Source organism: Equus przewalskii, chromosome 10, assembly GCF_037783145.1.
Source record: "Equus przewalskii isolate Varuska chromosome 10, EquPr2, whole genome shotgun sequence".
In the NCBI taxonomy this organism is placed as follows: Eukaryota; Metazoa; Chordata; class Mammalia; order Perissodactyla; family Equidae; genus Equus; species Equus przewalskii.
Window position 1 is genome coordinate 12175284 of NC_091840.1, and position 243931 is coordinate 12419214.

The following is a 243931-nucleotide window of genomic DNA, read 5'->3' on the forward strand; positions in this document are numbered from 1 at the left end:
ATATCAATTGAAATAACATCAAGTATGTCAAGAGTAGCATCCAGTAACAACAGAAGGGGTTTCAATGAAGGGAAAACAAGGGTGGTCTTGAAGGTGGGATAGCGTGTAAACAGGCCCAGCAGGTGCATGAGCCTAGATTAAGGCAGGAGAAAGCCAGGGCTTACCATAGCCCACTGCTCACAAGCCTCTTTCCCGTAAGACCCCAGAAATTGCCCCACGTTCCCCCAACAAAAGCAGGAGGCCATCTAGAAAGGTCTGACACTCTGGACAACGCCCCCCCTCCCCCTCCCGCCGCCAGCTGCTTGCTCAAGAAGGACTAAAGTTTACTTTCTCAGCCTCCCTTAAAAGTGGACATATCAGGGATTCCATCTCCTCAACCGTCTCCCAACTGACTTCCTGACATTAAACTCCTTTAATAGGAGACTTTGTTTCTTATCCCATAATTCATGACTGAAAACACAAATGACAGAAATGTACTCATACTATGCAGTGATTGAGTCAGTCAACAATTAAAAATTCCTCATTTCATCAGATCAACTTTCCTGATAAAGGCCAGAGGCCAGAGGGCGGTAGAAAAAAGCTGTCACTAAAGAAGGTACAAGGTCAAGAACTAGAGATGTCATCCAAGAGTTTCGCACTGTGTCCAAAGACAGCCTCAATAGGTTCAACAAGGGGTGCCACCCTGGCACCCCACATTATTGGGACAGTGCCCCTGAACCTTATGTCTCCATGACAGTGACATCACTATCATTCACTGAGCTCTTACCATGTGCAAGATTATACACACAGGTTGCCAATCCTCCTGAACACAGATAAACTCCCCCACATCCGATGTAAGGCTCAGAAAACCTAACTACAATCACACAACTGAAGGATTCAAACCTACTGCAAAGTGTTCTTTCCACGGTAACACAAAAACTCAATAGTATCTCAACCAATTTATTTTTCTTATATTTGTTTGCTTAAAAGAAATCAACTCCTTTAAAGAGAAAACTTAATCAGAGACTTCTGTTACAAAGGTGACTCTACCACAGCTCAGGGCTTCCCAAGTCATGAACTGATTCTCCTCTTTCAGACCAGGATTTCCCTTTGGAGGACGGACTCGGTAATTACACACAGAGGAATGGGAGAAAAATATTCAGGCAAAGGCATTCAAAGAATAGCACAAATCAGTCTGGGACTTGCGAATTGCAGAGCCTCAGGAAAGTGAGTTACAGCTCCATCTCAAACCCAGCTATTTCCAGGACAACAGACTGGTTTTCAAATGGCCTAGTAATAAAAATGTTGCTGTATTTTACAAACAGAGAGTAACAGAACTGAGTCTGACCACAATATGTGGAGTACCTAGATACCTAACTATTCATTTTAATATTCCATTAACTTTTCACTAATAACAAAATTAAGACTCTATCATTTGTTGAAAATACCAGAAAACAAGATTCCACTCTTAGAACTATCAAGTTCTTCCAACGTTTTCATTTTGGGCCACTGTTAAACTTCCCATCACGTAAAAATTCTCCTGTCTCCATGTAAGAACTTTTCACGTTACTACAGACAGCAAACTAAACACTGAAAGGGAACTGTATGGTACTCGAGTTTGTGAATGGGGTTTAGAGGAAATCCTTTTAGCCTTCTCAAAGGTGAGGACGACAAGTCGAGTTGAAGACTAAAAAATACAGTTGATTCTCTTATTTGTGATAGTTTTATAAAGTCACCACGGACACTGAATTAGCAGATACTGAAGGGTTTGTTCCTAGAGGAAATACAGAGTTAAGTTCCTGTGAGCCTCTGGTTACATTTTTGTTATCCAACTAATACATAATCTTGCTTCATGCATGAAGGTGTGTTAAAGACACCTTATTTAATATGTATTGTTAATTCAATAACATTGAACTCCTGGGCAAACAGTACTGTAACTCACACCTGAAAGAAGCTGATCAGATACACTTATTTTCCCCATAAGGCAGACCACAGCCTTCTTGCCCGTAGGAACCCTAGCGAATACTTCAGCACTACATTTGAGGGCCATTTTAACAGTGAAATCACCAACAAACAGCACAAAAATGCAAAAAGTGGCACTAAAGAGACCATGAAGAGGACATCTGATTACAGTATGAGAGCCAAAAGAAGGCAAAGCATTCGAACTCAGCTGGGCACAGAGAATTTGAAGACTCAAATTCTTCACCACTCCACTCGTCACAGAACAACTGTGAGAGGGCTGCAAATGTTGATTTTGGGGTTACAAATTTGCAAACACAGCACCCGTGATTAATGAGGATCACTGTAACTCATTTTGAAATTAACAAAGATGGTAAAAAAGCTCTCCATCTAGTGGTGACTTTTAAAATCACAAAGCCACTGAAGTCACAGCTCTGAACTTAGGTCAATAAACAAATTTTAACTTTGTATGTACACAACAACACTGATTTCTATTTAAAGCTCCAGAGGGTAAGAAGGGAGAGATTTAGGATTCCCCCTTTTAACTCTCCTATCAATAGCCTTTACTGAGAGCTATTTTGAGAGAGACTTTGGGGGACATATTAAAGGGTGATGTAGTCATTGCTTCTCAATAATTGTTTTAGCTCATCTAGAAATACACTGCCAGGGCCTTAAAAAAATACTAAGAAGGTTCAGCTATTAATCTGTGGTTGGAGATAAAGCAATATTAAGAAAACCGAGAGGGCAGGCCCCATGGCACAGTGGTTAAGTTCAGCATGCTCCACTTAAGCAGCCCAGATTTGCAGGTTCAGATCCTACACTGCTTGTCAGCCATGCTGTGGCTGCGACCCACAAATAAAGTGGAGGAAGACTTGTACATGCTACCTCAGGGCTAATCCTCCTCAAAAAAAAAAAAAAAAGAAAAAGCAACAGGAGATTCAATAGAGCATGGCTGAAATCAATGACTGGAGGAAATAAAACCATTTTTTAAAAAAAGGAAAGAAATAAAACTGACATCATGCTACTTCAAGTTTAAAATGTCAATATTTAAGTCATGAAGAAACAAAAAACGATTCTATATGAGCAAATGTTTTAGAGGGAGAATTAAACTATAAGCAGTACAGTCAAGAGTAACTAAAGAAACAAAATTTTCTTCAGTTATATTCTGTTGTGACTCTAAAGGTTCCAACTCTGATGGGTTGAGGGAAGACTACTGAATGTGTGGACAAGGTGCATGTGTTATCAAGCAGCACAAATTAAAGAATGCTCTAGAATACAACATATCTTCAACTTCATTGGATGTAAAGAAATTAATACCAATACACTAATGAGTACAACTTAATTATTTCACTGCTCAGAAATGAGGAACATCAGAAATAAGACTTTATATACACAAAATATACAAGCATACCTAAATATCCAAATGCATCTGTTAAACTTAAACCAAAGAATATGGTGACAAAGAAATGATGTTCCCCCGTTAAGCCTGGGAAAGTTCCAAGGCCAGTGAACCAGTTTGTCTTCAATAAAAAGGAAATCTTTGCCTTTTGATTTAATCTTTTCCTCCCATTACTCAGTAAACAGATCTGCCACATCTCAATTACCCTTTAAGCAAGGTTTTCAGATTCATTCTTCGACAAACCAGCATGGAAAACACTGAAAACAAACATTTTACTCTTGCAAAATACTGATCCTATAATTCACTTTCTATTTTCATTCTTGCCCACCAGATTATGAGATTCTGGGGGAGAGGAAAAAGGAGAGAAAGAAAGGAGAAAGGGAAAAAAAACTGATTCATTTAAGAATTTAAATTAATTTTTTTTATTACTTGACCTACCGTTAAGACAATCTATAACAAAAAGAATAGAGTATATTAGCACACAGAGTATAATCAGACTAGTAACCAGGAAACAACACAAAATGGTCCTTTGGCCATCTATACTTTCTAGAGCAACAGATCTCAAAAATTCACTTACCAAGCCCAGAAATAATGACTTCTAAAGCTATGGATATCAACTCAGACAAATTACGCCAATCGTGATTTCTCACATATACTCAGATTGCACAAAGATAAAGCTTTAAATGTGGTAATTTTTAAATTTAGACTTAAAATTTCTTAGATTAAAAACTACAAAAGGGAGTAAACAGCAAGCCAAATGATTTAAGAGGAAAACTCATTTAGAAAGCATTATATGTATCTAAATATACAAGAACATGATTATATACATATATGAAACTGTGCAAATTTATGGCATTCTAAATAATTCATTTAGGTACAGTTTGGCATTTAAACAAAGATCAAATCAAGCTGTAAGCTAACGAGAACATAATTTTTATTTTTAACTTTTTAAATATAAAAAGGTAGCTAAACACAAAATACAGATCAGAAAACCTCATCTAATGTAGATTTTGAAAAATAAAAAATTTGTAATAAGGTGGCTTTCTATCCCACACTATAATGTAAATAAAACCTCTTTCCCAGATTTATACTTCAAAGTTAGTAACAACCTAAAAACTGTTCATATCTATGAAAAGAAAACCTACCATGACCAATTTAAATTGCCTGGGAAAGAGTAGGAGACGGGATTAATAATGAGAGCCAATTGCACACAGATGGAAAAATGCTTGCAGTCACTCCCAAGTATAACTCTACCTTATATATAAACCACAATGAAAAGAAAAGTGCCCAGATTATGGAACTGTGAAATTTTGCTTAAAAAAATAATAAAAATAAATGGTTGGGTATCATTGGTGCACATGGAATAATGTAACACATAAGGTTGATAAGGCTGGAAAATACTGAAATACAGTTAAGACTCAAAACACAAGTTTACTTTAAAAAAACAAAAAAGTTTGCCAGAGAAATAAATGCTTGATAGGAAAGCGGAACTTTCAGCAGGATGGCCTTTTAGACCAATTTGAAACAACACAGACACATCCTACCCTACCTCCTGCAGCACACCGTAAGTTCTAGCTGATGTACAAAGGAGGGAAAAAAGTTAAACCGAAGTAAAAAAAAAAAAAAAACCCTCAAATCTCATGCCCCAATGAATTTAGTGGGGCAAAGTTCCCAACACTGAACTTTGTCCACCGGGCATTTCTCCCTTTAGCAACATCACCTCCATCTTTCTGTTAGGACATTTGTTCCATCTATTCTATCTATCCCCAGCACATCCAATCTCCTTGATCAGTATTTAATGAGCACAGATTATCCTGCAGTCAACTGAAAGATGCACATTAACCAAAAGCTCCAAGTTAACAATCAAGAGTGTACACCTCAAATTCTCGTTCTCAATTCAGCATCTATAGTCAATATTTGGCACTAGCTGGATAAATAAAGGTCTACTCAGAATTTGTGAGCTGAGGCAGATGCAGTTAAATCATAATCCAATATTTGCAGCCTATGATTTTGGTTTCAAAAGGCAGGTGTAGATAGCCACACCTAAACATTATTTTAGAATTGGAGAGGGAACATTAACAACATGATATAAACAAAACCAGGCAAATTTGCTCAACAATTCTAGTTGAAAAGAAAAAACTGAACAGATCATATCCACCTGATAATTAGCAAAAATGGGCATTTTTCCACCTTTCAACTAGTTTAAACACAGGCAGATGTCTTTCTACTATACTAAGATTTTTCTACATCCATTTTTTTCTAATCCTTAGAGCTTAATGAGAAACCATTTATTCTATAAAGAAATACAGCACATATGGCCACAGTCTGAAATATGCTTATGATAACTGGGAAATTATGTCACTTAAGAAAAATCTTGCACTGTTACATCATTACTCTATGGTAATTCGTTTGGTGCAGGGATCTGCCCTCACCAAAAAGCATGGCACGCATGGCCCTGGCTGAACACTAACACTGCACAAAGAGAAGCAGTAACAGCAAAGTCTCCAGAGAACTCTTTCTATTTATTTAACTGTGTATGAGCATTTAGTTAATGCTCCAAATTAAAAACGGTGCAATAAAAGCAACTTTTAATATAAACAGACAAGAAGCTGCGATGCCAGTGGCCACGTGGCGCTGCAAATAGAGAAAATAAAGCAGTCTGCATGAGTGAAGCATGGACTGGGGAGAGGAGAAAGGGGAGGCACAGGAGGCAGACTTTAGACAGACAGTGACACGAAACTGTTGTACTGCTGGATGTTTCGTTTGAGGATATCTGAGCACGGGCCAAGAACACGTTCAAATCTAGGTCGGTCCAGCTTAACACACTTCAAAGGGCCACGAGCGACCACCGTGGCAGCACGAGGACGATTCATCAGTAGTGCAATTTCACCTGGAGAAGGGAAAGGAGAAGGGTAAGAGTTGGCTAACTCTGTGGGAAACGCTGTCTTGGAGGCGCCCTCCTGAGAAAAAAAGAGAACATAAGTCTTGATTCCTCTTAACAACTTAGTACAGGCCAATCACATCTACACTTCGGAAGAAACAACAACTCAGATATGAGACAATCAATAACTTAATTATTAACCGAGTAGAGGTCAAAATCTCACACTATTTCTCTGAGAGCCAAAAATGATGGCAATTAAAAAACAAAATTCAGAAGAAAAGACAAAATTATGGAAGACGACAATATCTCACAGAGATGTGACTTAAAGCAACTATGTATTTACTGTGAGGAAATCCACATACCAAAGTAATCAGAAGGCCCCAATCTTCCCACTTCAACAAACTCTTCATTTTCTGACCGACGCTGCAGCACAGCAGCAGAACCCTATGATAAAATCAGCAAAAAACTAATAAATAAATACTTTCAAATCCAGGGATGGCATTTTAAATATCCTATGCAATTTTAGCTACTTTGCAAAAAAAAAAAGTATTCGGCAGTTATTTCAAATCCTCTGTGTCCATATGACAAAAGGTGACTGAAACGAGTCACTACATGAGCTTCGATTCCTATTTACCCAGCAGCCCATTATGGGTTCTTCTCATCAAGCCAAGGTACTTAAAGAGTTCAGACTCGTCAAACTTCAGCTGGAGAGCCAAATCCAAGCTCACTGCCTTGTTTTTGTAAATAAAATCCTATAGGAACAACACACTATTTACACACTGTCTATGGCTGCTTTTGTACTATGACCACAGAAGTGAGTCTTCAGCACAGAAACCCTACAGCTCATAAAGCCTAAATAACTTACCATCTGGCCCTTTACAGAAAGAGTCCCATGATCCCCGGTTTAAATAAAACCAATTAGCATCTACTGAGCCTCATTCACAAAAAATCTGCTATTTGAGTCTGCATAGCAGATAAAAGTATCTGCTATATATTTCCATAGACTGTGAAAATATAAAACATAGTAACTTTTAGAATTTAAATAATCACCTTTGGTCCTGTTTGCCAAACAGCCTAAAACACATGATTTTAACAAGGATGGTGCAGAACCATAATAGTTTGTTATGCTAAATGGTTGAGTTTTGTCTGGCTTGCATGATAAGGATTAATTTTAATTAATTTGAGTAGGTCAAAATTTGGCTTTTATTTCATGAATAGCCCTTCCAGAATTCAGACTCAAACTCATTTAAAATGTGGTGGCCTGGCAAAAAACCAAACAACAGTATTTCAAAGTGAAACACAATTTTTAAATAAAACTGTCACATATTTTTAAAAACTAAAGCTATACATCAGAATTACCCCCTTTTTCTCTCTTACAATGTACAACTTTTTAAAGTATCAAATGCAGAGTTCTTTACCTCTAAAATAATGAAGAACTCATCCCCTGGTTCTCCCTGCACCACAATCTTCTGCCCATCTTCAAACTGGACCGGTTCCAATGCATCGGCTACCGTGAGACGTTCCCACTTGTCCAGAGATTCTGGAAGGCAAGAATCAAAAGAATTTCTCTACATTATTTGGTGTTGCTAAAAATGCCAAAACAAAAAGTATAAAGACAGTCAACCAACTAGCCATGCCAATTCAATACTCTAGCAGTGTCTCAGATTAAACACGGCACCTTTCTTCAATTACCTCTAGTCTCAGCAAGATCCTCCTACTATCCACGATAACCCTTTGATCCTCACTTCAGTAGCCCAGTGGCCAGGTTAATTTATACCAACTGTACCCAACGGTAAACGAATAAAAAAATGCAATTGTTAAGTAGTCCTAAAGACTATCATCAATGCAAATCAAACCTACAATTACAGGGCCCAAAAGTAACAGTGTCACCATCCATATTATTCCAGAGGTTCGGAGAAATAACTGATCTATGAATGGAATTTATTTATGAAACCCACAAGAGGAATAGAAAATAACTTTTGTTCCCAAACGTCAAATGAGCACCCAAGACACTAAACAAAAGTAACCATTTTAGAGAAAGGACAAATAAAGGGGGAAAAGTCAATTCACTAAAACAAAACAATGGCAGAAGACTATTATCTTATAAAAATTGCCATTTCTGGGGCCGGCCCCATGGCCGAGTGGTTAAGTTCATGCGCTCCGCTGCAGGCGGCCCAGTGTTTCGTCAGTTCGAATCCTGGGTGCGTACATGGCACCGCTCATGGAGTCACACCGAGGTGGCATCCCACATGCCACAACTAGAAGAACCCACAACTAAGAATATACAACTATGTACCGGGGGACTTTGGGGAGAAAAAGGGAAAAAATAAAATCTTAAAAAAAAAAAATTGCCATTTCCCCTCCCAATGAAGAACAGGTTGTAACAATGTCTCTAACTCCACATAATAAAACATACAGAAATATCTCCAATTAATCTGCTTTGTTCTAAATTTCAAAAAACTTGTGGCATTTTTTCAGAGGAAGCAGCAAATGACACCTGATCTTTCTACAGAGGAAATGCACTCCCGGAAATACTCATTTTCATAAACCAATAAACTCACTGATGGAGCAAGAAAGACAGAAGTCACAGGGTGAATAACTGTGACTGTCCATAGTCAAAAGAAGGACACTTCTAGCCTTTCACTCTCTCCAGGAGGAATGAATAGCACATGATTCCAGAAAGCTTTTCCCCGGTCCAATCATTTCTAATTAAGACATCTGTCATATACTAGGCAAATTCAACACACTTGAAAATTATTTCTAACTTAGTCAAATTTCAACTCTATCAAATAAAAAGTCCATGTGTTTTCACTACTGTTAACAAAAAGACGATGAGGTGATAACTAGAGCAGTTTTTATGAAATACAATAGAGTTTCCTTAACTATCGCTAACACTTCAATTTAACAATTCTCCATGCAGTTTTCCAAAACTTACCTAAAATAGACACTTTACTAAGAAACTCCTCATACATCTTCCGCTTTCTCAGTGTGCTTCCCTAAAAATGAAAAAAGTAACAAAAGTCATCTCTCAAAAATGTGTACTTATCACATAATGTTGTGAAATAATAAATATTAAGTTTCAAGTAAATAAAAAAAAGAGAAGTCAAAGCTTGCTGCTGCTTCTTAATATGTGATTACTTTTCTTCATTTGAAGATGGTAAGGCCCTCTCTTCAGCTCAATAAAAAGCTCTTACCAACTCCTAAAAGGAATACAAGGTATATGGCCAAAGAAGGGTCCTAGCACCAATTAGTGAAATGTCAAATAAGCAAATGATCAGTTCTCAAAAAAAAAAAAAAAAAACCCAGTAATATATATGTGATTATAGCTGAATATGTATTTCCAGCTGAATATTTTTCCAGCCTGGGGTCCTGCCCCACCACCCCAATCCTCCACTAAAGAAATATAACTGCTACCACAAGACCCAAAAATAAAAACAAAAAAAGTGCCAAAGCCCCAAACTTAACCAAGTTGTCATATCCACAAAGTTAATTAAATATATACGGGGGAAAGAGAGGGGGAAACACACAGTCCTCTATAGTAAACATGCCTTACAAAGTAAACTGCCTTGGCAATTTATATACTTATAAATATTTTTATACATACATGCATACACACACCCCCCCAAATACAGAAAATTTTCAAAGTACATCCAACTGCGTAGTATCAAATCACCAGACATGCACTGCAAAAATTTAAGAAAATCATTCAAGATGACTAATGCCATTAGCTGGAACGTAAACATCCAAAGCTACTCTATAAATCTGTCACAAAGTTCTCAAAAAGTCTGACTTTAAGAGCAGAATGTTCCAATGGTTTTATTATTTTGTTTATTCGTTTACTGGGAGGGGACATGACATGTGCATCACTGATAACTCACTTTCAGTTTAGGGAAGCTGCTTCTGAATGGCCTTAAATAACTTTATGCACTTAGAAGCAGTACCTATCAGACTATCTGTGATGTGCAACAATTAGGTAAGTGAAGATGTGCCTATGAGCAAATGGAGAGACTGCCAAATATGAGCTGACCATTACATACAGGCCACATTTGTTTCCCACCTTATTTCTGGCCAAATCTTTGTTCTAAAAGATCACTATCTCAAATGGTATAATAAAATGTGCTACACTGGACTTAATGGAAAGCATTCAATCACTAAAAGCAAGAAATATTATCATTTTAATTTGGTGCTGTTCTTCAAACATTAGCATTACAGACTGGAATTCCAAATCACACTCCAAAAACCATGGTGTCTTACCATAAGGATTCTTCTATAGCTGTCTCGGTCGATGCCCCACAATTTCACATTTGTCTTTGCCTTGACAGTGGCTGCCCTCGGTGTTCCATAAATCAAAGCAAGTTCTCCAAAGCTCCCTCCTTCCCCAACACTGGTTGCCCATTCATTATTGACATAGACCTAAAATGCAAGTGACATAAGAGAATTGGTTTTTTCTACATACACAAATACGTGTATTAAAAACCCTCAAACATTTTTAAAGGGTCAGAATCCTGAACTTTGTTTAAAAACATAGAATCTATTACGTTTTCAGTACACTGCAAAATAGCTGACTTCTGACAATGAGTTAATTAAGTTCAGAGTGTCTGTGATTTACCTGGTTTAATATCTGATAAGAAAAAGGTACTCTGTAAGGATGATCAGGGCAAAAAGGGTGAACTAAGCATTAACAACAACCATATACATTTACAGAGCACTGTGCTAAGCATTTTACCTGCATAAGACACTGAGTTTCCTAATAATCCTATGAGAACAATGCTATTATTATCCCCATTTCATTTGTAAACAAAACTTACAGCATCAAGAAAGCTGTACCAAGTCTCATAGCTAATGGTTGGGTCAAGACTCTCCCTCACATCTGTTTTACTCCACAGCATACATGCACACCTTAATCACTACTCCAGCAAAAGTTTTTAACAATATGTATGGCTAAAGAAATTACTTTTAAAAAGTTTCCGTCATTAAAATATCTGGCAAAAGGTGGTAATGGAATTTGACATACAAGGGCTCTGATAGCCCTTCAGAAACTCTTAGAAATAATAAATATCAGTACACTGACTTTTAAAATTATCAACATATTTCTGCTATTATTAAATCTTACATCCATCTCCCCTTGATCAATCACATAGAAGTTATCTCCTTCATCACCTAAAAGAGAGGAGAGTAAAAAAAGTTAGAAGCATATTAATAAAATTAACACAAATCAAAACTACCAAAAGAATGTAAAATAATAAACTTATTTTATAGAAGTGCTGTGAGGGAAGAATATGTTATAAATTAACATAATCTTTCAGAAAAAAAATCCCGCAATATATTTTGAAAGTCATCAGACTGATCAATTTTTTAGTCATCTCATAGTGAAGAATACCTCTGAAAAACAAAACAAAGCCACATGTGTACAAGGTACTAACTGCTACATCACCTATAACACCAGACAAGAAACAACTCAAATAGTAAGCAACAAAGTATCAGACTGTCACTAAATAGAGGAATATATGGATCATGAAGACCCATGAAAATATCAAGAGTGAAGAAGGCAAAAAGGGGGGTTACCCAAAAGATTAGATCCACGTTAGTCTTCGTAGACAACAAGGTAAGAATCAGCAGAAGGCACAGAACCTCATAAATAGATGGGCTATACAATGAAGAATCTAAGTGCTTTGCTTATTTCCTACTTTATAAATGGTTAATAATCAATGTAAAAGATATACGAAATACACATGGTTCTCATATTACATACAATATTGAAAATAAAAACGCAGGAATTTCCTTTAAGAGTTACTATAAACAAAACTGTATTGATGTTAGGGACGTATTAGTCCCTTAGAGAGAGAGTACCTTTCAGCTCCAAGGATTTTACTTTAAAAAAAAAAAAGGAAAATCCAACAGTATAACAGAAGGAAAATGTAGGCTGAAAGAGGAAAACAAACCTCAATAAAAAAAAATCTGGGGCTGACCCCATGGCCCAGCAGTTAAGTTTGCACATTCTGCTTCGGCCCCCCAGGGTTCACCAGTTCGGATCCCGGGTGCAGAACTATGCACCGCTTGTCAAGCCACACTGTGGTAGGTGTCCCATATATAAAGTAGAGGAAGATGGGCATGGATGTTAGCTCAGGGCCAAAGTTCCTCAGCAAAAAAGAGGCGAACTGGCAGCAGGTGTTAGCTCAGGGCTAAACTTCCTCAAAAACAAAAAAAATCCTACAGTTTCCTCTCCCATAATAATACTGCATGCCAGAGAAGCAGCAGCCCTTACCTTGCTGAATGACAGTCTCTCCAGCAATAAAGGAAACAGGAAACATAGCATCAAAAATATCACTGCAAGGGAGAAAAGGGCCCGTGTTACATTTCATGAGCCTCTTTTACAGATTTCAAACATTTACCTTAGAATTAAAGCTCCCAGATTTTCAGTGTGGATCATCATCAGGTGAACGATTAGTCAGAGCCTTAAAACTTGCAACAACGATGAGACCAGATTGGGACCACGGCCATACTGGAAAAACAGTATAACACAGAACCGGTACCTACCTCCTCTCATTATCATCAAGATGTGAAAACAGTACATTCTTTTCAATGGCTTTGGCTAAAGCAGCCATTGTCTTATAATCTTTTGGTATAACCTGGAAAAGAACAGAAGATCAAATGACAATCCATAAACCAAAAACATTTCATGTTTGGAATCTGCAATTCAATTAAATGTCAAGTTACATTAATGTATTTAAACAAAACTGCTTTGAGTTAAATATTTTCAACACAACACACTTGTACTATCTTTGATCTACAAAGAACTCAACAAATATTGACTGACTAATCCCTTTGCCTACAACCAGGCCTGTATTTAAAGGCTGGTATTCGATTCCTAGTCAACAACTAAAGAAGTAAATCAAAAACACCTTGACCAAGGTCATTATTCTGAAGCAAAACTAAGCATTTTATGACAGTCATTTTTAATCTTTATTCTTTTTTATTTTTTTGGCAGAGAAGGATTTGCCCTGAAGTAACATCTGTTGCCAATTTTCCTTTTTTTTTCTCCTTTTGTCCCCAAAGCCCCTGAGTGCATGGTTGTATATCTTAGTTGTAAGTCCTTCCAGTTCTTCTGTGTGAGCCACCACCATAGCATGGCAACTGCCAGAAGGGTGGTGTGGCTCCATGACCAGGAAGTGAACCCAGGCCCTGAACTTTAACCACTAGACCATCAGGGCTGGCCCAACAAGCCCTTTGCCGGGACAATTCTCTTCCCCCTCAGGCTAAGAGCATAATTCAAAATGGCAAGCTGGTTCTAAGGAAGAGCCAATTAGGATGAATGAAGTTTATAGGATTAAATGTTAAAAGCTACAACGTGAATTACAGGATGTCAAAAAATCGACACTATGATTCAAGAGAAAAAGGAGTACCGCCTGCTTCTTCTACTGCAAAACAACAACATGGAAAAGAAAACCCCCAAATGCAATTATGCACTGTTTTATACTCACTATTAAGTTACTTCCTCTGATGGCATGTTACTACAGAAACCTGCTCCCTGGTACCCAAGAACTGTACAGGACGGAGTCTGAGCCATCCTGTTTGTGTTATCATTCAAAACAGTGCATGCACTCATCCAAGGCGACGAGATGACTACCGCATGAGTCCCGAAAACATTTCCCCAGTGTTTAGATACCAACCTTTCTAACGTAGGATGCAGCATCTTCCTCCGTGTAGACTTCAGCACTGATAGCACCTCGTCGCCTCCGGCCCTTAACCACTGGGTTGGGTGGAGGAGGAGAGATTTCATCCTCCCTTGAGTCTGCACGGGTGCCTGCTTTCTGCAGATTCTGAATCTGTTTTGCCTCCTCCTGAAAAAATTATAGGTTTACAAAATGAGCTCCCTCAGCATCTAAAGTTGGTATTCTCATATTCCAATGACAGTCCATCTCAGTCACTTCACATCTCTTCCTCTATTACCAATGTAAAAGTTAAGAGGAAAAGGCCAATTCCAAACAGGAAAAAATGGGAGAAACAAATTTGCAAAGAAACACTCTGAAGGATGGTAACAGATAATAGATATTACACTTATTAATGAACAAAAACCATTAGTACAAGGACACATAACATGCAAGTAAAAAATCAGATACTCAATATAATAATATATGGAAAACAATTTACATTGCACACAACAGTAATAAACTGCAAAATAGAATCCTGGGGACTGAGATTTTTTTGTATGCTGTTACAGACAGCATGAGACTCTCTGCTCCCCAAAAGAAGGTGATTTAGGAATAACCACTCAGGCACAGCAGAGAGCTTCAAGAATGTCTGGACTACTGGGCTATTTCATTAATCGAGGAAATATTCTCTGGATCTGCCACGCCAAGCCTACCCTAAGCAAGGAGAATATGAAAACCAACAGGAGAGAGTCCCGAGCCTGTGCAATTCATACTCTAGCTGGAGTCTCAGACATAAATAATGAAACAATGTGACAGTCACCAAGAATTCAAATAAGTTCAGATCTGACAATACTTCTCCCAGCAGACCTAAAAGTATTCTTTATTACTATCAGGGTTGACACTTCAAGTTAAAACAAGAAAAACTTTATCTGCTTTTAAAAACTTATTAAACCAATTCTATAAAAACTGAATGAACATTTTAACATTCTTATTTTTCAGATCTAGGGCCTTAAAAAGAAATTCCTCTCAGGTCTGCAGTAAAAAACGAGTTGTTATGCCCAATGTAAAACAAGGAGGAAAAAAACAAGAACATGTTATCTACTACTTTCTCATTCATGTGATTCATTCTCCATTATTTTTCTAAACCATCTTTCAAATCTAAACAAATTTTTAGCATTTACTGATTATTTCAGAAAGTTTTTTGATAAAAAATTAAAGAGATGCCTACTTTTTCTCCTGCATGGTACTCAGCTTGGCTTTTGGCATCAAGACAAATAAAAGAACTATATATATGTAGCAAGAAAAGTCTAAAGCGATAACCATCAAGGTATTAGAAGTATTATTTCTATTAGTAGAACCATGCCTGATTTTTTTTTCTTTTTTGGAGGGAGGGGTTGGCTTTATTTTCCTCATTTCTCTGGATTTGCTCATTTTCAACTAAGAAAAAAACACAATAAAAAATATAACAAAAAAACCTTTAATATATTTGTATATTTAATTACAAATGAATTTACCTCGGCTGAATAATCTAGTAATTCTACTTCCAGGAATTTATTCTAAGATGTGCATATAGGTAAAATTACCTATATACAACGTTATTCATAACATATCATTGTTTTTAATAGTAAAACACTGGAAGCAATCAAAATGGTGATTAAATAAATTACAGCATAGCAATACAACGGAACGCCATGCACATACTGGAAAAGACCAGAAAGCTCTTTGCTATATGAATTTGCCTGTAAATTTCCATACATTATCTGTAGAATACAGCCTGCATTCAAGGAACAGGAGGAGTGGGAAGAAAACTTTTTATTGTTATACCTTTTTGTACCTGCAGAATTTTGAAGCATGTGCAAATTTGTAACCAATTTAAAATATATATATATTTTTTAGAAAATGCACTAATTTTCATTCTAGTAATTCCAATAATGAGTAAGGTTTTCCCACTCCATATTAACACAGAACTTTAAAACTGAAGACTCCTCAAAGTTCGAAGTTTAAGAGCACAAATGAAAACACAAATTCTACCCCCAAACTTGTCACTGGCATTTCACAAAAATTTCAAAAGAAATTCACAAATGACATCGCATTTAGAACTGTATTCTATCCAACTAAATTTTTAAGATAATTTTGAAGTACCAAAAGCATTTCAATTTTAACAATGTTTCATGGGTTCTGGTCTTTAACAGCAAACAGATATAACCTAATCTTAACAACTCAGAGCCATTATTGAGATCATGGATTTCTAATATGTATTATGATACATTTTTTAATCCTTTTTCTTGCTATTGTCATTCTGCTGTCAGTCTCCTCCCTCTTAGTTCTCTCACTCATTAAAACAAAAACCAAAAAAAAACGAAAACCCCTCCCAGTCTACTTACTGTTTAACAGCATTATGTTCTAGAGTTTTAAGTTCAGATTCTGTCCCCCTCACTTACTTAACATGTTTCCAACAATTACTTGTTCCCTCCCTGCCCTTATTCCACTCTTCCCTCTAGGCTAAGTAAACTTCCCACCCCAGTGACTTGGGGCTTGGCCATATGACCTGCTTTGGCCACGGAACCTAAATGGACACTCCATACTATGTCTGCTTGTATGGTTTGGCTCTGTCCGCCTTGAGCACCTGATCCTTCCCTGCCTTGAGAACAGCATGGTGCACATAGTGCCTACTCCTTCCACTCAGCCCCAGAACAAGTCATATGGAGTCAAGAAGACAAGACGGGCTGAGGCCAGAAGAGCCTCCAATGACTGAGGAATAAGGCTTTTGTAGCAAGCCACTGAAATTTGGGGGTGGTATGCTGCTGCGACACAGGCTAACTACACTCCATGACTACAGTCGAGTTCCTTAAGTTCTCTTAGTTTTACCTGCTACCTCTGTAAAATGGTGGTCATCACCTACCTCACACATTTGAAATAACGAGAATGTATATATGTAAAGTGCTTCACACAGTACCTGCACACAAGAGACACTCAATAGTCGTAGCTATTAAAATTCCTCTGATCTATCAGACAGGCAAGGTTCTAATAAATACATGCGTAAAAGATGACTCAAATACCAAATGACAGTCTGAAGTAAAATGCAGAAGCTTTCAAGGACTGACTGTGAGAGGTTTTTTTGGCATATTTCTTACTGAGTAGTTGAGGGTACCAGAAACATGAACCTTGGTTAACATAGGGAAGCAGGTGACAAGAACATGACCGCATATTTTCAGACATACAAACCTAATACCTCATGTAGAGAACAATGACCTGTTGAAAATCTAGTTACTTCAAAGTCCAGATATCTATAATCAACCCTGGCTAAAGGAATTACGCAAGTGAACAAAGACCTCTGAATTACAGGAAAAAGTGTGTTAAACTGTGATGTTTATTAAGAGGTAAAGAAGCCAACGCACATTAAATCTAAAAATCCCATCTGCAAAGAAAGTTTGATTTCTTGCTTCCCCCCTCGGTTAGAGCACAGGCTCTGAAACCAGCACCACGCATGCAATGCTCCCTATAAAAAGAGACACACTTAATGTCTCACCAACTTCATCCCATCTGACGGCTTCTACTGATGTCCAAAGAGAAAGAGGGATCGCCTTACAATGACCCATTTCAGAACCAGATCTCCAGGAATGCACTTTATTTCAAAACAGGGAATGCCCACAGCAGCCTGGCTCTACAATATTTCACTAACTATTTAGAATTGCTTAAATAAGACAAAACTGCACTTTCTACCACAATTCCAAGCCAGCAAGGCTACATTCATAGGGACTGGTTAGTCTTTAGTTGTTTGTTGTTGCTGTTTTTAATTATTCTAATCAAGGTACTAAACATCAATTTTAACAAACAGCTTTTCAAAAACACAGTAGAAAATGCTTGATCAATGAGCCACCCCAACATTTTTTAAATCTTAGTATAAACAGATTGTTACTAATAAATTATGCTGATTAAGAAACTGTCCAAACCAGTGTGATATATTACAAATATTTCTATTACATAATTAGATAATTAATGATCATACACCTAAGAAAGGCCCCCTGTTGGTTTAGAATCATTATGAACCAATCAAACTTCAATATACATAAGAAAATCTGTAAATTTATCTCACTGACTTACAGAAGCAAATCAAACTACTCAAAACATTTACCAATCCAGACTTTCTCCTTCACCATTTCCTGAGGGAAATTAACTGAAACAGCATCCTTGACGCAAACAGCATTTTGCTTAGAAAAGCGTATGCCACTGCTTAGGCCACACATACACGCAATGAGGATGAACAACAAAGAATAAAAACTGGATTAATTTTTTTCAGGAGGAAACAAGTCCTGACCAAAACTGTACATAAAGCAAAATCCTGACAAGGATCAATCTTGATATCTCTGCCCAGAGTGGATTCATCTGAGACACATCCTCCAGGAAAACAGACATTACTAACTCAGAACTTCTGACCTATCCGTCACAAGCTAGACTCAAATGGCTCACTACATTGGTTTTAAAAGGTGGGATAAGGCTTACAAAGTTTACTGTCTTTGTTGAAGAGAAAAGCATTAACTGCTTTCCAGTACTGCAGAATTTCTCATTTGATAGAACTGCTACACTACTTCTGATCAATTGTACCTAGTCAGTTATCTTATCTAGTCAGTTTTATCTATTAATTAAAACAGTTATAAGGAACCATGTTTACAAACTCTCCGTTAGCCAAGAAACTCAGCATACACATCCGTTTTCTGATAAATTCTACTGACCACAAAGTTAAAAATTACTACAAATGCCTTAACTGCATTTCTTTTTTGAAATTCTATTCTAGACGTCTTACTTGGTCAGAATTCCTTTTCTTTCAAAAGACACAAATTAGCAACACTCTACAGCATTACATTTAACAACAGTCAGGGTCACCTCATCATCTCCCCACGTTTATTTTTACCTTCTCCAGCCTCTCAAAGTACTCCCTGAGGAACGCCATGGGTCTCTCGGGTCGCGCAGTGCACAGCTGCACAATAGAATCCTTGAGCAGCGCCTGAATGTTGTGCTTCTGGACATAGAGCTCACACTCCCGGAGGCTGCGCTCCTCCTCAGTGCTGCCAGACGCCATGGTGCTCTACGAGGGAAAAACATATGCCTGAGAAAGCTATTTATGAACAGAAAATGCCAATTTGGTCTTTGACTTAACAAATTCACAACGATTTTCTTCTCTAAGTAGATTTTTTTTAAATAAGGACATAGGGCCTAGGGAATAAAATATGTAGAGAAATAGCATTCTTCCAAAGAAGTGTTTCATTTAGCTCCGGCTGAAGGATCTAGGTTCTGCAGGCAGCAACAGGGAGAGGCAATAACCTCAGCTCCTGGGAGGAAGTAGGAGCCACTATCCCCTGCAGAGGCGGGCTGCTGAGGAGTCAGGCCCTTGAGGGAATTTCATTCAGTTCTGCCCCTGCAAAAGAAATCACGATGACGTGGGAAGTGTGTAAATGGTAAATAGGACAGAGAATTACAAGGGCACACAAGTGCTCTAAGTGAAAGCAAGTGAGCACAACAAAGAACATCTGACGTTCCCTATCTGTAACTCCTACCCCAGGGGAGTGTTCTCCAGTCTCCCAGCAAACCACTGAAGCAAAGGATCTGCTTAGCCAACTACTAGCATAATCAAAAATTTTGAAAACACATAAGGAACCTCAGATAAGTTTTAAAAGCAATCTTTTATTCCAGATTCCAGCCCTAAATGATAACACACTTACCCACTGGTAAGAGGGAAAATCCTTAAAAGAAAACAAAAACAAAAACCCTTGCCAAGTAAATGATAAAAGATTTGGAGAGGAAAATGTCACAGCATTTTCTTCATCTGGACAGGAAAATGTTAAAACATTAAGTTTTAAACTTACATGACGATTCAATAGATAAACTGCATTTAATGAATTTTAGAGGGTTCAAACTACCTTCCAGTGAAGCAAAATAAATAGATATATAGTAATGAGAGGCTAACCGTACCCTGGAATTTAAAGTTTAGTAATTTAACGACAGAGTCACAAACTGTTTTCCTTCCAACTCCTAATTCCTGTACTAAGCAATTACGATTAGAAGATAAAATCTCTTCAAATCGAGGTGCCCTCCACTCTGCAAATGAATTCAATACTAATCCGACTTTTCAGAACACAATGCACACAAAACCGAAGTGAAACTTTCAATTTAAAAGGGGAGAGAGAGAAATACCCGAGTAAGAGCTAGTGTGTTACACTGTTACTCATTTTGTTTTGACAACTTTCATGACAAAGGTCAATAACGAGTAGACTAATTAACAGACCGTGAGAAAGTGTGTAGCTCCCTGACACGCACATAAATTAGAGGCAGGGAGAAAGAATTATGCTGTTATTCCAGAAATAAACGCTCAAGAAAAAAGTTCATTAACTTTAGGATGCATTTCTATCAGCCACTTTTCCAAGTCAACCATATGAACTCAGAACCCACTTCAGTAGAATTTTCTGCATTTCAAATAACACGGAAGGCCCCCAAAAACACTAAGTCAGATCTTTTATGCTTCAAAACATTCAGACATATTTCAGGACTATCAATACATGTATTCAACTGATCAGAGAAATCATTCAAAGATCAGGTCTTTGGCTGATAAAAATGAGCAGTGGGTCGAAGAGATGAAACTGGTTTTCTGTCTTAAACGATGTCTTAAAAAGTCCAAAAAGACGACACTGGTAATAAAGTAGCATGTTAACGAAAATGCCTCAAGATTAATGCAGTCACTATATAAACCACTGAATAGCCAAATTTCATGGTCTTCATATTTTTAATCTAATGTACCTAGATTCTGTACTTGTAGTTTTTAAGAGCCCAATAATTTAGCTTCTTCCCCTCAAAATTATTCGACTACTTTAAGACTTCCAATGCATTGTTTCTACTCATAAGAAAACACTCAGATTCTTTCTCTCGGGAATTCAGTTGTGATAAAATTCAGTTTGAAAAGGATTACACGCGAGGAAATATTTAAAACACTGAGAAACTTGCTGATTCAGACCGCAGCCCCTCAGACCAGCCAGGAACATTTCCTTGCGGTCATCGTGAGGAAGCGTTAGCTTTCTATCCTCTGCTGAAAAGACCAATCTCTGGGGAATCCCCCGCGTAGTTCAGTCGTTTGGCATCGCACCTGCCCTGAGCGGGAGGGGTTAACAGGTACCGCATAATTTTCGAGATAAAGGACAAGAAAGTGCCCTTCACTTCGCTTATGCCACAATCAAGGCCACAAAATGAAGAAGGGAGGCCGATCCTTCATCCTACGCTAATCAGAAGGCCACAGTGGTGGCCACGGCCCCAGAGAGAAAAAAAAATCTGGAAAGGAGGTGAAAGGAGACAAAAGGAAATTTCTGAACCAGGCTAATAAGATCATCGTGGGGGCGAGATGGGGGGTGAGTAATCTCGGGAAGGAGAGGGAAGGCAGGCGATTGCTGGACATGATACGGAGGAGACAGCAGAGAGGAAAACAAAAACTGCTGGGTCTCAAGATCAGCCAGAAACGCTGGGGGAAGCGATGGCGGATTCCGGTAAAATCGAGCGGTCGTCCTTCAGAAAGAGGGGGAGGGCGAGCGAGGAGGCCGCGGCGCGCGGGGGCGGAGGCGGCGGGAGCGCGAAGGCCGAGCAGAGCGGCAGAGGGCCGGGGGCCCGGGCGCCGCGGAGTGGGGGAAGCGCGCAGCGGAGGAGGAGGGGGCGGGGCGGCCGGGAAGCCTCGAACCCGAGCGGACGCCCCGGCGGCCTGGGCCACCTCAGAGGTGCAGACTCGGGGCCGGGGGCGCGGCCGGGGGCGTGAGGCCTGCGGGGAGGCGCGGGCCGGGGCCAGGGAGGGGCAGGGGGTGCGGCCGTTCGCCTGCAGGTCGCTCCCCGTGGCGCCATCTTGGATCGGTCCAGCGCCTCCAAACGGGCGGCGGGGCGGCGAAGCTCGCCGCGCCGGGGCCCTCGGTCCACCCCACTCACCTGGGGACGGGCGGCGGCGGGCACGGGGCTTAGGGTCCGAGGCTGCGACCGGCTGAGCTCTTCCAGCGTTTCCCTCCCAGCTCAGCTCCACTCTGCGATAGCGGCTCCGCGGCGGCTCCACCGGAAACGACCTGGCCGCAGCCAATCAGCGCTCGGCTGCTGACGTCAATGCGCCTCGCTCTGGCCAGAGCCGTCGCCTTGGCAACCTTAAAGGCGCAGCCGCCGCAGTTCTTCCCCCGCCCCTCTTCCTCCTCGAATCTTTCTCCTCCTGCTCTTGTTTCCGCCTTACCTGGTCCCTTATCCGCAGCCCTTGCTTCAGTCCCGCCTCTTCTTTCCCCACTCTCTCCAGCCCGGTGCTTCCCTCCTTCTGTTCACCTGACCCTCCTTACCTGTTCCTCTCTGGATGCCTCAGGTCCCCTTTATTCTTCCTCTGCTCTTCGCTCGCTCTCCGCGCGGCTATCGAGAGCTCCCCTGTCTCCTCCGCTCCTCTCTCCTCCCCACTCTCACTCCTGGCTCGCTCGCCGCCTCTGCCTTTTCTCCCTCCCTTCAACCCCCACCCCCCACCCGTGCCGACCCACGTGGGGCGTCTCGGATGACAGGTGGGCGACTCCGCCCCGTGGCCCCTGCAAGGGGAGGACGCGGGGCCGGGGAGGGGAGATTCCTGCCGTTTCCAGACCCCGGAGGAGGCGGCGGCCCCGGCGGATCTGCGGCAGCTGCGCCGCGAGCCGAGAGCCGGCGGATGCCCGGGATGCGCACGCCCGGCTGTGCATCCTGTGCCCGGCCAGCGCCGCGCGGGCCTCTGCGCTCGGGCCCGCCATCCGGTCCAGGAAATCTGAGCCATGCCAAGTGTTTGCTTGGCAGACCGAGCTGCTCTCCCCTCCGGGGGTGCTGTCGTCAAAGGAGGCCACACGGTCCTTGTGGGCACAAGGCACGGGAAAGGATTTTGCAGGGTCCGAGAGAGGGCTCAGTCCTAGAACCTGAAATGCTCCCATCATCACGCCTGAGCCCTCATGGTGAGAAGTACAAAGCGTGCAGGTTGGCATAAACCCTTTGTGACCACACAAGAAATCTCAACTGCCCTCAAAAACTGCCCTGGTCAGGGATGACTGAGGGGAAAAAGGCGGCTTCTTTACTGCTTCAGCCATTTTTTTCCATCAGAGTATCTGCCGGTGGAGGAAGAAAGGGGAAGCAGTGGACAGTTTTAGGCATACAAAGTCGCTAAATGAAGAAAGGAGGACGGTATCCTTGTGTCTGGCTGGCATCTGCTGTACTTGCATGGTATATAGCTCTAGAGCTGTATGTGTAAAATACACAATGGATTTGGCACTTAATACAAAACATATATATACAATCTCAATAATTATGTATTGTTTCCAGGTTGAACTGGTAACATTTTGAATTTATTCGGTTAAATAGGATTAAAATTAATTTAGCGTTTGTTTTTTACTTTTTTAACATAGCTATTAGAAAAATTTTCGTGACATATATGGCTGGTGTTGTATTTCTCTTGGACAGCACTGCCCTAGGAGGCCCACTGCTCCCCTGAATCCACCAGTATGAGGGTCCTGCTCACCAGAGTGTTTCTTTTATTTAGTACTCGTTAGCCTCTGCTTTCTGAAAGTCAGAGGAAGTATAGGTAACATCAGAATCGCTGATTAGGCCCACAAGAGGAGAATGCAGAGGGTAGTTTCCCCTCCCACCAACTCCTCCCCAGGGATAGGAGGAATGGGGATTAAAGACAGAGCCTCTGTCATATAGGATTTCACCCCTCTCAGTACACAGGTCTAATAAACTGAACCCTAAGCTGGCAAGCAGGGGAAGGAATTCGATAGCACTGATTACGCCCGGTCGTGTTCTGAGAAGAAAACACTGCCGTCAGATAAATCTGAGTTTGGTTTCAGGCTCTGCCATCTCCGGTAATTGAGTTAATCTCCATGAGCCTCAGTTTCTTCAATCGTAAAAGGATAAGCAGGGCTCCGTTAAAATTAACTAGTAAAGATAATAATGACAAAGACCTATACAGTACTTATATGTTCCTGGCGCTGCTTGAAGTCCTTTTGACATGATAATTAGTTTAATCTCATAACTCTGTGGCATAAGTATTATTATTATTATTGTTATTGTTACAGAAGGAAAATGAGGCACGATGAGTTAAGTGATGTGCGCAAGGCTGCACAGTTAGTGTGGCTCACATCTAGGCAGTGATCTTTAATCACTCACTTTCCTATGCAGCATAGTATATATAAATAAAGTGCCCAACACCGTGTGGGATGCAATAAATAAATGTTTACTTCCCAAATCTCCCTCTTCCTAAAGAGCCACGCAAACTACAAAGTTAAGACTGAGTTGTACCGTGTCCAGCCATTAGTGTTACCTTCCTAAGGCAATCAAGACACTTGGAATAAGAAAACAAACTGGTGACATTGAGCCCAGTGCTTTGAATGACAGCTGTTTCCTTGCCTTAGCAAGGGTGTATGTCCCCATTCAGCTGCATTTAGGCGCCAGTCCAGCCACGGGCCTGTTTCCTGTGTCAGTCGCGCTCAGCCTTGTTCTAGCTGCCAAATCCTCATATGCTGGGGCTTTAAAAGACAAAAAGGGAAATGGGCAGGAGATAGTTGAGCCTGGGGAAGAGTTCACTGAGACAGCTGTTCTGAAAAACCAAACAGCCTCAGTGGTTTCCAAATGGTGTGAATGCTCTTTCACTATCACCCTGCGCTGTGAGAACAACAACTTGTAAATTACATTTCAGAAATGACATTTGTTCCACTGTCATTTCTGTGTGGCTTCTCCTTCTCCAGAGCCCTTCTGCCCTTGATTCCAAGGTCTATTGTCCTTTCCTTTGGCCTGTGTCCTTGAAAAGCTCAAGAAGTAGGTTTCTAGGATAGTGGGGTTGTAAGTAAATTTTTCTCCTTAAAACAAAATTCCTCAATTGCTGTTAACGATGTTTGTGAAACAATAGTAATCTTAAAGCAAAATAAACATCAGTGGTGCATTTAGGAAGCAGAAGTAGAACTAAGAGAGCCAATACATAAAAGGGAGGAATACTTTGGTGGCCCATTCTTAGTGTTTCTTATGCCTGAGGTTTCCGTTGGCTAAGGACAAATCCACATATTTCAGGTTTCCAGCGAGAGGCTTCTAGACCACCAGCACCTCTTTGTGATGTGCAATGGTGCTGAGTATTGATGCTTCCCCATGGAACCCAAGGCTGTGGTTTCAAACATAACCCAGTTCCAGCAAGCGTTGAAATGCCAAAAGTCTTCCTACTTTTTTCACTGGCAAATGCTTATCTAAACTGGGAATGAGTGTTTTCCTTGAGCATTAATTGAAACTATTAACCATGAAACAGAAGTGTGGCAATCTTGGGTCTAATAAAAATATCTTCATCCAAAATAGCGTATTTAAATCCAAATGTTCAACAGGAGAGATAGAGTTGTATTAGTCAGATTCTCCAGAGAAACAGAACCAACAGAATGTGTATCGAGAGAGGGAGAGAAAGATTTACTTTAAGGAATTGGCTTTCATCATTGTAGAAGCTGGCAAGACCAAAATCTGGAGGGCAGGCCGATAGGCTAGAGACCCAAGGAAGAGTAGATGTTGCAGCCTGGAGTCTGAAGGCAGTCTGGAGGCAGAACTCCTTCCTCAGGGAACCTCAATCTTTTCTGTTAAGGCCTTCAACTGATTGGATGAGGCCCACCCATTAGGAAGAGTACTTCACTCAAAATCTACTGATTTAAAAGTTAATTACATCCAAAAAGCACTTTCAACAACATCTAGATTACTGTCTGACTGAAAACTGGATATCAGAGCCTAGCCAAGTTGACACATAAAATTAATCATTACAAACAAGTCAAGCCCGGATATTTGTATGACTTGCCTCTAAATATTCTCCCTCTGATGTCAGTTTCCTATGCCTACACTATTTTTAACTAACGCTCACCTTAAATCAGTAGGTTATGGATTTCAGGCTTTAAAACACCAGCGACGGGTCTGTCACCCACACAGACGTTTTGAGTGTGTTGACTAAAATCAGGAACTTTGATTCTATCAAAATAACTAAGACAACAGATCTTGTTAGTGTAGCCCCCTGTTAGTATTTTACTGACCCTGTATCTATACCTCTTCCAAGAAATCTTAATTAAAAAAATTTTTTTGGGGGGGTGTCATATTCACCATTGGGAAGTTCATGCAAACAATGGGCTTTCTCCCCAGAAAATGTGCCCAAGCAGACACACATGTGATATTTATCATCTGATTTCAGGGGTCTCACAGATCCTGAAGCCCACCTCTTCATGGATCCCAGGTTCAGAAGCCTTTAAAAATGTTTCCTGAGCCTCCACACAGCAGATACCAGGAGCCGGGGATGCAGAGATGAATGAGTCATGGCCCTGCCCTCAGAAACTCACAGTCTTAGGAGGATGGCAAGAACATGGATGCTTCTACAGGTAGGCCAAACTATAGGGGGGAGGGAGGTTGAGGAGCACTGAAGGGGTAGGTAACCTGGCTTAGGAGGTCACAGAAGGCCACCCAGAAGAGGGGCTGGGACCAGTAGAACCCTGTCTGAGTCTTGCCTGGTCTTTCCAGTAAAGAAAACGGATGGGCAAGAGACAGCATGGCTCTTTAGAGAAAATATTTTTCAGGATTGCTGAAGGTTAAGATGAGCGATGGTGAGGTGAAGCTGGAGGAGTACCAATGGCCTGATGCAGAAGGGCTGTCTAAGCCTTAGGCTGGGGGTTGGCAGGGTTTTTTTCTGTAAAGGGCCAGAGAGTAAATGTTTTAGACTTTTTGGGTGATCTGGCCACTGTGGCAACTTCTCAACTTGGCCATTGCAGCACAAAACCAGCCATAGATAGTATGGACATGAATGGTGTGGATGTGTTCCCAAAACACTTTAGAAACACTGAAATTTGAAATTGATATTCTTTTTAAATTCATAGACCTTATTTTTTTAGCAGTTTTAGGTCTGCAAAAAACTGAGCAGAAAGTACGGAGAGTTCCCAGACACCACCTCACTCCTGCCTATCCTACATTTTCCTCTATTGTTATTGTGGTACATTTGTTGCAATTGATGAGCCAATATTACTGTACTGTTATTAACCAGGTGCATAGTTTACCTTAGGGTTCGCTCTTGGTATTTGACCTTCTACAGATTTTGAAAAATGTATAATGACAGGTATCATAGAGAATACTTTCATATAGAATAGTTTCAGTGCCCTAAAAACCCACTGTGTTCCACCGGCTTGTCCCCACTTCCTTCCCCAAGCTGCTGGCAACCACTGATCTTTTTACTCTCCCCATAGTTTTTTGCCTTTTCTAGAATGTCGTATAGTTGGAATCATACAGTACGTAGTCTTTTTATACTGGCTTCTTTCACCTGGTTTTACACATTTAAGATTCTTCCATGTCTTTTCATGACTTGATAGCTCATTTCGTTTTAGCACTGAATAATATTCCATTGTGTGGATGGACCACAGTTTTTTTTTCATCCATTCACCTACTGCAGGACGTCTTAGTTACTTCCAAGTTTTAGCAATTATGAATAAAGCTGCCATAAACGTGTGTGTGCCGATGTTTATGTGGAGCTAAGTTTTCAATTTCTTTGGGTAAATACCAAGCATCACGATTGCTAGATCATACAGTAAGAGTATGTTTAGTTTTGTAGAAAACTGTCTTCCAAAGTGGCTGTAGCATTTTGCACCCCCACCAGCAGTGAATGACACTTCCTGTTGCTCCACGTCATCACTAGCATTTGATGGTGTCAGTGTTTTCGATTTGAAGCATTCTATTACATGTTTAGTGATCTCTCATTGCTGTTTTAATTTGCAATGCCCTAATAGCCTATGACATTGAGGAACTTTTTATATGTTTTTTTTGCCACCTATACATCATCTGGATGAGATATCTGTTAAGATCTTTCGCCCATTTTTAGTTGGGTTGTTTATTTTCTTATTGTGTTTTAAGAGTCCCTTGTATATTTTGGATAAAGTTCATATAATTTTCGCATGTCACATTGCTTTGATTTTTTTCAACAATTTAAAAATATGAAAAATTATTCTTAACTTGTGGTTTGTACAAAAGCAGGTGGGAAGCCAGATTCAACCCACAGATCATAGCTTAACAACCACTGCCTTAAAATTTTGGATTTTTTTCCTTAGAGCCATCGGGGATTCATTGAATGGTCACATGCAAGGAGGAGACGTGACCAAGCACACACCTTATCCTCTGCCTATAATCAAGCAAAGACAGGAGTGGGGAGTGTGAGGGAGGCTGGAGCGGGACAATTGTTAGGAGTTTGTCACAATGATCCAGGTGAGGTGTGGTGATGGCTTAAACTAAAAAAGCTTTAATGCAGATGAATAGAGCTGGGCAGATTCAAGAAACATTAAGGAAACAGGAGTGACAGAACCTAGGGATTGATGTGGAGGATACTGAGGAGAGGGGACTGAAGGATAATACCTAGTTTTCTGACTCCAACAATGAATTAATGCTGCTGCTATTCACTGATGCAGAGAATACAGCAGGAGAGCAAGATAGGATGGTGCTGGGTTCAGTTTGGAACGTGCGAAGTTTGAGGACCCACGGGACATCCATGAGGAACTGTCCAGTTGCTTGCTGGTTGGAAGTTCAGGAGAGAGCTAAGGGCTTTGAAATCATTAGCTTATTAATTACAGAGCCACGGGAGTGAATGAAATCCCTTCCGGTAGAGGGTGTTGAGAGAGAAGAAAAGGGAAGAAGGAAGATGGCTGAGTGCAGAACCATGAGGAGGGCCAAGAATGAGAGGATAAAGGGAAGAAGGGAACAAAAGGAACATTTAGAAAGCAGACAGCAAGCCAGGAGAGAATGGGGGTCGTAGAAGCCAAGGAAGCAAGTGTTTTAAGGAGACAGATACAAGCAAGAGAAGGAGCGAGACATGAAGAGTTGGGGCAATTCACAGCCCAGGTGGGATCTGGAATCCAAGATGACACTTCTGATCTGTCATCAAAGGGGGAGATATGCTCAGAGGTGTTTCTCTGCATGGACTTATTAGCATTGACCAGCTAGCAAGAGATTAGAGAATAAATAATCACAAAGCTGCCAGGCTGCTTAATTTCGTTTGAAACTTGTATCAAAAGGCACAGGGAAAATATACAGAATGTTAAGGCTGCATTGTTTTCATTAACTGCTTTTCTACTCACATTGCATGAGTGAATCCTAAATAGTGTCCTTACCCAATCACTTCCACAGTGTGATTATGAGTGTTGTCCCCAGTTGACACATTCCGCAAGTCTGGTTCTCATGCCTTCCCAGAAGTTCTATGAGTTACCCAATATGCGTTCAATAAATTCCTTTTCTATTTAGATCATCTACGGTTTATTTCTTTGCTTACATATAAGAATTCTGGCTTATATAAGTCCGTTACCCTGTCTTGGAAAATAACAATACAAAAATCTCTGGGGTCATGTTTGAATAATTAGGAAATGACCTACTAGTTAATGTGTAGTCTTCATGTCAAAGACCCATAAGAGAGTGACCATGGTCACACAGTCAAAAGTCACACCTGTGCCCAGACTGGCTGGCCACACTTTAACCAACCTTGATCCACCCTGCCTTAAGGTGGCCGCCCAGAGCAGGGTGCTCTGATCAGTGGCCATCACTTATAACTCAGCACTTTCTAGCACAGTGGTCATCTCAACTGTAGAGGGGACCAACACAAAAAATTCTCCTTTGCAAGCTGAAGGAAAGTATAGAAAAATTTCCAACACATATACTAAGAAACCCTGTGTGCTTTTCCCACCTCGAAATAAACATCCCATATGCAATAGTTTTAATGTTGGTTATTGGTAAGCCTTAATGAGCAGCTCTGTTGGCTGGCTCTTCTGGACTGAATCCTGACTTGCTGCCCCAGCCCTGCCTGCTCCTAGATTTGGATCCCAGGATGGAATTCAATTCAGTGTCCCACTTCTGAACGTTTCCTTATCCCGTATTGCTGAATTGGTCTTATCTACTCATATCCCTCTCCTTTCTCTCTCTCTTGCCTCCATGACACCTCTGCTCTCTGAACTGAGTTTGGCGTTCTGGATTTGCAGCTGGCCTCCTGGCCATGACCCCAGGTTCTCACAGACCTTTCCTATCCTCCAATCCCCTTGATGCAGTCCAAGGTCCTGTCCCACATTCCCTTACTCTTCCCCATTATTCTACCATCCATCAATAGTACCGATCGTTCTTCAGCCCTAGTCCAGCATATCAGGTGTTAGCGTTTTCTGCAAAGCACAAATTCCTGTACCTCTCTCATATTTGATTCTGAGGAAGGCTGGTGTGTCTTGTTGGTTACCAGCTAAAGTGGCGCCACCAAGTGGCAAGAGTATAAACAGAGTTTAGAATTCACTCCAGCTTTGAAATTATGCAGCCAGGACTTTACATCAGCTTATTTCAGACTTACATAATTCTAACACCTACATTTTTTGTCTACCCTGTGCCTTGACGTGACCAAGGCAAACATCCATTCATTCAATAACAGTTTAATGTGTTCTTACTCTACCAGGAACTATGATAGTCCGTACAAGGGTGTGCCAAACACAGTCCCTGGTCTCTGGGGGAAAAGACAGAAAAATATACATGGGGGAGGGAGAGTGGAGAGCAGGCAGAGAAGGCTTCCCAGAGGAAGTGGCATCTAAACTGAGTCAAAAAGAATGAAGAAGAGTTGGTGAATAGGGGCAAGGAACACTTTTCAGACAGAGGAAACATGCGCAAAACACCTAGAGGGAAGATGCTGAAGGGCATTTGGGGAACTGCAAGTAACTCAGGACACATGGAACCAGAGACTGCAGGAGGGGAAGTGGCAAAAGATGACTCAGAAGAGTTTATAACAATAAGTCCAACACACATGTAGAGTTCTTACTGTGTGCAAGGAACCGTTCCCATGTTTTCCATTTGTTAACTCAGCCAATCCTCACCACAACCTACTGAGGTAGGTCCTACTGTTATTCCCATTTTACAAGTGAGGAGTCTGAGGCATAGAGAAGTTGAGTAATTCGCCTAAGTCATGTCGTTAGGAAGAGGTAGAGCTGGGGTGTGAGCCGGGACCTTCAGCCAAGCTCATGAGCTTGGAAGAGGGCAACTGAAGATCTTCAAGGAGGAGAGGAATCTGGTCATGGTGTGCTTTAGAAAGATTATAGGATGCCAGCGTATTCTCTGATGCCAGCAACAAGAGTGAAACCAAGGATGTTTGGGAGTTAACACTTGAAGAACATGCCAACAGACATCAGAACCAGTCCAGGAAGCAAGGGGGCACAGCAGCATGGGATGGAATTACTGTCAACTTCCAGGTTTCCAAGAACTGAGTGGGGAGCTGCAGGGATGCCAACCAAGGCTCCAGGAGAAAAGGGCATGAGGATTGCACCTGGCTGGCTCAGGGCTATTTCTTCAAGGTGGAAACATCCATATCCATGACCCTGCTTGAGCCTCGCTACCTATTGCCTGACACTCACTTATCTTTTCAGACTGACCTCTTATCTTTTCAGACTTATCTTCCCACATTCACCCCAGATCCTCACCCAAGTGGAACCTACTTTGTTATTTACACCCAGACATATCACAAAAGGACTGAAGGAGCATTACAATAAATAAGCATATAATGAAATTAAGTTAAAACGTGAGTAAGAATAAAGACTAAGACCAGAAAAAAACAATAATTAGAGCAGAAATCAAGCTTGGGTAGGAGAGGGGAAGAGGAAACACAAATATTCAAGCTGTAAGGTTCTCCTACTGTTGCGATAGTTAAGCTCAAGTGTGACACTAAGCTTCCAATCAAAGCAAAAAGGGAGACAAGGTCATTTACATGGTTGTTATTGATAGAAAAGAGGAAGTGCACCCGTCTGTCAAGAAAACTTTTGTGACTCTTGGCTAGTGAAGTTCTGACAAACTGGACTGCTCTCCAATCCCTTAACGACCCCCTACATTCCCAACACCACACCTTTGTCTAGGTCACTGCATCCTCCTCGCTTGTAAACCCATGGCTATCAGTCAAAATCCTGCCCAAACGTCAAAGCCCAGCTTAAGACATTTGGCACTCATGAAGATGTCTCTCTCCTCCCTAGTCAGATGTCCTTCCCTCATTTATTTCCCTGGCTTGTTTTCACTTCTTTCATAGCACTCATCACATTCTGTTATATTTTATAATTCAACGTGTATGTCTTATCTTACTGAGACAATATAACCTAGAGGTTACAGTGACAGCTCTGGAGTCAACCTACCTGGGTTCTGCCTCTGCCACTCACTAGCTATGTGATCTTAGGCAAGTCACTTAATCTCTCTAAGCCTCAGTTTCCTCATCTGTAAAATGGGAATTCTAAGAGTGTCCTCCTGGTTCTCTTAGCATGGTTCCTGGCACCTGGTGAATTATCACATCATTATTAGCATCTTCATAATCTTCATCTCTTCTCCTAGTACAGAGATGTCCAATGCAGTAGCCACTAGCCACAGGCGGATCTTTAAATTGAAATCAGTTACAATTAAATAAAATGTAAAAGTCAGTTCCTCAGTGGCACTAGCCTCCTTTCAAGTGCCACATGTGGCTAGTGGCTACTATATTGGACAGGACAGAGAACATTTCCAATATCACAAAACTTCTATTGGACAGTGCAGGTCTAGAGTAAGGATCAGCATTTTTCTTCTGTAAAGGGCCAGATAGTAATTGTTTTAGACTTTGCAGCCATGTAGTCTCTGTCACAACTGCTCAACTGCACCAATGTAGCATGAAAGCAGCATAGACAATGCATAAATGAATGTGTGGCTGTGTTCCATAAAACTTTATTTATGGACACAAAACTGAATCTTTATGATGTTCACATTTCACAAAATATTATTCGAGTTGTTTTTAACCACTTAAAAACATAAAAATCATTCTTAGCTTGCAAGCTGTACAAAAATAGTCAGTGGACCGTAGTTTGCTGAACCCTCCTCTGTAGTATGTAAGCTCCTTCTGGATAAATTTCCCATCTTATTCATAGCTCTAAATCCTGGAATACCTATTATTGAGTGCCTACTATGTAGCAGGCTTCTGTTATGCTTTGGGGGAGAGTCCTGCATATGTCACAAGCTCCATCTTGTAAGAACTCACAGACTATAGTCAGCAGAATAATGGCCCCCACAGATGTCCACATGCTACTCCCCAGAACCTGTGATATACTGTTTTATATAGCAAGGAAGAATTAAGGTTGCACATGGAACTAAGGTTGCTGATCAGATGACCTTAGGATAGGGAGATTATCCTGGATTCTCTGGGTGGTCCCAATGTAATCACAAAAGTCCTTAGATATGGAAGAAGGCAGAATAGCCAGTGTCAGAGCAATGTGATGTGAGAAAAACTCGACCAGCCATTGCTGGCTTTGAAGATGGAAGACAGTCACAAGGCAAGGAGTATGGGCAGCCTCTAGACAACGTAAAAAGCAAGAAAGTAAATTCTTCCCTGGAGCCTCCGGAAAGGAATGCAGCCCTGCCAACAGCTTGATTTGAGCCTATTGAGACCTATTTAGGACCTCCCAAACTCCAGATAATAAATCTGTGTTGTTTCAAGGCACTAAATTTGTGGCAATTTGTTACAGCGGCAATAGGAAATGAATACACAGACTCACAGAAGAGATAGACAAAAGAACAAATGTGACAAGCAGATGAGTACAACAGACACAGGTACAATGTACAACATGAACACAAAAGAGAAGATATGGAACACTATGGGAATAGGGGGTAGAGAAGAAGTAAGCCTTTCTAGAAGCACCATGGGAACCAGATTTTGAAAGATGAGCAGGAATCTAACAGGGAGATGGAGGTGTTGGCAGTGTGGGAGAGAGGTGAGGACAGAGGGAGGAGAGTACGGATGAGATGGGGCAGGCCAGGCAATAGGAATAAATGAGAAAAGAGGCCCAGCAGCTAAGCGGAATCACACAGTGTTTGTCCTTCTGAGACTGGCTTATTTCACTTAGCATGTCAAATTCCACTTATATGAGGCATCTAAAATAGTCAAACTCATAGAAGCAGAGAATAGAATGGCGGTTGCCAGAGGCCAGGGTAGGGGGAAATGGAGAGTTGTTGCTCAATGGGTATAAAGCTTCAGTTATGCAAAATAAGTAAGTTCTAGAGATCTGCTATACAACACTGTGCCTAAAATTAACAATGAAATATTTTGTTATTTTGTTATAATTTGTTAAGAGGGTAGATCTCATGTTAAGCATTCTCACTACACACACACACACACAAAGGGACACAAGAAACTTTTGGAAGTGATAGATGTTTGTTACCTTGATTGTAGTGATAGCACCACAGACGTGTGCATAGTCCAAACTCATCAAATTGTATATATTAAGCATGTGTAATTTTTCTATATATCAATTATACCTCAATAAAGCTGTTAAAAACGAAGAAGAAGAAGGGGCTAGCCTGGTGGCATAGTGGTTGGGTTTGCAGGTTCGGATCCCGGGGGCAGACCTGCACACCGCACATCCAGCCATGCTGTGGTGGTGTCCCACATACAAAATAGAGCAAGACTCGCACAGATGTTAGCTCAGCAACAATCTTCCTCCAGCAAAAGGAGAAAGATTGGCAACAGATGTTAGTTCAAGGCCAATCTTCCTCAGCAAAAAAAAAAAAGAGGCTCAGCATGGACAATGGCACAGAGGGTGAAGACCATAGTGGGTTCAGGAACCTATAACAAGTCTGAGATTACAGGAGAACACAGTAGGTGGAGAAGGGTAAGAGATGAAGGTCAAGGTAGGACCAAATCTGGGAGGACCTCAGCCCTGCTGAGACTCTTTTCTTTGTCTACTGGAATTCCAGTTATTTATCTCAAGCTAGCAAATGAACCCAATGCTTACAGCAACAATCATTGTGTCTCATGATTTTGTGGATCAGGAATTTTGGTAGGACTCAGCTGGGTGATTCTTCTGCTCCATAATGTTGACTGAGGTCACCGGGTGGTATTCAGCTGGAAGATGGGCTGGGCGAGGATTTGGATGGCTTCACTCACGTGTCTGCTGTCATGGTGGGGAGGGCAGAAAGACTGGACCCCGCTGGGGCTGGTGACCAGAGCATTTGCAGTGTGGGAGTCTCAAGGTGACAGACTTCTTCCATGATGGCCCAGAGCTTCCAGAGAAAGCGTCCCAAGAAAGCCAGGCAAAAGCTGCATGGCTCTTTATGACCTTACCTTGAAGTCCCAGAATATCATTCCTGCCACATTCTCTTGGTCAAACACATGACTTCAGCCAGCCCAGATCCAAAGGAAAAGCCTTGAAGCTGATCTCAAGATAGAAGGAGTGTCAAAGCTCCTTGGCCTTCTTTGCTCTGCCACCACTAGAAACAGAGAGCCAAATTATGTGGTTTGTTTGCTTTTTTTAACGTTTTTAATATGGAAAAATACAAAAAAGAACATTAAAAATCACCCATAATCCCACCACCCAGAAACTATCTCGTAACATCGTGAAGAATTTTCTTTCAATATTTTTGATGCTCTTTCCTTTCAGACTCTCCATTTCCACTGAAAGACTTTAAATAGGAAATTGACATTATTACATGTGCATGTTGAAAAATGACTTTGGCATCAGTGTGGAGAACAGTTTGGCAGGGAGACAGATTGAGCAGCTATGGCTGTGATGGTGCAGTGACCCTCCAAGGCTTGGCTGCAGAAGATCGGGGAGGACATAGGGAGCAGTTCAACTATTCCAGGAGCTTCTCCCCACTTAGTTTTTTTGGTATGGATAATTTAATTTTTAAAAATATTGTAGCAAGTCTTTTGCAAATACAACTTCAAGACAAGCTCAATCCAGTGTCAATGAAAATAATCCATAACCAATCTATAAATGAAAATTTGGGTGAGTTTATTCTGAGCTTAAATCTTAGGATTATAACCCGGGAGAGTCTTTCCACAAAGGAACAGAGCACTCCAAAGAAGTGGGGGTACATAGGGCAGTTATATACCCTCAAAGAGGGTGTTTCACATATGATTGAAATGTCCCTCCCACAATAGTCACAAGATTGCCCTGTCTTCACAGCGCTTGATGGACACAGCAGGTAGTGGGTCTGCTATCTTCGTGGGCGTAGCAGGAGGCAAGTCTATTGTCTCGAGCTGGGCGGTCACAGGTGAGTGCAGCAATCAGTTTCTAGCCTAAGGAAAGATGCTTAATCCTTAAGGAAATGCCAATGTTGGGAGGGGGAGGGAAGTTGCACCTTTATCTCAAGGGCCTTTTGCTCTTGCCATAGGGAATCTCTAAAGCAGATATACAATGCATGCTCAACGGCCTCGGTCAGGCCCTTTTGGAAAGACAAGGTCAGGCCGAATTAGGTTTACACCAAAATGGCTTCCTCATATATTCCAATATATCCTATTACTTGCCATTTTTATTTGACACCAGAAACAGGCTGGAACAAGAGCCATCTGAAAGTTTATTTCTCATTCACATTACATGTCCACAGGTGGCCTGAAATTTGGTTCCATATTGTCTTCACACCAGACTTCCGGTTTAAGAAATGACCTCTTTCTAGAACATTGTAGCAGAGGGAAAGAATATCAGAGAAGCACTTGCTGGCTCTTCAAGTGCTAGGGAGGAAGGACACACATCAGTTTCTCTTGCATTTCATTGAGCAAAGCAGATCACAGGCCAACGAGGTTGTACATGGGGCAGAGAAGACTTGCAATGTCCTACAAGCCCCTCTGATCTGGCCACTACCAGCCTCCGATCTCAGCCCTGATCTCTCCTGGTCACACATTACTCCAGGGACACCGATATCCTTGCTGTTGCTCAAACAAACCAGGGCCACCTCCACCTCAGGGCAGGCTGTTTCCTCCACCTGAAACCCTGACTTCCCCAGACAGCCTCAGGGCTCGCTGCCCCACCTCTCTCAGGTCTGGGCTCAAATGACACCTGATTGTTTTGTTTCAAATTGCAGCCTTCCTCCCACCTCCAATGCTACCGCCCCCCCCCCCCCCCCCCCCGCCATGCTGCCATTTACTCCCTGTTTATCACCATCTGACATAGTATATATATTTTACTTGTTTGTTTATTTCCTCTCTCTCTCCCTCCCTCTCTCTCTTTCTCTCTCTCTCTTTCTCTCTCTCTCTCTCTCACACACACACACACACACACAAATGTAAGCTTCATGAGAGCAAGGTTTCTATTTTGTTGTTCACTGTTGTGCCTCCAATACTTGGAAGAGTAGTCTGGCACATAGAAGGTGCAAAAAAATCTTTGAGCCAGTGATGAATAAGTGAATACTAGAAAGATTATTAGCACAGGAGAAAGTCAGAAAATGTCGACTTAAGTTATAACTATATGCCTCTCACTACATAGCATCATGTCGGGCCAAATAAATATTGATTAACTAATTTAGTGGCCTTCGTTTGAAGACTCTAGAATGTAAAAGTGTACCTGGAGGTAAAGTTTATTTGCCAGCAGTCAAATTATAGGTAGTTTTAGTTATCTATATTTTCTGATTTTTATTAATAAAACATTATTTTGAGCTCTCATTGTGTGCCTGGCACATATGTATGTCCATGCATGTCTTATGAAATCCACACAACCTCAGCTCTGGGAGGTAACTAGCATTAATGTACCCATCAACACTTGGGTACCTGAGATGTATTGGATGAGTGACTTCTGTAAGGTAAAACAGCTAGTCAGCAGTGGGACCAGAGTTTTTCAAACTCGTTTGGTTCCAGAGCAAAAGCACAGCCACACCATGTTGCTACTTTCCACAGTGAGTATTGATGCGGGGTCGGTGAGCCGAGGAGTCGAAAGAAAGATTTCTTAGACTCTCAAGATCTGGCAGTAGTGCTCTTTTATTTAGAGAGTAGAATAGTGTGGAATAGCATGGGGACAGGACCCATGGGCAGTCAGAGCTTCTGCTGCCGCCGCTTCTGCTGCCCCCGCTGGCATGGGGACAGAGCCCATGGGCAGGCAGAGCTGCTGCTGCTGCCCCCGCTGGCATGGGGACAGGACCCATGGGCAGGCAGAGCTGGTGCGAGGGGACAGGACCCACGGGCAGTCAGAGCTCCTGCTGCTGCCCCGAGTTGAGGGTTAGGGCTAAATTTAAGGCATAGGTATATGATTCATCTCTTTACAAGACAAAGGAAAGAACATGAGAAAAAAGTTAAAATGGTATCAGTGCAGGTGGGGTCTGGTCATTGGGTGATCCCATGACTTTTAGACAAGAATCAAATCGGATTAAGTAAAGGTTAGAAAGGTTAGACGCCACCACCCTAAACCAGTTACATGAGATTGCCAGACAGCAACCAACTTAAGTTCTTGCCTTCCCCATTAAGAGCTTCTAGAGATAAGACCATTCCCCCTTCTTCCTGGCACAGAGAGGGAGGCATCTTCACAGATAGAGGTTTCCCTTAGAAATGTAAATGTTTCCCAACAAAGGGGCAAACAAATTCCACTCCTTGGAGCCTGAATCTCATCTGTAGTTTTAAAACTAACCAGCCTAAAAATCCTCATCATAAGCCATTTTAAAATTAAGCAGCCTAAAAATCCTCATCATAAACCATTTTAAAATTAAGCAGCCTAAAAATCCTCATCAAGTATAATTTATTTTTATAATATGGACAGGAAAGGGGAAAGGTTATTCAAAAGAAGAACAAAGAAAAGAAGAAGAAAGAGGAAGAGGAGAAGGAGGGGGGAGGGAGAAAGAGGAGAAGGAAAGGAAGAGAGAAGAATCTCCTTATAATCAAGAACTTGTGTGTCCTGACACTATAGCAGAATTCAGCCCAGTGATTTTCACAGAACAATCCCCTGGAAAGCCATTCATGCTTTCAGACTCCATAATCATGCCGATTTTAAAAACTCTCCTGGGCTCTTCTCTGCCTAGGCCAAACATCAGTCTGACTAATGTGAAATTGATTGCAAAGGTGGCTGGCTCCTGAGAGAATCTTTTCTTTCATTTTGATCAACCAACAGTTCACTGAATCACTGAACATGCTATGAGCCATAAGACTTGATTATTGTGCTTCAAGTATGTTTCTTTAGAGTCAATGGAATGAACACAATTTTTTCAAATGAAGAAAATGTAGCTCTTCAGGCTTTGCAAGAATAATTGGAATGTTTCCTCGTTTATTCACCGTGAACCTTCATCTCCAAACGCTGTGGATGCAAAAGGAAGTCTCTTCCTCTGTGGTTCAGCATTATTACCATTTTAAAAACATGAGGAGGGAAGTAGGAGAGTTTCAAAGGTTGTATTTCCAGAGTAAAAGATCAAAGGTCAAAATAACAAACGGTCACTAAAAGGGAAATATTTTTAGAAGGCTTAACTTACTAGAAGTAACAGATGTCTTCTCCTTTTTACTTTGTCCTCTCTCTTTTACAAAGCAAAGCTACGACTGTATTATTACAGTCCAATCCCAGGACAGGGAGTGACTTGGAAGTCTAGGAGAAGATGCTTGTACAGCAACAGCTGGTTGTAGAGGTCGCTCAGCATTCAACTCTTTGTGAAAGTAAAGTCAATCACAGTCTTCCACTCTCCATCTGTGTGGAGCTTACCTTTAATTCTAGACAAATAGTACTATGTGCACAAACTACTGCCTTTTTCAGGATTTCTCCAAGATGATTTGGTGGGTAAAATAATCTAATTAGCGGAAAGGCAGCCCATAGTCTGCCCTTGAATCCAGCAAATCATAGAAGTTCAGGTTGATCATCGAGTCCTTGGTAAACAGATACATCTGTGATGTCTTTATCTCAGGTGTCTCTTACAAACTAGTCTGCTAATTTGTTGGGCTTTGCTGTTGTGGTAGAAAATCAACGTATTTTAAAGTGAATAGAGCAAATATAACTTTGCCTTGAACAATTAAATTTAACATTGTCCAGTGAATCATCACATTTATTTTCATGACGAATTCAGGGACATTTTCTTAGTTTGAATGTCCCCAGGATCTGAGACTTCACCTACGCTCTGCTTGGTTTCTGCATCGTGGTGGAGGACGCTGTTCTGTTTATCAGTCCTTCCCTGGTAAGTTTGATGGGCTTCCAAAACTGACCCAAATAGAGCATCCTCAATCTGATAAAGGGCATCTATGAAAAACTTATGGCTGGCGCATAGTGAATGCTCAATAAATATCAACTATTACTATTTTTATACATAAGTTTTAAATTGAATGCAGTCAAAACTGTCAGTCTCTTTCTTTATGGCTTCATCCTGCTGACTGCAGCTCATCTTTCAAAATTCGACTCAAACATCTTGAATACTTCTGTGCTCCCCTGGCAGCCTGTGCCTCGCCCACTGGAGCACACAGCACTTGCCATGCTGTCATGACCCATTTCCTCGTCTGGCTCTGGCTCTACCCTCTCAACTATAAACTCCTTGAAGGTAGAGCTTTCCTTCCATTTTGTACCCCAGAACCTAGAACAGCGCCTAGCACATACTGAGCACTCAATTCACATCCATCTCCTTTCTTTTAATCTTCATGGCTTAGCTTAAGTTCCACCTCATCCAAGAAGTTTTCCCTGTCAACTCAAGCTTCCACTGGGGTTTTTTTTTTCCAGTTTTATTGAGATATGATTGACAAATGAAAAATTGTAATACTTAAGTTACACAATGTGATGTTTTGATGTAAGTATACCTTTTGTAATGATTACCACAATCAAGCTAATTAATATATCTGTCACCTTACATGGTTACCACTGGTGTATGTGTGTGTGTATGTGTGTGTGTGTGTGTGTGTGGAGCCATTAGTTTTTATATGTTCCAATCATCTTTGTATCACCGGTGCCCAGCACATATTAGGTGTTTAAGTAATATCACGTGAATAAATGAATGAATGGCTGACTGGATGAGTAACTGTGAAGATGGAAGAATGATAAAGAGGAAAATCTCTGGCTATCATCACCTGGAAATTTTGAATCAAATACCACAATTTTTTAATGACTAGCTAAGCTCTCTAAGAAGAAAGGGAACCCTCAGGAGCCAAAAACATGGCACAGGCAGATAGAAATCACAAACGAATAGGACACTGAAACCAGACCTACATGGGGGGTGAGCCAAGGCTGTGAGTGGGTAGGGAGAGACATGGTTATTAAACCTGGTAAATGACAGGTTTAGATTTTATTGCCTACATAGACATAGGACATGAAACCTTAGACCTACATGAGGCAGAGAATTGACACTAATATCCCCTCATAAAAGCAGAGTCTTTGAAGGTCTACCCTGCAGTAAAAGAGTGGGGAACTACCCAATAGCTCAGGAAGACAAAGAAGCTTGTCTTTGTCTGAGTTCTTGGTAAGACAGAAAATCTCCCCTGAGAAACTGAAACCTCAAGCCTGTAATGCAAGTGGTTTCTGGCCTCAAGTGTATAGTAGCTGGGTTATCTGGGAACCCTTGAACTGCATAAATTAACATTTAAAAAAGTCCCAGGATCTTGATATCTCTGGCGTAAATTAATGTAGCCACTATGGAAAAGAATATGGAGGTTCCTCAAAAAATTAAAAATAGAACTACTATATGATCCAGCAATTCCACTTCTGGGTATTTATTCAAAGGAAATGAAAACTCTAACTCAAAAAAGTATATGCACCCCTATCTTCATTGTAGCATTATTCACAATAGCCAAGACATGGAAGCAATCTAAGTGTCCATCAATAGATGAATGGATAAAGAAGATGTGGTATGTATATACAATGGAATATTATTCGGCCATAAAAAAAGAAGAAATTTTGCCATTTGCAACAACATGGATGGACCTTGAGGGCATTTTGCTAAGTGAAATGTCAGACAGAGAAAAACAAATACTGCAAGTAACATATGATCTCACTTACCTGTGAAAACTTAAGAAAAAGAAAAAAAGAACTCATAGATACAGAGAACAGATTGGTGGTTTCCGGGGCGGGGTGGGGGGGGGGTGCTGGGCAAAATGGGTAAACAGGGTCAAAAAGGACAATCTCCAGTTATAAAATAAATAAGTCATGGAAATGTAATGTACAGCATGGTGACTATAGTTAATGATACTGTATTCCATACTTGACAGTTGTTAAGAGATTGTATCTTAAAAGTTCTTGTCATAAAAAAATTTTAACTATGTGGTGATGAATGTTTACTAGACTTATTGTGGTGATCATTTTGCAGTATATACAAATACTGAATCATTATGTTATGTACCAGAAACTAATGTAATGTTATATGTCAATTATTTCTCAATAAAAAAAAGACAAGAGGTATACCTAAAATGACACTAAAAAGTTGAAAGCAAAAAATGGAAAAAGATATATTAGGTAAATACTAGCCAAAAGAAAGCTAATATAGCTATATTAATATTGGAAATAAAATGTAGTATTCAAGACAAAACAGTATTAGGAATAAAGAGAGATATTATGTAATGATAAAAGAGCAATACTCTAGGAAGCTGTAATAATTCTGTACATATACGTACCTAACCACATGGCCGAAAATATATGTAACAGTGCGACAAAGACATGAAGGACCTACAAATAAATGTAACAAGAAGCATGCCAGACCCACATGGAGAAAACTAGGAATACCACTGAAGGACTCAGAAGAAGTTTTGAACAAATGGAAAGGCATATCACTGTTTGGGACATCACAATAGTGTTGATGTCCCCTATGTACATTTGTAAATTTAACTAATAAATAATACAAAGCCTTATATTTTGTTTTATGCTTTGTCTGATTTTGTTTTGCAAAAGCAAACAAACTAATTCTAAGACTCATATGGGGAAAAAGTGTATAATTTAGAACAGTCTGGAAAATAATGAGGAGGCACTGCCCCTCGAGATATCAATATATTACAAAGCATGGCATATGAATACACACACACACACAAATCAAGGGTTCAAAATACAAAGTATCAAAATAGACTCCAACATATATAGGAATTTTGCTTATATTAAGACAGCATTTCAAATAGATGAGGGGAAAATGAATTATTCAATAAATGATTTGACACATTTGGCAAGTCACCCAGAAAAAACAAGATGTTCATACCTTTGACCTATCATAGGAATTTTTTCTCCAGATACACACAAGACAAATATAGGTGCAGGAATATTTATTGGAAACACTACAAATACCCATTAATGGGAGTAGTTAAGTAATATATAAAATATAAAGAGGATATAACAATATATAATGATATATAATATATAAAGATTTTTTTCTCACAATGGAAAAAGCAGCCATTCACCAGATGAGCCAACTCTAGGTGTTCTAAAACAGTGAGAGTTTTTGCTGACCATCTCTAAAAGATTAAAAACGAGGTAGAGAAAAGAGAATATATACTATGGTAACATCCTTGTTAAATAAGAAGAAAAGGAGAAAGACAGACAGACAGACAGACAGACAGACAGACATCTCTGGAAGGATTCACAAGAAACTGGTAAAAGCAGTTGTCCCAGGTGAGAGAAGTTGGGTGGTCACAGCCCAGAGGAGGGACAAAGACTTACTTTTCACTATATGCCTTTCAGTACATTTAAATTTTGAATCATGTGCATATATTAGCTATTCCAAAAAAATATCTTTTATAATTAAGAAAAGGGGGGAATGGAGATTTCTACTCACCTCAATGTGACAGACTAGATATCCTGAAATCCTTCTGGCTACAAATGCCTGGTAATGCTGAGTGGAATATGAGAGCAACAACTCAGGGCCACAGTGAGCGATTTTTGATATACTGTCTGCTAGAATTTGTTCAGTGAAGAAGCTCAAAATATTAGCAAGTAGAGACAAGGTTTGAACAATGTAATTTAAAAGCTTGATCCAATGGATATATGGAGAGGGCTCTGCACCAACAATTAGCTCACTCGCATTATTTTTAAATGCTATAGAACATTTACCAGAATAGATCAGGCCACACACACACAAATGCATTAGGCTACAAGGTAGGCGTCAACAAGATCAAGCAACCCGGAAAATTGACATCACATCACCATGTTCTCTGCAAAATTTGAAATCAACTTTAAAGATAGCGGCAACAACAACACAAACTTGACATGTTAGAAATTTTAAAATATTCCTTAAGAAAAAAAAAAATATATATATAGAAGAGACTGTAATGGAAATTAGAAAATGTTTAGAGGGGCTGGCCCCGTGGCCGAGTGGTTAAGTTCTCACACTCCACTTCGGCAGCCCAGGGTTTCGCTGGTTGGGATCCTGGGCGTGGACATGGCACGGCTCACCAAGCCATGCTGAGGTGGCGTCCCACATGCCACAACTAGAAGGACCTACAACTGAAATATACAACTATATACTTGGGGGATTTGGGAAGAATAAGCAGGAAAAAAAAAAAAAAAGAAGATTGGCAACTGTTGTTAGCTCAGGTGCCAATCTTTAAAAAAAGGAAAGTGTTTAGACCTAAGCAGCAATGAAAAGAATATGAACTGAAATGGCTGGGCTGAAGCTAATGCAAGATTTCAAGGAAATGTTTTATGCTGTGCACATCCTTTTGTTACCTGCTTTATTTGCTCAATATTATGTTTCTTGAAATTTTATTGACGCGTGAAGATTTAATTCATCCATTTAACTGCTGTGTAGAGACACAGGGCACACAGATCTCACTCCAAGGAAATCCTTGCTATGTTTCTGCATTAAATATGCTATTTGCTAGAAGTTTTTGGTATTGAGTTAAGGAAGTTCCCGTCTATTCCCAGAGGGCTGAGGATTTTTATCATGAATGAATTCGAATTCGTCAATCCACTAAGAGATCGACTGAGAGGATTGAGCTTTCCCTCTTTATCCATTAATATGTTAAAATTCCATTGAATGTATTAATTGATTTTTGAATGTTAAGCTATACTTTCATTATAGAAATAAATCCAATTTAGATTTTAGAATTCTTTTAAAGACATTTTTTAAATGTTTTATTTACTTATTTAAGCAAATAGGAAAACGGTGGCGGGGGGGGGGGGGGGCGTTGATTTTGAATGTTGGTGTTCTTTGGTTTTTGTTTGATGAGCTGATTGAGAAATCTTGATGCAGAGCGGCGAGAGACACCGCCTGACATCCTGCTCTGTGGACCATTCATCATGTGGCCGGAGGTGGCTCTGCCTGTCTGCTGCCAGCCTTCTCACTATGGGTGACATCAGGCCACCGGAGATCAAGCAGGCCCTGGGGCACTGCTGTCCAAGTCACCTAGCCCTTGACTCCTCCTGTACACGTACGGGATGTCCAACACAGGAAATAGCTTTCTGTCGGCATCCTCTTCATTCGTTAGGAAGCACACTTCATCTTTTTAAAAACAGCCACAAAATGACAGCTGACTCCCTACCTGTCCAAACACTTAGCCCCAAGAGAAACCAGAGCGGATCTGACTTAACACTCTAAATTTGGAAATTCACCAGGCTTAACATTTTTCAGCTGAATTGAAGATGCTAACCTATATAAAGCCAGTATAATGTAAACTGAATATAAAAATATATTTAATGGCTTTAGAAAGATTAGCAAGAATCAAAACATTACCAATGAGTAACTGAGTACTGAGATTGTAAGTCAATATGCATTTCTTTCTCGAAGAGTTCCTTTTCTCGTTAAGTGTTAAAATTAAACAATTTAGTATCTGCACGTGTTTAAAAAGCCAAACAGTGGCAAATTCTACAAATAAAGAGTAACTTCCCTCCTACTCCATTTCCCCAATCCCCAAGGTTTTGGGAATGGGAAGAAAACTGGAAATTACCATTTTCAGTTTCTCTCGATCTTCCCAGAAATCAACAAAGCATATCCGAGAGAGATAAGTCAATCAATTGGTAGATTGACAGATAGATCAGCAGCTAGGTCAAGAGTTCTGTCTCTTCACACTAATCAGTTCTGTATAAGTCTGAATTTAAGTACAAATGTAAATTTGTAGAGTGACATTTTTTTTTTAAGATTTTATTTTTTCCTTTTTCTCTCCAAAGCCCCCCCAGTACATAGTTGTATCTTCTTCGTTGTGGGTCCTTCTAGTTGTGGTATGTGGGACGCTGCCTCAGCGTGGTTTGATGAGCAGTGCCATGTCCGCGCCCAGGATTCAAACCAAGGAAACACTGGGCAGCCTGCAGCAGAGCGCACGAACTTAACCACTCGGCCACGGGGCCAGCCCCTGTAGAGTGACATTTTTAATATTTCTTCTAACATCTCCTATAATTTGTAGAGATCATACAAGAAACCAAAACTTGCATCCACAGAATAATCCTTCTCAAAATTAAAAATTATTTACAGTCTGGCATTCTCCAAGAGCAGTGGACATCACTTTCAATTATATCGATTAAAAATGAAGTTGCTAAAAGTATCAAATTTGATGACATAATAAGTGAATCTGCAGAAAAGTGAGCCAGAAAAACCTAATGATCGATCAAGATATCACATTAACAAATTATTGTTATATAAAATTGTGATACTAAAATGTTATTTTTTGCAATTTGTAAGTTTATGCTGAAACTCATGTATCTCTTATCCCCATTTTGTTTTATAAGTAATAAAACATTTTTAAAGGAAAAAGCTTTATATTTTAGTGCCTTTAACAGCACTTGTTCCTGCTTTTTGAACAAGGGACACTGCATTTCCATTTTGCACTGGGCCCCATAAATTACACAGCTGGCTCTAGTTGGAAGTTCTTGGGAGTTTGGCCTGTGCCCCCTAGAATGTGGGAGGAAAAGACGTGAACACAGAACCCACTGCCTGCTTCCTACCAGAAGAGAGTATAGCTGTGGGGGAGTTTCTACTTCAGCCATGCTAAGGTGAGGATTCATGAGCTCCTGGAGTAACAGAGGCTGGAGGAGTTATCAAAGCTGGAGCCACTGTGAAGGGCCCCACCTGTCACCTGCCAGAGCAGCGGAAAAAAGTGGCAGAGGATGGGCATTAGGGAAGAAGATGAGGAGGAGAGCCACAAGATGTCTGCCAAAGAGCACATCACCCAAATCTGGAACCAGGCCATGCAAAGGGTCCCATGAGAGCCCTCTGAATAACCTCAAATGGGGCCCATGAGAGGCCTAGGCATTTGGAGACATTTGGAGAGCCACTCTAATGGGAAAGTGTTAGGCAGAAAAGAACTACAGGGGTGTCACTGACGAGTGTCACCCTTCACCTTGTAGGGGAGGAAGACATTTCCTTCACCCACTCTAGGTCCTTCTGGCCAGGCTACGAATTAAAGTGATGTGAGACAGAATAACAGGAGAAAATCAAACATAGCTTTATAACATGTATACATGGGAGAGACTCAGGCAAACTGAGTGACTTGCCAAAATGGTAGAGGCTCTCATCTTAAATACTATCTTCAGCTAAAGACAAAGGAGGATGTTGGGGGTTGGGGAAGTCAGTTATGGTAGATTACCAGAAAAGGCACGGTAAATAAGAATAAGGTTATTATGCAGATTTAAGTCCTTGCCTTCTCCATTGATAAGAGTTTCTAGAGATAAGGTCATTCCCTCTTCTTCCTGGTACAGAGGGGTGACACTTTTAAAGATGGAGATTTCCCTTCAAAACATAAATGTCTCTTACAAAGGGTAAGTAAATTCTACTTTTCAGAGTTTCTCTCATGTCTGCAGTTTTTCAAAGTGACCAGCCCAAAATAATCCTCATGCCAAAGAGGCACATTTTGGGGTGGACAATTCCAATCCCCCACAACCTGCTAATTCCCTGTTTGGCCCCAACTTAGAAGATGGAAGGAGGAGTGGGAAGGAAGAGGTGGGGAAAGAGCAAAAGAAGAGCTCAGAGGTTTTGAATTGGCTGTGAGAGGGAAGTTTTCTACTCTCTGGAAGGACTAGAAAAGTTAGGATATCTCCCCATACCACACCTCAAAGTGTACATATGGAGGAGGAAGAAACTGTAATTATAAAAATGTAATCTATCTCCTGTTTGTCCCTCCACTGAGTTCATGGAAGAAACTAGTTACATGTGCATATTAATACACACATGTTTTAATAGAAATAGACCTAGTGCTAACTTATTTTTTCACATAACAATATATCTTAGAGAGGGTTCTATGTCAGTACTAACAGAGCTAGTTGGAAGAGATGGGTAATAAACATGTAAACAAATAAAAAAAGAAGATAATTTCAGGTTGTGATACTACTTTGAAGGAAATACATAAGCTAATGTGTTAAGAATCCCTGGGGGTGGAAGGAATTGGGCTATGTGGTACTGGGAAATTAAACACCCAGGTTAAGAGGACCTAAGAATCTATACTATGTTCATGGATTGCGAAAAAAGAAGAATGGAAAGTCACAGGCTACCATGCAAACAGTCAAGGCACAAAATGGTGCAAAATAAGTGATCGTTGTCCTTGGTGTGTGGGATAAATCTCTTTTTAAAAAATAACTCTTCCACCATTCCCTAGGAGTTGCTGAAACAGGATTCTCTCAAGGGCTCAGGAGAAAGAGATCTCATCAGGAATGCCAGCGCAAGTGCGTGTTGATGTGCTCGGGGATGAAAGTCAGAGGCAGGCAGAGCATTCCAGAGAGGGAGGTCAGACAAGGGTCATCTGTAGATAGAGACTGACTTAAACCACCATCTGCAGGACAGCCCCCTGGGGAGAAAGCGGGGAGAGAGAAGAACTGAGGGCCTAAGACATCGCCACTTTAAATACTTTAAAATATGTCTTGACCACTTGATATCTTTCCTAAAGGTTCTTAAATAGCCTCTGGGACTAAAGTTTCATAAAAAATTAGAAACCCACCAAAGAACATTTCTGACCTCAGAGAAATAATGAAAAGTCTAAATCATATCCATCTCAGACACGCGGCAGTGAAAACTGTCAGTCATGTTTTTGGAAAACATGCTAGCTTTTTATTCCTTGTGCTTATTTGCAACCAATAAGGGAAAATAGGAGATCATGTAGATAATAGGTACCGAAATAAACTGTGCATTCAGTTTTAGCCAATGAGCACTTGCCAGTTCACGTTTCCATTTATAACAGAGGTTCTCACTCATCAGCAATGTGTGACTGACTTAGAGCTGCTGCAGCCAGCTCAGCCCACAAGCCAGCCTCCTTTCTGATAGTGTTCCTAAAATTAAAGGAATACTCAAAACATCAAACCAGGACATTTCATTCCAGTTCTTCACCAACTGGCACATTTTCCATTACGTGTTACTTCCTCTCATGGCTTCAGCTACAACTTCTTCACCAGTGATTCTGGATCTCTCTCTCAATCCGATTTATCTACCCTATGCCCAGGATACAGATATCAACTGCCTTGGAGGCATTTCCTCTTTCATGTCAGACAGTATGTTCACAGTCAAAGGAACCAAAGGTTCTCGTTTCCAAAGCTGTTTGTGTTTCTGTATCAGCTGTGTGATGGGCCCCACTCTCCACACTAACAAGAAACCTGCATAGTTGATAACTGCTTGCTGAACAGAAGCTGGGGTGCAATTATGCCCCAGTATATCTGAAAAACTAGTGGCGCATCAAGGAGTTTTAGCTAGAAGAATGACAGATAAAAATGGAAAGAACAAGCCGGAGAGGGCAGCCCAGGGTCTGCTTCAGAAACTGATCCTGTAAGGAAGTAGAATTTGCCACCTCAAGATGTGTCTCTTTGGCATGAGGATTATTTGGGGCTGGTTATTTTTTTAAAAACTGCGAACACAGGAGAAGCTCTGCAAACCAAGCAGAAGTTACCCTTTGTAAGAGACATTTACTTTGTAAGAGAAATCTCCATTTGTACAGATGTCTCCTTCTCTGTAGAGGAAGAGGGGAATGACCTTATTTCTAGAAACTCTTATCAATGAGGAAGGCAGGGGCTTAAATCTACATAATAACCGTATTCTTGTTTACTGTTCCTTTTCTGGTAATCTCCCATAAGTGACTCACCCTAACCCCAACATCTTCCTTTGTCGTTAGCTGAAAATGGCATTTAAGGTGGCGGCTTTGGCCATTCTGGAAGTTACTCAGTTTTCCTGGATTTCTCCCATGTATACATGTTATCAAACTTTGTTTGATTTTCTCCTGTTATTCTCTCATGCCAATTTAATTCTTAGACCAGCCAGAAGGACCTAGAGGGTAGCGGAATTCTCTTCCTCCCCTACAATCCCTTGACCAATCTCCATGGACTCACACTGTGTTGAAGCTGAACAAATTTCTATATGATGCCAAGCTTTGTTGCCTAGGTGTCAGAGTGTGACACAGAACGGGAGTGGAAGTCTTGAGAATATAGCAAGACTTTGGCTCAGTGAGAGCACTGGGGGACCCAGCACTACTTGGATGTCCCCAGAGTTTGCCACTTTGCAGGCACGGCATAAAATTTCAGTGTTCTTCACACCCACGGGGATGGCTATAGCAATTTTAAAACACAAAACCAAAAAATAACGAGTGTTGGCAGGGACATGGAGAAATTGGAACCCTTGCACATTGCCATGGGAATGTAGAATCATTCTGTTTCTGCGGAAAACAGTTTTGCAGTTACTCAAAAAGTTAAACATAGAATTATCTTATAACTCAGTCATTCCGGTTCTAGGTATATGCTCAAGAGAGTTGAAAACAGGTACTCAAATAATTATATGTACACACATGCTCATAGTAGCACTATTCACAACAGCCAAGAGGTGGAAACAACCCAAATGTCCATGATGAACTGATAAACGAGCTACGGTATATACATTCAATGGAATATTATTCACCCATAAAAAGAAAGGAAATACTGATACACATTACAACACGGACGAGCCTTGAAAGCATTATGCTAAGTGAAAGAAGCCAGACACAAAAAGTCACATATTGTATAAACCCATTTGTATGAAATATCCAGAATAGGTAAATCTATAGAAACAGAAAGCAGAATGGTGGGAGCTGGGAGTGGTGAGGAATGGGCTACCATTTAGACACCACTGAGGAATGAGAAGTAACTGCTTAATGGGTACAGGGTTTTCTTTTGGAGTGATGGGGATGCTTTGGAGCTGGATAGAGGTGATGGTTACACAATAATGCGAATGTACTAAATGCCACTGAAGTGCTCATCTTGAAAAGGCTCATTTTGGAGCTCCCGAGTGGGTGAACATGTGGAGGAGCTGAGAGAGGGGCGTGTGGAGAGGGCATGGAAACTCTGCACCCCTTCCCGCGTGCCTTGCCCTACGCATCTCTTCCACCTGGCTGTTCAGGAGTTATAGCCTTTTATAGTAAACCTGTAATCTGATTCTTATGGTCCACTGTATTTCTGGTTAGATTGAAATAGCATGGTGAAGGAATTGAGAAGAAACAGTGAACACCTTTATGTTGCAGACAAAACAACATGAAGCGGCCATTTACCGCTAATTCATCGGCTCTTTGAGATACAGAGTAGAAACGGAGAGGATGGCAGCTGCATATTTGGAAGAAGGAAACTTGGAAATGCCTTTTTTCTTTATAATCAACCTATACCTTGTTTGTGGAAAAGCTTCCCAGCCATCAAAATTACCAGCAGTGTGTAGTACCTGAAAAGCAGGATATTATGGAGAGACTGAAAGAGATTGCATTCCTAAGGACAGATGAATTGAAGAAGGAAATATAACATGAAATACCCAGAAGATTTGCAAGCAAAATCAAACTTAAAGCCGAAATTCTCAAAAAACTGGAGCATCAGAGATTGAGGGAGACGGAAGGGATGCAGATCGTTCAAATGGGCCAGTAGCAGCTGAGTGGGAGCAGTTTCTGTTTTTCAAAGATCAACTTAAGAAGCAAGAATTAGCCTGAGGTCAGATGCAAAGCCAGGAGCCTCCAGCGTTCTTGGACCGCTGTGTCCTGCTATTCCACACACCAGAACAATTCCTTGCTGAATGTATTTGCAGATCAGCCCAACAAAAGTGATGCAATCACTTATGCTAGCCACTCTCCTACTGTAAATATGGCCTTAAAAGCAGCTACTACTCCAAATGCTGTTCAGAGTTTAGTGGTTGAAGTGCTGCGATGTGTAGTTTTTATCAAAAGATCTTGGCCGCAAACTTCTGCAGCAGGCAGAATCTAATACAGTGAGAGGAACAGAAACCCATGAAATATTCTGTGGAAAACTCATGCATAATGAATTCACTATTACCCACATAATTGTGCCAAAGCGGTCTGCAGAACTTGACTGCTGCGACATGGAGAATGTAGAAGAGTTATGCCATGTTCAGGATCAACGACATCTCCTTGCTCTGGGATGAATCCCTGACCTAAACTGCCTTCTTATCCAGAGTCGGTCTTCACACTGTTCCTATCAGCTCACATCACCTGAGGCTATTGACATTGTTTGTTAATGAAAGCACAAAGACATTGGCATGTTCAGGCTCACCAGTGCTGGCATGCTTGAGGTTTCCTCTTGTAAAAAGAAGGGCTTTCATCTGCTTGCCAAGGACTCCAGGCTGTTCAGCATATGCAAACACGGGTTGGTAAAACACAGAAAGATAATTGTTCTGGACTGAGGTGATATCTCCCGAAATCTACCCTTCGACATGTGGTTGCTAAATTTTCTTAAGATGTTTCCAGAAATGACTGATATTTTATATTTATACATTTTAGATCAGAAAGTTTGATATTTATTGCTCTTGCACATTTTGAAGTTTTGTTTTTGGGTTGCTCTAAGAGAGGTCACAGTGGTGTTAAATCAATACCTATTAATGTACCCACATACTACGACCAGATAACACATGGTGCTGCAAACAAACAAAAGGTGAATTTTATGTGAATTTCACCTCCATAAAAAATTGTTCAGTGTAATTCACCACATTAACATAAAGTCAGAGGCAACATAAATGATCATTTCAATGAAAGCAGAAAAGTATTGGGAACAAAACACTTAGGTGTCACCACAGCGGACACCAGCAGTCCTGGCATTAATGAAGCCTCATTCTCAAGGGCCTCCAGGGGCAGGAACAAACATGCACGTGCTCATACCCAAAAAGGCAGGTCCCTGCACGTGTGAGGCATTTCCAAGGACTTCCAGTCATTACTGGGGAAGGCTTTGAAGGGAACGGGGTGTCCTAGAGAAGGTAGGGGTGAGACCCAGGGAAATTTGGAGAACTGACGACACAATCTCATTTCCACTAAGAAGTCAGCGAGGCCTGAGGAAACTAGTTACACTTGACAGCCACTCTGCACGTTGACCTGTTTCTTCCCATTCCCACATCTAATAGGCCCATGAGTCTATAGCTTCCATCCCCATGTCCCAGCCATTACCTGAGTTCAGGTCTAATAATCTCTACCCTCCCACCTCGTCTCTGCCTCTACTTACCCACCTCTCCTCTGCATCCTCTACTTCCACTGCCACCACGGGCTTTCTAAGAGGCAAGTCTACCTAGTGGATTGCCATTGCTTACGTGCTCACTACAACTCAAGAGTGCTGAGGAAATACACATGATTTTGCCTAGAACCAAACTGGTTTTTCTCCGGACATCTGCACCTTGCCTGAAAAATCCAGGGAGGCCCAGGGTGGGAGGGAAGGGCAAGAAGCCCCAACCAAACCAAGTGGGCCCACGGCCAAATGTTCAGCCAAAAATATTAGCATCAGGAGGGACTAGACAGACAAGATCAATTTATAAAAATAATGCACACCTCCTATTTTAAAAACAAAATCCAGTCCTCACCCCTTTCGATGATCATACGCTGTTTTCTAATTGGTACACAAAACATTTTAGGTGGGGTGCAATGTCTCAGCTTTAGATTCACAGAATTTTATAATAGGAAGTAATCATTTTGTCCAGCTTTTCTTAAACTTTGTTCTACAAAACACTCATGGCTGATGACAATTATAAGTAAAGATCACCAGCTTCACCCAATCAATGTTAGCTTTATTAACTTACTGCAGCGAGGCACTGTGAACACCCAGTGAACCATGGGGTGTCTCAGTAAGAGGCTGTGGGAAGGGGCTTTTTGTCGGGTTTGAGTTTGTGCTGAGTGATTCTAAGGTGGGAAGGGTAAGAGAAACTGGAATCAAGCCAGGGTTGGATCTGGTCATGAAGCAGGCGGTTTGATCATCGAGTATCTCAGAAATCTTAGTTCAGGAGGTGGGAGGAATGGGGACAGTTTAGGGGAGGCACTGACAAGAAAGAATCAGTCACTCACTGTTAGTCATTCTGCAGCTGTGGTGTGGCGTTGGGAAAAACACTATTTTCTGTTGGCCTTGTGCTGGCCCTGTTTATGACGGTCGGGAACTTCACAGTCAGCTCATCAGGGCTGATTCACTCTCTCAGATCCCACAAGAAGTTAGTGGGTGTTCCTGGAAGAAAGAGATGAAAATAAGCCTGGAAGGTACTCATTAAACAATGTTAAATAAATATAATTCTGGGCTTTCTGGAACTTTTAATGTGCTAAAGTGAATTTTGAATCTCCCCAAGACACCATCAGTTTATTCTCAACACAGCTGCCTGAGTGGTTCTATTCAAATATAAGCCAAAACGTCCAGTGGTTTCTCATCCCTCCCACCCCGCAGCATTACCATTCTGACCTCTTTTGCTATTTATTCTGCCCCCTCCTCTCTCTGGTCCAGCCACCTGGCCTCCTCCGTGTTTCACAGGCGCTTGTGTTCCTTCAGCCAGGAATGCCGTTCCCCACACTGCTGCATAACCTGCTCCTTCCTCTCCTTCAGGTCGTTCAAGTGCAAGCTTCCAGTGAGGACTTCCCTGCCCACTCTCTATAAAACCTACCCTGCCCCCAACACTTCCGAATGCCCTTTCATTATTCTTTCTTCTTAGCACTCGTCGCCAGCTAAGATGCTGTCCATTTTATTGTCCCCGTTTATGGTCTCTCTGCGCATGTGGGCAGGGATGTTTATTTATTTTCTCCCACGGTGCCTCCCCGGGACCTGGAACTACGGCAGGTGCATAAAAGGCACGTGATACAAACTTGTCAAATGAGTGACTAAGCAAACCCCTTCCAAATTTCTCCCCCAGCAGAGGAAGTGGTGAGGGAGGCCTCTGTGTTTTCCACGTATAGACAGTAAAGAGGTTGTGGAAGAACACATGGGGAGCCTGGGGGACGACCCTGCCAGGGCGTAAGGAGCAGCTCTCCTATCTTCTCACTCCAGCCTGAATAATTACCGCAGATCACTAGATGGCACTGTTCACCAAGAATCGCGGGATTCTGCGCACTCTCCCAGGCTCCCCTAAGGCCTTTAAAATCACTGATCCCAGAGATGAAAAATTCCAAGGAATAGTTACTACTCCCTATGCCATGGCTCTAGATCGGGAGGAAACCCGGAGTCTACAGCACCACTATCAATTGGCCACCCCCAACCATGAGCACAGGTTAACCCTTTGCTTGGGAGCAAAAGATGTTTTTAAATACTTCTAGTAGTACCCCTGGCAAATGTAAGAAAGCTTTGGCCCCCGTTGAAAAGCTGCAGGACTCCCCATTGGACTTGACCTTGGCCTTCTGGGCACAGTGCTGCCACTTTTGCTCTACCCTTGCATCCCTGTCCCTTTGTAGGATAGAGTACAGGGTAAGATGCCAATTCTATTTCTAGCCTTGAGCCACAGCCGTCTGAGAGGCAGCATGGAATGGCAACCTGGAAATCTGGTGGAGGGGACTGAGTGCAAACTACATCTCCATCACAAACTGCCCTGGGACCTTTAGCAACTTATCCAATCTCTCTCAACCTTGGTTTACACAGCTGTGTAATGGGGATAAAATCTCCTGGACAGGACAGACGTAGTGAGCATTCAATGAGAAGATGTATGAGGCTTCAAGCCAAGCTTTCTATAGAGTTTTGTTTTCTATTTCTAGACATCACCTACATATATACTCTAACACCAAAGTCAGGGTGATTGGCTGGCCTGATTAACCCTTCTCTGTCATCTTGGCTGGTCTTAAGATGCTCCAGGGAACAAAAATTCCGTGATTGAACCTTTCTACATGGTCTTCAATAATAGACCCTTAGCTCCAGGTCTGTCTGCAAATGCACACGTGGAACGCTAACGTCTTCATGAATCTCAGCCCATCAGCAAGTATTTGTGGAGAATTTGTGATTTGCCTTGGTGTTTTAGGAAGATAATTCTGGAAGCAAAAATGAGACAGACGGGGGAGAAGATGAAGACGAAGACATCAGTTCACTCTTTAGTGAAATATTATTGTTTCTTACTCTTGAGAGGAAATATATAAGCCAAGGAATATTAGAATGGTTGTTGGGTTTTGCTCCCTGCCCTCCTTTTTTAATCAAGAAAGCCAGAAATAATGGTTCCTCTCTGGGGACACATAATAGGGACTGTTCATGCACTGCCACCACACTCTTCCACACAGACGGTGCCTATGATTAGTAACAAAAAAGCCCAGATGTGTCTGCTGCCCAGCCATACCTCTGGCTGGGGACTTTCTGTTTGCCAACTCAATCATCTCCTTTTCCAGAAATCACCCTACAGTTCAACCCCTCCCCTCCTACTCTAGAACCATCTAGCTGGCTCCTTGAGCTTCCTGCGCATTGTGACACATCATCCTTCCTTCTCCCCAACCCCTAAGTCTTACCTATTCTATATTGTCCCCAGAACCATGCTCCTTTACTCTTTTCTCAAAGTTCTACCATGCACTTGTCCATTATGACTCTCCGCTTTCCCAGGTCATGTTCTGAGTGTGTTGAAACATATCAGAGAAGAAAAAGGAGATTGTTTCCTGTGACTTGATTTTATAAAAATAGAATGGCTTTTATAAAAAGAAGAGGACAAGAGTGGTATTTTCTCACCTAGTAGTTACTCTAATTATAGACAGTTGGGTGTTATGGGCAACCATATTGGGTGACATGAGGGTTGCATCAGACAGGATGTCTCATTTCCAACTTCCCCTGTTAATGCCCTGTGCATGCCCTAATCACCATTTTAAAATTACAACCTCATTGTTACACAAATAGGAAGCCTTCCCATTAGCTGAATTGTGGCCTGCCACTTTGTATTACCAAGGATGCTTGATTCCCAGAGCTCGGCTTTACTCTTCCAGATTTCGTTGATTTACTGTTTCCCTAGAAATAATGGACATTTTGTCTGGGAAAACATAGACACTTAGGAATTTCAACTGGAAGGAGAGAAAGCTGAAATCTTGTTCCCAGTGTGGTAAAGTGCTGTGTTCCCTCCTTGCTCCAGATATCCTTTACTTCTGTTATTTCACATTGCAATTTCCGTTCCAAGAACATGGAAGGACTAGGATGCCATAAGCCCAACATTCAAATCAGGAGTTTCCTCTCCCATAGAATGATCAGCTTGACGTGAAATGAATTTAGACCTCTGAACTGATTTATAACCTTTTCCTTGGCTTTTTATACAAATGGACTTCTGAGAATTCTTTTTTCCAGGGTGGAGCCTCTCAAAGCGTCTGCTCATGCCTCTAAGAGAGGTCACAAACTGGCCCTCCACAAACCACATCCAGCCAGCTGATGTATTTAGTTTGGCCCACATCGTGTTTTTTAAAAGTAAGAATTAGTTGTCAACATTTTAACTTTTTACATAAAAATAGAGGTTTATATAAAATAAAAATAGATTTCTACAAATATAAATTTATATAAAAATAGAGATTTCAGTATTGTCTTGGGAAAAATAAAACCAGGGGAGGCAGCCCTGGGATGTTATTTCCACATGGGTAGTGGTGGATGGTGGACCATTAACCCAGAAAGAAACATATGAGAGGGATCATTCACAGGAAGGGTAGAGCTGGGAACGTGATCTGTTTTCTCCCTGCCTACATCTCTAGGTCTGAAACAGTTCTAATGAGCATTCACTTCTGCCACCTTAACATGTCTGAAACTAAATGCATCTTCCTAAATACCTGGCCAAACGTCTGGTTTCTGAAAACAGTGCAAAGGACTTCCCCTTTCCTAACCATGGAATCAGCTTTGACTCTTCCCTCTTCTTCCCCGCCATGCCCCCTCCCCATCGGCCACCGTACCCTGTGGTTTATTCTCTCAAAACTCCACCGAGCAAGAAGATATCTACCAGCCACATGAGCACTTAAAATGTGGCTAGTACAAATTGAGATAGGCTGTAAGTGAGAAAAACACAGTGGGTTTTAAATACTTATGCTAAAAAAATAATAGTCGAAACTAGTGGATTAATAATTTTACATTGATTACCTATTAAAATGCTATTTTTGACATGGTTTAAATATATTATTAAAATTAATTTGCCCATTTCTTTTTACCTTTTTTAACGTGGCTTCTAGAAAATTTAAAATTACATTTGGAGTTCATATCTGTGGCTCACATTATATTTCTATTGGACAGCATTGCCTCAAAATATTTCCTGGTGTGACGTGATCGAGGTGCTAATTATCACTACAGTGGCAATCATATTACAATATATAAATGTATCAAATAAATATGTTGTAAACCTTAAATTTACACAAAGTTGTATGTCAAATACATTTCAATAAAAAAGAATCTCTCTTGGGTTTGTCCTAACATCTCTGGCATTGCTGCCATCCAATAATGTAGTGTCTCACCTCCCTTCACTCCTTGAATTTCACATTAGTATAGGCTTTCCCTCCTTCTAATCTGTTCTGCACACCCTGACCGAGCTTATCTGCTTAAAACGTTGCTTTTATCTTAAAACACTCCTACTCAAAAACTAACACCAGCTGCCAACTCTACGCCACAAAGTCCAAACCCTTGGCTGTAACAACTTCCACTTTAAAAACCTTATTGTGCACTTTATGAAATTCTCCCAACCACCTAACACCTAGCATGCCAGACCATTGACTTTCTAAACAGAATAGAAAGGACTGCGGCATTTGGCTGAGCTGGGAGTGGGGAGGAGAAGCACTTTTGATCTGAAAGGTTACAAAAACGATGCAGTTAAAGCAACCAGACAGTAGCTCTTCTCACCAGAGATGGTTTATACAACACCCCACAACCAAGTGAAGAATAATCAACATCTGTTCATCTATGAGCTGAACTATTTTTACATCCGTTTAGAGAATGAATAATAGCAGTGAGAGAAGAAACTGTTATATTTGCATTTCAGAAAACCAAAACTGAAAATCCAACCAGAAAAGCTGAAGTAAAATAGTCCTCATCACCCATCCATTGTAGGTCCAAGTTTCCTATATACATATATATAGCCTTGTCACAAAATAGATAAATTTGAATTACGCCAATTTGAAATGCTGTGGTATAAAATAATTAAAATATCATTTCAACTCAAAGTTTGAAAAGCATGAATTAAAAACTCATCAGGAATTATATAAATCCCAGGCTAACAGAGCTACTGATTCATCAGCTGTGTGGGTAAGTCTCCATGGCAACATGCATTTAGCTTGGGCAGAGAGACTCTTGTCAGGATTCATCCCAAACTGTGGGAGTTTTGAATTGTGTTGTCTTCAAGACTTCATCCCTTTCATAAAGCCATCATCCTATACACATGTTCTTTTATTTTTTCAGTTACAGATCAAACAGGGTTTGCCAAACACTGTCTAGCAGAGTCATTGGGTGCACGGGTCTTGAAAGGAGACAAATCCACATTCTACTATTTATCGTGTTATTGTAGACAGATTGTAGCAGTTCCAAGCTTCGCTTGCCGATTCTTTAAATTGGGCATAATTATACTTTCCCTACAAAGTTTTATAAGAATTCAATGAGATAATACACACAGTTAATACAGTGCTTGGCATGTACTAAGAGTTCTCAAAGGCAGGGCAATTGTAAAGATAACTTCCTATCTGGCCTATGCATCCTTGTTTTAGAAACTTTTCTCAAAGTAGCTTGAAGACTCTATAAAAGGGTGGGGCTCCGGTGTCTAACGCTTCCTACTAAACTCTGTAGGTTGAATAGAAAGTCACACATGACGGGGCTTTGGGTGGGGTGGTAACGAGCGCGTCTGCCTGTCCCGTTTCTGCGGCGGCCGCGACTCAGATGCAGGATTGGAGCTAGCAGGTCCCGGCCAAGCTGCACTCGTGCTTCCCTTCTCTGGCTTCGCCGGGCAGCTGAGGCAATGAAAACACCACCACGTGGCCTGCAGCGTCTGCGTCACGCGTCTTCGCCCAATGGTGAGTCGCGTCACGGAGCTGGGGGCGAGTCGCCAGCAGGGAGGTTCCGCCTACAGCCGTCGCCAATTGGCCAAGGGAGCGCCGCCGGCAGGGGTTCATGGCCAATAGCGGCCGGCGGTGGGGGCCCCGCCCTCTAGGCTGCTCAGCTCCGTGGGGGCCGGCAGGAGGGGCGGGGCGGAGCGAGGAGGGGCGGAGCGAAGCGGGGACGGGGCGGGGCTAGGGCGGAGGGGGGCCGGCGACCCGGCCCGCGGAGCCGGCGCCAGCGGGCTGCTGAGGTGGCTGTCGCCGGCTCGGAGTTGCGGCTTCCCCGGGTCGAGCCGCCGATGGAAGCCGAGGCCGCGGATAGCCCCCCGGGCGGGGTCAAGGCGGCGCTCAGCTGCTTCTCTTTCAACCAGGACTGCACGTAAGCCGCAGCGCCAACCTAGCCGGGAGGTTGGGGACAAAAATGTCGCGACCAGGGGTGTTGTCCTGTCGGCAACTTGTAGCAAGAGGCGCGGGCCGACGCCCCAAGAGGCCCTCGACGGGACAGCCGATGGCTACCCCGACGGGTTCGGGTCTTGGGAGCCCCCCGCTCCTTCCCCCTCCCCAGCCCCCACCCCTAGTGCCGGCGGAGAGCCAGGAGGGCCGGCCGAGGGTGAAGGGAGGGAGTTAGCAAGGGGAGTGGGGCTGGAGAAGGCTAAGGAAGAGGGGGAAGGGACGAGTGACCAAAGTGGGGGTCTGGGGAAGGAGGGGCAGTGACCAAAACAAAGGAAATGGGAAGGGAGGGGGTAGTTGCCAGTTGACCCAAGACGAGGTAGATGGGGCCCAGGAAGATGGGAGTACAGGAAAAACTTTCCCATTTGTCCTTGAGCATCTCAACGTGGCATTTGGGCAGGGCCTCGGACAAAGAGGCAGCCTATCCCCGCGGCCTACCCAGGGCCGGCCCCTGTCCCAGCCCCAGCGCTGGGCATCTCGCCTGCCCGCTCTGGATGTCAGAAACCTTTCCATTGCTCTCAGCGTGTTGTCACATAGCCCACTCAGCGAGGCAGAGTCTCCTTCTTGGAGTCCAAAAGCCCTTTGCCGGGCCCAGGCTGCCTTCTTCGAGAAGCATGAGCTCCACCCTGTTGCTTTTTGAGTGGCTTTTTAATGTTTCACCTTGATGTTCACATTTGGACTTTGGCCAGAGAGCTCGCAGTTACTGAACTGTGTTTCAGACATCTGGAAGATTCCGTCGCTGAGCCGCAAACGCCTGTTTCCTTCTCTCTTTTGGAATTGTGGGACACCAGCCCTGGGGAACCCTATGGAATAATCTGTTTGGAATGTGCACCCAGAGCATCAGGCAGGGATGACCACTTCCCAGTTTCCCACTTCCTGATGTACCAGTTTCTCTTGTGTTCCTTGTTTGAAGTCAGCTTCAGACTTTGGCTGCCAGGGACTGGGCTATGCTAATATTGAACATTCAGTGGTGTAATTAAGGCCATCATGTACCATAAGCAACTCTGGCTTCCATTCCTTTTGTGTTTCTGTTTAAAAACACCCTATGCCAAACAATATGCCTTTGTTCAAAAGAAAAGAAAACTGTGTAATCGGATAGCTGGACAGCTTAGTTTGATGAGTGACTTTCAAGCTTTCCTTGCCCGCAACTCACAATGAGAAATACGTGTAGCAACATTGCCCGGTATCCATATCGTATAATATCACTGAAAAGCTATTCACAAAATGGTGTTTACCTTTGTTATATGCAAAACCCTCTGATATTTTCTATTTCCTTTCCTTTAAAGCTGCTTGTGACTCACTGAATTGTTTTTAGGATCCACTCATGGGTTGAGACCCAAAGTTGACAAAAATGATGGTCTAGATAAAATTCTGATGTTTTGTAAGAAACATTTTGCAAGAGGGGCTGGCTGTTGAAATGCCTGGGTGTTTTCCTTCCCAACTGAACACAGGTTAAGGAGGGGAGGGGAGTTGGTTTGCTTACTGATAGTAAATGTTGTAAATTCTGCTTTATTAGATTTTTTTTAAGTGCTGTTAATTTTCACTCTAGTTAAGTCCTAGGTTTCTGTAGCAATTGGATAAGAATGTTATTTTCAAAACCGTAGGGCGCTTTGAAAGTTAATTTCCTTAGTCCCTACTGTCAGTTCTGTTTTCTTGGATGAAGGTTCTGCTGGGCAGCTCTGTCTCACCTATAAATAAAAGTTTTTGTCACAGCCAGTTGCTTTGCATCACAGAGGACATGACATTGGATTTTAAAATAAGGCAAGCCCCTTACTGAATCCATTTAGGAATATCAGTGTGTCTTTTTCTATAAGTGTAGGCTGAGTTTGGGAGCCAGGATTTCTGCAGAAGGTGAATGAAGACAGCTAAACCTCGCCAGGCTCCTTCACTCACACTTCGTGCTTGGCACTGTGCTAAACACTCTCAGTACATTTTTTCATTTGATTAGTGATATGTATTTGTCCCAAACGCTATTTCTGTGAGAGGTAATGAGAATTTTTTTTTTCTCGAGAAAGGCCTTATGGATAAAATAAGATCTAAGTCTGAATCCCTTGATTCAGTCTTTGGTAGCCATTGATCAATCATTCAAAACGTAATAGTGATCACGCCACCATTTTCTCATATATAAAATTCTTCTGATCCAGGAGCAAGGCTTATGTTTGAAAATTACCTTAAATTGCCAGCTCTTTTTCTTAATAAGACTCTAGTTACAGTATTTTTTCCCCTTGCAAACTTTTGAGACCTCGGTTTATAACTAAATGCATTGATATTTATGTGAAAAGTTTAAAAATAGTCATCCCTACAGAGTATATTTTGAAGTTTTAAGAGGCTGCAGTGCCTTTCCAGTGCAGTTTGTCATCACTGACGTTGCGGTTCGGGATGCCAAACCCAGTTCTAAGTGCACTGCTGCTCTTATGCAAATATCTGCCACACCAGCTTAGCCGCTCAGCAGACTGGAGAAGCAGCTACCTAGCTGAGGAAAAGTTGACTGTAGTCGCCTCTCCCTGTGTCCCAGAGAAGAACTAACGTTTGGGTAGAAAAAAAAGATCCCAGGGAAATCATGTGACCCTCTCTTTTTTAGGCTAGTGAAACCAGAGCTCTGGCGACCAAAGGTTGTGGCAGTAAGCTGCTTATTTTAGCATATGCTTTCCTGTGAAGAACAAATCTCAGCTTTTCATATATTTGTTTTAAATGAGGAAGTTGGACTAATTTTTAGGCCCACGGGGTCCATTTCAAAGTCCATTATCTCCGACATCCATTTTCCCAGGATGGAAATGCTCAGGGTCAGACTTCTTCTTCTGAGTGTGCTCTGTGTAAGAGTTGTTCATCACTTAGGTGTGGGGGGCAAAGAAGGAGAGAGCCGGACGGGGATGCCAAGCCGCTGAACAAAATTGACTCGCTGATTTCATCCTGAGGCCAGGGAAACCTGGGTTCACACTCTGTCTTCATCTATTGGTTGAAAAGTGAAAAGTTAAGAAAACAAGATTTTTTTTTAGCCCACGTTGTCTCAGATAAGTGTTTCGTTTGGTCTTATTTGTTGGTTGTGATGCTAGCTTTGTGGAACAGAGAATAAAGCAGAGTTCTCAACTCTGGCTGCACACTAGAATACTTGAACTTGAAAAAAAAAATCCAATTAAATAAAAAGCTCAGGGTTGGGTGAGCAGGGGTAGACGGTCATGAGTATTTTTTGAAAACTTTCCAAGTGAGTCTAATGTTCCTCTAGGGATGAGAGCTACTGATATGAAGTAGCCAGGATATTTTCATGGAAGTGATGAAAGGAAACATGTATTAAATTTTACCTCTATGATTGTGTATTTTCTAAGCCAAAAAAAGTCATCAAGAAAATAAAAAATAATTTACCTCTGGGTAAACTACCTCTCAAACAACCAAAAGACCCCTAACTATGTTTGGGGTGGCGCTATAATGAATATGGTTAAACTTTCTATTTTTCCTATTTCTGTCCATTTGAGAACGCATGGGCTCTGGTAGGTTTGACATTTCCTTTGATGATAGAGCCCATACAGTTTCAGGTCTCTTAGCCATTTCGCGTCTTTGACCTTTTCCTTTTACAGTACCTGCCCACCTGACAAGACATGCCTCGCCAGTTAGAAAGTTATCAAGCATCAAAGCTCCTGAGGGTGTGTGTTTGTCCCCTCTGAGGCCAGATGGAAAGAGGGTGTCTGTCTTCAGGCAGCTTTGTGGTTAGAAGATAGTACCTGTTGTCATTGCCATGTTGTCGTTATCTTCCACAGATCCCTAGCAATTGGAACCAAAGCCGGTTATAAGCTGTTTTCTTTGAGTTCCGTGGAGCAACTGGACCAAGTCCATGGCAGCAGTAAGTGTGTGTGTGTGTGAGATCTCAGGGACACCAAATCCTTCCTCTGGACTTTAATCTGTGGTGCTCCAGAACTTTCTGCGTGTCCCTCCCTTAACCGTCAAATTTGAGGAGTCAGTATTTTTTAGATTTGAATACAAATCCTTGCCTCCGCTTGCTTTAAAAAAACCACAGCAAAGCACTTAATAAGATTTGGCAATAGCTTGGTAGCATTTTCTTTTCGTATTAAGAAATCCTTTGTTTGAAACCCTATTGTTGATACTTTTTCATATGCTTCTTTCACAGTCATCAATTTTTATAATTGTCAAGCCAAAAAGGTCACTTATGGCATTATATTGGCACTGTAGAATATTGGTAACATTCATTCAGTCATGGAAGTATTTCCTTTGTTTTAATAAAGCAACACCATTCCATTTGCATAGTCTGTACCAAAGGTGTTAAAGTACTTCTAGTGAATATTTTTAAAAATTTAGTTTAGGAATGTGCCTCTTATTTTCTCACGGTAATAATTTATGCCATCATATAGTGATGAATACACAATTTTTGGATTTCCTGGAAAGAAAGTGTTTTGGTAAATAATATATTGGGTTCCTAATTTATTTGTAAGATTTTTTTATTAGATCATTTTCGTGAATATTTTGTTCTGTATCTGTCCTATGTTGTTCCCTATGGGACTTTCCCAAGCACAAAAAAGGCACATATATGGAAAGAATGTTCTCAGAAGGACATGAGGCCTCCACCTGTGAGTGCTCAGGAGCCTTGCTAATATACCGTCTTCCTGAGTTCCAGAGTACTTCCCTGGTCATAACACGGATGTCCAGGTTGTTTTCAACAGGAAAGGGATTCCAGAGAGGGTCAAGGAGCACAGCAAAAAGGGGAGGGGGGGACAGATTTAACTATGTCACTGCCACCCCCCATGGCAGTACCTGTATCTCCCAGGGACAAGAAGGATTCTGAAAGCAGAGGCTCCCAACAGTCACTCCTTTGAAACCTCCCAGAGAGGCCAGCCCTGATGGGTTGGTGGTTAAAGTTCAGCACTCTCCCCACCCAGATGGCCCAGTTTTGCTTCCAGGTCGTGGAACCCTACCACCTGTCTATTAGTTGCCATGCTGTGGCAGTGGCTCACGTAGAAGAACCAGAAGGACTTACAACTGGGATATACTACCATGCCCTGGGTGCTTTAGGGGAAAAAGTTAAATTAAATTAAAAAATTTTTTTACAAAAAGAAACCTCTCACAGAGAAAGGGTAGATTGAGGTTGTCCAAACCTTCCGAGTACGTTTTACAGAGCAAACAGTGGCACCCTAGGGCCTTGGAGGGGTGATTCCACCACACAGACAGCATCCAGGAAAGCTCTGGAAATCTGACTTTGTGTTCTAGTCGCTAGCATTTTCTTTACTTGAGATATTTTAAAGGGCTTTGGAATTGCTACCTTGGGAAACGGTTAAAGCTTCACTGTAGAGGAAAAAAAATCATGGCAAACTCATGTTGGTGGAGGGCGCACAGTCAGCAAGACCAAGAGAACGTTGACTAACTGGCGTAAGCTGCGCTCAGTGTGGAGGAGCCTGAGATCCACGTAACCTCGGCTGCTTTCCCTCCCAGACGAAATCCCAGATGTCTACATCGTGGAGCGCCTTTTCTCCAGCAGCCTGGTGGTGGTGGTGAGTCATACAAAGCCACGTCAGATGAACGTCTATCACTTCAAGAAAGGCACAGAGATCTGTAATTACAGCTACTCCAGCAACATCTTGTCCATAAGGCTGAACCGGCAGGTAAGCAGGGGAAATCCCTCCAGGTTGCAAGGCCTCTCCTCATTGGAAACAAAGAAAAAGATGAATATCTCGAAAGACGAGTGTCTCTACAACAAGCATCAAATTCCAAAGGGGATTTTAGCGCTCAGGTCTAGTATTATGGGGCTATCGTAAAGAGAGTCTACTCTCTTTATAGTTTCAGTGGCTTATCCTCCCTGGTCCTTCTGCCTCGTGCTCTTTCTTGAATGTCGGTCAATGGCTAGGGAAGCCCTCTCCCCTGGTGCAGGCTGGGCAGAACTCTGGCTCTGGAACTGTCCCTCTGAGCTATTTCAGGGGCTCCTTAAACCAGAGGGATGCCTCTCCGGTTTGGGCCCCAGACGGTGGCATCCATTGCAGACTGGCAGTAATGCCTCTCAGAATGAAACTTCTGCAGATAAAGTGTGGCCTCCTGGGTAAGTTCTGAAGCCAGTCAGTAAAATTGTCCCTTCTCTTGCCGGTACTCAGTTGCGTGCTTTCCCTTTTCTTTCTCCCAGCTAACCCTTGAAGATTTTTTCTTGTAGTGTTTTCCTTGGTGAAGGAAGAATTATTCTTATCTCAACGATGCAATATATTCTCTTTAAAAATATAATTTCTTGTTAAATAAGTATTTGGGGTATTAGCAGAGTTGCCCTTAAATATTCTGTGAGGACGGGGACTCTTGTCTGTTCTGTTCAGTCCTGTAAGACCTGGTAGATAAGACAGTCCCTGGTAGGAAAACACTCAATAAATATGTTTCCTGACTGCCTGTAACAAACAGATAGATCCTTTATATGACACACAGCTCTATCTATTCAATTAAATATTCCCAGGATGGTAGAGGTCATTGCATTCATGAGGACAATGTTTTCTTCTTTCTTTGTGCCTGAATTATTCAGTGCTAATTAATTTTTTTAACAAATGAGACAAAGTGCTTTCTTAAGTTTGTGAGCAGGAAGAGATTCTTTCCTCTTTGAGTTGATCCACTGTTTTGGTTGACTGTCCGCTGTGGAAGTCTCCACAGAGAGGGTGACAGGAAATAGCCTGAGAAATAGAAGATGGGGATTTTTAAGCGAGGAGTAAAGAAGAAAATTAACCCAGGTTCTTGGCAAGGAAAGGAAAGGGAGTTTGAGAGTTTTTGACTTGAAGGCTTTTAAGCTCAATTGCTGGCTCAGGTGCTCTCTGTGAAGTCTTGGTGGCACATTAAATTCCATTGCAGAACTTTTTATCTTTGCATATAGTTAGTCACCAGGATGTGAAAATTAAATATCCTTTTTTGGCACCCGATTGACTTTTTAAGATTGTTTGGGTGAATGTTCTGTAAAGATCACAACCCTCAAGTAGTTATCTATGGTATTTAATTATATAATTTCTCTCTTACTCTCTAATATTTTCATTAGCAAATAGGACAAGGAAGGATTATTCAAGTGTCTGAGTCTGTTAACTTTCAGATGCCACCCTCACCTCAGTGTAACACTCATTAACTTTCAGGTTCTTCTCCTCTATCTTCTAAGAACATTCATGCGCCTAGAACTCCTCAGCAATGAATGGCCAAGCTATTTGGAACCCAGATGGAACAGGTCTCTCTTTCTTTGGCATTTCTTATTCTAAGATCATTCAGAACAGGTCTGGAAAATGTTTTGGGTTCGCTCTTCTTAAAACCTTCCGGCTTGGGCCTTAACAACTTTTGGTTTAGGCAACTGCTGCAGCCCCTCCCTGCCAGTAGGGGTCCTGTGGTACTCCGGGCTCTTCCACCCAGCCATGGAGGAGATGAAAAGAGGGCCAGGGCTCTTCCACCCAGCCATGGAGGAGATGAAAAGAGGGCCAAGGCAGGCCAGCCTGTTCTGTGGTGTCTCTGCTTCACCAGGCCTTCAGGCAGCTCCTGTTCCTTTTTAAAGAACAGGAAAAAACTAAAGGTTCGTGCAGGAAGTTATGTGGAAAGAAAAATCGCTGTTTTCCTCTAAATATATAGAAAGGAAGAACACTTATTCATGGTGATATTTTTCATTATTAGTTGATGGTATTCCCCTTGTACTTAATTGAGGAAATGTATTTTATGGAATAAAGACAGTAAACCCAATGTATTTCGATATGTAAACTTTTGCAGTCTTCGCCCGTCTGTTCTCAACCTCCATCTGGATGACAAGGGCCTCTCAGAGCAGATGTGGCATCTACAACTAGCCTCTGAAGCTAAATCGGAATCTGTGGTGCTCGAGGACAGACACTGTAAATATTTTTTAGAACTGATAAAAAGAGTTATTACTTATAATACCTAGAAAAGTCGATGAGAAACAGAGTGACAGAAAGAGCTGAGTTGAAGGCCAGCCCATGATTCTGCTAAGATGGAGACTGGTTGTTCAAGGAGGCAGTTCCCAGGGTCATGCTCATCCTCAGAGGCATGCTCTCACTTGAACTTAAGACCAAGAACCTCCTCTTTCCCTCTGAATGTTTTGTCTGTTTTCCTCCCATTTAATTCTTGTCTGCAGCCAGCACGGGCCAACCTGAAATTTGGCTGAATGGGCCACAGAGCAGATGGTGCTGTTAGAGCTGGTGGGAAAAGATGCAGACGAGGTCAGACAAGCTAGATGTAGATGCTGGTCCTGCCAGAGACATATGTTGAGGACCTGCTATTCTGGGGGTTGGGTGTGGGGCTGGGAGGGGTCACAAGAGGTTATCAGAAACCCAAGAACATAAACAAGCATAGAGTAATATAGTCTAATTCATAGTAAGTGCTGGCAAGGGGCAAAGGGACCAGGCAAGTCAGAGAATACATATTTCATGGAGAAATACTAATATTTGTCATCACTTCTGAGACCCTGTTAGAGTTTGTTGCTCCTCAGAGCAGCCTCAGACCTGTGGCCACAAAGCCTTAATTAAAATTGAGAAAGGTGTTTCAATTTTATTTTTCTGCTTGGTTAAAGTGACAGTCTCCGTTTCTCTGAGCTGTGGGGCATCTTCCTGGGAAAACAGTAGGGCAGGCTTTTCCCAGGAGGAGAGCCTGCTGCTTTTTCGTAGTATTTTTAGGTACCTCCCTTTCCAAGTATTGTTCCTTGGGATAAAAACGTCTGGCTCAAAAGCGTCACAATCACCTGGGGCACTTGTTGTCCAACCTCCTGAACCGGTATCGCCCAAACCAGAATCTCCGGGGAGGTCCAGGCCTTGGCCTTAGGTGCTTGGGTGCTCATCAAAGTCTGGGAGCCACCAGCCTGGAGGGAGCCGAGTCAGACATGTAGGCAGTAGGCGGCTGCCCAGAGGAAGGAAGGAGCTACCAGACCGAAAATTCCTTCCCAGCAGCTCCTCTCTGGTAACCAGCATCTGCACTTGTACTGAGCTACGCATTCCCTTCCTTTATGCATGCAGCGCATTAACCCGGTGTCCTGTTTCCACTTGGGAGAGCACATGGCCATTGGGAAGAGGCTGTAAAGCTGACACTTCATTTGAAGAGGAAGAGAAGGGAGGGGGTGGGGAAGAGGAGCTGAGCACAGCGGAGCTGCAGGGGACGGCAGGCCCTGGAATGTGGTGTTCCTGCCAGGGCTGGAGGCTTCTTGAAGTCTCTTTACCAGGGCTGCCGAAAGTGGGCAAAAGTGCGTCTGGAGGAGAGTTTGAGTGGAATGAAGTTAAAGCTGGTAATTATTTGGAGAGGAGTAAAACATAAGGTTGGGTGATACAGAGAGAGCAAAGAAGCCCACATCTGTACCCGAGGGAGACTTTGTTATGAATGTTGAAGGGAGCCTGTCAGACGGGAGTAAGGGACCAAAAAGCTTACCGGAAAGTGTCTGAAATGGCAAAGGGGGTCTGATCAGGAAGTGTTCAGGTCCCTGTTCTAAGGAGAGGGGACAGTACAAAAAAAATAGAAACCTCAATTTCTAAATGAAATTTCTTAAGATCTTGTATTCTGTGCTTCTGTTCAGGTGGGTAATGATGTATATGTGTGCGCGTGAGTGCATGCACACGTGCCTAACCATAATCTTCAAATGGACCCTCAGATTCTTCCTCCTTTAGGTTTAGAATCAAATTAAGACTCTCATGAAAGGCAAGTGATTTCAATTTGGTCGGTCCCTTTGCAAGGACTCAGTCCGGTAGGTTGACGAGTCTGTGTGATTACAGAGGCTGCTGGTGTGCCTGGAGGAGTCCATTTACATTCACAACATTAAAGACATGAAGCTGCTGAAGACGATCCTGGATGTTCCTGCAAACCCAACAGGTGAGCTCCCAAAACAGGATTGATACCCCCAAATCTCATATCCAGGCACCCCTTTCATAAGCTGCATTTCTACCTACATTGAAACCTGAAGCGGTATTTATCTTTTACAAGTCTTAGTGGTGGTTACCTCGAGGCTTTTTCTTAACGGCGGCAGATTCCAATTATATTAGGCTGTGTATCCTACAGGAGAGCTGTGTGGCCGTCATTGCAGCCTGTGAGAAACCCCTTTCATCTGGGACTTATTCTCAGCAAATGTGTCAAGGCGTTTAAGGTAGGCGTGTAGGAGATTTCATGCATCTGATATTAGAAGGTGTATACCCCTAATTATTTTTGGTGGTTGTTTAGTACAGAGTAGGTGTAATAATTAGAAGCAGGTTTTGACTTGGTGTGTCCACATGATTAGGAGAAAGACAATCCCAACCGTAAGGAGTGTGTTTGTTTACATTACAAAGAAATCTCTCTACTTGGATGATACGCTAGGATATTGAACTTGACTAAATTCTCGGGATGTAACCCTGTTTAATAAGTTTCCCATTTAAGAATGGGAATAGTTTGGATTTGTTAGACTGAAGTAGCAGATGATGATGTTTTATGAATTCTGGCTCTAGAAGTAAACGAGAAAAGTCCCTCGTTGTGTGGTAGGTGGGGTGTCGTCAAACCAGAACAATTTGTGTATCTAATGAGTCAGGTTAATATTTGTAAATCGTATTCCAATTTAGTGTCATTAAATGACTGCTATAGTTTACTGCCATTTCCTAATTCTTTGACTTTCACTCAATTTCAAGATCTGTGCAGCCCAACCCAAGTCACCTGGACTCTTTGTGTCTCAGTGTCCTTATCTGTAAAATAAGATAATAATACCCGTCTCAAGGATCAGCTGAGAGTTAAACCAGGGAGTGTTTGTGAGAGTGACCAGCCCATGGCCTGCCGTGCAGTAAACATCTCCTCTGCCTCATTTCCTCCTTTCCATCTCAGTTGTGTAGATGGCCATTTGTTGTTGACTCAGTGCTTGAAAACTTCAGCCATGACAAAATATTTTTAAAAAACAACGCAATTGAGGCCGTTATAAAGTTCTGTGAGATAAGGACTTTTAAGCATATTTTACCAAATGAAGGATCTATGAGTCGTAAGTTTTTTGTTTTAGGAATGAGAGGTTGAACTAATCTGGAAAAGCATTTATTGAAGACCTACTGTGTGCGTGGTACCATAGTGGGCACTGTCAGGATCAGATATGGCAACGCATACCAGGAACCCAGAATCTGGCCACACTAGTTCCTTGAACCGGTGTGTTCTCTGTGACAGTACGAGACAAATGCTTGTACTGGGAGCAAAAGCAGCCTTGGGTAGGGCTAGGATCCGGTGTGGGACGTGGGGTACAGACAGTTGGAGGGAAGATGTGCCCTTCTGATAGGGCGGGAGAGGAGCTTCAGAATGTGAGCAGAGCTCTGGGAGAGGTGGGGCTGAGCTGGACTTAGGTGGATTTGGAGAGGGGATGTGCCAGGCAGACGAGAGCTCAAAGCTGCCTTTGGCTCTCCATTTCTTTGAAAAGACAGGAGTTGGGCATAGTCACTGCCCTCTCCAGCAGAGGGACTGTGTGTCAGCGGAGTGGTCAGCTGTGCTCACTCCCAGCGTCACACACCCAGCCTGCTCAGGCTGGGGGACTTGAGGACTAGGCCTCTTCCTCCTGTGAAAAGTGAAGTTTCTCCCCATCTACTCTTTTTTGTTTTTTGAGGAAGATTAGCCCTGAGCTAACATCTGCTGCCAATCCTCCTCTTTTTGCTGAGGAAGACTGGCCCTGAGTTAACATCCGTGCCCATCTTCCTCTACTTTATATGTGGATGCCTGCCACAGCATGGCTTGCCAAGTGGTGCTATGTCCACACCCGGAATCCAAACTGGTGAACCCCAGGCTGCTGAAGCAGAACATGTGCACTTAACCACTGCGCCACCGGGCCGGCCCCTCTCCCCATCTGCTCTTAATTTTTAGCAAGTATAGCTTTTTTCCTTAGCTCAGAAAACTCACGTTTGCCTCACAGTTAGCAGTTTAAACAGGGAGAAAAGACTTTGAAAGCATGGGGCTGTTTGTACTTTATGTTAGAGAGAATGTGTATTGTTTGTAAAGGGAATAATTTTCTCAAGAAAAATTAAAAACAATGGGAGGTGTTTTCTCTGTCTCAGATAAACATTATAAATGGATTCAGGGCCAGATTTAGCTTTTCCTCCTGAAAGGCCGCAAGTGGGTTAAAGACCAGAATGTGTCTTATTGCACCTTTGGCGATCTTTGGAGAGTCAGCCCAAGACCTTTTCACATCCTGAAATTTATAATTATCATCTCAACTTTCTTCTTCAGTGAAATGGAGATGATCGTTTTTACCCCACCAAGCTATTATGGGAGGATGAACTGAGGGCATGGAGTGAGCGAGAGCACAGCACGTCTGCGCTGCACACGCGGGCATCTGCTAGGTTCACCCACCAGCCCAGCTCCAGCCCAAAGGCAGCTTCACACCCACCGGTCAAAGTCACGCTGCAGTGACATGACCAGTTCCTCACTCAAGAGCTTCAGTGGCCTCTGAGCTGTCAAAACCATGACCATCAAATCCTCAGAGATCGGGAGTCTCCTTTATTTGTTCTCATTCTGTAATATATTTTCTGAACAAAAAAGATAAGACAGAAACTCTGGTTCTTGGTATTATAAATCTCTTAATGGGTACACAGGGAGATAGAATCACTTGTGTAATTGGCTTGAGCACACAAATTCTGAATGTATTTTGACCTAGCGAACCACAAATAAATGATATAAACAGAGTTCTACCATCGCTTTGTGCTCAGTAGCTAACACGGCTGTAAATTTCCTTCCTGTTGTCTGTATTTGTGTCTTGCCCATTCGTGTTGGGTCAAAGATTGCAGGCTGTTTCCTTTAAAGGGTTTGGCCAGACGGGGCTTGAAGTTAATTTCCTGCTAGCACAGCAGTCTGTGCACTGAGCAGTTGAGGGTGGAAATCTCCCTAAAAATTCTGCCAACCGCGGAACTTGGGCATGCCGTAGATCCTGCAGCCTTTTACGGAATATGGAGGGAGCAGGCTATACCACACAGCAATGTGTGTACTAGAGCAAAGTCAGATGTATTCCTCAGCGAGGGCTTTCTGAAATGGTAATACAGGTGGGGTAAAAGGCTCTCATCCTCAGTAGTGTAGAGCATTGGCAAGCACAAAGAAGATTTCTCGGTTTGAAAGTTGGAAAGCACATTCTGAGACATTCTTCAGCCCAGAGGGAGCTGCATTGATAAATCCCCCTTAACTTGCTTTAAGGTTGACGGGAGGATGATTTAGAATCACGGGCCTTCCTTCCAATTCCAGCTGATAATGCCACTGGTTCTTGAATCGACAGCACACACTTCTTCTCCAGCTGTGGAAGAATTACAGCCAAACAATTTCAGTGAAATGGTAGCTGACAACGATTTATGAAAATGTGTGTCAGTTGTAAAACAAGTCCAAAAACCGTATCAATACCTGACTCCCACATAGAAAAAAGATTGGAATAAAATATGCTCAAATATTGAGGATAGTGAAAAGCCTCTGGGTTTTACAGTGATGGGTGATTTTTATTCTCTTTCTTTACGCTTTCTGGGCTCTGCAAATTTTTTACATTATCACTTTTATATTATAAAATAATATCAAAGAAAAGGCTTTGTGTGACACCTAGGACAGAAACAGAAAGCTAGTAGAATGGTTATATCTAAGCCTGAAGCAAACTCTTCACATTTTCCTGGGGGGCTTCACAAGAAGTGAAGAAGCATTCTTATAGCTAGGTGGATTTGTCTGAGAATTAGACTGTTAGAAATCGACGGAACTCATGTTAAGCATTTCTGGGGACTTGCATTAAGTCTGTGTGCAGGATCCCTTGGTTGAATTCAGATGGGTTGGCAGAGGTGCAAGGCCAGAGGCAAAACTGTCAAATTAGCGGCTATATGTCGGAGTATTCTGTCCAAGCCGTTATCCTTTGTCCCTTTCTTATTAGAATCTCGTGTCGTGTCATTCTCCATTAGGTATTACAGAAAGTGCCATGTTAGCTGAAGAAGTTGAAGTCTTTCCTCCTTTCTGTGATACTTACATATTAACAAAAAACTCTGATGGTCACCTCACACCTATTAGAATGGCTGTTATCAAAAAGACAAGAAATAACAAGTTTTGGTGAGGATGTGGAGAAAAGGGACGAACACTTCCCGCTGTTGGTGGGAATGTAAATTGGTGCAGCCACTATGGAAAACTATATGGGGGTTCCTCAAAAAATTAAAAATAGAACTACCATATGATCCAGTAGTTCCACTTCTGGGTATTTATCTGAAGAGAACAAAAACACTAGCTCAAAAAGATGTCCATGTCCCCGTGTTCATCGCAGCATTATTCATAATAGCCAAGATCTGGAAACAACCTAAGTGTCCATCAATGGATGAGTGGATAAAGAAAATGTGGTATAAATATACAATGGAGTATTACTTAGCCATAAAAAAGGAAAGATCTTGCCATTGCAACAACATGGATGGACCTTAAGGGCATTATGCTAAGTGACATAAGTCAAACACAGAAAGACAAATACTGTATGATCTCACTTATATGTGAAATTGTTAAAAAGAAGGAAAGAAAGAAAGAACTACAGAGAAGAGATTGATGGTTGCCAGAGGCAGGGAGTTGGGGGTGGGCAAAATGGGTAAAGGGAGTCAAAAGGTACAAACTCCCAGCAATGAAATAAAGTCATCTTGGGGATGTAACGTACAGCGTGGTGACTATAGGCAATAATACTGTATTGCATATTTGAAAGTTGCTAAGAGAGTAGATCTTAAAAGATCTTGTCACAAGAAAAAAATTTTGTAACTATGTATGATGACGGATGTTAACTAGACATTTTGGTAGTCATTTCGCAATATATGCAAATATCCAATCATTATGTTGTGCATCTGAAAATAATATAATGTTATATGTCAATTAGACCTCAATTGAAAAAAAAACCCTGGAGGGCAATGGGAAAGAATTGTCCAAGCCTCCTGCTCAGAGTCCCAGCTTTCCCTGCCCCAAAGATGGGCCCGATACTCTCAGATAGAAGAGGCACATGAAGACGGGCGGCTTGGAATGTTGAAGCTGGAAAGAAACCCAGATCACCGTAGCCCCCTCATTTCACGGGTAGGAAATGGGCCTGAAAAGGCCACGAATAACTCAGCCAGAGAATAGTAGATGGCAGACCTGGGTCTTGAGCCCATATCATCAGCCTGTCTCTGCCAGATAAGTATTCTTAAAACACTGCCTTTTTTTCCTAACAGTTTTATTGAGATGCAATTCACATGCCCTGTGATTCACCCATTTAATGTGCACGATTCAGTAGCTTCTAGTATATTCAAAGAGTTGTGTCATCATCACCACAATCAATTTTAGAACATTTTCATCACCCTAGAAAGAAACCCCATACCTCTTAACCATCACCCCCTCTGCCTCCAGCCCTAGGCAACCCTTACCTGCCTCCTGTCTCTATAGATTTATTTATTCTGGACATTTCGTATAAGTAAAATTCTATAATACGTGATCTTTTGTGACAGGTTTCTTTCACTTAGATAATATTTTAAAGATTCATGCATGTTGTAGTGTGTATCAGTACTCATTTCTTTTTATTGTCTAATAATATTCCGTTGTAAGGAGGTATCGCATTTTATCTATCCATTCATCACTTGATGGACATTTTGGTTATTTCTACTTTTTGACCATTATGAATCATGTTGCTTTGAATATTTGTATACAAGGTTTTATGTGGTTATGTGTTTTCATTTCTCTTGGGCATATACCTGGGGGTGGAATTTTTGGGTTATAGAGAAGTCTATATTTAACATTTGGGGAACTGCTAGGCTGTTTTCCAAAGCACCGCCCCATGTGACGTGCCCAGCAGCAGTGTATGAGGGTTCCGGTTATCTGTCTTTGTGATTATGGACATCCTGGTGGGTGTGAAGTGGTATCTCTTTGTGGTTTTGATTAACTCTGCTCTTTTTAATCATATGTACTCAGAAGCCTTCAGCAGTTACCCGCTGCATTTGTAAGATCTTAACTCTTTGGTTTGGTGCGTCCTTCCCCAGCTGCCACATTCTATCTTAACATCCTTTCTGCTAACCACTCCTGTGGGAACCCACCGTGCAATCTCCTGATTGTCTTCCCTCCCCCATTTCTCAAGGCCAGATGCCTTCTGCCTGCCTAGCTGCTTTTTTTTTTTTTTGTACTTTTCAATATTTAGCTTTTTTAAAAAAAAATTCTTTATTGTGGTCTAAATAATTTATAACGTTGTGAAATTCCAGTTGTACATTAATATTTGTCAGACACCATATAAATGTGCCCCTGCACCCCTTGTGCCCACCCTCCTCCCCCTTCCCCCTGGAAACCACTAAATTGTTCTCTTTGTCTGTAAGTTTGTTTATCTTCCACATATGAGTGAAATCGTATGGTGTTTGTCTTTCTCTGTCTGGCTTATTTCGCTTAGCATGATGCCCTCCAGGTCAATCCATGTGGCTGCTAATGGAATGATTATGGCTAAGTAGTATTCCATTGTATATATACACCACATCTTCTGTATCCAATCATCAGTCGCTGGGCACTAGGGTTGCTTCCACATCTTACCTATTATGAGTAATGCTGCAATGAACATGGGGGCACATAAGTCTCTGTATTGTTGATTTCAAGTTCTTTGGATAAATACCCAGTAGTGGGATAGTTGGGTCATATGTATTTCTATTTTTAATTTTTTGAGAAATCTCCATACCGTTTTCCAAAGTGGCTGCACCAGTTTGTATTCACACCAGCAGTGGATGAGGGTTCTCTTTTCTCCACATCCTCTCCAACATTTATTATTTTTTGTCTTGGTGATTATAGCCATTCTAATGAGCATAAGATGATATCTAAGTGTAGTTTTGATTTGCATCTCCCTAATGATTAGTGATGTTGAGCATCTTTTCATGTGCCTATTGGCCATCTGTACATCTTCTTTGGAAAAATGTCTGTTCATATCCTCTGCCCACTTTTTGATTGGGTTATTTTTTTGTAGTTCAGTTGTGTTAGTTCTTTATATATTATGGAGATTAACCCCTGATTGGATATATGATTTGCAAATATTTTCTCCTAGTTAGTAGGTTGTTTTTCATTTTGATCTTGGTTTCCTTTGTCTTCCAGAAGCTCTTTAATCTGATGAAGTCCAACTTGTTTATTTTTTCTTTTGTATCCCTTGTCTGAGTGGACATTGTATTTGTAGAGATCATTTTAAGGCTTATGTGAAAGAGTGTATTGACTATATTTTCTTCCAGAAGTTTTATGGTTTCAGGTCTTACCTTCAAGTCTTTGATCCATTTTGAGTCTGTTTTTGTGTATGGTCTACTTTCATTCTTTTGTGTGTGGCTCGCCAGTTTTCCCAGCACCATTTATTGAAGAGGCTTTCCTTTCTCCATTGTACGTTCTTGGCTTCTTTGTCAAAGATGTGTGGTTTTATTTCTGGGCTTTCAGTTCTATTCCATTGATTTGTGTGCCTGTTTTTGTACCAGTACCATGCTGTTTTGATTACTATAGCTTTCTAATGTGTTTTGAAGTCAGGGATTGCGATGCCACCCGCTTTGTTCTTGTTTCTCAGGATTGCTTTAGCTATTTAGGGTCTTTTGTTGCCCCATATGAATTTTAAGATTCTTTCTTCTATTTCTGTGAAGAATGTCATTGGGATTCTGATTGAGATTACGCCGAGTCTGTAGATTGCTTTAGGTAGAGTGAACATTTTAGCTATGTTTATTCTTCCAATCCATGTACATGGAATGTCTTTCCATTTCTTTATGTCATTCTCGATTTCTTTCAACAATGTCTAATAGTCTTCCTTGTATAGGTCTTTCATCTCCTTGGTTAAATTTATTCCTAGATATTTTATTCTTTTTGTTGTGATTGTAAATGGGGTTGTATTCTTGAGTTCTTGTTCTGTTAGTTCGTTATTAGAGTATAGAAATGCCAGTGATTTTTCTAAGTTGACTTTGTATCCTGCAACTTTGCTATAGTTGTTGATTATTTCTAACAGTTTTCTGATGGATTCTTCAGGGTTTTCTATATATGAAATCATGTCATCTGCAAATAGTGAGAGTTTCACACCTTCACTGCCTATTTGGATTCCTTTTGTTTCTTTTTCCTGCCTAATTGCTCTGGCCAAAACCTCTAGTACTATGTTGAATAAGAGTGGTGAGAGTGGCACCCTTGTCTTGTTCCTGTTCTCAGAGGGATGGCTTTCAGTTTTTCCCCATTGAGTGTGATGTTGGCTGTGGTTTTGTCATATATGGTCTTTATTATGTTGAGACATTTTCCTTCTATACCCATTTTATTGAGAGTTTTTATCATGAATGGGTGTTGGATCTTCTCAAATGCTTTGTCTGCATGTATGGAGATGGTCATGTGATTTTTCTTCCTCCTTTTGTTAATGTGGTGTATCACATTGATTGATTTGCAAATGTTGAACCATCCCTGTGTCCCTGTTATGAGTCCCACTTGATCATGGTGTATGATCTTTTTAATGTATTGCTGTGTTCGGTTTGCCAATATTTTGTTGAGGATTTTTGCATCTGTGTTCATCAGAGATACTGGCCTGTAATTTTCCTTCTTTGTGTTGTCCTTGTCTGGCTTTTGGATCAGGGTGATGTCGGCCACATAGAATGTATTAGGAGTATTTTCATCTTCCTCAATTTTTTGGAATAGTTTGAGAAGAATAGGTAAGAAAATTGTCTTGCCTAGCCATTCTTGAAATCACATTTGGATTGCAAAGAACTCAAATGAGATGGGGAATTGGGTTCCCAGAGCAAAACTGGGAAGATATGAGTGGTCTCTTCTAAGGCTGGAGCCCAGGGTGACCTTGTACAGGCAAGAGGTTGCAGGGTGCCAGATCCTGCAGGTAAGGGCGCCGGGCTCTGTCCCTTTCCCCCATAGCTCTGTGTGGCGAGTAATCAGAGCACAGCCAGAGCAGCAGTTAGGACCTTGGTTCCAATTCTCAACATTTGATTTTTTTTCTCAGCTCTTCCTCCCAGCAGATTAGGTAGAGTACATTTTTGCCTGATCTAAAGTTTTTCTTATACTTTTATAAGAAACCCATTTAACATACTAACTTGTAATGAAGATGTCAGTCACCTTTTTATTTAAAAACATGTGTCTCTGACCTAAACATGTAGTTCCTGTTCTGATAATGCTTTTGGTTCTGGTAATTCCTTGAATTCACTTCTATCCTGGACATTTCTATTAATCTAAACCATTGTTGTGAAAATCATTTACATAAATGCTAATGGGATTTTCCCCTTGGAAATAAAAATAGCTTATGTTAGTTCAATGGTTTGATTGGCTATTTACTCTTCCAGAATATTGTCGAAACATCTTAAATCCAAAATGTCCTCTTTCTTTCCTTTGTGTCAGTGGCAGACACACCATGTTAACTGCAGGTGAAGCCTTGAAATGAACTTCCACCTCTGGAGGCGCCCGTTGCCCTTATCAAGGCAGGACATTGGCTCAGAATTGAGCGATTTCTCAATAGGTCCTCACCCCCACCCCCCACCTCCTCTTCTCCAACTTGAAATGACTGGCCAAGTGTATTTAATCACCTGCAGAAGGGCAAACACACACTGCCCTTTCACAGTAGGAAGATTTTTTTCAGTTAGGAGTCGATCCTCTTATAGCCCTTAAAGGTAATGGAATCGGAAGAGAAGCAGATGTTGTTTCAGAGCTCTGGGTAAAGTGTGAAGAAGAACATTTTCAGTATTCTAAATTCTCATTGCTTAGCTGTGGATAGAACGTGGGCAGTGTCAAATCATGAAGTTTTCCCCTGTGAATTTACTTTATAGGAGTCTTTGATTAGAACAATCAACTGAAAGTCAATGTCTGCAAAGCCGTTCCTCCCCTCACCAGTAGGTGGCACTGTGGCTGTACTGTTTTCAGATGCCCTTTCCAAGCACGCTCTCTCCCACGGACACTGGCTTTTCATCTGCTCTTTATTCTTTGCCAGGTCTGTGTGCCCTCTCCATCAACCATTCCAATTCTTACGTGGCCTACCCTGGAAGCCTGACTACAGGCGAGATTGTGCTTTATGATGGACACTCCCTGGTAAGTTGACAGTGACCCTCACCAACCCAGCTCACCTGCTTGGCTGTGTGGTCAGTGGCAGGCAATGAGCAGGCGCTGCCGCAGTGGGGTGAGGTGCGGAGGCGGAAGCAACAGTGGGGAGTTTGTTCTGGCCACAGCAGTTGTGTGGAGGAGACGGTAATGATATTTGCCATCATTGCCATCAGTCAACATAACCATGAGGCAGCATGCCAGGCCAGGGCAGACATCTGCAGCATCATGGAAACTTGCCAGCTGGTGGCCTGATGTTGGACTGAATGTGTCATGCTGTGCCATGTCACGGCATGTGACAGTGTGCAGCTGTTTCACATTTCTTGTCCTCTGCTCTCCGAGGCTTCACAGAGCGGAGCACATTGCTGCAGGAAGTGCCCAAAGATGCGTGCGTGAAGAGCCACAATGACTTCACTCTGCATTGGGCAAACTGTTGGTTGTCCGTCTTCCCGAGGGCAGGAGAAGGGATAGAAACAGAGTGGCCCTTGAAGCAGAATCTAGAAATACCAGAAAACAATGTACAGCTTCTATGTAAATGGTCTAGTGGAAAGAGAGAGACAGGGAAGCTGGCAAATGAGGGAGAGTGTCTTGTAAGAAAAGAGGAAGGAGAAGGAGGTGAAATCCATCTTCCCTCTTCCCCAGCATCAGTACCCGTTTCCCCTTTTTACCAACAGAAAACCGTCTGCACTATTGCTGCCCACGAGGGGACACTGGCTGCCATCACCTTCAACGCCTCAGGCTCCAAACTAGCGAGCGCATCTGAAAAGGTGAGCGGGCTCCGGGGCATCCTCGTGGGCTCTCCTCCTGTTGGGGTTTGCTGGATGGCTCCCGCAGTGCCAAAGACCTGATGGAAGGAGACTGGTGACACAAGGACTGACTGGTCTCTGGGCCCACTCAGAATTCATTTCAGGGGGAGAATTTGGCCCTACCTGTTGTGATACAGTGATGCATTTATTAATTCTTCACGTCAAAGGCCTGTGTTGTGCAAGATACAAGATACTTTGCCCAAAAACTTAAAGTCCTATTAGAAATGTGCACGCAGATCCTCGTAGGTCCAGGTAGATGCTGCATTTCGTGAACATGGGCCAAACAAAATGCTTTGCTGTTTAGCAGAAGAGATTGATCCCTTCTGACTAGAATAATTGAGGGAGATGATAAAGTTGAGTTTCAAATGCCGTGAAAAACAGGTGTCCTTTGGCAGGCAGAGACTGAATATTCTAGGAAGCCGGAGCAGTCTGAGGAGCACTCACAGAGCCTCAGGCTAGGGTGGGATGGGAAAGGGAGCAGAGAGTGTTTAAAACACATTCCAAGAATTACTTCTATGGCGCATATACAAACAAGAAGGTCTCTATGCTTAACACTTGGTGTTTCCTCTTCAGAGACAGATATTCTGAACCAAGCTCCTCTCTAAAGGGACATGTCCTGTGCGAAGCCATTCATGGTATGAAATGTCCACCTGCTTTCTTTTCCAGGGCACTGTCATCCGGGTGTTCTCTGTACCTGATGGGCAAAAGCTCTATGAGTTTCGGAGAGGAATGAAAAGGTCTGTGTTCACTGTAAACCCATTTTAAAGTACCCACAGAAGTCCTGCACTGGACAGCTGGCCGCCATCTAGGGAGAGGCCGAGGGTGGCTCTGTGCCCTCCACTCCCCCGGAGGAGGTATAACTGTCCTTTCTCAGGTAATTGCCTTGGAGGCCCCCACGTAGTGCATAGTACACCTGAGAAGGTAGACACCATTTTAACACAGCGTTCAGCCATGAGAGTCTTTTTTTGATGTGTGCACGGGCAGCCGGCAAAGGAGAAATGAGCGAGTGAGGGAGTCACAGTCCAAAAGTAATTTCTGATCCCCTTCCATGGAAATAAAAAAGTGTCATGGTCTGAGATCCTATCGGCTGTAGGGTTTGCAGCTAGAAAACTTCCCCACTGACAGGAAGGAGCAACGCTGTGTTTCTTCTCACCCGAGACCGTGACCCTCTGTGGGTCCTTCCAATGTTAATTCCTAAATATGAATGACACAATGTTAAAGGGATTTTAGAATACTAGACTCTTCAGGATACGTGTAGTTTTCTTGCAAAGCTGATTTTTGGACTATAAGGAAGTTACCCTCATTTTCCTGCCTCACTCGTCCGTATGTTGCTGTGTTTCTAGGTATGTGACAATCAGCTCTCTAGTTTTCAGTATGGACTCACAGTTCCTCTGCGCTTCCAGCAACACCGAGACCGTGCACATCTTCAAGCTGGAGCACCTCACCAACAAGTAAGTACAGCGCCAGACGCAAAATACTCATTAGATGAAAGGAATCAGGTCCGGGTTATTCTGCACTGCTGACCACTGCCAGCATAAGTGATTTCTTCTCTTTGTGAATGCTATAAACTTGGCTGTACTGGTTATGCCTTCACCAGAGTGGTGAGTGGGTGTTGGTGTTAGTGGTGAGTGGGTGTTAGTGGTGTGTGGATGTTAGTGGTGTAATGCATGGAAGCACAAAATCTGGCGCTACCCTCCTGAGTTTGCACTGCAGCTCTGCCCCTTATAAGCTGCGAGGCCTCGGGCAGATAATTTAATCTTTCTGTGCTTCAGTTTCCTCATCTGTGAAACAATAATCATTGTGGACGCATCTGAGGCTCGTTGTGAGGATGAAGTGACCTCCTTGACCTCAAGCATTCAGTGTAGTGCTTGGCACGTAGGACCCACCGAGGAGTGTTGGCCAGTCTAGCCGTAAGTGCAGCAGTGTAGTCATCCTCACTGTTACCCCCTCCACCGGGTGCTCAGTGCCCGTGGCTGTAACTGCGGTGGGAGTGGAATGAGGGTCGGCCGTATGAAGCATGGGTGAGATTGTGCAGTCGATTCCCATGCCTGCTGTAATAAATTACCACAGACGTAATGGCTTGAAACAGCACCCAGCTGTGATCTCACAGTTCTGTAGCTCGGTGGTCCAGGACGGTGTGGCTGAGTTCTCCGCTCAGGGTCTCATGAGGCGGAAATCCAAGTGTCAGCTGGCTGCGTTCTCATCTGGAGCTCAGAGTCCTCTTCCAAATCCTTCCTGTTTTTGGCAAGAACACTGGTCCTTGCCATGTAGCAGTGAAGCCCCCGCTTCCTCGCTGGCTCTCAGCTCTGAGAGGCGGCCGCATCCCTTCTCACTTAGCCTTCAAACCAGCAAGTCACATTGATTCCTTCTCATGCTTCGATGTCTCCGCTTGCCCTTCTGCCACTAGTTGGAGAAAGCTCTCTGCCTTTAAGGCTCTTGTGATCAGATTAAGGCCACCTGGATAATCCCCCCACCTACCGTCATCTGGGCCGTATAACACAGCACAGTCTCAGGACTGCTGTCTCATCTCCGTCACAGGTTCCAGGGACCAGGGCGCGGAATCTTGGGGCCATTCCTAGAAACGCTGCCTGCCATTGGTGTGTGAGCACTAGTTTATAGTGTTAAGTACCCGCTAGGTGCGTGCCATTGTCCACTCTTGGAGACATCTTATACTGGAAAGTGGTGAAACTTTCCAGAAGAATTCTCCTCCCATGCCATCATCCATGGCAGTGTCACCTTGCCCAGCCCTCCTCCCAAGGTCAAGATCCTGCTTCTAGTAGCACAGTAGATGGCTCACGCCTTCTCAGGCGACTTCAGATACCTCATGTCTCCTGACACTTCTCTTTAATATCATTATAGGAAATGGAAACGTGAAGAGTACTGATGAGCTCAGTTGCACTCAGAAAACAGGCGATAGAGTCAGCAATAGCAACACTTGTACGTTGACAGAGCGCTTCACAGTTCATAGAGCATCTCAGACACTTCCTCCCCGCATCCCCTCAATATTCCTAGAAGCAGGAGAGTGGGAGTTTCATAAATGGGGAAACAGGTCCAGAGAAGTTCAGAGTCTTGCTCAAAGCCAGGCTCTGTCTCCACATCCAGGGTCTACATGTCAGTGCCACATTTTATGCCCCCACCAGGCTTCCAGAGCCGCTCCAGAGTGGACATGTCCCAAGGACATACTCCTGTGCCGGGTTCACAGTTGTACCAAGAAAGACCCATCTTCTGGGATGGAAGAAATTCTTCTCCTCATAATATGGTAGAACTTTCATGAGAAAAACACTTTTTCCACCTAATTCGTATGATACAGTACCCAGGCTCTATCACGTATGTATTCGTGTGTGTCTGACATGGTATCCAGCCTCTGTCCCCCCACTTCTGAAACTCCATCCAAGGGCACCAGCGTCCAAGTCCCTGTGCCCTGGATTTTTCGGTCCCAGTTCTGACTTCCCTCCATAAGCTGGCAGAACGCTCTCTCTCGGGAGACCTTGTCCCCCGCTGGTGTTTGAACACTAGGAGCTGCTCCCTTCTCGCTCCTCAGTTTTGCTGGAACCCTTCAAATGTCCATCCCTCTTTATATGTATCCCAAAGCCTATTGTTTTCCCTGTAGTTCTTACTCTGCACATTTTCCCCAAACATTATATCTGTTTTCTACACTTTTCTGTAACTTCTCAGACAGCTTCTAAAACTTAAGCCCTCATCTCTTCTGGAGCTTGAATCCATCACCCGCTGTGGTGGGCTGGAGCACTGGAGGGTGGCTGAACTTTTAAGATAGCCTTCGGTCCCGAGTTCTGCAATGGAGTGATCCCAAACCACCGCTTTAGTCATCTCCATCTAACTTTATTATTGGTGCTTAAGAGAGGAAATTGCCACTTGAACCCATTTCCCTCTCCAGGCTCTCCTGTTTCTGTCAGTGATCTCAGAAAACCAGGAACAAAACCTCCAAGTCGCTCTTGACTCTGCCCTCAGCGGTCCATGAAGTGTTAACGCGTCCTGTATAAGGTGGCTCACATTTGCCTCCCCAGTCCCATTTCTCGGGCCACTGCCCTTAACCAAGTCTTTAACATCTCTTGTCTGGTCCACCTCATTAGTCTCACTCCTTCTAGTCTCTTCTTACCCATCCATCCTATATCTTCTCAATGGACTAATCTTCTGAAAATCTTCTTTGAACATGACCCTTCTTCCTCAGACACCTTTATTCTCCTTTGTCCTTGGGAATAAAGTCCCAGATCCTCCAGCCTGGCACTCAAGGCTTCTCTTGCTCCACCTTATCTGCTGCTGTGGGCTCCCTGCCTCTTCCACCTCAGCCAGACCAGCTTGGCTGTGACTCCCGGTTGCATTGCTCATCTGCGTCCCCCTCTGAAGTGCCCTCGTCCCGCCCCCACCCCAGGCCCTGAGTCAGACCTACCTTCAAAGCCCAGCTCAGCGGCCACCACCCCCAGGACCTCTTCAATCACACCAGCCTTAGAGACACCATCTTGTAAAATAGCATTTGCCGCGTGCCAGATGCTATGGGAGGCCCTTGCCGTACGTTCCCTCTTAGTTCTCACAGGGAGTGACTGTGGTTATCTCTGCTTTCCAGATGAGGAAATGGGAACTGAGAGGCGAAGGATCTCACCCCCCACTCCCTCCCCTGTGGAACTGGAGTAGCATTGCCTGTGTCCTTTATGTGGCATCTTATGTTAACTGCTCATTTTCTCTTTTTATTTATTTGGACTATGTCTTCACCTTGAACTCAGGACCTGGATATTATACCTCTTTGTAAATCCCTCCCCTGCTTAGCACAGAGCTCTTGGGCAGGCAGTAAGGTACGTGTCACCATGCTCAGGGTCACAGAGTGATGGTCGTATGCCTAGAAGGGCCTGTCATCTTCATATGAGAACATCGAGGCCCAGAGAGGTTTGTCGAAAGACCACCTAGCCAGTTGGTAGCAGTGAGACATAAACCCCAGAGCTTCTGAGCTGCGGTGTGTGTTCCCCGCCAGGACCTGGTCCCGTAGACAGGCGGCCTCTCAGCGGGTGCTCTGGGAGCGCGTGTGGCCGCCCTCGTCCTCAGTGTGCTGCCCACTGTGAGGAGCACAGAGGCAGGTGTGTGTGCCCTGTCCATCTCCGCGTCTCTCTCGCACAGAGCAGTCACCCGCTTTGTCTGACGGAGGTGCTAGGATGAACTGTGATGACTGCAGGGGGCGCACCAGGTCCCTTTGAACTGTCTCCAGCACTATGAATCGCTGGGGACCTGGGTGGCTCCAGGACTGTAATCAATGCCTCCCAGAGTGTCTGCCCAGAGGCCTGCTTCCCCCTCAGTCTGGCTGGGCAGCCTTAACGCTGAGATCAGTCTGTTCTGCCGTGAGCCCAGGACAAGGCTCGAGCTTATTTTACAGAGTCCAGATACCGATTCCGTCACATTCTCTACCCTAGCCCCATTTAGAAATCTAGAAATCAGACTAATGATCAGATACAGCTTTTTTAATGTAGGAAAGCAGTAGCATTGGGTACCTCTTAACAGCTTGCAATGGCTCTTTGGAAGGACAAACAAGCCCTTGACACCCTTTTGGTATTGCCAGAATGATATGTCCCGAGTTGTTCTAGGTGGGCAGAACATTATGCTACGGCACAGTTTCTCCCTGTTGCGCCGAGTACAGCTCACAGCGTTCGGATGTGTGGATGTTGGATCCATGCCGGTGCCTGCAGCTCATCCTGGCCTATGCATTGCTCCCTCAGTCGACCAGAAGAGCCTTCGACCTGGAGTGGCTACATGGGAAAGATGTTCATGGCTGCTTCCAACTACCTCCCCGCCCAGGTGACAGACATGATGAACCAGGACAGGGCCTTTGCCACCGGGCGTTTGAATTTCTCTGGGCAGAAGAACATCTGCACCCTCTCCACGTACGTATGGCACCACCCACCCTCAACAAGCACAAACTTCCACAAACTCAATTCCCAAAGCACAAAATCCCCAAAGACGAGAAAAGAAAGAAAAGAGAAGATGGCCAGGAAGGGTGAGCAAAAGCCTGCAGTCTCCCCGTCAGCTGGTTACCGTCCTGTCTGATTGAAATCTGTGTTCTCAGGGGCAACCGGAAGCTGGCGTGGGCATTTCAACCTCTGGTTACAGTGGCGCTGTCCTGAAGACAGTTTCTATGTTTATGTAATTATGTGAAAAGGTTCTAGTTCCAGAGTCTAGGTTCAGACGCCTATTAACAGAGTTAACAGAAATTTTATCTAAGAAATTGAACATTTGAAAAATGTTATAAAACTAGCCAGCCAAGATGGTGAGCCAATTTTGCCCTTTTTCCCTTTCTGTCACTGTTAAAAGCAGACACGCATAAGATAGAGACTACGTCCCGTTCAGGGGAGCTAATGTTTCTGTCGGCAGTAGCTTTTCTCAGAGTAATAGTGTATACAGACATCATTTTATCTCATCCACATAATTATGTTCAGAGACAAGGAATAATCCTCAAGGTAGATCGCTGGGTCAGAATGCAAAGAAAGGCCAGAAGCCCAGACTCGGGTCAGCGGGCTCAGTGTCTGTTGATGGCAGGAGAAGTTGGTGACAGCCAGGGTGAGCACAGTTGTGCCATTTGAAACTGGTCCATTACCCATCTTTGTTGTAATCACAGCGCGTGTTTCCTTTGGCTCTTAGGATCCAGAAATTGCCAAGGCTGTTAGTTGCATCCTCCGATGGACACCTTTATGTCTACAATTTGGACCCTCAGGACGGAGGAGAGTGTGTCTTAATCAAGACCCACAGGTGAAGAGACCAGTTTTCAAACAGACAGCCTTCAGGAGCTGGTTGTGTAGAGTTGTCACTTGGCCAAGAACAATGACAAACTTTAGTGCTCTTGCTTTCCATTCTTCTTCACGGGCAGTCTCGGTGGCAGACCTCTGGCGGGCATCTGCTCTGTGTCGGGTTTGCCGTCAGGCGTCCTCACCCCGCTGTATGCTTCTGGGAAAGCACCAGGATGAATAACATGCAAAACGCAATGTCTTCCTGCTCGGCCTTTCCTCCTGGTACAGGCCCTCGTACATGATGGGTGCTCAAAACTGTTTACTGAATTGAATGAAAAAGTTCTCTTGATTTCTGTGACCAAGTGCAGGGCGACCTCTTCCTGCTCCTGACAGGACACCCTGAGCTGCCCTTGCCCATGGAGCTCCCCTTGAGTGCGTGTCTTAGTGTCCTTGCCAGAGTGTTCCGGGAAGAGCAAAGGGCCAGTGTGTGTTTATTAAATGTAGGAGAAGGGAGTGGTTGTGGACTTGCGTGATTGACCCTGGCAGTTTCAGCGCTGAGAGGTCTGTACTTTAAGCTCAAGTGGCCAAGTGCGAGCTTCCTGGTGCTTTTCCTTTGAAAGTGTCCTGGATTTGTGATGATCTCCTTTTTCTCTTTCCCTTCTTAATTGCTGCAATTAGCTTGCTTGGCTCAGGAACCACAGAAGAGAATAAAGAAAATGACCTCAGACCTTCATTACCTCAGTCTTATGCAGCGACGGTAGCCAGACCAAGCACATCTTCAGCTTCCACGGTGCCAGGTGAGCGGAGGTACGGGGCTTCCGGGGGCGCTTTGAGGGGACATGTCTAACAGCAACCCTCTTCTCCCTCCACTGTTCTCTGGGATGCAGCACTGTCCCTGAACCAATTTTTTCCTCTCAGGTGAGGCCCTGGGAATAGCCTTTGAACTCGGGCCCCTAACCTGGCAGGCAGAGCACAGAACGGTCATTTCCCTAACAAGTAGCTCAACCCTTTGCCTCGTTGAGATTTTGCAAACAGGTGCAGAGCGTTAGGCGCCTGGGGTGGAAGGGTGGGTGAGACCGGCCCACCCGTCTCTCATGCTGAGACCACAAATGGTGGGGATTTGCCTCACCTGAAGCCCAGCCTCTCCAGTCGAAAGGCGAAGGCAGCCTCCGTGGTTTCCCTGGCTTCGCCCTTTCTCTGCGGTCCTGCCCTGGGTCACGGCGTAAGAACAGACCGTGCGGCTTCTCTCAGGTCTCATTCTTGGTTTCCAGGTTATTCTGAGGATGGCGGGGCGCTCCGAGGAGAGGTTATTCCTGAACATGAGTTTGCGACGGGACCAGTGCGTCTTGATGATGAGAATGAATTTCCCCCTGTGAGCATTAGGAATCCTTAAAAGAGCGGCTCAGTCTGTATGCTTGGAAGGACACCTTCGCCTCGGGCAAGAGGCGAGGTCTCTCTCCCTGTTATCTGGTCTATAACAACTAGTCCTCCTCTCTCACGGTCAGAAAGCCGTAGAATGTTTATTGTGCTGTGTGCTTCAGACCCTACCGGCTAGTCTTTAGGTGTTGTGCTAGACCCGACAGCACTGGAATAACTGAATCCTAATCCAGGGAGTCTCGGTGGCCTCGTTACACTCAAGAGGCCTGGAATCCTTGACCTTGCTTCTTTAGAAGCACTGTCTTTGCTGTTCAGAAGGTAGGAACTCATGTCTGTGTAACTCCTATTTTCCTGAGGCTCCTCAGGAGGCTCCTGCAGAATGCTGCCGTCCTTGGGCTAAAGATGATAATCTAACAGGGCTGGGCCGCTGCACTCTGCAGGCAAGCTGGACACTCACGCCCACCTCCGGCCCTGACCGGACAGACCCCAGCTCCCCTGCAGCTGCAGGCAGTCGTTAATTAAGAGCCTAACAGCTGCGCAGAGAGCGGGAGCAGTGGTCAAAAGGTCCCCCAGACACCTTGAGCTCAGTGTCCCAGCATCCTGCCTCAGCTGTTCTGGCAGCGAGGGTCCCCAGGGTTGGCTGGGTGCTAGTCCTGGCTTCTTCCAGCATCCCTGCCTGAAGAGAAGATTCTCTCCCTGGGTGGCTGCCAGCGCCTCCTTAGCTTCTAATTCTTCAAGCTTCCACTTAGAGCAACATATAGACCCCTCTTGTGAGCTTCAGTTAGAGAACAGCCCAGACAGTCAACCTGAAGTCATTTAGAGATGGAAGCAGTGTTAGGGCCAAGACCTGGAGAGTCAACAGAGTGAGTGACCCTCCTGGAGCAGGGAGGAGTAGCCATGTGGGTATTGCCTCCATGCCCATCATGTCTTGGTGGATAATGTTTTTCTCTTGACTGTTATTTTGTATCAGTTGAGATTCCATTTGCAAGAGGATGGATGCAGGTCTGACTTCTTTCTTGCATAGATGTGTGGGACAATCCAGTAAGTGTAGTCAGCTGAAAAAAAAAGCTATCGTGGGGCCCTTTGTGCAGAACTGGAGGGCTGGGTTTGTGATTTCCCATAAAGCCTCTGTGGAGTGCAGGTTGAGATTTCCATTTCTGGCTTTTAATAAGCAGATTGCCAAATATGATGCTAACAAGGAAGTTTACATTTTAGGGGTGGAGAGCAGTGGTTCTTAAAAATACTAATTATGAATATAAAAGCATCCATTTGCTTGCTGTCCCCACCCCCCCACCCCCACCGAGAAACCAGTTGTTTTGCCTTTGGGTTCTCATGCCCCGGCTAGCCATAAAGGGAGTTTTTCTGTCCCTCCAAAGTTGCTGGTTATTTACCTGAAGTTGCATCTTCCAGGAACCAGAGCAAGTCACAGGCAGTGGGGATAAATGTGACTGTCAAGGTTTAGAGCGTTCACTCATTAGGTTCCATTTCAGTAATTTTGGTAAATGTCTGTGACTGCTATAAAAGGTTATTAGATTATTAATTAGATCCTTAATGGTAATCACAGTAAACCTCACAACCTCTTATATTTACAGAATTGGGGTACTACTTCGGATATTGGCATTCAGGACATGCTTCCTTGCCAAACAAAACCTGTATAAAATAATAGGTACACTGTGTAGATCGTTTGTTTGCAGTGAAAAAAAAATTGGAGATGCTTAAGAACTAGTGCTGAAGCTTGTCAAGAGGCCCGTTCGCCTGTACGCTGCCAGGAAGCTGGGAATGAGCCAGCCGTTCTATCTCCCACTTAAGGACCACATGAGTAAGAGTTGGTTTAAATTGCATCAGGGATTTTTATTTATACACGAGGAAGGCTTCCTGCCACTGAGAGTGTTGATATCCAGAATGGTTGTTAGACCCTAGGGCCAGTGGTCGGCATCACGGAGGCCATCAGACCCTGGCTCTGCCCTCGAGCCTGCAGGTAGTCAGGGAGGAGAGGGCTGTGCTCCTACGAGATACCAGCCTGGTAGCAGGTGGGCTTCTCCATCTCACTGCACGAGGGTCAGAGGTGTGAGTGCTACTGGGATCCTCTCTCAACATGGCCCATCTCAGTCATGCCCTTACTGGCGATAAGGTTCAACTGGAGATGCCAGACAACATCCCCTCTCTGCCTTCATGCTGGATCACCATGCCTATTACAAATATTTGCCCCGAATTCACATCTCTAGCCACACTCCTTAAAAACTTCCCAGATTGTGAAAGGATCTTGGAGTCTCAGCTTTGTTAAAATCACTTCTCTCATAGTTATAAACATGGGCTTGCTGGATAATCTCATGAGAGGCTCCCTGGGCCTTCGCCTTAAGAACGTGGGTCATCACTAGTGGTCTTTTAAAAATAAATATATATATATATATATGTATATATATACTGACACTTCCTGGATAGGATCACTCTTATCTCCTTGGGATTTACTTTGCCCTATGAACAATGAAAGAAAAAAGAATTGATCATTTCTGGTACCTTAGAAAGATGCTGTATTCAGGAGGGTGAGTAGCTTTTGTTTCAGTAACAAGCCAACCTTTACATTTTCTGACACCAGCCTTACTCTTGTGAGCAAGAGAAAGGGAATTGGGACCAAGGGTATGGTCTGACTTTTTTAATAGTGACTCAGCAGTCTGTGTTTACAAGTAAGATGAGCCCTTTTAAAAAACACACATATACATAAAAATACACACACACATATTTTATATATAGTCAATATTTTCTGAAACTGTGCCATACTCATCTATGCCTAAATAAGGTGGGTGAATTTTCTGTGGCCATGTGTGAGGGTCAGTCTGTGGACAACCTCCCCCTGCCGACCCCACGCGGGCACAGATCTGTTGATAATGCAGCCTGCCTAACAGCCTCTTCCTGGAAAGAGTAAGGCCGTTCTGTTTTGATTTCGGTAGATAATCTTGTGCCGTGGAAGTCAGAAGGGCAAAACGAAGCTGTCATGATGAGAAGCACACCTCAGAAATCAGGACATCCCATATCAGGTGGTTTTGGAGAAAACAAGGAAGGTGGAAGAATGGAGTGCGATTGTGTGCGCAGAATTGGGGGGCAGGAATGCCAGGCGCCGCCTGCTTAAGCCCCGGGACAAGGTTCATGGCTCAGCAAGGCCTCCTCAACCCTGGTTCCCAGTGGGGGCGGGAGACTCTGCATACACATCCTGCTATTTAAAATATGTTACAGTTGTAGTGTCAATGCTAACTAACCGTATTGGACTATAACCGGAATTTTATATTAAAAAGGGCATCCTTTTTAAATGTATGCTGTGTAAAAATGTACTTATAGGAAAATCTCTTGAAAATGTATTTCTTGTATATTACATACATCGAGAGACTGTTTTAGCCAGGCAAAGTATTTTTGCAGTGATTGGAATAAATCATTTATTACCTTTGAGTCCCATTTAGGACACTAATAAAATCATGGCAATGCATTTTTGACGCTTTAAAAATTTATTTCTTCATGGCTTTAGGAAGCAGGAAGAACTCCTAAAATCTTTAAAATACAGCCATTTTACCTTAGAAAGGGAGTGAGGGGCGGCAAGTAGGGCCATGGACTTCTCTATGGGCTCTTCTCTCTGAGACCTGGAAACAGATCTGACTGTCTTGTCAACACCCCTGCTACTCAAGGCGGCCCCGGGAGCTTCCCAGAAACAGAGACCCTCAGGCCCCACCCCAGACCTACTGAGTCAGAATCCGCATTGTCACAAGATCCCAGGTGATTTGTATGCGTATTAAAGATGGGGAAGCCCTGCTCTGGATACCAGTTGTAATGAGTCTGTGCTAAAATGGCCAGCAAAGCTTGGTATTTGGAAAAAACCCTAACATGTATCGTGTGCCTGCTCTGCTTCAGGCAGTGTACCAGGCGTCTTCACGTATTGCCTTATGTCATCCTCAAAATCATCTTGCAGGTTATGTTAAATAATTGCCCAAGTTCAAATGCTAGGCCTTGAACCTGGTCTGACCCAAAGCCCGTGTGCTCTCCATTACAGCTGGGCACAGCTATTCTCTCAAGCCAGCATGCAGAAGGGACAGTGGGGGGGTGTGCAAAGTGGTGGCTTCAAAACAAAATCCTGAGACTTAGTTTCAAAGCATAACTCTGAAGAGGGTAAAACTGAAGTTGAGGTGTGAACTTGCCCATCTCATTTCCAGATATTTCTGCTTGTAGAAAAATCGGTCTGTTCCGTGGCGTGGCAGCGGCAGGCAACTTGGTAGGGGTTACAGCAGGGAATGACAGAAGGATCCTGAGTGTAATCTGCCCTGGAGATGTTGTCGTCAGCAATGTCTCGAAGGACATCTGCAAGAACCTCCCTGACCTTGGGCAGTACGCGCTGGTATTCGGCACTGCCTCTCTCCAGAGGCACACCTTCTGCAACGTCATTTTCTAGATTAAAAATAAGAGGAGGCTCATGATGCTGCTCAGGCCCAGTGCTCCCATCACAGGCTTTGGCTCCACCTAGAGAGAGGATGACAAGAAATACCCTGTTAAACCCAATTTTGGCCCTGTGTTGGAAAGAGGAGAACTGTGATTGATTATCAATTAATTCAGCCCTTGAATATTCAAATCATGGCTCTCCCTGTCAAAGAAATTACCTTGAGAATCTATAGGCTCATTCCAGTGATGTCCCTGTTGTCAGAATGATCTGGAACTTCTCCTTGGACTTGCCTTCAGAGCCAGTAGAACATGTATTCAAATATCTTTCATCTTTGCCCTTTGGGAGTAAATTTAATGTTTTTTGACACTTGATTTCATGAATACCAAAGATATTCAATTTGGTGAATTAGGCAAGAAGGCAAAGTGAGTAATTTCACTTTGGGTTGAAGTTGAGATTATTGTATGAATTAGAATCTGGCTATTAAGGCAGTCCTAAAAGAAGAGTGACAAAAATGTCTGGAGTGATGGCAGCATCCTTGGCTGTTACTGATTCAGATGACGTTTTTTTGTTTGCCTTTTCCATAAAAATAAATAGTTAAGATATCTGACAGAAGTTAATATAATATAATTGAATAAACAAAAGGAATTAAGGTAAAGGATAGCCCTCGGAAATACAGGAGTTCCTAGACACGTCTTTTGCATCTGAGCTTCTCAGCAGGCAAACGTGTGAGGTAGAATCTTATCAGTTGCTGGGGGGTGGCAGAGCTTTTTCTGGCTCCTCCTACAGGGGACCCTGTATGATGGAATGCTCAAGGGCTGTGTGATTAGGATGGTCCAACTGACGACTTCTGCTCACACCTGAGACTATCAGATGAAAGCATAATCCCGAAGGGCAGTTCAGTAAGAGCAAACCCACGGGGGCCGAAGCCATGCTGAGGATGCAGCTTTCCTTCTGGTCCAATGTGAACAGAAATAAGATGTGAAATACGGAATGAGCAGAATGGGTAGGTCGCACAGCCTTTAGGCAGCCCTCCGTGAATGGTCCTCCTATGACTGAGATTCAGGTTGTTTACAAGAGAGGAAGAGTTAGTGCCGTTGCCTAGAGCTTGGAGTTGAATTTGGCTCTTCTTCATTGCCAAGAAAGGGCGGTGACATGAGGTTTGGCAATTAGTCAAGCGAAGGTTGGGATTGACTCCTCTCATAAAAATTAAAGACTCCCACTTAAGGGAATAGTGGAGTAGCTTACAGAGAACTAGCCCTTCTACAGATAACAATTATAAATTCTAGGCAACATACTAAAAAAAGAAAAACAACTAATTGAAGGCACTAGAAAATAACCAACGCAGGCAGGAAGTGAAAGGGATTTGATGCTTGAAAGAAGAAAGCTACACTGGGTTGGGTCCGTGTTTAAAAGTTTTTCTCCCTGGGGACGCCCCCAGTCTGTCCAGCGCGGAGCAGCCCAAGGAGAAGGCTGTGGTCTCTTTGGCTTGAGATGTCAGGGGACCGTGTTCAGGGCTCCACCACCCATGAAAATTGGTGGGTGAAATCCTGGGAAGGAGGGAGCCAGAGAGGGGAAGCCTCAAAAATCTGAGAATAAAGTCCCTTCAAATCCTTGGCTCACCCCTGAACTGTGCACACACAAGGGAGACAGATCCTAGCAACAGCTAGAAGTCTGACTGGTTCAGCAGACATTTCTGTGCTCCCCACTGCAGGGGAGGGAGAGTTTAGAGTATGAATTCTATTAAGTTAGAAAGGTTTGATAAACACTTCCTATTTTCCATTGAAGTCCCAAAAGGTTCACGCTAGGAGTAAAGACAATAAGACAATGTCCCAAAACTAAGGCATTTACCTAAGATTAAGAACAAAATCTGAAAGAACCAGTTCTGACAAAGTATAAAACCAAACTTCCACAAGTTTAAGGGGATTAGCTAGTAATTAACTGCCCATGAGAACAAACAATCAATGCTCTTCGGATAACAGAAGTCAGAATCTTTGCAATGCAGCATCCATAATGTCCTGGTTTTAAAAACTAAATAGGAAACTTCCAGTTTCTGATCCAGCACGCAAGGAGCTTGGAAGTCATCACTGCATCCTAACAAATAAAAATCTAAACAAACTGAAAAATCAACAACTCTTCTTAAAATTGTCAGAGAAGTAAAGTTACAGGGCAAACCACTGCTCCCAAAATTGGAGAGACAGACAGGTGAAAACAGAGAATCACAACATGCTAGAGCAAAACCCATGAGCAGACACCTCCAGGGACCAGCACCCTTGTGGGGAAAGCTGAACTGTAAATGACAAACTGCTGGAGACTCAGTGTGGACAAGTCTGAGAGTTAAAAACCCCATGGGGGACGGAGAGGCAGTCATTTCTGAGATGGAAATTCTAAGAAAGAATCAAAAACAAATGCTAGTGCTCAAAAACACTATAAGAGAAATAAGAATAAGAATGCCTTTGATGGGCTCATTAGTAGAATGGACATGGCTGAGGAAGTAATCTCTGAGCTTCAGTATATCTCCCAAGAAGCTTCCAAAATTAAAAAGCAAGGAGAAAGAAAGACTGAAAGAAACAGAACAGAATATCCAAGAACTGTGGGACAACTATAAAAAGTGTAATAAATGTGTAATGGGAATACCAGAAGGAGAAGAAAAAGAGAAAGGAACAGAAGAAATATGTGAAACAATGATAACTGAGATTTTCCCCAAATTCATGTCAGACACCAAACTGCAGATTAAGAAAGCTCAGAGAACACGAAGCAGGGTAACACCTGTGAAAGACACTGTCAAGAGAATGAGAAGGCAAGCCACAGACTAGAAGAAAATATTTGCAAAGACATATCTCAGAAAGGACTGTTATCCAAAATATACAAAGAACTGTTAAAACTCAACAATGAGAACATGGACAACCCAATTAAAAAGTGGGCAAAAGACCTGAAAAGATACCTCGTCAAAGAAGATATACACTTAGAAAACAAGCATATGAAAGGATGCTCAACACCATATGTCATTAGGTAGTTGCAAATTAAAACAATACCCAATTACCACTACACACCTATTAGAGTGGCCAGAATCAAAAACACTAACACCACCAAATGCTGGGGAGGATGTGGAGCAACAGAACTGTCACTCACTGCTGGTGGGAATGCAAAATAGCACAGCCACTTTGGAAGACAGTTTGGTGGTTTCTTACAAAATTAAACATACTCTTCCCATATGATTCGGCAATTGCACTCCGTGGTATTTACCCAAATTAGTTAAAAACGTATGTCTACACAAAGACTTGCACATGGATGTTTATTGCATAACTGTCAAAATGTGTTCATAAGTCTGAAAACTTGGAAGCAACCAAGATGTCTTTCAGTGGGTAAATGGGTAAATAAACGGTGCTACATCGAGACAATAGAATATTATTCAGCACTAAAAAAAAGCTATCAAGCCCTGAAAAGACATGGAGAATAAATGCTGTGTTAGCACAGGCTGCCATAAAAAAATATCATAGAAAATGACAGACCAGTATCCCTTATGAATATATATATATATATATATATATATATATATATATATATTTAGATGCAAAAAGCCTCAACAAATACTAGCAAACTGAATTGAGCAGCACATAGAAAGGATTATACACCATGACCAAGTGGGATTTACCCCAGGGATGCAAGGTTGGTTCAACATATGAAAATCAATGTAAAACAATGTATATTAATAGGATAATGGACAAAAAAAAAAAATGATCATCTCCAAAGTGCAGAAAAAGCATTTAACAAAATCCAACACTCTGCCATCAGATAAACACTCAACAAACTTGGAATAGAAAGAAACTTCCTCAATCTGATAAAAGGTATCTACGAAAAACCCATAGCTAACATCATACTTAGTGGTGAAAGACTGAAAGCTTTCCCTCTAAGATAGGAACAAGAGAAGGAAGTCCTCTCTCACTACTTTTTTCGGTATTGTACCCAAGAAATTAGGCAAGAACAAGAAACAAAAGGCATCCAAATTGGGAAGGAAAAAGGAAAACTACCTCAGGGCTGCCACAACAGATGAAAATTGGTGGATGAAATCCTGGGAAGGAAGGAGCTGGAGACTAGAAGCTTCATAATCTGAGAATAAGCTCCCTTCAGATCCTTAGCAGACCCCTGAACTGTGCATGCACAGGGGAGGCAGATTCCAGCAACAGCTAGAAATCTTTGTAGATTTGTAAATGAAATGATCTTATATAGAGAAAAGCAAATGGACAAAACTCCCCAATTAAAAACCAGGGACTGTCAGAGTCAGCCCTGATGGCCTAGTGGTTAAAGTTCAGCGCACTCTGCTTCGGCAGCCCGGGTTCAGACCTCTTGTCTGTCAGTAGCCATGCTGTGGTGCTGGCTCACAGAGAAGAACTAGAAGCACCTACACCTAGTATACACAACTATGCACTAGGGCTCTGGGGAGGGGGAAAAAGAAGAAAGAAGAGGAAGATGGGCTACAGATGTTAGCTCAGAGTGACTCCTTCCCTGAAAAACAAAAACAACAACAAAAACAAAAAAGCAAAGACTGTCAAACGGGATGAAGTAGCAAGAGTCCAATCTATGCTGTCTACCACAGACTCATTTTAAATACACAAACAAATGAGTTGAAAGTAAAAGGAAGAAAATAGATACATCAGGCAAACAGTAAGCCTAAGAAACTGTGACTGTTAGTATCAGACAAAATACACTTCAAGACATGGAGTAAGGAGATAACAAGGGACATTTCGTAAGGATAAAGAGTCCATTTTTAAGGAAGACAAAACTAAAGGAAAATATAGACAATCTACACCCTAGATGGAGATTCTAACACCTCTCTCTCAATAACTGGTAGAACAAATAACAAAAAGTCAGGAAAAATAGAGATGATTTGAACAGCTATCAACCACCTCCATCTAATTGACATGAATTGAACATCAGACTCAAGAAGTGCAGAATACACATTTGCTTCAGTTCCACATGATATTTTTTACCAAAACAGACCATATGCAAAGCCATAAAATAAATCTCAGTAAATTTCAAAAGATTGAAACCTTCCAGGATCTACTTTCTGACAACAATAAAATTGAATTAGAAATTACAAAGATAAGGTATCTAGAAAGACCCCCAAAATTTGGAAATTAAGCAACACATTTCCAAATAACCTATAGGTCAAGGAAGAAATTAGAAGGGACATTAGAAAATATTTCCAACTAAATAATAAAACATGTCCAAATTTGTGAGATGCAGATAAAGCAATACTTAGAAAATTGTAGCTGTAATTGCTTATATTTGAATATAAGAAAAGTTTGAAATTAATATCTAAATGTTCACTTCAGGAAACTAAAATAAAGAGGGTAAATTAAACTCAAAGTAAGGAAAGAATTAATAGAAATAAAGCAGAAATCGTAACAGAAAAGAATAAAGGAAATGAACAAAGCCGAAAGGTGGTTCATTAAAAATTTTAACAAAAGGATAATGGAGAATAATATGAACAGTTTTATGCCAAAAAATTTGACAACTCAGATGAAATGACAAATTATTTGAAAAACACAATTTGCCAAAGTTGATACAAGAAGAAATAGAAAATCTGAAGAGCCCCATACCTATTAAAGAAATTAAATTTATAAGCAAGAACTTTTCCACTAAGAAATCTCCAGGCCCAAATAGTTTCACAGATGAGTTCAATCAAACACGAAAAAAATAATACCAACCTGACACAGAACCTTCCAGAAAAGAGAGGAGAAGGGAACACTTCCCAACTTAATTTACAAGGTCAGCAAAACCCTGATACCAAACCCTGACACAGACACTACAAGAAAGGAAAATTATAGATAAAATCCTAGCAAATTAAATCCAGCGATATATAGAAAGAATAATACATCACAACTAAGTGGGGTTTATCCAGGAATGTAAAGTTGACTTACTATTTGAAAATCAATCTGTGTAATTCACAGCATTAAGAGGGTACTTACACAGGTATATACATTTATAAAAACTCAGAATTGTAAGTTTAGATCTGTGACTTTGTGTGTAAAGTTTGCCTTGATTAATTAAAAAAAAATCAGTAAGATACCTTAATTCTAGGCCACACATGAAAACAGACTAGTTGCCTTTTAAGGCCACTCCTAGTTCATGACCATAAAAGCAGGTCCTCATCATAAGACACACATCTTCCTCTAATCTAATGCAGTAGATGTCAACTCATCTACTTATCCAAAAGCAGTTTTAAGTAATTAGGATGCAGATTTTCCAAGGGTGGGGGGAGGAGGAATCAGAGCATGTCCGTGTTTCATCCTATTCACAATTTTCCTCCCATCTGTTGAGGTTTCTGCCTTCCCCACCCTGACTCTCCAGGGAGTTGGTGACTCCTCAGAAGAACAGACCTCCCCTGGGTATTATAATTCCAGCCTGATTGTGATCATTTTAAACAGTCCTATTACTTCATAGTAACATTTAAATTCCAGTATTGCGGTGCCAAGGGCTTTCTGGCAGGGTTGTGACTTCTGAAATTAACTCAGCCTGGAGAAACCATACCTCTTAGATAGTGTAATGTAAGGACTGTAATCTAGAAACGTTCCATCTGAAAACACAACAAATATCTGACTGGTTTGCATTTTAGGTTTTGGAGAATCAAAGACTGTTGTGGCATTTTTAATATCCCTCAAGTTCTAAATTCAAAGAACTTGTTTTTATGCCCCATTTTCCTCGGGATCAGTTATTCACACTCGGGGAAAATAATTTGTGTTCTTTATTATATAATTCTTTGGAAAGCTCTAACATTAAATAACTGAAACAAACTGGGATCTGCATCAGGTCCGAGATTTGGGGAGGGGTGTTATTTTTGGTTTTTGATTCATTAAAAAAAAATGTTAGGGTTCCTACTAGATGTAAGACACTGTGCCGCGTACTTCAAGACAATAAAGATAAACGAGTTTACCGAGCTCTGAGATTGGAGAGCTTAAATCTAGCAGAGGAAATAAAAGTTGTACATAAATGACTGGCGTATGTGGCACAATGTGATAAATATCAGAGTTCTCCACATCCTACCCAGCTGGGAAGATGAGAGGGAGATTTCTGATCAAGCTGGCATTTGATTTGAGGCCTTAACAGCTGAGAGGACTTCAATATAGAAGCCAAGGAAGAGGGCCGTTGCTCTTGGAGGACTAAGACCGGAACAGTAGATGGACCCAGGATGGAGGAGTCTGAATTTAATTGGCAGCAAGAAATCATTGGAAGAGTTGAAGACCATCCTGATCCAGTATCTCATTTCTAAAATATACATTTAAGATGGTCACAGACTGAAGCCAGAAGCAGGGAGACTTCTGTCGGTTGGCTAAATAGACCTCTGAAGTCTATTTTCTGAAACAGTCTATTGTCAACTAAATTACACTTTAAGATATCTCTAAGCTTCCATTTAATGTTCAGCCAAACTGGCATTTAAAGCATAACAATGGAATGAAACATCCTTCATGTGAAAAAGAGCTATGTAAACGTGCTGAACGAAGTCTGAGCTTGCTGGAGATTTAGGCAAAGAGTAGAAAGACGTTGTTTGTGCATTTGTGGGTGTGGAGGGCCTGTGCTGGGCCCTTGGATGCTGGGAGCTTCCGCTGGACCTGGGTTTTGTGAGCGGCACTGTCAGCGTTGCTGAGAGCTCCCCAAAGGAGGGCAGTCCACACTCATTACCGGAGGCCTGAGTGAGAGTCTAGGTGGAGTAGGGACCAGGGGCCACCATCCAAGTGTGCGAGCAGGGGGGCACCTCCCAAACTCACCAGTGATGTAGAAAGCCTTGTAGTGCTCCAGGCGGACAGTCTGAAGCTCTCCGTACTCTCCGGCTGCCCCACTGTTGGGATGAAACAGCACCTGGGAAAGGGTGGCAGAGCTTACTACTACGAAACCATGCTAGATGTCCCCTGGAAGGCATCATTTTCTTTGTCATGGTCCTGCTTCTCCACCACCCTCACTATCCTGGTCCCCAGGCCTCCCCGACCCCAAACACTGACAGACACAGGCCTGTAGTCCACACTAGCCATCTCCCAGCAGCGTTTGAAATAGCTATTTTGCTATTGTGGGGGATCAGAATTAGCCACCCCCAAATGTGTCTCTTTGCCTTGATTATTCTTAAGAACAAAAGACTCTGAAAGAAATTTTAACCTTCCCCCGCACTGCCTAAAGGAATTTAAGATAGAAGGCCTGTTCCAGGAAGGAGCTAATACCATAAGATAACATTGTCTACAGCCAGCCCAGCAATCTCTTGTTTAACAAACATTTGCATTTCCACCTCCATGTAAATTGCCTTTCTCCCCTTTGAAGCCCCAAACCACTAACCCCAACATCCTCCTTTGTCTTTAGCTGAAAATGGTATTTAAGGTGGCAGTTTGGGCCATTCTGTCGAGTTGCTCAGTTTTCCTGGGTTTCTCCCATGTATACATGTTATAAAGCTTTGTTTGATTTTCTCCTGTTATTCTGTCTCATGTCAGTTTAATTCTTAGTCCAGCCAGAAGGACCCAGAGGATAGAGGAACTGTATTCCTCACCGAGACTAGTTAATTAATCGGAGTGGGTTACAGCTCTGTTCAGATTCCTAGGCCCAGGACCAGCTCCATAATTTGCAGGCTCCAATGCAAAATGAGAACAAGAAAATTAAGAATTTCAAGACAGCCACAGCACGTGCACTATAAACCAAGCACAGTGTCCTTCTAAGTGTGGAGTGGTCACCCACCCAGGAGGCCACCCCTGCCTGGGCCCCACTCCTCTGGTTCAAGATAGGACCTGGGAACCTGCGTCTTCTACAAAAATTCCCAGGGATTCCGACGCAAGTGATCTTCAGATCTCTTCGAAAAATGGCTTCTTCAGCATCCCGTCAATTTTCTAACTCTCACTTGAGCAAAGATGGCATGAAAAGCATCCTTGAGAGGACAGCTCAGTGTGATTTCTCCAGAACTGGGCACAGCCCAACCTCTCAACATAGATGCCCTCACCTTTGACTCACTCCTACTCCGCTCAGACTGAGGAAATCCTTCCTCATCAGGTCATCGACGAAAGAAGCATTCTACAAAATGGAAACACTTAATTGAGGGTTCCCAAGGGCAGGATTTGGTAGAAAATAAATGACCATCGTCCTTGGTAGGTTGGTGGGTTTGGGCTGGAAGCGTGAGACTGCCCTGGTATGAATCATGACCGATATATATTGCTGGAAAGCACTTATGTGATTCAGAGTTTCCATGGGGCTAAAAAAAAAAATGAGAAACATCTGTCGGAGCAGTAAACAGCTGTCCCCCAAGTTTCCCAGCTCTGAAAGGACGCTGCCGAGGGCGGGGCTCCTCCCACACCTGCCGCTTCCGTGCTCTCGTGACAATCCCTGCAAGTTCCCCAGCCAGCGTGATGACAGCAGGCTCCTTCCAAACAGGAAAAGAAGTCGTAACTCAAAACCCTCACTTCTTCCAGCCCTGCAGGAAGCCAAGCCTCTCACCGCGGGAGGCTGTTTTGTTTCCTTCTGGAGAGGGCAGGAAGTGGGAGATTTGGAAAGCCTATTGTCAACTGATCTATGATGCACTCAGACCCCCAGAAGGTGGGAGTCAAGGTCCGCTGGTTCAGATCATTGACATTATGTGAGTCTCCATAACAGAAATCCCATAAGGGTGGGCTGCCACATTCAGGATATTTATGCACTGTTACCAGAGGCAACTTCCAAACTCCAGGAGGAAGCAAAACCTCGGGATGGCTCGCTCTCAGAAGTGTGGATGGATTTTGGAGAACTCGTATACGACTTTTTTTTTTTCTTCCCTTGGAGCAGACTGATGATGGCGTTCTTGTTTATATCAACATAGGAAGGAGGTTGGCAAATTTACGCATGAATCACAGCTGAAGACATTTCCTCTTCAGAGGACTTCCGGTCCGAATTTCAAAGATAACTTTATCTTCTGCAAACATGTTGCACCTTCCAGGCTGCCTTTCTTACCTGTTGACTCTGTCTTATTTTGTTTTGCTTTTTTAAGTAGGCCAGCGTCTCCTTACATTAGGCCCTGGAGGCTGGTGCTTAGGTAGCATCCCCAGGAGGGCCCTCCCGCCCCATCAGGTGGGGGTGCACAGCTCTCAGTCTCCAAAAGGCTTGCCAGCCACTCCGGATGGCATCTTTCACCACTAGGGGCCTCCCTAAGAGAAGTGATCAGTGTTCCAGAGACTAAAACCCAGCTTCAGTTTCCTCAATGTATGGCCTGCAAGGGTGTGCCAAGCATTTTATCACCCACAGCAGCCTCAGACTGGTTTGGGCTGGGCAGCTGCAGAGCCATTGAGGAAGCCTTCCCTTTGCTGACAGTTTTTGGACCTGGTCCTGGCAACCTGGGGCTGAGATAGGACTTGACCAGTGGTGACAACCTCCAGCTTCCATCTGGGAGTCAGGCAAGCACAAAATGGGACATATGGTGCCAGGCTGTGCACCCTCTCCTTCCCGGCTCCCCCCTCCCTCCTTGGCTGCCCTCATTGCCTAGACACAGACCTATCTGGATCAGAAGCAGAAGTCTCAGCAGATGCAAGAACGTGCAGCATGGCATCAGCTGCTGTGGGTTTTGCACAGCACAGACATGATGTCCCTTGCTGCCGATAAAGTGGGTAGTGAGCAGACCATCCAGCAGGAAAACCAAGAGCCCATTATTTGCCTTGGAACCTCTCAGCATAGGGCCTGGGGAGGTTGCCAGAGAGTACGTTGCTCTAGATTGCTTTAGCTCTTCAACTTTCGGTTACTTCATTTGCAAGATAGGGAAGAACCCAGTTGCTGAGAAGTATTTGCATACTGTTTCTGGATCACCACCTAGGAGTTACTTTGAGCTTCTTGAAACTGGAATGGTTTTCTAAACCGACCCATATTAGAATCCTGTAAGCCCAGGACATCTAAGAGTGAAGACAAATTGTTGAAAAATACATGCGTACACATGTATGTATGTGTGTCGATACTCATGGGTCTATGCGTGTACATCTCTATAGTCGCTTGTATTTTTACCTCCTGGCCTCCCTTCAGCAAATTCGAGGCGATTTACTCTTGTCTCTTTAGTGGCTGACCAAAAAAGACCAAGGACAGATTCAGGGCCAACCACTACCTCTGTTGCCCTCAAACTCCAAATAGTCTATCTCAAGCATCTTTACTAACATTGCAGGAATCTGGTGCTCGGGGAGGCTGGGTGTGACCCACAGGTGCCAGCTCTAAACTGCTTTCACTCTTGACGATTACCATCAGCAGCTTCCGGCAAGCAGTAAGTTATAGCTGTTTCCTTCTGGCCCATGGGGTGTGGTTAGGGAGCAAATGAGCCCAGCTGCAGCTGCGTTACCACACATCATATGTCCCCATGAAAACCCCACATGGTGTTGTGGCTTGTATCTGGTCCTTCTACCTGGTTCCTGCGCCCAACCCCTTTGGGCACTAGACCGACGGCTATTAAGCCCTGAAGATGGGGCCTCTCTGAGTGTGCAGAAGGCTGCAACTAGAGAAAGAGCGCTCTCCCATCTGAGAACGGAAGTCAGCTCGCGAAGGAACCGGTTTCCACCGGCGGACCGACAACGTCAAGGAGACCGCAGTCCTTGAAGCACTTCCTGGTGACCCCAATTATTCTATTAGTAGCTATGGTAATAAACACTCAGGAGCACCTCTCCACTGACGTCTTCGATAACCCCCCAGGGTGACATACTGCAAACTTCCAGCCTGGAGGCGGAAACCATCTTCCTGCTTGGCTGTTGCTCCCGAGTAAGGCTCGGCCTGGAAGGGTCTGCAGCTCTAGAGGGTCAGATATTCTGGCAAGAAGCACTCCTTCTTCAGAGGACATTCCAGACATCGTCTGACAGCCCCTAGAAACTATACGAGTGCTCACAGAAGCACTGATGGCCCACTCAGGACCAGGGTGCTGGTTTGCTGGGACTGGCAGAGAGGGAAGGGCAGCTTCAGTAACCGCCACAGTACCTTTGAGCAGCACTTGAGTCACTTCCATGTGACCCTCGGTAAAGACATAAATAGACTCTTTGATGTGTGAGTCCTTAACTGAGAAGCCATGTATTCACAGGGCCTTACAAAGGGGGCCCTGGGTTCCGCCAGCCTCCTTCCCTCCTCCCACTTCCTCTTCCTTTTGGCAGAAGGAAAACACACGGAAATGACAGGGAAAGGCCATCAGGCCTGACATTTCCTGGCTGTTGCTGCCATTAAGGGCTTCAAAGCATATGAAGAGGGGACAATGGGATGCTGGGAGGCAGAAGCCCAAGCTAGTGCAGGGGCTGCAGAGTCGTGTGTGTGCTGAGCCCTCCAGAAGCTGGGGAACGTCCCTTCTTTCACTCATTTGTTTATTCATTCATTTATTCATCCAGTTTGCAGTTACTGCAAGCTGGCTGGATGCCAGGCACAGTGTTAGGTGCACTGAGAATTCGGTGGTAAGACCCATGCCCTCAGGAAGCTTCTAGTGGGGGAGCCTCACAAAACGTATGGCACAGACACTGGTCAGCCATCTCATCTAAGAAGTGTGCCAGGAGCATACATTGTGTCAGAAAATTAAATATTTGTGAGAAAAAAACCCATACATTATAGGGAATAAGCATCAATGTACACCCGCCCTAAGCCAAATTGTTAAATATAAATGTGGATTGACAAACTGGATGAATTATAGGGGAAGAGGAGGGGGGGGGTGGAAAGAGAGGTTCATCTCTAAGGAGTCGCCCTTGAGGTTTCTCAAACTGGATCTTCAGCAGCCACTTGCATGCATCTTCTGAGGATGCTTGCTCACACAAATGCTCCCAGACGAGAGGTGGCAGGCCAACTTCCTGGAGAGCCCAGGCAGGGCACATACCTCTTCCACTTACCCGGTGCCCAGTCTGCGACCCACCAAAGAGCACCTTAGAGGCATCCAGACCATCAAAGTGCCGGCCTTGGGGCAGGCTGGCCCCAGCCAGAGCCACCACCGTGGGGAAGATATCCAGCACACTGCAGGAAGAACAAGACAGCGTTGGCCCCAGCTGTTCCCAGACTCTCTCCCTGACCATGCTGTGGTCAAGACCCACCTGAACCAGCCCAGACTGAGCACCAACAGCCTCTCGTATGGTCTGCCCCCTCTGCCTGCCTGTCCTTCCTTCAGGTTCCACCTGGATTTCTGCTCCTACAAAAGGCGAATGGCTCGGTGGTTCAGCACCCAGCTTCTGCGGCCGGGTGTTGCCTGGGCTCAAATCCCAATGCTGTCATCTATCTGGCTTCTCAGTGCCTCAGACTTCTCTTCTCTAAAGTGGGCTTGATAATAACAGTGCCCACCTCACAGCATGGTCGTGCGGATAAAACACACAGTAAGGCATGTAGAAGAAAGCCAACAGGCAGAAAGGGCCCTTTGGATGTTTGTGTTATAATCATTCACAGAGACACCCATCTAAGAACTAAGGATTTCTACCTGCCACCAACTAGGCCACAGTCACTCGCTGAGAGGGAACAGTGTTCAACAGGTGCCTGCAAGAGAATGTTCACTTCATTTTTCTTTCCCTGGGTCTCTGTGTCACAAATACCTAGTCTTTGTTTAGAATGCCATGATATGTGAAACATTCCACTCCTTTATTTTAGCTCTTTTTTCCCATTAAAAGTAGTAAATGTTTATGGTAGGGGAAAAAAAAAATAGGACATCCAGAAATATAAAAGCGAAAACAATGCACAAATAGTCCATCACCCAAAGGCAAGCACTGTTAACCTTTCGGTGGAGTTTGTTAATGTGATTTTTTTTTTAAGTCATGTGCTACAAGTTTTACTCTGCTGGAGGGCACATCTCCCTCCAGGCTGCTGTGTTCGTGTCAGAAAAAACTCTTCAGCATGCACAGATGGGCCGCCCTGTCAACAGAGCTGTTTATCTGAGGGCCAGGCCAACTGAGAGCGAGTGGGACTTGATGGAGCCAGGAGGACAGGGGCACGCTGGGGGTGCACTTCCCCAGGAAAGAGGCCCTGGTTCGCTGAGACAGGGCCCAGCAGCAAACTTCAGACTCACTCCTGGGGAGGCCCTAAGGGCCACACCTCCTCTTTCCCCACCACAGGTCTGGGGAGGGGCTTTCCACCCTTCAAGACGGGCTGCAGGAGGGACCTGTCATTCGACCTGTCATGGGGCCCCTCTCCTCTCTCCTGGCCTCCCTCTGCTCTCCAGGACTCGGCTATGACCCCAGGCGGAATCTCTCCTCTGACCACAGTACAGAGTGTTTCTGGTTTGCCTTTGGCTTTCACAGTCCACATAGCTGGTGGTTTATCTCTGAGATACGCGCTCCAGGAGCTGGCATCCCGCACTGATGCCGAGTCGAGAAGTGCAGAGTAAGCACTTGCAGAGTACAGCACAGTCCAGAAAGCTGTCCAGAGTCCAAGGTTCCTGCCACAAATCGGGCAGCACGGGGGGCTACAGTTCAGTCCCAAAGGCCATGGTGGTTGGGGCTGTTTGTTTGAGCTTTCTCGAAATTGCGTCCCTAAGAGAGACTGGCGTCACAGATGAGTCAAATCAATGAGCCAGAAAAACAGGATCTGCGTTAGATTTGGGAATATATGATCTACTTTCTTTTTCCATCTTATTTTTTTTCCCCTCTATCATGAGGCTTAGCATCCTAATTACATAGCACTGAGTCTAATGTTCACGGAACCCCAGTGTCTCAGGATTTGGCAGGAACTTCAGAGGTACCTAGTCCACCCAGAGCACAAGGAAAACCTCTGGCCCGTGAGAAAAGCTTCAGCATCTCTGGTGACTTGCCAATCCAGCACTGATTGCCAAGCTTGGGCTATGAAAAAGTCCTTCCTTGTGTAATCGAGGAAGCTAAGCCCCTGAGGTTAACCCTGGAAGACGGAGATCCTCCCCAGCACACACAATCCCGGTGCCATCCCAGGGCCGGGCCCCCAGCCGAGGTGTGAACTTGCAGAAAGCAGTGCTTCTACTGGCTACCAAAGGAACCCCAGCTGCTCCAAACCTCAAATCTCACCTAAGAAACGGGTCCTGGGAGTCTTGGAAACCTTGGAGAAAGAGACAACCCAAAAATCTACATCTTCAAGTTTCCCCAGGGCTACATTCTGACTTTGGCGGACTTGGGTAGTTGGCCTTCGTGGGCCCCTTGCTCCATACAAAATATTAAAAATTATATTTCGCAACTGCATTGACATAATGATGAATATATAGAAAGACTATATGAAACCATTTTCTTCAGCCTAAAAGTTCTTTTCTTTTCTTCTGGTTTTCAAAGAAAATAAAAATCTCATGAGACCCTAAATTTAAGTTTCCTGGGCCCTGGCACGATGCCTCGCCGACCTGACAGAAAAGTCAGCCCTGGGTTCTGTAAGGAGGAAACCCCACATCACTGGGCCTTTTGGTTACAAGAAGGGCAGCCAAGAGCCTGCTCATGGAAGGAGAGACTGAGGGAACCCTGTGCAGTGACACAAGCGGCAGCCATCACTGTGGGCAGGAGACACCTTTGCAGGTTCTGTTGCCCATGTGAAAATATTTTCTTTTTGCTTAATATGGCTTCAGCCAGCCCAGGGCGCTGAAGGTCGTTCAGAAGAAGTGCATGGATTTGTGTTCTTATCCAAAGAGTGGCCAAAGGAACCTGGGTGCAGAGAGGAGGGAGGATGCAGGAGAGCCGTGCCCCGGCGGGTGGGGGAGGCTGAAAGTCCGCACGGGGGCTGTCCCAGCAGAACAGCCTGGACCTCAGGACACATTGATGGGAACTGAGATCTTGTGCTGGCTCTGCTGGTGTGCTGTGCGTCCTAGGGCAAAGGAAGGGTGTTTCCTAGAAGCGGGGGACATTCTATCTGGGAAGAAGGCGGATGTGATCTGAGGACGGGAAGTGAGAAAGGTGAGGGGTTGCTAGAGGAAGGATTGGGGGTGCGTGGGCCTGGACACAGCAGAGGCTTTTCCCCTCCGTGTCTGGAGTGAGGGTGGGGAAAGCGGAACTTCCTCCAGACCCTGGAAGAGTGGGAACTGTCCCCAGGACGTGGGGAGCAGTTCGTTTTTAGCATTTAGGTGTCAGTTTCTTCCTGCATTGTAGTCCCCTCTTGTTACCCTGGGAGAAGCTGCGTACCCACCCCTTCCTGGCCTAAGCCCCGCTGCAGGGGTTTGAGAGGCTGCAGTCTCCCCCAGAACTCCCCTCAGGTCCCTCTTAAAGGCCAGCAGGGCACAACAGCACAGTTTTCAGGGAGCACAGGGGTCCCAGAGCATCAGGAACGCCCAAGAGCAAAGTGTGCACGTCTGGTACAGAGCAGGGTGTAGCCAGGAGCAGGGGTGGGTGTGAGACCACCTCCCATCTCCCCCTACCCCGCCACCACTGCCAGGTACAGGGAAGAGGGGGGCTCTTTGAAAGGGGACTTGTGGGTATACTCTGCCTAGGGGATGACACCTAAACCACAGGACACCAACATGAACATAGCATCCTTGTAGCTTCTATTTCCAGGACTTGGTTCTGTGCCTCAAGGCAGTAAAGAACCAGCCGAATCCGCCTTCCACATTCTGACTGCCTTTTGGATCGGAAAAGAGCCACGAGGCACCCCTGGGGGATCAACTCTGCTGGCTAAAGAGCAGCTATGACTGCTTTTCAAAAGAGATTGTTTCAAGTCCTTCAGACCAAACCATCCTGGTCACCCCGTACTGGCCCTGTAATCTCCACAAGAGAGGTCCTCTGTTCTGAACAAAGACGGGGGGTCCCAGCTCCGATGCAGAGCAGACTATTCACCTTTCTGGCTAAGAGAAATCACATTAAAGTGGTGGTTCTCAACCAGCGTGAGTTTGTCCTCCCGGGGGACATCTGGCACGGCCTGGAGACATTTGGGTTGTCAAAACTTGGTGGGGGGGCACTATTGGCATCTAGTGGGTAGAGACCAGGGATGCTACCGAACATCCTGCAGTGCACAGGACAGTCCCCACAACAAAGAAGGATCTGGCCCCAAATGCCAACAGTGCCAAGGTTGAGAAACTCTAATTTAGAGTTTTAGGTTCAAACCACTAGGCTGTTTTCACACGTGCTGCCGAAGCCCGACCGTCCTGAAGGCATGTTAGCTCCTCTCCACCAGGAGCCTTCTGTCTGGTTTGCTTATTACTACGTCCCAGTCCCTACAGCAGCGCTGGACCCAGAGTTGAACACAACAATAGATATTTGTTGAATAAATGAATTTCCCTCACTCTGCAGTTGTGTCACTGGGCTTCGGGGTCAGGGCATGTGCAACACCTTCCTTTGATCTTATTATGTCACATGGGTGCGCACCAAAATATTAACACTGAGTGTCTCCAAAAGGTCACCAATGGCATTAATGTGGATCCCGTCTCCCCTGCCCCCCCAACACACTTTTTACTTTTCTGTATTCGTGTGAGTACTTATATCAACTTCTCTACTTTCTGATGCCCATAATTCCTCAGGGTCATCAGAACACAGGCTTAAGGGACTCTCGCCTTAACTCTGAGTGGCTTAAGGAAGTTCTCTCTGACCCGGAAGAAGATCTATATCCCTCTGAGGAATAAAGTACTAGAATAGGTGGTAAGCACTTTGGGAGGGAGTGCCTGGTGGGGCTTCCAAGAACGTGAAGTATTTGCATGAGTTTCTTGCAAATGGATCATAAGGTCATTCTGCTGAGAGCTGACCCTGAAGGAGTCGTGGAAAGGGGCAGTCGACACACAGTAGCCTGTCCTGGCAGTAAGAACACTCCACCTAAGTTTCCTTTACATGAATTCATGTGGGGAAACAGCAAGAGGGTGAACTCTATGGAGACAAACTGTCCTGCTACAATCGAGAGTAATTTATATGCCAAAAAATATCCACGAGGTGCTGATATGGTATATCGGTATTGTCCTGGTAAAATTCCAGGGGCCCTCAAGCAAATACTACCTGTACCAAGACTCGCTTCCTTCAGTCACCAAACTATTCCCTAAGTCAGTTGTCACCTCTGAGTCCTAAATTATCCACGAGATGATGCAATTTCACCACAGCGCCGTAGCTGACTGTAGGCGCAAACGGTTCTCAAATGAGAAGTGCGTGCCTGGTTGTCAGTGATGTAACTTGAGAGATGGCCGAGGTATTTGTGCATGTGCGGCCCAGCCCGTGAACACTTGGCCTGACTGCACCAAGTCAGCCCCATAAAAAGCAGCCCGCCTGGCCCTCTTCCCAGCCAGCCTGACATCACAGACTCCAGCACGCGCTGTTGTTGTCACACCTGCTGGCACCCCCTGACAGCACGCTGCCCCCTCCTGATTGTACAGGGCTGACCTGGAGTCCTGGGGGCCCACAGGCTGTCAAGGACAGTGCCTGCCCACGCCTCCTTGGCCATCAGAGCTGTTTATCCTTCCTTTCCCCTCAGCTTCAGCCTCTCCCATCCTTCCCACCTGGGCTGGGGATGCGGGAGGGAACCAGCGCAGCTTGCTGTCCTCTCCAAGGCTGTGTTCTTTAAGCTAGAACCCATTCGGCTAAGGGTGAGGAACCTTTGGAACTAGTAAATCGGTCTTTAACCAGACCAAAACCTCTGAGCACGTGAGCAAGCACCAGCTCCTATGGAGGGTCCCCTTGTCAGTGAATACAGGGGCAAAACCATGGAGAAGAAGTCCTTATCAGAACTCATGAGAAGTCCCCATTATAAGTCATGGGTACATAGCTGCATGGTGTTGCTTTCAGAAGGGCACACCACAGCCAAGATCTGTGCCAAGGAGATGGCCTCCTGGATGTGCCTGAATAAGGATGTAAGAGTGATGGTGAGATATTATCACATTTACAGTTGTCCTCCTAGTAAAGAAAGCACCCCATGACTCACCTCATTCTAGAAGCTTCATTGCCAGAGGTAGGAAGAATGTCCTCACCTAAGCATTCATTCTTTCCTTCCTGGAGTGGTGGGGCCGCCTCCCTGCTCCCTCCCCTCCATAGCAAGTGGACATTTAGATTTCTTTCTTGGGGCTGTGTGGCTGCCAGGGACATGCCTATCCCCAAGGATAGAAAAATTACGGCGCTAATGATCTATTCTCTCCCGTCAGCTTGACCCAGCCTAAAGGGGAGATGCTGCTGCTGCTCTCTCTGCTGCTTGCTCTTCAGCGGGCACTGCCACGACTCAGTGCTGAGGGCCGTGAAACCAGCCCAGTCCCCTCTGCCCTCGGACATTAACCCACAGGAGGGTCTGAAGAGTCCCAACCACACTCTTGCTTTAACTGGCACACGGAACTGCCTCCAGGTGGATCCACGCTGCTACAGTCAGAGTTTTGGAAGAATCTGAGAACAAAGTCAGGCAAAGTCAGGCAGTGGATGAGCTTCCTGAGGTCTCTAGCCACTCGAGCGCCCATGACTTTTCTCGCTCTAAACCCCAAAATCTCAAGGTAGGTGGGGTCTTATACCTTAACAAGGCGGTGCTGGTGACATTGACGGGGATTCTGCCAGGCCAGTAAGCCAGAGCCGGGACCCGGTGTCCTCCTTCCCAGGTGGTCTGCTTGGCTGGACTTCCCCCTGTGCAAGGAGGAGAGGCAGTTGGTAACTTTGACAGTGGTACCTCAGAACTTCTTTCCATCTAAGAGCTAGTCTCGGGGACAACAGTCCCTCTCCAAGAGGACTGTCTAAGAGTTTCCCATAATTCCAACAAAGGAATGACTTCTTTTAGTAAGCAGCTATTTTTATTCAATTAGCTAATGTCTTTCAACACGTGCTTTTGTGTCACTGGATTCAACCTATGTAAGTAGTCGCCTCAGTCACTCTCTATTGAATCGCATCAATTTGCTTTCTTCATGACACTTTTAACACTTTAAATCGTCTGCTTGCTTTATTGACTTGCTTATGGTTCATCTCCCCTCCAGGAGACTCCATCGGTCTTGTGCACCCAATTCGTGGGTGCTTAATAAGTATTTGTTGAGTAAATGAATTTATCTTCCTACTCATCATAATGTGACTGTTCAGAATGAAAAAATACAATTATTTAAAAACAGAGAAAAGCAGAAACTTGCCCAGCTATTTGATCTGCCCAACGCCCAACAACTGATCTGGCCTGGATTTTATTGTATTTTGTTCTGCTTTGCTTTGCTTTGTTTTTCCTTGAACTAATAAATTGTTCTGATGTTGTGGAGACAGCGTTAGTAATAGCTCTGACCTCTTGCCTCTTGCGGGGAGGTAAGAACAATCTATGTGCAATCTATGAATTTCCACTTTGGTAATTAAAGGAATTATTTTTGTAACCACTAAGTCCAAAGTGACCACCAGTATAATGATGACCAGCGGGGTGGAAGAGATGAGGTCATGCTTTATGGAAACATCCTGAATACATGTTGTGTTGAATTAACCATGACCATCCCCACCACTCCCACACACATCCCACCCTCATCCGAGTGGAGCCAAGGATTCCACAAAGTTAGCGTGTGGAAAGCCCTTCCAAGGCAAACGCTGGATGTGGCTCATACATACTGTGGTCATTCAACTTCCCATGTTTGGCTGGTGCGAATAATGAAAGCAATGATGATGAGAGGGAGGGGGCAGAAGACCAAGGCTTCTGTCGCTCTGCGCTCACACTGCAGCAAACGGAACCTTTGATGTCCCTGGCCCGGCACACCACACCGGAAATGCTCAGCGTTCTTGAGATTTTCTCCTAGCCAGCTTTGGAGTCCCCCAAGTGTTGAAGTAAGAAACAAAACAGCTCACGTCGTATGGACTGTTTATGTTTAAGGGTGTGGGGCTCTCGAAACCAAGTGGAGTTGTTCAGGCTGAATGGGAAGCTCTTTGACCTGGCCCAAGATTTCTCAAATACATTCTTCACATTGAGAGCCACACCTCCCATAAAGACATACAGAGCCCACTCCCAATTATTCACGCACATGGAACAGAATCCAGAACTGCAGCAAGCATAAAACGCACTCCCACGTGGCTTTGGAATGCATGACTTATGCTTCAGCTTAAGGCCAAAGAGCAGGGAGGAAGCATCCACAATTGCACATGCTGGGGCTCTGAAGATCGTTCCTGCCCCAGGAGGGCATTTGTCTTGAAGCTTGGGGGATGGGCGGGCGAAAATACGGAGTCCGTTTGTTTGCATGTCCACGGTGCACAGAATTCAAACGGACTTGCTTAGCCTTTGAGGCCAGATGCTAAGGAAAGGTGAAGGCTTCAGTTCTAAGAAACAAGCCAATAGTTCTGACGATCAACCAGAAGGCAGGAGCTGGGCGCCTGCGCTGCGGTAGGCAATGGGCACCGAGTCAGCACACAGGATTTGGTCTCTGCCTCCAGGATGTTTCCAGAAGGGTACACTAGCCCCTAATTAATAAATTTGCTAATTGGTCCTCACCACTAAGGGGCCTGCTCATTTGTCACAGTCTCTTGTGTTGCTCTTTTTCAGAAGATTAACTTTCCTAATTTGTTTTTCAGAGAAAAATATTCCAACGTGTTTGCCTTATTTCAGAAGTGGGTTGAAAGCTGGAGGGGCTGGGAGGCATTCAGTCAGTTATAAAATGTGTATATGTCAACAGAGCAGAGAGTCCCATGCAGAGATTCAGGAATTAGGAGAAAGAGAGGAAAAAGTTGGCTGAGAGAAGCCCTCAGTGTGGCCACTTGAGGGGCAGTCCCCCCTCTGTTGTCAAGAGCGGCCAGCTGGTAGTGGCTGCACTGTCGGTTCTTGCTTTGACGGACAGACACAATTACATATTCCAGCCATACCCACAGACCTTGGACTCCGAAGGAATTCCTCTTAAGAGTCCAGAGAGGGGGTAAGCAATTATAAAAAATGTATTTCCCACAGCCTGGACACTGTCTCACTCCAAATCCCATGCCATTGCTTAGGGTGGACAAATGTTAAAAGATTCAACTAGCATCCTCTGTGGATCCCCAGGGTTGACGCTCGACAATCAAGTGGCTGATTATCAGAAAGCCCTAACAGTGTTCATTGTGGTTTTTCTGTACCAGCAAAGGCTCAATCCCAGAACAGCTGTATTCCCCCATACTCTTCAATGATACCCGCTCCTACTAACGAACACTCACCCCAAGTTAAACATCATGACAGTAACAACAGTATCTCCTATTTAGTGAGCCCTTCCTAAGCATCAGGTTAAGTACTCCTAAGCATGATGCTAAGTACTTCCCTGCATTGTCACATTTAATCCTTATGACGACCTTGCGAGCTAGACACTAGTATCCCCATTTTTCAAATGAAGAAGCTGAAGCTCAGAGAGGTTAAGTAATTTATCCAAGGTCACCCAGCTAGCAAATGGTAGAGTCAGGATTTGAATCCAGGTCTAACTACACAGCCAGCACTCTCATCCATTAAAACTTCTAGGACAGCGGTCCCCATTCCTGAATGCATATTAGAATCACTAGGGAAACTTTTAAAAAATATCCATGCCGAGGTCGCTTCCCCAGAGATTGTGGTATAATTGGCCTAGGATGGAACCTGGACGTCAATATCTTCTAAAGCTCTCTTGGTGATTTAATGTGGAGAGGACCCATTCTACAGGAAGGGGGTCGAGGAGAAAGATCAGGAAGTGGACACAACGAATTTCAAAACTAAATATAGCCTCCATGCTTTTTAACCACAGGTTTTATATCGCCCACACCTTTATACCCTAATGCCATAGGATCATAAATGTGAATCTCTAAGTTATAGTAAGAACAATAGACAAGTCCCTAAGTGAAACTTCTATGCACTTGTTTATTTCAAAAGCTATTTGTCAGTTTAGATAAACCTCAATACTTTGATCAGCGGCCCTGGCACATGAAAAGCGTTGGTTGCATTTGGCTTTCTGTTGAGAAATGCATGTCTTCTGGTCATGAGAATGCATTTCAATGCACTTGTGGTTAGTTATGACTCTAATTAAGGCAGAACCTCTTACTTAAAGCAATAAATATTTAGCTTCCGCAACCAAAATATAAACAGAATCATGATTCATGAATTTGCTTACTTGTTCTTGCCCTGCCGCGGAAGTGAAATGGCATTCCGTGATGCATCAAGACAGGGCAGACGGAGGAAGACTCCCCCCGGCCTACGCTTAGGAATAGCGGTTTTCCCCGGAAAGGACTAAAGGCCATGTTGCACTGAGTCAGAAGGGCAGTGCAGCTAAAGAGGAGGTTGGCAAAATTCTTGGTACCAAAGAACCCCCAGGAGAACTCCCAGACTCTGATCTAATGAGTCTAGGGTGCAGCTCTGATTCGAATGCCAACGGCCTGAGGACCAGAGTTTGAGACAGAGTAGCAAGGTAAGCAGGAGGACGCCCAGGGAGCCAGGCAGGTCTCAATGCCAGCTCCAGTGTCCTCCTCTGCATCGTGCGGCCCTGAGCAAAATTCCTAACCTCTTCCAGTCTCCATCTCCTGTGAAGGAGAAAAATGATTGTACTCATCTCATGGGGCTGTGGGGAAAGTTACCTAAGATAATATATAGAAAGTTCCAAGCAGAGTCCTTCCGCATAGTGCCTGCCACAGAAGTACCCAACGAGTGCAATCAAAAAAACCCAAAGTCCCCTACAGACAGAAAAGAGTAGAATTTGCAACCTGGCAGCCCACACACTGAATTCAGCCCTCTGGCAGTTTGGCTTGGCATGCATGGGTTTTGGGTTTGTTTTTAAGTAATTTTGAATGTAATGAGACAGGGCCCTTTCTCCAGCCTACTGAATCCCTAGCACGGCCCACCACTGATGAAGACGAGCATTTGTTCACTCACGTTACCTGCCTGGCCCACGAAGGCTTTTGTGTTTGCGACTCGGATAGAAGAACACGGCTGTCTGAGGAGTGCACATTCTATAACCTTCTAAAGAAGCAGGCTTCGTTTCTAAATATAAATACGTGCCCTTGCCAAACGATGCCCGCCGTGCATACTAGTTTTCTAGAAATACAAGGCAGTCAGGCCTCTGTTTGAACCAAAGACTCTGGCTGGCCCGGAGTGGCCTTGAGTGCGGTGATGGGGACATTCCAAGCCTGGTGGCCAAAGGCCCAGAAGGACACACAATTCGACTTCCACTGGGTCCCCACCAGCTGGCCCTGCCCCCAGCCAGGGCCAACAGCCAACATCCCTTGTCCCTCCCTCCCTCACCCAACCCCATCTCTGACCTTTCTCTGCCCCACCCCCTACCCTAAATTGGACAGAAGGCCCAGGATGCGGAGCCCACTTCCCAGTGGGAAAGGTTATGCAACAACCTGATAGCATCAAATTACGAACAGCCAAGGTCTCCTAGAAGCTGAGGATGCCAAGTTCAACAGAATGTTTCCTCATCACCAAGGGGGAGGAAGGAACAGTTCTGCTCTTCAAATAAAACAAGAAAAGATTTTCCAGACAGAGGAGCAGTCAGTTAGGGGACAAACAAGGTGTTGGTTCTGTCCCGGGTAGGAAATGGGTCTGGAGTGGGGAGGGGAGGGACGGGGGCTCTGAGCCAGGCCTGTGCTCGGGCTGCAGCCTCCATATCAGCAGTAGGCACGCACCTCCTGTCCTCTTCTCCTCTTCGGATGGGAGGAGGCACAGCTGCTCTGCTCTGCCCCCCACCCCCAGGTCAGTTTCGTCTCACCCCTGCAGGGTGCAAGCCAAGCCCAGTGAGCATCCTCACTCCAGCACGGGGTGAAAAGATGACTCCAGGAGACGCTGCCTCATCCCATCAGCTGAGCAAGGCGGCTTGGCCAGGAAAGGAAAGGGAAGACAAGGAGGGGGGCCTGGGGGCCCCGGGAACAAGGGAAGGCAGCACGTGGCCTGACGTAGCAGGCTGGCTGTGGGGAGAAAGACGCAGGGCTCTGGGTACTGTTTGTCCTACTCCGTTGCGAAAACATTGACTGTCTTCTCTCTTTCATCTGCTCTCGACACTGGCCCCCTTACAGCAGGATGTGCAGGCATTGCATCCCCCTATGAGGGATCTGGACGAGGAGGAGCAGGTGATCCAGAGGGACCCCAGCCTGCCGTGACCCAAGCACCTGGCCACACTGCTTCCACACAGGGCTCTGCCTTCGCAGATCCCCCAGCGCGTTCCGGGCAGAGAGGAGAGGGAAGGCTGAGGAATAGTTGAAAGGAAGCAGGTTTGGAGCATGAGGAGGGGGAAGCGTTTACCCCAAGGCAAAGCTGGCCTTCAGGATCTCCTGAGCAAAGAAGAGAATGGCATCCAGCCCTCGCACACCACAAATTCAAGTGCTGTGCCCCACAGATACCACATCAAGCAGCAATGTCTGTGCAAGGCCTTGCCCAAAAAGAGTGTTCTCTTGAGATGACGGAAATCCAGCTTCAGAGCAAGGTTCCTGAGACAGAGGCCCAGAACGCTCATAAAGTCATCCACGTGTTATTGAAGCGGCCCGACTCCTGAGCAGGGAAATCTCTTTCAGGGCATCTTCCGCTCCCCTTCCAGTTCTCCCCTTCGTGGCGTGTCTCCAGTTCATTTCAGCTGGGAGTAAAGAAATGGGGTTTCGAGGGGGTTACTAAAGGCCAAACCAGCAAGGCTCGGTGCCTCCTGGATCCCAGGGGATCCTCCAACAGTCCAGGAAAGGGTCCACCACCCCACAGCACAGAGAAGGAAACTGGGCTGCAAGCGGGGAGGACCCGGCAGGCTCCAGGTCCTGAGCCGCGTCGAGATTCAAACCCTGCCTGGCCCTCTAAAGCCACTAGCTCTTTCCGCCTCCCACAGATTTAGAAAGATTCAGACTGTCACTGGGCTAAGGACATTTTCCTTGACAACCAGGCAGTCCAAAGAAGCAAGACAGGGCTTTCCAGATGGCGAGCAGGCTGTCGGTGTAACAAGGAGTGAGTAATAACAATCAGGTGGGTCAAGAGGAATGAACTGGTGGTGGTCAAACCATGTGGCCCCCTCAGTCCATGGCTGGCCTCGGGAGAGCCCTCACCCTGCTCAGCCTCAGTTTCCTCATTTGGCCAAGAGCCTGGCTGGAATAAAGACCACTGAGGTCTCCTCCAACCCTGGCATTTGTGGGATGCTGGGATATTCCTGGAGATTCCACCACTCGCTTCTGTCATTTGCCGTCTTTGGCTCAGTGGAAGTGAGTTGAGTCCCAGCCCCTCTCTCTCCTCTCAGCCCCACAAATGTTAGAGGGGTCTTTTAAAGTTGAACAATGTGCCGGGAGAGTGGGAAATGGGGAGCTAGTGTTTAAAAGGTGCGTGGTTTTCTTTTGGGGTGATGAAAACATTTGGGAACTCAGCAGAGGTGATAGTTGCCCAACATGGTGGATGTGCTAAATGTCACTGAATTGTACGATTTTAAATAGTGGATTTTACGTTACGTGAATTTCACCCCAATTTTGAATAATGTCACTCTCACTCTTAAAAATCCTTCCATGATTCCATATTTCTTTAGAATTAAGGCGAAGAGTGTTTGCCTGAAAGAAAGGCCCTTTGAACGCTAGCCTCGGCTCTCCCTTCTGCCTCATCTCTCTGCTCAACCTGCTCCCACGAGCTCTGGACACAGACAGCCAGGCGGCTCCTGCTCTCTGTTTTTCCCTTTCTTGCCCAGGCTACGCAGAACCTCCTCCCCAGCAAATCCTGGCTGCCTCCTACTCATTCTTCAAAACTCAGACCACTAAGGAAGCCTTCTGCTCCCCCTCCCACGTGGGTGAGATGCCCCTGTGCTCCCCTCTACCACAGGCTTCTCACTTGTATAATAATCAGCTGCTTACATGTTTGCTCCCAGCACTGTCCAAGAGAACTTTCTGCCATGATGGAAATGTTCTATATTTGCACTATCCAACATGGTAACCACCAGCCGATGTGGCTTCTGAGCCCTTGAAGTGTGGCTAGTGTGACTAAGGAACTGAATTTTAATTTAATTTCAATATAAATAGTCCTGTGTGACTAGTGCCTGGTGTATCAGACAGTAGATAGACCAGTGGCTCTCACATTTTAATCTGTATTACAATCTCCTGAAGGACTTGTTACAACACAGACTGCCAGGATCGGTCCCCAGAGTTTCTGATTCAGTGAGTCTGGGGTAAGGCCCTAGAACTTGCGTTGCTAACAAGTTCTCAGGTGGTGCTAATGCTGCTGGTCCTGGGGACACACGTTGATAAGCCCTGGCCTAGATCTGAAAGTTCTAGACTCAGATGACTCTAGACTCAAATGGTCTAGATGTGGATATTCTAAATTGGTGGTTCTCAAAGTGTGGGCCCTGGACCAGCCGCATGAGCATCATCTAGGAGTTTGTAAGAAATGCAATATCTCCATCACCATCCCAGATTTCTGGGTCAGAACTGCGGTTTAGCCAGATCCCCAGGGGACTATCTGCACAGTAAAGTCTGAAAAGCACTGCTCTAGACTGTCATTCCTCAAAGCCAGGGGCTTGGTTGATCCTTGTGTCCCCAGCATTGAACACACTTCCCGGCAATTGTAGTTGCTCAACAAATGGAACGAAAGGAGAGATAGAGGTTGCCCAGTCAGTAAATGTGTTTCTCATAAGGTAAAGTTCTTCCATCGAAGAATGGGGTCCCAGGCCACATCCTTAAACCTGATTCACTGTTTCAAAACTGCCTTGTAAGGGGGAAAGAGACAAGATAAGGTAGGTCCTGAGATAAGGGAGTAGAGGTCATCTTCTTAGGGAGCAGAAAGCTCGCCACAGAGCCTCTCACTCACAGATCATTATCCCCTCATCCTTGGTCTCCATGCCTTCTGGACTTTCACCCTTGAGAGTTCTGATTCTAGGCTCTTCCAGGCTTTTCAACTGAGCATTGAAGATGGCAGCCTGGCCCAAGGGTATCCCAGGTACAGGAAGAGGAATTATAATCAGCTAATGCACAAAACCACTCCCAGCTCACACTTGATTTCTCTAGGCTGCTGTCGCAGGTTTCAGACACATTCCTACCCAGCTCCAATCTTAGCACCTCTTCCTGACCCAACTCTCCAGGCGCCAGAACTAAACTGCAGCGTTCTTGAACTGGAGGGAACCAAAGAAATTGATAGAGAGAGAGAAGCACCGCGAGCTTGAGAGATGAAGTCATCTGGTCACTGCGTGGGTTGAGTGGAGGTGGCACCCAGTTCTCCCGACTCCCAAGTCAAACCTCCGGACACGCAAGACGTGGCCACAGTCCCGGCAGCCACTCACTTGTAAAGTTCTCAAGGGATCTGATCCAAGGGACACCAGGTTAAAAGTCGACAAATAAAAATGGTCGGCACTTTTTTCTCACCATGAGCTACAAGATGCGTCGATGTCCCAGTTTCTAGGTAACTACAAACGTTCTGCCAGACTAATATGAAAAGGGGTTTGAGTACCTGAGCACCATCCTTTCACCTGGAGACAGTGGGCACCAGAGCTCAGGAGCAAGCTGGACCACAGGGAAAACCCAGCTCCAAGGGGTCATCTTGCCAAGCCCACCTCTGAACCCTTTGGATACAAGCACCTCCTAAAAAATGCATTTTCTTTTTCTTTTTTTTTGAGGAAGGTTATCCCTGAGCTAACATCTGCTGCCAATCCTCCACTTTTTGCTGAGGAAGACTGGCCCTGAGCTAACATCCGTGCCCATCTTCCTCTACTTTATATGTGGGACGCCTGCCACAGCATGGCGTGCCAACTGGTGCCGCTGGGCACCTGGGATCCGAACCGGCGAACCCTGGGCCGTCGAAGCAGAACGTCGCACTTAACCGCTGCGCCATTGGGCCGGCCCCATATTTTAATTTTTTGGGATACAAATAACACCAGTTTGTTGTGGAAAAAATCACACTTAAACCCTCTCTCCCCTTCCCAGCGTAATTACTGCTAATCCATTGTTTATTGCCTCTCAAGATTTTTCTGAAAATAGGTATGCTTATTTTTATATAATAAAATCATAGTTTACATATTGTTTTGCAACCTGCTTTATTTGCTGAAAAGCATTTAATGTAAATGTTTCCAGGTCAAGAATACACATCATTTCAGTGGTTCCTTAGCATTTCTTTAAATAAATGTATCATAATTTCCTTAACGCTCCTCTCTTGCTGGACGCTTGAGTTATGTTCAACTGTTTTTTTTTTAACCTACTGGAATGAGCATTATTTTACATACATCATTATGCACCTGGTGAATTATTTAAGACAAATTCTTAGAGGAGGAACTGATACATTAACGAGCATGCATGTTTTTCAAGCCTTTTGTCCAGATTGCCGAATGGCCTCCCGCATGGCTGCTCTCTCAAAAAGTGTGGTCCTTGTGGGGTAACTGTCCCAGAGCAGATGGGCACTGGGCTAGGGGACCGAGGATGTTTCAATAGAGGGGGGCAGTATGGGGTCGTGGGGAGATCACCAACTTTAACTTTGGTAGCAAGCTTGGCTCCATCCTCACAAACTGTGTGACCTTGGACAAGTTACTTAACCTCTCCGAGCCTTTGTCTTTCCTCATCTATAAATGGAGTTATTACCACCTCCCACCTTTCATGATTATGAAGTCTAGAGATCACATACATAGGAACCTTGCATAGCTGTGCAGTAAGTATTTCTTGAATGAATGAAATGAATTAATGGTTAGATAGATAGAGGGATGACTTTTCAAAGAAAGGAAGGAGGAAGAGCAGAGCAGCGGGATGAAAGAAAAGGCAAAGCATATTTGTTGGAAGGTCCGTGATTGGCTTTTCAGGGAGAGGGCTGGTCCCCTGCGGCAGGCCTGGGAGAGAAGGAGAGAAAGGGATGGCCTTTTCCACAGAAACCCTCTCTGCCCCAATTTCTTTCTTCTTTGGGAGTTGGCGGCTGGTGAGTAACTTGACCCTGTTTCACATTGATGCCCCGACGGCCTGGATACAAGTTGGTCCTCCCAGAGGAAGAACCTCACTCCCCAGCCCGGGCTCGGCACCCACAGCGGATGCACCAACCCCAGCAGTGCCCCCTACCTTGATGACTTTGCCACGATCCAGTGAAGGGACCCACGCTGCCTGCCAGCTCACACTTCTGAGCCCACGGGCCGTTGTCTCCTAGAAACCAAAAGAAGCAACAGGTAACGGTCAACAGGCTGGTGGACATCTCCGCCGATTCTCTCTCTGGCCCAAATCCTTGTGTACAGCAGGGGACTGGCTAGAAGAGGGGCTTGTGAAAACAAACATGATCCCCCCTCTCGAAGAGCTCCCGCTTCCATGAGGCCAGCCTCTGCTGGGCCTTCAGAGAGGGAGGCCCCGGCTTGAGGTTCTTGTCTTACAGGCTTGTGCCTTTTTGTATAGTTTTGGCAAGCCCATCACGTGTCATCAGCCCAGCAGCTACTTACTGCGCACCTACGATGCGCCCAGCGCTTCGCGTATATTCTCTCAGTATCCTCCCCTTGCTGTGGAATGGCTTCTAGCACAGCTCAGTTTTGCAGATGAGGAAACAGAGGCTCAGAGAGGTTAAAGGAAATTTGCCAACAGTAGCATATAGATTCGAACCCAGGTCTCCACTGTCCTCATTCCAGACAGGGACCTGAGACCCACAAAGCCTGTGTGGGCCCTTTAAATGGCTCTCTAGTTCAGCTCCACTCAGCCAAAAGAGGTGACCCGGTGAGCCAGGGCAAACAGAGTCTTTGGGACCAGGGAGGAAGGTGAAGAGGGAATCTTTGAACTGCCCTAGGACCATGTAGGTTCACAAGGTCAGAGTCATTCATTAACAATTAGGAGCAATACCCAGCTGGCCCTAATCAATACACAAGGGGCCGGCAGGGGACCTCTCTCACTGTGCAGACCTTTCCAGCAGCTCAGGCTTGGAGGCCTCAATGGACAGGTGCTCAGCATTCAAACCAAAAAACACTAGCCAGTCCCCAGGTTCAAAGCAAGCCCCTGCCCTGATAAGGAGGATCACTTGGCGAGACTCTGCTCTTCAGGGAGCGTGCGCAGGGTTATCCATTAGATCTGTTAGGCTGGCTGGGTTTTACTACTTAACCTGTAAACCAGAGGAATGTGTTTTCTTTTGCTATGCGGTCGACTTTGTCCTTGATCTGGCCCACCAGGCTGTCCATCTCCCGGAGACCTGCCCCATATGGCCTTTGGCTCCGTGGGTCCGCTGATAGCTGGGTCCTGGACAATGGCACGTGCATGTGGGCCAGGCCCACATAGAGCAGGAAGGGTCTTCCACTGGCACTGAAACAAGAGAGCCAAGAAGTCACTCTCCAGAAGATTCTCCTGGCTTGTCCAGTGTCTCTGTGGCTCTCCCTTACCGCAGAGAAAACCCCCAGAACACCTGCTGCCCATGTGCTCAGGAAGTACACATCTGTCCCCAACCTTCCAAGGAAATGTGGAGATAATCTGGTTAGCAAGTAAAAACTAAGAGTAATTGTAATCATCGTTACTATCCTCCAACATTCACTGAAAGCTTATTAAATGCGACTCATGTTGTCTAAATTCATCCTCATAATAACCCCCAAGTTCGCTTTTCAGAGGAGGCATCAGAGGCTTAGGGGAGACGAAAGGACTTGTCTAAGTTTCTGCAGTTAGTAAGTGACAGAGCCTGGATCGAAACTCAGAGCTGGCCAAGAGCAAAGCCCTTGCTCTTAACTGCTGCCCGCTAAACCCAATGCAAACATATTTTTGGAATCTTATCTGCTATTTTGCAGCATCCAGGCCATCATATCCATTTCCCAGCCTCGGTCCTTTCTAAGACATGAATGGATGACTCAAACTGACCACAGGGAATTCCAAGGACGCACACGGCCACCCAGGAACATCTAGATCAAGGCTCTATTTGAGGCCCAGACGCCTGGCTGTCCCTTTTCGAACCCTGAAGAGCCCTCTGGAAGGCAAGGGGGAGCCGACTGGGCGACCTCTGCTTCCTGTCTGTCCCCCACTCCCATTCCCAGGCAAAGACAGGATCAAGGGCAGCTGCAGACCACAAGCTTCCCCTCCTGAAGCAGCAGGGCCCTCGTGGCGCCCCTCCCCCTATACCACACCCCTGGGGTCTTTCAGAGGACACAGCAAGGCTGAGGGGAGAGCTCAGTCAAGTTTGCATGGAGTGGTGATGGAGCGTGGCTCTTTCTACACCAGTTCCCCCAGAGATTGGACTTCCAAACTGGCTCCCGTGTGCTGAGCTTGCCTGATCCACATCGCCCCACATCAAGTTCTGAGTCCTCCCAGCCTCAGCTCTGCATCAAGCCACGCCTTGGAGTGCTCCCAGCTTCCTGACTCCCGGGGTCTCAGGGTTGGGACTGTGCCTGCACTCAGCTCTCTTTGACAGACGTAAAACCTAGGACACAAGTCCCAAGACAGGGGCCTGTCCTTCCCCATTTTAATCAACAGTTTCTCTGCAACATTTCTAGAGTGGTGGCGCCCAGTGCAGTAGCCACGAGTCATGGTGGTTATTTAGATTTCGATTAATGAGAATTGAATAAAATTAAGAATTCAGTGTCTCAGATGCTACAACATGGATGAGCCTTGAAGACATCACGCTGAAATAAGCCAGTCACCGAAGGACAAACGTTGAATGAGTCCACTTACAGGCGGTACCTAGAGTGTCACCTTCTAGCGACAGAAAGTGGAATGGTACATAGCCAGGGACTGGGAGAGGGGAAAATGGGGAGCTGGTGTTTCATGAGTATAGAGTTTCAATTTGGGAAGATGACAAAGTTCTGGAGATGGATGGTTGTGATGGTTGCAGAACAAGGTGAATGTACTTAAAGCCACAGAACTGTACACTTAAAAAGAGAAATTTGATGTTTGTATATTTTACAACTATACATATAATAATTTAATAGAAATATAAATTAACATAATTACCTATTATATGTATTACATATATAAATTCAGTGTCTCAGTTGCCCTAGCCACATTTCAAATGCTCAGCAGCCACGGGTGGCTGGTGGGTACCGTCTTAGCACAGATAGAGAGCACTTTCATCCTTGCAAAGAGTTCTGTTGGGTGGTGCTGATTTAGAGTGTCTGTTGCCTGTTCTCCCAAAGACGATCATGTATAGTTGTGTAGGCTGTGTCCTGCACGAGGACATCCTGCTGAGAGAGTGAATAGGGGCTTAATTCCAGCCCACAATCCACTGGCCGAGCTGGGCACCCTGGCACAGATCAGTGCCCACCCAGAGGGCACGCCTTTTTCTAATTTGCAGGTAGATCCCATATTGCAATGGCATGCTGGATAGAGCTGGCTCAAATTTCAGGAACTTTGCCAGCCAGTTTTTAAACACAGCCATCATTAAAATTTAAATTATATAAACTTACAATTAAATAAATTCTATTAGAAACAAAGGCAATAAATTCTCACGATTTATCACGCCCTAATTATTCTGCTGTATTTTACCATTATCTATGCTCTTGGGGTTATTTTACATCAATTGTACCTGTGTGGTGGAAATGCCCCATGATGGCGTGCTACTGCACACCTCTTCCCAACTCCACATTCAGTGACATCTCCTGGGTGGCCTGAAATCAGCCACAGTGAGAGTATTTACACCATGGAAACGAGCAGGGCTTTCTTCTGGGATTGCTGCCTGTTAAACATTTACCAGCTCACCGTGACATACAGGCTGGGGGGAGGGTGGTCCCTTCTCCCCATCTTTGTCCCAGCTCCATCATCATCCTCCAAATTCCCACCCATTAGCAAAGTTCTGTTAGCTCCTTGGGACAGAGGCTGAAAGACACGTGCACTGGTGAGAGAAGGTGGCGTGGACTGATGAAACGCACAGGCTTTGCAGATGTATTCAAATGCCTGGAATTTTTATTTCATGGTTATGCCACCCTGGGCAATTAACTTAACCCCTGTCTTCTATACAGTGGAGACAATTATGCCTCCCTGACAAAGTTGTGATTATTAACTGCCCATGGTAAGCATTTAAAAAACAGTAGCCTTTTCATTAATAATAATGAATAATACATGCTAGCAGTAGTAAGGATACATGGTACCCAGCGATGTACCCCCTTCTCCGCACCCTGATGCCATGCTAGAATTCAGAGTGATGGCATCATGCACATACTGGCTCCTGGGGGGCATCTATCCCCCAAGCCACCCCTTCGTTATGCTCCTGTGCTGAACGAAAATAAAGAGTGGAGGAGATCTGGTGCTTTCCAAAAAAAGGGCTGATTATAAGACAGTATGATTCTATTTTTGCTAAAAAAAAAAATACATATGTTTATACACCAGCACAGAATGATGCTAGAAGAAAACGCTACCAAAGGGTGTGGCATTTAGGATGATTTTTTTCTGTTTGCTTATCTCTGTTTTCAGAGATTTCTAAAGGGAAGACATATTATATGTGTGGCCACACGAGAGGAGCAGTGAGCAGAGAGGAAGAAAAGAAGTAAGATGCCGGAGAAGACATTCCAGAAGAGAGAAGATGGGGCAGGGCATGGAGGTGTGCTCAGGATTAAGACCTGGGGGCAGCTAAGTGCGGAGAAAATCCCCCGATCTGAAATGGGAAATGGCAGGTGAGGGGCGCCCCGCTCTTATGAAAGGTCCCCAGTAGGCGCCTGCCCAGAGGGAGCCCGGCCCGGAGGTGGAGGCAGGGCTTCCCTCTAGCATGGAGGAGTGGCACCTGCCTAGCGGGTTCCCAGATCCTGGCCCTCTTGGCGTCCCCTGGGGTTGAACGGACAAGGAGTCTCTCTAGAATGGACCGCTGCAGCAGCCACGTGCCCCCACATCTCACCATCTCCCTCTGGGCCTCAGGGTTACAGACAACCATCTCAAACTCAGTTGCCTGTTTAGAAACCCACCAGGCCTTCATGCAGCCTGTGGTCTCAGTCCAAACCCTGCACCCAGTATACGAGGCCTTCCCAACCCCGGTCCTGTCCAGCTTTGCGTTCCTTCCCCCACAGCGGCTCCGACGTGCCAGCTACCCAAACACCTCACCTCCTGCCTTCCTGCACTGCTCACGCTATTCCTCTCCTGGCAGTAACCTCCCTGGTGTCTTGCCTAAAAACACTGAATGAATTCTTAAGATCCAGCTTAAAAGCCACAACATCCTCCTCTGCATCCAGGCCATGGATGGTCTCCTCCTCCCTTCCCCACAGGATTGACCGGTGTGGATCATACAAACTCCCTAAGCCAGCGTTTTACGTATCTGTTTCCCCACTAGCCTGGGAGCCACTCAAAAGCAAGGACAGATCTAATTTCATGTCTGTATCCCCAGCGCAAACTGGCTCATCTTTGGGGCTAGATAAAGTAATTCACTCAGTCAATGAATATTTATTAAGCTCTAAGTAGGCCCCAGGCACTCGGGACAGAGCGATGAACACGATAAATATGATTGCCACCTTCTTGGAGCCTAACATCCAAATGGAAACAGGAGAGAGAAAAACGCAACCAAAATAGCAATCAGATAGTTATCTACAAACTGAGTATAGGTGACGGAGGAGAAACACATACAGGGTGGTGTGGAAGGGTACGACAGGGGAACCAAACGGGGTTTGGGGTGAGGAGGGAAGCAAGAGATCCCTGAGACAGTGAGGCTGAAGGACGCGGGGCTACAGGTGAGCTGTGCGCGGTGGCCATTCAAGGCAGACAACAGCATGGGGAGAAGACATTCGGTCCCATTGCCTAACCCTTCATCAGTTCCTTCATGTCCTCGCCCATTACTCACCCGAACATTCAAATAGGAGAAAGAAGGGCATGGGGGTGAGCACGTCTTAGAGCTGAACCTGGAGCCCTGGGGCAGACGGCAGGTTGGTGGGTGTTAGTTGGGAGCTGGGTGAGGGAGCCAAGGAGGGGCAGCCCCTCAGGGGAGAGCAATAGAGTCCAGTAGAAGAGGGAAGAGAGACCCTAATGCGGGTCTTGGGCTCCAGCCCAGGAAGACAGGGCTTGTTTGTCATCTGTGCATCTCTAAGACCTAATACTTTTTTTTTTTTTCAAGATTTTATTTTTTTCCTTTTTCTCCCCAAAGCCCCCGGGTACACAGTTGTGTACTTTTTCAGTTGTGGATCCTTCCAGCTGCGGCACGCAGGATGCTGGCTCAGCATGGCCTGATGAGCGGTGTCATGTCCGTGTACAGGATCAAAACAGGCGAAACCCCAGGCTGCCGAAGCAGAGCGTGGGAACTCAACCACTTGGCCACAGGGCCAGCCCCTCTAAGATCTAACTCTGAATGATGAATGCCCTGCAGTATTGGCCATGCACTCTGATTTCAAATACTCTGAGCCACTGCTCATGCCTATGCCCAATATAGTCATCCTTGTCAAACCTTATATCCTCTATTTAGCTTTAGTGTACAATCCCAGACCCTGTAAGGAGCAGAGGGCTAGCCAGCTGTGACCCAGGAACCCAGGCCATCTGCTCTCTCCTTTTTTGCCAATTTAGAGCTTTTCCTCCTGCTTAAAACCCCAAATCAAGGGCACAGTCTTGTGGTTCAGTGGTTAAAGTTTCACAATCTCCACTTTGGTGGCCCGGGTTCATGGCTTCAGATCCCAGGCGCAGATCTACTCCACTCACCAGCCATGCTGTAGTAGCGTCCCATATATTAAAAAAAGTAGAGGAAGATTGGCACAGATGTCAGCTCAGGGCTAGCCTTCCTCAAGCGAAAAAAAAAGAGGAGGCCAGCGGTATAGTGGTATAGCGGTTAAGTTCGCACACTCTACTTCGGCAGCCTGGGGTTGGCTGGTTTGGATCAGGGGCATGGACCTACACACCACTCATTAACCCATGCTGTGGCAGCGTCCCACATAGAAAATAGAGGAAGATTGGCACAGATGTTAGCTCAGCGACAATCTTCCTCAGCAAAAAAAAAGAGGAATATTGGCAACAGATGTTAGCTCAGTGCAAATCTTCCTCAGCAAAAAGAAAAAAAAAAATCAAGGATTAGCTTTCAGCATCACTGCTAGGTTAAGGGTCTAAATTCAAGTAAAGACCCAAGTAAAAACTTTCAAAGAAGTCCTGGGGGTGCCCCTTGCCAAGAAGCAGGAAAACAAAACTCAAGGGACCCCTGGTATTTCTGACAAACAGGTCCAGGAAGGGGGAGGGACTCGCCTGGGGGCGGGGCTCAGGAGGAGGAAGGAGCAGGTCTGGCGGCCTTTTCTGCTGACTTTTGAAAATCCGAGATGAATGGGCAAGTCAGATCCTAAAGAAATAGCATGCCTGAGGATTATTTTCTGTAAAGTTAAAAGGCAACAGGGGTCATGTCACTGTTCACTTAATAATTAGTTAATCAATTAGCAAACTCTTCACCCTTTTCATCTGATAAGGAGATTGTTCATTGATTTGTTTATCTTTTAACCAATTAACTAACTGGGGGATGAGCAGAACCATCCCCACTTCAGAGCCAGTGTTCTGGGGACAGTCCCTCGTGCCCAGCAGGCTGCCACCCTTCCTCTGAGAACACTGCGCTGTTCATGGCACTGCGAGAGCAGGAGTGGACTGTCCGCACCAGCCGTGGAGCATCACCTGTCACAGGATGCAGGAAAGGAGAGGGAAGACAAGGAGCGGGGCCTGGAACTATCTTGAAGCTCCAGGGAGTAGAGAAATGCTCGACTCTCCGGACCAGAGAAGAGACTTTGCCCTTTCCATATCAGCCATCTGAGAAAAGCCGGAGTTCTCAGAAAGCCCTGAAAAACTGGTCAGATGCAATCTCCGAAGCCCCAAGGGGCTGTTCTTGAGATTTAAGCCTTAAGTTGGTTTTATGATCAAGAACACATTGTAAATGGGTCTGCTACATTGCCGCCTCTCCCCTCCCTGCTGCCCTTCTCTCTAGAAAAGTCCAACGTGGTTGAGTAAGGGGTGGGGGGACTTGTGCGCATTTGAGGAGCTGATGTGGTCGGTCATCCACAGGCGGAGTCCATTTTTAATCCTGCAGAAGGCGACAGGCTCGCAGCACATTTTTTCTTGCCCACTTAGGCTGGGGCTGTGGAGACACCAAAGGACCTACTGGAAATTTCCAATGTCCTTGAGGAGTGTGCAATCTTAGGGGAGAGATGAGACCGGCAGATGTGAGCTCATTAAAAGACAGCACAAGGGCAGTTGTGAAGGGTCAGGACAAGGCCTGAGGCGGCTGGGGAGGGGAGATGGTGTGTTTGCACATGTGCGTGCATGTGCTTGCATACCATGCATGATCTATGCATGTGCACCTGAGTGTGCACCATTTGCGAGGTGTCTGCTTCCTAATACCCACTCTCTGCCCCAACCTGACAGAGGATGCAAACCAGCAGCCCTCACACACGCACAGCTGGGTAGAGACACACTGTGGCTTGGTTCTGTTTTTCGCTTTCTGTTATTTTTAATTGGTTGTTTCTAACATTTAAAGATCAGGAGATTTCACACCAGAGCCAGGCATCCTGTCTCTCGTGTGAAATGGAAAGAGCTGATAGTCCAGGCTCCCATTCCCATAAAGAAGCAGGAGCTAGGGAGCAGCTGCCCCCTTAGATGGGGCATGTGCTTTCAAGTTCACCAGAGGCCCCACCACTCCCTAATGCCTTACACTCCACCTGCTTCCCTCTTTAAGGCTGCCTACCTGGGCTCTTTAGATGCTAGAATTTGTAACCAATGTGGGTAACACTGATCAACAATGTGGTCCCCAAAGATGCAGGGTCTAGTGCCTGGAATCTGGGAGTGTTACCTTAATGGCAAAAGCAAATTTGCAGATGCAATTAAGTTAAGGATCTTGAGATAGGGAGATTATCTTGGATTCTCCATGTAGACCCTAAATGTAACCACAAACATCCTTATAAGAGCGTGGCAGAGGGCGATTTCACTACAGAAGAGGAGAAGGCAAGGGGACAATAGAAGTAGAGACTAGAACGATGCAGCCATAAACCAAAGAATGCCAGCAGCCACCAGAAGCTGGAAGAGGCAAGAAACGATTTTTCACTTGGAGCCTCCGAAAGGAAACAGCCCTGCAGACACCTTGATTTTAGCCCCATGAGACTCATTGCAGAAGTCTGAACTCCAGATCTGGAGGAGAATAAATTGCTCTTGTTTTAGCCAATAAGTTGGTAGTAAGTTTGTTACAGCAGCAATAAGAAATGAACACACCCCACCAACTAACAAATTCAACAAAAGCCTTGAGTGTCCAGTATACAGTGGGCAGGCCCTGCTCCCAGGGAGCTTATACCCTAGTAGGAGAGGACAAAATGATGCTGACAGTAGAGCATGATCTGAGCAGGGATATGGGTGAGCCTCAGCATCTTGGGGAACACACCTGAGGAACTTCTGACCCAAGCCTAGAGATTCCCGGGGGACTGTTTCCAGGTTTATTTCCAGGAGACGTGCGTACATCCATCTCTGCTGGGCAATGGAACTTTGCCTCGGCTTTGAGGAGTGATGAGGCCAGGGGGCAGGGCAGGTTGGGGGCCCGGGCCTCCTTACCTTGCATGCTGAATGAACTGGGTAGCTTTCTCAGCATACTTCCGTGCAAGGCCGCTCAGGTTCACGGGCTGCTCCACGATGTTGAGGTTTTCATAGAGAGGAAGGGCCACGTCAGTGTAACAGGCCCTCTCAAGGTTCCTGTGCAGAAAGCACAGACGGCAGAGCATTCATTTCCATGACCTAAGTAGTCATGGAGCAAAACAAAATGCTTTAATTCAGCGAGACTCATAAAAGCAAAATACTGAATAGCCTGGCCCCAAATGATCTGTCCAGTCTGCTGTTTCCTCCAAGAGTAAAACCAATATAATACCTTCAACCACTCCCTTTGAGTAGATGCTTACCCTCCTTGGACAAGCCCAGCCATTCTGGAACGGTGACAAAGACTTTCGGGAACAAGGGACATCATTACTCCCCTCATGCTGGGAGAAAAACTCACGTCTGAACAACCAATTACTCAAGCAGCGTGGCACAGCCAATCAGTAGCCCCATAGCTTGCTTTTTCCACTGACCTCCCTAACGACGACTTCTGTCTATGGGATGCAATTCTTGATATTTTCCTAAGTCAACAATCGGGACTTCATGTGACAAGATGTCTAACAATAGGACAGATGGCCAGGAACAATTTTAAAATTTCAAACCATGTTTGGAGAATTTGGAGAAACTTGAGCAGTTGGAAAAAGTGAAGGTCAAACCAATTCTATCTCCTGGGAAAAGCAAACTCAGCCCTTGGGCTTACAGATCGAAATGAACCTGACACATGAGTGCCCATCAATGTGGCTGAGGAATGACTCTGGCCATGATCTTGGGCAAATTGCCTGAGCTCTCAGAGCCTGACTTTCCTTATCCGAAACATGGGGTACCCATGCCCCCTTACAGGTATTGAGAGGACTAAATGAAACGACAAATGGCTAGTGCTTTGCACACTGCTCGGTATACTAGGAACTGAATAAAAACTCAAGCCCTCTGTCCTAGGTGCCACAGAGAACCAGGAGAGAAGCTGAGAGCAACGGAGACAGAAGCAAGGTAACAGGAGGCCTCGTACGTACACAAACTGTCCTCATGGTGCAGGGAGGGACTTGGGAGCACATGAAAACTCTCTGTCACCCCTATATACACACAAGTTCAGAATGGAAGCTCAGGAGACAAGGTCAGACTGGGGTAGGTCATCACCAAAGACCGCAATTTTTTTTTTTTAAAGATTTTTTTTTATTTTTCCTTTTTCTCCCCAAAGCCCCCCAGTACATAGTTGTATATTCTTCGTTGTGGGTCCTTCTAGTTGTGGCATGTGGGACGCTGCCTCAGCGTGGTCTGCCATGTCCGCGCCTAGGACCCGAACCAACCAAACACTGGGCCGCCTGCAGCGGAACGCGCAAACTTAACCACTCGGCCACAGGGCCAGCCCCAAAGACTGCAATTTTTTAAAAAAAGAAAAAGAGTTTCTCTGTGCTGGGCAACACAGTGCTAATCTCATCATTTGTGTCAAATTTTTCAGCTTTTTAAGATCTCGTTGAGACTCCACCACCATTTACATTCTCTCCCTGTTTCCCTCCTAAGCCAACCTGTTTTTTCTATTCAATTTAACGTGGATTTAAGAGGAACTGGTTGACATCTGGCATACCGTGATGTGGCCAGGTGTGACCACAGGTGGGACCCCCCCAGGCCCCAGTGGCCAAGGAGGGCAGCGAGATGTTCTGTAGCCTCACTTCTCACACGGCAATGTGCAAGGGAATCATCTGAGCATCTTGTTACAATGCAGCCCTTGCAGTGGCCTCTGAACTTCTGCATTTCTATCAAGTGCCCAGATGATCCCACACTGCAGGTGCAGCAAGCACACTTTGAGTAGCCAGGATGTAGAGGACATGGACTCTGGACTCAGAGAGACCCAGGTCGGAATCTCTATCCCTGCTTCCCAGCTCCATGTATCCTGGACAACAAGGTCAGCCTCCTAGCTGTAAAATCAGAGTCAAGACCAGCCTCACACAGTGGTTGTGTGAATTGCGAGGAAGTACATACAGCACCTAGAATGTAACAACTTCTCAATAAACGGCCATCGTTATATTAACGATTGTGTTATTTTATTTTATTTTTTTAAAGATTTTATTTTTTCCTTTTTCTCCCAAAGCCCCCCGGTACATAGTTGTGTATTCTTCGTTGTGGGTTCCTCTAGTTGTGGCATGTGGGACGCTGCCTCAGCGTGGTCTGACGAGCAGTGCCATGTCCGCACCCAGGATTCGAACCGACGAAACACTGGGCCGCCTGCAGCGGAGCGTGCGAACTTAACCACTCGGCCACGGGGCCAGCCCCTAATGATTGTGTTATTAATGAGCCAGCTGAGACTCACCATCCCCTAGTGGCTCAGACATCTGTAACCTTATAAATAACCTCAGCGCACAGTCTGAGCAAAGCAGAGCACCTGGTTTGTGTTGTTTTATATCCTGAATAAGGTTTCTTACCTTTTTCTGATAATAAATGCATTGCATTCTCATTACAAAATATTTGGAAAATACAATGAGAAAGAAAAAAATGACAATCCCTTAGTCCCACAACCAGAGAGAATGAACCATTGTTATCATTTTGGCACGTTCCCTTTGAGTCCCTCTCGAAGGGGCCGTAAAGGTATAGCTACAGAGGGAGTTAAGGTCACACTGATGATTTGTTTCCGGCTTTTGTCACTTACTATTATATCATGAGCATTTTCCCATTTCATTGAATATGTTTTTAAAACATCCTGTTTAGCGCCTACATGGCATTCCAAGGTCGGAATGAAGGATTATTTGTTGGGGTAGTGGGTGACACTTGCAAGGAGCCCTGTGCACTTTCTCTCTCTCTCTCTCTCTCCCTCCTTGTATCCAATGTCTGGGCCGGGTAAGTGGTCCAGCAGCAAGGCCAGCAGCCAGAGGAGGAGAGAGGCCCACCTGTGCAAGACTTTGGCAACACCAGGCTCTCCCCAGCTGAGCTAAACAGTCCAAGGAACCTGGAAAATTCCAATAAAAGAATTTTGTTGACCTCATCTTGGTAAAAGTTTTCTTGCACTCCATGCAAACAATGCATTTAAATTTGCACTGAATGCACACTCTATCTTTTTTGGTGTCTTAACTGTGCCCTATCAGACCCCCTATTTACTCCTGATGGACACACTCTAAGGACTTCACCTGGCTCTGGAGCCCACAGCCAACGCCTTGGATAGCATTACCTTGATGATCTATCGCCTGGTGGACATGCTGGACAAGGAGGGAGGTTGTAGCCCGGGGTATCTGTGCAACCCATATCATGGCTGTAGGGAATTCCAAAGTAGTAATCAAAACCTGGAAGAAAAGCAACTGGTTAGCACCCCCACTTGGCTGCTGTTCTGTGAGCCTGCATTCTTACATGCAGGACAAAAATTTAATTTTCCATGATTTAATACTGCAGTGCTATGGAGTATGTAATTAAAAGAGGATTTGATTAATATCCCTTTGTAGTATGCAAAGAAAACACTTCACTGGGTTCTGGCTGTAAGACTAGATTTGCAATCTTGTGATTAGAGTTAACCCAGAGTGGGGAGAAGCAGAGAAAATCAATGAACAGCTACCAACCCCAGTGCAATTATAGACACATTCAGTAAATATTAGGTGAAAATTTACTATATGCAAGATACTTGAAGGGGTACAAGAATAAACTCTGCCCTCAAAAGACTTCCCATCTGAAGGGGAGATAAGATATATAGGTTAAGCTATAAGAGATGATGTAGGAAGGGTTTGGAGGAGAAGCCATGAGGCTGATGGAGAAGCAGGCCAGTGCGCCATGGAGGAGGTGCAACAGGCAGGAGGGAGGAGGAGTGAACTTGGAGACAGGAATCAAGAAACCTCGGAGGGTCCAAGCCAGAAGGCTTTTAGGGACTGGCTGGTCCAGGGACAGCAAATGTATGCAAGGTGCTCTCTCTTCCCATTTGCCACTCCCTTCCCACTCCCATGGCAGACACGACAAATCCAAAATGGCACCACTTCCTGCTGAGCAGGACCCAGTCTCAAGATTCCCCCAGCACAGAACTCTAGGAATATGCTCTCAAGGTTTCAACAGTCAGATCTAGCCAAACCCCGCATGAGTCAAGTGAGAAAACTGAAGACCAGGGAGGAAAAATAAATTCCGGAGTAATTTTTAGTTAGTGGAAAAGCCAAGTCTTCACTTCCTCCATCTGCCATTTTTTCAAAAGCACACGTGGAAGATGCCATGGAAGCCCAGCTGGGAAGTAGGCACAAGGGAGGAGAGGGGGAGAAGGAGCACCACAGGGAGGCAGGACTTGGAGAGGATGTCAGCTGACAAGGCTGCTAGTGGGAGCCAGGGGCTGAAGGCTGGGTCCAGGCCAAGTCTCTGCAAGTCATTCTCCAACTGCAAAACCCTTCAGGTACATGCCTTCCCCCAATCTAGAACAGAGCACTGAAGCCCTTTTCCACAGAGGCAGAGAGAGATACTGGGGTTGGGGAAGGGAGAAGTCTGCAAAATATCCAGAGAACCACCTTTTAGGCAAAGGTCACCCATTTGCTTATAAAATGGCGGGAGCAGGAGGGAGGCACACACAGGGTAGGGGCAGGGAGAAGCCACAGAAGTTGACATAAGGATAAAGTGCTTTTAAGAGAAAGGCCACGGATTCCCATATGGAATGGAAGAGACAGGCCAGGGAGGGAGACCAGTGGCACAAACTATAGCTTTGAAAAACCACCGATAATTCGGTGAATTGGACATTCAGAGAACTCACCAATCAGCCAAGTGATTTTCAGAGAATTGGTTCAGACATCTTAATCTTGCCCTATTCCCCAAGGCCAGAGAGTCAGAAGTCTGAGGCAGCAAACAGCTGCAGGAAGAAGCCAAAGGGAGCATCTCCCGTTTGGGTTTGTGGCCAGGTTCCCTGCTTCAGTGAACCCATCAGACAATTTTTACTTCTTATTACACTAGACATGTCTGGACCTCATGGGGGCCAAATGTTCCCTGAGCCATGAAGAACTCAGTCAGGGAGAACGTGGGCTCACAATGGGGGAGCCAGAAGGGCAGGCAGGCACCAAGGAGGGGGGCAGGGGCAGGTAAGGTGCCAGGCGAGAGGGATGTGAAATCAGAGGGAGCCCGGGGCACCCCAAATGCAAACAAGTGACCCTATGAACCAAGAAGTCCTAACTTAGGCGGGATGTCCCCCCAGGGCAGGATGGCTTCAACATTAATGGAGTCCTTTTACACAGAGATCCTTATTTTCTGTTTCCCAGGTAACAAATCCCCCAAAGAATTCTTACCACGGAAGTTGGGGTGATAAGAGCCGTGGTGCCCAAGATGCCATTTGCCTGCAGGAAAACAAGAGAGAGACTTTCAGAGGAGTCCCTGTGGGGGCTCCCAGCCCCTCTAGGCAGCTGATCACACACTCAGTCCTCCATCAGCCTTGCCCTTAATGAAGGACAAGTAAAGAGAAGCTGTGATGTGGTGTGCAAACCTAGCCTTGCTCTCTGAGACCGAAAGGGAGTCCACAGGGAGACAGAAAGCAAGCAAGGATGACTCAGGACCCACACAGGAAAGCCTGCAGTGAAAGGGGAAGACAGGCCATTCCTGGAGGCCCAGAGAAGCCAGCACGCTAACCTTCGGCCCTGCAACAAGGGTTCAGTGCCCACAGCAACCCCACCTAGCCCACTGCACCCTCCGTTCTGCCCTCCTGGGCCGGGTGGCCCAGGGTGCAGTCGCAGGCCCCCGACAGTCTCCAAGATGCCCAGTTCCTGCCCCATCTCCTCATCTTCCTCTCTGGCCAACATCAGCAGCCTTCAGAGGCTGAGCAAGAGACCGCCTCCCCACTAGAGTTCAAGGCCAGAAAACAAGGAAACTCCGACACCGGTTGCTCCTCGCTCTATCAAAGTGTTCCGTTGGGGGTAATAATTGGGCAATGGGTGGTGAGAGCTCTGCCAATGGTGGAACTCTCTGACCTGCTAATTCCGCTCTAAGGAGTAAAGACCCCAGGGAATCACCCACAAGGCAAGGGAGCAAGGAAAAGAATGTGGCACAAAGATCTGAAGTGGCAGCACTAGGCAACACAGAGGAGAGAAATCCACAGGCAACCCCAAGAGCACAACTAAGTAAATTATTTTATGTGGCCTCAATAAAACACTTCCACACTCTCTTTTAAAGATGGATGCATGTAGTAAAAATAAACACTCGGTGACCGTAGGTGAAGAGTATATGGTGTCTATTATTTCCTCTTGCAGCTGCTCCAAAGGTTTGAAAAAATATGTAATAAAAAGTTAAGGGAAACGGATTAAGCGTTATGAGGAATGTTTGGATTATGCATTACACGGAAATAGAAGATTCTATTGAAATTTTAAAATTATAACAACTATAATAAATGTGTAAAATTATATTACCTGCAAATATAAAATAACATGAAGGGGAAAAAGGAGGACCAAGTGGTATGCACGCAACTGGGTGGAAACACATTAACGTGGATCAAGACCGGCAGGAAGCTGTGAGTGGTGTACGTGGACTTGATGCTCCTGCAGGATTTTGATTTTTCCTATAAGCGTGCTTATAGGAAATTCAGAATCTCAGCAAGTGGATGTGTAAACACCCTCACCGGGACACGCCAAAGGTGCAACGAACGAGTAGTGAGGGGGGAGGGGAGCAGCTAAGCACTTCATCTGCAATCAATTGCCTCCTTGGAGTTTTAAGGCGTGAAGAGGGAGGGAAGAGCAGATCAAATCCAGCTCAAGAAGAACCCAGCCCCCTGCTGCAGCAGGAAGTTTTAGAGTCAGAGAGCCAAACCCTTCCTGGCTGTGAGCATTACATGGATGACTGTAATGGGGCTAGTAATGCCACTCAGCCCATAGTGGGAGTGTCGCAATAATTAATACCTCAGGGTATGGAGACAAAGGGATTGAAAAGGAGAGAAAGCTTGGGCCTTAATTGGTACTTCCCCCTACCAACTAGGGCTTGCCCTCCTGGGACAATGAATGCCACACTTCAGTTTGACCTAGTGTAGAAGTATGTCAGGAGGCAGAGGGAAGATCCAAGATGGCGCCGTGAGTAGTCCTCTTTGTCTCTCGCCCTTCGAGTCTACAATTATTTGGACACTTATCGCTTGACAAAGGATATCCAGACAGCATCTCAGGACGTCTGAGATACCCACGCGACTATACATCGGAAGGCGGACGGACTTTCCTCCGGGAGGATGTGGAAATAGGTGAAAACTCTCCGACCCCGACGGGCAGCCTAGTACCCGCAAGCGGCTTTCTTCCAACGGACGCCCCCAGAGGATCCACACACATCTAGGGCAGGAGCGAGAACACAACAGAGGAGCGACGGTGGAAACAGGTGACCAGAACCCTACTTAAACCCCCCGCAATTACTCCTAAACGCAGAGGGAAACTTTGGAGTTGGACACCTGAGCCCGCGGGGAGAGTCTCTCCCCGCCATTGGCGGGGAGACCCAGCCTAGTGCTCGGGGCTCCCGGAGGGTCCCAGAGAGAGACACGGAGGGCACGGAGGTCTCCCAGCTGCCGTTGCCCGCCCCGTGGGACTAGGGATTGCCAGAGATCTCGGAGAGGACCGGGGCGGGGGAACTTTCAAAGGCCGGTCCGGCGACCCGGTGGGGAAGCGCCAGAGCTCCGCCAGGCAGCAGACAAAACTCTCTGTCTGCCGGTAGCAGAGGGGCCACGCTGAGCACTCAGGGCTCCCGGGAGAGGCCCGGAGAGAAGCCCAGAGGGCGGGGCGACCCCCAGCTGCCGTTGCCCGCCCTGTGGGACTAGGGATTGCCGGAGATCTCGGAGAGGACCGGGGCGGGGGAACTTTCAAAGGCCGGTCCGGCGACCCGGTGGAGAAGCGCCGGAGCTCCGCCAGGCAGCAGACAAAACTCTCTGTCTGCCATTAGCAGAGGGGCCACGCCCAGCCTTCAGGGCTCCCGGCAGAGGCCCGGAGAGAAGCCCAGAGGGCGGGGCGACCCCCAGCTGCCGTTGCCCGCCCGGTGAGGCTAGGGATTGCCGGAGATCTCGGAGAGGACTGGGGCTGGAGAGAGTTCCAGAGACCCAGCTTAGTAGCCTAGGGGGAAACCCTACAGGCTCACAGAAGCCTTAGGGAAAGCCTCTGCACAGCACCAGTAGAAGGCACCCAGCCGCCAGCCACAAGGCTGGAAGACCCCAGGGCAAAAGCAGCATAGCTAGGTGTACTAACCACAGACTGTAGAAGATGCCAATAGCTCTCCTGCGACCCATAGAGGACAAGTGAGATTTGGTGGGTGCCGACAGCAACAGAGCGACAAATATAAGTGATCCCACCCCTGGCCGCTGGAAAAGCCCATAACACCGTTGCAGACCCCAAGGAGAGAGCGCATCTAGGTGGGCAACAACAGTAGGCACCTGCAGCCTGAAGCCCCCCGTGACGGCCCCCACGGCAGAAGAGGGAATCCAAAGGGCCACTGTGGCTACGAAGAGGGGCCCAGGCCCAGTTAGCAACTACGGACAGGGTTCCTGGTTGGTGAAGTATAAACAGCTGCTCCCCCCACCGCAGCAGCTGAAACAAGTGAAAGGAGCAACTAAACTCTATCTCCATGCGGAGGCACAAATCAACATCATCAAGCAATATGAAAAAATACATTAAATCTCCAGAACAGAAAGAAAGTAACAAATACACAGAAAACAATCCCAAAGAAAATGAGATATATAACCTAAATGATGATGACTTCAAAACAGCCATCATTAAAATACTCACTGAGTTAAGAGAGAATTCTGACCGACAACTCAACGAGTTCAGGAGCTATGTCACAAAAGAGTTTGATACGATAAAGAAGAACCAAACAGAAATATTGGAAATGAAGAACACAATAGAGGAGATTAAGAAAAATCTAGATGCTCTGAACAGTAGGGCCGATAATATGGAGGAAAGAATTAGCAATTTGGAAGATGGCAATATAGAATTGTTGCAGGCAGAGGAGGAGAGAGAAGCAAGACTTAAAAGAAATGAAGAAACTCTCCGAGAATTATCAGACACAATTAGGAGATGCAACGTAAGGATTATAGGTATACCAGAGGGAGAAGAGAAGGAGAAAGGGGCAGAAAACCTATTCAAAGAAGTAATGGCTGAGAACTTCCCAAATCTGGTGAGGGAGATGGATCTTCAGGTGACAGAAGCCAATAGATCTCCAAACTTTATCAATGCAAGAAGACCAACTCCACGGCATATAGTAGTGAAGCTAGCAAAAGTCAACGACAAGGAGAAAATACTAAGGACAGCCAGGCAAAAGAAACTAACCTACAAAGGAACCCCCATCAGGCTATCAGCAGATTTCTCAGCAGAAACTTTACAGGCTAGAAGAGAGTGGAATGATATATTCAAAAATCTGAAGGACAAAAACCTACAGCCGAGAATTCTCTACCCAGCGAAAATATCCTTCAAATACGATGGAGAAATAAAAACTTTCCCAGATAAACAAAAATTAAGGGAGTTCATTGTCACAAAACCTCCTCTTCAGGAAATCCTCAGGAAAACCCTCATTCCTGAAAAATCCAAAAAAGGAAAGGGGCTACAAAACCAAGAGCAGAGGAGATAAGTAGAAGGACAACAACAGAGAGTAGCAGCTCTACATCAGAACAGATTAAACCATGGGACGAGAAACAAAGGAAACTGAAGAAAACCGGAAAACAAGACACAAAATGGTAGTGGTAGGCCCCCACGTCTCAATAATCACTCTAAATGTAAATGGATTGAACTCCCCAATCAAAAGACACAGAGTGGCAGGATGGATCAAAGAACAAGATCCAACAATATGCTGCCTCCAGGAAACACACCTCAGCCCCAAAGACAAACACAGACTCAGAGTGAAGGGATGGAGAACAATACTCCAAGCTAATAATGAACAAAAGAAAGCAGGTGTCGCTATACTAATATCAGACAAGGTAGATTTCAAAGCAAAACAGATAAAGAAAGACAAAGAGGGACAGTATATAATGATAAAAGGGACTCTCCACCAAGAAGACATAACACTTATAAATATATACGCACCCAACACAGGAGCACCAAAATTTGTAAAGCAACTCTTAATAGAACTAAAAGAAGACATCAACAACAATACAATAATAGTAGGGGACCTCAACACACCATTAACACCAATGGACAGAACATCCAGACAGAAAATCAACAAGGAAATAATAGAATTAAATGAAAAATTAGACCAGATGGACTTAATAGATATATATAGAACACTTCATCCAAAAACAGCAGGTTACACATTCTTCTCAAGTGCACATGGAACATTCTCAAGGATTGACCATATTTTGGGAACCAAAGCAAACATCAATAAATACAAGAGAGTTGAAATAATATCAAGCATCTTTTCTGATCATAACGCTATTAAACTAGAAATCAACTACAAGAAAAAAGCAGAGAAAGGTGCAAAAATGTGGAGACTAAACAACACGCTTCTCAACAAACAATGGATCATTGAAGAAATTAAAGAAGAAATCAAATATTATCTGGAGACAAATGAAAATGAGAACACGACATACCAAATCATTTGGGATGCAGCAAAAGCAGTCCTAAGAGGGAAATTCATCGCAATACAGGCTCACCTCACTAAACAAGAAAAAGCTCACGTAAGCAACCTCAAACGACACCTAACAGAACTAGAAAAAGAAGAACAAACAAGGCCCAGAGTCAGTAGAAGGAGGGAAATAATAAAAATAAGAGCAGAAATAAACGATATTCAAACAAAAAAGACAATAGAAAGGATCAATGAAACAAAGAGTTGGTTCTTCGAAAGAATTAACAAAATTGACAAACCCCTAGCCAGACTCACCAAGAAAAGAAGAGAGAAATCGCAAATTAATAAAATCAGGAATGACAGAGGAGAAATCACAACAGATACCAATGAAATACAAGAGATCATAAGAGAATACTATGAAAAACTATATGCCAACAAATTGAACAACCTGGAAGAAATGGACAAATTCCTAGACTCCTACAATCTCCCCAAACTGAATCAGGAAGAAATGGAGAATCTGAATAGACCAATCACAAGTAAGGAAATAGAAACGGTAATCAAAATCCTCCCCAAAAACAAGAGTCCAGGACCAGACGGCTTCTCTGGAGAATTCTACCAAACATTCAAAGAAGACTTAATACCTATTCTCCTCAAACTGTTCCAGAAAATTGAGAAAGATGGAGAACTCCCTAACACATTCTATGAAGCCAACATCACTCTGATCCCCAAACCTGACAAGGACAACACAAAGAAGGAGAACTACAGGCCGATATCACTGATGAACATAGATGCAAAAATCCTCAACAAAATTTTGGCAAACCGATTACAGCAATACATCAAAAAGATTATACACCATGATCAAGTGGGATTTATACCAGGGACACAGGGATGGTTCAACATCCGCAAGTCAATCAACGTGATACACTACATCAACAAAATGAAAAACAAAAACCACATGATCATCTCAATAGATGCAGAGAAAGCATTCGACAAGATCCAACACCCATTTATGATAAAAACCCTCAGTAAAATGGGTATAGAAGGAAAGTACCTCAACATAATAAAGGCCATATATGATAGACCCACAGCCAACATCATACTCAATGGACAAAAGCTGAAAGCCATCCCTCTGAGGACAGGAACAAGACAAGGGTGCCCACTGTCACCACTCCTATTCAACATAGTTCTGGAAGTGCTGGCCAGAGCAATTCGGCAGGAAAAAGAAATAAAAGGAATCCAAATAGGTAACGAAGAAGTAAAACTCTCGTTGTTTGCAGACGACATGATCTTATACATAGAAAACCCCAAAGAATCCACAGAAAAACTATTAGAAATAATCAACAACTACAGCAAAGTAGCAGGGTATAAAATTAACGTGCATAAATCAGTAGCATTTCTATACACTAACAATAAACTAACAGAAAAAGAACTCAAGAACTCTATCCCATTCACAATCGCAACGAAAAGAATAAAATACCTTGGGATAAACTTAACCAAGGAAGTGAAGGATCTATACAATGAAAACTACAAGACTTTCTTGAAAGAAATAGGCGATGACATAAAGAGATGGAAAAACATTCCTTGCACATGGATTGGAAGAATAAACATAGTTAAAATGTCCATACTACCTAAAGCAATATACAGATTCAATGCTATCCCAATCAGAATCCCAAGAACATTCTTCACAGAAATTGAACAAACAATCCTAAAATTCATATGGGGCAACAAAAGACCGCGAATTGCTAAAGCAATCCTGAGCAAGAAAAACAAAGCCGGCGGAATCACAATCCCCGATTTCAAAACATACTACAAAGCTACAGTGATCAAAACAGCATGGTACTGGTACAAAAACAGGTCCACAGATCAATGGAACAGAATTGAAAGCCCAGAGATAAAACCACACATCTATGGACAGCTAATCTTCGACAAAGGAGCAGAGGGCCTACAATGGAGAAAAGAAAGTCTCTTCAACAAATGGTGCTGGGAAAACTGGACAGCCACATGCAAAAGATTGAAAATTGACCATTCTTTTTCACCACACACCAAAATAAACTCAAAATGGATCAAAGACCTAAAGATTAGGCCTGAGACAATAAGTCTTTTGGAAGAGAATATAGGCAGTACACTCTTTGACATTAGTTTCAAAAGAATTTTTTCGGACACTGTAACTCCTCAGTTGAGGGAAACAATAGAAAGAATAAACAAATGGGACTTCATCAGACTAAAGAGCTTCTTCAAGGCAAGGGAAAACAGGATTGAAACAAAAAAACAGCTCACTAATTGGGAAAAAATATTTACAAGCCACTTATCCGACAAAGGGTTAATCTCCATAATATACAAAGAACTCACACTGCTTAACAACAAAAAAACAAACAACCCGATCAAAAAATGGGCAGAGGACATGAACAGACATTTCTCAAAAGAAGATATGAATATGGCCAATAGACACATGAAAAGATGTTCATCATCGCTAATCATCAGGGAAATGCAAATCAAAACTACACTAAGATATCACCTTACCCCCGTTAGATTGGCAAAAACATCCAAAACCAAGAACGACAAATGTTGGAGAGGTTGTGGAGAAAGAGGAACCCTCATACACTGTTGGTGGGAATGCAAACTGGTACAGCCACTATGGAAAACAGTATGGAGATTTCTCAAAAAGTTAAAAATAGAAATACCCTATGACCCAGCCATCCCATTACTGGGTATCTATCCTAAGAACCTGATATCAGATATCTCAAGAGTCCGTTGCACCCCTATGTTCATCGCAGCATTATTTACAATAGCCAAGACGTGGAACCAGCCTACATGCCCAGAAACTGATGATTGGATAAAGAAGATGTGGTATATATACACAATGGAATACTACTCAGCCATAAAAAAAGACGAAATTGGCCCATTCACAACAATGTGGATGGACCTCGAGGGCATTATGTTAAGCGAAATAAGTCAGTCAGAGAAAGACGAACTCTATATGACTCCACTCATAGGTGGAAATTAGTATATTGAGAAGGAGATCTGATCGGTGGTTACCAGGGAAAAGGGGGGGTGGGGGGAGGGTACGGAGGGGGAAGTGGTGTACCCACAACATGACTAACAAAAATGTACAACTGAAATCTCACAAGGTTGTAATCTATCATAACATTAATAAAAAAAATAAAAAAAAAAAAAAGAAGTATGTCAGGATCCTTGATCCAGAGGAGGAGGCAGGGCCAACATCACAAATGCCAGCCTCCTAGAGGCTAAGACGGGCTCTCCAGGCGCCATCCAATTTGTCAGCACACCCTCCCTTGCCACTTCATGAATGGTGGAGGGAGACAGGAATCCCACTGGACTCAGCTCTTGGAGAGTCAGAATAACAAGCACAGGCAGCCTAAGGATGCTGCGGGGACTGCTGGGTTGTCTCGGCCTCTGGAGGGGCGACAGGTGGTGCAGCAAAGCATAAAAGCCCGTCCAGGTCTGGCCTCCACCCGCTCCAGGCTAGGCAACAGTGAATGAGTCTCTTCGCCGTCTGAAATTGTTTTCTCACCTAGACAATGGGGGAAATCGTAATCTCAGAAGGCATCACCAGACCCTGATGCAAATAAACTCAGCCCAGTGTCTGGCACCAAATAAATGCAGAGCAAGAGGTCCCTACAAAAATTTAAAAGGAAAGGAAGCTGTTGGACAGTGTGGCAGACACTGCTGTTTGCCTACCCTACACCCATGTCCCCACTTATCTGGCTAATAGAACCTTGGTTTTGTTCAGGGAGTCAAGGACCCGTGCCCAAGTCCAAGTCAACCATAATACGGACCCCAGTTTCCCAGCCTTCCTTGCAGTGAGGGGTGGCCATGTGACCCAGCTCCACCAATAAGATTTAAGTGCATTTCTGCTGGGGGGAGGGGAAGTGTCTGAGAAAAGATTTCTTTCCTGGTAAAAGTGAACAGATAAGGTTGGCACTGCCTCTCCTCTCTTTTTCCTTCCTTGAGCCAATTTATAGTGAATGGTACTGAAACTGCTACACTGCAATCTACAGGTAATAAGCACGAGGACAGAAGCCAGCATAGTAAGATCAGCAGAGCAGAAAGAGAGAACAAGCCAATGACAGCAGTCACTTACCTCTAAGCTTGTTATGATGGGAGGAAAATATCTCCACGTACGATTTAGTCCACTGTTAGGTCTTTTCAATTGCTTATCACTGAAAGCATTCCTAACGTATACAGCAAGAAGTAAATGAGAAAGCAGACATAGCAGAAGAGGGGGCAGCTCGTTGAGGCTACACAAACATGAAGCAGCCATCACAGTAAATGCAGCGGGGGAGATGGAGCTCTGGGCTGTGGGGCTCCAGTGTTACCTATCATCGCAGTGACATAGCCAGCCTGCTTCAGCACCTCCGCCAAGGTGGTCTCATTGAGTGGAAGGCCCCCCACAGAGGTGACTGCGAAGTTGTGCGTGACTCCATGGCGAAGGCCCAGCCGGCCGGTGAGCAGGGAGGCCCGGGATGGTGAGCAGGTGGAGGCGGCGGCGTGGAAATCCACAAACCTGCGGCAAAGGAAAGTGATCAGGGTCCCTCCAACCACGGGAAGCCAAACGGAAAGAAAATTCAATTCCCACCCAGTCCCTGGGATTCCAGCACTGGAAAAAAACCTCAAAGTTCACCCAGTCACAGGACAGGTAAGGTAAGAGGAAATGCCACTAATCCATGGGCACACTGCTAATTCAAACTGATTTAATCCAACACATTTAGTCGATCCTCTTTATCTGAAGATTTCATGTTTTGAATTCACTTACTCACTATAATTTATTTGTAGTCCCCAAATCAATACTCGTAGCTCTTAAGTGGTCGTTCAGGGACTCAGGCAGACCCTCCAAGGAGTTGCCCTCCGTGCACGATCCCAGCTGAAGTCGAACAAGGCGACCTCTGTTTCAGCTCTCACACTGTAAGCAAGTGTCTTCCTTTTCAGTCTATTTAGTGCCATAGTTTTTGCATTTTTTGCTCTTTCTGTTGGGGATTTCGCTGTTTAAAATGCCCGCCAAGCATAGTGCTGAAGGGCTGGCTAGTGTTCCCAAGTTCAAGAAGGCTGTGAGGTGCCTTACAGAGAAAATACACGCGTTAGAGAAGCTTCGCTCGGGAATGAGTCCCAGTGCTGTTGGCCGTGAGTTCAATGTTAATGAGTCAGAAGTATATTTTAAAGAGCATGTCTTTAAACAGACACACACATGAAACAAGGTTCTGGACTGATCCATTGAGGAAAATGATGCGACCAGAGGCTCTCAGGAGCCTAACCCTGTATTTCCCCTAGAAGCAGTGGCTCCATGTTCCCTAATTCAGTGTTATCGTGACTTTGTAGAACATGATGACCGCCAATAACAAGAACTGACTGTACCTATCACGCATTACCGTACGTTCAGCCTTTTTTCGCACACTATGGGGAAATAGAAATGGAGTCTAGTAATTTTCCTACCCTCAAGGAACATTATTAAACCTAATGTCACTAATAATGGGACAATCTTATCTAGTGTGTCTCCTGGTGGGATGCAATATGAAGTTCGTAACATCAAGGACTCTTGCGAAAAACATTTAACCTGAATCTAATCAGACCTCTGGACCTAATTTCCAGGTTACAGGAAATATAGCTAATAGAAGAACAAATTAAATGACACCATGCGGAAATAATTTAACAAACCAGGATCCAGACATTCTACAAGACAACTGCTCTGGCTCTTCAAAAAGTCAATATCTGAGGGAAAAATGGGGTGGAGGGGGATATCCTACATTGAAGGAAACTAAAGAAACAACCCAATATAATGCATGATCCTTGATTGGATCCCAGTTCAAACACACTAACACCACATTTGGGGGGTTAATTAAGGAAATTTAATACAGACTAGATATATAAGATGATAGTAAGGGGTTATTTTTCATTTTTTTGATTATGGCCACATGAAAGAATATTTTTATCCTTTTTTTCTTCCAGTTTTATTTAGATATAATTGACATCTAACATTGTATATAAGGTGTATAACATAGTGATTTGCTATATGTGTATGTTGGGAAATGATCACCACAATAAGTTTAGTTAACATCCATCACCTCACATAGTTACAAAATTTTTTCTTATAAGGAGAACTTTTCAGATCTACTCTCTTAGCAACTTTCACAGATGCAGTACAATGTTCTTAACTACAGTCACCAAGCTGTACATTACAGCCCCAGACTTAGTCATCTTATAACTGGAAGTTTGTGCCTTTTGACCATCTTTACCCATTTTGCCCACTCTCCCACCCACCCACCATCTTTGGCAACCACAAATCTATTCTCTGTTTCTGTTTTTTTTTTTTTTTTTAGATTCCACACATAAGTGAGATCATACGGTGTTAGTCTTTCTCTGTCTGATTTATTTCACCAAGTGCAGTGTGCTCAAGGTCCAACCATGGTGTCACCAATGGGAAGATTTAATTCTTTTTTTATGGCTGAATAATGTTCCATGATATATAGTGTATATTACATTTTTATTACATTAATAATATATTTTATTATATTAAAAATGTATTTTACTACATTAAGAATATTTTTATTCTTAAGAGATGCATGCTATAGTATTTATAATAAAAGGTCATGATGTCTGCACCCTTCAAATGATTCAGGAAGAAAGATTATAGATAGAGAAAATATAAGCAAAAATGTCAAAATGTTAATGGTTGAGTATATGCATGTTTATTTGACTAGACTTTTAATTTTCCTTTATGTTTGAGGTTTTTTGTGTTTTTTTTTGAGGAAGATTAGCCCTGAGCTAACATCCGCCGCCAATCCTCCTCTTTTTTCTGAGGAAGACTGGCCCTCAGCTAACATCTGTGCCCATTTTCCTCTACTTTATAGGTGGGATGCCTGCCATAGCGTGGCTTGATAAGCAGTGCGTAGGTCTGCTCCCGGGATCCAAACCGGTAAACCCAGGCCACCAAAGCAGAGTGAGCGAACTTAAACTGCTATGCCATCGAGCCGGCCCTTATGTTTGAGATTTTTAATATTGAAAAGGTTAAGAAGGATGGTAGTCTGGAGTTTGGAATGAGCAGGGCAGTGGCCAGGGGCCGTGCTGGAGGAGAGGCAGGGGTGGCTTAAGATAGAGAAAGGCATCTCGAAACCGTATGTGTCCAGGCTGCCCAGGAGTCCAGCAGGCAAGCTCAGCCACCACCCCGGGCAGAGGGAAACCTGATGTCCAGGAGGATAAGGGACTGGCCCACAGCCACAGGGTCAGCCGGGGAGAACAGTCGCCATGCCTCTCTCTTCCCTGTATAATCTGTCCTCCCACACAGCCAGGGGGGCTCTCAAGTGTTCCTCTGACCACTCTTATCACCCTAAAATGACTGCCCTGAGTACTCTGAAACCCTGCTCCCCCACGGCCCACCTTTTGGGCCCCTCGCGCCCTCCCCAGCTCATGCGGCCGGCACTGGGTTCCTCTTTCAGTTCCACACCCATGCCAAGTTCCTTCCCAGCCAGGCCTCTGCACCGGCCAGGCCTCTGCCGGGCACGCCCGCCATCATCTTTACATGGGCTTTCCTCACCCCTCAGGTCTCCCCGCATGGAGGCCCCCTCTGTCCTCCTCTAATCAGGGTACGTATTTGGTAGCACGGATGCCAGCCTGAATTACCTTCTTTATTTTTGAGTTCATCCATTCCGGGTCTTCCTCCCTCCACCAGAACACAAGGAGGGCTCGCCTGTGCTGTCCACGGCTGACCTCGGGCTCCCACACCAGGGCTCTATAAATAGAGTCGGGAGCAGAGGGGAGGGAAGTGGCAGGGGGTGGGGAGAGGAGTCTTCCTCCCAGCCACTTCATCTGAAAACGTAACCAAACCCCAAAATAACCGTCACTGGGGCAGTGTGACGAAGCAGGGACGGCAGCAGCGGTTTCCTTGAGCTCATTCACCAAGAGCAGCATCTTTTCAATGGTTTTAAAGATAACATGCTAATGTGGAAGTTGCATGCATAAGTGTCATGATGTGGAGTGTCACGAAGAGATGTGACATCAGGGGTCCAGTGTGAAAGCAAGGGGAGAAGGTCGCAGAGGGCAGGTTGTGTTTGAACACTCCCTTCCCACCCTCTGCAGAGCCTGCCACCACCACATCTCACGCTGGTCACCACCTGCCGTACAGCCTCAGGCCTCAGCCATAACCCCAGATGCGGACGGTGGCGGCTCCCAGAGCCCACTGACAGCACCTCTGAACTGGGCCCAGCAATGTCCCCAGACAGCCTGGCCATGGCAGTGCTGGCTCAAGGGCTAAGACCAGTCGAGGGACATGTCCTTGTTGTCTGTGCCCTCACAGAGGCCAGCCCAGAAGAGGAAAATGGGGAAACATACGCAGATCCCTGTTTCTCTGTGCAAGCAACTCTGGCCAAAGCGCAGGGCCGAGGGCACGGAACGCTATTCGAAAGGGCCTCTAGCGGCAAGTCACTTACACAGCCTCTCTCTGGCCACCAGGACTGCCTGTAAACTAAGGTCCCAGGAGTTTCTAATGCTCTCAGACCCTCGGAGACAGCGAGCAGGGCCCAGAGCCTCTGCCCTTCACTATGACTTTGGGGGTGGCCCTGGAGGACAATGAGGTCTGCAAAGTGACACAGAGGATTCCTTTCTTTTCTTGCTTCTTTCCTCTTTTTTCTTTTTCTTTCTTTTTCTTTTTTTTTTTTTAAGATTTCTCTCAATCCTAGAGATCATCAGGAAAAAATATTTTAAAACCTTACAGACTAATTACCATATGACCCAGCCACTCCAGAATGCTTGATCTCATGGGGGTCTGCCTGAAGACAGGAGCCTTGAGGTCTCTTGAGCAAGCATTGCCATGCTTCCAGAATTCACACTTCCGGAAAAAGAGTCTTCACCGAGCTTCCTCATCTCCCGTATCCTCAGCCCATGTCCGCTGGTTCCCGGGGTCCACTCCACAGAATCTGCCCATTCAGAGAGCTCTCTTCCTCCAGAAACCTTGCTCCTTTGCCCTCCAAGAGTCCTGTCTTCATCCTTCTGCCTCCTGACGGCTCCTCTTCTACCTCCATTGTGGGCTCATCTCCTTCGTCCACCTCTAAGATATTGGAGGTGCCCAGAGCCCCCTCCCCAGTCCACACTCCCTTCTAGCCCTCGCAAGCCCTCTGGGAAGTCTCATACAGTCCCTGTGCCTCAACCAATGCCTGAAAGCTAACGACTCCCAAATCCGGATTCCCAGCTCAGACTTCCCGCAGCGTCCACACCTTTACCTGAACCCCTCCTGGGCACCTCCACCTGGCACCGTGACGCAGTAATCCAGGGCTGAGCTCACTATCTTCATCTCCCAAACTTGCTCCCATATGCCACCTTGCTGAGTGGCACCACCGGACACCCCCTCACTCCAGCAGAAAACCCCAGGGCCTGCCTGGACTCTTCACTCCTCATGTCAAACCGGTCACTAAGTTTTATCGATTCTGTCTCCTAAGTAGCTCCCAGATCTGTCCCCTCTCCGCTACCCATTGTCACTGCCTCAATAGAGGCCCTGGGGAGTTAAGAGTCAAAATTATTACAAGGGGTTGGTCTTCCTGCCACCCCACACCATCTGCCATGCTAATGCAGAGATCTTTCTACAAAGCAGATCTGATCTCACCAATCCCTTATTGAAAAACATGACCTCTCTCTGCCTGCTTTTCTGGGCTCATCTGCCTCCCCACCCTCCCACAGCCTACGCTGAACACACCATATTCCTCCCATAGTGCTGTGCCTTTGCACATGCTGTACCCACCACTGGGAGCCTCCTACCACCCTACCTTACCTTGATTGACAAGTTCCAGCTGTCTCAAGACCTAGCTCAAATGTTCAAATATTGCCCCCCTATGCCATCTTCCCTGACTCTCCCCTCCCCTAACCATCTGCACCCACCCCCCTCACCGATGCCTGCATAGAATCAGGGCCCCGTCTTCTCTACGTAATCACATAGCCTTTGGCATATCTTTACAACAGTGAACTGTAATTCTTTGTGTTCATGTTCAGGACAGCTCGAAGATGGCCGTAATTGCTCAAGATCCTTGACATGCCTTCCATTGAGAGGTGGGATCTGAGTCCCCTCCCTTTGACTCTACATCAGCTTCGATCACTAGAACAATGTGGAAGTGACACTGTGCCAGTGTCTGGGCTCAGGCCTTACGAGTCTGGCAGCTTCTGCTCCTCCCTTGAAATACTCTGTGAGCTGCTGTACAAGAACTCAGGCTACACCAAGATTGTCCTGCAGGTGCTCCAGCCAATGATCCCCAGCAAAGGCCATCCGCATCCAGATGTGAGACCTGTGAGTGAGGCCACCGTGGATCTCTCAGCCCTCCTATCGGCTTGCTGAATTTCACAGAGTGACCTTAGTCAACATGATATGGCAAAGAAGAATTGCCCAAGCAAGGGATGCCTGAATTCCTGACCCACGAAATCATGAGACAGAAAAAAATAGTTGTTGTAAGCTCCTACCTTTGGGGGTAGTTTGCTACTCAGCAATACACAACCAGAGTGATGTCTGTCTCTCTCACTAGGCAACACTTGGGTCGCCATTAACTCCCCTGACCAGCACAGAGTGGGCGCTACCTAAGGTGTGCTGCATGGATGACGCCACTGTCCTCTTTGCTTTCGTACAACATAACAAGTCTTGCTAAAGAGACCTGGGCCTCAGTCCTAGAAGATGGGTAAATTCCCTGACACCATTTCTCAAGGTGACAAACAGCAAAGAAGGGACGTCATCAGGGAGCAGTGACATGGCACTGGAAGATCCCAGCGCTGCTGATCTGGAAGCGCCGGCCCCAAAGCCGCACTCTCCAAAGCAGGCTGTGCGATGCCTCCGTCTGACAGAATGAGGGCAGGGAAGGTGGGGGTGAAGCCTCACTCCCAGCCTCTGCGGGGACCTCTGGGATGCCCAGCTCTGGCTTCTCGCCCCCGCCAGCACTTTCTCCCTGACCCTGAGTTCCGCAGGGCTAGAAGAAGCACTGGCAGCCTTCCTTCTCTCAATCGCTGGGTGCCTGGGGGACTTTCCCAGGCACAGCTTCTCTCAAAGCATCGCCACCTGCCAGACACACTGGGGCAGTAGGTTGTCAAACTGCTGGGGCAAAATCCAGGGCCCTGGATGTTGCAAGGAGCTGGCAAATGCTACCCTTAGAATTCCAAACTGAGTTCCACCTCGGTGCACACACTTTTGCTTCCAAGACAAACATTCATCTCTGGGCAGCCTTTTCTGTTCTCTTCCTCCTGAGACTAAAGTACAAGGACCCTCTTAGCCTACACTCCTAAATTTCCTTATAATAATTCTTATTACTATCACAGCTAATGCTTACAAAGCACTTCCACAATCCAGGCTCTTCTCCAAGCACTTTACATATGTGAAGTCATGAGCATCTATCGCCCCCAGATTCATTCTGGTTTGAATTTGTAGTTCTGTATGGGCGGACCCAAACTTGCTGGCGTCATCTCTTTATCCACCACAGCAGGAGCAGCTGTGCAATTTTCAGGGCCCAATGCAAAATACAAATGCAGAGGTCCTCATTCAAAAATTACCAAGCAATTCAAGATAGCAACAGCAGAGCATAAAACCACCACTGACACCGTGCTCTGGAGGTGAGCAGTGCACAATCCACCCACCTGTTTGTGGCAGCCCTGCTCCCCGTTTACAATTCCTGTTCCCAATTCTTCCTCCTCCCATTTTCCGTGGGTCAGCCAAAGTAATATTAAAAATTGTTTATCAGCTAATATCAATTCCTGGCTGGAAACCCTCTAATGGGTTCTCATTGCAAGCTAAGTAAATCCAAAGTCATTATCACGGTCTACAGGCCCTCCATCAGTGCTTCCCAGCCCGGGAGCTGGAACTCACAGATAGGGCTAAATGGGGCATAGGTTTTCTGAAATCGGGTTCTCCTCAGGCCCAGGGCAGCCAGATGGGGCCATGGGCAACTGAAGGTTCCAAGGCAGTCTTACACAGGCTCTGTTTGTGTCCTGAACAATTCCAGGGAAAGCCACCACCCAGAGCACAATATGGGAAGAGCCCTTAGGCTGGGGCATCAGCTGTCCTAGTTGGAGCCCCAAACTGCCCACCTCCAGCCACCAGTAGTCTCAGCAGAGTTTCTTGGAAAGGGGCACAAACATTAATTTCCACGTGGGACCACACAGGAAAGGTGGGAATTCAGTGCCCCAGGTTCTGTCTGACGTCCTCTCCCCAACTCTCCCCCAGCTCTTCCCCTCCAGCCACACTGTCCAGAGTTGTTCTTTGTAGAACACCCCAAGCTCGTTCCTGCTTTGGACACTTTTTGTGTCCCCTCTGGCTGGAACGCTCTGTTCTGGTCTCCCCATGGCTGGCCCTTTTTGTCACCTCAGCCCTCATTTCACCTCCTCAGGAAGGCCCTTCCTGATCTGCCCACTCTCCACAGCATCACTGTTCTCTTTTGTCCTTAGCCCTTATTATCTCTGACCTCCTCTTGGTCATGGATTTGTCTCCTTGCTTCCTGTCGGGCTCCCTCATCTAGAATAGAGTTCTACAAGAGCATGGGTGTGTCTGCCCTCTCCCGCCACTGCCCCTGGGGTCTGGTTCCAGACCTCCAGAAGGCTGTTTCTCCACTGTTGGCAGCTGGGGTCCTGTACTCTGCTGGTGAGACAGTTCTTCCCATCTGGTGGGACAGCCGTAGCTTGCACCTGGTTGCTTGCATGCTGGTTTGCTCAACCACGTTCTCTGTGGGCACTAAGACTCCATCTCTCCAGCAGCTGGTTATGTAGACACTGAGACGCCATTGGACATTCCTCCCCTTGCTCGTCTTTCTGCCTCCCAACAGATACACACACACACCCCCTGCCACCTCAAACCCTTCACCTGTGTGCTGCCGGTTTAGTGCAACCGACCACAACAGAGGTGCCAGGGGAGCTACAGGGAGGAAGCCACAGCCCTTCTATCAGGAAGCTCACACTTCAGCAGAAGTGTCAAGACACATGTAGATAATAAGACAAAACAAGATGAGCCCCATCAGAGAAGACAAGGGCAGTGCTTTGGGAAGCAGAGTGGTAGGAAAGCTCAAAGCACGGACAAGCCAGCCTAGGTTCAAATCAGGCCCCAACCCCGTCTAGTGTGAGATGACACAGGTAACTTAATCTGAGTCTCAGTATCTTCATCTGCAAAGTAGGCATGGCCATGCCCACCTCGCCATGTTATCTGAGGGATTCAGCGGCATGCTGTACATAAAGCACTTCACAGAGCTCCAGGTACTGAGCAGGGTTTTTTTAAGTTCATGGTAGTCAACGTGATTACTATCATCACTAGCTAAACGGGGGAAAGAGAGCACTCCAGGTATGATGGGGGGGCAGTGAACAAGGCAGTAATGGATGGAATTCCAGGGGTGAATGGCACTTGGCTGCTGTTGGTACCATGCAGGCATCATAGTCATTGCCACAAGTAAGTTACAAGCCACCTTGGCCTCAACTTGCATCCTTCCTCCAAGAGCTTGTGTCCACCCACTTCTTGGTCAACCTGACTAGAAGCTGAGGTGTCACCTTTAAGTCTCTGCCGCTGTCTGCCTCCTTCAGCTCCTCCCATTCCAAATGATACCACCCAGGGGGCTGGCCCCGTGGCCAAGTGGTTAAGTTTGCGCGCTCCGCTGCAGGCAGCCCAGTGTTTCGTTAGTTCGAATCCTGGGCGCGGACATGGCACTGCTCATCAGACCACGCTGAGGCAGCGTCCCACATGCCACAACTAGAAGAACCCACAACGAAGAATACACAACTATGTACCGGGGGGCTTTGGGGATAAAAAGGAAAAAATAAAATCTTTAAAAAAAAAAAAATGCTTTTCCAAATGATACCACCCAGGATCAACATTGTTGTTGTCCCTCCCCTGAATCACTTCAGTGACCTTCTGAGATGCCAGGCTCACTCTCTTCAGCCCATGTTAGCACACTGATGGGTCATACCATCGCCTGACCCCAGGTCTTCAGTGATTTCCTTCTGCTGGGCCATCATAACCCACCATGCTTTGGTTCAATCCACCTCTGCAGCCTTCTGAGTCATTGCTGCCTGCTAAGGGTTGAATCGTGTTCCCTAAAAAGATATGTTGAAGTCCTAACCCCACACTTCAGTATGTGACCTCATTTAGAAATAAGTTCATTGCAGATGTAATTAGCTAAGTAAAGATAAGGTTGTACTGGAGTAGGGCAGGTCCTTGACCCAATGTGGCTGGTGTCCTTATAAGAAGAGGAGAGAAACACAGCGAGGAGAATACCACGTGAAGACACAGAGACAAAGGGATGATGGCCATCTGATGACAGAAGCAAGGATTGGAGTTTTGCTGCCACAAGCTAAGGAACACCTGGGGCGACGGGAAGCTGGAAGAGGCAAGAAGGAACTTCCTCTAGAGCCTCAGAGGGAGCTGGGCTCTGCCAACACCTTGCTTTTTAACTTCTAGCCTCCAGAACTGTGAGAGAATGAATTTCTGTTGTTGTAAGCCACTCCGTTTGTAGTACTTTGTTACAGCAGCTCCAGAAAAATAACACACCACCTTATGTCTTCCCAGAGCTCAGCCCAACAGGACTCTTGTTCCTGGAACATCTCACATTCCTCCCTCCCTCACATCCCACACTCAACTCTCTGCTTGACACCTCGACTCTGCTGTATCTCAGCCCGGAACACTTTCCCCCTCTTCTTGCCCTTCCAAATTCCTACCTAGCCTCCAAAACCTACCGTTGTCACAAGGGCTTTCCTTATCCCTCAGGAGGATGAGTCTTGACTTTGACTTCTGGAGCGTGTGAAACGTCCTCGCAGCCTTTTCATGTCTGAATGTAGACATTCAGCTGGCAAGAGCTGAGCACTTACCGAGCGGTCATTGGTTGGGTCTTTCTGTGGTGCATCCACCCCTTCTCCACCCATCCCTTCCACATGACTCTTGTGGGGCTGCTGATGCTCATTCCCTGCCCCACACCCACCCTCCCCAATGTGGGCCTGAGACACTAGTGTGGGCTAATCAGAGTAGCACAACCTCCTATCCTCCATGATGGGCCTGCGAGCCGTGACCCAGGCAGGGCTGCCCAGAATCCAAACCTGGAATTTTCTGAACCAGAAAGGGAGGAGTAGCTCTCTCTTTCCCCTTGACTCTCAAGCTATGAGGATATAACTCCAGAGGGCAGGGGTCACCTCTCCCATCATCGGGAGGAGCTGAAAGCATGGGCCGGCTGCTCAGAAGCCCAGACAGAACAGGGCGTCTCCAAAGTTTAGTTCAGGAGCCAGAGCTCTGCCCCTTTGTGCTCAGGCTGCTTGAGTTGGGTTTCTGTGCCTACAACCAGAGTCCTGGCTATCACACTGCAGGTGAAACAGGATGGAGCCCAGACTATAACAGCAAACAAGATAAATCCCCGCTCTCAAGTCGCTCGTGGTTCACTAAGAGAGGTGGGTAATTCCCGTATGTGGAAGGGCTCCAAGAACAGTAAGCACAGGGTGTTCCGAGAGTGTACCAGGTAGGCGTCCATGTGCACTGGGAAGCAAGTGCTTCCCAAAAGCGGTTACACGTAAGCTGAGACCTAAAGTATAAATAGGCATTAACCTTATGTTTGTCTTATAATAATAAAAATAGCTATCATTTATCAAGTGGCTACCACCCAAATCATTTTACATATATCATTTCAAATCATCAGAATTCCCATTTTACAGATAAGGAAGGGGAGGCAGAGAGAGTTTAAGTAGCTTTCCCAAGGCCATGTGGCTGGTACGAGCGCGGATGTATCTTACTCTGTCAAATCACTGTGCCTTATGCAAGACTGTAGACCCCTACACCTAGGAAATGACAGAGCTCAGACTTGAACCCAGGCCTGCCCAACCGAAACCCCATGTTCTTCCCACTTTCCTTTCCATTTGAGAGAAGACTCTCTGGAGCCAGGCCAATCACAGAGGGAACCATCTTAACTAGGTCACTGGTCTGAGGCTGGGCAGGTCCAGAGTCTCACTCTTGATGCTGCCAGCCCCGAGAGCCTGACTCACACCCACGCAAACCATGTGAGCTTGAGAGAGACGCAAGAATGCCCACTTCCCAACAGACTTCCCGGGACGGACACAGGAACCAGAGTGTCAGTGTGGTTAACGTGTTTTCTTCCTGTGCACGAATTACAGGGGAAATCAGAATCTGAAGTTTGCCTGGATGAGTGTGGAGTTAATGAATGCTAAGAAAAATTCAAATAGATCATAGAAAAAGTCCTTCAGTTTGCTACGCTTCGGGGACTTCTGTCCACTGTGCATTGAGCTTTGTCAGTAGTCTAGGATGCTCCAAGGCTTCTGACCACCATTTCTTCTTCCCTGGTGCTGTGGACTGAATGTTTGTGTCCTCCCAAAAATGTATACATGTTGAAGCCCTAACCCCCAATGTGACAGTACTTGGAGGTGGGGCCTCAGGGAGGTGATTAGGTTAAGATGAGGTCACGAAGGTGGAGCATCATAGGGTGCTCATAAGAAGAGGAGGAGACCAGAGCTCTCTCTCTCCTCTCCATGTGAGGACACAGGGAGCAGGTGGCCATCTGCCAGCCAGGAAGAGGGTCCTCAGAAGAACCTGACCATGCTGGCAACCTGATCTTGAACTCCCAGCCTCCAGAACTGTGAAAAATAAGTTTCTATTGTTCAAGCCACCCACTCTATTGTATTTGTTATAGCAAATACAATTTGTTATAACAAATACAACATAGCTGACTAATACACCCGGGCAGTGCCAAAAATACATTGCCTAAATACTATCCTTGCTTGCCTGTTTCTAACAACTGTCCTGAATGTGGTCTCTCCTTGAACATGTCATCCATCACCTTGGGAACAGCTCTAACGCATTTGTACAGCAAGATGAAGCTTCGAGTTCCACCCCAGACCACAGGTTCTATAAGGGTGGGGCTTAGAGATGCCACTCCAGCCCCAACCAGCCCCACACAGGGTGCCTTGGTGGGATGGAGCTGTTCCAGCCAAATGTGGTGAACGAACAAACAAGACATAAAGAGAGAGGCCCAGGTCATTTGATTGGAAAAAACACATTAGTCCACTTTTCACATAATCACTTAAGCTGATGCTTTTAGGGCTCAATTCCTTCCCCGTGGTGTGTTAAAGTTCATAGCTTAACTCTCAGAAACAAGCTCAGATCCTTGATTTCCAAGTCTTTGGAGAGCCCTGACTGTACCCCCTCCCCCCCAAAATAACCCAACAACCCCCCCACGCAGCCCAATAAATGGGCCCACACGTCACCTTCGCCCCTCTCCCTGCCTCTGCCTCCGTTTGGCAGGCACTAATTAATAAGCAATAAAATGGTCTTGCTGTTTGGAAAGCTTCTTTTGTTTTTCCCCAAATCTTTCTGGGCAGGCTCAGGCCAGTTCACCAATAGGGGTCCTAATTAAAGTCTGAAAATACATTCTACAGCAAAGCTGGAAATACAGATCCAGACATTACAGCCGCCTGTTAACAGGAAAATCGACGCAAACTAAGACACAGCCAGACAGAAACCAAAGCAACTTGCCATTGCATAAATTACGTGTATTAGGATCAGGGAACGCTGGCGTTGGAAGCGCCACCGCGAAAGCCCTGGAGAGACATAACATGGCAAAGTTAAGTGCGTCCAACATTCATTTATAAGGAATTTTAAATAGATGATGAGGCCTTCTGTGGCAACTCTCTAAATTGCTATGTGACTGGAATAAAAATGATCTTTGCTCCATTCATAATTTAAAGGCTTGGAGGTAGAAACAGATTCTAAAAATCATTTGCTGTGGCCTCTGTGCACAGAGGGACCGGGGTGGGAGGTGAGAACTGGAAAAACGCTGAAGTAGGACTTAGAAAAAGCAGCTCAGCTCAGCCTCCAGGTTGCCTTCTGTTCAATGGGAAGACAGCTGAGTCATCCCTCAGAAGGTTGTTGAGTGGGATCATTGAGATAATGGATGTGCAGGCCCTCTGTCAACTACAAGCAAATGTGGCAGCAAGCAGTGAACTTGGCGTGTTTTGTTTACTCATTCACCCATTCATTCATTCATTCATCCATGCATCCATCCACTCACACTCCTGTTCTTTTCAAAAAAAAAGATTTCCGGCAGCTAAGCTTGGTATGATCCTTGGCAATTTCCCCTTTCCTCTTCACATTCTCGTTGTGGATGTGCGCACATTCACACTCAAGGAAGGACGCACATGAGTTACCCAACAAGACGCACACACGGGCATCTCGGTACCTCCTGGATCCGACACTTCTCCCATTGTCAACAACTCTGAGCCAAGCCATCCTGGAGTTCTGGCAATACCCTCCCTTCCCTCCCAGCCACCAGTGTGGGCCACCCCTAGTAAGCTGGAACAATCCATCTCAAATGCAGGTCGATGATTTCAGTGCTCAGGACCCCCACTGACTTCAGGATCAAGTCCAAACACTTGAGTATGCACATGATGCCCTTTACCAACTGCTCCACCCATGGGTCCAGCCTCACACTCCCTATCCCAGCCATATTCAACCACCAGAATGCAAGCCAGCCCCAGGAGAGTGAGGGCTTTTCATCGTTAGGGTCTCGTTGGAGCTATTCCCAGCACCTAGGACAGTGCCTGGAGGAGCCTCTGTGAATATTTATCAAGGGAATGGGTACCTTTCCATTCTGGGTCTTTATTCATACTCTTTCCTCCCCTTCATCTGGCTAATTCACGCTCATATTTAAGGTCTCAGCATTCGGGTCCTAACAGATAAGCTTTATGGAATACCTCTGGGCTTCACTCTGGAGAAATGGCCTTTCTCTTCCTGTGGTCTCACAGCACTGTCTCTAACTCTCCCTCCTCTGAGCTTTATCACCCAAAAGGTGAGAAGCCCAGCACAGACGTTCCCCGTTCTTGACTGCGACGACTGACCACGACTGACAACCGACAGTTCTGTAAGTAATGTGCTAATTCTATGCCTTAGGGTGTCAATTCAATTACATCCAACTCAGGTTACAAAAGCCTCAGGGGTGGGAGAGGCATCAGGAGTTCCCACTCTCCCAGCACACTCCCTTCTGCATTCTAAAAGCTGGCTTTCCTGTCCTTATGGTCACCAGGCTGTAAGTCTCTTCAAGGCAGTGCTGGCTGGGGTCCCCCAGCATTTGTCTCCTGACCTGCTCTTAGTAGAGATTCATTGCTGAATGACCGTAGTTGGGAGGCTTAAAAGGAGAATGAAGGAGAGGCACTGGATGGGCTATTTTGAACTTGTAGTTGCAAAGCAGGCTGACACCAAGGCCTCACTGGTTAATATTTCAGTTCCTTTTCTCTAAGATTGGCTGACATCTGGATCACGGTGTTCCTGCCTGTCCCCATCTATTAAACAGAGCCATGAGGATAAAACCTTCAGAACCTTTGTTTAAGCTTTACCTTGCTCCAGTTGGTAGATGGGCAGTACATGATTTTTATGTCTATCTGACCTACTTACCGAAGGACAAAGGTGTAAACCTGCCTGTCCCATGATGCTGAGAGCTTACAAGGAGAAGATAGGATGGGGTCCCCAAAGTGAACATCTCAGAGTCAATGGCGAAGGGCAAAGGACAAGAGGACTTCTCCCTCATGAGGGTCCTCAACTCTGAAACTGAACTACGAACTACGGGGGGCGGTGGGAGGGATAAAGCTGGAAGGGGATTACATGGTGGGAGAAGCCTTTCTCTTGCTAATAGAAGTCTCGTTCAGGAAGTTCTTTTGGCCCTACTAACTCTCACGGTGTCCCCAGACCTCATTACAACCCCCTGCAGATTTGAGTGCCAGCCTGGTTCTCATCCTCCTTCGGGTTACTGCAAAATCCCAAAGGTGGGGGCGATGGCTGAGAAAGTCCTGAGAGGTAACAGGGCAGATGAATTTTCGCAAAAAGCCAATTCTGAAAACAGAAATCACTCTAGATGTTTGACTGAACTGACAGCTCAATTCATTCCTCCCCAACGCCCTTTCTAGAAACAGCCTCAAGCCCCTGGGAGCCTCTGACCTTCCAGCGGTGAATATTGATCTTTGAGGCCTGGCTAAGCCACTGCCTATGACTCTGAGCAGGAGCACTGACTCGTCTCAAAATTAAATTGGGAGCAGAGAAGGAGTGAGGCAGGGAGGAAGAGAAACCAAGGTGCAAAGTTGACATATTGCAAGTCAATTTACGTAAGTAAAAGTATTTACAACATACTGTCAACTTCATTTCTGAGCCAGCCAGGCAGACAATTTAAGTGCGCGGGCAGCATCTGGGTTTTGCTGGCTGGGACCACTTCCTTCTCACTATTACCAGTTATTCTCTTCTCCCCCCAGGACACAGGGTCATGATCCCTCAGGTGCTCAAAACTCCGTTTGGACATTCTAAGCCATTGTTTGAATCCAGCCACCCAGCCAGGAGGCGTACGCACATTACTTCTCAACCCGAGAATTTCAATAAATACGCTACTTGTTGATCACAGGTGAAACCAGCATTGGCCTTCCCTGGGTGTGCTGCAGACAAACCAAGCTAGTGTTGCATTATCAAGGTTATTCACCGGGTTCTCAGAGTGATTCAAACATTTCTCAGACTGCTGGCAATGCTGGAAGAGATGCCAACGAAATGCACTTGTTCTTTTCTCTTTTTGAAAGCAACGAGCAATTCATTCTTCTTTCCCATATTGTAAGGCAAGTTTTCTAATTGCTTGAGAAAGTTAAGTCTTAGTTGATTACTAAGTCCCTGGCATTTTCATTTAAATTCCAACATTTCAACTTTCTCCTGGTTATCATGTCGTTTTTAATCTTTCAAATGTTCAAGAGCACTGCCCAGCTCAGATTTGCACAGGACACCGGGAAACGACAGCCCACGAGGTCAAGGGCAAAACATGTTGGCTGCAAAGCTACTGACAAGGGCAGGGGCCTGGGCGCCTTGCACCACACACATACGCAGTCACGGAACAACAGAGAGCCCCTGAGCCATGATGCCCTCTGATAGGCACAGGCTCGCTGCTTGCTGGGGGCTTTCACTTTTTTTTCACAAATAAATTGTTTGTCATTATTTTTAACATGGCAAATCTGTAAACTAGATAACCTGTCCCCCACCTGTTAGCGAGCTGACTATAACAGTAAAAACATTTCAATTCTCTCTGCACCTCAGTTTCCCCCAAGCAGTATGTGGTGTGGATGCTCTTTGACCTGAGCTACTGTAAATGAACTCAAGGCTGTGGGGATTCAGGCCACAATCCCTATTTTATCTCCATGGAAATGGAGTTTAAGAAGCCTAAAAAGGCACACCAAAATCGAGGCACTGAAAATTCTGCTTTTCTTCCTCCTTTTTTTCCTGAAACAATGATAACATCACAATTATGTTGTAAATGGTGCCCTTTTCGTCCACAGAAGTGGCAAATTGCATCTACCATAGGCAGGTTAAAGTGAAAACAGAGGGGCTGGCCCCGTGGCATGGTGGTTAAGTTCACGTGCTCCACTTTGGTGGCCCAGGGTTCACAGGTTCAGATCCTGGGCATGGACCTACACACCACTCCTCAAGCCATGCTGTGGCAGCATCCCACAAAGAAGAACTAGAAGTACTTACAACTTGGAATATACAAGTATGTGCTGGGGTTTTGAGAAGAAAAAAAAAAGGGAAGATTGGCAACAGATGTTAGCTCAGGGCCAATCTTCCTCACCAAAAAAAAGAAGAAGAAGAAATTAAGAAAATGGAGTATGCCAGCAGGGAAGTAAGAGGGAAACGTTATACAAACATTTAAATGTGGCCTTGGGGACTTGGTCTAGGAATGAGCAGAATCAAGCTGAGTTCTACAGCCCAGCTTGGGGAAGGATGGGGGTCAGGGCACAGACTGTTGGAACATAAGCTGAATGAATCAGCATGGCCCTCCAGCCAGGGCAGGGGGACACGGTGGGGAGCAGGGCAGTGGAGCCAACTTACAGCAGAGAATACGAGCTACACCTACCAAGCTCCAAAATGTGCCAGGGACTCTCCTACAGCCCGGCATGACTTAACTTATTTCCTCCTCAAAATGACACTGTGATGTAGGCGCCATTATTGTCCCATTTTAGAGATGAACAAACTGAGGCCCGGTGAAGTTTAGTGATGAGCCCAGTGTCCTAGAGCTAGCAAGTGACAGACCGGGGCAGCCTGGTTTCAGATCCCACACTGTGGTTAACGCGTCTGTGCATGTCCAAAAGGTTAGATCCAGGAGTCTAAATATGTGAGCAAACATTTTTTGAGCCCCTGCCATGTACCAGGCTGGAGCATGAACAAGATAGATAAGGCTGCTCCTTGAAGGAGCCGACGTTCCAGTGTGACATGCAACAAAGAAGGAAACAAAGATCACTTCAACAGTGATAGAGGTCATGGAAAAAAAGCAGGAGAAAGTGTAAGAGACACGCATGGTGAAGGGAGGCAGTGCTGGAGAGAATGGTCAGGAAAGGCCTCCTGAAGGATGTGAATCTGAGTGGAGACCAGGAGGATGGGATGGGACCAGCCGCTCGAATCCTGAGGGGAGAGCTTGCCCGTAAGAGGGAACAGTCAGTGCAAAGGCCCCGAGACAGGCAAAAGTGCTCGAGGAACAGAAATAAGCGCAATGTTGGGAGCCTGGGGAGGGGCTTGGAGATGGGGCTGGAGCGGGCAGGGTGAGATCGTGGGCACCTGCAACCTCAGCAACCGCACACCCCCGGCTGCTCGAGCCTGCTGCCCAGTGGCTACATCTTTTCCATGATCAGCACCACATTTCTCAGAGTGCCTCTCGTCCCTGGACAGCACAGAAATCCTTTGTCAGCCCCAAAGGGAGGAAAAATGTTGCGACTCCAATCTCCTCTTCAACAGTCCCCACGGCAAAGCGGGCCCGGCCTTAGAGGAAACTCTTTGCTAATTCCTCTCTTCCTCCCAGCCCTTAATGATAAGGCTCTAGAAGGAGGGACTGCGGACGCGGCCACTCACTAACTCTGGGTGAGTTACTTCACCTTGATTTCCTCATCTGTGAAAGAAGAGAAACGTCGGGTGGTAACCCGAGCCAAATGGGGCAATGCCAGAGCCGGCCCCGTGCGAGCACTCAGCACAGGTTAGCTGTGGCGGCAGCTGTTGTGTTTGATTCAAATACAGGTGTCGGCCCAGGGCGCACGGTCCACGTAGAGATTAACAGGGATTTGTCCCTGGAAACCCACTCCTCCTTCCACGATTGATCATTTAGACCTTTCATAATGCAGAGTAGCCAATTCTCATTGACAATTCAAAGGGATATCATTTCTAATAACAATAACAGAAATAGCCATAGCTAACATATGTCTGTCTCTACTGTGTGCCAGGCTCTGTGCTAACAGCTTACAAGGATTGCTTAACTCAACCCTCACAACATCCTATGATGTGAGAGGATAAATCTGTGTCGTGTTAGGCCCCTCAGTTTGTAGTAGCTGGTTGCAGCAGACCTAGGAAACTAACAAGCCAATAAAAAGAAGACGATAGAAAAGACACTTTCTCAAGTCACCCTGAGACCCTGTTTGGCAATGAGTTCTCATCTGAAAGTCGCAGTTCCCCACTGGCCATGAGTAGGCAGTGGGAGAAGCCAGCGATGAATCAATCCGTGGCCTCACAGGAAGCTGGCTTTCCTGTCAACAAAGCACAAAGTGAAAAGCTGTCGACCTCGGGCCAGAGGGCCGTCCACCTGGCCCCTGTCACAAGGCTCAGATGGAAAGAATATTTTCATAAAGAGGAGAAAAAAGCAGGAGAGGCCACCAAACTGTGTTGGCATCTGGTCCCCGAGATGCCCTTTCTGCTCAGGTTGAGAGCGCGCTGGTGGGGGCAGCCCAAAGAGGAATGTCCAGGCCTCGCAAAATCTCGGTTTAAATAATGGGCCAGATATTTTCCCACAAAGCCACTTGACGCTAAAAGCAGAAGATCTTAAGCATTTGGCAATCCAGTTCCCTTTGAGGATCTGATAAATGCCGTGGATGAACTCTCTACCCAGAGAAAATGCCTCCGTGCAAACGTCGGAGTGACATTTCAGGGCATCCTGAACTCCTACAGCCCACTTATTGATGAACAAATATTTACCAAATGCCTACTATGCGCCAGGCACCGTGCTGCATGCTAGGAACATAAAGGAGGAGTAATAGACAAGGCATTTTCCTTCCTGAAGCCCAGAGCTAAAAGTGAGGTATATGAATTTTCTGTGGCTGCCACAACCAGTTACCACAAACAGGGTGACTTAAAACGACAGAAATTGATTTTCTCACAGTTTCAGAGGCGAGAAGTCTGAAATCGAGATATCGGCAGGGCTGGTTCCTGGAGGCTCAAAGGAGAATCCGGTCCAGGCCTCTCTCCCAGCTTCTTGTGGTTGCTGGCAATCCTTGGTGGTCTTGGCCTACAGACGCTTCACTCCACTCTCTGCCTCCATCTTCACATCACCTGCTCCCTTGTGCGTTTCTGTGTCCTCTCCTCTTCTTATGAGGACACTAGTCATTGGATTTAGGACCTGCCCTCAATAGATTATGATATCGAGATCCGGAACCAATCACATTGGCAAAGACCCTGTTTCCAAATAAGGTCACGTTCTGAGGTTCCAAGTGGACGTGAATTTGGTGGGGACGCTAGTCAACTCAACACAGGTGGTCAGATGGTTCAACAATCACCAGGCAGAGCAGCAAGGGCAAGAGCAGAGGACACCTGGCGCGTCTGAGACAGCTTTCCTGAGGACTTCATGTGGAATTGGGACCCAAAAGATGAGTAGAAACTAACCAAACAGAGGAAGTGGAAAGTGCACCTGGAAGAAGTAGGTCCGCAGGTGAGGCCCAGGCTCAGGGAGGCAACCAGTGCAGAGGGCTGCAAGACGGAAGGGGCGGTGCAAGGAGCCAGTGAGGAGAACGGGCTGGTCTTGTAAGCTGCTACCCGGAGTTTGGATTTTATCCTTAGGCCCACAACCTACCTTTGAAGGACTGGAAGTAGAGGAGTGTTTCTAGAAAGTTCCCCCTGGCTGAGGTGAGGAGGATGGACTGGAGTGGGTTAGACCAGATGTAGGGAACCCAAGGGCCCCTATCTCAGGAGAAAGCTCCCAGCTTGAGGAGACAAGTGGCTGAAACTCTGTGGAGATGCCCCATGCGCTGTCCTAACCAGCTAGGCGAATGACTCCCATGAGCCTAAGGGAGGAGTTTAACCCAGTGCAGGTGGGATCAGAGCAGGCCGGTCCAATGAACGTTAGCCCAGAAGTCTGAAAGCTCTGACACCTGTTCTCTGTCCAATGGGGAAAGGGGCTCAGCATTTAAACAAAAACAATTTATTGGGGGCTGGCCGGTGGCGCAGTGGTTAAGTTCACACGTTCCACTTCAGCAGCCCGGGGTTCACCGGTTCGGATCCCAGGTGCGGACATGGCACCGCTTGTCCAGCTATGCTATGGTAGGCGTCCCACATACAAAATAGAGGAAGATGGGCACGGATGTTAGCTCAGGGCCAGTCTTCCTCAGCAAAAAGAGGAGGATTGGCAGTGGATGTTAGCTCAGGGCTAATCTTCCTCAAAAAAAAAAAAAACAACCAAGAAAACCCGATTTATCAACACTTTGACCCGTTCAGATGCACACTTCTCACCCTTTGCTGTGCCTTCAAGGTAAATGTGCCTAAATGGATCAATAAGTCTCGTCTGCTCACACATAAGTGCTCTTGCTTTCGTGTGCTTCCCTGACTCGCAGTTGTTCTTCAAAGGTCACCTTCTGCCTTGAACACCCAGGCTGGGTTCCCCACTCCAAAAATTCCTGCCGCAGGCTCAGGTACTAGATTGGAATTTTTATTTGCCTTTTAACCTGTCTCCTCTACCAGACAATAAGTACCTTAAGGGCAAGGATTTTTATCTTGTTTGCCTCTGTATTCTCAGCTCCTAACACACACACACAATAAGTCTTACCAAAGGTATGGATGGTTGGATGGGTAGATGAATTTCTTCATGATGCTGTACTGGCTTCAAACTGAGTAATCGATTAATTAAATCAACATGGACCCATCAATTGCTCTTTCAGTGCCTTACACTCTCCATCCCCCCAGATGAGGCAGGGTAAGCCATGCAATGAGGTGCTGGCTTGGTATCCTCAAGACTCACCTCATTCCTTCTGCAGCCATCTTATCAAGGTTGACAGTGTCCTTCGTTTCTGCCCAGTTTGCTCCCAGGTCACCCCACCCCATGTCATCTGCCAAAATGATGACGAAATTTGGCTTCTGGCCTCTTGTTTCTCCACTGAAGCAAAAATCCACAAGAGGATAAAGACATCCCAAGAAACTCACCCCCGCCAACAAAACCTTTAGAAAAAGCCAGCCCATGGTGGTAAGGGGAGGATTCGTACTGTGTGGAGTGATGGCAGGCCACAGCTAGAGACTTCTCGGACAGCTCTCTTCTGCTCACTTTCAATGCCGGGAGTCTCTTGAGAGCAGTAGTAGAGTTTGCAAGAAGATACTGGTGGTGGTGGCAGGGGTGGTGGTGGTGATGCCTATAGGGTTGGTGAGGGCTACAGAAATAGGGCCCCCATCTGGAATCCTAATTCAAAAGAGTCAGGAAACTTGCAGCCCCGAATTTGGCTTTCCTCACTGCAGCTCCGTAAGAAGACTGGCTGTGCACAGCAAGGAGACATCGGTGTCAACAACTGCTCCTTGGCCACTTAGAAATTGACCCCTCTGTGCTCAGGGATGTTAAAGCCAGAGCACCAGCCTTGCATCTGTTCAGGACTCCAGCTGGCGAGTGCAGGACAAATCCTCACATGTGCAGAGCACCTGGATGTTCTCGAAGCCGCAGTCAGCCCCGAATGAGTTTCTGAGTTCCAGATGGTTAAGGGCTTCACGTTTCTCTAAGATTTCCTAAAAGAACAAAAATTGACAAGAAAACAGAGTTAAAACTGCCAGTGCAGCTGTGTTTTACTCAGTAGCTTAGGAAATAATCACTTTTCCATGCCAACGCATATTTTCCTTCTTATTCGAATATTTAACTGGCTCATCAGTTTCTCCACCTGAGAAATAGTGATGCCAATAATATTTGCAGTGGACCTATAATCACAGGGTTGGAAGTGACATTGGAGACGATGATGCTCAACCCACTCACAATATAGATGAGGATACGGAGGTCAAGTGTTCTGGAGGGAGTAAGGGCCAGCACCCAACTCTGTGAAATCCCAGCACTCCCCACTCCCACCGCACCATGCTTCTCTGACTCACAAGAAATTCCTAAATTAACTGTGACCTTATCAAATCCAATGAGGATTCTAGAAGAAAGGGTGAGACCCTTGCTGCTAAGACATCAGTGAGACCCATGCTTCCTTTCTAACAGTCATGCTGTAAACTCACATTTCTATATAAAATCCGCAACAGAAATTAATTTGGGGAAAAAAGGAAATGCAAGAAAAAAAAGCTAATGGTAGAATCTAGGTGAAGATTCTATGGGAGTTCACTGTAGAACCCTTGCAATTTTGCTATATGATTGAAATGTTTCCAAATAAAATGTTAGAAAAAATTTTTAATGGAAATATGTCCCTTTACATCTTGACGATGTAATTTTTAATACAAAAATCTGACGACACTCTCAATCAGGGCTTCTCACACTTGATGTACATATGAATCAGCCGGAGGTTTTATTAAGATGCAGATTCAGTAGGTAAGGCTGGGGCCTGGAACCTGTATGTCTTTCTTTGTTTGTTTTTAAAATTTTTTTAGAATTTATTGTTCTTTTTTCTCCCCAAAGCCTCCCGGTTAATAGTTGTGTATTTTTAGTTGTGGGTCCTTCTAGTTGTGCCATGTGGGATGCCGCCTCAACATGGCCTAATGAGCAGTGCCATGTCTGCCCCCAGGATCCGAACCAGTGCATGAACTTAACCACTCTGCCATGGGGCCAGCCCCGGGACCTGTATTTCTAACAAGCTCCTTGGTGAGGCCTAGACTGCTAGTTCTTGGACCACACTTTGAGTAGTAAGATGCTTAGAAAACAAAACATCATGATTCTGGACCTAGAGGAAAACTAACCTAACTGGAGATGATTAACCTAACTGATGCTTAACCCAAATGGAGATGATTCAGCTTCAGTGGATAAACAAGAAAGCAATAAATCTGGTTGAGTTTTGAAAGACAGGAATTAAAGGTTATGCTTTCAACTGCAAGCTGCAAATGGAAACCATAGAATAGAACCATATTACCCTGAGTTCACTTAACAGCCCTAAATTTACAAAGTTAGTAAGGAGACACAGATTTGAAATTCTGGACCAAATAAAAACTTCAGGTGAACACCCAACCCATGGAGAGGATTAAAGGAGAACCAATTTGCAATTTATGAAGATGCTACCAGGGTTGGGGGTATGACAGATGCTATTTCCAGTTGTGTATTCCTGCCCTTAAAGAAGGAATGCACAGCTGACAAAGTCAGCCAGGCAACCTAAAGGCCAACCCCAGTGGATGGGGGTGGTTGGAGGTATGTAAATTCTGGAAGACCTAGATAAACTCAAAAGGATGGGCAGATACGTACTTAATCAAAATAAAAGGAAGTCCAAGTAAACAGTCATGGTCCTCTGGAGGCCAATGAATCAATTGTTCAGAAATGCAAATTCTTCCGTTTTCCAAAAGGAGTTATTATTTCAAACTCAATTAGATTCAACTGCTATTTGTTGATCTTGAGGCCCAAAAGACTTCTCTTTTTCTAGAAGAAAGAACCCTTGCACTAGGAGGGTCCCTAACAAACACTTGTTGACCTGCTGTTTGATTCCAAGCCTCATTCTACTGGCTTCTGACCATGAGCAACAACCACAGGAGGCTTTTCTTCTTAAAGCTACTTAGTTTGGAACACTAGAGTAGCCCCATTCTTCATCCATAACCTATTTTGGAAAGACCCAACACAAAAGATTTCAGGGAAAAAAATTCACTTAAGAAAGAAGCTAAAATTAAGGTGGGAACATAAATAAACAGATTGTTTTTCTTAAGAGTTCCATGATAAAACATTTCTTTGAGGATTTGCAAAGAGAATCATTAATACTTAAATGATTCATAGACTGGAAATAAGCTAATTTTAGCTAGTACACCATCGCATTATCCTTCACGCCCACACCGCCAGGGAGACGTTTAATCCTTGCCCCGTTTAGTTTTTTTAACTAAAAGGAAAAGGCAAGCCAGACATTCAGAGAAGGGACTCCAAGCCATGGACTTTGATTAAGATCAAGGCTGACATGGAAAACAGTATGGAGGTTCCTCAAAAAATTAAAAATAGAACGATCATATGATTCAGCAATTCCACTTCTACGTGTTTATCGAAAGGAAATGAAATCAGTATCTTGAAGAGATATCTGCGCTGCTGTGTTTATTGCAGCATTATTCACAACAGCCAAGATATGGAATTAAACTAAATGTCCATCAATGGATGAACAGATAAAGAAAATGTGCTGTTATATAATATATATAAGCAATGCCATATTATTCAGCCTTTAAAAAGAAGGAAATTAGGGCTGGCCCCATGGCCGAGTGGTTGGGTTCGCGCGCTCCACTTCAGGGGCCCAGGGTTTCACTGGTTCAGATCTTGGGTGTGGACATGGCACCACTCATCAAGCCACACTGAGGCGGCATCCCATATGCCACAACTAGAAGGATGCACAACTGAAAAAAAATATACAACTATGCACTGGGGGCTTTGGGGAGAAAAAGGAAAAAAAATCTTAAAAAAAATAAAATAAAAGAAGGGAATCAGGGCTGGCCCTGTGGCTGAGTGGTTAAGTTCGTGCACTCCACTTTGGCAGCCTGGGGTTCACTGGTTCGGATCCTGGGCAAGGCCCTACACACTGCTCATCAAGCCATGCTGTGGCGACATCCCACATAGAAGAACTAGAATGACCTACAACTAGGATATACAACTATGTACTGGAGCTTCGAGGAGGAAAACAAAAAACTAGGAAGATTGGCAACAGATGTTAGCTCAGGGTCAATCTTCCTCATCAAAAAAGCAAAAAAAAAAAAGGAAATCCTGTCATTTCCAACAACATGGATGAAACTGGAGGACATGATGCTAAGTGAAATAAGCCAGGCACAGAAATACAAATACTGCATGATCTCACTTATATGTGGAATCTTAAAAAGTTGAATGTATAGAAGCAGAAAGTAGAACGGCCTTTGCCAGGGGCTGAGGGGTAAAGGAAATGGGGAGATGTTTGTCAAAGGATAGAAACTTTCGGTTCTGCAGTATGAATAACTTCTGGAGATCAAATGTCCAGCATGGCGACTATAGTTAGTAATACTGTATCACATCCTTGCAATTTGCTAAGAGAGTAGATCTTAAATGTCCTCACCACAAAAAAATTAAAAAGGTAACTACGTGAAATAATGGATGTGTTCCCACTGGGGCAATCGCTTTACAATGTATATGTATGTCAAAACATCACACTGTACACAGTACATATATACAATTTTTAATCGTTGATTATACGTCAATAAAGCTGGGGGGGGGGATTTTTTAAAAGATCCAAGCTGAGACTCAGAGTTCAGTCCCTTATCTGAGGTTGCCTTCCAACTTTTTCAGTGCACACCTCCATCCCCGTCTCAGAAGGGAGAGTAGACACAGGAAGGAGCACTCCTCTGGGCTGAGGAAGAAAGGCGGAACCTTTGGCAAATACAGCATTCACCCATCCTTCCACTGGGGTGGAAGGTACCTGACCACCCTATTCAATAAACCCCACGAGGAAGGCTCGTCTGTCCCATCCGAGCATAACCCACTGGGATAGACCCTTGCTGACCACAAGCGTGAACCAGCGCCCATGTCTCAGGGCTCCTCGGGCTGCAGGAGCGAGAAGGTTTCGTTGCATATCAGATTTAGCACTGATTCATGTCCATTTCTACGACCCCTGTTTCAAAGCAGGCCTGCTGGGTCTATCAAAGTGTGAGTTCCCTTCAGGTTCCGGGCTTGCTGCTAGGTCAAGGCCCTCCTAAGCAGCGAAGTGACCAAGAGAGAGGTTGCCGGCCAGAAGGGCTGAGAAGCGGATGGGACGAGGCAACCTGAAGATGCTCTTTGTGGTGTCTGGAGTCCATCACCTGACTCTGGCTCCCCGTGGGCCTCCCTGTGGCCAAGCAGCCTCAGAGAGCCTTGAAAACAGCTGAAATAACAAGAAGGTCGGCAGACCTTTCTGGCAGAGGGCTCTGTCGGTTTTCCAGAGACAAAGCTTCTGATGAGCTGAGGCCAAAAAAGACAAAGGCGCAGGGGAGCGTGATCTCTGGTCGCAGAGCACTGTTGTTCCACCCGCCAAGTCAGAACACGGCCGCGGCGCTGGCTGGGGCCAGCAGGCACACGCAGCTGCCAGGAGGGGCCTGGGGTGCCAGCTGCCCACGTGCAGTCTGAAATGATTCCCCCAGGCCTTGTCATCCACCCAGCAAGCTTGGACTGAGTGACAGGTCTCCATCTAGGCACCGTGCACACAGCAGAGAGTGAAACCCCAAGACCCCTGTCCTCACGCTGCTTCCGTTCCCGTGAGGGGAAGAAAGGAAATGAGTAAAATAAAATTCCAGGGGAAAATCAGATCAGGAAGGAGATGGAGGGTGTGGGGGCGAGCAGGGGCAGAGTTAAAGAAGGTCAGAGACAACCTGGCTGAGCAGGTGATCTTTCTCTAAGACCTGCAGGAGGGAAGGGAGGAAGCTCGGCAGCTGTCGGAAGTGGTGTCTGAAAGGTGTGGCCTGCAGAGAAGCCAGCAAGGGCAATGGGGCCGGCTCACATGAGGGGCAGCAAAGATGCCACTGTAGACACAGTGCAGTGAGGGAGGGCGAGGATTAGGTGGAGTCAAGAGGAAGACAGGCTTTCACCGAGCAAGAGGGGAGGTTAGAGAAGGCTTTGAGCCAGAGCAGCAAGTTCTGACTCCCATGGTAAGAGAATCTCTCCAGCTGCTCTGTAGAGACTTCACAAGTGTGCTGCAGGGTGGCAGGTAAGAGAAGAAGCGGAGGAGTTAGGAGTCCATTGCATCAGCCCAGGTGAGTCCAGGTGAGAGACAGCGCTAGGGTGAGGCAAGCCAAGCGCCTGGGGCACGAAATTTGAGGGTGTGGCACTCCCTCTCAGGCACCCATCCAGCAGTCCCACGACTGACGGCGGGCACCTCCTTAAAATTTTGCCGCACCCTAATCCAGGCCCAAGTGAAGAGGAGAATCCAGTTACCGTGGCAGCCAGGACAAATGGTTATGTGGTTTATTTAATGCCTGTGTGTAATAAACATCCTTGTGCCCCTTTCTTTGCCCCTAGACCCAAACATACCAGTTTGGGGCTGGCCCAACTCAGAAAGATTGCTTCCTCAGAGTGCACCTGGGGGCCCTCAGTCTTAGCTCAACAATGCGAAGGAAATCTTTTTTTTCCTATTATATTCTTTTCTTTTAGTTTTATTGACATATAATTGACATACAGCACTGTGTAAGTTTAAGGTGTACAGGATAATGACTTGACTTACACATATTGTGAAATGATTACCACAATAAGTTTAGTTAACATCCATCATTTCATTTAAGTACAAGAAAAGAAAAGAAGAAAAGGAGTTTTTCCTTGTGATGAGAACTTTCAGGATCTACTCTCTTAGCAACTTCCAAATACACCATCCAGCAGTGTTAGCTATAGTCGTCACGTTGTATATTACATCCCCAGTCCTTACCTGCCTTATAACTGGAGCAAAGGAAATCTTTGCTTGAATGCCTCTATCCAGGCTGGGAAAGCAATGCCACCTAGATAATTAAAATGCTTCTTCTTTTTTTTTTTTTTAAAGCTTAAAGACCTCAAGCCAGACCCTGTTGTTGGGAATACCATTTCTGTGAACCCAACAATGCCAGGAAACTCATCCACGGGGGGCATATGACATCCTGCCTGGCTTTAGGCTGGAACCACCTGTTGGGACTGTCACAGAAGGAAGCCATGTGGCAGGAGCCAATTTGGGAGGGCAGAGGTGGCATCATGCCATGTCTCTGAAAACGCGGTAGCCCTGAGGAAATTGTATCCGGGTCCTTGAACACAGGTCAGAAAAACAGAGAGAGTGGTCGGGCCTCTGAATAACATCCTTTCTCTAAAATTCTGTCCTCCACTTGAGAAGAAAAATCCTGAGGGGTGTGGTCAAGTGGAAAGGGCTCAAGGTCAGTTACCCGAAATCCACTCCCTGAAACCCTGTTTGCCAAATTTTTAAGGACTTTTTACCAAGTGGTATTTACTTATTATTTATTAACCATTTTATTATGGGAGTTGTCAAACACACAGAAGTTGAGAAACTCAGGCCTAGCTACCCAAAATCTAGATTCAACGATTATGAACATACGGCCAGTCGGGTTTCATCTGTCTCTCTCCTGCCTCCCTTCCCCTCCTCCTCCACGAACGCTGGATTATCCTGAAGCAAACCTCAGATAGCACGTCATTTCATCCATACACACTTCTATCCGGTTCTCTAAAAGTTAAGAATTCTTTTTAAATGTAACTACAATTCTATTAATAACCCCCTTTTAAAATTAACAATAATTTGTTAGCATCATCAAAAATCCAATCCGTGCGTAAATGTCTTCCCTCGTCTCATCAATGGTTCTTTTACAGTTGGTTTGTTCTGATCAGGATCCAAATGCCACCACACATTGAATTTGATTCTTCTCTCTCTTCTCTTTTCACTTATAAGTTCCTCCTCTCTCTTCCCTACAATCTATTTGTAAATAAATTTGGTTGTTTGTCCTATAAAATTATTCAAATTTTGCATCTGATTGATTGTACCCCATGGTGTCATTTAAAATGCTCCATGGACCCTAGTCTTCCCTGTGAACTGGTTTGCAGATCTAGAGGTGAGACCAGATTCAGGCGCGATTTTTTGGCAGGCCCACTTTACACATCCTATCTTTCTCCCTGTCATGTTAAGATTGATCAGTGGTTCATGTGTCAAAGTTTCTTCTCTTTTTTTTGGTGAGGAAGATTCCCCTGAGTAACATCTGTTGTCAATCTTCCTCTTTTTGCTTGAGGAAGACTGGCCCTGAGCTAACATCTGTGCTAATCTTCCTCTACTTTATATGTGGGACGCTGCCACAGCATGGCTTGACAAAGTGTGTAGGTCTATGCCTGGGATCCAAACTGGCAAACCCCAAGCCGCTAAAGTGGAGCACAAGAACTTAACTACTACGCCACCAGGCTGGCCCCAAAAGTTTCGTTGTTTTCTGGTCATTTTTGCATGAGAATAGGGAACTTTCTATTAAATTCGACATGCTATCTTTCCTATTTTTACAGATTGACCCTTTCCCGGGATCAGTTCCACCTCTACAATGAAATACATTAGATTCTGTTATGCACCGCATGTTGCATCCTCCCAAAATCCATAGGGTGAAGCCCGAAGTCCCAATGTGATGGTGTTTGAGAAGGGGCCTTTGGGAGGTCATTAGGGTTGGATGAGGTCCTGAGGGTGGGGCCCTCGTGATGGGATTAGTGCCCTTATAAGAGGAGAAAGGAGCAGATTTGTTCTCTCTTACAAGAGAAGACACAGCAAGAAGGCGACGGTCTGCAAGCCAGGACGTGAGTTCTCACCAGGAACCAAATCCGCCAGCATGTTGACCTTGGAGTCCCCAGCCTCCAGGACTGTGGGAAATAAAGTCCTGTTGTTTAAGCCACGTACTTTATGGTATGTTACGGCAGCCCAAGCCAACTGAGACAGATTGCAGCTAAGTTTTACCTGAGAAACTCTGAGGCCGAGGCAGAGGCAGAAGTAGGGGTAAGACCAAAACTTGGGGGAAAAAATGCTTAGTCTAGTGAAGCAGTTACTTGGCAAATTTGCCTTTTGGGGATGTGTTAACCTGTTTCTCCAGAAGAAGCTGTGTCCAGGATTCAGCATAATCATTCCCTAGCTGCGTGGCCTTGGATAAGTTACTGAATCTCTGTGTGCCTCAGTTTCCCCACTGACCTGGACTATAGAGCCATAGTAAACTTCCTCCACCCCAAACACAATGTGAGAATGAAATAACCCAACACACGTCTGCTCTCAGTAAGTGCTCAGAAATGTCGGCTATTGTTATTCCACCTCTTGAGAGTTTAGAAGATAAAGAGATAACAAATATAAGAACACTTTGAAAAAGAACTAGGCAAGCCCAAAGCGTTGCTAAAATTAATATTAAGCAAAACTGCTCTGAGTGTAGATGGTGAAATCCGGGCTCCCTGTAGTTATTGGCTGAGTCTTTGTCACAACTGTCAGTCAGCTTGCTCTACTGTTAGATTCTGAACCCAGGAGAAGCTACCAACACCATGGTCACAAACAACACCAAAGGAAAGTGAAGAGTCACTCTGATTTGCATTTCCAAAGCTCCAAACTATAGGTCCTTGTCACACAACTCCATGGCTGTCTGTGCCATTTGGGCTAAACCTGAGCCAAGTCTCTCTGCCTGGGCAGACTCTGGCAATAGCTGGCATGGTCCTTGGAGTACATTGCCTACCGGTAAATCTGGTTTTGGATGATATAACAGTATGAGGTCAAGTCAAGATGTAGGCTGGGTGCGAGGAAAATCCCCCTTTGCTGACGCTAACTGAAAGCGGGAATTACATTTCAATATCGGATATATCCAAAAGGACTATTTGTCCATGACACTAGGTAAGGTGTTCCAGCAAGTCACAATTCTACGATGTCAATTCCATAAGGGCTGGGACAAATATCTGTTTTATGTACTGCATAATTCCGGTACCTAGCCCAGAGGGTGTTTAATCAGTATTTGCTGGCTGGGTGCATCCAACATCAACAACTATGGCCAAGACTGCTCTGCCCCACCCTGAAAGCTCAGCTTCACCTCCTCACTTCCCTAAGCTCAGATGACTTTTCTAAGTTCTCCTTCCTCCAGGATTCTCACTTGTAAAAGTATACTTGTTGAAATGCTTCTGAACTAGACAGTAAACACTCTGAGAGGAGGGACCACATCCTCTGGGGTGTGGTTTTGTGGCCTGAGAAATGCTCACAAGTGCTCATGAGTGAGCTGTGATGAGCAGAGGCTGCCCGGGTAGAGGAGCAGTGGGTGTGGGATGGAGGGATGGACGCCTCCATACCCAGTCCCGCCATATACCCCTACTAAGCAGTCAGGCTCACCTAAGGAGGCCAGAGCCCTCCGCTGACCACCACAGGGCAGGGTTCCTCCTTGCCTCCACAACACAGTCCAGGAGCACCCTTCTACCTTCTTTGCATCATCCCCCAGCCATCTGGACATGCTTGAATGTACTGGTCCTAAAGGGTTAAAACAGGAGCTTAACACCATATATTATCCCAGGAAGCCGCAGGACAGGCTGGGCATGTTGAGACAAGATGGAGAAAGCCAGCATCTCCCTTTAGGCAAGAAATGTAGCAGGAAAGCAGGTTTTTAGTCCCCGGCCTTGAGGAACATGGCGGGTGAAGCAACTTCAACAATTATCCAAAGAAAGCCTAATTTAATCGGGGTCAAACCCAGTGGTCCCATCCCCAGCGCTTTCTAACATTTCCACTTAGATTTTGTGACCCAAAACTGTGTCACAAAATTTACTCCTGAAACCAATGTGATTAAAATCACTTTGTTCTGAGAATTTTAATTTCTGCTTTCCTGTTTTTAGGACTCTTGCAATAGGCTTCAGATATTTATAGAGGCCTCCTCAAGCTGATGTTTTCTCTTTCTTTACTTTTTTTAAGTAATAAGAGAATGACAAAGCTCCAGGAGCAGCAAACTATGAAGACGGAGAAGTCTACAAATACCAGTGTTGAAATCAAATAAAACTTTCTCCAGAGTGAATGATACACACCCAGTGACATACATCATCAACATTGCACTGATAGTAACCAGGCAGGCAGAAGTCAGATAACCAAGGCTCCTGCCGCCATGGATTGGGAGGTGACTTCTCTGTCCCCAAATTTGGCATGTTCTCCCTTGCCTCCTGCCATCCTCTCATGCTGTTCACCCCTGCCCAACCCCCCTTGCCAGTCCTTGCAAGGTCTTTCTGCCGGTTATATGCCTCACTGATTTCCATCCTCCTCAATCCCCCAGCCAAGAATCATGGGGCCTCATCGGGAGCCAAGCACAGCACTAAGCTGCTAAGCCCCTTACACACGTTAATCAGTTAACCTAGCAGCACAGCAGGGAGCTCCCCCAAGCAACAGCAACCCTATGCGGTCGGTGTTATTATTATTACCCTCCCCCGTCTTCTTGGAGGAGCAGACTGAGGTAGAGAGAGGTTAAATAACTTGCCCAAGGTGACATAGCTAGTGAGGGCAGAGCTGAGATGCGAGGTGAGGCTCCAGACCCCACGCTCACGTACGTCTTACATTTACAGCATTTTACATCGTACCTCTCCATTTTACCTCCCCTACCTGGCCTTGCACGGTCCACTATGGTGACTCTTGAGTTTGTTTTATCTCCCCAGAACTGAACCCATGACAGCAGGGACCACATCTTTCTTGGCCTCATATTAATATGGACCATACTCAGTGGCCTACAAATTGTTTTGCTTGGGTATCCCATAACGGGATTTGGAAAAACAATAAAGCTCATCTGTATCAGTCAGCTCAGGCTGCCATAACAGAATACCATAGACTGGGTGGCTTCAACAAGATAAATTTCTTTTTTCACAGGTCTGGTGGCTGCAAGTCTGAGATCGGGCTGCCAGGACGGTTGGGTCCTGGTGAGGGAGTTCTTCCTGGCTCGCAGACAGCTGCCTTCTCGCTGTGCGACCACATGCCATACCTCGGTGTGTGTGCTCAGAGAGACAGAGATTTCTGTCTTCCTCTTCTTATAAGGGCACTAATCTCACCATGAGAGCCCCACCCTTAGGGCTTAATCCAACTCTAATTCCTCCCAAGGGCCCCATCTCCAAATACTATCACACGGGGGGTTAGGGTTTCAACACATGAATTTGGGGGTGGGGGGTGGGGCACAGACGTTCAGTTCATACCACCCTCACACAGTTTTGAGTTATCGTTAATGTTTATCATAACTTTAAATTAGTTGCCAAAGATATCATTTCAATTGAATCTGTAAATGTAGACTTTTATAATAAAACTATTAAACCACTCTTTTAAATATATACAATGTAATGTAAACACCAGAACAATTTGAAAACCACCATCATTCCTTTAAAAATTACGCGAGAACATTTCTCATTAAGTCAGAAATTTTCTATCATTTTTTTCAAAACTGTCTTTCCATTCTATCTCAATACAATATATTTTTATGTTCAAAAGTACTTAGTTAGCTTGCCCCATTTCTCTGAAATACAGATTTTGCATATAAATTGAAATTTAATTTTTTACATTCTACTCCAAGCGTGAAAAAAATATCCCTTCTAGATTGAGTTACTATCACAATTATTATTCTAAGTGATAATTTATAATCAAACAAATATATTATAAATTTTGACAAGTTATTATTAAGCAGACGATAATTTTACTGCACAAGCATCTTTAACAAGATGGACGGGAAGGATGACTTGAAGAAGAGAAGTGTGACTTAAAGAGTCATACTGACTTGAAGAAAGGCAGTTTCCTTGACGTCAATAGTTCGATATTCCCCCGGAGACATTTTAGCCAGAGCAGAGCATCCTGCTGAGGTCCCGGTTCTGATTAAGCGGGAACGGGCCACCTGTACAGGGCTAATGACGCACCAGGGCCGCAGCACCCTGGGTTCTCAGACAGATCTGCTTTAGGAAAGAGCTGGGTTCTGAAAACTGATTCCTCTAAAATGATCTGTGCCTTCAAGCCCTTGGGCAAATCTTCAAATTCCTCCAGGAGCATGCATTCCCATTTGAAGGGCCCTGCCTTCCTTCAAACTGTCAAATGTAGGGGTTGGGGGAACCTTCACGAACCACAAGATCAACTCAGCACATCTACCTGGAATATCAGTATTCCTGGATGGAAAAGCCTGTGAGGTTCTCTGCCGTCTGGAGAAGCAGATATTGAAGTTTTAAAGCAAGAATTTGCTTCAATCAGATACACGTGGGTCACCCAGCACACAGGCCTTCAGATGAGATAATGGATGGGTGGTGCAGAGACAGGAAGGGGGAGTGTGGGTAGGAGGGAAATCAAGGCCCCCAGTAGAAGCCCCACCAAATGCTCCCCCTCTTCACTGGCTGCTCAGAAGACCCAGCCCCTAAAAGCAGCCTTGCTCCTCTCTGAGCTCCAGACAAGATTCCTTTCAATCTACTTACCCCAAGTTGAAGTTCTCACGGGCTGGTAAATGCAGTGAGCTTATTTGCAAGCCAGGGTCATATCTGCCTAGCAACCCAACGTGAAGACTAGAAGGACTCTAAATGTTGACAGAGAACAAGCAGGCCAACTTTGTACAAAGGAATCTGTTCTCATGCAAATGACCCTGAGCAAGATGGCTAGAAAAGAGAAAGCAGTGGGGATAGCTCTCAGGAGCCAATTTATTTCCCGAGAAGATGCTGAGGGACTTTTTAAGGGCATCATTATCGCCTTGCCCACCGTAAATGAAGGGCCGGAGGGCTCTGCTGACATGGGTTGCAACAGACACAACAGAAGAGGCTAAGAGGGGAGCTGAACCCTTGACTTAATTTCCAGATTTTTCTGGTTCTGTACTCCAGACTCCAAAGGTTCTTTTGTTCGGATTTAGAAGTAAACAGAGTTAGTTTTGTTGGTTGGGGGGGGGGGGGGTTGATTAGCATGGTAATACTGTGCTCTCCCTCTCTTTGCTTTCCCTGGAGGAGTGAAAACAGCAGGGGTTTTCACGCTTCGTCTGACTAAGATTGAAGGAACAAGGTAGAGCCAGCCTCTAACCAGGGCGGGCAAGAGTCATCGGTCTGTGGCTGGTAAGGCTGGGCAGAGGTTGGAATTCCAGTCACCTCGCTGTTATCCAAACACAGGTGGCAAATGTCATCTGTGGATGAGCTCTGGTTGCAAAAACGGTCAGTGTGTCCATAAACGTTGTGAAACTTCCGGTGAATACCTCCAGTGCTCTGTGCCTCAACTTTTCTTGTCTGCAAAATGGGGATGAGTGTCAATTGCAGAAGGTTGCTGATGGGCTTAAAATTAGATCATACGTATGACACTTAATACGGTGTTGGAAACGAAGCAAATATGCAAAAAATTAATAATAGGTATAATTATTATTAATAAAAATATTATTATTATTATTATTATTGTTACAGTTATGCCCCCTCCCAACAGCCAGTGGTTTCACTTGGTCAAATACTCACATGTGACTTTCCCAATCATTCATTCACCTCCAGCGCTTCTGGTATTATTTATCTAATTTTTATTTATCTAATTTTTACTTATCTAATTTTTAAAATCAAGACGCTGAAGGACTAAGATCTTTCATGACTTGCTTAGAGTCATAAATGACAGTTATAAATGGTGGGCTGCACCCCTAGGTTCTCAAGCAAGACTCAACACAGTAAATGCTGTGTCGAATTAAGTATGACATTTCCATGCTGAGTGCAGTGACAGGTCCTAATGCAGTGCAGTTAAGATCCTCAATAACAGAGATTAACTTACAGTCAGTCCTGTTTTAGTACTGCTTTTATTGTAGTATTAAAATCAGTTTCTAAAGGGGCTGGCCCCGTGGCCAAGTGGTTAAGTTCGCGCACTCCGCAGCAGGCGGCCCAGTGTTTCGTTGGTTCGAATCCTGGGCGCGGACATGGCACTGCTCATCAGACCACGCTGAGGCAGCATCCCACATGCCACAACTAGAAGAACCCACAACGAAGAATCCACAACTATGTACCGGGGGGCTTTGGGGAGAAAAAGGAAAAAATAAAATCTTTAAAAAAAAAAAATCAGTTTCTAAAGATCATTACCTGCGGAATCTTCGAAGAACAACTCCAGAAAGAATCGCTTGCAAGGTGTGCTGGAGTCAGCAGTGGGACTTGGTAAGCCATAAATAACAATAACAATAAGACCTAATGGGTCCTGAGGGCTTACCATACGCCAGTCACTTTGATCTGAAGTTTACAGGCATCTAAATTAAATCTTTCAGTTCTGGGAATGCCACCATTGTCCCCATTTTACAGTTTGGGGAACTGACGCTCTAAGAAGATGTGACTCCGACAAGGTTGCAAAGCTACTCAGTGGCCCCTGGCTGTACTGTACTGGCCGTAACGGCGGTGTACCCCAACACACCTGCTCCCACCTAACCCACGCCGGAGCTTGTTAACAGCACAGGGCGGCATTTAACTCAGCGGACCCTATCCCAAAATCATGAGAGAAATCAGGCAGCGAGCAAGGAGGGATTTTTATTAAAATTCAGATCGCCGGTTCCTCCCGGTGGCGACCCCCAGTGCACACACTCCCAAACTAGGCTCTCTTGAGTTTCTCACCTTAGAACCACATTCTCCAAACCCCAATTGCAGGGAGCAGCCGGTGCCAAAGCTGGGAGAGGAATTTGGAGAATAAGGCCTTTGCTTTCGAGCAGGTCCCAAATTGGCCCCGGGGATGTGAGGTGGAGACCAGGAAGCCAAGCCTGCGCCCCCGTGGGCTCCAAAATGCCTGGGATCCGGCACACTGCTTTGTCCCCAGGATGAGCTCTTAACCGAGGTTTCTCGTGAATCCTGTGCTGAGTCAACAGTGACCCTGGGGTCGAGGACTTAGGGATGAGGGGCACGTATTGCCTGAACATCAGGGTCCCTCCCCTACCGGGAGCTCCCCGCGGGCTAGGCAGCCATGCACCTGTGCGCACGTCGCCTTCCGCCCGGCAGGGAGGATGCGCGCGCGCCCGGGGCCGGGGATGCTGACTCAGCCTGGCGGCTCACATCCCTTCAACGCGGATGCTGTTTGTGTTGCTGCTGCTGCTCTTACAGCAAAGAGTGAAAAGCAGGGCACCCATAGCAGCCGGGCCGCTAGCTCCCTCGGGCCCATTTCGGCAGTCCCTCCCCCGCCCTAAAGGGGAACCTTGGGGGAGCACGAGTTGACGAAATTGGGGGAAGTGAGCGCTGGAGGAGGAACTGGGGTCCGCGGCGCCGCGCGCGCAGCTCACACCCAAACTGGAAGGAACCTGTTCTGCTCGCGGGGAGCGCCGCCGGGGAACAGCCCCAGCGCGCCCCCCAAGGCAAATCCCCAAATCCTCAGGGCGCGGGCGAGACTTGGCGGTGGGCGCGCCGGGGAGCTGAGGGAAGGAAAGCGGCCTGGGGACCCGCGCGCGCGCGCCCGGCTAGGGGTCCTCGCAGAGAGGGTGCAGGCGCCCCCGAACACGCCCGCGCTCCCACTGGCAGTGCGGCAGAGCGCCGGGGTCTGGTCGCGCCAGGGGTGCAGAGCCGCGCCTGGGTCGGGGAGACGGGGGTGGCGTGCCAAGGACCCCGGCGGCGTGAGCGGGGGCGGCTCCGAGCCGGACTGCGACGCCGTTACCTTCCGTGACCCCCAGCCCGGGACCTGAGCGGGCGCGCGCCCGGCGCGGCCCCGGTCCACGTGGGCCGGCGCGCGCGCGCCAGGCTGGCCCCTTCCTTGGCGGCGCTCAGCGCTCGCAGCACATGGTCGGCGGCGGCGCGCCCCCGAGGCCGGCGGAGACCGGCTGCAGCCGGTATAGGATAAGAGATAGGCAGCGACGCGGGGCCGGGGCGCGGGCAGCCGCACGCACGGCCCGGGCGCAGGCGGCCGGGGTTGGGGGCGGGGGGAGGGAGTGGCTGGGGTGTCCGAGGAGCGGGAGTGGGTGGGGGGCCGGCGCCGGGGCCGGGCGCCCGGTGCTCACCCGCCGGAGCCAACTTGGGATAGGCTAGGGCCCGCGCCCTAAGGGGTTAAACCTTTCTCATGTTACCGAGCGGCTTATAAGGAGGGGGAGGCCAAGCCTCCGCCTTATTGGGAGCCTTTTGGGGTTTATTCTCTTCCCTTCTAACTTGGTGAGTTGGTTTTATTATTTTACATGTTTAAAAGTTTGATTGTGGGGGGTGGGCTTTTTCTTTTTTTAATCTGTGTGGGGAGCTTTTTTTTTGGCGGGGAGGTTGGGGAGTCGGAGGAGACCACTAAACATCTTAACATTTTGGAAAGGTTATTCCGCAAAATATTTTTTCTGACAGTTGGGAATGCTCAAGGGCCACTGGGATGACGCGCTCTCGCCGGTGTGGACAGCTGAGAGTTGAATGTCCGTGGCCCTCTTAGAGTTGGGGTCCGGAAAATACCTAAAGGCAGACTTGGCCCTTGAGTGTCCCCGCCCCGGGTTAGGGGCTCCAGGCCGTCGGGCGAGTCGGGGGCGCCGCGCTCGGCCCCTGCGTGGATTTTCCGCATGAAGTTGCCTGCGCGTCACGAGAGCGAAATGTCAGAGGTACCTTCCCCAGGCTCGCGCGCGCATCAGGGCGGCCACGGAGGGACAGCGGGGATCCCTGTGTCCCCCAGCCCACGCACACCCCCGGGGCGGCCACCGTGGGGGAGGCAGGGGTTTCCCTGCAGAGCGCAGGTCCTGCACCTTGACCGTCAGAGCTGTCAGCTGCGGACGGCTGATCCCGCTCAACTTCCCAGGAGCCGTCAACCGCAGGAAAGCGCCCGTGTAGCCGAGCAGTTCTGTAGCGAGGGAGGATGATTTTGCAGAAGAAATGGGTTATTTCCTTCTGGATTTTTTCCTTTTTTAAAAAAACTAAACCCCCAGCGTCCGCCAGCAGACAGGTGATAGAAGTTTTAGGTGGCACGTAAAATGTCACCAAACACGGGGGGGCGTCAGTCTTAGAGAAAGCTCCTCGGAGCCAACCGGGGAAGAGCAGTTACAATTTGTCAACCTGGAAGCTGGTTTTGTTTGCACAGTTAGACACTCCATGCCAGCTCTTTCTCGAAGGAGATGGTTTCTACCCCGGGAATGAGATTTCTCAGTAATCTTAGTGTTTTGCAAATCATAGTAAGATGAGTGTCTTGTTTGCAAAAAAATACCAAGTGCTTATGCTGAAATCTCTAAATGGTGCACCTCCTCAGGCCCCAAGCATCATTACGTGGCATTTTTGGGGTCAAGAATACATCCTGCCTGGTGGATATGGGAATACCTCTTCTCATAATTAAGGGAAGGGTGGCCAAGATAGAGAGTTACACTATGTAAATAAACAATGCAGCCAAGTGGAAAGCTCCTTCTCTCTTAATGAGTACCACTAACCCTGAGTTTTCCTCCTGTGGTTTCCAAAAGAGGACTTTCCTCAGTGGAACTCCCAAGGAGGACACAAATTAGGGGCTCAGGTTTTGACGTCATGATCTTGGAAAATGGGGGAATCGGTTGTACTCAATGATTCAAAGCTGCTGAAGCAGCCCTCCAAGTTAGGTTTGGGATTTTTTTTTTTTAAATAGAGAATTCAAATGAACTTCACCTAAATACAGACTGGTTTTGACAACGGGGGCCCGGAAACAACTTGTGGAAAGCTATTCTCCAGGCTATGCCTTTAAGAAGAATGGACATTGGCAGTGCGTTTTCCAAGGCTTTGCTCACATCGGCAGCCATCACCGTTTCCATCCAAAGCCTGCATTTTGAATTTGCTCTGAACTGACCCTGGAGTAACACCTCGATGGTCTATAATAATCCAAATTTGCATTCTTCATGCCCCTGAGGCAAAGCTTTTCTCCACAAATCAAATCACAGTGAAATTCCCAGGTATAGCAGATTTCCAAGCCTGGGCAGATTACTCATTTATTTAAGGTTAAAACAACCAGATGCTCACAGGGAATACTCCAAACTCCCCAGCATACTTTGTCATTATACTTCCTTTGGAAGAACCTGAGGGTGAAGGCAAGATGACCGCCAGGGACCCCCGTTCAGAATCATAGAATTTTACAGTTGGAAGAGACCCTCAAGGCCACAGTGTTTAACCCTTGCTTTTACAGATGATGAAATTTAGGGATTAAGTGATTTCCCCAAGATTGTACAGGCAGTTAATGGTAAACAGAAATTCAACAGGTAATGCCCGAGGGCCTCAAGGAGACAAACCCACAAGCCTAGTGTCAAAGGACTCCACCAGCATGGAGAAAGCTCACAGGGTAACCCAGAGCAAGGCAGAGGCAAAGGCTGTCACGGAATCAGAGAGTCACAGGGCAGGAAGAGATCTGAGATCATCTGAGTCTAGTTCAACGCCCTGTTTGCCTGTTGGTGACACAATCAAGGAGCAGAGTGCTTTGCCCAAGGCCAAAGGGTCGCTCAACTTGCCTCACCAGTTAGATCCCACACAGTAAACGAACATATCTTCCCATCAGATAAATGCCATAAAACCAAAGCAGGCATTCTGGGATTCATAGAGGCTTCTAAGTAACAGTTCAGAATTCAGGCCTTAGTTTCCTGCTTTGTCTGTGGAGGCTGAGAGTTTGTTAAGCCAGGCGGCCTGCTGAGTGAATGGAAGAAAGGAAAGGACAGGGTCCAGGAAAGCATTTCTTCTGCATCTGGGGACTTCCTCAGTTGATGGCTGGGTTTTGTACAGATAGAGCAGTGTGGTGCTTCAGGAGCAGCCCGGGCCTCATACTTGGTTTAGTAAACTTTTATTGAGCACATACTGTGTGCCAAAACGCTGCCAGGCACTGGGTCTGAGAAGAGCGGCTGACTGCCCCGGAGGGGCCTGCCCTGTAGGCTCTTAATGCAAAATGCAGAAGTTATCATCGGGAGGGTTTAGAAACCAGGTTATTCTATTCTTATTCTATATTGTGGTCTTATCTTCAAAGCTAAATAGAATAGGACAGAAGATGCGTCAGGATGAGAAAGGCATAAACTTTGGAGTCGGAGTGGCTTCTGAGGTGTCATCTTTCCTGTATGATGTTCCCAGTAATCATAATAAGAAAGCTTCTGGCCTCCAAAAACCTGAGAAGGCAGGTGAAAGTTATATTTGGATCTTAGCTTCCAGAGAGCGGCACAGATGTAAGGCAAAGTTTAAAAAAACAAACAAAAGATTTGAACACCCAGAGGTGGCTCAGAAAATAAAGTAGAGCAACCAAAAATCTGCCATCTTCTAACCAGCTGTCTTTGCGAGAACCATCCAGCTTTTGCACTTTCCTCGGAGCTCCCAGGTTTCCTTGGGCGGCCAGGTTTGGCCTGAGGGATCATGATTAATAGGACTCAGTGCTAAATACGAAAGTGTCAGCTGTTAAAGTTGGATGGAGCCTTCAAGATTCTCGAGTCCAACCTCCTCATTTGACTAATGAGGAGCTCAGGCCCAGAGAGGTGCAGTGACTTCCTCAAGGTCACACAGTTAAATGGGGAAACAGCTCACAGACCTCTTTACATACGGAGGTCAAGAGTGTTTTTATCCTTGAAGGAAACCGTCTCCTCACTATATATAAAACACTCCCCTCCCTGGCCTTTTAGATGCTGTCCTGTAGGCTGATACAGCAGGGCCCTGGGAGGCAGGAGGTTTGATTCTGGACCGTTTCGGTCACGTCCCTTTACCTCTCTGGGGCTCAGTTTCGCCGTTTTGGAAAATGAGTAGCATTTTACAGTGAGATGGACGGAGTGAGCTCCAGATCCCCTTTCAGCTTTAACATTCTGTGATTCTGACTTCACTCCGGGGGTGCCGGTTGATGCTAATGCTGCTCATTCTGCACATCCACACCACTGATCCTAACGGGCAAAGAGAGAGTCAGATGGGTGCCCATCACCAGAACAGAAAGGCTGGCCTGACCCAGAGCCTTCTGAGCACGGGGAGGTCATTCCATCTTCATACAAGAGCAGCAGTCTAGTCCCGCTCATCTCAACGCAGTCCAGCAAAAGATGCTGTCTCTTGACCCTGCAGTGATTGTAGGCTAGAGAAAGACTCAGATTGTCTCTTTGGGGCTTTATCAATTTTATCCCAATACGTTTTTATTCAGATGGGTCCTGAGCCCTCTATTAAGACTCTAAGACCTTAGGGGTACCCTTCTGGGTTAGAACCATTGCCAACATGGCCTCGGACTTAGTAGCCACTTGGTCCTGAATGCTTGTCAGAAATGTGCCAAATCCTGGAGGGATGTGGCTGAATGGTTTTAAAATAGGATGCATTTCAGTCTTAAGGTTCCTTCTCATTAACAAAGATTTAAGTCCATTGAGGCAGAAACCATCTCTGTCTTTTTGCTGTAGTATCATCCCAGTACCTAGCATAGGGCCTGGCTCCTAGTAGGCACATTGTTGAAAACATAAATAAAAGCTGTGCGCAAGGTACTGGGGGGTGGGGTGAGGCGGGGATACAGGCCTCAGATTTTGTTTTCCATGAGCTTATAATTTAATTGAGCAAATATAATAAATGCATAAAAGTAAACAATACCCCCTTATTAAATGGCACCTGTCACATGAAGAGAGGCCCTTTGGTGGAGTCAGTGGAGGAGGCATTATGGAGGAAGGAGGATTTGATGGACCGAGGCCTTACAGGTGCCAGCTGTGGGTAGAGGGTGGGGAGCCATCCAGCCGGGAGAAAGGGCACGGCCACAGGCAAGGTGGTTAGAGACTGGAGGCCAAAGAGGAGTCCATTTTGGCCACGGCAGGTGACTCAGGTCTTAGAACAGGAAGGAATAAGGCTACAAAGATAAGTTGGGGTCCACTTATGAAGGACACTGAAAGTCAGGCTAATCAGTGGATTTTATCCTTCAGAAAGAGGAAAGAGAAAAATGTCCTGACAATGCAGCATTTCAACAAGATTATCCTACTGGACCCCTGGAGCCAGTTAAGAGGCTACTAAAGGAGTTGTGGGCTTCCTAAGGAACAATGCCAACTAATGGCCTGGGAGGGGGACGAAATGGAAGAGGTGAAGGCCAAGGACCTGAGCTGTGGGCTCACCACCTCCACTTCCCCTCCCTCCTTCCTACACCCCCTCCCTAGGTAGAAACACGATTCTAAAGCCAACATCGGGAAGGTTTTTGTGTTTTTTTGGTCTTCTAAATCTTAAGCTTACTGTTGTTGCTCATCTGGGGAGTGAATTTTGAAAGTCCAATGAAGGAGGGGTGTTGTGAAAACCTCATTTGCTGGAGGGCTCCGGGCTCCCATCTTCAATCAATTGCTTTCCATGGTGGGGAACACCAAGGACACCCTGCTCTCTAGCTGCTCAGCCCACATCTTGAGCTATGTAACTGTCCTTCCCACCTTTTCCCTTTGCCTCTCAGGAATGACACAGACCCACAAAGGCCTTTGCTGCAGAGAGCATAAGCTTCTTACAGCATCTTATGCCCTATTTTACTCAACCATATATTTAACAGTAATAGGGTAAAAAGTGAGTATATAGTCCTTTCAAAATACTAGGGTATTGTGGGAATGGTGCTATCAACAGGATGAACAATATTAATTTAGGTCAGATTTGCTGCTTTTTAAGATTTTTAGAGTAAATTCAAAATATTAGATCCTAATACCAGAAACTGGCAAGTCTACTGGATAGATGAGGTTGTGTCCTGTTATTTTTCAATTCCCCTCCATTATCAATAAAACCTGCCTTAGTCCTTGAACATGACAACTTATGGCTGGAAAAAGGATACACACACATCCTGAAAATTCACCCGTATGCAACTGTATGATTGTAGGGAATTCTTAAACTCAAGGTGAGTTGCCATTAAGAGCTCTAAGACCATGGGCTCATTTAATATTATAGATACTAATTTTTAGTTGGGCTAAAAACACATACACATCACTGTTTCAATGTGTATGTAATTGCAGAGGCTTTGAAAATGACAGTGTTGACGTGCGGGAGCCCAACGCTGAAGACTTAGGTTAAAGTCCCCTCCCTCCAGGCATTAAATATAGTGTTTCCTCTTCATTAATGGTGACACTGCACAGGTCTGCTTGTTCCAATGTTTGCTGCAGTTTGAACAAAAAAGCATAGTGAGGTCGGGGTAACTTGGTTACATTCACTGGCTGCCCAGCCCCCACAAGTCGGTAGTGCCTTATTTGAACGCTGTATTCTAGAGTACTTGTTGTGTGCACAGAAATTCAATTGCTGATAACACCCAGTGGTGATCAACTTTGAGGAACTTATTCATGCTAAACAAACTCCCAGAAGACAAGCCCCACATTTTGATTTATAGTCACATTCTGTCCACCTAGGCCCATTCACATGGGACACTAGATCATAATCAGAATGCTGTTGAGTGGGAAGTGCGATCAAGGAGAGGTACCTGAATGACATGAATAGTCAGGGGCCTCGGGCAGAGGGAGTCATAAGCACTTATCTCGTGGAAAGTGCTAGATGTACTGTCAACGTTTGCCTCTTTGCCTCCTTTTTTCTAGGCTTCATTTCTGATCAACATTCCTTACGGTCAGTTCGATCTTCCTTTACCTACCTTGTCTTCAAGTTCAAGGGCAGCATCAGTACTTGGTCTGATGGCCATTCTGTGGCCTTCAGATTGCCTCTGCATATTCTGTTCTGATTCCTTATGTTTGTCTGTTTTTCCCATTTAATTGTCACAGCTGGGAAGGTTTACTTCCAGATTCTTTGGGGGCTCCGTATACAACACAAAGATTTTTTTATATATACATTATTTTCCAAAGATTTTCTACTAACTGCACATGATTTAAATATTCATCAACCTAAGAGATGTGGTAAGTAGTTCTTATCTGTTCTGTTTGCTAAAGAGTATTAGAATCATCAACCTTCATGCTATTGCTGGTCTGAATTCTTTTTTAACTTTTTATTTCAGATTAAGAATGACCCAAAGGGAATCACAGCTTTGTTCCAGAGCCAATGTTTATACTCAAGTGCCTGATGGAGGATGGGGCTGGGTAGTGGCTGTTTCTTTTTTCTTCGTGGAAGTCTTCACTTATGGAATCATCAAGTCATTTGGGGTCTTCTTTAATGACCTCATGAACAGTTTTGATGAATCTAACAGCAGGATCTCATGGATAGTATCAATATGTGTGTTTGTCTTAACGTTTACAGGTTAGTCCATCTTTCAGCTTAAACACTCTATGAGCAAATGTGTCTTTTAATTTGCCTAACTACATGTGTGTGATGTATTTCCTTATATGGCCTGTTGGCCCTTTCTGGCCTAAATTAAATAATATCGTTTGCCAGGAGGTTGGGGATGGCAAGAGACAGGAAGCGCTGAAGGAAAAGGCCTATTTGCCAACCTTGACTGCCTTCAATTTAACACATGAGTATGTAAATTAAGAGCATTAGACACTCTTAGGATCCTGTAGATTACTTTGAGGACAACAGTAAACCCCAGTTCTATGGGAGTGTAGTCCTTTTCTAAAGAAGCAACATCAAAAGTACTTGCCGTACTAGGCCTGGTCTCATAAAAACATGCTGAGGGAACCGGTTGGAAACATGAAATGTGGCTCCATGAAGAAGAAAGATGGGGCGTGTAAAAGGTAGAGCGTAAAATTACAAATATTGTCCAGAGGGGACACTCAGAGTCCTAAACACTGGCTTCCTGGAGGATTTCACTGGTTGTCAGTGTGCAGTACTCCCAAATCCAACAGCATCAAATAAAATGGGGTTTTAGTAGAATTTTTAACATAGTGATTTTTCACTTGGTCCCCTAGTCCTAATTTGACATGCCTATGAGGTCTCAGGATGGTTCATCTGTCTGCTAGGGGTCACACCAAGGGTTTTCTGGAAGAACAAGTCTTTTGAACCCACCTCAGAAAGTTAACCAGGCTGACCTTAAACTTCCCTAACTTTACCCTAAGATACTGTCATGGAACTCTCTCTGAGGTCTTCTAAGCCCTTCTTTACATGTAGTTAGTTTTCAGCCATATAATGTCTTACAGAGGCAGTCCAGGGTTCTTTCCTATTGAGTAAAGTAGGAATTTCTCTTATTAGGCCGAATACTGTCTCCTACAAGTTTCATGGGAGAACTCCTAGTTCCAGTTTAATGGACACTTAATTTTTTAATTGTGGGATATTTACTTTCTCAGAAAGATCATTTAAATGAATTAGAACCAAAATTTTACATTTGGTAATCTAAATAAAAAGAAAATCCCGAAGCTTACCTTTTAGCTCTTTTATAACCAAAGATAATACAGTCGACAAAAAATTTCCAGTTAATACTATTATACCAGAAGATAATCCTTCTAAATGCTATTATTCTAGAAATTAATGCTTTGAGCCAACATGCTCCCTGAAAACGATGATAGTGGTTTCATTATGAGCTATATTCAATATGGTCACATGCCACATAACGACATTTCGGCCAGTGACAGACCACATTTAAGACGGTGGTCCCATAAGATTATACCATATAGCCTAGGTGTGTAGTGGGCTATACTCTCTAAGTTTGTTTAAGTGCACACTCTGATGTTCACACAATGACGACATCGCCTAACCACACATTTCTCAGAACATATCCCCATCCTTAAGCAATGTGTGACTGTATTAGTTTACATTCAGCTAACATAATAGATATGTGTGGACTAACCGCAACAAAAGTTAGGCCTTTTTTCTTCAACCCCTTCTATCCAGCATGCTCTTGTTGCTCCTCCTGCATCCCCTCTCAGTGGTTCCCTTATCTCAGTATCAATGTTAGCCTAAGTAACATATACCTAGGAAACTAATTTGCAAGAGTTAAATGTCTTAAGGGTTATAAAGCATAGATGCCACACAAATTCTAATTCGTCAGCCACTTTGAATTGTCTATCCCATAGGTATCCTTCTGGTGTACATAACTGAGAATTCACTGTACTTTCAGATCATTTTCAGAAAAGTCAAATGAAACTGAGCTAGAATTTGACCCTAATTAGAACTTTTTAAAAAAGACTATAAAGCAGTGTGTATAGAGGGGGGAAAAAAAAGATTCCAGCAATCATAGGAAAACCCATTTTTATTACAGAATTAATATAAATTAAATGCTTACCTAATTTTCTAGGTGCTCATGGTGACTCAAAATCCTTCATCTAAAAATATAGATAGAAGTTTTATACTGTTACTCTGGCTGTCTCTTTAAGGAGTCCAAAGGATATATTGTCCAATTTGAACAAAAACTAAAATAACTCTCGAGCTGACTTAAGTAACCATGGCATACAATGTATTCTGTATTTTACATCGTCTCTCCATGTTCAGGACTTAGAAGAAGGAATCTTATCAAAGCTGACGCTTACGCCTCTGAGAATTAAAATATCACTGTATATTCTTTACCGCAGCTCCCCTCTCCACCGTCCTGAGCGCCCGTTTCGGACACCGCCTGGTGGTGATGGCGGGAGGGCTGCTTGTGAGCACGGGAATGGTGGCGGCCTCCTTTGCTCAGCAGGTCTACCACATGTACATTGCGCTGGGCCTCATCTCTGGTAAGTGTGCTGCAGAACAAGGAAGGAGGGACTCCAGCCCAACGTGTCTTTCTTTCTCTCTTTCTCTTCTTTCTTTAAAATCAGTGGGGTCCCAGATCAGCGGTTTTGAAGTGGGCTGAATGGACTCCAAGGGATATGGGAACCTGCTCTCAAGAGCTTTTGTTTGATTTTTTTTTTTTTAATATTTACCAATGAGAAAGGTAACTTTTCTTTTGCAATCGTTTGCAGCCAAAAGATATCATTTTCACAACGTGAGCTCTGAATTGCTTTAGCCGGTATTTTTCCACTCGGGGTCTGAGGACCCTAAGCTGTAGGGGGCGTGCAGGGTGCTGCATTTATTCTTGGGGGTCTGAAAAAACTTTTGCCCCTTAAAAGGAGTCCGTACCCTACTCACAGATTGTATATATTTATATTATATATATTTAGTTAAGCTTTGCACACTTTTAAATTTTTCATATATTTTAGCACATATCAAAACTCATTTATTTTCAAATTAAAGTCTTATATAAAAACTATATTCAGTACCAGTTCTGTCCGTGTGAATTATATACATTTTTTTTATGTCGCTCGTTCTTGGTAAGGATTTACAAAGGATCTGTATGTAGCTGAGAGAAGAGCAAATTATTTAGAATCAGCTCCACCTTTTTTCAAATTTTATTTTTTTATTAACACGGCCATCTTTCTTGAAAGACAAGACTGTCCGGAAGTCTAGCCCTTACCCCTCCCAGCTGGGACCTCAGCTCTCTACCCTGGGGTGGCGGAGCACTGGATATGGGCAGCTTCTCCTTTCCAGGCCCCTCCTGCCCTTCGGTCACTGTCTGTAAGTCACACCTCCCCAGGACTAGCGCAGGGAAGAGGGTGGAGTGGGAAGGGAGATCAAGAAGTTACATACTTATAGGACTGCCCGGTAAAATACATAACGTAACATTTACCATTTTAACCGTTTTTAAGTGTATAGTTCCGTGGCATTAAGTATATTCACATTGTTGTACAACCATCACCACCACCTACCTCCAGAACTTTTATATCTTCCCAAACTGAAACTTCGCACCCGGTGAACACTAACTCCCCATTCCCCCTCCCCCTGCCCCTGGCAACTACTGTTCTACCGTCTGTCTATGAATTTGACTGCACTAGGGACCTCACCAAGTGGGGTCGTACAGTATTTGTCCTTTAGAGCCTGGCTTATTTCACTTAGCCTAAGGTCTTCACGTTTTATCCAGGTTGTAGCATGTCGTAGAATTTTAACGTCCTTTTTAAGGCTAAATAATGTTCCATTGTATGTATATACCATGTTTTTTGGGTTTTTTAAAATTATTTTACTGATGTTATATTGGCTTATAACTATAAATTTCAGGTGGACATTATTACATATCAGTTTCTGTATAGACTGCATCGTGTTACCACCAGTAGTCTAGTTTATTTTTTTTTTTTTTAAGATTGGCACCTGAGCTAACAACTCTTGCCAATCTTTTTTTTTTTCCTGCTTTATTCCCCAAACACCCATACATAGTTGTATATCTTAGTTGTAGATTCTTCTAGTAGTGGCATGTGAGATGCCACCTCAACGTGTCCTGCCGAGCGGTGCCATGTCTACGCCCAGGATCCGAACCCTGGGCCGCCACAGCGGAGCGCATGAACTTAACCACTCAGCCACGGAGCCGGCCCTACCAATAGTCTAGTTTTTATCCGTCACCATACATATGTGTTCCTTTACTCCTTTCTCCTGCCCTCCACTCCCTCCCTGTCTGGTAACCACCAAACTATTCTCCTTATCCATATGTTTGTTTATCTTCCACATATGAGTGAAATCATGCGGTGTTTGTCTTTCTCTCTCTGGCTTATTTTGCTTAACATAATACCCTCAGGGTCCATCCATGTTGTTCCAAATGGGACGATTTTGTCTTTTTTATGGCTGAGTAGTATTCCATTGTGTGTGTGTGTCTTGTGTGTGTAGGTAGCACATCTTTATCCATTCATCCATTGGTGGGCACTTGGGTTGCTTCCATGTCTTGGCTATTGTGAATAATGCTGCAGTGAACATAGAGGTGCATACATTTCTTTGAATTGTCGATTTCATGTTCTAATGTTCTTTGGATAAACACCCAGTAGTGGGATAGCTGGGTCATATGGTATGTCTATTAATTTTTTGAGAAATCTCCATACTGGTTTCCAGAGTGGCTGTACCAGTTTGCATTCCCACCAGCAGTGTATGAGGGTTCCCTTTTCTCCACATCCTCTCCAACATTTATTTCTTGTCTTGTTAATTATAGCCATTCTGACAAATAAGTTTTTTTTAATGCAGAAAAGTAGAGGGGAAAAAAACAGAAAAAAGTTTCTATATTCCTAGCATCCCAAAACAACTGTTGCAGCTTATCCAGACTTCTAATGAAACCCATCTTTCTTTGCTACTGCACCTCTTTCCAGAACAAATTACTGAGCTTACAGAACTTACGATTTAAAAAATGAACACAGACATCCCAGATCTTTGAATGCATCCTTCGGGCATCAGTCAGGATGTGGTTCTCACTGTTCTTTTTGACCTTCCTTCACAGGTTTGGGATACTGCTTTAGTTTTCTCCCAACTGTCACCATCCTTTCCCAATACTTTGACAAAAGACGCTCCGTGGTCACGGCCGTTGCTTCGACGGGAGAATGTTTCGCCATGTTTGGCTTCGCACCAGGTAGGTGGACCACAATGGTCCCAAATGAATGTGGAAGAGGGGAAGCCGCTCAGCTGTTCTTGCTGCACTGACTTATGCCAGCATGGGCTCCTGGGTGACTGCAGCTGTATGCATAATAAAAGGTTATTTGCCTTCTTTGCTCCAGCACATTTTTAGGATCTATCCTCCCTAACCCCCGTTTGAGGAATTCAAACACTTTAATACTAGTGCAGGTTTACAAAAATAGGGAGACACATGGTACATATTCAATGGGAGGGCTTGAAACATCTATTCCAGGGTAAATAATTTATTGACTTGGCGTTGTTCGTGCTATTATTTCTCTCCTTTGTCAAAAGAGCCATTAATATGTGAATTACTCTAACAAGCGGTAGACCGTTCACCTTGGAGACCCAGATTCATTTCCGCGCTGCCGTTTCTTGATGAATATGTCAGTGGATGGCACTTGTTCAAAGGAGATATGTGTAGAAGTATTTTGGGGTGACATGTCATAACGTCTGAAGCTTTTCAGATAGTTTAGAAAAAGGAATGTATGTGTGTGTATAAGTAGACAGAGAAAAATGTTAATTGTCGAATTGAGGTGAAGGGCGGGTAGGCACATCAGTGTCACTCTTTCCACTTTTCTATGGGTTTGGAATTTTTCAAAATAAGACCTTGAGGGGAGAACCAGTGGCTTGTGAACGCCCTGAGGGTAGAGACTGCGTCTTAGTCAGCTTCTTTCTCCAGCACTGGGCATATCTCTGGCACCCGGTAGGCACTTAAGAAATGTTAAATGGAGTAAAGAAAATTAGCCCAATTATTGCCAGATCAGCGTAAAGCACCTTGAAATACCAAACCTAGAATATTTTGCAATTCTAGGTTTTCCATAAGAATGGGGGGAACAAAAGGTATGAGCCAAAGGTATGCTGCAGAAGTAGGTGGGGCCCCCCAGGAATGCGGGGCTATCTCACTAAGCATGTCTTCTGGGCAACCAGGTAACCACCTGCTCTCACACCTGTCAGCTCCTGAAGATGAGAATACAGAGAAATGAAATGCTAATAAACATCCTTTATGCTTTCTGGGAGGATTAAGAAGATGCTTTAGGATCTTGTGGGGCCTGCGTTATCCTATTGCGCTATGGAACTATATGCTCCCTTTGGCTATATCCCTAGCCTCACATTCTGTGCCCAGCCTGCCCCTCCAGGCTGCCTCTGGTCAGCAGCCTAGGACCCAACTTGCTGGCAGGAAGGAGGAGGAGTCCAGTAGTTAAGGACACTCTATAAAATAGAAACCACAGAACTGTATCATTTAATTCTGGGTGAATTATATGTTTTATTTATTTATTTATTTTAAAAAAATTATTTTGAGGAAGATTAGCCCTGAGCTAACATCCGCCACCAATCCTCCTCTTTTTGCTGAGGAAGATTAGCACTGAGCTAAGGTCCATGCCCATCCTCCTCTATTTTACATGTGGGACACCTGCCACAGCATGGCTTGATAAGTGGTGTGTAGGTGTGCACCCAGGATCCGAACCCATGCACTCTGGGCTGCTGAGTGGAACGTGCGAACTTAACTTCTGTACCACCGGGCCAGCCCCCATACGAGCTTTTAGATTCTTAGTTTATGTTTTACTTAATCCATTACTACTAAGGACTGAATGAGTGGATATATAATGATCTAGCTCAAAGGTTGGAAATTCTCTTTTTAAAAGGCCAGATGGTAGGGCTGGCCCAGTGGTGGAGTGGTTGAGTTTGCACGCTCCACTTCGGTGGCCCAGGGTTCACAGGTTTGGATCCCGGGCGCAGACCTACACACCTCATCAAGACATGCTATGGCAGCATGCCACATATAAAATAGAGGAAGATTGGCACAGATGTTAGCTAAGGAACAATCTTCCTCAAGCAAAAAGAGGAGGATTGGCAACAGATATTAGCTCAGGGCCAATCTTCTTCAAGCAAAAAGAGGAAGATTGGCAACAGATGTTAGCTCAGGGCCAATCTTCCTCACCAAAAAAAAAAAAAAAAAAAAGGGAGGAGGAGCCAGATAGTAAATATTTTAGGCTTCATGGACTAGAAAGTATCTGTCAGAACTACTCAACTCTGCAGTTACAAAAGCAGCCGTAGACCACGTAAACAAATGAACATGGCAGCATTTCAGTCAAGCTTTGTTATCACAAACGGGCAGTGGATTAGATTTGGCCTGTAGCCTGCTGTTTGCCAAACCTTGATGTAGGTCACACACCTGTTTCACTTCTTGTGCCTCTGCCTGGCAAAATGACCCCTCTAAAGCTCTTTCGGAGACCTGACCCTGAATATTTTTGCTTATGTATAATAATCGTCATGCACATTTTCTCCTTCTTGATTCGTAAGAGCACCAAAATCTACAATAACAGATAGTACAGGTTGACTGCCTTCACACTGCTGAGTAAATTTTTACAAAAATCATTACAAAATCTGAATCCTTATGTCTTCTCAGTATTTTCTCCTGGGTCTTGAGTCCATTACTGACCTTCAGTTTTATTTCTTCTTTGCTCCCGCCTATCTAAGCAATCACAGCTCTGAAGGAGAACATTGGCTGGAGATTCAGTCTCCTCTTCGTGGGCCTACTACAGTTAAACATCGTCGTCTGCGGGGCGCTGCTAAGACCAATTATTATCAGAGGACCAGACTCACTGAAAATAACCGCCCACGAAAATCGGAAAGAAGTGCAATATATGCTTGAAAATGAGAAAACACGCACCTCAATAGATTCCATTGACTCAGGAGTGGAACTAACTACCTCACCTAAAAATGTGCCTAGTCACGCTGCCATGGAGCTGGAGCCAAAGGCTGACATGCAGCACATCTTGATGAAAACCGGTTCCAAGCAAAGCGAGAAGAAAACCCCATTACTGGACTTCTCCGTCTTGAAGGAGAGAAGTTTCATTTGTTATGCATTATTTGGTCTCTTTGCAACACTGGGATTCTTTGCACCTTCCTTGTACATCATCCCCTTGGGCATTAGTCTGGGCATTGACCAGGACCGAGCTGCTTTTTTATTATCTACAATGGCAATTGCTGAAGTTTTTGGAAGAATTGGAGCTGGTTTTGTCCTGAACAGAGAGCCCATTCGTAAAATCTACCTTGAGCTCATCTGCGTCGTCTTATTGACTGTGTCTCTGTTTGCCTTTACTTTTGCTACTGGGTTCTGGGGTCTGATGTCCTGTAGCATATTTTTTGGTTTCATGGTTGGAACGGTCGGAGGGACCCACATTCCGCTGCTCGCTGAAGATGACGTCGTCGGCATCGAGAAGATGTCTTCTGCAGCCGGAGTGTACGTCTTCATTCAGAGCATAGCAGGACTGGCCGGCCCACCCCTTGCAGGTAATTGAAACACACGAAAGACAAACCCTTGTCTACCGTCCCCTTACTGATAGTGCTAGCTTCCTGTTCGAGTCTAATTTTTAAAATCTACTGATTCTTATACTTCCATAGAATGACAGAGCTGGCAGGATTAGAGATTCCCTGAGCCAGCTCTCTTGATTTAAATATGAGGAAATTGAAGCCCAAAGAATATAAGCCAGGTCAGGATTAGAACCTGTGTCTGTGGTCCAGCCTGTCCTAGGCTTTCCCCACCACTTGCCTTGTAAATCCTAGAGGACTCGCATGGACTTTTAACCTCATTACCCTCTGACTTTTGGAGCAACAGAACTAAGGGACTTCTGTCCGTCATCTTCCCTTTTTAGGAAGGGAGTTAGGGCACTGAGCACAGGGCAGCCCTCTGCACATCCTTAACTGACTACTACAGAAAATTTCCCGGTAGGAAGGACACGGGTATGTTTCATATCTCAGACCTGGAATAGGTCCTGGAAGTTAGGTGAGCAGAAATCTTACCCAACGTGAAAACACACCTCAAGTTCGTGAACTCAAGTGAAAACAATAGCGCTCTTTCCTCTCTCAAGAATATTACCTTTTCAGAGAAGCATGCAGCTAACCATCCCGTGATTTAAATTCTCTATTAGGACAGGTTAGCTCATGAAGAACATGTTAGCGACATACCTTTCTCAGGTGCTAAGTACGTTGCATGTTCATCTGATTTATTTCTCCTCCCCCGTCTAGAAAAGATTCCTACCTTCCACACTCTTTTTTCTTTAGATAAACAAGATAAAAGAAAGCAGGCAGAGATGCTGAGAAGCTTCTGAATTGGAGGGGCACATGGGGGAGAGAGGGTTTGTGTCCATGGTGCTAACAGATGTGAATGCCCTCCCCAGGTCTGCTGGTGGACCAGAGTAAGATATACAGCAGAGCCTTCTACTCCTGCGCAGCTGGGATGTTCCTGGCCGCCGTGTGCCTCGCACTGGTGAGACCCTGTAAAAAGGGACTGTGCCCGCGTCATCAAGGAGGGAAAGCAAAGGCAGAGAGTCGTCGTGGGAAGGTTTTACAAGACATACCCGAAGACTTTCTCGAAATGGACCTTGGGAAAAATGAGCATAAAGTTCACATGAAAATGGAGCCAGTATGACCCACTTTCGTGTAACATCAGCCATCGTGTTGGCTGGGGAGGGGGATGGGGGGGACACAGGGAGGCAGAGGAGCTGACGACTCTACCCACTTTCAAAACTACATTTTAAAGGGAATGTACACGGAACACCACTACCAACATCCTTTTTTCCTTTCTTTTAAGTTTTCCTTTTTGCTTGTTTTTTAAGCCAAAACAAAATCAACCAAACACTCTTCCATACATAAATCTGGCTGTATTCGGTGGCAGCACGGAGATACAGAGAAGGACTCTTTGGTTCACATTCCAATTTTAAAAAATGACATGAATTGGCAAAGTGGTTTTAACCGCTCTCACGTGATAAATGACTATCTTATGAAACAACATGGTGCCCAGGTCATTGAAATGAAATTGGCCATTCAAAACAAAAATCTTAAATCATTTAAAAAATGTTTCATTTTCAGAAATATGAACAAATTGTTTAAAACCCTCTGAAAAATACTGAGGTTTCCATGAACAAATCATGGCCTCCCAATTTTCCAAATATCCCATGGAAATGAAGCGCAGTTGAAGAACAAACATTTGACTAATAAATAGAAATTTTAACAATATATGTAACTTGAACTTCATAAATGTGAAGATTGTCACTTCTTTTTATGGCCAGTCCTTACCAGAAGTATTTCAATATAGAGTATACAGAACGGCACTCAAAAATGTGTTTCCTGTTGCTGTTAATTATTCAGAAATATGTGATTGTCGTGTCTTTAATTTAAACCACTATTTATTATTAAGTTATTCTAGGATGATTAAAATACTCAAAAGAAATAAAATCTGAGACATAAGCAGCATTTTTACCTCCTTTCTGCAATCGTTTAAATGCCTCAAAGAATATTTCTTATCTTGTAAAGTTACTCTTATAAAAGGCCAAGTTGTAATGATTGTCCAATTTGATTAAACGCAAAATGTATGCTATTTAAAGGGGAAAAAATGAGTAGCAAATTGCCTTAGCTTTTTAAAATAATTTGTTTTATCACCTAAGAATACTTGAGGATCTTCTTTGATCAGAGTTATATTTCATTGAATTGTTGAAGCATTTCTGATTTTTTTTTTTTAAGAAAACATCTAATTGTTGAAGCATTTCTGTATTTCACTTGGGGTAGCAGAGACATTTATTTTACCGTCATGAGTTTCAAGTTGCAATTTACATCTTATATCATCCTTGATTGCTCTAAGTTGCCAGAGTTATCAGGTAACTGGTGGTTGCTGGTTTTTTTTGGAGTTACGCTACACGTATAGTATTTCTCATTTAGCATTTTCTGTAAAGAGGGCAAGTGTGAGGATAACAGGTGGGCTCCTGACTCATCCGTCCTGAGTCTCACGCCACAGGTGATGGTCATTGCTTGCTGCTCCATCTTTATTCATCTTTACTGTTAATTTATGACAACTCAGGGGGAAAAAATATAACAAGCCTAGTTTGGTTACAGGTACACACAAGCTTGAATATTTCTCTGCACTGAAATGAAAGTGGCATAGTTCATCCCCACCTGCTACATTTGTATAGCATTTTATCAGCCATAGAAATAGGACAATCTGTAAAACTTTGGGGGGTGGGGAGTAAATGACAAAGTGTCTGTCAGACACACCTACCGCAAGTGGATGTAGCAAACCTCTGTCACTGCCTGAGAAGGACTTTGAGCTGGTGGCAGTTTTGCAGACTTTTGTGACTTCAGCACTTTACATTTTTTACTATGAATGTTCAATACAATTTAATATTTATAACTAATTTCTGAGAAATCTGCTCTATGTTCATTCTGTTAACTGCATGAAAAAAATGTATGCCAATTTCAGTATGTCAGTAATCGCAGTTTTAAATGTTTGGAAGAAAATTAAAACGGGATTGCCGATTTGTTCTTTTATGTATTAGTGACATTCTGGTACTTCTAGATTTGCAATAAATGTATGGCTTTTTTATTTACAGAGACTAATTAGTTTTTTATTGACCCGTTAGCATTCATCGTTTGATCCAATTAAAGTTGTAAAAACTCAAGGAAGATTCATTTTGAATAAATAACTTTTTTTAACTTTTCTGCAAAATCTTTTAACTTTACTAGAAGACACATAAACATTTCCAAGAAGTATTTGTTGAATTATTTGTTAAATGAAAAATACATGAATGAAATGACATCATGGTGGCCACAAAGTAATAGCTAAACTTATCAATCTATATTCAGAATACTCCTGAGAACTATTCTAATCTCTAAGTAAACAGCACAGACTCTCCACGCCAGGAGCTGCCAAACTTTTTCTGTAAAGGTCCAGGTAGAAAATATTTAAGGCTTTGCGGGCTCTCTCGTGACTATTCAACTCATTCATCATAGCACAAAAGCAGCCACAGACAATATGTAAATGAACGAGATGGCTGTTTCAATAAAAGGCTATGGATACTGAAATTTGAATTTCATAACATTTTCACACACCATGAAATATTATTGATTTTTTCCAACCAATATGTAAAAACCATTATTAGCTCACAGGCTGTAAAGTGAGATAGGCAGCGGACTGGATTTGGCCTGTGGACTGCATTTTCTGACCCCTGCTCCTTGCATCTGTGACCATGGGGTGCAGAGGTACCCCCAGGGGCACAGCTCTGTAAATTAACAGTCCTGATGACAGGAAAGGGACGCTGAGGTCAAAGTGGTCCTTAGATCACAGGTGCCAAAGAGGAAGGAGCAGCAGCTGATAGCATGTTAATTATAAAGTTTCATTTCCTGTGATTAGGGAGACTCACCTTAACCTTGCTGACTTTATATTTCAGTAGAAATGTAGGCTGTTTCCCTCCCAAAAAGTAAAATTATTCCAATTGTAAAAATGAGTTCAGCTCATGTGCTCTTTTAAGACAAAGGCATCATAACCTGATACAATGTTTCCAAACCGCTTACCAAAGTTAGCAATTTTATACTCCAATAATGTGTAAGGTAGCTTTTGTGCACTTATTTGCCTTTCTTTTAGCTTAATACCTGGGATAAGATAGAAAATGGATTCTAAGTCAGGATGCCCTGGCCGAGCTATCCATTCAAGTCACCTAGAGGTATTTATTACATTTAGATTTCCATACACCTCAAATATTCTAAATCAGAAGTCATCATGAACCCTTATTTTAAAAAGCTCCTTGATATGGGGCTCACTAGTAGGAATCTAGAGTTTAAAAGCCATTGCCTTTAAAATTTTAAATGGTTATGAGCATTACTTAAAACGACCAATTTAAAGATAATTCAGACATGCTATTTGCTAAAAGGTCTACTGTAAATATACATTGCACTGAGAAAAGAGAAGCTGTCCTTGTCTTCAGATTTGTCTTTAACATAGATGTTAATGTAAGTGAGGAGTACCATTCCAACAGGTGGGCCAGCCACCGTGGTATAACGAAGGAAACTAGCTCCCTCTGGTGTTCGATTTCTGTAATGACTCCTCGAGGGTGTAGAACAAGAAAAGCGGCAAGTTCAGGATTCTTCAACTTGGCTTTTCACGTAAGAAGAATTCTCACATCCAAATCAAAATCACTTCCGTGACTATGAATTTCCTAGAGGGTAAATTGGACACAAAAACTGATATCCCAGACACTTTATCTATAAATGTTTTTTAAATATAGCTCACCAAAGATTATGGAAAGAAAACACAAATTCTGGCCAGGTATTTATTTTATTTATATATCTTTCCAGCAACTCAAGAAAAGAACAAGGATGCTAACTCTCCCAGCAACTTACTCCCCTGGAATTCAAGCAAAGCTTTAAGTACCTTCTCTACACTGATGATTCCCATTCTAAATCCCCGCTTTGCCACTCAGCTCCAGGCTTATATACGCCTGTGCGACAGCCGTGGGTACCAACTTGGCACATCCACGTCCTCATTCCACATGTTCCATTAACACATCCTCAGCAGAAGCCTTGATCCTCCTCCCCAAACCTGCTCCTCCACAAATCCTATTGGCTCTACTTTCTAAAGATATCCAGAACTGGACTCCTTTTGCCAACTCTACCAGCACCCCTGATCCACGCCAGTATCATCTTAGCTGGATTACAGCAACATAACGATCTTCTAGCTGGTTTACCCGCTTCCCCCTCTCATTACACACCCTCCCCACCTCACCCTCGCCTTAATTTCCCATAGAGAAGTCTTCAATAATCCTTTCAAAGCACAAGTCAGACATGATCGCATTTAAAACCTAAAATCCTTAACACTGGGCTCTTCGCGAACTGCCTGATACCATTATTGCCCCTTACGCCAGCTACTCCAGCCGCCTTATTCTTCTTATTATTGTTCCTTGAAAACACAAGCCTCAGGCCTTAGCATCTGTGGTGCCCTTTGCCTGGTACTCCCTTCCCTGAGATGTGTACATGACGTGACCCTTCAATTTGGTCCCCCCTGAAGTCACTCTCCTGAGGAGGCATTCCTGACTCCTCTACCCTAAACAGTGCTTGTTTCTCTTCCTTTACTCTGATCTGAAGTTATAAAAGTATGTGTTTACTCATTTATTATCTGTCTTTTCCACCTGTACATTAGGGTAGCAGTTTTTGGTTCACTGCTATAATCCCAAGGCTTGGAGCAGGGCCTGACACACAGTAGGTGGCGCTCCAAAAATATTGTTGTATAAATGAATGATTGAGTTATTTTACATAGACTTTTTTTTTAATTACACAAGAGAAAAAAATGATATCTATTTACTATCACAGCTCAAGAGAATCTGGTGCTGCAACGAAGCAGCAGGACAGACAGAGGACAATGAAAGCCCTGTGATCGAAACCAGTAGGCCCAGCATCTGAGTGGGTCTCCAATGCAATGTTGTACACAGGCAGGTCAGCTGTAAGGAAGAAAACATGGACCCCTCAGCAGAGACTAAACAAACAGTGGGAAGAAATTACCGTGAGGGTGGGTATGCCAATAGAGGGCTGGGAGTTGTAACCTACTGCTGGAGCAGATTTTGTTTTAACTTAACCTGTTTTGCAGTAGACATTTTTTTCATGATGCTTTTTTCACTGCCTCAACTGGCAGCAAGCTCTTTTCTGGATAAGGAATGTCTCTTTTTTTGGTCCTAAGGCAAAGTACACAGACTGTGATTTCTCTGATTTTGAGCAACCTCAGATGGCCCCACTTGAATACAAAAGAAGTTGAAAGAAATATATAATAATTGGAATAATTATGGGAATATTTAATAATAATATTAATATTAATTTAAATTATTAATATTAATAAACATTAAAATGGAATAGTTTCCCTTTTGGGGAGGGAAACAGCCTACATTTATACTGAAATATTATTGTCTGCCATATAATATATAATATATAAGAAATAATCTTATAACCCCTTCTCTAAACAATCTGAGAAAAATTGGTTACGTTTCTGGCCTGCAGTACTTGACTTCTTAGGCGATCACGCAGCACAGTGAAAACAAAGCACGACTCAAATTAGCAAGACTTGGGATGGGGGCCCACTTTTGCCTTTAGTTTACTCACAAGATTACTTAGCTACTGCAGGCTTGTTTCTGCATCTCTGAAATGGGCTAAGCAACATCCACATTATTAACACTATTACAATTCTGCTTTCCAAAAATAAAAACACATTCATAGGAGATACCAGGCCCTCGGCAATGGGAGGGGAAGGTAAAACAGCAATCTGCCACAGAAAACAAGAGCAAGATCCCAAACCCCCGATTCCGAATCCAGAGGGCCTTACAGCGTCCCATCCTTCCAGTCTGGATGTCAGCACTCACTGTACCCCTAGAGAAGCGCACGACCCTTTCCTTAAAAATATCTTTCTCTCCTCTTAACTCAGTTGCATGGGTGCGTTCCCATGTCTTCTAGAAACTGGCTCTAACCTAGAGCTGCGCTGTCCAATAGGGTAGGCATGAGCCACGTGGAGCGCTGAGCGCCTGAAATGCGGCCAGTGGGTACTGAGATGCGCCGTCAGTGTAAAATACACACTGGAATTTGGAGACTTGGTACAAAAAAAGTATGTAAAATATCTCAATAACATTTATATTGATCACATGTTGAAATGATAACATTTTGGATGTACTGGATTAAATAAAACATGATTCAAATTAATGTCACCTGCTTGTTTTTGCACTTGCCGATGTGCCTACTGGAAAAATTCAAATTACATATGTGGCTCGTATTACATTTCTATTGGAGGGGGCGGCTCTAGATTATCTATCAGAACGGAGGAAGTGACTAAGATTCAAACTCGAAAAGAAAGCACTTATTACATGCTCCGCTCGAGGGCTGGTTCCACTCGCCGCTCCGCTGCACCGCCATGCTGGTTTCCGCGGCCCTGCCTCGGCGCCCACGTGAGCGCAGCCGCGTGGGCGCGGCCGGGTGCTCCCTCGCGGTCCTGCGGTCCCCAGGCCCGGGGGGCGGGGGGCGAGCTGGCGACCCGCGCTTTGGGCGCGCGGGGGAAGTCCCGGGCGGAAGCAGGTGACCCGCGGGGCCCCGGCTCGCAGCTGCTGGGTCGCGGCGTCCGCCCCGCCCGGCGCAGCCGGGGACAGCGACGCCGCTTCCTGCGGGGGCAGGGCCGCCGGCGCTGCGGCAGCCGCCTGCCTGGGCTGCAGCCTGCTTGCTCCCGAGAGGAGCAGCCCGGCCGCCCGGCCCTAGAGGCTTCGAAATGTCTAAGTATTCCTATCAGGGGGATTTGTGCTTCGGAGAGCGAGCTGGACAAGAAGCCGCGGATGATCCTAGCCAGCTGTTTCTGCTTCACCCGCCCCATCGAAAGTCTTTGCAGACTGAAACGTTAACACTTAATCCTTCCCTTGGCCGGAGAGATGCTGTGCAATTCCGCAGGCGCCAGCGTGAACAGCTTTACAAATTCACTTATTTCTAGAATAGTGTTCAGGCAGGAAGACTATTCTCTTTATTCTTAAATGCCTTGTTCGTTCATTCAGCATTTGCAGAGCAAGACCTGCATGCATTTCTGTTTGTTACTGAGTGAAAATCATAAACTTTAAAACTACAAAGATTTACCTATAGTACATAAAATTTAGTGCAGTAAACGAATTATATTTTTAAATTTAGCCCTAAGAAATTGTCCAGAAGTAAACAACAATGCAATCCATAGTTAGACACAACACTTAAGTGATGATTACTGAGGAAAGGCCATGACAGAAACCTAAGTGTCCAACTTTTAACAAGAGGGAATGATGGTTCTTTAATAGATCTTTTTCCTGGTCTCACAGTGGAGAAGGTACAAATGGACTTTACATCTTGTCAGAATAACTATAATCCCCAATTTACACACCTCGCCATATCTGAGTTCTTTTAGGTTTGTAACTAACACTGACCTACCGGACTAAAGCTGCACTTACCTTGTAGGAAAACGAAAGAAACTGAAGAGAACGGACTACAATTCAAAACACATTGTTTAAGGAGGAAATGAAACCCGTAACGGAATCCATAAGGCCCATGCTCCGTTGGGCTCTCTTTTCAGTGTTAGAATGACTAGGTGTTAGCTCTCCAATTAGTTTTAGTGACAAACCACTATTTTCTAAAGAACTTACAGAGGTTTAATCAAGTAGGAGAGTGAATGTAAGGGAAACCATTGGTTCAGTTATAAAATGTGCTTTAAATCATACTGCATCAATAACAGTGAAAGAATTTAGGTTTCAAAGTTCAAAAGAACACTACCTTTAAGCTTCACCCTCAAGTTTTAGATGGGAAGGTGGGAAATGCGACGCTCGCTGGCATTCGGTCAAACGACCTGCTCTAATTTCTAGATTTCTGGGATACATGGATCTATCTGGCAGGGGCAGTTTCAATCTCAGACTGAGATTTTCAACCTGCTCCTCGCCATGCAAATCCAGCTGACGTTAACAGCCTGACAGGCGATCATGGGCATTCCTGGTACCTGGACAGATAACCCTACCACACTCTCTCCCACTCAAGTAAACACTTAATGCCAAGAAGTGAGAAAGACATTATTGCAGGAATGAACCTAAGCCCTGCTCACTCTGTGCCACACTGTGCAACACTCACAAACCCAAGGACCACTATAACAAATTATTTGCAAGCCCCCTCACAATGTGTATGTCTGTTAAAGCTGAGACTTGCAACGTACTCCCACCACCAAAGTGGTGGTGCAGTACAAATACCACTGTTCTTTTCACTGGTAAGTATTCTTGAGAGGAGGTCACATTTTAAGCTGCTAAAAATCAAACCGAGCTGTGGCTTCTTTCCACGATATGAAAGGCTTAAGGTAAGGCGGCCCAGAGGGTGTGGAAGGGATGTGAATGGAGAAAGGGACTTGGGTTTACCAGAGGGGAGAAGCACTTCTTTCTGAAAACTGAACCAGAAATCACCTCCCGGAAATTATGTTCCTTGGAGACCCTCTCCTGGGGCATTTCCAGCTCTTTTTACAGTATTTATGACACAGTGCAGGATCAGTAAACAGTTTATTCCAGTGAAGGACTCCACCCAAATGAAAGCACGATGTGCAAGGACTGATTTTAATTACTCCTATTTGAAGGTTCTTCTTTTCGGAGAACAGCAAGGCATTTTATTATCCACTCTTTCCATTCCTTAAAGGCTTCCACAGGTTTTGGCAAATTCACATCATCCTCACGACTATGTTTCGGAGTGACTCGGGGTGTGTCAGCAGACGCACCATCAATCCACCGCACCAGGGCCTTGAAAAACAGAAAACAGATGCATCTTTGACCAAATCACATCAAAACAGTTTTAGGCAAGAGGAAAGCATTGTCTCTAAATCAGGTTATCTAAATCAGTGACTTAGGTTCCCCCAGGAAAATGTTCCATTTGATAAAGATGGCTATGAATATGAAGCACCTGTGATGACATACTAAGTGGAAGAGCATATGCCCAAAAAACGCAAACTTTGATTACAAATTACAGTCACAAGTGTGCATAGGAGAAAAGATGAAAAAGAACACTAATCCTCACATGTCTTTTTGGGTGGGAGGATAATTATTTTATTTTCTCAACTTGCTAAAGGTTCCACAAGGTATTATACGGTGCTTCTGATTTGATGAGACTGTGTACACATGTTAGTGTACACACGGGTACAGGTAGACCTCTGTGTGTGAAGACACGTGTGGACATGTATCGCAGTCACATGAATGAGTGGCCATACCAGGGAGGAGTTACATGATGCATACTGTGGGCATGTGAAGACACACACATTCACATACATACTGAGATTAGGTACTTTCCCTCTTTCTTCTTAAAGAAAATCATCCTTTTCTCCTAAGGAATATCATACCTCTGTCCCATATTTGGAAAGATAAATCACCTCCTCCTATTTATATAATTCTAAAAAATGAATTTTCGCACACATATCAATATTCTGTTCTGCAAAGTCAAGTTCTCTTGCCCTAAATGAATGAGAAATACAGAAACCTCTCCCACCATTTCTCATTGAACTATAAGTTATGGCACTCAGAGGCAAGTCAAAGTTTTTAAGAAAGATATTTCTTTGCATGTTTTTTTTTTAAACCACAGCTTCCTGCTTACCTTTGCACAAATTTCCTCTGATAAATTATAGCTCCAGAGAAGGGCCTAATAGAAAATGGTAGTTTGCTACTTATATACCCACTTCTCCCTTTTTCACTCCCTCCACTCACTTTGTATCTTTCTACAATGTTGAAGCCAATAGCACACTGCAACTTGCGTAAACAGATGGGGCAAAGGTTCAGGGGGCGCCGGTCAGCTTCTTCCAGGTGATTGGAGCCTTGCATTAGGCAGGCAAGCCACTGGCAGTGTCGAAGTCCAAATATGTGTCCAATCTCATGGGTTAAAGTCTGCAAGACATTCACATTGAGGCCTTGTAGCACCACCACACTATTGAGTTACACATCCCTTCTTTTTCTTGCTTTTCCAAGAAACAAATTTACAGGAATCAACTCCCTTACCATCATGACCAAAACTTCAATCTGCCCAAAGACTTAATCCCTTATTTCTCTAAATGTCTTACTGCCTTCCTCATTATACTTAATTACTTCCCTGGACTAGGGTTTCTCAAACTCTATACTACCAATACATTGGGTGGGCTCATCCTTTATGGGGCAGGCTGTCCTGCGCAGTAGGATCCTGAGCAGCATCACTGGCCTCTACCCACGAGATGCCAGTAGCATCCCCTCCCCAGTTGTTACAACCAGAAATGTCTCTAGACATTGCCAAATGTTCCCTAGGTGGTAAAACTGCCCCTGGTTAAGAGCCACTATTCCAGACCAGGGGGGTGTTTGTGACAATACAGATTCTGAGACCCTTTCTCCAGTGGTGCTGAGTCACCAGCTATGGGAGGAGAGGGGCCTGACCTGCATGTTAACAAGCACATCAGGTGAAGCTGATGCAGGGAACATACTTTGAAATGATGATCTATGAGTAGTTCTCAACCCCAACCAACAGTACTGGTAAAAGCAGAAAAATCTATGCCTCTGGCTATGGAGAAAGGGGAAAATGAAGAGGCAGGCTTTCCAAAGAACAGGGACGGCGAGATATCAGGAACCGTCGGAGAACTAACTGTAGTAGAAGGTAGCCTGGAGCCCGAGGAAGGCCCAGTCTCCTTGAGAGGCCAGAGAGCAGAGCTCCCCCAGCCCCAGAAGGGCAGCCTTACCTGACGACCACAGCAGCTTGAAAGAGCAGGTTACCTACTCACGTCAGAATTCTGGAATTAACCTAATGGTCAGGATGTGGGTACAGCCAAGGCTGCGTGTAACTAATAGGACAAAAAGCTGGCATAGATACTGTAAACTTCAATATTAAGGTATCCACTTAAATTGTTTTATTGATCATTTCATTCAAGCAATATTCACCAAAAGTACACAAATGATACAAGCTCATTTATAACATTACCTTAAGGATTTTTGATACACAATTTAGGGAATTAAGATCTCTTAAAAAAAAAAAAAAAAAAACTCCTGTGGATTTTTTTAAAGAACTCACCTTACAGGACCGAAGCAGCAAAACGCTAGTCACTTCGGGAATGTAATAGTTATCAAAAACGGAATAGTCACTGGAAGAGACTTTCTGTGGCTTCTTCACTCGGCCTTCGTAGCGTGAGCTATAGAAATCACTGCCGTACCTGGCGAAGCTGAATATCCCCACACCTACAAGGAGAGGACAAACAAAAAGAGAATGAGGCTGAGATTCCTGAAGGAAAGACCAGAAAAGAGAGCCTGCTGGGGCATCTGGTCAGTGAGGTCTGTCCCACTGTGTGCGTCAGCTCGGCCGAGACCCAGGGGGGGTCCTGCCCCAGATCCCCTAGCAGAATCTTCTTCTGCTGTCCAGTTCCCCCTGCCCTGTAAAACTCTACGGTCTTGAAGTCAAATTCTTAAGAAATTGGAAGTTCCAGAGAGTTCTGTTTCCCACAAAAGAAGTCTTTTTCTCATAGACCAAATCAAGTACTCCAAAAGGAGCAATGAAAACTGATCACATGAACAACACCCACTCATTTTAAGAACACAGTAAACAGATCTCTCTATCTTGTGTCAGTGAGGGTTCCTGTGCTTCCCTCCTGCCATGCCACTGAGGAAAACTGCCCTGCCACTGCCCCCAGGCCTTGGCGACCATGTTTTGGACCATGCTTTAGGACAGACGAACCTCTTCCCCTCCTCCTTCTCAAGCACAGCACAATTTTATCATGTGGCTGGTGTCGGGTGACCAGAATAAACACCCTTGGAACTGACTTCCTGTGTTACACGTCTTAACCATCTTTGCATACATGGAGAGCAGAGTTTAATGTGCAACTCATTCAAAAAGGGATTGCTTTATAATTCGATTTGTTTACATTATCACTTTTATCTATGCCTCTCTTTCAGTTGTTATTTTAAAGTAATAAGCAATTTTTTGGTAAGAAAATGAATTCCTAGTAAATTTGTCCAATCCAACTTGATTCAAAAAGAATCTCCACACCCCACCCTTGGAAAGTGTCTGCTGGTACTTGAAATTTAGGGAAAGAGAGCATTTGGGAAGTTAAAGGAAAACTAAATCTACTCATGTGTCATAAGTGATCTCCTCTGGCCAAACAAGTGTGAGCATATTTAACTGCAATTCCTTTAGCAACAACACTTTTCTCTTCTAATAATCCTACAAATAGAAGACTGTTTTCTTTACTAACTAAATATTTCTCAATTTTAAAATACCAGTCTTTGTAAACTTCGTGAAAATAAAGTCACTTGTAGTAAGATATTGTCTCAATGCGTGACAGATCAATCCTGCTATCTTACCATATCTTCTCTTACATCATGCAATATTTAAGAAACTTACTGAAAAAAAAAAGGATAAACATTTTGAAGCCTTTTGGGGAATACTTCCTGACCTCCTCAAATGCACAAGCTACATTAGCTAGCAATATCTAGATAAATAGTTTAAAAGTTTTTTTAATGTTTCCATCTCTATCAGGTCAGTAATAAGACTGGAGGTAAGACTTTAGGTCATACATCATTTTTCTGAAAGTTAGATCATACAAAAATTAGGAAGACAGTAGTCTCCAAGAGTGTGTTGATAGGGTCAAGGGGTGGGAGGCTGTAAGAATGTAAATGAAGAATTGAGGACAATGGGGTAGGTGGGAAGAAGAGGCTCTACAGAGCCCTGGGCCCCTACTCTGATGAATGGGTAAGAGGGAGACACCAGGTAAGAGAGGGAGAGCCCCATGGCCAAGTGGTTAAGTTTGCGCGCTCTGCTTCTGTGGCCCAGTGTTTCACCAGTTCGGATCTGGGCGCAGACACGGCACCGCTCATCAGGCCATGCTGAGGCAGTGTCCCACATAGCACAGCCAGAGGGACCTACAATTAGAATATATGTACCAAGGGGCTTTGGGGAGAAGAAGAAAAGAAAAAAGATTAGCAATAGATCTTAGCTCAGGTGACAATCTTTAAAAAAAGAGAGAGAGAGGGAGATATCTCAAAGAAAGAAACACTTGTCAGAGAGAGCTCCCCACCCTCAACAAACCCTCAAGTAACGTAACATCAGACAGGCCATACTCGGCGCTCAGGAAGTGCAGTCAGTACGGCCCCAGGTCCTTACTCCCATCCCCAGAATGCTAATGGACAACCACTCCCCTTAGTTCATTGGACGTCTCCCCTTCAAACCGATCTTAGATGCTGAGGGATGAGGGTAGAGAAGTAAGAGCAAAAATGGAGGGGTGGGGAGGAGTAGGGAAAAGACAAAAAGGAAAAGAAAGAGGCAAAAATATGATTTGCTTCTGGATCCTTTCCCACCCCCAGTATTACCATGCAGGATTCCTAATGAGTCAAAGTTTATTATATCCCAAGTCAAAGAGTGAGGTGGACTTTTTAAATAAAACATCAAAATATCATAAGACACAGGATAAGCGGCAGTTGTTAATAAATCAGTCTATGGCTGCTCCATCTATGCAAGACAACTACGAAGAGAGTTGAAAAACAACTGGCAAGATTTTCACGTACATTAATGATAGTTCAAATATCCTTAATTTATTTAATTCACTTTACTACTGAATGACTCACATTTACCATCTGTTGTCCTGAATGCCTATACATGTGCCAGGCATATATGCACACTTTTCCTGTATCACTACTTTTATGTAAATTACCTCAAAATGACTTCATGAAATAGGTATTATTAGCTTCAAGGTCATGTAGGCAGGGAATGGTCGACCTGGGGAGGAACTCAGATCATCGGAATCTATCAACAGCACCCTTCCCACTACAGCATGATGCCACCCCAGAAACATTACACAGTTTTAAGTATCAAAATTATAATTGGTTGGAATTTTTTCCCTCTTTCAACATCTTCAAATATTCTCAAGTTCAGGAAGTTTCTACCAACAATGTCAAAAAGGAATACCATCTGTCAAAGAGGCCTGTCCAAAGACAAAATTCCAGGAGTCTCTTGGGTAAAGATCAATCATCGTCACTCCCACAATACAAAAGGCATCTCCAGGTTTCTTCTTTTTTAAGAACTTCAGAATGTGTCCTATTTAAAAAAGAAATATATGTGTGAGATATATATCTCCTTTACCCAATTCAAACTGTAAAGCTGTTTAACTCACCTGCATGAATCTGTAGGTTTTGTGTGCTATCATTGACTCTAAAGGAACATCTCGTTGCAGAGACAGGAACCGGTGCTAGGAGTTTTACTGTCAAGCCATAGAAAAACGCTTCACAGTAGCCCTGGAGCCATTTAATATATTCTTCACTGATAGCTCTGGTGTTTCCTAGAGATCCTATAATATGGAGAAAAATTTAAAGACAGACTTTAAGATGATTATCATAGTCACTCTTTACCTCATTCGCTAACTAGAAATTTGGAACTGGAAACAAATCAACTCTCAATTTTCAACACACCTTTATCATTCACTGACATGAAAATGAATCACAAACAACTGTTCTCTTTTAAGGCAGTTTGGCTACAAAACTTCCACCACTGGAAATGAATGTTAAAAATGATCACCAAAACTGCCCACTTGAATGAGATCGACAGCTCAAACCATCACTGGCAATGGCGCCATTGCAAAACCAAACCAAATCCAGCATATTACCAATATATACCAATGCACTGGATATAAATGCTGCGTTTCTCTGGAGAGGGTGTCTTTCTGTAAGGATCACTGAAAAACTGTTCAAAGTCTTGGGGATCCTCAGGATGGGAGGTGATCCAATCTGACCGGGAATGCACGGTAATGGGTCCAAAGAGATCACTGTTTGGCTGGAAGGCTTGGTTCATCAAACGCCGTTCCCCAGCATCTAACTTCTCATACTGTGACACGAGCGCCGGGTTCTTTGAGATGAGAGCCGTTTTTAGTGTCTGTTCAGAGTGCCGGACTGTTTGCATCTACCAGAAATACACAAGTAGTCAAAGATAAAATGCATATCCACACTGGTGACTTGAATCTACCTATCCTCCACATACATCTCTCATTTTGCCCTAAAACGGAAGGACTGATTGCTAATGCCTTAGAGTGGCCACACCAGACTACTGTTTGTTTTTCCCATTTCCAATCAATTTCTTGGGGAGAATCCGAAAAAGTGAAAAGACAATCATGAAATTCATTCCTTTGTCTCTTAGGGAATCTGATCCCATCATAAAAACCAGTAGTAATCATAAGAGCATGACCTGATTTCCAGCTTCCTTCTGTCATCTGGGTAATAATTTCAGTATTATGAATAGACTCATTACAGCCACATGAAAAATACTCATTCTTTCCATTGTGACTCAAAGATGTTCAACACCAAACAAAAAGAGAACTAATGTAAGTCCTGCTGTTTCCGTAATTTGACTGCAGGCTGATAATAGATCTCAGCCACTGATGTTTATAAGTCATGTCACCCTGGGGAAGACATCAGGTGACTAATAAAAAGCCAGACTCACAATGACAGGTCTCTTCCATTCACATCATGTTCCTCTGGAGAGCTTCCATCCTTCCCTTTGAATGGATCAACCAGCTGTTCCACCACGAGGCTTTTTGAATGAGAAAAGGAAAAAATTGGACCTCTCCGTCTGGAACCTATCATATTTTCTAATTATCTAGATTTTTCCAGTTTAATGATGGAGAACTGATGGGAAAATTTAAGCTAATGGCTGTTCTGGTTGGACATCTGAATCCTGGGGTTCCAGAGTGTGGAAGAAATTTCAAAACAGCTATCTTTATTGTCAAAGCTCTGCTACGAGCATGGACTCATCCCCACTACTCCACAACAGGGCTGAAATCTGACTTCTACTGGACAAAATATCAAGCAAGATGTGCCCTCCTGCATTCTACCTACCTTTAGGGAGGGAGGCTCCCACTGACGTTTTTACCTTACACGGACGGGCATGTTTGGGTCCGGTCGGGAAAGAGGTGCCGGTTGCCTTCACCCTATTACTAAAAAGGCAGTGTGAGGGGTCAGGAGGCCTCCTCCAGCCTCCCGGGTCTACTCTGGGTGGAGCCGCGGGAGGAAGACTAGGGTCACTCCAGTGGGTTGAAGGCCTGCAATGCTGTCAGCGCTAAAACCAGCACATCATCCGCAAATCGGAACAGGTTGGTCACCCTAGCTGGTTGCCTACAGCAACTCGCACCTTGGGCTCGGCCCGGTGCAAACGAGACCGGACCCCCGGTTGGGGATGGAGCGGGGATTTCCCCCCACCCCCGGGGACTCTTGCGTCCTCTCTCCTCCCCCAGGAGCCTCCAGAAAGGCCAGGCCTCGCTCCTCGGAGACACCCCCGCCCCCGCTAGCCTCCCTGCTTCCGCTGCGGCGGCCCCTCTCACATCCTCATCCCTCCCCACCGACCGCGACCGTCCCCAACCTCTACAACCGGGATACCCTGCCCCACGCCGACAGCGCCACCTCACTACCCTCACCCTGCTGGGCCTCTGCACCGTCCGCCCGCCTCCCGCGGCGGCTCCTGCGCGCGTGCGCATCGCACCCTGCGCCGTGCCACGCCCCCTCGCGGAACGCCACGCCCCATAGCCCCACGCACCTCTCCGTCGCGCCACGCCCCTCTGCGTCCGCCACGCCCCGCCACGCCCCCGCGCCGCCCGCCACGCCCCGCAGGGCGCTGGTTTCTCGCAGGCACGGCAGACACGTCGTAGTAGGGGCCGCGACCCGGCGGCCGCAGCCGTCGCGTTTCTTCCAGCTGGCCTCGCGGGGCCGCCCTCGGGCGGAGCTGCGTCACGGAGCCTTTGGGGCGAGGCGTCCCCTCGTCGGTTCCCCCGCTGGCGTCGCCGGGTTTGCATGTTTGTAAATGTGCTCGCGGGCCGTGGGTTTGAGACGCGCCTTCGGCGTGACTGATGTAACCAGCCGGGGCCAAAATAAGTCAGCGGCGGCCGCGGGTGACGCACACCCTCGCGCTGCCCGGGCGGCACCCGCTGTACTTTCCCCTCGGTGTTTGGTCGCAGCGGGTGCAGCGGCTGCGCGCAGGTGGAGCGCGCGGAGAGGCGGGCGCCCGGAGGCGGTGTCCGGGCCGAGAGATGCCGGCGGGCCTTCTCGTCGCCCAGGGATGCGTCTCTGTCCCTTAGGGTCTCACTGGTACCGAAAGGCCAAAATGCTTGTGCCAAATGGAGGCTGTGGAGTAGAACACAGCTGGACGGGCTTTGGGACTGAACTGGCCCTGTGGCCTTGGGTAGGCTGTTTAACCTCTCTGGACTTCGCGCTTCTCATGCGGGAGAGAGCTGACCCCTAAAGCCCCCTTCAGCCCTGGGAAGTTGAGTGTATCGAAGCTGAAGATCCCCTGACCCTCATGCATCCCAGTGCCCAGAAGACGCTAGGACATGGTCGATGGTCAGGCTGGTTAATGCCAAGGACAAATTGCGACCTGATCAGCGTCCCCTCTCCCTTCGAGCGTATGGGCGTCCAGCTGGCCTCCAAACAGCCCACCTGCTCCTCATACCCTCCTTGCCATCCAACTCAGTTCATCCTTCCCCAGCTTCGTCCCACCCTCTCCACCTCGTTGGTCCTAGCAGCTTCCTGCAAAGGAAGCCCTAGCCCATTTTAAACCTGTTTCGTTAAACCTCCACCTCTTTTCATGGGTTCTCTTCCAAGACCCCACCTTAAGGGACACCCAACTTTCCCCCTGGACATCACTTCTCTCCCAACCTTCGCTCAAAAATACTCCTAAGCACCGGTTTTCATTTCCAAGCCATTATCCTACCACTACAAAGCCACCTCTCTTCTTTTAAGTTCAGGCCATTTTACCATACTCCAGTTTTTCTTCGTCCTAATTCTCCCTTCTCCCCACTCGTCTTCCCCCAAACACAGTTTCTCCATGACTTGTCTAATTGTTGTTTTCCACCCTTAACCCCTTGTTGACTCTCCTTAGGGGATCTTACTTCATAAATGTTTGATCTTTTCAACTCCAATGCACACCTCAACCACTAACCTGGCATTCCACTAGAGATCCATTTAGATTAACAATCACTCATTTGTTCGCCCCCGTGGATCTTAAAATCTCAAAATTCATTCTTTGACCGCAGTGCCAATATCCGCCCTTACCTGAACCCATCCTTCAATAAAGTGCGTTCATACCATGCTTGAGAAGTAGCGGGGTTTCTTGCATGTTGTGCCTTCTGAGTAAATACCTATATCTGGACATTCCAAGAGTCAGTGTAGCTTAGAGGCCAAGATCATGGTCTGCGTGTGAACCCTACCCCACTTGTAAGCATGTGACCTGTGTCAGCTGTGTAACCTCTTATGCATCTCTTCCCTGTTTGTAGAACAGAGATAATAATAGCCCAGACCTTACAGAGTTTTAGGGATCAAATGAATTACTTTGATGCTTTGCGTTTTGATTGACTGGCCTTCTGACATCCCAAGAGGCTTCTTTAGCTGTTTCTCCTTTTCTGTTAAACTCTCCCTAACTCCACCCCCCTCAAGACAAAACTCCCTCCTCTGCATGCTCATTGCCTGAGCACACTGCTCTCATTGGCCTGATCACAGTGATTGTCACTTATTTCTTAAATGTCTCCCTTTCTAAACTGTGAGATGCTTGAAGGTAAACACTATCATTCAAGGTGTCTGGAACATAAAAGGTATTCATTAGGTTTTCATTCAGTTATTTGTATTCATTAACAAGAATTTTTGATTTTGCATTTAAATTGTTTAAATTTATTTTCTCGATAAAAAACTTTGTGATTGCCCCCAAATCTTAGGACACCATGTTTCTGCACAAAGTATTTAATATATATATATATATTTTTTAAAACCTAGTACCTTGTGTTTTTATGTTTGTTTTTTAGAATAAAAAGATATTTTCTGTTGCCAATCATGCCAGAATAATAGGTGGTTTGGAGAAAAAGTACATATAGTCAGGGGATCCAGTAAGGACTGACAACGCTAAATGTAGGGTAGGATTCTAAGATTTTTTTGCCTTTTAATAGTATGCAGGTGCAGAAGGAACCATAGGATATCTATATTTCTAAGAGAACTACAGGTTCTGGTTTTTATATATGAGTGTATATATGAGTGACAGTCATCCAAGGTTAAAAAAGAAAATTTGTAACAAAACTAGAAGGTTACAGAAAGTGGGAAAGAAATGCAACATATATGGCAGATGAAGGATTTTTAGATGGCCTTTACAGATCTTTAGGGAAGAGATGAAAACTGTGACATAACAATGAGCAAAGAACATAAGCAGACTGTCCCAATGATCCATTAACATAAAAGTTCAACTTTACTAATAATTAAAATAAAGTGAAACCACTCAAATACTTTTTTCTTACGTATCAAATTGACAAAACAGTTTATTTTGAAATAAGGTCAAGCTTACAGAAAAGTGGCAAGAATAGTATAAATAATCTCTATATAATCTCCACCAGGCTCCCCAATTGTTAACATTTCACCTCATTTGCTTTCACTCTGTTTCTCTCTCTATATATATATAACTTCCCCTCCAGCCATTTGAGAATAAGTTGCAGACATGATGCCTCTTTACTCCTAATTAGTGTATATTTTCTAAAACCAAGGACATTTTCATAAATAACCACAGTATGGTTAAAACATATCAGTATGAACTCATGTTGTGGTTGTACCACTTCAAACTTCCCCCAGTCCACCTCCCCTACAGTCTCTGAATTTTACTCACCCTGACATTTCGCTAATTAGAGATTTATTTAGATTAACAACCAATCTATCATTCTTTTCCTAGTTCTTTCATTTTACTTAAAAATTACTAAATATATGAAAATATTCCAAGTCCATGTTTTTTGGGTTTTTTTTTTGAGGAAGATCAGCCCTGAGCTAACATCTGCTGCCAATCCTCCTCTTTTTGCTGAGGAAGACTGGCCCTGAGCTAACATCCATGCCCATTTTCCTCTACTTTATATGTGGGATGCCTGCCACAGCATGGCTTGTCATGCGGCGCCATGTTCGCACCCGGGATCCAAACCAGTGAACCCCGGGCTGCTGAAGCGGAACGTGTGCACTTAACTGCTGCACCACCAGGCAGGCCCCTCCAAGTTCATGTTTTTAAAAGCAAAGTAAGGGCCTAGCCCCATGGCTGAATGGTTTGGCATGCTCCGCTTCGGCTGGCCGGGTTTGGGGGTTCAGATCCTGGGCGCAGACCTACTCCACTTGTCAGCCATGCTATGGAGGCATCCCACGTACAAAAGTAGAGGAAGGTTAGCACGGACGTTAGCTCAGGGCAAATCTTCCTCAGCAAAAAAAATTAAAATTAAAAAAGTCAGATAATATTAAAAGAGTTGTAATGAAAAGTAACAGTCCCCACCTGATAGGCCAACTTCCAAGAAGCTACTACTCCCAGCTCCTCAGCTGTTTTGCCTGGTATTTATCTCCGCATTTCTAAATAGTGTGTGTATATTGAGATTTCTTGATCTGCTGATATAAGGTGGTATCTATTGATTTGTTGCCATGGTAGATGGGTCTTAACCCTCTCACCCACCTCCCATTCCTCTCAATGAAGTTATATCACAAGTTTTGATTGGATCCATAGTCAATGCTTCCATTATGTCCATTATGCACCATTCACGGCAGAGCCAAGTAGTATACTATGACCTGCTTGCTTTCTTATAGAACTCTTTAGTTTTGCCTGGAGTTGATCATTTTCTTTCTGTTATTCTATTTATTTTCTTAGGGCCTCATCTCTAAATCTTTTTTTTTTTTTTAATGCTTCATCGTCTCCGTTACACACTTGTCAGTAATCTTTTCTACATAGCCTGAGCCTATCACTTGCATTATTTTTTCTGGGAACTTTCATTCTGGAGCTCTCCATCCGCCTGTTCCGATCTGAACTCGTCCTCTCCAGGCCCAGGACACAGGATGGCAACTAAACTCTGCTCTGTTGGGTCGCCTGTTTCTTAAATTCTTAAGTTCTTCCTCTTTCTTGGTTTACTTCTTCGATTGTAGCAGCACATCACCCAGAACCTTCTGGAATAAAGGTACATAGAGATAAACATTTTGAAATCTTGCATATCTGAAGGTGTTTTTATTCTACCCTCACACTTGACTGAGCGTTTCCCTGGATTGGGGTGGAATTTTAGGTAGAAAATCATTTTCCCTCAGAACTGTGAAGAGTGTGTTCCATGTTCTTCTGACTTCCAGTGACGCCATTTTGATTACTAATCCTTTGTATTTTAGGAAGATCTTGGGATTTTGCCTTTGTGCTTAGAGTTCTGAAGAACTCTAAATTTTTTAAATTTATAAGTTTCTAAGTTTTTTAAAGATATGCCCTGGTCCAAGCCTTTTTTTTCATTCATTTTGTTGCTCGCTCAGTGGGCCCTTCAATCTGAGACTTAGCCTTCCATGGACAGAAATTTTCTTGTATTATTTCTTTATAATTTCTCTCTCTCCATTTTTCTTGACGTGGGACTTTCAGGACGGATCTCCTAATTTTCTTATCTTTTCTTTCATATTTCCCATCTATCTTTTTGTATTACTGTCTGAAGTTTTTGTCAACGATCTTCTATCTTTTCTTTTGAATACTTATTTTCAAACATTCTACTCTTTAAGAGCCAAAACCCCTTTCTTGTTCTGATTGTTTATTTTGCACATTTTCCCATTCTGTGGATAAGTGTCTTCTCTTGTCTCTCTATGGATATTAACTGTACTACTTTTTGGTGAGAAAGGTGGGCCCTGAGCTAAACTCTGTTGCCGATCTTCCTCTTTTTTTTTCTCCCCAAAGCCCCAGTACATAGTTGTGTGTCCTACTTATAAGTCACTGTGGTTCTTGTATGTGCGATGCCACCACAGCACGGCTGCCTGAGCCGTGCTAGATCCACACCCAGGATCCAAACCAGCGAACCCCAGGCTGCTGAAGCAGTGCATGCATAAATAACCACTTGGCCCCGGGGCTGGCCCCTTAACTAGACTACTTTTGAAATTGTGTTGTGCTGTTTCCTCTGTTTTGATCTTTTTCTCCCATGTTAGAACTTTCCACAAACATCTGGTGATCCTTGGCTGTCGATTAAGATTTCATCATGAGACACAAAAAGCTGGTTGACATTTTCGTGGGCGTGAAATCGGCTTATCCCCGGGGTTCTCAGGGGTCATCTGGCAGAGAACCAGCTGATTGGCTGAGGGGAGATTCCCCAGTGTCTGAACCTGTGACCCTCTGGTTTTTCCCAAGGGAGGATCATTTCCTAACTGCCCGCTGTGTTCTGGGTGCAGGGTGCAGTAAGTAGTCTGAGAGTCACACTAACGACTGTGCAGATTCTGAATCCTTAACCCGCTTGTCTTCAGCCCCTCTACCTTACTGCCCACAATGACTCTCAAGTGTCACCACCAACCTGTTTTAACATGAGAATACATTAAGAGGATTTCCGTCATTCGCCTGCTAGTATGAGTTCATATCTGCTCAGTTTGCTTTCCTTCTAGCCCTTAGCTGATAACAGCTGCTCTGAGGAAATGGAGTCTAATTGCTCAGGAAGTGGGTACAGGTGGGTAGTCTGGGGTCACAGAGTCCCTGAGCAGGACAGCAGCCAGGGCAGGTAAGACAGACTGGGGAAGGTGCTGTGATCCAGGGACTAAGGGCACTGGGACCTGGCGGCCACCACAGAGGTGGGAAGATGGAAAAGAGGTAACTTACATTTAAATTGTGCTCAGAGCCAAGGCTGCATGTGACTCATTTTTCCCTCCTGCTCTGCAGACAAGCTGCCTCAAAGACCCAGAGCCCAGGGACAGTAGGCGCTGGACGGTGCTGCGCAAGTGAGCCCAGCACGCAGTCACCCTGGCAAAGATAGTTTCCAAGGAGAACACAGTCTGCATTCCAAACAACCAGCTTATAAATGATCTTTTGGACCATGACCTGCTTGCAAACTGAGGCTCGATTTGCCTGTAATGGGCCAGCTCTGGGAGGGCCGAGGGAGAGAGGCAATTAGCAGAAATGAAAAGCAAGAAATCTTTCAGTCCATTAGGCTAAAAGAGGATTTTCTATCTTTTATTATTTATGGTTTGTGACTTCAGTTACTGTTTCCTGGAACAAACAAACTGTTACAGTTCTCCTCCGACTTGCTGGAGCGAATTGATGCTTATCACCAATTACGCTACAAGATGCTAGGCAGCTGCTGAGGCCGCGAGCTGCCCTCCCTGCAGTTCTTAGATGTCTTGTCAGCAGCTTATTTTCTGTGCCTCAGACAGTTTCCAACAGCTACTACAACCTGAGGGGTGTATGTGTGTGTGTGTGTCCCTATATATACACACGTGTGTGTGTCCCTATATCTCTCTATCTTGCAAATGAATCCAGTAAACTCAATGAAATGAGCAAAAGCAGACTCGAGCTTTCGCTTTAAAAATGTCGCTCCCTGAAAGATAGGAATTGGGGGCCCGAGGATCTCCCGTAGCATTTAGGACTGCTTAGGTGGGAGCTAGGAAACGTAACACGAGGGGAGGAAGAAAGGCCAGGTGAGGTGGCCTCTGTGACCTCTGGAGGATGCCATGATCTCCCTGGGTGACTTCCCCAGCCCCTGCTGAAGGATGGTAGCATGGTGCCCGGTGCCATAGCTACAGATGAAATTTTCAGTTTTTCTTTCACGTTCCCCTTTTTCAGTCTCCAAGAAGGCAGGGGGAGGGGTAGCCCAAATGAGACGCAGGTGAAAGAGGAAGTGTCTCAGCACTAACCAAACATGAAACGGCCCCCAACGTCAGTGACTTCTGTGGAAGTACCCAGGACATCCTCTGCGTCCTTGGAGATATCTGGGGGAGGGGACAGCTGCTGTCCAGAAGCAACCAACTTTCCTCTGGCCAGGTCACTGTGGGGAGAGCAGGGAGATGGCTGCCTAGACAGGGGAGCTCCGCTGGGCTTCTGACGTGCCTGAGGCAGAGCAGGCCTCCTTGCCCCTCCGTGTCCCTCAAGGATTCTTCCTCACAAGCAGAATCCACTCAGCCCACAATGTGGGGATGCCCAGGCTGTATTAAAGGCAGGTGGCATCAGAGGGGGCCGCCCCAGGGCCATTACCACATTACCTCCAATTCACTCTCCCAGTCAGCAGCCCCCCACTGACACCTGTGGGGTCCAGCTGGCGCTAACTTAGGGACAGGAAGGAGGGACTGACAGCCCTCTGAGGGAGAGGACATGAAGACATATGATAGGGTGGCAAGTGATGGAAGCAAGTGTGGAGCACAGGAAACTGGAAAGGGACAGTTGCAGAGGTGACAGTTGAGTGCTTAAGAAACACACATTTCTTATGCAATGTAAGAATACATTTCTACTTGAGTCAACATAATGAAAGCCAGTAGTAAGACATACTTAGAATAGAAAACGTTGGAAGAACAGAAGAGTAGGCAAAAGAACAAAATCACTCCTGGTCCTTCTGCCCTGAAATAACCTGTGTGAACACTGGCTGAACTTTTAGACTTTTCTGAGGTGCTCATTTTTTAACATAATCGTATCATATGGGACCTTCAAAATTGTACATACTGATTTTTCAACCTATCTCTTTCCTATTCCAGAAAGAATACATATAAGGATGTTCATCACAGTGTTGTTTATAATCCTGAAAACTTGAAAATGAATGTTCACCATTAGCATTTCAGTCAAATAAATAAAGGTATAATCACACAATAAGATTTTATGCAGCCACTAAAAAGATTGATCATGTGCTATTTTTATTAGCATGGAAGGATGTCGCCAAGATCTTGCTGAATTTTTTTTAAAAGGCTTGAAAACAGAATATATAATTTGAGCCTATTTTTATAGCAACATGGGTGTATGTGTGTGTAAAGAAGATGCTCGCCAAAATGTTAATAATGTTTCTCTCTATAAGGAGGGCCTTCTGTGCTGTTTACTTTCTTCTTTATATTTTTTTAGTACTATTTAAATATTTTTGTGATAAGCATTTACTAGTTTTATATTTTTTAAAGCTATTTGTTTTGAGAAAAATTTTATGTAAATCTATACTTACTGATATAAAATATATCCATTACACAGTGAGTGAAAATGAGAATAGCAAAACCTATACATACTATGATACTATTATGATATTTTACATTTTTATACACAGAATTACATATTTTATATATAAAATTTGTGAATACAAAAATATATAAATTACACATGTTAGGTATAAAATTTACATATACATTTTACATATATATAAAAACAGGTTTAAAACTTATCTTGTGTTTTTTTTAAATAATGACTCCATGTTCTATTTTAAACAATAATGGTATTTCCATTGTAGGGAGAAGAAGGCAATATTTTGGCCTGAGTGTTGGAGGAGTAGGGACTGGTCAGTGCAGGACAGCCAGGCTGAGGGAACAGCATGCACCAAAGGCATGAAGTCACAACAAAACGTGGCACCTTTGTCAGCCGTATCGCCCCGGCATCTGACACCACAGAGCAGTCCCTCCTTCTGGAAACTCTCCTCCTTACCTTTCTGGGTCACTGTTCTCTCTGGGCTGCTCTGTGGCTCCCGCCAGCCAAGCAGGCACCAGGGGGCCCTGAGGGAATGAGGCACAGGCTAATGACCTTGGTTTTGTTGAGTGGGGGCTCCGTAGAGATCATGAGAATTAAACCAACCTACTTCATAATGTTCTGGATGCTCAGGCCAATGCACCACGGCGAAAGGACCTAGAATCCATAGTCAACGGACTTGAGTTCAAGTTGAGGGCGATGGCCCATGGCAGACATGATATTTGACCTCCCTGAGCCTCAGTATCTTTATCCACAAAATGGGACAATAAGAACATCTATCCTGTAGGGTTGTTGAGAGATTTAAACAAGACTTGAGAAAAGCCCCTTACCACTAACTATTTATCATCAGAAGAAGCTGCCTACAATCGTAACAGCAGGGCAAAACCGCAAAGGCAAAATGCAAGGCCGTGACATTTCAGCAGGTCATTTTTGGCTAAGAAACCAGCGCTCACGACAAGTGCTTGTGATATATCCTTGTGGTCGGACCGCCGGTCACAAGTTCTAATTAAGGAAACGCTCTCTGACAGACCAGTCGCTGACGTGAGTCACTGAGGTCAGCCGTGTCACTCCCTGACCGGGGAACTCTCCTGGAAATGGTTTGGAGATAAGTATGTTCTCATGAAAAGAAAGCAGTGATTTATAATCATTTTCACCCAGGAAGATTAATTTACAGTCCTGACAGGAACCGGCTTCTGCAACAGCAGGTGGTAAAAATAACTCTGCCAGGGCCACCTCCTTTTACTTCCTTGAAGCATTTGCTCCTATTTAGAGTTTCGTTTTACATACTCACCTCTGTTGATTCAGGATCCGGCCTGGTAACCTGGGTAAAATACTTTAAATAGTACTTCAAATAACTTCAGTCCTCTCATAGAACACAAAATTCGAGAAGATTCTGCTTAATGTGGTGGCCATAAAATGGCTTCAAACTGATTAGGCTTTTACTGACGGCCCTGAGTGTGAAGGGCTGATGATGATACTTTCTTTCAAGGGTGTATATTTCTTCCTTCTTAGTAGTTGGATCTCTTATCTGGAGTCTTCTTGAGCTTGTTTTCTGAATTGTCAAGGTATTCGTTAACACTGAAAGCTCTTCTCTGCGTGATTCTGTGACACAACAAGTTGGGAGCACATACATGGAAGGATGGCCCCAAGATCTTGCTGAATTTTAAAAGAAGGTTTCAAAACAGTATATGTAACTTGAGCCTATTTGTATAAAAATCTGGGTGAATGTGTGTGTAAAGAAGATGTTTGCCAAAACGTTCATAATGGTTCAAAATCATGGGAAGACGCCATGGCTTTGAGTCCCAGCTGTGCCTCTTTCTGAGGTGTGTGACCTGGGACAAGGGTTACGAAACCTCTGAAACTGGGAGAGAGTTGTTATAGGATTACGTAAGATACAGTAAGCATATTATAAATGCTACTTATTATGTTTCTGCACTTAGACCTTGAAGAAATAGTTTCTGCCCTTTGCGGTAGTAGACACCCAGAAAAACAGTGCAGCAGCTGAAATAAAATACAACTTCCTGACATTGGGTGTCACCTGGGGGTGATCCAGCACAGTGAGAACAGATCAGACTCTTATTACCCAAGTTTACAGACAGAATGTGTAGAAAAAACCCCAATGCTATTTAATTGTCACCCTCAGGGTGCTGAATCCATGTAGTCCTAGACCAGCACATTCACTCCCAGGAGGCATGGGAAGCCAAATTCTAACACGTTTTCTTGGTAAACATGGGGAATTCATTGGATGACCCCAATTGCCCCTGCCACTCAAAGGCCTGGTGAGTCTCTCTCCACGGTGGGATCAGAGGTGTCCCAGACCTGGAGGTTGGTGCTCCTGGATAACGCTGGAGAGAATGACCAAGGTCTGTCTCTCGGACCCTCTATTTTCTGTTGTTGACCAACCCCTTTCTGACTGGCACATTCTTAAGATAAGTTACAAGAGAGGGTTCAAAGTGTTTTGTTTTTTTTTTTTTTTTTTAAAGATTTTATTTTTTCCTTTTTCTCCCCAAAGCCCCCCGGTACATAGTTGTGCATTCTTCATTGTGGGTTCTTCTAGTTGTGGCATGTGGGACGCTGCCTCAGCGTGGTCTGATGAGCAGTGCCATGTCCGCACCCAGGATTCGAACTAACGAAACACTGGGCCGCCTGCAGCGGAGCGTGCGAACTTAACCACTCGGCCATGGGGCCAGCCCCGGTTCAAAGTGTTTTTGTAAATATACTTTTCTTATATCCTCCAATGACAATCCTGTCTTGCTGAAGGACCCGTGCTGACCTCTTAGGGTGATGACATTTCTTCCTTGTACTCCATGTGTGTCAGTTTGATACTTGAGCTCTCCAAGTAGGGTTCCCAGATACAATACATCTGAATTTCAGATAAACAATGAATATTTTTTCAGTCTAAGCATGTCCCAAATCTTGCGTGGGACATACTTACACTAAAAAATTATTCCTTATTTATCTGAAATTCTAATTAACTGGGAAGCTTGTCTTTTGATTTGCTGAATCTGGCAACCTTGATCTCCAAGGGAAATCTTGTTTGCCTGTTTCCAGATTCTCGGAGGTGGTGGTGACCTCCTGGCTGGTCATGTAACCCACATGCCATTCTGGGAAGGTAAGCAAGGTAATTCTGGACGCACAAAGATACATTCCACACAAATATCAGATGTCTCCCAGTGTCAGGCGCAGCACTGGGTGACTCCGGGAGTGAAGTCTGGACACAAGCCCTGTTTCCAGGAGCCTACAGAGGGGAATATACACATAACCACCATACAGGGCAGATGCGAGAGCCACGCGGAAGGTGCTCCAAGCGTTCCACGTTCAGAGGAGAGGGAGGTCACGTCTGCTTGGAGGGCTGCATGCAGAAAGGCTCCTTGTAGGGGTGGCACTGGGACGGCCTTAAACATTATCAGCAGGTGCAGACGGGGCAGTCTGGCATTCCTGGTGGAGGGAGCGACTTGAGCACATGTAAAGTAGAGAGAGAGAGAGAATGAGCATGTGTAGCGGCTTCCTTTGGGCAGAGCATGAACGACTTAAAGAGGCAAAGAAGAGAATAAGGTTGGAAAAAGCAGGCTAGATTAAATAAACGCACAAACGAAAAACAAGCCAGAAAAAGAACCCAGAGTCACCGAAACTTTTTATGAGCGTAATTTTCAAATACTGAAATGTCCTCAAATATTCTCTTGGGAGAGGAGGTGGGGGGTTAGCCTGTCCTTTAAGGAACTGGTTTAATCACATCTAGAGTAAGTCGCATTCACAAAGAGATGCTGCCACCATTTAACTCAGACATGGGGTCAAGCAAGTCATGAGGAATAACCAAGTATGTTCGAGCAAAGCAGTAAACATCTGGGTGGAAATGGCCCGTGGAAAAGTACAGCTACTTCTTGCTTTACAGATTAGATATAGTCCAGAGAAACTGGCCAGGGAATGAATTTCTGAAAAGTAAATTTATTTTCTATTTTTCAATAAAAAATGAGAGTCCCGGGCTGTCAAATCTAATCTGCTAATTTATCCTGTGGCCTTTAACAAGTGTGTAAGTTCAAAACTCAGATGAGACTCAGTGTTCTCATTCATAAAATGAGATGGTGGCCCAAATTACTACATTTCCCTCCAACCAATCTTGGTGACGAAGGGTTTAGCAGTATGACAGCCTCCCTCAGATGGCCACACGGCACCTGCCGTTCCCTTATTCCTTCTCCGTAAGACAAATGCAGATTAAGCAACTCCTAGGAGCGAGCCATTAAAAGGGTGCTGAGCGGTGGCTGGCCCATGGCCAAGTGGTTAACTTCATGCACTCAGCCTCAGCGGCCCAGGGTTTCACCAGTCCAATCCTGAGCGCAGACATGGCACCGCTCATCAGGCCATGCTGAGGCGGGTCCATGTAGCACAACCAGAAGGACCTACAACTAGAATATACAGCTATGTACTGGGGGCCTTTGGGGGAAAGAAGAAAAAACAAAGAAGAAGATTGGCAACAGATGTTAGCCTAGGGCCAATCTTTAAGAAAAAAAAAAAGGGTGCTAAGGGATAGAACCACCACTCCATCCCTCCAAGAAGAGGCTCCACCTGGAAAGGTGAGCCATACAGAGTAGTTTGTGACAGCGGTGGCCTGCAGTGACCCACACCTCCTGGCATTCAAGGCGTTCGTCCTTGAATCTGAGCTGCTTAAAACAAAAGGACGTGACAGAGGTGACACGGTGCCAGCTCTAGACCTGTGCCTTAAGAAAGCTTGGTAGATTCTGTTTTCACACTCTTGGGAGCCCTGTCTATCCTGTTGGGGAGGCCACGTGGGGAGGCCATGTGGAGAGGGAGGGGCCCCGAGGCTCTGTGGAGGAGAACTGAGGAACTCAGCCAGACACGTGCCCCTGATCGAGCCCATCCAGCCACCCCCCATTTCTGAGCCAAACCAGTTGAGGCGCTTGACACGGGGGTGGAGATCATCTTGAATTTTCCACCCAGAGTCCAAGCGACCCCGCCGTGGCTTGTTTAAATTCCCGACCCACAGATTTGTGAGCAAATAGCATCCTGTTGTGGTAAGTATTAAGTTTTGGGGTCCTCCGTTACACAGCACTAGGTAATCAAACCCCATACTCACAGGAAAGGAAAAATGCTCATAAAAATGTCAGGAATCCGTGCCGTCCAGCTGGTCAGGTTTCTCAGGGTCAAAAGAAAGGATGTACCCCGTTTAACCACAGGCAGGAGCGCCTACGATTGGGGAGCAAACAGGAATCCCCTGAGGAGCCCCGTTGTCTGGGCCCTGGGCTGGGACTGGGCGACAGGCCTCCGGGGAGCTGCTCAGCTCTTGCTCAGGTGGCTGAGGGACCGCCCCGACTTTGTTCAGCCACAGCTGTGCATCCCCAGAGAGGCACTGGCCCAGAGGGCTGCGTCAGGGGCTTTGGGGCCACCGAATCAGGGGGGCCTCTGCAGGACAGATCACTGTGCTGTCCCCCACCTTGCAGGCAGGCAAAACCAAAACAGACAGGCAGTGCAACAAGTGGGGGCAGAGCGGGGGGGTGGGGAGGGAGGAGGCAGAAAACCACCCCTAGAGGCCGAAAGGCGGCTGCCAGGGCCTCCTTCAGGGATGCCAGGGCGGGAAGCACGACTGGGGCTGCAGAAGGGGCTCACCCAGGAAGGGGCTGCATTCGGGGAGCCAGGCCGGACTGCAGGGCAGGCTTCCCAGGCAGGGACAGGCACTGGGCTTTGCAGACGGTGCATGCCTCAATGGGGTCAGCAAGGGACAGGGCGTTCTGCACACAGGGAACGAGCCTGCGTGTGCCCACACAGGAGTGCAGGCATCCCAGGGGCGGAGGTGGGCCGCTTGGGGCAGCGGAGGGTTTGGGGGGCAGGAGAAGCAGGTGAGAACGGTAAATGCCAGGCCAGGGCAGCCTATGGAGCAGGCTGGAATCCAAGGCCGGGTCTGCATCTGGTTCATCAGGGACCCCCCAGCAGCTGGCACATAACAGATGCTCAATAAACGTTGGCTGAATGGATGGACGTCACTCCTAGGTCATGGGGAGACGTTGACCTATTTCCACAGGGGTGACTCAAGTACAAGCAGTGATGCTGGGTGACTGGATGAAGGGCAGACTGGATGAGGAAGACCCTCGAAGCTTCTGCAGAGTCGCCATGAGAGGAGATGAGGGCAGGGCCGAGGAGCGGGTAGAAGAGACGGAGATAAAGGATGAGGGGAGCCGTGTCCTCAGGAAGACTTTTACCAGGATGGGCAGCTGTGGTAGGAGTGGGTCTCAGGGCCCTGGGCTCTAGTCCAGCCTTGCCATTACGTCGCCGGGTGACACGGGCAAGTCCCCACCTCTCTCTAGGGCTCAGCTCCGTCTCTGAATCAAAGGTGCTGGAGGAAAGTTTCTCTTCTGCTTGGAGACTTTGCGATTCTGAGATTTGGTGACTAATATCAAGTGTGGGTGGGGTGGTGTCAGGGAAGGGAAGGAGCTGGAAGGGTCAGATAGAGTTCTGAGGAGGATTATGGAGAAAATGATGCGGCTGTCGGCAGAAAGAGGAAGTCAGAAGGGAGAGCTGGGCTGGGTGGGAAAGATGACGAGTTTGCTGTTAGGGAAGTTCTGCGGAGGGGACGAGAGCACGTCTGCAGAGACATTGGGCAGAGGAGGCCGAAAACCACAGCCAGCTGCAATGTTCCCTCTGTGACACCCCGAGAGACAGCCGAGTCCTACTCCCTGGAGCCTGTGAGTGTTACCTTATGTGGAAAGAGTCTTTGCAGGTGTGATTAAGGTCTTGAGATGGGGAGAACATTCTGGATTATTCGGATGGAACTTAAATGTCACCATATGTATCCTTAAAAGAGGGAGGCAGAGGGAGATTTGGCATACAGAGGAGAAAGCCACGGAAGGATGGAGCAGAGAGACTTGAAGATACTGGCTTTGAAGACGGAAGTGATGCGGCCACAAGCCAAGGAATGTCAGTGGTCCCCAGAAGCTAGAAGAGGCAAGGAATGGATTCTCCCCTGGAGCTGCTAGAGGGAGCACAACCGAGTGATATCGTGTTCAGATATCTGGCCTCCAGAACTGTGAGAGGAAAGATGTCTGTCGTTTTCAGCCCCCCAGAGTTTGTGGTGATTTGTTATAGCAACTGCAGGAAAGGAATACATTGGCCATCCCGTAAATCGCTGACCCTTAACCCACGGCCAGGTCCCCTCACCTGGGCCCCAGGTTGAGGGTTTGCTTGTGTTACCTCCTACTCCTCAGACGAGCCTGTGAGGCGGGGACTGGTAGTACCCCCATGCCCAGAGGAGGAAAATGAGGCGCAGAGAGGTGGGATAATCTTCCAAAGGTCCCAGAGCTGACCCATGACAGAGCAGATTCCCCTGAGGTGGTGTGACTCCAGAGGGAATCCTCTTGGCCATCCTGCTAGTCTATCTCCCCGCTGAACACGTATTCCTAAAAATGTTACTGAGGCCAGGTTTCAGGTTCTGGCAGTGAAATTAGTGCCTTAGTGTCTTAGTGCCCTAAGTCACAAAGTTATTGGGCACAACAACCACACTTCAAACTCCCAACTCAGTCACAGGGTTAGAGCATGTTAGCCTCTGAGCATCTATCTCCTGCGCCCTGCTGTGTCACAGGGGAGCAGACTAGCATCCTACCAAGGGGTGGCTTGTTCAAGGTCCTAAAGCTGGTCCTCTTATATTAGAGCCAGAACCAGAAGGCAGTTCAGAACGTTCCCAGCCCAGCACACTGAGTATGTTTTAGGAGCAAATTAAGCAGCTTAAAAGTGAAAAGAAAGGCTGGTTTGGTTACACCATACCTGCTATTTGCCACAGCCCCACGACCCCTCTCCAGAATTAAAACATGAAGTCAAATCACTTTCCTTACACACACTGGTGCTGTCAACTATGCCGCCTGCCACCCTCCAGAAGGTGCACAGGGAAGCAAGAATGGGCACTTCCCAGGTGACTGATTGGCTCGGGGAGGTCACCTGACCAAAACGGGCTCATCCATTGGCTGACTGGTGGCTCCTGGGGTGCTCTCCAATGAGGCAAGCTATTGGATTGATCAGAGGAGCTCCTTGTAGTGAACTGGAGAATGTGGAGAGGTTTGACCAGACAGAGAGACACGAGACAGAGCAAAGTGGCCCCTTGCATCCTGGAAGCTTTCGCGGGCGGGGCAGGCGCATCCTCACTTCCCGCCGTGGATGCGAGACCCTGCAGAGCTCACAGGGCACATGCAGAGGCAAACGCACCCAGTTAGCTGATCTTCTCCCCAGTCCTTTTGCTCTGCCTTTTTGCATTCAGATGCCTACATTTTCAATTCCTTTTTGAGGTGGTATAAATGCCGTCCTGAATTTATTTTGCTGCCTGTCACACTAGCGAATCCTCCTTGGGCGAGTCGGATTTGCAAGGGAACCCTCTCTCCTGAGACGGGTCCCGGGACGGGCCCCAGCTGCAGGCAGAGAGAACATCATGTTCCAATTTCTCACACTCTAAGGACCAAAGGAGATGGGGGTTGGGACTAGGCAGTCTGGGACCCTGTTTCCTCTATATCAATCTTGCCCGAATTAAAAATAGTTGGAAAATGACTGTTAAACCCTTTACCCATTGAGGAATGTTTAGGATCTGCCTGAACACGATGCTGACTTTAAAATTAAATACCTGTTTTGGCTTCCCATAGTAAAAATGGAGTAGAGCTGATCTCTCCTGGTCACTGGTCGTTGATCTGATAATAACTGATAACCTGTGGTCCTTGGGGTGCACATGTGTTTTGCTTACGGCTCCTGTTAACACAAGGCGGAACTTCTCCAAGTGCAGCCTCCCCTCCAACCACCACTATCAGCGCAGCTCCTGTCTCCGGGGGCTTCTAGCTCAAGTATCACCTCTGGGTGGCAAAGGTTACAGCCTGAGAATTTCACACGTTGGTTTCCGGTTTCTTTGGGGGGAACTTATCAAGGTGAAAAAGGAAACAAAGAGGAGGCTGAGAGGGGAGAAGGAAGACAAAGAAAGCGAAGGGAGTGAAAAAGAATAAAATACAAAAGATAAAATAAAAAATAAAGATAAAAATAATAATAGCTACCCTCAATTCCTAACTGGAGGCTGGCACTGCAACAGTTTCCACATTTAATGTTTAATAACAGACTTACTGCATAGGTGTTGTAGATGAGGCAGTCAACGCCCAGAAAGGCTGGTCATTTGCCTAAAGTCACACAGCTTAGTAAGAGAAGCCTGGATTTGAATCCAGTTCCTTTTACTTCAAAGCCCATGTTCTTGTTTATCAATCACAAAAGCATCTATAATCACTTTGTAACAATCTTACAAAATAACGGGAAAAGCAGCACCATAATTCTCTAGAAAAGTCATAATTTGGAGTTGAAAGCTTGGGTGAAAAAAAATGTCATGAGTTATGTCCTCTGCTGGAATTGGCAGTTTGGACCTCTTGTTTTATTGAGCAAAGAGGCCATTAAAGAAATGGATCACGCCAGGACTGGTGGGAAAGGGCAGCCCTTCGGCTTCATTGTAATGAGGCCACATGAGGACTGGGGCTGAGATGAAAGCATCTTGATGTCATGGATTTGGCATAACTCAGCCCTGCATGCATTCTGGTATGGACCCCACTCAAGCCTAGGCTTTGAAACTGTTTTTACACTTACAACAACACCCCTATGAGGCTACAATCTGTATTTTTTCTTTTTCTTATGAAAATTTCCAAACCTACACAAAATTTGAAAGAACAGCATAATGAACAATTAATATTTTGCCATTTGCCTTATCTCTCTCTCTCCAACTCTCTCAAGGAGAGGTCTTGCTGCTATCTCCACTTGTAAGCTCCGCCATGCCTCGGTGCCTTTGCACATGCTATACCCTCTGCCCAGAACTCCCTATGTTGTACTTGTCTTTTATCATAGCCTTCTACATTTTGGTTTCTCCTACTGGGCAGTGAACTTCTTGGGGGTGGGGGATAGGGGAGTTGTTTCTCCTCTTTACCTCCACTGCCTTACAGAAGACTGCTCAATTAAAGATGCTTTCTCATTGTGATGCTGATCCATCCATCCAGCATGCAGCCTTTCCTGCTCCTTATGTCCAGGCATATTTAAGTCATCTTTGAAGGCCCAGCCCAGATGCCTTCTCCTCCACAAAAGTGTCCCTGATTCCATGTCGATGCAAGTAATTGCCTTTCCCTGAAGGCCTGTAGCATTTTGCCTAGTCCTCTTGAGTGGTATTTATTATTGTATACCGTGGTTTAACTATTTTGTGCCCATATTCTCTCCCCCTCCTAGACTGTAAACATCTTAAATTCAATTCCACAAGTGGATCATTTTCTTATCACCCAAAGTACCTAGCACATAGGTGACGAAGGAGACATTTAACAAATTCAGTTAAATTCCACAAATATGTTTTGAGCACTTACATGTATCTAGCAAGCTACTGGACTCTGGACATACAGAGGGGAATGAGGCAGACGCAGTAATCTCTGCCTTCTGGAAGCTTACCGTCTGTTCTAGAAGTCAGGCTGGAAAACAAGTAATTACACATGTGATGCCCGACATAAAAGGAGAAGTGGACCAACTGCTCCATAGCAAGCACAGAGAGGGTCACCTTTGCTGGTCAAAGTCACGCTTGCTCTCTCGCTTTTAAATACTTATTGATTTGTTTCTTTCTACAAAAGTAATAGATGCTCCTTTTGGAAATTTAGAAAATGGAAAAGTGCAAAAGAAGACAAAATATCTTGTGATTACCATCACTCTGAAAAAAAATAAGATTTTAGTGTCTATTTTCAGTCTTTTTGCAAATTGTGGGGGAGGGGTAACTGAAACAGCTTTATTGTGTATGTAATTCACATACTATAAAATTCGATCAATTTAAAGGGTACAATTTAATGGCTTTTAGTGTATTCACAGAGTTGTGCAAACATCATTGCAATCTAATTCGAGAACAATATCATTACCCCAAAAAGAAGCCCTATACTCGTTAGCAGTCACTCCCCATCTCCCCTGCCACCAGCCCTAGGCAACCACTCATTCATGTTCTGGGTCCACAGATTTGTCTATTCTGGACATTTCATATGCACAGAATCATATAATAGGATTGTAAAGATGAAGTCTTTTGTGACTGGCTTCTTTCACCGAGCATAAGGTTTTCAGGGTTCATCTATGATGTATCACGGGGTCAGTACTTCTATTTGTTTTATTGAATAATATCCCACTGTAGGGATTTGCCACCTTTTATTCATTCATCAGTTGTTGGACATTTGGGTTGTTTCCACTTTTTGTCTATTACGAATAATGCTGCTAAGCATTCACGTGTAAATTTTTGTATGGATGCATGTGTTCAATTCTCTTGAGTATATACCTAGGACTGAAACGGCTGGGTCATGTGGTAACTCTCTGTTTAGCGTTTTGAGAAGCTGCCGGAGTGTCATCCGGTAGGGCCGCACCACTTTACAGTGTCACTAGCTGTGTGTGAGGGTTCCCACTTTGTCACATGCTCACCAACACCTAATTATTCCACTTTTTTGATTCTAGCCATCTTGGTAGATGTGAAGTGATATTTCATTGTGGTTTTGATTTGCATTTCCCTGATGGGAAATGTTGTTGAGCATCTTTTCACGGGCTTATTGAAAGCTCAAATTCTCATTTGGATATTGCCACAAAAAATCTTGGTTACTTGAAGATGGTGCTAAAGATAAGTATCAAGTTATCAGCGAATAAAAGCCTGAGGTTTGGTAGCCAAGTGCTCTTTCTGGGCGCTGCTCATGGATAATTTTGAGCTGGCTTTTTTAAGCAATTATGAGGACATCCTTGGACAGAAGCCCTTTACTGCTAGAGAATGCCCCTGGACACAAAAAACTAACAACAACAAAAAAGCCCCCAAAATCTAGGTACAAGAGTAAAGCTAAAATAAAGCTTAATCTTACAAGGCAGAAATAAAATCATTTTATTATTTTTCTTTACTACATGGGTAAAATTTTTTACCATCAGATTTTGAGGTATCTTCCCTAAACTAAGAATTATTCAGGCAATACCAGTGATCCACAAAATACAGGATCAGTTCTTTAAATTTTCCGTTCTGTTCCATGGTGCCACAAAGAAGGTGTGGTTCAGCTCATGAAAATCTGGAAGGTCTTTGAGATGTTGGATTTATGAGGACGTTGGAGGCGTTCAGAACCAAACTGGTGTCCGGGAGAAAAAATCAGGTTCAGAAGTAATCTGATTTGCAGGAATTTGAAAACAAAGTGGGCATCATCATTGTTACTATCGTAAGAAGAGTTTTTACTGTTGTAACAGCAGACACTAAGAGAAATATGCAACAATTTAAAACAATTGGGATTTATGCTAATAACGTTAATAAATCATATATAGGGAAAACTAACTAGACAGAAACATTAAAATTATTTACAGTGGTTGTGGTGTAGTAGTAAGATTAGGGGTGATTTAGTTTTTGGTAGTATATGGAGCATATGGAGAAAGTTTATGCCATAAAAGGTGTCAAACAGAAGATGCTCAGGAGCTGCTGGATTCTTCCACTGATCACTGAAAAAAAAGGTTCTGCTTGGAGAGAAAAACGCAGAAAGTCAAGTCAGATTCAAGCCAGCCCTGATGACGTTTTGGTGACTGTTATGGGCTGAAAGTTTGTGCCCCTCCCCCATATTCGTGTGTTGGAGCCCTAATCCCAATGTGATTGATGGTATTTGGAGAAGGGGCCTTTGAGAGGTAGTTAGGTCATGAGGTGGAGCCCTGATGAATGGATTAGTGCCCTTAGAAGAAGTCAGCTAGCTCTCTTTCTGCCCAGCGAGGATACAATGTGAAGTTGGCAGCCTGCAAACCATAAGCGGGCCCTCCCCAGAACCCGATCATGCTTGAACCCTGATCTCAGACTTCAGTCTCCAGAACTGTGAGAAATAAATTTCTGCTGTTTGTAAGCCATCTAGTCTATGGTACTTTTTATAGCAGGCCAAACTAAGGCGGTGACCATACAACAAATGACCTTCGTGTATCTGAAAACGCCAAAGAGTTTTCGAGCCTATCAGATCCTAACTTTCAAGGCCTCAGAAGACTAACAACGTGGTCTCAAATATCCATGGCTTGTTACAAAGAAATTCCCCATTAGGAAAAAAGTGCAGGAAAAAAATTTAAAACCACTGGGGGTCAATTTTTTTTTTAAAGATTTTATTTTTTTTCCTTTTTCTCCCCAAAGTCCCCCAGTACATAGTTGTATATTCTTTGTTGTGGGTCCTTCTAGTTGTGGCATGTGGGACGCTGCCTCAGCGTGATTCGAACCAACGAAACACTGGGCTGCCTGCAGGGGAGTGCGCAAACTTAACCACTCCGCCACGGGGCCAGCCCCTGGGGGTCAATTTTTAAAAAAACTATTAAGTCAAAGATATTTGTAATTTCCTTCATGAAGTCCCCCCTTTTATTTATTTTTAGGAAAATTTGAAGACTTTATCATAGGAACTTTGATTTATAATCTGTAAAACTGTATCATGCTACAAAAAAAATTTTGTTGAGTTGGAATATTGCAGAAGGCTCTCGAATTGGAATGTAGTAAAGAATGTGGAAGCCATCTAGCTCAACTTCCTTATTTCTCAGATAACCAGTCTAATCAGGCCACTCCTCAAACTAGTGACAGTCAGCCCGAGAGCCACTTCTCACACTGGTGGGGTGGAAAGCCCCCTCCAGTCAGGTTTCACTCAGGCTCCCATCACAACTTGATTGTCTCTTAAGAAGTGGATGCTGTGTTGGTTACTCTTGGGGACAGTCAGCTGTGTCAGATAGGCACTCAGGGAGCTTAGTAAGAGCATCGGTGTAACAGTGTTGAGTTTATATCACAATCGAGTAGAGGAGCTAAGATGAGAACATGAATAGCTCTAAAAAAAAGGCAGAATGTTTTAAGTGCCCGAGAGAGGAATATGATGGGATGGGTATACAAAGGATGAAAACTGCTCCTAGCCTTGAGGTGTCTAGAAATCCAGCTGTCTTCCTCAGAGCCAGGCCTTGAAGGATGAGCAGGATTTGGCCCATGGGAAAGAGAACCAGAGAGAAGAGGCAGGAGGAAAACAGTGATCTGGTTACCTGGAGTAAAGGAAGCAGGAAGGGAAGGCTGGCTGGAAAGGGAGGTTGACGCTAGATGCTAGATGCCTGGAGCGTTGGGCAGGGGTTGGAATGTAATTCTGTCATATGCACATTAGAAAGGGTAACGCTATACAGCATCCCTATGTTAAACTGATGCTCCTTACTGATTTCCATAAAGTTGGGCATCCAGCCTTTAGTCCGGGATGTATTCCTCTTTTACACTGATTTATGGCATCTTCTCCCAAACTATAACCTGCTACATAAATGCAAGGATCGCCTGTACAAATTTAGCTGTCATATGTAATTTCACCAATATTGCTGAGCCATGCATGCTGTGATGTTCTTTTTCTCAGGAAGAAGTTTTGATGAAACTCATTTTGGCATTAAAATGAACCAGCTAGTTAAATCCCACAAAGTTCACAAGTACTGGGATTTTACCATGTAGAATAATAGAAAAATAAAATGAAACTATACTTTTTCTCTCCCAAGGTCAGCAGCGTTTGGCTGTTGGCTTCATCTTTCGTGCTTGTTCTCTCCAACATTTGACAAGGGCAAAAAAATTGAGCCAAAGTCTAAAGCTGCAGTATAGTTAATTACTTAAGAATGATCAATTCTAAATAGACTTTGTGGCTTATGTTTTCTATCATGGACCTTCATGGGTGAAAAAACAAAAAATCAACGGACAACTCCACTCAGTATTCTTGTGGCCAACACAGAAGCCCCAGCTGCCTCGGAGAGTTTGCATGGAAACCTCGGGTGAGCTATTTGTTGCCTCGGTGCTCTCGGAAAAGGGATGCTTGTGAAATAGTTGCATAGTGTTTTCATAGAGTCTTCTTACTCCAACCACAATACTGTATTTCAGGTGCCCTACTAATCTGAGAAGAAATTACAGTACGCATTTTAAAACATTGCCCTGGGTCATTAGTTTTTTGAGAATTTGTCAAATTTCCTGTCGCCAGAACAAACCTCTGGTTTAACCTATCAACTCTTGAGTTTTCTACATTCCCAAGAGACCAGCTCTCTTTTCTCTTTCAGCCGCCCACACTGTGGGCAAGGGAACAGCTCATTTTGAGAGAGCATCCCATGCCAATGATAGGTGACTGTGCCAGACCACGATGCTGCCAGAACACTTGACTGGACAATCATGTGAGTTTTAGCTACTTCCTTTGACAAATGAATATTCCCTTCTTCCAATAATAGCGCAAGAAATGGGTTTTTTAAAAAAGATTTCTTGGTTTGTTCTCGGGATTCAAATGCTCAAGTGAGTTATTCAATTTTAAAAGATCTTAAATCTCTCGAAGAAAGCCTTTAATGAACAACCTGTTTCCAATCTACCGATTTGTTGATGTTTGTAAATTTGTAGATATTTTTAAGTCCAAATTTTTCCATCTGTTTTTCTTGGGACCAAGAGTGAAATTTCATGTTCAAGGTGAGGGCTTGGAACAGAATGTTTATTTGCCAGAAAGGCCTGGAGCCAACCAGTGTCGGAGCACAGCCATTGCCGCTGAACATTTATTCACACTTGCTTTGCAATTCAATTGTGGAGAAAGGCCCTTACATTCTGCTTTGGGGAAGAAAAGTACATGCTCAGCCTCCAACAAACAGCAGTTAAGAAAAGGCATAAACACGCCAAAAGTTATGCAACAACTTCTAAGTCAGCTGAGATTGTAGAGGGAAAGGATGAGTGGTGAGTTTAATACGATTTGACAAGTGGAACTTTACCTCTGTGGTCCGCAAAACACACAACCCAGTCTGATCAAGAGAAAAACATCAGACAGATCCCAACAGAGGGACAGTCTATGAAACTCCCCACCAGTGTGCCTCCTGAAAAGTGCCAAGCCTCAAAGACAAGGAAAGTCTGAGAAACTGTCGCAGCCAAGAGGAGACTAAGGGGACACGACAACTAAATACAATACGGTTTCCTGATGGATTCTGGAACGAGAAAGCTAAGGAAATTTGAATAAAGTAGGGGCTTTAGTTCTAATAAAGTATCAATATTGGTTCATTAATTACGACAAAGGTCCCTTACCAACACAAGATGTTAATTGGGGACACCACTATAAAGGGTGTGAAGTACAGGCAAACTCTATCTCTGCAATTTTTCTGTAAATCATAATCTAAAATAAAGTTTACTGAAACAAAAAACGAGTGGTAACGGTTTGTTTTGAAAACACCATTCCAATTACAACAGACCTAACAGCGTTACTCCCACAGGTGGACAAACCAAACCATCAGCCCTGCGATACCCTAGTGAGGTTCCAGCAATTTTGAGTAGAGAGAAAAATGAGGGGTTCTCTTTTCCCTGTTCCCATGTCAAAATGTACTAAGTGTCTGGGAACTTCCTTAGATGAAGTTCACATTTCCATCTTTGATAAGGAAAAGTTTATAGACTAATATTAAGGCAAAGCATTGTTGGAGATCTGCTGAAATAGACATTTTAAGTCACTAGAGCAAACTTTTGCTTTCAACCTTTAAATTAAGTATCTGCTTTACACTTTACATTTATCAAACCGCTAGTTTAAATAACATCATAGTATTGAATAGTTTATAAATGTTTATTAAATGTCAGTAATTTTTACAAAGCAAATATTAATAGCAAGAGGCAAAAATTTTGCAAAATATGTACAAAAGTAAAAAGACTTAATGAACTAGCAACTCTTTTTATAGTCAAACCATTCTTCCCACTTTCAGACCTCCTTTAGAAATAATTTATTGCCAATCCTGAACTAAAGCACTGACAGAAAAAAATTTACAATATCAGATAATGTGCTTAGTTCCTGGAAAGTTATAAAAAGATATATGTATAAAAAATCCTAAGCCACAAATATTTTTATACAGAGCTAATACAAATCATGTTTTGTTAGGTACAGTATCTATGAGGTTGTTACAAAATATACTTTTTGATAAGGCTTCTTGTGGCAAATGAGCCCTCACCACGTTAGAGTAGAACAGAAAAGCCACTTAAAACATTGTGAGATTCTGCTTCCCAGTAAGAG

General features: G+C 44.9%; 5 protein-coding genes, 2 long non-coding RNA genes and 1 pseudogene across 31 annotated transcripts; 4 read left to right on the forward strand and 4 right to left on the reverse strand.

Moving 5' to 3' along the window:
• Positions 1 to 3735: 3735 nt before the first annotated feature.
• On the reverse strand, positions 3736 to 22816 carry PRKAR1A (protein kinase cAMP-dependent type I regulatory subunit alpha). 3 transcript variants are annotated; one of them, XM_070561529.1, is made up of 12 exons: positions 22216 to 22601; positions 21827 to 21982; positions 18783 to 18956; positions 13889 to 14059; positions 12756 to 12847; positions 12484 to 12545; positions 11332 to 11378; positions 10473 to 10631; positions 9154 to 9214; positions 7637 to 7758; positions 6581 to 6662; positions 3736 to 6227 (listed from the first exon to the last, which is right to left on the reverse strand). In XM_070561529.1, exons 3-12 carry the CDS (start codon positions 18948 to 18950, stop codon positions 6055 to 6057), a joined length of 1137 nt encoding a protein of 378 aa, XP_070417630.1. In that variant the 5' UTR covers positions 18951 to 18956; positions 21827 to 21982; positions 22216 to 22601; the 3' UTR covers positions 3736 to 6054. The 3 variants fall into 3 exon arrangements, with proteins under 3 accessions (XP_070417630.1, XP_070417631.1, XP_008529711.1); XM_070561530.1 differs by having other exon boundaries at positions 21827 to 22032; positions 22216 to 22599; XM_008531489.2 differs by lacking the exon at positions 21827 to 21982 and having other exon boundaries at positions 22216 to 22816.
• LOC139074011 (uncharacterized) lies at positions 21089 to 29160 on the forward strand. 2 transcript variants are annotated; one of them, XR_011523289.1, is made up of 4 exons: positions 22713 to 22839; positions 22985 to 23104; positions 26085 to 26268; positions 26776 to 29160. It is a non-coding gene; the product is annotated as an uncharacterized lncRNA (long non-coding RNA). The 2 variants fall into 2 exon arrangements; XR_011523290.1 differs by lacking the exons at positions 22713 to 22839; positions 22985 to 23104 and adding an exon at positions 21089 to 21399.
• Positions 29161 to 29834: 674 nt separating this feature from the next.
• On the reverse strand, positions 29835 to 54732 carry LOC139074012 (uncharacterized). Its single transcript, XR_011523292.1, has 3 exons — positions 54151 to 54732; positions 53769 to 53922; positions 29835 to 35146 (listed from the first exon to the last, which is right to left on the reverse strand). It is a non-coding gene; the product is annotated as an uncharacterized lncRNA (long non-coding RNA).
• Positions 49188 to 52184, forward strand: LOC103558476 (AMSH-like protease pseudogene; annotated as a pseudogene).
• A 5133-nt stretch (positions 54733 to 59865) lies between the features above and the next one.
• WIPI1 (WD repeat domain, phosphoinositide interacting 1) lies at positions 59866 to 92470 on the forward strand. 5 transcript variants are annotated; one of them, XM_070560160.1, is made up of 13 exons: positions 59871 to 60066; positions 63890 to 63972; positions 65574 to 65743; positions 69845 to 69941; positions 79978 to 80075; positions 80759 to 80851; positions 81557 to 81627; positions 82234 to 82341; positions 86611 to 86775; positions 87530 to 87637; positions 88294 to 88412; positions 88887 to 88987; positions 91941 to 92470. In XM_070560160.1, exons 1-13 carry the CDS (start codon positions 59987 to 59989, stop codon positions 91986 to 91988), a joined length of 1341 nt encoding a protein of 446 aa, XP_070416261.1. In that variant the 5' UTR covers positions 59871 to 59986; the 3' UTR covers positions 91989 to 92470. The 5 variants fall into 5 exon arrangements, 3 of the variants coding, with proteins under 3 accessions (XP_070416260.1, XP_070416261.1, XP_070416262.1); XR_011522948.1 differs by having other exon boundaries at positions 59877 to 60066; positions 88294 to 88422; XR_011522947.1 differs by having other exon boundaries at positions 59877 to 60066; positions 88887 to 89310.
• On the reverse strand, positions 92471 to 208638 carry ARSG (arylsulfatase G). Of its 8 annotated transcripts, none has more exons than XM_070560150.1 (13): positions 208346 to 208628; positions 182667 to 182801; positions 168972 to 169720; positions 147303 to 147490; positions 137751 to 137798; positions 135683 to 135794; positions 132490 to 132627; positions 124148 to 124344; positions 123133 to 123213; positions 112740 to 112848; positions 106243 to 106363; positions 101179 to 101269; positions 92471 to 93492 (listed from the first exon to the last, which is right to left on the reverse strand). In XM_070560150.1, the coding sequence occupies exons 3-13, from the start codon at positions 169187 to 169189 to the stop codon at positions 93179 to 93181; spliced, it is 1617 nt and encodes a 538-aa protein (XP_070416251.1). In that variant the 5' UTR covers positions 169190 to 169720; positions 182667 to 182801; positions 208346 to 208628; the 3' UTR covers positions 92471 to 93178. The 8 variants fall into 8 exon arrangements, with proteins under 8 accessions (XP_070416251.1, XP_008529716.1, XP_070416250.1 ...); XM_008531494.2 differs by lacking the exon at positions 208346 to 208628 and adding an exon at positions 184143 to 185377; XM_070560149.1 differs by lacking the exon at positions 208346 to 208628 and adding an exon at positions 184143 to 185377 and having other exon boundaries at positions 182013 to 182801.
• Positions 185220 to 204058, forward strand: SLC16A6 (solute carrier family 16 member 6). Of its 4 annotated transcripts, none has more exons than XM_070560157.1 (7): positions 185220 to 185338; positions 192212 to 192262; positions 192361 to 192599; positions 194804 to 194947; positions 197503 to 197631; positions 200154 to 200969; positions 201857 to 204058. In XM_070560157.1, exons 3-7 carry the CDS (start codon positions 192368 to 192370, stop codon positions 202105 to 202107), a joined length of 1572 nt encoding a protein of 523 aa, XP_070416258.1. In that variant the 5' UTR covers positions 185220 to 185338; positions 192212 to 192262; positions 192361 to 192367; the 3' UTR covers positions 202108 to 204058. The 4 variants fall into 4 exon arrangements, with proteins under 4 accessions (XP_070416258.1, XP_070416256.1, XP_070416257.1 ...); XM_070560156.1 differs by lacking the exon at positions 185220 to 185338 and adding an exon at positions 185520 to 185654 and having other exon boundaries at positions 192131 to 192262; XM_070560155.1 differs by lacking the exons at positions 185220 to 185338; positions 192212 to 192262 and adding an exon at positions 185435 to 185654.
• Positions 208639 to 210503: 1865 nt separating the features above from the next.
• On the reverse strand, positions 210504 to 220156 carry AMZ2 (archaelysin family metallopeptidase 2). Of its 8 annotated transcripts, none has more exons than XM_070560165.1 (9): positions 220037 to 220156; positions 218526 to 219109; positions 217437 to 217526; positions 216617 to 216899; positions 216118 to 216291; positions 215913 to 216041; positions 213030 to 213193; positions 211709 to 211885; positions 210504 to 210754 (listed from the first exon to the last, which is right to left on the reverse strand). In XM_070560165.1, exons 4-9 carry the CDS (start codon positions 216897 to 216899, stop codon positions 210575 to 210577), a joined length of 1107 nt encoding a protein of 368 aa, XP_070416266.1. In that variant the 5' UTR covers positions 217437 to 217526; positions 218526 to 219109; positions 220037 to 220156; the 3' UTR covers positions 210504 to 210574. The 8 variants fall into 8 exon arrangements, with proteins under 8 accessions (XP_070416266.1, XP_008522313.1, XP_008522316.1 ...); XM_008524091.2 differs by lacking the exon at positions 220037 to 220156 and adding an exon at positions 217832 to 217929 and having other exon boundaries at positions 218407 to 218531; XM_008524094.2 differs by lacking the exons at positions 218526 to 219109; positions 220037 to 220156 and adding exons at positions 217866 to 217929; positions 218407 to 218485.
• Between the last annotated feature and the right edge of the window lie 23775 nt (positions 220157 to 243931).

Excerpts from the sequence above, each read along its gene's own strand:
- PRKAR1A (XM_008531489.2), bottom strand. The coding sequence starts at position 18,950 with ATGGCGTCTGGCAGCACTGAGGAGGAGCGCAGCCTCCGGGAGTGTGAG. Across the intron at positions 12,546-12,755 it reads CTTGATGATAATGAGAGGAG|TGATATTTTTGATGCTATGT; the intron begins GTAGGTACCGGT and ends TCTCCCTTGCAG. Across the intron at positions 10,632-11,331 it reads TTGATCAAGGGGAGATGGAT|GTCTATGTCAATAATGAATG; the intron begins GTAAGATTTAAT and ends CTTGCATTTTAG.
- WIPI1 (XM_070560159.1), top strand. The coding sequence starts at position 59,987 with ATGGAAGCCGAGGCCGCGGATAGCCCCCCGGGCGGGGTCAAGGCGGCG. Across the intron at positions 81,628-82,233 it reads TTTCGGAGAGGAATGAAAAG|GTATGTGACAATCAGCTCTC; the intron begins GTCTGTGTTCAC and ends CTGTGTTTCTAG. Across the intron at positions 87,638-88,293 it reads GTCTTAATCAAGACCCACAG|CTTGCTTGGCTCAGGAACCA; the intron begins GTGAAGAGACCA and ends TGCTGCAATTAG.
- ARSG (XM_070560148.1), bottom strand. The coding sequence starts at position 169,189 with ATGGGCTGGCTTTTTCTAAAGGTTTTGTTGGCGGGGGTGAGTTTCTTG. Across the intron at positions 147,491-168,971 it reads ATGGCTGCAGAAGGAATGAG|GTTTGTGGATTTCCACGCCG; the intron begins GTGAGTCTTGAG and ends CCTTTGCCGCAG. Across the intron at positions 101,270-106,242 it reads GGTCGCAGACTGGGCACCGG|GTGCTGTTTCATCCCAACAG; the intron begins GTAAGTGGAAGA and ends ACCCTTTCCCAG.
- SLC16A6 (XM_070560157.1), top strand. The coding sequence starts at position 192,368 with ATGACCCAAAGGGAATCACAGCTTTGTTCCAGAGCCAATGTTTATACT. Across the intron at positions 194,948-197,502 it reads TGCGCTGGGCCTCATCTCTG|GTTTGGGATACTGCTTTAGT; the intron begins GTAAGTGTGCTG and ends CTTCCTTCACAG. Across the intron at positions 200,970-201,856 it reads GGCCGGCCCACCCCTTGCAG|GTCTGCTGGTGGACCAGAGT; the intron begins GTAATTGAAACA and ends TGCCCTCCCCAG.
- AMZ2 (XM_070560165.1), bottom strand. The coding sequence starts at position 216,899 with ATGCAAACAGTCCGGCACTCTGAACAGACACTAAAAACGGCTCTCATC. Across the intron at positions 216,292-216,616 it reads CATTTATATCCAGTGCATTG|GATCTCTAGGAAACACCAGA; the intron begins GTATATATTGGT and ends TCCATATTATAG. Across the intron at positions 211,886-213,029 it reads TGCTGCTTCGGTCCTGTAAG|ACTTTAACCCATGAGATTGG; the intron begins GTGAGTTCTTTA and ends AATGTCTTGCAG.